At 48.0% G+C, this 288,358-nt stretch overlaps 1 protein-coding gene across 3 annotated transcripts; it reads left to right on the top strand.

Moving 5' to 3' along the window:
• The first annotated feature begins 63,787 nt into the window (after positions 1-63,787).
• On the top strand, positions 63,788-287,503 carry LOC146809405 (bifunctional polynucleotide phosphatase/kinase-like). Of its 3 annotated transcripts, none has more exons than XM_085616248.1 (17): positions 63,788-64,004; positions 171,918-172,064; positions 200,647-200,693; positions 202,548-203,084; positions 209,522-209,601; positions 210,160-210,217; positions 210,314-210,421; positions 213,550-213,621; positions 228,469-228,517; positions 236,077-236,147; positions 245,702-245,794; positions 250,325-250,421; positions 251,291-251,352; positions 256,846-256,955; positions 284,943-285,030; positions 286,078-286,145; positions 286,230-287,503. In XM_085616248.1, exons 2-17 carry the CDS (start codon positions 171,938-171,940, stop codon positions 286,348-286,350), a joined length of 1,788 nt encoding a protein of 595 aa, XP_085472374.1. In that variant the 5' UTR covers positions 63,788-64,004; positions 171,918-171,937; the 3' UTR covers positions 286,351-287,503. The 3 variants fall into 3 exon arrangements, with proteins under 3 accessions (XP_085472374.1, XP_085472376.1, XP_085472375.1); XM_085616249.1 differs by lacking the exon at positions 63,788-64,004 and adding an exon at positions 108,600-108,693; XM_085616250.1 differs by lacking the exon at positions 200,647-200,693.
• Positions 287,504-288,358: the final 855 nt, after the last annotated feature.

Below are 288,358 nucleotides of genomic sequence, written 5' to 3'. Positions count from 1 at the left end.
GAGGCCAGTTACCCCTCCCCATGAGAAGTTAACAACTGCCACACTATGTGAAGTAGTGGCATTGCTGGCATTGGTCACCAGGTAATTCTCACCTGGTATGTACTGTCCAGGATCCACAAAGCCTGGTGTCACCATAGTGACACTGGCACATGTGTCCCTGTAGGCTTGAGCCACTTTTTCATTGATTAAAGGAGTCTGTCTGTACTTGCCCAGGTTACTGGGGCTCACAGTCAGGGACAAATCAATGTCCCCATCACAGATCAAGACTGCCTGTGTCAGGGTTCTGTCTAAGTCAGAATCTCCTTCAGTTCCCATAGTGATTCCCACTACACCCTTTGTCTGGGGACCAACACTGCTAACAGTAGTACTGGGAGCAGGTGCCTTAGGGGCAACAGTGTTGGGGGCTCCACCCTTTTTGCAATCACTAGTCCAGTGAGTTGTATTCTTGCAATGATTGCACCAGGGTTACTTTTGACCTTCTTTCTTCTTTTTGGACTGTTGGGACCCACCCTCCTTAGCAGTAGTTTGGGGCCCTGTTGAAGACTTCTGGTCTTTAGATTTCTGATCTCCACCCTTTTGGTCTGTTTTCTTCTGATCACCCCCTTGGCCCTGGTTCTGGTTCTTTTGCTTAACCCTGGTTCTGACCCATTTGTCTGCCTTCTTTCCCAATTCTTGGGGAGAGGTCAGATCAGAGTAAACCAAGTGTTGATGCAGTTGCTGGTTTTGACAGTTATTTAAAATCTGTTCTCTCATCATCAAATTATACAATCCTGTAAAATCAGATACCTTACTTCCCAGCAACCAACCCTCCAAAGCCTTAGTGGCACATTCAATGTATTCAGACCAGTCCTGAGTCTGTGTCTTTTGGGTGTCTCTGAACATTAACCTGTACTGTTCAGTGGTTATGCCTAACCCATCAACTAGGACACTCTTCAGGACTCTGTAGTTTCTGACATCCTCTTCTCTAACAGTGAGGAGTCTGTCTCTGCCTCTTCCTTCAAAGGAGAGCCAGAGGATTGCTGCCCACTGGTCTTCAGGAACCTGCTGTACTTTGCAGGCTCTCTCAAGAGCAGTTATCCATTTGTGGATATCATCCCCACTTTTGTAGGGGGGCACAACCTTAGACAGGTTCCTATTATCAAAGACCCTATCTTTGTCCTTAGGGACAATGCTGCCACCAGTGGGTATAGACCCACTCTCTCTAGGTTGCCTAGCCTTGTTCAGTTTCTCTTCCATCAGGGCTACTTCTAGCTCCTGCTTCCTGATCCTCAGCTGGGCTTCCTGCATTCTGGCCTCATGTTCCCTCCTCTGAGGGGTGGTCATCCTTTTCCTGGAGTGACCTTGAGAGCCTCTAGAGCCATGAGAAGCATTGGATTCACCTGAGCGATTCCTTTGCCTCCCAAGCCCTGTGTTAAGTCCACTGGGGAGATCCAATGGGGTAAACCCACTGTCAGTCCCCAATAGCCTTAGTTTAGCTGGGCCAAGGATAACACTTGGCACTGGGCTAGTTCTCCCTTCATCCTCACTCACATCTGTATCCCCCTCACTTTCCTCCTCTATAGTATGGTGCTCATCTAAGGGATGGCTATTGGAAAGGGGTACCTCAGTGGCATCTTCAGAAGGGGGGCCTCCTATTCCTGTCCCTAAGGGGGCTAACTGGGAAGCTTTCTCGAGCTCTTTCTGATTTTCATCATTCTGTAAGAGTTCTCTGAGCTCAGCAGAGGTAGGGTTCTTGGGCTGTTTAAGGCCTCTAAGAGTTGCCAAATGCCTGAGCTCATTCTGATTTAGGGTAGCAAAGATGGATGGTGCCCTCTTGGGGTCACTCTCAACAGAGATGGGTACGTTGGACCCCTCTGCCCCAGCCATTGCTCTTAAGTGTGGGTGGATGTGTTGCAATCTACCTACACTTGGGTTTACCTACTAAACCTATCTAGTAGTTGTAGTCAGGGTGTGCTACTCCCTTTGCTCTACAACAACTAAGTTCAGTAGAACTTAAGTATATCTAATCTTGTTTTATATGTACCTACAGGTACCTATGTGATCTTTCAATTGGTAACCAAGAGATTACAATGGTAAAACACAGCAAGCTCAAATCCAACCGCTGCTCACCAATGTGAGAAGTTGGCCTGGTATATGATGTTCACTAGTTAAAGTGACCACCTTGTACCATGCCAAGCAACCCTTATGGTGTGGTTGTAAGTCAACCTTTTTGGACTAGCTGCCCTAGTGGTAGCGTAGGCTAAGCAGTCTTTGAGGCTAAACTCGTGAAGCGTGTTAAGCAAGCTGTTTTACCAAATGCAACCCCCTTTTATACCAATGAAAGGACACCACACAGATATATATTCAAAATATATATGTATTTATTTTTCAAAGTAACCCCTAGTCTCTTTATGAGCACAGGAGCACAAATCGTCAAACAAGATTACAGTAGAATACACAGAAGTTGCACTTTATATGGATAGGCCCTGGTGGCCGCTCAAACCATGTACTAAAATAGTGGTATAAGTACCACGAACAGGAAAGGGAAAAGGCCTAGGGCCTCTAGAATCGCTGGGCCTTCAAGGAGCTAACTTCAGTTAGTGACCAGGAGGTCCACGGGTTGCGTGTGCAGAGCAAATAATCACACGCGAGCTCCCATAGGTTTTCAATGGGTGCGTAAAAAGTACAAACTTACTGCAAAGAGGATCTTCCGGATGGACTGGGAACTTAAGATTGGAAACACAGACACTAGAGATGATTCTCAACACTTGGGCACCGGAGTGCCAGCTTTACCTCACCCACAGGAAGCGGGTGCATAGGCGTCGAAGTGCGTCGGGTTTCTTCTATCTGTTCAATGGAGCCTGAAGACAAAGATGCTGCAGGCGGTCGCCCCGGAAGAGATGCGGTGGATCCAAGAGTGGATCGGAGATGTTGAAGACCTGTAAGCAGAGAGGACAGTGTTCACAGTCACTAGCCAGTGACCAGCGTGGTACCAGGTGGGTACCAGGCGATGTCGGGTGCAAACAGGAAGGAAGGTGTAGCTTGTCTCTGCAGCCACGTGGTCCCTGAAGGTCGACGACGTCCAGGATTCGGGTCACGAGCTGTCCCACGCAGGCTCTCACTGTCGGCGGTGTCGGCGACTTGATCGAAGCAAACAAGCCTTGGCAAAAGCAATTGTTGTAGGAGATGAAATAAGCTGATGGTTCTGACCAGCAAGGTCAGAGGGACTGCTCCTTTGGAGGGGAGCAAGGGCCAGTCTGGAGCAACCAGACCAGCGGTGTATTTTGTGAAGTTCATCGCCAAGATGGCCACTAGCCAGCGGGCCAGCAACCGGTTAGGCGCGTCGAGTGGCAAAATGCAGAAGGGCCCCACGCAGATCGTGGAGATGCTGGAGGGCTCACCTTTGGTGCAGATGCTGCTTGAGGGTTGGGCTTCTCAGATCCCAAAGCACAACTTGGAGGAAGCCTCGGTTGTTGCACTTGCAGCTTGTTGTGGTCTTTTCAAGATGGCTGGCTCCACGTGTCTCGGTGCCTCCACGGGTCTCCTCTTCTCAGGGACTGTGGATCGGGCGGTGAGAGGTCTGGAGGTCCAGGTCTTGTCAGTCTCTGGGCTCGGGCTCCGGCGGGAGGCGGCGGCAAAGCAGACGTTGATTCGCTGGATGGTGCTTGCGTTAGCAAGGTGGTCACTCCCTGACCACAGGGGAGATTGGCTTCAGTCCTCTGTGCGGCAGAGCGTCGAAGTTCCCGTCTTCTTCTTAGTTTCAAGTTGATTCCAGGATGTCTGAAGTCTTAGGACACAGCTCCTACCTTTAAGCGGATTCTAGGGGCCGGACTACCTGCTAGGTCCCTCCCTAAGGGTGGGACCAGGAAGGGGGGTGGTTACACCCCCAATCCTTTGTCCAGCTCGCCCCAGGCCCGGGACTGGTGTGCCCCAGGACCGGTTTGGACTGGCATATGCACCGAGGCTCCTTGTGAGCCTCATGCATGTCTGGTTTCTTTCAAGCCCTACCTGACCAATACACAAAATCCTGTCTGGGGTGGTGCACGCACCTCCCCTGGCAGGAAACCCTTTGTCCACACCTCCCAAGCTGGAAGGACTCCCAGCAGCAGGAGGGCAGACTTGTGTCTGTGGTGGCAGCATCCATTTTGTGGAGCTGAGGCTATGTCTGATTTTACCCGGGTTTCAGGTACTGTACATGTCGTGTCCCTCTAGAAGGGTGGAATGCTAACCCCGTCGCCAGAATTGGCGAGGGGTTAGTATTCCAATTCGTATGACACCTTACTCGACATGTTTTGATAAAGCCAAACCAAAGATAGCATTTAACCGCGAGGTTCATAATGCACTTAAGAGTATATGGTATGACGATATCTGGAAACAGTAGAAGGAAGTTGTTCCGACCACTGCAGACAGGCTCAGCTCATGCCAGAGCACCATCTCACATGGAACCAAGCACTCTGCCTTCAGGATTGTTAAGGCCTGCCATAGGAGTGACTTATAGGTTAACATGTGTCCCATTTAAGGTTAGGTATAGGTATACTACACCTAAGTAAGAGGTGGTTACACCAACTTACCCCAGCTGAGTGATCAGCCAGTTGTGTCAAATTTGTTAGGCCAAGCCTGGGGTGGCATAATACATGCTTCAGCCCCTGGCAGGCCTTAGATACACCAATGCCCTGGGTACCTAGTGTACACTGGTACAGGGGCTGACAGGGTGATCCACTTCCAATTGGTTACGCACCTAGGGTGCATAGTTTTATTTTAGTATAGAGAACAGCAGGCTGGGGGTCTGATTGGCAGGCCCACAGCCTCAATATGTCAAAAACCAGTGAAGCAAAAAGCAAAAATTTGGGGTGACCATAGGATAGCAGACCCTACTCTCCTCCACTGATCCTTTCCCCAGAATGGCAATATGTATTGGGGCCATGAACCACAGTCTCTGGTAGCTGGAATTACAGATCTGACAGTGCTCGAGAGCATCCACCCTGCGAGTGTATGAACACGGAGAGAAATTGGGTAAACTCCTATTCTTGCTCGCTACCAGTGATATGACTTCCAGGATAGTCCATGAGAGATTAGACAACGCAGGACAGTGACACACCTCAGCAGCAGCCATCGCGCACACATATGCCGCATATTGCCGCACCCTATGATCATCATCCACAGTCTCATGCTGACCTCCGTAGGCAGATTCTTGCGGATATCCCAATGCCTTCCATATCAGCAGGCCGGAGGGCAGACCTGGAGTGTTCCCTTACGCTTGAGGAGGTCAGCAATACCCTCAGCAACACACAACAGACACCCGGGCTTGAAGGCTTTTTAGCTGAATTCTACCACTGGCTTTGCGGCATGGTAAACTCCTCCCTACTCAACCTTTATTTCAAAACTGTAATATTTGGTCAGGAACTGGACCTTGCCTCCATAGTAGGTATTCACAAAGCAGGTAAAGCACCAGTTAGGTGCTCCTCCGATGGATGTATGACGTTACAACGCATACATTTACATCGCGGTACATTACATCGCGGTTTTTACAACGCAAGTCGTTACAACGACTTGCGCTAGGTGGCGCTCTAGGACAAGGAATAGGACTTAGGAGTAGTATAATTTACTATTCCAACTCCAGTCTACGTACAGTAGGGAAGGTGTTGGATAGTAAATTATACTATTCCTTGTCCTAGAGCGCCATCTAGCGCAAGTCGTTGTAACGACTTGCGTTGTAAAGACCGCGATGTAATGGCATCGCGATGTAATGCCCGCGTTGTAAATGATGTTTCCCTCCTCCGATTGACCCTTTTATAGAGGAAACCAGCAGCACAGATGTGATCCTTTTTATGGGCTGGTCACCCACCTCGCTTCGCCCTTGACAAATGTTGTCAATCAGCCTATGATAGGGGACTCAGCATGCCTGATGTTCAGCTATACTACTTGTTGTCGCACCTGCTGGTGATTAATGATTGGGGTGGAAAGATTCTGGCTTATGAAGCAGAGCTATCTCTTTTGGGCTTAGATAATTTTCTGCACCTTTTATACAGGGGACTCGGACTCACAAATCAGCCTGAACTTACCCAGGAGGTATTCCAAGTATGGAAGGTGGTGTTACGGCTGAATGATTGGGAACTAAAGGCCCACAAATTACTCCTCTTTGGAAGGGAAGATTGTTAACCCATGTATCACAATTAGATGAATTTACCAAATGGGATAAAATTGGGATCACTTACCTGAGCGATATCTGGCACTGGGGAACAATGAAATCCTATCAGGAGTTGCAGCGCCTGTTCTCTTTATCGATCACACAATTTCATAAGTATCTGCAGCTCACCAAGCTCACCAACAGATTTTGCTCAACCTCCCTCAGTTTAGACCCCTCAAGGACAAGCTGTTTATGGGTCCACTGGGGAAAAGTGGAGTGTCTCTATAAATCACTGATCCTCAACTCCCTGGATACATTTCTTGACCTTAAACACGAATGGAAAGGGTGGATGGGCACACTGGACGAGGCTGAATGGAGAGATGCCCAGACGGCAGTCCGGGCACTGGCCATTTCCTCATCCAACTACACTACTTACATACCACTCTGGCTCTGGCACACCTGCACTCGCCAAATTTCTTCCATTTAAAACCATCTGGCCTAGGTATTAAATAGGCATCGTTAGGTTTTGTGGTGTAGAGAGTACCTGTGGTCAAACACTGTGAATAAAAATGCACTTGAATTGATTTGCAAATCTTTGAATAGTAATTTTAGGATCCTTAAGGCAATTTTAACCCACTCACAATCCCTCGTTTTGCATGTTTAAAGCGCTTCACTTACAAGCATGTAGAGCCCACCCACTCAAACTAGGTGATCCAAGTGTGGGTCCGATGATGAAGCAGGCCAGAGTTGGGACCTGTGGGTGAGGACCCAATAAATATATCCAAGAAATTTGGTGATCGCACTAATTTACCTGGGTGTAGATCGCACACTAACTTGAGATATAAAAAGGGCCACGCATCTAGCCTTGTGAAAAGACGGGATTTAAGAGGGATGGGTCAATCCTCCATTATGTAGTTCCATCAAGTTCTTCAGACAGCAGGGTTGTCCCTCTTCTGATTCTTCACAGGTCCAGGACTGAGGGGAGGTCTGTGGAGACCATATTTATGCCCAGTACCAGCCTGTGGGTGGAGGGCAATCCTTTGTCCTCCTCCGAAACCAGGTCTGGTCAGTACCTCCCCTCCCATTGGGTTTGGAGTCAGTCTGACTAGAGAGACACAAATGAGGAAGGCCTGGTGTGAATTTAATTTGCCAGTGACAGGGTAGGCATCCTTTGAAGCTCAGGAAGGGGCTGGGTACAGCTCCCAGCCCATCCTGTCAAGGGAGAAGACCCCCATCCTGATGCCCAGAGCTCTGTGTCCGCTGTTGAGAGCAATACTTATCTCACTACAGGGAAGCCATCAGGGATCAGGTGACTGCTGGACACTGTCAGGAAAGTATTTTGGTTTTAGGCAAGAAAATGACAACTTTCTAAAAGTGCAATTTCCAAAATAGTGATATAAATTCAACTTGACCTTTAAGTTGGATTTTAAATTACTTTTAAAATTGAGTCCTGACATATTTTTCTAGCTATTTCCAAACTGACTTTAGCGCTTATTAAATGTTGTAATGTAACCAGTATTCATTTATGGGAGAGCCACTCTTGTTACAGTGAAAAACGAATTTGGAGGATTAGCAGTGCAAGGACAGGTACCACATTAAATATACATGCCCTCCTTTTAAATACCATGCATCATGACATATGGGAAATTAAGGTCTACCTAAGTGGTGACTTCTAAGTATTAAATAATAAGTTTTAGGACTGGTAAAACATTGTTTTTTGCCACGTCGAAATGACAGTGGCAGGCCTGGAGACATTGTTTGCAGTGCTACTGTACAGGGTAGAACAATAAGTGCTGCAGCCCATGGGTAACATTTTATTTATAGACCCTGGGTACAAGTAGTACCATATAATAGGGACTTATAAGTAAATTAAGGCCCTTATTTATTAATATTTCACGCAATTCAACTCAGCAAGCCACCTTGCTGCACTGTGTGATTGGGTAGAAATGCGCCATATTTAATATTATACAGCGCAATCCTGCTCTCTGCCTGCGCTTGAGCAGAAACTGCTGCGTAGCGTAAACGCAGGCAACCTTGCACCATAGTGTAAGGCGGCCATCGTGGTAGGCACAATTGTTTTTGTGCAGGAAGTGACACCTTACTGCACAAGAACAATCCTCAGAGGAATTTTCCACTTTTTAGATGTGCTGCACAATGCAGCACACTTAGAAATAGGACATGACGAGGAGAAATTAATATATTTCTCCTCGTTGGACCTCTGGTGGGGAGATGTACAATTCTGACAAATTGCCAGGTCTACCACTGTTGGTAAATCTGGGGATGTGTCAGAATACATGGGTGGATATGTGGGAACACCCACACTCCAACCATGGCACGCCTCCCTGCTGCAGAGTAAGACAAGACTGCCTTGCGTTACTTTAGATTTATCAAGCCATGCACGGCCACGCAAGGAGGCCTCGCGTGGCTTGATAAATCTAATATATCTTCTGCATTGCCCTTGTGTCCCCTTACGTGGTGCAAGGGTGACGTAAAACCTTGATATAGTCCCAAATGTGTCAATCAGGTGTATAGCAATGTTACCATGTTTCACAGGAACGGCACAAACACTTTACTATTGGTAAGCAGGAGTAAACTGTGCAGTCTTATGGCCAATAAAAACAGGTTCTGAAAAAAAATGCAACAATCTGTGTCATACAGGGCAAAAAGATGGTAATTTCCAGTAGATCACATAACAGAAAATTAGATTGCATGTCCCTGTGATGCCCTGCTGGGTGACACCTTGATAACCTACATCAACCCTTCAGGTTGCATAGCCCTACTGGGGGATGACAGGTCTTTCTAGTCTTTCTTGGGAATATGTACCCCTACAGCCATGGTTTGAGAAATATATACATTATCTACAAGAATACTGGTTGCTACTTGAGTATTGCCTTAGGTGGGGGCAGGGGGTACTTCTTGGCCTCCTGCCTTGTAAGGAAAGAAAAACAAGATAAAGCTCTTAAGGCAAAGGACCCCAATGGACAGTAGTGGAAGTAGGGTTTTGCATGGCTTGCATGTCTAGCCTTGACAACGGAATGTGCTCCAGATCCTAGTGCACAGATTATCAACATTCTGCACTGGGAAAACAAGCCGAGAACTTTGCTACTAGGAAAACCACCACCATGTCCTGAATGGTGAAGGAAAAGTTGGCAGCCATAACGAACACTGGACAGGAGATTGTGTGAGACAAAGGAAGTTCTGAGTCAATTCTATTGCCATTCTAAACCTCCGCCTACTCAACCTTTATGTCAAAACTGCAGCATTTGGTTAGTTGCCCCCAGAACTAGAAGTTGCCACCCTAGTATGTATTCACAAAGCAGGTAAACCACCAGTTTGATGCTCCCTCCTATAGACCCACTTCGCTTATTCTGTCTGACAAAACCCTTGCCTGTAGACTTATTCAGTTACTCCCGGCCCTGATACACCCAGATCACTGCAGCTTCATGCCAGCCCGGAGTACGTGGCACTGTATTAGATGTCTCCACCTGGCCCTGGCTTGCCTCCAGGAACTCTGCAAGCCCTGTACTCTTCTCCTGGTGGACTTTAAAAGCCGTTTGACACTGTTGACTGGTCCTCCCTAGATGGTGTGCTGGTGAGGGTGGGGATTAGGGTGCACTTTCAATACTATGTTGAAATACTATACTTCACCCCTGCCACCCATGTGGGAGTTAACTGGGTGCTCTCAGATCCATTTTTGTACTGAGAGGCATGAGACAAGAATGTCCTCTATGCCCTCCCCTCTTCACACTGGTGATGGAGCCTTTGGCAAGACTCATCAGCTGTGATACCCAACCGTGAGATTGGCTTTATACTGATGATGCACTTCTATGAATGGCCCACCTACAAGAATCCGGAACACTTGCACTCCATATCCTCCAACTCTATGGAGAGGCTTCGGACTAATTGGTCCAAGTCCCTTCTAGTCCCTCATAGCAATGGCGCAGAGGTTGGTGAATGGTGGGCATTTATCCCCATATGACGACTTAGTTTTCAATACCTGGAAGTTCATGTCTGCCTAGATTAAAACATGCCATGGAACCTGAACCTGGTACCCATGACCTCACGTATGAGTATCGACTTTCGGTGGTTGATCTGCTTCAGGCAGGGTGACCCTCTTCAAAATGAAGATACTTACCCGCTTCTTCTATGCTCTGCAAAATTATCCCCTATTGATTTCCCCGAATTTAGCCCCCTCGAGGCCAAGCTTTTTCCAGGTCACTGAATGCTCACGATGGAATGTACATCTAGCAGAGGACATATGTCTTTATTTTTTCCCCATTTATGTGTTTCTTTCCAGGTATATTGGCCGTAAAGACCCATTGAGGCAGCATATACTTAACACTTTTAGGAACATTTTTTCTTTACACGATAATTCTTTCATGTTATTACACGCCACTGTGAGTTTAGGGAGGGATCCTTATGGTCCTGAAGAAGAAGCCCGGGGAGCTTCGAAACATGTCGGCAGACATAGGAGGCACAGCTCATTGAGGCATACACACCTCCTCCCTCCACCTTTTATTAATACCAGCTCATAGGTATATTAAAGTCGTCTAGACCGACGAGCCAGGTATTTTTTATCTCACTTTCTCCATTCACCCCTGACCCTTCCTCTCACACCCTCACAATACACATAGTTGTCTCATAATAACAGTGCTCCCACGTACACGTAGGTCGTAGCACGCCCCGTCCCGTAGAGGGGCGGGAAGACCCCTATGATGAAGCATGACACCAAGGGCCCCTTTTGGTGTGTGAGGGGTATTTTAACAACTAGTGTGTACTCTCCACCATTGTGGGGATCTACACCTTGTCCGGGGAAATTCTGACATACACATACATCTGTGGGTGGACCCAAAGTATGCTCATGAGTTGCCTTTGTGTCGAGAAATAACAATCACCCAGTGAGGTGAAGGAAAAAATAGCAATCACCCAGTCAAGTGAAGAAAAATAAGTAAATCTTGTGTTCGTAGTAACACGCTCATCGACAGAGAAAATCGGTGTTTTTGGCTAGTGAACGAATATTTAAAAAAGGTGCAAAGTAAGTAAACGAGGTGCATAATAGTGTGCAAGATATAGTACTCACGATCCCAATGGTAGGTAAAGGAACCCATAGGAAAATTCTTAGATACATATCTTCAACCTAGTGTGACAAAAATGAAGACATACATCAGAGACACCATCAAATTTCTGAATAAGATCAGACAAGTCTAGTTTACTGAAGATGATACATGTTTATTATGCACAATAGACATTGAGTCGCTGTTCACTTCAATCCCTCATGGATCTGGGATGGAAGCTATTGAACATACATTGCTTGAAACCAATCTAGACATGGATTTACAATTAATTCTAATGGAGCTTCTCCATTTCACTTTGTATCAAAGCTATTGCAAGTGGAAAGAAAGTTGGTATCTCCAACTGACTGGTACATCGATGAGGAATTGTGCTGCACCGGCGTATGCGAACATTTACATGAACAAATTTGAGAACGATCACATATTATCTTTACCAAGTTGGAAAACCCACACAAAATTATTTTTGAGATACATAGACGACATTTTTATTCTTTGGAATGGCTCGCATGGAGAACTTACTAATGCTATTGTTGAACTGAATAATGTTGATGGAAGAATTCAATTTACCCATGAGATACAGGAACAACACATCAAATTTTTAGGTGTCAGAATCACAAAAACACAAAATGGATTGGAGACTGACATATTCATAAAATACACTGATCGAAACAATACTCTTCACTTTAACAGTTTCCACCAACCATCATTAAAACACCATCTTCCATTTTCTAAACTCCTGAGAGTCAAAAGAATGGTGTCAGATCCGGAGACTTCTTCAAAGCGTATGGATGATATGCTTATAAGATTCAAAGAATGCGGATATCCAGAAATGATAGTTGATCAAGCTAAACATCATTGTCAGACAAAGACGCATGATTAATTACTTATAAGTAAGACTTAACCACCTTAAAATCGCATAGTAGTGGTGTCGAAATTTTCAACCATGAGTGATCCATACAAACGTATAATTAAACGCCACTGGCCAATTTTAAGGTTGGAACTGGACTTCAAGCAACTGTTTAATGAAAGTCCCATTTTTGCTTTCACAAGAGGCAAAAATATAGGAGAAATTTTGAAGAAGGCACCTGAACACGCCAAACCACCTACACACAGAGGAACTCTTCCGTGTCACAACTGTAATAATTGTCATAACATCATATCAGGGTCCATAATAACCCATCCCAGAAAAGACACCAAGATTAAGTTGAAGGTTACTGCCACATGTGACACCATGAATGTTGTGTACTTACTTAAATGTCCATGTGGAAAAATTTATGTTGGCATTACTGAACGTAAAATCAAAGTAAGAGTCAATGAACACAAAAGTAACATCAGAACGAAAAACATGATATCAACAGTGACATGTCACTTTTTAGAACAATCTCACAACATCAGTCCACTAAAATTTCAAGTCCTTGAAGTGATTGAGAGGATAGAGGGTCGAGATAACCACAATCATTTATTACAGCGAGAAAACTATTGGATCGGACATTTAAATGATCTCAAACCCCATGGGTTCAATGAATGGATGGAATTTCAGTGTTATCTTTAATTGTGTATCACATGATTGCTTTACATATGTTTTGTACACTCTTTAACCTTTTTATGTGTCGTTTATACCTTATGTGTTTTTTTCAGCAAGATCCCCTTTCTATGGTAATCACGTGATTTAATCACAACACTTGACATTCACTTTCTTAATCTTCAAAACACTCGTCGTTCACATTCTTCACATCACAGGTTTCAAGCTAACCTTTTCAGTTTTAAGTCAGTTCAAGCCCAATGACCATCATTGACAATGTACACCATTTCAGTATGGCGGCTACGATCTTTGCACGTTTGAGTTTAGTCCATTTTCTGTGTCTTGCGACATCATGCACCATTCTAATGTGGCGACACAAACCTCATACGTTTAACTTTAGTCCATTGTTGGTGTTTTGTGACACTGGGCGTTTAAAAATCATGAGACCATTGCGTTGCGATATTAACTAACTTTCTATGTAGAAAGTTACAAAGGATTCCTTTACCTACCATGGGGATCGTGAGTACTATATCTTGCGCACTATTATGCACCTCGTTTACTCACTTTGCACCTTTTTAAAATATTCTTTCACTCGCCAAAAACGCCGATTCGCTCTGTCGATGAGCGTGTTACTACTAATACACAATTTACTTATTTTTCTTCACTTTACTGGGTGATTGCTATTTTTTCCTTCACCTCACTGGGTGATTGTTATTTCTCGATGCAAAGGCAACTCGTGAGCATACTTTGGTTCAGTCACACTTTTTTTGGACCACGTTTAGTATGTTTTACTTTTTGCTACAATCGGTACCTATCGATTTATTTTATTTTATTTTTAAGTCAGATATCACGAGCATGTCCTGTGATATTGCCTGAACACCATTTTTTAACCATCCAATATACCTCGATGTCTAATAATTTTTAGATCTCACGGATTGTTGTCTATATTAGCAACGTGATTTACACTTGATAATGCAGCACTAAGTTGTCAATTAATTTTTGCTTTGTTTGGACGGCCAACTCATGGCACTTTATGATTGTTTGCTTTATAGATGTTTCCCCTGATGAAGGACCTAGTGTCCGAAATGCATTGGGAATCAGAAAGTACACGAATGATGAATTGATACACATTGGAAGATTTTTCAACTAATTTTGATTTTCGGATGAATATTGATATGTATCCTGTCAGAATATAAGATGAGCAATATATAATACAGAGTTACAAACAAACAGTGGATGAACTTGTTTACTTTGATGCTTATAATTTGATAAACCCTATCTAGGGTCTGAATTGTGCCCTGGGTGACATACCCATGGATGGGTATGCAACACGTTGACATTTTGACACACGTTCTGGACCGGAGAACGCTACCCAGTGAGCACATTTAAATTACAGAACATTCCATTAATATCCTTCTACAACAAGGTTGTGCACGTAATACATTTTTGAATAGTACATTACCACTCATATGATATGTGGCCATGGCAACTTTGCTTCCAATCAAGGCTATTCACTTTGCAATCAAATAAAAGATCAATTCCGTTAAGACTGGAGGTGATGATTATTAAATATTCACTCTAACTCATACACCTTTCAGCTTCAACATATGCAAAAGAAAGCAACTCTACAACACTAATCATAACCCTGCATCCCATTGTCTATTGTACAACTATCCTATCTTTCGGACTCAACTCCACAGCCCATCACCTCTATTTCAACCAGGCACACCACCACCCACACATGTAGAGCCCAAAAAATGTCTTATAAGATAACTATAAAAAAAACAACACTCACCCACAACTTCAAAGAACAATGCTCACTATCCTGCAGCACAAACTCAAACCACCTCCAAAAAAACGTCTTTAGGCTGCCTGTCTAAATGCTCGTTCCACCTAAAAAATATAAGTGCCACATATTTGACCCATTGTTAAACTGAGAAACTGACTTACTTTTCATAACTGAATCAGGCTGGGGGAAGGTATGGAACTGGTATTGCATGAAGCAAATCCACCAGACCATCAAACTGTGGCACAAAATTGCATAGGCAAAAAAGGAGGTGGCTTAGCCATCATTATAAAAATACCCTTAATCAAATGTAAGTATTTCTTTACAAGGTTGTGAAGCTCTTTTTGTCAGATGCAACCTTACCCCATCCTTTTCATGTTAACCTCTCCTTGTCTACAAACCGCCACCTGTCAATGCAACATTTGCAGACACATTTCTAGACACAATCTTTAACCTTCTTACAATATACTTGAACCCATGCATCCTTAGTGAACTGAATATATGGTTTGACAATCTTAATATGCTGTATAATATGCCACATCCAGAACCATCCTCACTGGCCTAGACACACACATACAAACAACTCATTCCCAATCTCCCACACATCGCAGGGCCAATCCAATATCTCAAGATGTTTGTGGCAAACTGGAAAATCATTACACAACTGAAGCAAACATGCGGGACTCATACTTGACCAACATAAAAAACAACATCCAAAGCCCATTTGCAACAAACTCTCCCCCTCCCCAGGGGAAGGGCAACACTGGATTCAAGCCAGCCTGGCTGATGAGGGGTGTTACCCCGAAACCGGTCCCAGGATGCTTGTTTCCGGTTCATGGAAGACCTAGCTTGGCAGTTCGGGCTGGACTGTTCCCATGAGGCACAGGGTCAAGACTGATTTGAATATGGCTGGGTCTGAACTGAACCGGAAACAAACATCCTGGGACTGGTTTCCGGGTAACACCCCTGATCAGCCAGGCTAGCTTGAATCCAGTGGCAATGTGAGCAAGGGACAGAGAGGCAGCCAGCTGGATTGCTGTCTTTAACAAGGTCTAGAAATTCAGTTTGGAATAGATCTTTGAAGGTGTATAGAGGCTGTAGAGGTTGTGTTGCCCTTCCCCTGGGGGAGGGCGAGGGTTTGTTGCAAATGGGCTTTGGAGTTGTTTTTTTGTTGGTCAAGTATGAGTCCAGCATGTTTGCTTCAGTTGTGTAATGATTTTCCAGTCTGCCACAAACATCTTGAGAAATTGGATTGGTCCTGCGATGTGTGGGGGATTGGTAATGAGCTGTTTGCATGTGAGTGTCTAGGCCAGCGAGGATGGTTCTGGATGTGGCATATCATGATGTATTAAACCCAGATCTGTGACTGGGGATGAGTGTCTGAAAAGTTTCAGCGCTCCGTTCATCATCTTGTGTTTGCTTTGTTGGCCTTAAGTTGGTAGGGTATGCCCAGATGTGGGTCCCTTGCTCACTTTGCCACTGGATTTAAGCTAGCCTGGCTGATGAGGGGTGTTACCCCAATCCAGTCCCAGAATGCTTCTTTCCGGTTCAGGGAAGACCTGGCTTGGCAGTTCGGACTGGACTGTTCCCATGAGGTACAGGGTCAAGACTGATTTGCATATGGCTGGGTCTGAACTGAGGTGGCGAAGTGAGCTAAAGAACGATGATGGATTCAACCCAGATCTGTGATTGGGGGTGAGTGTGTGAAAAGTTTCAGCGCTCCGTCTATCATCTCCTTGTGTTTGCTTTGTTCGCCCTAAGTTGGCAGGGTATGCCCAGACGTGGGTCCCTTGCTCACTTTGCCACTGGATTCAAGCTAGCCTGGCTGATGAGGGGTGGTACCCTGAAACCGGTCCCATGAAGCTTGTTTCCAGTTCAGGGAAGACCTGGCTTGGCAGTTCAGACTGGACTGTTCCCAGAAGGCACAGGGTCATGATTGATATACATATGGCTGGGTCTGAACTGAGGTGGCGAAGTGACCTAAAGAACGATGATGGATTCAACCCAGAACTGTGGTTGGGGGTGAGTGTCTGAAAAGTTTCAGCGCTGCGTCCATCATCTCCTCGTGTTTGCCTTGGCCACTTCATATCTTCAAATATTTTATTTTATCAACTTCAGCAGCCATTGCCGTCAGAATCGATCAATCAATCAAATCGAATTTATAAAGCGCGGCTACTCACCTACAAGGGTATCCAGGCACTAGCTTGTTGTTGGGATCAGTCGAAAGCCAGTAGAGAGGATGATGTTCGGAGTTGAAGGGGAAGGTTGTTTCAGAACTTGGCGGTGAAGTAGGAGAAGGAGCATCCTCCTTGTAACTCCGGCAGATGCGGGAAGTGTATGCATGGTTGGCAGAGAGCAGGTGTCTGGAGGGTTGGTGGAAGTTCAGGCGTTGGTTGGTGTAAGCAGGTCCTTGGTCATGGAGGGCCTTGTAGGCTTGTATCAGTATCTTGAATTGACATATTTTCTGGCTGGGGAGCCAGTGGAGGTTCCTGAGGTGGGGGTGATGTGGGTCAGTTTGGGGAGGTCATGGATTAGTCTGGCAGATGATTTCTGAATTGTCTGGAGTCTCTTCAGGAGTTGAGTGGTGACTAGGGCTTGAGTGATGGTTTTCCTTGTGCCAACGGGGAGCCATCTGAAGATCTTTCGGAGCATGCAGAGGGTGTGGAAGCAGGCGGAGGAGCCTGTGTTGATCTGACATTTCATGGAGAGTTTGCTGTCCAGAATGATGCTAAGGTTGCGACCGTGGTTTGTCAGTGTGGGTCTGAGTTCGGAGGGCCACCAAGTGTCATTCCACAGGGAGATGTTGTTCCCAAAAATGAGTACTTCAGTCCATGTTGAGCTTCAGACAATTGGTCTTGATCCAGTTGGTGACACTTATCATGCAGTTGTGGAAGGTGGTCCTAGTGGTGGAGAGCAAGAGGGTGAGCTGGGTGTCATCTGAGTAGGATATGATGTTGAGGCCATGGGTTCTGATGATGTTGGCCAGGGGCATCATGTAAGTGTTGAACAGGGTGGGACTGAGTAATGAACCTTGGGGATGCCACAGATGGTGCTCTTAGATTCCAAAATTGAAGGGTGGTAGGCAGATTCTATGGGTGTGTCCTGTAAGAAATGATGCAATCCACTAGAGGGCATCTCCCTGGATCCCGATGTGGTGGATTTTCTTAATGAATGTGTGGTGGGATATGATGTAGAATGTTCCTGAGAGGTCAAGGAGGATCAGGGCCACTGTTTACTCTGGTCAATGAGGGATCTGATGTTGTTGTTGGCAGTGATCAGGGCGGGCGTGTTGCTGTGGCTGGTGTGGAAACCGTATTGGGAGGTGTCCAGCAGGTTGTTTGTCCCCAGGTGTTCGGTGAGTTGGTGGTGGATGGCCTTCTCTAGCATATTGGCGAGATGGGGCGGTAGTTCTTGAGTTTGCTGGGGTCACCGGAGGGTTTCTTGAGGAGGGGCCTGACTTCTGCGTGTTTCCATCCATCTGGGAAGGTGGCCATGGTGATGGATGCATTGAAAATGGGGGCTGAGATTGTCGCTGATTTCCTTGCTCCTGAGATTTAAGAAGTGGAAGGGGACAGGTGTCCTTGGGTTCTCCAGAGTGGATGGAATTCATGGTGGCTGTGGTGCTTTGAGTGGTGAGCTGTTCCCATGCAGTGAGCGGGTGGTTCTGGGAGGCATTATTCGGTGTGATGAGATTGTAAAGGTCAGTGGGTTGGGGTTCGAACTTACAGTATATGGCGGGTATCTTGTTGCGGAAGTATTTATAAAGTTTTATATAGCGTGAACAAGACTCAGAAAGGGTATCAGAGCACTTCACAATTTGGAATGTCGGAGATACGAAAGGGGGGGGGAGTAGTCCGCAAGGGTATCGCAGAGTTCCTGGGAAGGGGAGATCATGTTCTCAGTGGCTAACAGGTTTGAGAGCTCTCTAACGATGCGGAAGAGTTCCTTGTTGTGGTTGGCGAGTGCTTCGATGCGGTCTGCCAAGGCACCTAAGCATCTGTGGTATTTGTTGAGAGCTGACTTGAAGGTTGCTCTGTCTGTGGGGTCTCTGCTGGTGTGCCATCTCCTGTCCAGCTGTTTCCAGTTGTGTTTCACATTCCTGAGTCCTGGTGTATACCAACTGGCTTCATTGGTGGTTCAGGTGGTCTTGGTTGGCTTGATGGGGCCGACTGTGTTGGCGCAGTTGGTGATCCAGGCGAAGAAATTCTGGACGGTCTGTTCAAGGTTGGTTGCGGGGTTAGGCCAGGTGGTGTTAACAGCGTCCATCCACTGGGTCTCTGTCACTGGGTTCCAGCTGCGGTGGGAGGAGCTGGGGGTGGTGGTGCATGGTGATCCTGTGATAGTGAAGTAGACGATGGCGTGGTTGGTCCAGGTAAGTTTGGTGACATGACTGTACTTGACTCTGTCACTAGCAGTGAAGTACTGGTCAAGCATGTGTCCTGCACTGTGTGTGGAGTTGTTGACCAGTTCAGTGAGGACGATGTTGCTCATGCCTTCTGGGAAGTTGACAGAGTATACGTCTTTTGTGTCATCAAGGTGGAAGTTGAGGTCACAGAGGAAGATATTGTGCTTTGAGTCAATTGGCGAGTGGGGTGATGAATTGAGGGATGGTGTTGCAGAAGTTGGGGCATGGTCTTGGGGGTATGTAGGCGAGGGTGACTCTGAAGGTAGTTTTGTCATTGGTTTGGAGTTGGAAGTTGAGGTGTTCCATGATCAGTGTGGTGTAGTCTTCTGTGGTGGTGCATTGGATAGTTTCTTTGTGGATGATGGTGATGCCTCTTCTGCGTTTGTTGGTACGGTCCTGGTATATCATCTTGTAGCTATTGGGCGTCGCTTTGGTGATGTCAGGGGAGGTGGAGGGATTGAGCCAGGTTTTTGTGATGAATATAATGTCGAGGTGAGGGTGGTGATGGTGTACAAGATTTCGGTGGTGTGTTTGCAGAGTGATCGGGTGTTGAGCAGGAGGCAATGGATTCGTTCTGCGGTTGTTGGGGTTGGTGAGGTGGGTGTAGTGAGGGTTTTCATTAGGGCAGGAGGTCTTGAGTTGCAGGCGAATCAGCAGTGGCGGCAACTAAAAGGTCCTACCACTGATCGAGGAGATGCGATGCAGCTGCTGTTGTTGTGGTGTTTGCGGTCCTAGGCTCAGAGCTAAGCGGCAGAATATCTGTGGGTGGCTGGTGGGCCAAGGTTTCAGGTGTTGGACTAGGTCCAGGCACGGATGGGCTCAGACAGGCTTGCCTTTGGGGTGCTAAGGCACGCCCTCTGTGGGCATCCGCTGCGCAGTCACGCTGCAACCTCCATTAAGTATGTCCTGGGGGGTGCGAGGGTCACTGGGAGGTGGTGGGCGGGGCTGGCGGGAGGGAGGGAGGAAAAACAACAGGAATTGAGCAGGCAGCGGGAAGAAACTACAATGAAATAAAACAACAATGAGGCAATGTCACCACAAAAACAATATATAATAAGTGTGGCACAATATGGGCAAGACAAGTAAACAAAAACACCAGAGAGCAAAATGAAGGCAAGCAATCGGAGGCAGCAAGTGGAGCAAAACACGGGAACCTGCGCAATGGGGTCACTCATCAACAACTTCTTATCCACAGGAATTTTCCCAGATGACTCACAAAAAGGAATACATATGCCTATGATTAAAGAAAACTAACCTGAACACTCAAGAGCTCAACAACTACAGATCTATAGCAAATGGACCTGGATAAACGTATAGAAAGAGCAGCCTTCACCCTGATGTCACAATTCATTGAAGACACTTTCCGACTTCCAAACTGGTTTCTGAAAGGGAAGAGGCACTAAATCTGTCCTAATCTCAATTTCGAATGACCCTAAAACACAGTAGACCAGAACAGGGTTGCTGCCTTCTTCTCTTGGACTTTTTGGTGGACTTTGACACAGTTGATCATGAGACACCAATCCAAAGACCCAAGGAAGCCAGAATAGAGGGCACAGCTCTTGCTTGGATCACATCCTACCTACACAATCGAACAAATACCATCCACACTCCTCCATTTTCTTCAAAACCACACAGTATTAAAGAAAGTGACCCTCAAGGCTCAATCATCTCACCCATGCTTTTCAACATCTACATAAAATCATTACCAGAACTTAATAATGGCTTTCATTCTCCCTGCTATAACTATGTAGATGACACGCAGGTACTTCTAAAATCAAAAATCTTCAGTTGTCTTAGGGCAATTGATTAGTGGATGACATGACGTCACCTCAAACTGAATGCTTCCAAAACTGAAATACTCACTTGTGGTGATGGGAAAATGAATGACCCTCCCAACGCCTGACCTGACAATCAAGGACCACCGCCAAATTTTTTTTAGGAGGTAAGAAACCTCAAAATTATCATGAATGCAAAGCTGTCAGTGATTGCCAAAGGGGATAAGGTAGCCAAATCAAGCTTTCGTATATAGAAACACTGTGATGCATCTTCCCGCACCTAGGATTTCCCCACAAGGTCCAACTGTCAATCTCTCTAGTCCTAAGAAAACTAGATTATCCTATAGGCCTATACCATTGCTCACCTCATGGATCTGAACTCTGCTGCTAGACTCCTTTTACATATAAAGCCACACGCACTTATCTCCCCTGCCTTGAGGACCCTACACTTGTTAGCAGTTGTCATGTATTGCCTTGTATCCCCATGAATCAATACATGGCAAATGCCCACTTTTCATTTGGAAGAAAATCATCAAATACACACAGCAAAGGAACCTACGCTCATGAATTACACCCCTCCTGAAAATTCCTGTATTCAAGGAAAAAACATGGCAACCAATGACAACGGTCTCATGTTCAGATCAGTCAAGTGATGGCTCTTCCCTACATGACTAGTATACTCACAACACAACTAAACAGTTTAACACAACAGTATGTTCAAGACATTAAAACCTCTGCTTTACGTGTGTGTGTGTGTGTGTGTGTGTGTGTGCGTGTGCGTGTATATTAAATGTATATATACATGTGTATATGTGTGCATGTGTGTGTGTGCTATATGCATACATGTTTACACCCTTGCGCGCATATATATATTTATCTATAGAGACATCATTATGGGTATGTACATATATGGAAATGTATGGCTCTATACTTCATTTAGGGATCGCACTGTTATCTGTCTGTATATGTGAACATGCACACATATGCCTGTATGTTTTCTATGTCTACATATACTTATAAAAAATATATAAAACATATCAAATACTCCATCTATAATAACAACATTTATGTTTATACTTTACATCCTCCAATGTCTCATAGTATTTCAAACTATATATGTAGATGTGTGTCTGCATTTAGGGTTCTGCTCCTTTCTAGGATAACACATATACATCACAGTAGCATATGTAAATATGATTAGGGGAAAAGTACCTATAATAGAAGTGTATAATAATATCTTTGATATAATTTTTTTTAAATGATAACAAATAATGTATATACAATGTATACTCACAACATATAGGGGTATGTCTGAACATGTAACTACTATTACATGCATCTGCATATGTATTGGATGAAAATATATAGGGATGTATTTCTTGTACATCAATATTAATCAATATAATACTCATATGTGAGTAAGGCATGTAGATTACTTTACATATAGGTAGATCCAGATGTGAGGCTAATGTCTGTTTACATGTATATATATATTTTATTTTAGTTATAGCACAAAAATAAAAATAATTATACAATATAAAAAACTTTTAAAACTATATATAACAATAAATGTATATATTTTACATTAGATATATATGTATGTCATAGTACATAATAAATACATCGTATTTACATAACATGTAGGTGGAGGAACCCAGACAGTGGGAAATAATGTGTTAGATGCCAGCAGTACTAATCCTAAGAAATTAGTGGAAAGTATTCCATATGGGTAACTTTTAAGAATAAGACGCAACTGCAGTGTGGAAAGTGACTTTCAGGATGAACAGAACATCTGGTATCAAAAGTTCTCAGAACGTGGGTAAGCAAAACCAGTACTGGAAAACAAGAGTTGAATATGGTATACAACAGAAAAGATTGACTACCATTTCAGAAAAGAGGGAACCATTGAGAATAATTATGGAATATAGTAAAGATTCATGGAAGATGAAGAAATCGGTACAAAACATTGGAATGTTCTGTTAACAGATAATATACTCAAAGGCTTCATATCACTTCATATCTTCAGATTACATCACTCAAGCTTGTTTTACTGCATAGTTTCCTATCTGATGAGCTAACTCAAGAGAAAGCATACTTGAAAGGATATTTTCCGTATACAAAATGTGAAGTGTGTAACAACTGCAAAAATTGCAAAGACATTTCAGTGGCTTACAGTAGAAGGAATTACCTAATAGAAAAATGAATTACTTGTCAAACAAATGATGTGGTATACTTACTGGAGTGCCATATTAAGAATAAAATAATGCATAGTACAACAATATAAAATAGCAATCGCTTCCTGTGACTTTACATACTCAGTAGCTACATACTTTGAGAACGAACACAATAGTGATGTAAGTCAAGTAACTTTTAAACTTTTGTGGGGATTAATCACCTGGAGAGGAAACCCAGAGTGAGTGAACAGACTCAGAACCTTGAGGATATGCGAATCACAATTGATTATCTCACTTGAGACTAAATATCCACGCTGACTCAACCAGGACGAAGAACTGCGGGTCCATTTGTAATACTAGTCCAAATCAAATGTTTTGCAGCTAGCACTACAGTATTGAATGATCAGTGACTATTTGTCTGTTGACATAGTGTTTACTTCCTTTTGTTCATATAGTCATTGAATATTTCATCACAGTAATTTTGGTAAAGTTGAGTTGGACATCTAGAATAGTAACTAACAAGGGCAGTTAATAGTAGTCCAATGGAGAGTGATATGCTAATTAATTAACATTGCAACATTCTGAGAAATGCATCATGTTAGGAAGAAAGTTTTAAGTCAATTTATATAAGAATTAGAGAGGTGATCAATCCTGTAATAAGGTGACAATTAATCTCACTACGTATTAGATACACTGGAGAATCAATGTATGTGATTACAGAATGTCCACGTGGAAGAGAGTGGTGGAAATATCTACAAATTATTTTTTTAACTATCTTCCCAAACTTTATACGCAGTAACGTTTATAAGTTATTTTGTTATTTTTACTTTTAAAGATCATAGCATATGAGATTTAGTTTGCAACCCCATTATAATATGGCGGCTGTGAATAAGGGACTGGCTAACAAAACAATGTTTAAAATTCTCTGTGAATGACTATGATCAACTGTGATGCACTATAGTGGAATTATTTTAAGTTTGGGAAGAAAAGATAGTGGATGGATGAAGTTCTGGATTAGATCAAAATGTGTTACCGGTTTATTGATTCTTTATTTAACCATCTGCCCAGCAGGGCATCAGCACCGACTGTTGATAGATATATTTATCGCCACTGGGTAGTTATCGTTAGGTGAGCTGTTCCATAGGAAAAGCGTTTATGTGTTGCTGATAACATTGGCACCATTTGACGAATCTCCACAAAACTTTCCGAAAGGGGCTACTTTTTGACTAGTTTGTGCATGGAAAGTTTCAGGGTGACCCATCAATCGGAGGCGGAAACAAGCATTTACAATGCAACGGTCTCGGCATTGTTAAAGTTAGAGCTATTGGCATTGCTCATGACAATGCCGTTTCTTTAAATGTTTTAAAAACAAAAACATAAACAAAAATAATGTCATGAGCAATGCCAATAGCTCTAACTTTACCAATGCCGAGACCATTGCATTGTAAATGCTTGTTCTCATCTTCCTCCTCTTGTCTCTCACCTTTGATTCACTCACTTCAGCAGCCTCCTCTGTATTCAACAACTTCTGCGCTTCGCGGTCGACCGCCGCAGCGTCATTGGCTGCTAGTATCACTGACGTCACACTAAGAGAGGCGAGTGTTGAATAGCATGGGCACAAAGAAAACGGGGATACTAAGAAAACGAAGAACACTAGATAGGGTGGCAAAGGGAAGAGAGTACGTTACATTCATTGTAACAGGAAAATACTGGTCATTTTTCAATGTAATCTCTTTTCGTCTCACTAGTGAAGTTCCGCTTGCACTGAGTGTATGCACAGTCCATACTGAGAGGACCCGACGTGGGAGACTGCAGTGAGTCAAGATCTCCCTGTCGCTCTACATACTGAGTGCCAGAGGAGGCTGGACGCACGCTTGCAAAATTAGGGACAGAAGTCTATACATAGCAGGCATCATGTTGCAATACACACCTCAGATTTGTTTTTGTGTCTTGTAAATGTCCACAGGTGCTTTCTTTGTCTAGTGCACGCACAATCGCCGTAAATGTCTACAACGCGATCGTGAAAAAGGTCAACGTTGTGAAATGTTTATAGTTTGTTGATCGGCAGTTGTGCTGCACGTCTATGAACGACTATTTGATCTGTCAGTGGCGAGGAAACCTGGCGATTAGAGAAACCCGCGGTTCACCTGTGGTCGCAGGGCAAGATTCGAACCGTCGTTTGAACTTTGGTATAAGAAAACAGCAGCACTCGATCCACCAGGCGTGGATAAGCCCCCTTACCGGGACACAAACGCAGAGGGGTTTTAATGCATGTGTACCGATCACAGTGTGCTCTTTGTCTGCTACAGCCGACAACATCTTTCCGTTGCACAGAGCACCTGAAAGTGGATTTCAATGCCAACGCCTGCTGGATAGTAGGGTGTGGGAATTTGTAATTGCATTTATATAGCGCGAATATGACACGCCCCTCTTTCTACACACCCCACGTGCCTCTTGCTGGAGGAGGATGTAAACATCCCCGTGTTGGAAGCAGTATCCAGCAGCTCTGCAGTGGCGTCAACATTTTGTTGAGTGCTCCATAATGACTGAACTAATAGTGTACGACGCGCGGGCTCAACACGAGTCTATGGTTTACTATTGTAACTGATTGGAAACAACAACGCCTGCGTTACAGAGAGGGGCGTGACTCAAAAGACTGCGCTTTCACAATTGTAAACCTTCGGCAAATGTTGTCTGCATACCAGTGAACACTGTCTGATTGTGTGATCATGTTGATGGTACATACATGATTATGGACAGTGTGTGGCTTCATACACTTGTACCACGTGTCGTGAGTACATGATCGTATGATTAGCGCGGAAGGAGGGATGTGGCAGAACAGGGCAATGAAGAGTATCTGAGGCAATGGCAGGGGTGGGTGACTTTGCTGCGGGGGAACCGGGTTCAAGCCAGCCCTCTGATACCTTTGGAGTGCCTGTACAAAAGTTTAAAATCACAGAGAGAGAGACACAACTGCCTTTCTCCGAGGCGAAGTAGAAATGCCTCGGAGAAAGGCAGCGGAGCTTTCGGATTCGGGGGCGTGTTCTCCTCCTGCCATTGGCTGGAGGAGTTAATTAGATTTCTTGAAAAAAATACGCCCCCGAATCCGAAAAGGACGGGGCCTGTTCGGAGTGACGGACCACTTCTCCAATGGCTGGCCAGCATTCAAGAGGCCAGCCAATGGAGAACAGGGGAGAAGAGGGGCGGGTTCAAGCCCCTCTTCTCCAAGTCATTAAATCTCCTATTTCCGGTTCTGCCTTCGGCAGACCGGCGGTCCTCGACCTAAAAAGGGGGTCCCAAAACGCAAAATTCCCATGCATATTCCAGAAACTTCTTTAGACAGATCTTGGTACGCAGACAGTGCTTTTTGTGATTTGGTGTAAATCTGTTTAGTGGTTATTGATATTAAGTTTGAAAAACTATAGATATGTGGGTGGCTGCGTTTGAGGGCTTCTCACAAGAGTTCCTTCAAACCCAGTTTTAAAAAATAGAGCGTCCTGATTGACTGAGGAAACTTTTTTTCCTTGGGCCTATTCGCTCCCGTTGGAATCAGACTGCTGCAGGAGTGAGCAATCTGATTGGCTGCCAGCAACATGAGAAAAATGTTGCTGGCAGCCATTACAGGACTCACGGACTTAGTACAATGTTCTGAACATGTGAAAAATATAGATATATATATATAAGTTGCAGGGTAGGGATACCCTGACCGCCTAGGCCGCATAGGGGGACCCAAAGGGACCCCCTCACCCCGGGACTAAATTCAAAAGGAAAATCAGAATAAATTGCTGTGATCCCGCAGGATTTCTGTGGGACCATAAAAAAAAAATAAAAAAAAATGGCAGCTGGGGCCGCTTTGTTTTCTTATTGGGAGGGGGAACGCAGCCTCCCCCGCCTAGCCTTTACTGGCTCTGGAAAGCCCATTCCCGGGTCTAAAACTATTGTATATGGGGAGGGGAGAAGCGCAGAGGGAGGATGATGCCTCTCTCTGAGCCATCACAGGCCCTTGGGAGCCCACCCACAAAATCAAAATTACTTGAATAGGGAGGGGGCCATGTGCCCCCCAAGCCTCTAGAGGCCCTGGACAGCCCACCCTCAGCACCGAAATTACTCAAAATGGGGAGAGAGACAGAGGCCCCCTCCCCGAGCCTCTAAAAGCCCTAGGAATCCAATCCCCTGGGGCCCCTAAACTAATTAAAAAGGAGTGGGGGGTACAATGTCCCCCTCCATAAGCCATTAATGGCCCTGGGGACTTCACACCTGGTCTAGCTCACTAGCTATGTCCTGGGCAGCCCACCCTGCCCGCACTGGCATGGGCAGGGTAACCTGTGTTTGCTCCCGCTTGGCAGGAGGATCTTTAAATCTTCTGCCAAGCAGGAGCAAGCACAAAATCTGCTCTCAGCGGGCGTGAGCTTTGAAAATGCTCCTGCCGGCTGGGAGCAGACTTTTGATCTGTTTCCGTGAACGCACTGATGCTGGCAGGGAAACAGAAAAAAGGGCTCCGGCCCTGAGGGCGCAGCATAAGTAGCTGCTCCCTCAGGGCTAGAGCAATGCCGGCTCCCCTGTATGTGTGGGGGCTTGGGACTCCCCCCACAGACCCTAACAAATGTACTGTGTGGGCCCTGGGTGGGCCCAGGGCACCCCTCTTTAATTATGCAGCCCCCTTCCCCTTTAAAAGAGATATGGTCCCAGGGTATTGGGTCCCCAGGTCCTTTTTAAGGCTCGGGGAGCGGGGCTGTGTGGTCCCCTTGCTTTAAAAAAAAAAACACAGACTTGGGGAACAGGGTCTCAAGGTCCTTTCAAAGGATCGGCGAGGGGGACAGCAAGGACCCGCTCCCCTTAAAGAAAAGGTCACCAGGGCCTAATAAGGCTCAGAGAGGGGGCCACATAGCCCCTGCACCCTTTAACAAACATAAGGCCCTGTAGCCAACCCCCCGCTGCTAATGGCCGAAGGCCATGTGGCCCCACTCCAAAAAACAAAAAAGGCCCGGTTGAATGAGACCCTTGGAGGGGGGGCATTTGGTACCCCTCCCCTTTAAAAAAAAAAGGACCTGGGGGATGAGGTTCCCAGGGTCTAATAGGGCTTGGAGAGGGGGGCCACATGGTCCCCATCCCCTTTAAAAAAAACAAGAGGCCCTGTAGCCAACTCTCCCCCCCCTCCACTCCCCCCCCCCCCCCCCGCTGAGCACGGTCGAAGGCCATGTCCTGTAGTGGGTTGGCTTTTCTTATATAATAAATTATTACTTTATGTTTAAAAAAAACTTGAAATTCACTGAAAAACACAAAAGTTATAGTTAGGTGTGATAAAAAAATCTATTTTTGTTTTAAAAAAAACCTTAGAAATTCACTGAACAAAACCAAAGGTTAAAGTAACGTTATAGTTTGGTGACTATGTCAGTGACAACATTAACATTTTGAAAAAAAACACCGAAATTCACCACTTATAGCTAGCAAAGCTAACTATAACTTGCGCTCTGCCATGCACTGTTCATGATCTCACATATTACATCACTCAAGACATGTTCTATGACATCATTTATGACATCACTGATGACGTCTCAAATGACTACATTAATGAAATCATGGAAGACATAACTGATGACATCATCCAAACTTCTTTTGTACACAGTGCTCTATTAATGGGTATAAAATTAGAGCGTAAGTGCAAAATAGCTCTGAATAATATGAAGCATCATTACTGCTATCATACATACAACCCCCATCGTTAAAGCAAGCTTGTTGTTATGTTCAGTATTGACCCTTCATGGGTAGCCGTGTTCATATTGGCTATGGACCACAGATAAAAGTGTATCCTATCCTGCACACGGAGTTCAATCTGTATACAACTGTTGGGGGGAATCAAGTTCCTTCAGATACTGAGGCCCTGTTACATAACTAATGCCCTTCTACGGACAGTCTTTACCTTTATCACACCCCTTACAGTCACTGAACCTACACTGAAAAATGAAGTGGATAATAGTAGAAAAGTGGGTACTGATAGCACTGTTTACTCTAAGGAGAGAGTTAACTCTGTACCATACTGTTTGCAGTCAGTGAAACTCTCATGAGAAATATACCAGAGTATTAAAAAGTATCTACTAAGAACAGCGCAACCTCTGTGCAAAACTTGTCCAAAGAGTGATTATTCACTTAAAATAACGAAGGTCTGAAGGTGCTAAAGCTCATACTACCCGCAGCCATCATACTGTGGTGAAAACTGTATAGATAGTCCATCTTCTGAAGCAAAACAAGCACACGTACATAGGTTAGTACCTGGTGCACACAGACTTCTATGTTAAGTAGAAATTGTCCTACTGAGACCATTCTGTCTAATACCTCAAGACTACTTACAAATATTGGCCCTGCAGGAAACCTTTGCTGCAGTACCAAAAACCTTGTGTGGAACGTAGTGAACACAAGTCATCAACTGTCACCTGCACACATAGTTACTCTTCAATACAAAGGTTTATAACGTGTTCAGTACCTCTACACGCCTATGGTGAATTAGGAGCACCTGCGTTTTTTAAACACTTATACCAATTAGTTGGACACAGGCTGTGCAAAATTAGGTAGAAAAGTAATATGGTAGTTATCTGCCACTATGTAAACTATAAAACAAACTAACACACTCATTGGATGATGTCATTAGTGATGTCATTTATGATGTCATCAGTGATATCATCAGTAATGTCGTAGAACATGTCATGAGGGATGTAATATGTGAGCAGTGCATGGCTGGGATGCAAGTTATAGTTAGCTCTGCTAACCCCATTACTTCCTCCCAACTCATTTAAGAAGAGAGCATAAACTCGGAGGCAGGACAGTTGTAAACCAATTTAATGAGTCGCCTCTCCTGACCCAGTGACACAGAGAGTCAACAGCTTTTTGCAATCTGGAAAGCGCCATGTTTATACGCTCAATATCATAGAAATGGAAAAGATACTTGTTTGCAGTATTTACATAAATTGTATGAATCAACTCTGTAGGACCGGGGGTCACCTGGCCCTCTGGGGGGTAACGTGACTCGAGCAGGTAGGCACCCAAAGGCTTACGTGTAAAGTGACCATACAGCACACTCATCCACCGAAACGGGAAACGCACGCAATAACTGACGCCACACAGTATGTTCAATAAAAATCAATCAGTTTTATCTAAATCACATTAGGTCCAAAAGCATTTCATTATGACTCGATTGGCAGTACCTGAATACATTTAAACCTGGTGTGGAACCAAAGCGTGCCACCTGGTGATTCTGGGGAGCTTCAAACACAGCGGTTAAACATAGCGCTGCACATAGCAAATTAATAGCGCTTCAGAGCAGGGCACTTACACATAGCACAGCACATAGCAGATTAATAGCGCTTCTGACCATGGCATCTAACATAGCGCGGCACATAGAAATTAATAGCGCTGCTGAACAATTCATTAAGTGTAACTCTGGCATGTAATCAGCGTCCTAACCCTGGCCTATCAAGACCCAGCTAACCAGGGTGATTCACTGGAGCGCTTAACGTTACATATGATCAGGGCCTTTCAGTGGGCCTTAAACGTGTCCACCCCTCACAGCATCCATCTAGGCCGCGTAGGTCACTATCCGCAACACAGTCGGTATGGTGGGGGGGTTAGTCCGATTCTCCTTAGGCCCCGTTCACTCCTTTCATGAGGCACTCACTTCGCCCGGCACCGGGCGGGGAACTGAGGGGGCCATCGCCGATTTGATTCTCCCTTCTGGGGGTCAATAGAGCCCACCGGCTGGCATACGAAACGTCCCCGGGGAAGGGGCGAGTCCCGGGCCTCTCTCCGGCCTTCCGCCCTCCTCCCCAGGGGTTACCTTGGTCTTGGGTGTCATCGGCTTCCCTGGTCAAGCTGCGGCCAGGCTGGGCTCACTCTCCTTCAGGCCTCTTCCGTCCGCCGCGTGGGTCTCCCGGCGATGTCCGGGTCGATCGGGTCTCACAGGGGCGCGTTCGCTGGGATCAATCAGAGCGGCGGGGGCGGCGTCCAGGAGACCGCCCCCGTCATGTGATGTGAGTCTTCGGCCTCCTCGGGAGTTCCTCCGGCCTAACGAGGCCTGTACGGGGTTGCTTGGGCCCAGCAAGGCCTCCACGGGAGTTCGGCGGCCCCCCCGCCCCAGAAGCGGTGATCGGTGGATTCCCACCGGGGGACCGGGTTCAGTGCGTGTTGGTGCCAACGGGGCCCCGGACTTGGCAGAGGGCCCCGGGAGGTGAGCTTCGGTGCAGTGCCCTGGCGGAGGGGGGGACCTCGAGGCCCCGGGCTAATTTGGGGATGCCGCTTTGGTGCCCAGGCTTCCCTCATGTCCCGCGCGGGCAGCGCGCCAGTTACAGGCCAGCCAGGCCAGAGGGGCAGGCCTCACGATAGAGGGGCTCCAGTGAAGGATGGGGGGGATCCCAGATGGGGCCAGGAAGCGCGGGAGGGTGTCACAGCGCGGTTACCTGGCTGATCCCCCAGCAGTTCTGTATTGAGTTCTAATGGTTCAGTTGCAAGTTTCTTTGGTAAGGTTTTATCGTCCTCCTGGCGCTTGATGGATCTGGCGCCCTTCGCAGTTCTGTTCCTAGGGGGACAGGGGTAGGTTGAGTTGGTGACTAGATCGCTCCTAGTCAGGCTTGGTAGGTTGCCCCTGGGTTCCCCTCCCGCTGGGCCAGATCAGTGGGCTAGTTCAGGATCCCTCACTCACTTAAAAGGCAGCACCTAAGCCCTGTCACATTCAGAGGCATAGGTCCCTGACTAGGCCCTACCACCTAAACTCCTGCGTAGGTTCCCCCAGGTCTGTGTCGCCCCAACTGACTAAATAAAGGTTCCCTCCCTCTCTTAAGTAGCCCTAGGTCAGGTGACCACCCTCTAAGGCGGCAAAAGTAAAACCCCACCCTTCTTCAAGAAGGTTCCAGCACTTTCCAGGAGCTTCCCCACTCTAGGTATAGGACAAAAAAGGCGGGCTGGTGTCGCAACAATGTTGTAGGGTCCCAGCCAGCTCCTGGCAGCTAGGGTGCTACTAGAAAGGCCACTCTGCAGTAGCAGGGGCCTGTGGCAGCCATCTTAGGGGAAGAGAGCACCTGCACCTTAACACTGGTTGGCAATGAAAAGGCGCCCGGAGACCTAAGTCCAACGCAAAAAGAGGGTGGAAAAATGAGGCAAGGGCAAAAATGCAGGGAAAGACCACCCTAGGGCTGACAGGTCTAACACACGTCCCCCCCAGCCAAAAGAGGGGAGAGCTACCCAACCTCTAGGGAGTTCTCATCGCTAAGGCGGAAAAACCGGGAGAGACCGTCAGCATTGGCGTGGTCAACTCCGGGCCGATGTTCCACCCGAAAGTCCATCCCCTGTAGGGAAATGGACCACCTTAACAACTTGGGGTTTTCGCCTCTCATCTGCATGAGCCAGCGAAGGGGGTGGTGGTCCGTCTGAATTAGGAAGTGAGAGCCAAAGAGGTATGGCATCAGCTTCTTCAAAGCCCAGACCACCGCGAAGGCTTCTTGCTCGATGGTGCTCCATCGTTGTTCCCGAGGGAGGAGTCTTCTGGAGATGAAGGCCACAGGTTGGTCTTGGCCTTTGGTGTTGAGTTGCGAGAGCACCGCACCTATGCCGTGCTCTGAGGCGTCCGTCTGTACTATAAACTCTTTTCCGAAGTCCGGTGTCGCAAGCACTGGAGCGGTACACATAGCATGTTTCAGAGTGTCGAATGCCTCCTGGCAAGCAGCCGTCCAGATTACTTTATGTGGCTGCTTCTTGGACATATTATTATTATTATTAAACAAATCGAGGGAGGAGAGGGCTTGAAAAAATAACAATAAATTTTATTGTTATCAAGGTCCAGCATACATGCCCAAGCAATAGTGAAAACAGAAGGTATGCAGTTCCTAACGTTAACGCAAGGTGTGACAGAATAACAAGTGGGTAACACAGTGGTGACAGGGAGCTATGGTGAGAAGCAGGAGTAAAGGTTACTCCTTATTTGGAAAAGAAGACCCTCACACACCCAACAAGCGGGTGTCTTGCTTCATCACCGGGTCTTTGCTCCTTATCGGGCCGGCGAGTGCAATGCCCGATCAGGCACCTAATAGGGCCTTCCTAGCGGAGATCTTTTATTCCAACGCCGGTGAGTGATGTGTGTGTGGGGTTGAAAAAACAATATTAAGACATAGGTGAGTGTAGGTGCAAATGGGGTTAAAGTGAACCAATTAAAACAGGGGTAGGTGATCCACTAAATAATTTTAATACAGTGTGGTCACCATCCTGGTTAAAAAATATACAGTCTGCACATGTGACACCAATAGTTAAGTGAGTGTATGTGCTGACGTGATCAAGAGGTCAACATGTTTCTTGCCTTTGTATATAATAAATGGCAATTCATCAGGACCAGGGAATTAATGCGGCTACCTACACCTCTTTGGTGGTGCCCAATGTCTATAAGAGACTGAGTAGTGAGCACGCATACAGCACCCTAAAAAAGTGTGGTACCGTAGTTAAAAAGCACACCTGCAGAGAAGGAAAATAACAACAAATAAAAAGCATAAACAACAAATAAAGTTAAAACAACGTGAGCATTGCGACAGCAGTTACTTAGGACAAATGGTGGTGTCAAGCCAACCGTGGCATGCAAAGCTAATGAGCAATGTATGGAGGACTTGTAAAAGAACCAAACGCAAGCATACAGAGGAGGCACAATATCCAATAACTGATACCAGAACCCATCAAATTATGATAGATAAATCATCTAAAAGAACTCACCCTCCTGGGTTGTGCTGCATACAAGGCCGGGGGGAGTACACACTAAATTATAGTGTCCTGGGATGAGGGAAACAAAGAGAATATAGAACACTCACAGGTTGTAGAGCAATTGCATCCAACATCATTGGGAGCAGTCCGTGAAGCGGAATTGCCAGTATCACTCCTGTCTTGCTACTCGCACAACACGCGGCAACTGACTCCGTGTCGACCGCTTCGACACCATGAAGGGGAGCTATGGTAATGAGGCTTCCAAATTGCCGTGTGTTAAGCGGGGAGGAATAGTCAATTCACTAATTAAACAAGGATGTTACCAACATTGTGCGAGCTATAATGGATAAACACGCCAGTAATCGAGGGAACAAGAGGAAGTGGGTCTGATCATTGAATGTCTTGTGGACCAACAACACATTCGTGGGACCAGCGTGGTGCGCTAATTGCAAATTGAATGTGCACGCAGAAACCATACAAACAAGGAGGAAAAAACGGAAGCGTTGCCGTCAAAGACGACGCTCTCAGAGTCACTATATCAGTACTCACTCGCTAATTGCAAATTGAATGTGCACGCAGAAACCATACAAACAAGGAGGAAAAAACGGAAGCGTTGCCGTCAAAGACGACGCTCTCAGAGTCACTATATCAGTACTCACGGTTCCGTTACTCAACAAACGCCGTCCACCTAGTGACGCGCCAGCCGCTGTAGACTGGTGGTATCTGAACGCGCCTTGCCTGTATAACACCCCCCACCGGCAAGCTCACGCGAGAGGCAGGTGGAGTCGGAAGGGAGCGTGATGACGCCGAGTTAGCTGGAACGCTAACAGCCAAAGAACGTACGGGGCTGCGCGTCCTGCTCGTTGTCATGGAAATATGACACAGCGCGAAGGCAATCCACCGTCAATAATAGACGACACACGCCAGAACCGGATAACATGGCAAAGTGTAGGAGGCACTCGGGTTTAATAAAGGACTCCATAGGGGTCAGAGTGGCCCGCTAGGAACTGTGAAGTTATATAAAGCAACTGAGGAGTTCATATTAACAGTGCCACACCACACACCAGGATACTCATATTTACTGGCAAAAATAAAAGTATTATTTTATGAGGGTGACAGTCAAAAGGATGCAGCAACTCAAGAAGAGAAAACTGGTGAGATCAGGTCAGCATGCTCCACGGAATGTCCTCATTAAGGCCCGTAGTGTCCGCAGCCAATCTCAGGACCCAACGTTGTTCAAGTCTGAAGAGGCTTCTCTTTGACATTTGAGGGTGTGATTCAAGGACAATCCATTTGAAAGAGTTTGGAGCATGGCGTTCAAGGTGATAATGCGTAGTCATTTTAGTATTGGTTTTCGCGCATCGAAAGCTACTCTTATGTTCTAACATACGAGTCTTCACTGGGCGCGTCGTCATGCCTATATAGGGAAGACCACATGGGCATTGCATCATGTAAACACAGTTCGAAGAGTTACAGTTTGTGTGTTTGGAAATGTTCCATGTTAGACCATTAGGCAATGTCACTTCTTTGCTGGTGAGAGTTTGGGCACACATGGAGCATGACCCACAGGGATAGTGCCCTTTGACTGGGGGAAGATTCCATAGCATTCTTTGCGAACTGTGGATAGGTTTCCTCGGTCTAGTATGGATCAGTAGATCCTTAAGGTTGCTCGTGCGCTTAAATGCAAATCTGGGGTCTGTAAATCCAAATCGCCGGTGTTAAGAATGCCCCAGTGTTTTTTTATGATGGATTTGATCCTGTTGGAGTCCGGGGTGAAGGTAGTGACACATGTGATGGACTTATCAGGTGCCTTGATGTTAATGTCCAACAAGCTCTCCCTGTTGTTGTTTCTGGCTCGTTTGCGAGCCTTTGCTACCACATGACGAGGATAGTCTCGTTTAAGCAGATCTTCCATGAGCGTACCTGATTCTTTCTGGTAATCCGTCACAGAACTGCAATTTCTCCTGATGCGCAAGAATTGCCCAAATGGCAGATTTTCCCTCAATTCTTTTGGATGAAAGCTGCTAAAGAGGAGCAGGCTATTCCTGTCGGTGGGTTTGCGGTAAAGACTCGTGGTGACCTTATTGTCATTGAGGCGGATACAAAGGTCCAAGAAAGGAACTTCTGAGTCAGAAATGGTATGTGAGAATCGCAAATAAGGGTTCAATGTGTTCATCCAGGTGCAAAATGCTATGCACTCGGTGTGTTCTCCTTTCCAAAGGATAAGGATATCATCAATGAACCTTTTCCAGAGCAGTACATTCGCGGCGTAGGGGTTGGAGGGGTGGTGTATGTCCCTAGCTTCGAAGGCCGACATGTACATACATGCTAGACTCGGCGCGAATGTACTGCCCATGGAAGTCCCCTGGATTTGATGATATAACTGGGTATTGTATTCAAAGAAATTTTGAGTGAGGGCAAGACTAGCACACTCCATAATGAATGGCACAGGAGTGTGAGATGAATGATCGCTGTTCATCAAGGCATCCTCAATGACCTCAAGAGTCGCTTGTTGAGGTATATTTGTGTAAAGCGACTCAACGTCAAGAGTCACCAAGAGATCTATTTCCTGTGGGTTCTGAAACCCCTCAAGAAGGCGCAAGACATCGGTCGTGTCGCGAATGTAAGAGGGTGTCCTGGTCACTAAGGGTTGAATGAAATGATCAACAAATTGTGACAGCGGTTCCAGGATGGACCCTATGCCTGACACAATGGGTCGGCCGGGCACCGGTGTAGTCCCTTTGTGTATTTTGGGGAGACAGTAGAAAAAGGGGGTCACTGGTTCTTTTGCTGTCAGAAAAATGGCCTCCTTTTTCGAAATCCAACCTTCTAGTTCAGCAGTCGAGACCATGGCACAAATGGTCCTAGTCAACCTCGGGGTAGGATCGTCTTTGATAGGGACATAGTATCTAGTATTGTTAAGTTGCCTACGACATTCAATATCATATTCATCTGAGGACCAAATAACAGTGGCTCCCCCTTTATCCGCTTGTTTGATAACGATAGATTTATCGTTGGCCAAGGTTTTAATGGCCAATGACTCAATATTGGACAAGTTGTTGAAGGGGACGCACTTGGTCTCAGTATTCAAGTCCTTGAGGACTGCCTGTTCAAAAGTTAGTACTTCAGGAGGGACCATGCTGCGAGTGGGTGTGAAGGTCGATGGTCTATGAAGCCCTGAATCATCATTGGTTGGCGGGGGGCTATCCTGGAAGAAAGCTTGAAGTCTCACTTTGCGGAAAAGGTTCTGAACCTCGCATGTATCTCGAAACCTATCAATTTTGGGTGTAGGAACATAGCCCAGTCCTTTTTGGAGTACTAATTCTTCCACAGGAGTGATTACTCGGGAGGAGAGATTGACAATCAATCTCTCATGTCCCTGGTTTGACTCCTGGTTTCTATTGTCCTGGGAGGGAGTTCCTGCCACTGGACTCTTTTTTGTTGTAGCCCTCTTCTGCGCCCTCTCCCTCTGCCCCAGCCTCTGTCTAAAAAAGGTTGTTGCATACCAGATGGAAAAGGTTGTTGCATGCCAGGTGGAAAAAATGGTAGTGGAGGGCCTTGATGGTACATAGGATATTGCCACATAGGTGGTCCCTGGTACGGGGGTATGTTAAATGCCGGAAATCTTGGTGCCTGGAATGGTCTAGCTTTCCTATTGTTGCCGTTCCAACTCCCTGTACTAGAATCACTGTTTGTTGAGGAATTCCGTCTAGAGGGTCCTGAACCTTCATCTGACGAATACCCTGTGACTGTTGAGGTGTAATCTGCTTGGAGATAGGGGTAAACCTTTTCAGCAGAAAACTTCTTGATATCTTTTTGAAGCTTGGCTGCTTCTTGGACGTCAATTCTGTCAAGGGGGCTACGATGGTGCCATATCCCTTGACAAACCGGCGGTAATACCCAGTGAGGCCGAGGAAAGCTCGGACCGCAGTTTGGGTCTTGGGGGGCTCCCAGGCCATGATGGTCTCTATTTTTGCCTGGAGGGGTTGCACCTTACCCCCGCCCACCAGGTGTCCCAGGTAAACGACAGATCCCTGTCCAATCTGGCACTTGCTGGCCTTGATAGTTAGGCCAGCACGTTGCAGAGCCTGCAGTACCTCCTGGAGGTGCTGCAGATGGTCCTCCCAGGTGCTACTGAAGACAGCTATGTCATCCAGATATGCCGCTGAGAAGGACTCCAGGCCAGATAGCACCTGATTCACCAACCGCTGGAAGGTGGCCGGAGCATTCTTGAGCCCGAAGGGCATCACTCGGAATTGGAAGTGGCCCTCGGGGGTGGAGAACGCTGTTTTCTCCCTCGCTCCAACGGCCATGGCGATTTGCCAGTACCCTGACGTCAAGTCAATGGTGCTGAGGTACCGGGCTGCTCCCAGCCGGTCCACCAGCTCGTCTGCTCGTGGGATGGGGTGAGCATCTGTCTTCGTGACAGAGTTCAACCCCCGGTAGTCCACACAGAACCGAAGTTCTGGTGTGGTGCCCGGTGGGGCCGCTTTCGGCACTAACACCACCGGACTAGCCCACGGGCTGCTGGTAGGCTCGATCACCCTCAGCTCCAGCATTTTCGCTACCTCACTCTGGATGCTGTTTTTCACTCGGTCAGATAGCCGGTAAGACTTGTTCTTCACCGGTGGGCTGTCCCCTGTGTCCACATCATGGGTACACAGATGAGTGATTCCAGGCGTGAGGGAGAACAACGAGGTGTACTGCCCCAATACCTGGCAGCAGTCCCTCTGTTGCTCTGGGGTCAAGGATGGGGAGAGGATCATGCCCTACACCGATCCATCCTTCTCCTGGGCCGCCAGAAGGTCAGGAAGAGCCTTACTCTCTTCCTCCTCGCTCCCATCCGTCACCATGAGGAGAGCAAGCTCAGATCGCTCATGGTGCGGCTTCAGGCGGTTGACGTGGAGCACCCGATGGGGCTGACGGGGGGTCTTCAAAGTCAACGACATATGTGGTCTGGCCTTGTCGCTCCACAACTTCGTACGGACCATTCCACCGGTCCTGGAGGGCACTAAGCTCCCCAGGCTCCATGACCCACACCTTCTGTCCAGCGTCCAACTCTACCGTCCGAGCGTTGCGGTCATACCACTCCTTCATGACGGCCTGGCTAGACTCTAGATTCTCTGAGGCCGCCTTCCACAGCTTGGTCATCTGGCTGCGGAATGCCAGCATGTAGCTGACAATATCACGGGGAAGCTTCTGCGAAGTCTTCTCCCACCCCTCCTTCACTAGGCTGAGGGGCCCCCTAATGGGATGGCCATAGAGTTGCTCAAAAGGGCTGAACCCTACTCCCTTTCGCGGCACCTCACGGTAGGAGAACAGCAGGCAAGGGAGGAGGACGTCCCACTTACGCCTCAAGTCCTCTGGTAGGCTCCGGATCATTCCTTTCAAGGTTTTGTTGAAGCGCTCTACGAGCCCGTTAGTCTGGGGGTGGTAAGGAGTGGAGAACCGGTAGGTCACCCCACACTCCTTCCACATGGCCTGCATATAGGCCGACATAAAATTCGTGCCCCTGTCTGACACCACGACCTTGGGGAATCCCACTCGAGTAAAAATCCCCAACAGGGCCTGCGCCACCACTGGTGCAGCGATGGTCCTCAGAGGAATAGCCTCCGGGTACCGAGTGGCGTGGTCCACTAATACCAGAATGAACCGGTGTCCCGCAGAGGCCGGAGGGTCCAATGGCCCAACAATGTCTATTCCGACCCGCTCAAAAGGGGTCCCGACCACAGGGAGCGGTTCCAAAGGGACCTTCAGTTTAGTCCCAGTCTTGCCACTTGCCTGGCAAGACTTACAGGTCTTACAATAGGTGTCAGAAGCAACTCTCATCCTGGGCCAATAAAAATGTGGGACCAACCGCGCAAAGGTTTTGTCCTGGCCCAGGTGTCCGGCTAAGGGAATTTCATGTGCCAACTCCAACAGGAAGGCCCGGTAGCATTGGGGGACCACTAAGGCCCTCGAAGATCCATGCACCGGCACCTTAGGCTCACTGAAAAGGAGGCCATCCTCCCAATATACGTGATAGCCGCCCGTCTCCTGATTGGCCGCTTGGGCTTCGGCCTGCCGCCGCATGCCATCAAGCGTGGGGCACTCCCTTTGCGCCTGACAAAATTCTTCCCGGGTAGGCCCTCCTTCCACATGCCAGTCGGCATGGGTCGGCAAGTCCCCCACGGGAACGACATCTACCTCCGCGGACTCCGGGGGTACCTCCGCGGGCTCCCCATCCATCACACGGGGCGTGTCCTCCACCACACTCTCCTCTTCAAACTCGGCGTTGGGTTGGGCCATTATCCCAGGCTCCAACCCGGGTTGAGTTCCATGCCGGGCAGCCATGGACCGCGTGACTACGCAAGTCCACCCTGGTAACCCCAGCATCTCAGTATGGGCTCGAAATTCCACATCTTTCCAATTGGTGTGCTCCAGATCGTTCCCTAGCAAGCACCCCACAGGCAAGGCAGGGCTCACCGCAACTCTCAGCAGGCCTTTGACTCCTCCCCACTCAAAGGGAACTTGAGCCACTGGATAGTGACTCACGCTGCCGTCAGCCAATACGGCCGGATGGAACTCCTCGGGGACTACCTGCTCCGGGGACACCAGCCGCCTCACTACAGTCGTCATGCTGGCACCTGTGTCCCTCAGAGCCTCCACCTCCTCCCCGTTAACTCTCACCTTCTGCTGGTATTTAGCAGTGTTCGGGGGTAGGGACACTACTGGGACCATCTCTCTATTACCGAGTGAAACCAGGGTCAGGCCTGTCCACTCCCCTTCCCTATCTAGGGGCAGCTCCACCCCAAGCGCTACACTAGCCACCCCGGGACTTTTCCCGCCCGTTGGGGCTGGGGGTCTCTTGCGACACTTAGGATCGCCTTTGTAGTGTCCAATCTCCCCACATTCGTAGCACCTCACAATCCTTGGTTGCTGACTCCTGTCAGGGTAGGTGGGCTTTGGGGAATTGGACTGAGGTGGGGTCCCTACTCCTTTCCCAAACTGCTTAGTTTGTGGGCCTCGCGAGAACTCCACCTTTTTATCTCCCCCCTCTTTCTTCTGGGGGAAACCCTGTCCGCCTTTCGAGTCATCTCCCCCGGGGCCCTTGTGGGACACCCGGGTGCTAACCCAAATGTCCGCCTCTTCCGCAAGCTCACGGAGATCAGTTAACTTGCGGTCCACCAGATGTTGGCGCAGCTCCGGAAAGCACTTATCCAAGAGGTGCTCCCTCAAAAACAGATTATACAAACCTTCGTAATCCTGCACCTCGCTGCCACGCACCCAACCATCTAGCGCCTTATGGGCATAATCAAAAAAATCCACCCAATTCTGTGTGGACAGCTTGTGGCTGCCACGGAACTTCTGCCGATACCTTTCAGGGTTGAGGCCACATTTCTTAAGTAACGCCTCTTTCATGGGGGCATACCTGACCTGATCCGCCTTGGCTAAGTACAAAAGGGTGTCCCTGTCATTGGGAGGTATGTAGCAGTACAGGCCACCCCCCCAGTTGCTCTCAGGTACCCCATGGGCTGTCAAGGCCACCTCGTACGCCTCCAGCCACTTGGCGATGTCATCCCCCACCGTGTAACTGGCAATTACATCCTTTGGCCAATAGAATTTTGGCTCCTGTTGAGCCTTTGGTACGCTGCCACCATTGTCCTTATTGGACGCATTTAACTGGAGAGCACGCAGCTCCAACTCTTTCAGCTGCAACTCGTGCGCCAGCTTCTTTTCTTCCATTGCCAATCTCTTGTTTTCCCTTTCTTGTTCTAACTTGGCCAGCTCCCACTTCAACTGCCTCTCCTCCCTCCTGTCCTCATACTCCTCTGGTGACGCGCTCCTCCTAGACCCTGTCCTACTGCTTGCCCCGGACCGTCTCCCTGGTGGCAAATTTTCAGACACATCAACATTGAGCAGGTCTAGCTCCTCGTGCGCGCTCTCCTCCTGAGGTGCACCCTGCCCTTCCTGTCCCCCCTCCCTTCTCCCCTCTGGGTGGGCCTCTACCCATGCCCTCAAGGCTGTACGGAGTTCCGGTCCTTTGGCTCTCCACACCCCAGGCACCCCCATCCCCTGCCCGAATTCTCTCAGCTGCCTTACAGTATACCCCTCAAGGTCGGCTAACTGGAACTCCATTGTGACAGGTGGGGACCTAGACATCAAGGAAAAATACTAGGATGCAGGTAACAGTGTTAGGCTAACCAGGTTTCTACACACTCAGTCTAGACAGTGGAAGTCAATTAATGCAGTAATAAAAAAAAATGCAGAGCTAAACACAATAGGCGTCTAATTGCGGCGCCCTCCGTCTCACTGGAGGGTGCTGTATAGTCACAGGTCCTTATCCCACCGCTCGCCAACAATGTAGGACCGGCGGTCACCAGGCCCTCTGGGGGGTAACGTGACTCGAGCAGGTAGGTACCCCAAGGCTTACATGTAAAGTGACCATACAGCACGCTCATCCACCGAAACGGGAAACGCATGCAATAACTGACGCCACACAGTATGTTCAATAAAAATCAATCAGTTTTATCTAAATCACATTAGGTCCAAAAGCATTTCATTATGACTCGATTGGCAGTACCTGAATACATTTAAACCTGGTGTGGAACCAAAGCGCGCCACCTGGTGATCCTGGGGAGCGTCAAACACAGCGGTTAAACATAGCGCTGCACATAGCAAATTAATAGCGCTTCAGAGCAGGGCACTTACACAAAGCACAGCACATAGCAGATTAATAGCGCTTCTGACCATGGCATCTAACATAGCGCGGCACATAGCAAATTAATAGCGCTGCTGAACAATTCATTAAGTGTAACTCTGGCATGTAATCAGCGTCCTAACCCTGGCCTATCAAGACCCAGCTAACCAGGGTGATTCACTGGAGCGCTTAACGTTACATATGATCAGGGCCTTTCAGTGGTCCTTAAACGTGTCCACCCCTCACAGCATCCATCTAGGCCGCGTAGGTCACTATCCGCAACACAGTCGGTATGGTGGGGGGGTTAGTCCGATTCTCCTTAGGCCCCGTTCACTCCTTTCATGAGGCACTCACTTCGCCCGGCACCGGGCGGGGAGCTGAGGGGGCCATCGCCGATTTAATTCTCCCTTCTGGGCGTCAATCGAGCCCACCGGCTGGTATACGAAACGTCCCCGGGGGAGGGGCGAGTCCCGGGCCTCTCTCCGGCCTTCCGCCCTCCTCCCCAGAGGTTACCTTGGTCTTGGGTGTCGTCGGCTTCCCTGGTCGAGCTGCGGCCAGGCTGGGCTCACTCTCCTTCAGGCCTCTTCTGTCCGCCGCGTGGGTCTCCCGGCGATGTCCGGGTCGATCGGGTCTCACAGGAGCTTGCGGAGAAGCAACGCGGGCCTCGCGGGGGCGCGCCCACAGCCGCCAATGGCAACGCGGCCTGTGGGGGGCGCGTTCGCTGGGACCAATCAGAGCGGCGCGAGCGGTGTCCAGGAGACCGCCCCCGTCAGGTGATGTGAGTCTTCGGCCTCCTCGGGAGTTCCTCCGGCCTAACGAGGCCTGTACGGGGTTGCTTGGGCCCAGCAAGGCCTCCACGGGAGTTCGGCGGCCCCCTCCTCGCGGAGGGCCGCCCCAGAAGCGGTGATCGGTGGATCCCCACCGGGGGAGCGGGTTCAGTGCGTGTTGGAGCCAACGGGCCCCGGACTTGGCAGAGGGCCCCAGGAGGTGAGCTTCGGTGCAGTGCCCCGGCGGAGGGAGGGGGACCTTGAGGCCCCGGGCTAATTTGGGGATGCCGCTTTGGTGCCCAGGCTTCCCTCGTGTCCCGCGCAGGCAGCGCACCAGTTACAGGCCGGCCAGGCCAGAGGGGCAGGCCTCACGATAGAGGGGCTCTGGTGAAGGATGGGGGGGATCCCAGATGGGGCCAGGAAGCGCGGGAGGGTGTCACAGCACGGTTACCTGGCTGATCCCCTAGCAGTTCTGTATTGAGTTCTAGAGGTTCAGTTGCAAGTTTCTTTGGTAAGGTTTTATTGTCCTCCTGGCGCTTGATGGATCTGGCGCCCTTCGCAGTTCTGTTCCTAGGGGGACGGGGGTAGGTTGAGTTGGTGACTAGATCGCTCCTAGTCAGGCTTGGTAGGTTGCCCCTGGGTTCCCCTCCTGCTGGGCCAGATCAGTGGGCTAGTTCAGGATCCCTCACTCACTTAAACCCTTCCATGCTCATGACGGAACGGTTCCGTCATGAGCATCGGTTGAGCTGTGCTCATGACGGAACCGTTCCGTCATGGCCCCGCCCGCGCTCGAACCCTTCAGCACCGCGGGGGAATCCGCGCCGCGCTGAAGGGGTTAAAAGGCAGCACCTAAGCCCTGTCACTTTCAGAGGCATAGGTCCCTGACTAGGCCCTACCGCCTAAACTCCTGCGTAGGTTCCCCCAGGTCTGCGTCCCCCCAACTGACTAAAAAAATGTTCCCTCCCTCTCTTAAGTAGCCCTAGGTCAGGTGACCACCCTTTAAGGCGGCAAAAGTAAAACCCCACCCTTCTTCTAGAAGGTTCCAGCACATTCCAGGAGCTTCCCCACTCTAGGTATAGGACAAAAAAGGCGGGCTGGTGTCGCAACAATGTTGTAGGGTGCCAGCCAGCTCCTGGCAGCTGGGGTGCTACTAGAAAGGCCCCTCCGCAGTAGCAGGGGCCTGTGGCAGCCATCTTAGGGGAAGAGAGCACCTGCACCTTAACACTGGTTGGCAATGAAAAGGCGCCCGGAGACCTAAGTCCAACGCAAAAAGAGGGTGGAAAAATGAGGCAAGGGCAAAAATACAGGGAAAGACCACCCTAGGGCTGACAGGTTTAACAAACTCCTTATCCAAAACTATTACCATATATACGAACATTTTAAAACTTTCATGCGCAGTAATGTCAAAATGTAACACAACTTCAGTATTGTAATTATTCTTATTTAAATCATAGAGGTCAACGTCAAACAATACACAACAAATATTGCTAAGCGTTGCTGGCCAAATGGGTGCTATCTGTGCTACTGCTGCTGATATAGTTTTAAATACTCATTTATGTCCGGTTCGGAAATGAAGCTCTTTGTGCACTGTCTACTGCGAATAAAAGAATTACATGTCCTATAAAACATATTTTTTTAAAACAAACAAGGCATACAGAAACGGTTATTAAAAGCGACCTGTGTCGCCTTCCCTTCTCAGGCCACAAAGCCACATCAACTGGCAACAATGTATCTTGAAACTCACTGGTATTGGTAGCTAACTTGATCTCCAAGAATTAAAGAGGCAAAATCAGCCTCAATGTTCACATCAAAGCGCCTAATTGCCAATACGCTGCCATACCAGGAGTCTCATTTTCCGTAAACCTGTAAGATCACAGACTTGACTACTTTGAGTCTACTTGAGTAGAGATTTATACGATTTATGTAAATACTGTGAATAATTATTTTTGACTTGGCTGAAGAATCTACATCCTCAGGAGCCCCCATGTCGGTTGACATTGTTTCCAGTTGGTTGCAGAAGGCGCTCTGCATGAGAGGGAATGCCAGTTGTGCCCTTTCCCCGGACTGGAAACGTTTGCTCCTGATAAAAGTGGACCCAAAGTTAGGAGAACTAGTTACTTCAAAAGTGGGACTTGCAGGGTTTCTTGTTTTGGGAATCCTTGTGTTAAAGAACTTGGGAAGTTGTTGGCTACCTTTTCAGCCTTGGATAAGGCACAGTCATCCATTAAAAAGATCTTCGTAGTGTTAAACGGTAGCGGCAGTTTCAGTCGATAACCTTTCAAGTATTGCCCGGCGGTAATCGCCTCTTATACCATTCGATGTTAAACCAATAAAGAGGCAGGCGCCGGAGACTGGAAGGCAGGAAACAAAGTTTTATTCCGTCGGAGCAGAACACATCAGATCAGACAGCAAGGTATCGTCACGAGGTGCTCTAACTGCATCTCTGAGGCCTGGCCTCTTATACACAGGTTTATGACTTTATTGCAGAGTTATCATACATGGCACATTCTTGAGATTGTCTTGGAACATGAAAGAACATCCTCGGAATCCCCACTTCGAGCTCGTTCCCACACATATCTACAGTGGAAGTCCCCACCCCATCCACAGTAGGAGATGGCTATCACACAGCTGGACATTCCGCCAATTCCCGGGGGTGTGTGCGACCGGCCGGGTCTCAGGGGGTAGGGGCTTTGATCTACTGTAATCCCTTTGATGTGGGGTGTTTCCCTTACAGTAGGGGCAATAAACTGCATCCGCAGGGCTAGGTGATGGCCTGGGATCGGTTCGGACAATGGGGCGCAGAGGAAGGGGGTTATCAAAGAGATGCATGACCATGTATGGGATGTCGGTCAGGCGTGGGATGTGGTTCCATGGCAGGGTCGCGCAGAAGGAGAGGGTTTATGGCCCGTGTATGAGAGAGCGGAGGTGGTCGGCGCGCGGGGGATGCTTGCAGCGCCAGGGGAACGCGCTGACGATCGGCAATGAGCAGGGAGAGACCAGGGTGCCTAAAATGGCTACCGTGCGCTTTCCTGTGTGTCGCGCTGGGGAGAGACAAGATGGCGCAGATAATGTTCAGTTTGCAAGCTAAATTTCCACAGTCCTCCCTTTTAACATGTCTCGCCAGCTTGTCTAGTTCGGATCTATCCCCATAATACTACGAACTTCCATCTCATACAGAGCTTTCATTCGTTCCGCTTCAAAGTTCAAAGTCTTAGGGCAGATGCAGTTCATAAAAAGCGAACATAAAGGTGGCAGACACTGAATCCCCAAGCAGCATCCACATAGTATCACAATTGGTATTAGGATAAATGAAAACAGCCTCCATCCCCAACTTCTAATAGTGTCCCAAAACCAACTCCCCAGTGACCATTCTTCTTGCTCCTGATGAACCTCTGCGGAAAGTCTGTGGAGGTGTTCAATTGCTTTGTAGACTGAGGGTGAGTTATCCGGTACGTAGGTACAACAGCTGGACCCAATGATGCGGCATGCTCCTCCACGATCAGCCAGAACCACATCTAGAACGAGGCGGTTCTGAAGAGCCACTAGGCGGACGGCCTGGAGCTCGGCGGTGTTGTTGGCGAGGATGCCAGCCGTAATGTTCATCGCCGTTTCGACTGCCTGGGTTAAGTGGCGGATGGCACGGCTGTTTGCCATTGGACCCCAGAGTGGAACAAGACCTTTTACTGCGTCCATGAACTGTGCTCCGGTGGAGTCGGCTTGCACAATGTCTTTGGCACGTTTCTGTCGGTGATGGTTTGCTGGAGCCACATATGTCGGAGGAAGGACAAAGGCGATGTAGCAGGTGCCTCCCCAACCTTTCGGAAGCCAGGTGTAGGCCTTAGTACCACAGACGAAGTACATATTCGGGGAGGCAACAAAGGAGGGTGGATCAACTGAGTCCAATGTTCGGGTGATGAGGCAGGAGCTGTGGCCCACCAGCTGCGTCCCCAGGCCTTCGAGGCACACAAATCCAGTGATGTTGATGACGGATAGGGCCACTGTTAGGGTGGCGGCCGTCCGTTTCCGGAGGTAAGAGAAGGTGGGTCTGGCTGGGTTGTTGAACACTTGCATTTCAACTCGTTCTTTGGCAGGGATGTCCATGTGAAAGGAAGTGTTTGATCTCAGAGGGCAGAAGGGGGCAGAAGTTTTTCCAGTTTTGTTCAGCCAGAACCCATGGTAGAAGTGCGACACAGTTTTGCCGGAAGTGGCATTGTCCCTGTAGCTTTCCTGCAGGAGGATTAGCCAGGCGAGGCAGGAACCATGGACAGAAAAAGGTGAAGGGATGAAAGGGATAGAGTGTCCAGTGGCATGTGGTAGCAATCCACAGATCCAGCAATTAGTGGCGTTGGCGGCAAGATTGTGTTGGTGGAGCAACTGCACAAAAGAGTTATTCCAGAACTCCTTACGCCTTTCTCGGAGTTGGGGTGAAAGTGAGATCAGATGGTGTTCTTTCATGGTGGTAGGTTGAACGGTGGTCAGCAATGTCTTATGAGCGGGTGTGCTCTCCTCCATGATCCAGAAGGTGACCATGAGGAGAAGGCAAAAGAGAAGGGTAATGAAAAGTGTAATAGTCTTTGAGCTGTGCATTCTGTCAGGCTTTGGGTTTTTGTAGTGGATCTTCGGACGTCCGGTTGCTTCCATCATCTTCATGTCGGGTGCTTCCATCACCTTCAAGAGACTCAGTAGCGGGCAGAACCACAGACTTTGTTTAGTTTCTCTCCTGGTGGCCTTTGAGGTGACTAGGCTACCGCTCTGAGATTTCCACTTAGTTTGTGGTCTGCTTAGCCGAAGTTCTCTCCTTTCGTCGCAAGTTATACCCTTCCTTGGATGGCACGGTGGGATCGGGATATTTCACTAGCTCAAGTGTCTCCGTATCTGGGCGGCGGTTCAGGGATGGTCGGTCTTTGTCCAGAAGTTCTTCTTGGGCGGTGATGTTGTCCGTAGTCGTCAGGGTCGGTGATACCTTCTTGCAGTGGTGTGCATGCAGCCAATTGCGTTTCCCCTCCACTCAAAGAGCTGTTCGGGTGGTGATCAGGACTTGCAGAGGGCCCGTCCACCGGGGCTCCAGACTCTTGGTGCGCTGGAAGTTACACACTAAGACAAAGTCGCCGGGTTGGATGTCGTGCCCGGGGCCCCTGGAAACATCGGGAATGGCTTGCAGCACCTGCTGATGGATAACAGACAACGTTTTAGTTAGGTTATACAAATAGTCAGACATGAGGACGTCCGGGACGTCGTGGATGGATGTTGGTTTTGGTGCAGTCCAAAGGTTCATGGGCCGCCCGAAAACGACCTCGTAGGGGGTTAAGTGGTGTTTAGTGGGGGTGGAACGCATTGATAGCAATGCTAGCGGGAGAGCGTCTGGCCATTTCAGTCCTGTGGTGGCAACTATTTTTGCTATCTTAAGCTTCAATGTGGCATTATGTCGCTCAACCAAGCCTGCAGATTGGGGATGGAAGACCGCGTGGAATTTCTGTTTCACACCCAGCCCCTTTAAGATGAGTTGGATAACCTCGGCTACAAAGTGGGGGCCATTATCGCTCCACAAAATTCGACAAAGGCCGTATCGGGGGAAGAATTCTTTCAGTAGTACTTTTGCGGTAGTCATAGCGGTGTTGTCGTGGGTTGGGTAGGCCTCCACCCACTTGCTGAAGGCACACACAACGACAAGTACGTACTTAAAACCTTGGCACCTTTCTAACTGGACATAGTCCATTTGTAGGACTTCAAAGGGGTGATTGGGAACCCCAACCCTCCCCGGGGTACAGCAGTTCCTTTCCCAGGGTTGTGTTGGAGGCATACCAGGCATTGTTGCACCAGACGTTTGGCTGAGTCTGGGACTTTGTCGTTGTGCCAGACTTTGGAGATGAGTTCGATCATGGGGGCAGACCCTATGTGTGCGGGGGAGTGTGCCATGGTCAGCATGGGGATCAAGTATGAGTCGGGTAGCAACCATTTGTTCGAGTCTTTAGTTCGCCAGCAACCGTCATCGTCCTTCAATACCACCCGGGCCCATTCAGTTAATTCGTGTGGTGTGCTGGCTAGTTGGATATCCCTAATCGTTTCCCTAGCATCCTTCCATTTCTCAGTTTGTGACCTGGTCACGTACATATGGGTCGTGGACCTATTCTCGGCTGTGGTTCGGGCAGTAATGTCAGCTAGTGCATTTCCCTATCCTATAATGTCTGTCACCTTCTTGTGTGCCTGGCATTTGATCACAGCCAGCCGTGTGGGGAGGAGGACTGCTTCGGTCAGGGCAGAGACTAGATCTCCATGCAGGATGGGTGTGCCATGGGAAGTCAAGAATCCCCTCTCTTTCCATAAGAGCCCAAAGTGGTGAACTACCCCGAAGGCGTACTGACTGTCTGTGTAAATGTTTGCGGTTGTCCCTGCTGCCAGGATGCATGCTCGTGTGAGAGCAATTAGTTCCGCCGCCTGTGCGGATCGCTGTGTGATGCGGGCTGTCTCAACAACTGTTCGGGCTGTGGTGACTGCATAGGCAGCTGAGGTGGTGCCATCGTGGAGCTTGATACATGAGCCATCCACCCACAGTTCTCCGTCAGGGTCCGGGAAGGCAGTATCCCGGAGGTCAACCCTACTCTTGGTCTGTTCGTCGGTGAGGGTCACGCAGTCATGTATAGGGGACGCATTGGGGTCAGCGTCAGGGAGAGGTAGTAGAGTAGCTGGATTCAGAGTGGTGCATCGTTTCAATGTGATGTGGGGTGCAAGCAGAGTTAGTTCGTAACCAGTCAGTCGTGCGCTAGTCAGGTGTTGGGTCTTGGTTTGGTTCAGGAGGGTGTCAACCGCATGGGGTACCAATACTGTGAGGGGGTTCGAGAGCACGATCCCCTCACTTTGCCGGATAGAGACAGCAGCGGCGGCTACTGCTCGAAGGCAGGCGGGCAAAGCTCTGGCTACATTGTCAAGAGTGGCAGAGAAGTAGGCACAAGGGCGTTGTTTAGGGCCTATGGACTGGGTTAGGACAGACAACGCACATCCCTCCCTTTCGTGGGTGTAGAGGGAGAAAGGTTTAGTGTAGTCTGGGGTTCCTAGGACTGGGGCCGAGCAGAGGGCGTCTCGTAATTCTTTGAAGGAGGATTGGCATTCGGGTGTCCAGGGGAGGGGGAAGGGGACATCTTTAGCCAGCAGGGAAAGCAGAGGTTTTACAATAAGACTGAAGTTTGGCAACCATTGTCGACAAAAGGAGGTGAGGCCTACTAGAGACCGCACTTGCTTCTGAGTTTTGGGAACAGGGGTTTCTAGGATGGTCTGAATTCGGTCAGGGGTAAGTTTCCTCCCGTCTTTGGATAGTAGGTGGCCTAGATATGTCACTTGGGGTTGGCAGAATTGCAACTTCTTCCTGGAGACCTTGTGACCGTTTTCCGCGAGGAAGTGGAGGAGGTGAATGGTGGCTGTGACGGCAAGTGGAGTGGTGTCGGCCGCCAAAAGAATGTCATCGACGTACTGTATTAACACCACTCCATCGGGTAGTTGGACTGCATCTAGTTGTCTCTTGAGGGCTTGGCTATAAATGTTGGGACTCTCAGTGTAGCCTTGGGGTGCCCTACAGAATCTGTACGAATGGGCTTTTAAAGTGAAGCCGAACAGGTAGCGGCTGTCTGGGTGGATGGGGATGGAAAAGAATGCGTTCTTGAGATCAATAACGGTAAAAGTGGTGGCAGTGGACGGAATCAGGGTGAGGATGGTGGTGATGTCTGAGACCACGGGGTACTGAGGTATGACTACTTTGTTAACTTCTCGTAAGTCAACAATAAAGCGGTATGCTTTCTCATCTCCCTCGCCTTGCTTTTTTACAATGGGTAGGATAGGGCTGTTGCAAACATTACTGACTACTTCTTCTACCACTCCTGCATCGACTAGGGACTCGATGATTTCCACCAATGGCTTCTCGCCTTCGGGCAATATCCGATACTGTGGAAGCTTTGGGAGCACTGCGTCCGGTCGGACGGTTATGTGTACTGGGTCGATCACCATGCGCCCTACATCTGAGTCGGTTTTAGCCCATAGATGTGAAGGTAACGTGTCGAGTAGGGACAGGTCAGCATCGGTTATAGAGAGCATACGCCGTGTGTGACAAGGTCTGAACGGATCTGGGTTATCGTGCAGGATGACTCGAACTCCGTCTGGGGAGCATCTGATGGTAGCTCGAAAATGTTTTAGCAAATCAAGTCCCATAATAGCATCGGGGGTGTTGGAGGAGAGTAAAAAGGTCGTGTCAGTGGCGTTATCTTCTAAGTCAAAGGAGATTGGTGCTGATAAGGGGTTAGTGGAGGGCGTTCCATCGAAGCCTATTGAGGTTACATGTGAGCCAGACAAGGGTGCCCTAGGAATCAGTCGTTTAGATAACGCACTAAGTGTCGCCCCAGTATCTACCAGGAATGGAGACTTGGTGCCCAAGACCTTAGCAGTGACGTAAGGACCTTGCTGGTCAACACGGAGTTCGACTGGATCCCTCCCTTGTCCCTGGCGGTCCTATGCGAAGTCATGGGTGCTTTCGTAGTCAGACTGCTGACACTGGTTTTGTCGGGGGCGATCAAAAGTGTTTGGTCTGCCTGGCCTGTCGTTGATGGCGTCGTTCGTGTACCCTCGTCCCTGTCCTCTATTTCTGGGGTCATATGCTGTGTCTCTGGGGTCCCTATTTTTGTTCAATTCCAGAAGGACCGGGCACTGGGATTTCCAGTGTCCGAACCCTCTGCAGAACGCACATTGGTTCCCATCTAAGTCTCTCCGTCCGTTGTAGGGTGCAGGTGTATGGTCTCTAGGGGGTAGCTTTCTAGGGGCGGTTGGTTGGTAATTCCCTTTCGGGGGTTCTCTTCCTATGGTCACCCCTTGCAACTGTGCTATCATTACCCTCTCCTTCAGTTCCTTTTTCTTCCTCTCTGACGCCCTATCATTCTGATTCTTTTGGTTTTCGTAGTATTGGGCCATCTGGAGGATTGCTGCGGGTTTGGAGGCTGCCCAACTACTCTCGCTAGTCTGTAGCTTCTGGGAGACTTCTTGTGACAGACCCTTCACATAATTCTGGACAAAGAGGTGATGTCCGGTTGCAGTGGTCATGTCCTGGCCACTATAATCGGAAAACACAGTCTCGAATCGAGAGAAGTATTCAGACACATCCTCCTGGGGTTTCTGGCGACAAGCCGTCACTATCGACCAGTCTACCTTTCTTTCTGGGATTAGAGTCTTCAATTTCTGTACAATCTTGTCTGGGAGCTCCAATATGGCTTTCGGGGGTTTCTGTCCCGGTTCTCGCTGTTTATCTATGGTATCGAGTTGTACCCAGGTATATCCGAACGGCTCAGCGTGGTCAACTTTCCGGATTTGCTTCCACACATCAGCCGGCAGACATAATCCGAAGAACAAGTCGATATCTGCTAAAGTCATTATTGTTGAGCCTAAGGCGGTACCTAGTTCGGTGTAGAAGGCAGTCGGGTTCTTTCTTAAGTCGGGTAGAGTTTTTCGAAAGGTCAAAATATCTTGTCGGTCCCATGGCTGGTAGACCCAATTATATACAACCCTTCCCTTCGCATCTTGGTGGTTGATGTCGTCATGTGTTCCCTGACCTCGTGGGGGGACCCAGTAGGGGGCGGCCTCTTTGATGGGCATCATGGTATCAGTCCTTCCTTCCTGGGGCTTAGTCGCTATGGGGGTTTCTGCTTTGGTGGCCTGTCTATGTTCTTTAAGGTGTCGATAGACCTCGAGTGTACGAGTGAAGAGGTTCGTCACATCGCCCTCTCCTTCTTCCCCAATGTCTACCTTCCTATATAGGGCCGCTAAGCCTTCGGGACCTTTATCGTGGTACCTATCCTCATATGTATTCAGGACGTGATAACAAAGTCGTACGACAAAGTGTCGTCTGCGGCTGTCGGCATATGAGTTATACACGTCTGTTATATACTCCTCACTTTCCTTTCGCTCCACCAGTGTCCCTACTATCTTGTCGATTCCTGCTCGTTCATCCCTTGTTAGTCGATTCATTCTGGTGGAATCTTTCTTTCTCATCTCAGGGTCATCCAACGTTATTGCCGACGTTGTGTTCAGTACAAGAGGCTCGGCCGGCGCGGAGGCCGTGAGGACCGAGGCCCCTGTACTGCTTTCGCTTGTGTTTGGGGGTTGTGGGTGTTGCACTACCGATTGGGAGGGTGCGTATGGAGGGGGCATGTAAATGATCGGGGGACCTAATAGTAATTCATCATTCGTCCGTTGCTTAGAGGACAACTCAGGGTAGAGCATAGAGGGGGTCCTAACAGCGTACTGGCCTGATGTTTCGGGCTCCTGTCTTAGTTTAGTTTCCCTTCTCTCCTTTATTTCTTCTTCTAACTTTCTAGCGGCAAGGTGAGCTGCCTTTCGTAATTCCTTTTCTGCTTTTACCTCTTCCCTCTTTTTCCGTTGTGTTGCTTCTTTGCGCCACATGTCGATACTGTCAAGCATAGTAGGCGTCGTCTTATTGCTACGCAGAGCTATTTCTAGCATTTCTATCTTATGGTCGTCGAAGGATCCCATCAGTGGCCACTGACTCTCGGGGTCCTTCCTTGTATATTTATGCCATAGCTTGCTATAAGCTACGGCGACTAGTCCATATTTAGTGAACATGTCCTTATTAGGGGTGCCTTCCAGTGGAGCCGGATGGTTCACCTCTAATAAGCGGTCCGGGCAGAACCAACTACCAATCAGTGGGGAGAAGATAGGCATGACGGGTTTCAACGGGGACAAAAGTCAGCACTACCTATCTTTTCACTGCTTGCAAAGACTAGACAGAATATCTCTATTCCACGTTATTTGTAAGCAGAGAATACCTCCAAAGAACCAATATCGAACAACTAGTGTTCGGACAATCAATCAATCAATCAATGGGGAGATAAAGATAGGCACGACGGGTTACAACGGGGACAAAAGTCTGCGTTACCTACCCTTCACTATTTGCAAAGACTAGACAGAATATTTCTATTCTACGTTATTTGCAAACAGAGAATATCTCAAAGAGCACTATTCTTCAAAAACAATCAATGTTCGGACAATCAATCAGTGGGGAGATAAAGATAGGCACGACGGGTTACAACGGGGACAAAAGTCTGCGTTACCTACCCTTCACTATCTGCAAAGGGAGAGAGAGAGAGTATTTCTACTCCTCCCCGTTTGTAGACAGCGAATATCTCAAAGAGAACAATCAATGAGCAATACTAGTATTTCAAATAATCAATCAATTATTTCGCAATTTGTCGTGTTTCACGACCTTACCCGGACCGCGTGGACAGTTTCTCGTCTTCCGCCTCCAGCGCCCGATCGTCCTCTACTTTCCGTATTTGCCGCGGCACTCCTGATGGTTCCCAGTCAGGACCGTAGATCACTCGAGAGAGGTCTGCTCGGAACCAGTGAAGTTCGGATGATCGGCTGCCAGACGAGGGTCTATCGGGTAGGAGCTCTCCCGATCGTTGCAGTTGTTCACTCTGTCGTCAGGACCTCTCCCACTGGATCCACGTGTCGCTGATGGGCCCCACGCTTGGGACGCCAATTGTTAAACGGTAGCGGCAGTTTCAGTCGATAACCTTTCAAGTATTGCCCGGCGGTAACCGCCTCTTATACCATTCGATGTTAAACCAATAAAGAGGCAGGCGCCGGAGACTGGAAGGCAGGAAACAAAGTTTTATTCCGTCGGAGCAGAACACATCAGATCAGACAGCAAGGTATCGTCACGAGGTGCTCTAACTGCATCTCTGAGGCCTGGCCTCTTATACACAGGTTTATGACTTTATTGCAGAGTTATCATACATGGCACATTCTTGAGATTGTCTTGGAACATGAAAGAACATCCTCGGAATCCCCACTTCGAGCTCGTTCCCACACATATCTACAGTGGAAGTCCCCACCCCATCCACAGTAGGAGATGGCTATCACACAGCTGGACATTCCGCCAATTCCCGGGGGTGTGTGCGACCGGCCGGGTCTCAGGGGGTAGGGGCTTTGATCTACTGTAATCCCTTTGATGTGGGGTGTTTCCCTTACAGTAGGGGCAATAAACTGCATCCGCAGGGCTAGGTGATGGCCTGGGATCGGTTCGGACAATGGGGCGCAGAGGAAGGGGGTTATCAAAGAGATGCATGACCATGTATGGGATGTCGGTCAGGCGTGGGATGTGGTTCCATGGCAGGGTCGCGCAGAAGGAGAGGGTTTATGGCCCGTGTATGAGAGAGCGGGGGATGCTTGCAGCGCCAGGGGAACGCGCTGACGATCGGCAATGAGCAGGGAGAGACCAGGGTGCCTAAAATGGCTACCGTGCGCTTTCCTGTGTGTCGCGCTGGGGAGAGACAAGATGGCGCAGATAATGTTCAGTTTGCAAGCTAAATTTCCACAGTAGGATATGTCTTTCTGGGGATGCTTCTCCAACTGTCCTTTCCAACAGGCCCCTAGAGAGGCAAAGTTGAAAAATAGTGGTTGGCAAGAAACCAGACAGGCCAGAACTTTCTTTGTATGGTGAGGTGGGGCTATAGGCAAAGGAGGTCGCAATTTCAGAGGTGGAGATTATACCCCTGCAGAATTCCTTCCTTTCTAATACCGGAAGCCAGATTAAGAATGTTTACGGTGGCAATGGCAGAGATAGAGAACAAACAACGGATTCTAGAAACTGTGAGAGACTTCCACATAACATTTTTTGGATCTCCAGTGCAGGTAATGAGACCCAGAATGTCACAATTTTCCTATCAGGAGTCACTTGAAAGTGGGGGGAGATGGAATGGAAGGGAGCTTCTTACAGGTCAGTGTCCTACCGAGTTTTTTTAGCAGTATCTTTCGGTGGAAAAGAAGGAGAAGGTTTTCAGGCCAGTCTAAATTTGAGAGAGTTCAAGTGGCTGGTTTACCACCCATTCAAACAAGAGTGAATGCATCTTTTGAGGGTTGTCCTTCTTCCAGGGAACCGGATGGTAGAGTTAGATTTAAAGGATAATTATCTGACAGGCCCTGTATTCGTACCTCACAGGAGGTTTCTCCAATTCTGTTGGAAAGATCAAATTTATGAATGTGTCCTTCTACTTCTGCCTGTCCTTCACCTCACGGTTCATTACTAAGCTTCTTTGACAGTGGTGTAGCATTTAATGGCAGGGGGTATCAGATTAATTATACATCTGGACGATATTCTGCTGATGGATCAATGCCTTCTCCGACTAAAGTGCAATGTGAACACAACAGTATCCTTTCTTCAGGACCCCAGGTGATCAACCAGGAAAAATCAGATGTGATTCTGAACATGCAATGGTTTTTCTGAGGTTTGCCATGGATTCTCTGTTAGCCAACTAGAGCCACCCAACAAAAAAGATGGCAAGAATGAAAAAGGAATTGAAAAAAGTGCTCAGGAGGGACCGGAGATCCCTTTTCCAGTTGTCCAGGATAGTCAGACTGCTGCTGGCATCTAGTCAAGAAACTTTCCGGGCCTCAACATCACATGGCCCTGCAGAGGTGAAATAAGCATCACTTGAGGAAATGAATTACATTTTCAGAACTAGTACTACTATCTCAGGAAGCCAGTTCGGCTGGATTAGATAGAGGAATGGAATAACAGGGCAATTTTTAGCACAGCCCTGGATCTGGTAATAGAGTCAGCTATTGCTCCAAGGGGGCCCTAAGGGGAGGAAGATAGCTAGAAACATAGCTGCTTCTTCTTCATATCAACTGCCTAGAACTGTTGGCAGGGCCTTTCAACATCAGGTCTTTGACAAACGAGTGAGTGACTTGTTGTGTTGTTCCAAAGATGGAAAGTGAGCCACCAGTCAGGTATATCAATCGACTGGGTGGAACAAGTTTCAGGAATCTAGGGGAGCTGGTGAGTTAGTTTTAGAACTTTTGTCAGGAGAGACGGATTTCAGTAATTGAGGAATAACTCACAGGCCATCAGAATGTGATGGCAAACTGAAATTTCAGATTCACTTGGGTTGCAAGAAATTGAATGCTGCATCAGAAGGTGTTTAGGGGTTGATGAAGCATTGGGGTCCATGCAAAACTGATATCTTTGTATCCAGGTTGAACAACCAACTGGGCAATTATTTCAGCTGGAGACCAAATCTAGGGTATCTGCTGAAGGTTGTGGATGTGATTCTCGTAACTCCAGTTTGAAGGTCACAACTTGAGTTCATCTCTGCTGGGACTGTCGTAGGATCTCCCGGTGGCAGTACCTCGGTTTCTCCTATTCTGGTGGATTGCCAAGCAAGACCTCATCCTCTGGTAATGGAGGATTCCTTGGGCCTTATCGCATAGAAGATTTCAGAGGATGCTGGAAAATGCGAGGCCTTTCAGAATTTGTTGCATGCTTCATGCAGTAAGCCTGGGCTGAAGGTGCTATCAAGAGGTACATCTCTGTACAGAGAAGATATTACATTGATGTATGGAGAAATACTTGGCTCTAGTGAGGATGTGAGCATCTAGGCCAAGATTATGACACCTAACAGACTTTATTTTGCTTATATCATGGGAACGCATTGCTGTGGCACTAACCATAGGCTTCAGCAAATAAATGTTATTTTGCAGAGCTCGGGTACTTGCGGCATGGGAACAGTAAGGTGTCAGATGTATTGTTTTCGTTCCATCCTTGGTAAATGTTTCTCAAGATTGTATCCGTAGTGGGAAGAATACGCTGTTTTGGTAATGTTATCTGTTGTACCTGGAAAGAGTTGTTACAAATGTAATCAATGCACAGCTATTTTCTTTGCGTGAGAATCAAACTGTTGGGTACATTTCCATTGCAGTATCTCTGTGTACGTAGAGTTATTTGTTAGTCATTACTGGAGCGACTGGGTTTGAGATGGCATTCAGCTGAATAAACCTTCACTCTCAAAGAATAATTCGACTACTGCATTTTATTTTTATCTGAGAATTAGGTGTTGACAGAACTTGTTCATAGCCTGAATTTCTTGTCAGAGTTAGCTGAATCTGGTCTGGCATAGACGATTGTGAATCTGCCGGGTCGGCTATTTTGTCAGGATATGCTCCTGTGAATGGATCTCCTGTCAGAGAACATCCTTGGGTGTGCAATTGATGAGGGAATCAGGCACTTTAGACCACCAGAGCTTAGGCACTTTTCTCTTTTTTAGGTTTATCACTTCATTTTTTTGTTTGATTGTCAGGAGAATGAGTTCATGTCCAGGAAGGAGTTGTCAACTAAGTTATCCATGAAACTGTGTGTTGTCAGATGTATAAGGCTTAGGTGAAAATGACTGTGGATTTCAGACTGCAAAAAAGGAAAGGCAACCTTTAATTGCGATAAAGAAGCTGTTCAAGGCAGTGTCCTCCCCTTCTATTTCCACGTGAGTAAAGTGGATTATCCAGGAGGCTAGAGAGGATGTGTGGTGCTCATTTAGCTAGGGGTTCATTGGCAATGAATGCCTTTTTCTTTGGGAGGTAGATTGAAGGATGTTATTTCATTTTTAGGTCTCGCCTAGCGAACGCAGCGCGAAGCGCTGCTGTCCGCCAGCGAGATCTATTGTTGCTGACTTGCCCCGGAAGTGGGACAGGAGATGGGCACGCGCAGGCTCTTGGCGGATTTGAGTTGGTGTACGCGCTTGCAATGATGTGTACAGCCACGCGGCGTGCACATCTCCTGTCCCCCTTCTGTCCTCAGCAGCCTCATGCACTTTCACTTTTCATTTCCCCCGTCAGCTCTTACATTAAGCTTCGTATCTGTATTTAACAAGCATTAAGTACTCTGTCTTTAGAGGCGAAGATACAACCATTCGGGTAAGGCGGGGGGGCTAGAGTTACGAACCGTTACATCCCACACTCGAGCTTCTTCAACTGAGAGACTCTGGGGACGTGGCAGCCTTCGTGGCCTGCTGTCCCATCCCTGCACAGGCGGCGGTTAACTTGTGGGGTGAACATGTTAGTGTACCAAATCTCCCCACTTGACGAAACAATAATTCCTAGGTTTACATATTCATACAGCGCCACATACACATCTTTCGGAGACACATATGGAGTCTTTCTTTCCACGACACCCTGATCAGACGCGGATGTCAGGGGCTTTCACTGTAATTACTTTACCCACCCCTAACCTGTGTTAACTATAAAGAATTCCGTACGAACCCCCCCCTCATTCCCCCCACTTGTGCTCCAACGGAGGGGAGATCAGCCCCTTTCCCGTCACTCTTTTCGCTGAGGGGAGGAGTGACCTTCGCTTCTTTGTATCCGAGGAGTCCTGCTATCCCCCCACCCAAGACCTTCGGAGAGGAAACCTTAAGCCCTTGATTTTCCCAGGGGTCTGTACTCACTTCGGCCAGGCTCCACTGCCGCTCGGAAAAGCTGAGCGTGCTGGAAAGCAGGGCCACGGCCTGCTCAGGGTATATGGGTTAAGGAGGAGGAGTCCAATCCCGGAGAGACAAGTCAGTCCATCCCCAAGAACACGCTGCTTATGCCTGCCCCGAGTGCAAAGTCCGCCCCGCCAAAAACCCACCCACCATCTTCCCAACTCCATAATGGGGGCGGCCCCAAAACGTGAAAACTCCTCCCCCGGCTCAACCCAGCTGCCTGTTTATGTCCTTGCATCCAGACAAGTGACCTCATACCTACAAGTCACGACTATTGCCTTTGTCAATGGTTGTTAGTTGCATAAGATAAATAAGCAGCAAGTAATGCTTGTTGGAACTGCCTCTTGCGCCTCTTCCCTGTCTCACTGATGACCAGGCTGACATATCACTTCAGGGGGAGAACTGCGCGCCGCCATGTGAGCTCTTTTATGGTTGTTTTAAGAATGTTTGAGGGGCGAAGCAAGACACATTTCGACTCTTTTTGTTTGACCAGTTAAACCTATACTCTAGTTTTGTGTGCCATCATGGAGGTTGAAATAGCATAAATGGGTGATAAGATTCTAATAAGTTCCGTATGGCGCACCAAACCATGTCTTACTTGGGGCCCCGCGGTCCTTAAGATGACACTGCGTCGCTGCTGCCCCCCTCCCCCTCCGCCCCGCAGTTGCTGGACACAGCAAGAGGTCTGACCTGTCCATGGAGCACAGACTCAACGAAGCAGAAGGAATGAAGGCCACAGCCCGAAGCCCGTATCTTTAGGACAGAACCAGTAACTGGACAATTATGTGACAATAATCTAGTGATTTGGGGGGGGCTATAATCTAGTGATTTGTGGGGGGGGGGCTATGCCTAAATAAACACAGTGTAATTGCAATTACATGTACATAGCGCTTACTATGCCTGACGAGGCATTGAAGCGCTGTACGGCGATTAGCACACTACTCGGAACCCAAGTAAGACCCCCCTGCTTTAAAAAGGCCCTTGTGTGCACACACAACCACAGGAGCACACAGTGTATTGCCCATGCACTGTGCTGCATCTACGGATCACATTCTTGGCCCTGGTTCCGAGTGTGGAGCAGAGCCCCGGTCCGTGGACCCGCATCAGAAGTCCGGTCTGGGCGATGATTAACTTGGTGCTCCTGCAACCCCTGCGGAGATCTGTCTGGTAACCAGCAGCGCCGGAAACTCAATGACATGTGGGATTTTCAGTAAATGATTAGTACCAAGAGAACACGACCGTGTGCATTCCTAGGCAGTAAACCCACCAAGCGCTGCGAAACCAGACGCACTGCTAATGCCAGCTTCCGGTGCTACGGCGCAATGGAAGATGATGTGGCCACCCATCCCCTGTCTGGCTTCCTCCCTCACCTCCCCCCCCCAAATTAAAGAGGGGCCCTGAGACTCCAGAAAGCCACAGATATTCCTAGTGCTGTTTATCTAATCAGGCAGTGTTTAGGCGCTAAGAAAGAGGTGGGCACCAGTAAAGCGATAGGTGAAACCAGGCAGTGACATTTCAGGCAAAAAACACTAATAATACATCTGTCTTAAAATGACCCCTATAATGTTTGAGCACCCTTTGCGAGTTGGACGTGGGCAGGGTCCTTCTTACGTTTTACAACAGGACGCTTTGTTTGGGTCAAAGTGCACTGACCAGGGCTATAACTTAGAAAATGAACCATTTTATGAAGTGGCGCTTCGATGCGCCTGGCGAGGCGCTGAAGCGCTTTCACTTAAGAGGTAACATCCCTCGGGTGTTTTAAGACAAGGTAAAACATACATTTCAACTGATAACTCAAAGTTTAGAGGGAGCACGTTTTAAGCACACTGAGAGCGACCGAGTTTATTTATACGCTTTTATACAGCGCGAACTTTACCCGAAGGTGTCAGAGCGCTTTACAATAGAACACGTTGCATTACATAAGGACTTCAGAGGACATGGATAACATAAAAGATACAAACAGATACACTCTAACGTCCCATAAGAATGGTAGTAAGTAGATACGTCTACTCCAGATACTAGTGGTTAGACTAACATATATACAAGTTGCAAATTCACTCAAGATTACATTTTAAGAAGCGTTCAGCTGCTCAAGGCGCTACAAAGTTAGCTCAGCGTGTTGAGAGCGTGCTGCAACGAATGTGCGTGGTGCCGGTGGGATCACCGGCCAAAATCTCACCACTTAGATACACAGTAAAAAACAAAGCTCTGACAGGTAACAATAAATGAAATATACTGCTATATTGGAAGAAGGTGTCACCCCTGTGCTTGGATGCAGGTGCCACCCCCCGCCCTCACTCTTGGTTTTAATGTCTCCACCCTCTGTGCTTTTAACCTCAGTGTCAACGCCTTTCTCACTTAGGCTTCACTGTGCTCCTTCACTTCCCAATTGATGTTTTTAGTCTGTATAAGTTAATTAACTCAGCCTAGCCACTCATGAGAACCATTATCCACAACAATATTTGTGATGTCACACTCAAAAGTGCTTTCCAGGACCGTGAATTATTTATTCACTAGCTGCAGCCTGTTTCTCTGAAAGATCCAAACGCCAAGAAGGTATGGATAGCTGCATTGATTTGCTTTATTTTACCCACATTGCCGTTTACAGTGTATAAGTAAGGCAGGAAGGGTGGTTCAGGGAGGAACGGTGGAAAAGGAGAGAATGACGAAAAAAGGCTTAATAAGGAAGGCACAAAAGGGATTGTTTATAGAATAAACACTGCATAAAGCATTTACAATGCAATATGGCATTGTAAATGACAATGCCTTTTATGTATGTGTTAAGAAAACCTGCAAAGTACAAAGTGCTTGTTTACGTGCACCATTTGCAGGTTTTCAATAACACATAAATAAAAGGCAGGGTCATTTGCAATGTCAATAGCTCAAACTCTCGCAAATGCGAGACCTATTGCATTGCAAATGCTTGTTTTAAATTGTAAACCAATTGTAGAAATGGCTTCCTTGGTGGTTGGAAAGCGTTGAGCTTGCATAATCCTCGCTTCCGGTCCTGACACAGAATTTCAATTTTTCTAGCTTTCGAGAAGGAGAGTGTTGATTCTATTATGGACATGCAGACAAAGATTATCCTATGTCAATGGACCTTGGGGAAGATCTCCCCCTGAATGGATATGTTTTCAGTAGAGTAATGTTTGTTTTATTTTAATGATTGTTTTTCATGTCATGTCAAATGGGAATGTCATTTAGGTACACATAAGGAAAACCCTATATTTCATTTTACATATGTTTTCATGAGATGTCATTGTGCATTGTCATGTATGGTGTGTAGTTTAAAGTGAGTCACGTTATCATTAAAAGTTCATGATAATGTTTTCCTGCCAACTTACAAATATTTCACCTTGTGAGGAGGGGTGGGGGTCTTGTGCCTAGAGCTACCTAAGAGGCACTCTGCCCCTCACCAAGCACTTAAACCCCTCCCAAAAACAGGGTCGTCTCTGAGCCTATGGACGTTGTCCTGGGGTTGTCACACCTCTTAATGCACATCAGCTGCTTACAGCTACAAAGACGAACAGGAAAGTCACTTAGAACAGTGCTTTTCAGCTTGCCTTTCTGCCAATGAGTGAATTCGTCTCCTCACCAGGTGACCATGTGAAGAGAGCTGAAATCGTGTGACACACGGTAACACCGTGTGAGTTGGCAGGGGGTTATTTGTCTCTTCATAGGGTTGGACGAGAAAAATGATCAGTAATGGAGTTTGAGTGAATAAAGCTTCCCTTTGAAGAATGAGGAGGAGGAGGGCAAGTCTGCATGGCACATTATAGTATTAGATGGACACAGTGGTGGGTTTTTGATAGTTGGTTTTTTTTTTATGTGACCTTGGTAACAGCAGATATGTGCGCAAAAGGCGAAAGGAGACAGGATGTGGTCCGTCGGCTGCGCTGCTGCCTCTGGTGCAGGAAACCAGGGTTCGAGCCTCGAGGTCGCGTCCACATCCTGTGATTCTGGGCAAATCTCTTGATCTCCCCGTGCCCGAATGTGTAATGTAAATACGGTGCTATGTAAAGCGCTCCAATACCTTCGGGTCGAGTTCGCGCTATATAAATATGCAAAAAAAAATCTTCGCCTCCGAGCTATTAATAAAACCAAAACGTTCCTTCCCTAAAGCTAGGAAATTTCACATTGATTTTTTTTTTTAACATCTCACTCTGTTTATTTGATTAAATAGGACCACTCTTGCAAATAATAAAATAAAAAAATTAATTACATAGCTTCATAATGCAAACATTTCTACAACTATCCACTCTAAAAATACAAGTACACGTTTACATGATGCTCGCGAGGCTAAGGCTTGCATTCACATATCGTCCACTGAGCGCGTAGTACAAAGTAAATAAACCTTCCCTCTCGGTAAAAGAGTCTAGTGCACACTGTCACTGAAGTGTGAGTGTTCGTTCAGCTCGGCGTGCCACTGCTTTCGTCTGCCTACCGAGCAGGGGTATGACTGAGCAATCCGTGAGTGAGAGGGGGCGGAGCTAAACTAGAAACTCAATGAGTGGCGGCTAGCCTCCCTGCACTCATGCGTTTCTTCGGTGTTTTGCCGGAACTACTTACTTACTTGAGATCTGCAGCGGGACCGCGTGTTATCATTGGCTGATATAACGTGCAGGCTTTCATTCGGTAATGCGGAAATAATAGAAATCAAACTGTAGGAGTTAAATACTGAGGTAAGTTCCTTTTTTGGAGTAACCATTCATTCAATTGTGTATTTATTGCTCATTCTTTAACCCCTCAGTCGTTTACTCTTGTCACTCACCCTTTTTAAAATCTAATTTATTCCAGTAATCCTATTCATTTACACTGTTTATTCACCCTGCTATATGCCCTTTGTACTGGTACGCAATATTTCTCTATTTATCCACCAGAAGTCCACACATGCCAATATATTAGAAGAGGCAAGTGGGAGATTTAAAAAAAAGAATACTCGGGAGACTGTTTCATTGACTTCTATTGAATGACGGGCAATTTCAAGCCGGAGACAGCCAAAATAAAGCCGTTTTAAGCGTCAAAAATCTTCTGCCTGAATCGGGTTTATTAGCATGTATCGAAGTCTCAAGTTTTCCAGGTCCGTGCACGAGTAAGCCCACCCTGTCCAGTTTTTTGCTTTGCATTCTGCGATTTGTCTTGATGTTATAACGGTGCTACCAAGGACTACCAGTAAAAGGCAGGAGAAGGTAACCTACTGACGCATGAACCTGGGAAACTTGCCTGCACTGCTTTAACTAGGAAGCTTTCTGAAAAGGAGTGAACTTTGTAATTAAAGGCTTGGCTTAAAACGTGAATTAGAAGCCTCTGCTTTCTACAGTGCCATCTGACCCCGTGCCCCTCTGTGAGTTTTCTAATATGTCATCCTTCTTTATAAGACACCACTTTCTTCTGCAGTTTTGCACTCTTACACTCATGCCGGTTTTCTTCCCGCATCTTTCTGAAATCTTTCCCCTGCATATGTCACACATTATCTCTTTCCTCTTCATCACTAGTTTTCTATTCTGACCTGGTGCATGTACTTAAATGCAGCATTTCTTTTCCTTTGATGCTATTAATTTATCAAAAGGAATGTAAGCCTCCTTCACAAAATTGCACATACCATGCTAATTACAAATGGCATATGTGCGACCATTGCTTTGTGGACTCTGCAGAGGGGCGAAGGATTGGATGAGCATATAGTCTGAAAACTTTTATGACATACTGACAGGCACTATGAGATGCTCACACTACCTTCAGCCTCAACACCAGAGCTCTCAATAGGGTCCCCTTCATGAACGTATACCCAGACACGTAGAGGTGATTCCGTTCATAATATGCAACCCTACAAGAGTGGCGTTGTCACATAAAAAAACTATAAAAACATATCTAGAAAAAGCAAATACTCATAGGAAATCCACGATGAAGTAAAACGTAATAAATGTAATCTGGGACTGCATCACTGACATTACTTTGAGGAGTTTTTTTTACAGTCGTTTTGAAATCAATCAATGTTTTTGTTATGCTTAGCTATGCTTGTTTATTTGTGCTGAGCATTCTGTTATGTTGTCATGAGAACACTCTGTGGGTGAGTTCTACACAGTGTCAGTTGGGACCTCTCTCTGACTATGAGAGGAGCGGTGGTTCGTTGATCCTACAATAAAGCATACAGACAACCTACAAGTATCTGGTCTATTTCATATGCTTTAGAAGATTACAACATAATTTTTGGCGACGAGTGGGCGAGCCATCGCAGCAGTGAAGTGTTTCACAGATTTATTCTAGCCGGTCACGTTGAGAAAGACGTCACAAGAAAGAAGAAGACGATTTGGAGTTTGGCTACTGTAAAACAGAAGAAGTTAGAAGCTTATCTTTTCAAAGCTAAAGGAAAGTGAAGAAGCGTTCTACCTAATTCTGAAGCGTATGAAGTTTTTCGTCCGGTGTGTTGGGTTCCTGCGCTGCACAGAGAAGGAAGGATCTTCGAGAAGTTGGTTCGCCGGTGAGGAGATTGGGTGTGTACCTGTTCAAGTCGTGGCAGTGTTGGTGCGCTGATCTGGCAGGCTGCGTGGTGCATAAATTACTGCAGCAGGAGTTGTTTCCGTGTCGAGACCCGCTGGGGAGTGATGACGCAGTAGAACGCTACTGGTCGTATTGGCGCAGGCTCGTGAATTCAGCCTATCGCGTCGGCAAGGGTCGTCAGGGTAACGTGGCTACGAGCGGCGTCAGCACGTTGTTTATGCGGGTGTCAAGTGAAACGAACAGCGTCAGCTAGTGACATATTTCCAACGCAGCTACGAGCAGCGTCAGTACGCTGTTGATACGTGTGTGAAGTATATAAACACTTGCGGCAGTGGTACACGGAAGTGTGGGCTTCTGTTTCGCATTCGTAAGTGGGGAAGATATTCAGCGGCAAATGTACTGGTGCGTGTCTGGAAGACAACAAGTCCAATCGTTCTCTGTCTTCATGGCGGTAATGGTTTTTTTTCAACTTCTCTTCGTGATCGAAGGAACTTTGACATTGCTGCGATCAATCTGGATAATTTTTTTAAATTTTTTTTTATTGTGCTGGTTGAGTGACATTCCTGGAGTATATTCAATTTTTCTTTGCTCTGTTTCAACGTCAAGCCCAAGTTATTATATATTATTTGTGGAGCAACGTTGTATGTGGGAACTGTATGGTGGTCTAACATATTTTGTTCTTGGGGTCAATTGATCTTATCAGTTCTGTTAGAGCATTGTGGAGCTTGTAGATCGGTATTGGTACTTTCATTATGCAAGCTGTAAATCCGCCTCCTCCATTTCTGGAAAATCCTGGTGCACCCCCTATACAGTGGAGACAATGGTTCGACGCATTTGAAACGTACATTGGGGCAATAGGAGCATCACGTTATAGGGCGGAAAGGAAAAAGTTTCTGCTTTTAAATTCTCTTGGTTTTGAAGGAAGGGAAGTTTACAAGCATCTTCCTGTGTTCGTATTAGCTGATGGCGAAGTTGTGGATGAATACCAAGAAGCCATAAAAAAGTTAGTGTTAAAATTTGATGTTCAACCAAGCTTGGTAGTTTTGAGGCATACATTTTTTAAGCGAGCACAGTTGCAAAGTGAGAATGTTGACACGTATCTCAGTGCTTTACGAAAATTGTGTGCGGAGGTTGATTTTGGGGAATATAGAGACCAATTAGTTAGAGATCAATTTATTGCACATTGTCTGGATAGACAGATTCAACAAAAATTACTCGCTATGGGCAATCCTAGTGTGGAGGAAATAATAAAAGTGGCTAAAAGTGTAGAGTTGGCGCAAAACTCTATTAAGGAGCTAAATATGGCTTCTAGTTCAAAAGAATCTGTTAACGCAGTAGTGTCTACGAGTGCTGATGGCAATTCCTCTAGAAAAACCAAAACCATGGAGAAGGGGTTTTTCAAGAAAACCAACATGTGTTACAGATGGGGGTATTTACCACATGGCAGGTACAACAGATTTTGTCCGGGGAGGAATGCAAAGTGTCATAAGTGTGGCAGAATGGGGCATTTGGCGAAGGTGTGCCAGTCCAATTCGCTTAAGAATGAAAAAGTGAATAGTGTGGTCAAAGAGGAGCGACTGAATGAGAATGACATTGTACAAGAGTTTCAAGATATGACTGTCACGGTCACTGAGGAGGGTATTGTTTCTGGTGATCCAGCTGATTGTGTTGATCCCTATGTGGACATAAAAGTGGGTGAAGTTACTTTGAAGTTGTTGGTGGATTCAGGAGCTCGTATCACTATGATTACGTATGAACATTTTAGAGAATCTTGGGGTGAGAGGCTGCTTTTTCCACCAGATAGGGCACCTGTTTCCTATGAAGGACGCAAGATAGATTTGGAGGGGTACATAGAGGATGTGCTGGAGTTCAAAGGTCGCAAAATCCAGGGTAAAATTTATGTGGCCTTTCGTGGCTTAAACATTTTAGGCTGGTACCATCAAGGCCTGTTTGAGATGGTTTTGAAACCAGGAACGAGTGAACAGGTATTGGTTGTGCAAGAGGTTTCTGGTTCAGATGGGTTGGAGCGTGAATTCCCTGGTGTGTTTTCTGATTCACTCGGAAAAATCAAAGGCTTCAAACACAAGATTAAGGTTAAGAATGATGCAGTGCCGATCAAGCACAAGGTGAGGTCAGTACCATTCAGTCTAAGGGCAGATCTTAAGGCAGAGTTGGAAAGGTTGGAAAATCTGTAATTCTAGAGCCTGTAGAATCCAGTTTGTGGCTTAGTCCATTGGTTGTCGCACGTAAGCGTAATGGGGAGATCCGCTTATGTATAGATTTGAGGAGCCTCAATAAGGAAATTTAGGTAGATGCTCACCCTCTTCCTAAAATTGGAGATTTACTAGAAGAGCTTAGGGGAGCGGAATGGTTCTCGAAAATTGACCTAGCGTCGGCGTATCAACAGGTTTTGTTAGATGTTGATTCTCTCCATTACACAACTTTCAATTCTCCTTTTGGGTCGTTTCAGTTCTGTAGAATGCCTTTTGGGCTAGCATCTGCAGCGTCTGTTTTTCAAAGAGTCATGCAGTCGGTGTTGCAGGATGTAAAAGGAGTTGTAATTTTTCAAGATGATGTGCTGATCTTCAGCAAGCATTTGGATGAACATGACAAGGTTCTTAGATCAGTTCTAAGGATTTTTGAGGAAAAAGGGATTGTCGTCAAGAAGAGCAAATGTGAATTCTGGAAGAAGGCGATAGAATTCTTAGGACACCTGGTCTCCGGTGATGGTGTGAGTCCGAGGCCTGGGTTGGTTAAAGCAGTTGTGGAGTGTCCTTGTCCCAAGAACAAAGAAGAGCTACGCTCCTTCTTGGGATTGTGTGAATTTTATTCACGTTTTATACCTGGCTATGCTAGTAAAATGAAAGTTTTATCCAATATGCTGAGGTCGAATGTCGCGTTCATGTGGGATGACCTATGTCAAGAAACTTTTGAGCTGGTCAAAGCTGAAATGACTAATGCAAAATCTCTGAGGGCTTATGATCCAACGGTACCTTGTATTATTACAGTTGATGCCAGCAATTACGGTTTGGGTGTGGTTCTTACTCAGGTCTCGGGTGAAGATGAGGTAACCATTAGTTATGCCTCCAGGCTACTAAGGGATCCCGAGGTCAATTACTCTGTGATTGAGAAGGAGTTGTTAGCGTGCTTTTGGGCATGTGAGAAGTTTAGAACGTATATTTGGGGTAGGAAATTGCAGATTCATACGGACCACAAACCCTTGGTTTATATTTTGGGTGGTGAGCGTTTAAAATATGCTACTCCTCGTATTGCTCGGTTGACCACAAAACTGTTACAGTATGATTTTGTTACGAAACGCATTCCTGGAAAACAAAATGTTAGGGCTGACATGTTTTCCAGACTCCCTCTAGGTGAGGATGATCCTTTAGATTTGGATGAGGACAAGGAGGATTGTTTTATTGCTGTGGTGGATGCAATTGACAGCAAGGCTTGCAGTGAGGTGGAATGGAGAGAAGCTGTGAATGAAGATCGTTGTTTGTTTAAGGTGAAAGAATTTATTGTGAAAGGTTGGCCACGAGAAAAATGTGTGCACCCTGAAATTCAACCATTTTGGAAGATCTCTGAGGAGTTGTCCATTGAGGATGGTGTAGTCATGAGGGAGGGTAGGTGTGTGCCTCCCTTTGGGTTTCGTTCCAAGCTAATTGATTGTGCACACAATGGTCATCTGGGTGCAACCATGACTAAGAAACGCCTTAGGTTACATTATTGGTGGCCTTCTATGGATAGGGACATAGAAGAGAATGTTAAACGGTGTGGTGTGTGTAGTGGTGCGGAGAAGAAACTGAGGGTTGTTACCCCGCCGCTTCAACCTATTTCATATCCCACGAAACCATGGTTGAAGGTGGGAATTGATCTAGTTGGTCCATTCAATTTTCTCCCTTACAATCTACGATTTGCATTTGTTTTAATGGACTTCCATAGTAAGTGGCCTGAAGTAAAATTTTGCGCCTCACCCACTGCTAACAACGCTATTCTTTTCCTCAAAGAGATATTCATGAGGGAGGGGTTTCCAGAGGCCATTGTTTCTGACAATGGGGTTCAATTTGTAAGTCAGGATATGGATGAGTTTCTAAAGGAGTCAGGTGTGAAACATTTGAAGAGCTCTGTCGGACATCCCCAAACTAATGGGTTGGTAGAGAGAATGAATAGGGTGGTGGTAGATTGCATCAAATGGGCGAAACAAAATTGTTTCGACATCGAAGGTGCGGTCAGGTAAATGTTGTGGTTCTACCGCACAACACCTCACTCACTTACTAAAATTGCTCCTTTCGTTTCATTGAAAGGGAGAGTACCTACTTCTACGTTGTATCCTGCTTGGTTGCTAAGGACGGTTGCTAACAAGGTTTCGTGTAACATTGACAATGCTGCTTTGGAGTCACGGGTGAAGGATGCTCAGAAGAAAATGGCTGACAGATATAATTTGAAAAAGTCTGTTAAGTTGGTTGATTTATGTCCTGGGGATCTGGTTCGGATTAAAAACACGCGGTATGCTAGAAAAGGTGGAATGAACTTTGGCGAACCTGTTAGTGTGAAAAAAGTGTGTGGTGGTGCAGTAATGGTTAAAGGTGGTCATTGGTGGAACTTGAACAAAGTGGTCAAAGTTCAATCTACATGTGACACACCTCCTGTTGTGACCAATATTCCTAGGAAAACCGCTATGGTGTCTGCTGGTTCTTCCAGTGTGTCACAAAATGATGTTTGTGGAAACAATGGGTCTTGTTCTGTGCCAAGGAAGTCTACGCGTGTTAAGCAACTTCCGTGGAAGCTGCGATGAGTGTTTTAGCCGCAAAGTGTTATTTTTAATAATTGTATTTCATTCAGGTTTGCATTGTGCTTATAATCTTTCTAAACCTGTACTTCTTATTTTATGTTTAATTTTGTACTTTTGTTGGTTTTGTTTTCTTTTGGCTTTGTTTAAAATTTTATTATTCTTGTTTTTCAAAAATAGATATTATGTTATGCTTAGCTATGCTTGTTTATTTGTCCTGAGCATTCTGTTATGTTGTCATGAGAACACTCTGTGGGTGAGTTTTGCACAGTGTCAGTTGGGACCTCTCTCTGACTATGAGAGGAGCGGTGGCTCGTTGATCCTACAATAAAGCATACAGACAACCTACAAGTATCTGGTCTATTTCATATGCTTTAGAAGATTTAAGTGTAATCTGGGACTGCATCACTGATATTACTTTGAGGAGTTTTTTTACAGTCGTTGTTTTGAAATCAATCAATGTTTTTGCCTGTATTGTTAAGGAAACGAATATAGGGCCCAGTAGGTGCCTGTTTCAAAGTCAATTTTATTTATTGCCGACATAAGACCTAGCAAGACCTGACCAACTCAAAGCCCAGCTTGTTTCCTATTTTCATTGATACCCTCAGCTATAAATCCTCTCTTTATTTATCCACCAGTACATATTTTGCGACCTAGCTAACTCTATATCATTCGCTTCACCTATCTACCCATAACTCAAACTCTCCATCGATTCAGACTATAATCCTCTTCATTCATGGACCCAGCTAATGATTTAACCATTTATTCACCAGACCCATACCTTAATTTAACTTCACCCCAAATCCCTCTCTTCCAGAAATTGACTTCAAAACTGCTGTACAAGACATTTTATTCCCACATCTGGATGGCAGTAGTGCCTTGCTCTGTGGCCTCCCAAGACCCCACACTGGCACCCTTGGGGCATTCTACACATCTCAACACGTCTCAATCAGGGCATGATGAAAAAATATGGTGACATAGCTCCATTCCTGATGGGACTCCATTGTGTCCCCTTGCCAGCCTGAACCAGCTTCAGAATAAGCTACATCATTTACATGGTCATCATAACCAGAAACCTGTTTATCTTGCTGACCAGCACACCATCAATGGTCCACAGCCCAGCCTCTCTTATCTCTCGTTGACTTTATCCTTGTCTTTGACCGTGTACAGCTTTTTGTTGCTTTTGGCTAGGTTCCGCTCTATGGAAATACCATATACATGCATACATTTATATAGCATTCTATGTGAACTGAACCTCTAGTTACTGTGAGCTGGTTTTATTATTCTCCAAATAAATGGTATAGATTTTATCAATTTCAGGGGGACAAAAGGCTCTGTGGACTTGTGGGTCCTTCAAATACTTCACCACTTCAATATTTTGATTCTAACCAGAACAGTTCTTCATAGTTTGGACTAACTCTTTACCCTTCGCATCCATTAAATCAGACTTTAAACTGTCAGCTCCTCCACCCATACCATGCCCCCTTATGTTTAGCCCTTGTCTTAATTATTTAACTCTGTTTTTATTTTTTCATTTCTTCCACCATTAAGCCATTCCTGAATTTATCCTTTATCATAAGGGACCAATTTACTATAGCAGCCCTTTATTCCCCTTTTCGCCCATCCAGTCAATCCCTAATCCTTCTTTTGATCCATTCACAGAAGTCTTGATCCGGGCCAACATCCTTCAGTCCTTTCATCTAGTCTCTAAAATATGTATCCAGCTAACCCTTGTCCTTCCCTGAATCTATCTATCAGTGCTTGGTTTCTGTATTCATCCATCTACTCAACTTTTAATTTCCTGAGCTGTCGGTGTGCCAGGTCGCCTGGGCTTTCTCCGAGGCTACCAGAAGGCAGCCTTTTCTAGACTGGTTGTCACACCTTGGCTGTTAGTCGGTAGATCTCCTGAGGTGTCGGTATGTGGATGTTTTGACACATTTTATTAGCTGCTGATAGAAAGACCTCATTGGCTGTTGGGAGATGGAGTGTCTCTGATTTCTAGTTGGCTTTCTGGTACATTTTCTAGGGTGCAAGTGGGAGATTTTGCGGTTTCCCTCTGTTCTGTCAGTAAAAGACATCTTCTGAATGTTTCATTTGCTGCCAGGTGGTAGATCACCTGTACTCTTGAATGAGTGATACATAGGTAGTTCTCCTGTCCAGAGATAGATGCCCTTGGCAGGTCACCAGGGCTGTCAGTAGATGTATCTCATGTAATTTCTGTTAGGCTTTGTGGACGTAATAACAGCACACCAGTAATACCATTCCGTGGCAGATTTGATAAATTAGGTAGAAGGGCACTCTTGACTAAGAAGTTAGCCTGTTTGAGTTCCATAAATAAGCCTACCAACCTTTTCCAGCTAATTATTTGTACCTTAATTTCAGACGCTAAAAATTATAATTATTATTATCATTATTATTATTAATAATTTGTTTGATTTTGTTACATTTATGTAGTGCGTCATATCCCCGATGAGGCAGCAGTGTTCTCCAATTTGCATTGGTGCCCTTTCCTAATGTATGGTTGAGTGGGTGTTGAATGTAGTATCTCCCATAGGTAAATGTGGGTTAAGGTGGTTGTGTTTAGAAACATACTCCAAACATGGTGCACCGTGCATCGCAGTGCTTAAGCATGCACCATTTACCTTAATTGATCATATTCTGTATAATTTGGTTGTTCCAGATTTTGCTGTATCAGGTAGAGTTGAAACTAAATTTGTGTTTTTTTTTTTAATCAACATTGATTTCTGATCAAGTGAAGTGGCAATGCAGCATATGCGTTTATATTGCCAGATGTCCTGCTTTTTCTAGATTCAAGGGCTGTTCCTCTGTACTGCTTTTGACTTCTGGCTCAGCAGCGGACTCTGCTCTAGTAAAAGACATCACCTCTATATTCCTTGTCTAATTCATTACTTGAGAGGTGAGTTCCACCTTGCTATGGGACACTGCAGCAAAATACTGCCAATTAAATTCACATCTACTCATAGTTGGGCAGTATAAGTGGGCTGGCATTCCCAGCATTCAGCATTTTTTTCGTGTCTCTGACTGAGAGAAGGTTCTTCAGGACTGATGTTGCCCCTGCCAGGTTGGTCTTTATCTTCATCTCCTTTGTTCTCGCCCTGCTGAGCTTGCGGAGATATTGTGGTGCTACATGTGAGCTGCTGGGCTGTGAAATGTGGAATTGATCCTTTTTCAAAAAAAGGTTGGCTGCATTCAAAGGCTTGCTACGGCCTTGCTGGTTCATTCTGGGTTTTTGGCAGCTGCTATGGTGGCCTGTCAGCATAGCCTTTCTTTATTGGACTCTGGTATGGATTGCCTCCTGTATATTCTTAAAGCTCCCACAGTGGGAAATATTTGATGGATCTGTAGCTGTTAGGAGGATGTGGTCAGATGCTCCTTTAGTCTAGTTCTTTAAAGGAAACAGTGGATGTGTTTGTGAATGCATCTTCGGTCATCTTAATTGGTACCTTCCAACTTTAGACCACACTCTGTGGTTCATAAATGGAGCCGTTTTGTCTTAAGGGGCACAGAAAAAGTGGACTAGGAGGACTAGGATGCCTGGCCGTGGAAACAGAGGCTTCCCTTAAGGGAAAAGTCATGTCCACTGCTTCACGGTGCACTGTAGGCAGCCCTGAAAGAGGCTCCAGCTCCGAGTGTGCTGCGTTCGGAGGGGAGGGGGGATGAGGAAGACATAGAGCGCCTGAGGAGAACAGCATGTCAAGTACACTGAGAAGCATTTCATTTTTAGGTCTCGCCTAGCAGCGCGCATGCGCTGCTCTGCGAGACGTATTGCAAGGGCTTCAAAAAGCTCACCACAGCAGCGCGCATGCGCTGCTCTGCGAGACTTATTGTAAGGGCTACAAAAAGCTCACCACACACACACTCGTGCATGTGTGGCCTATTGCTTGCGGTTACCCGCACGGTGCCATATGTTTTGAATTATCGTGCCCCGACACAGGCGCGATAATTCAAAACATATGGCCTGGTGCTTGCTCTCGCGCTCACCACTCGTTGATGAATGTGCACTGACGAAATGGGGTTCAAATGCAACGTGACCTAGAGAAAACGGGAAACATGCTTTATTGGGACTGTAGTCATGGAATTGTGCAAACACGGCGCTCTCGCTATGTGACCTCTGAGGCATGTTTTGAAACTAGAGTGTGAACGCAGCAGGCCAAGAGCAATCCGCTCATATGACTGTTAACCCCTAAAATTATTTTGAGCTTTTACTTTGCTCACACCATTTACGTTTGTCTGCACACCTTTCTCAGGACCACATGACAACAAATCTAAAGACATTGCAGAACTCAATTTTGTTTTATTGAACTTTGTTTTCTCTAATGAAGGATTTGTGTAGCAGAATACATTGTAGAATAGCAATTAAACACCATTTGATCCCCTTTCTATCGTTGCTCCCCCTTCTCGTTTGCTAGAGCCTCAGAACCGCCAATTTTCAGGGGCCGTTAACCCTTTCCAAAATTGTGGCTGCAAATATAACATGTAGGATCATACCCCCGGCCTAGTCCTTGGGCAACAGGATAAGGATTTGATTGGTGCCGCCGCTGTGGGAATCACTATGAGAAACCATGACAAGAAGCCCTTAAGCAGAGCATCCTGGAACATCGTGAGGACTTGCACCAAAGTTTCAAACCCAAACATTATGAATTCACATGACCTTATTTGTTGCCAAGAAACCGGGTCTTTGTCTGATTTTACCATCAATGGATTTCAGGGGCTCTTTCAGCCTGCCTTATGATCTAAGGCAGGTAGAGCGAGTGGGGGTTGGACAATTTTCTATCAGTTAAGATCACGGACATTAGCATTACAAAATGTTGGTCCTCCCCATATTTCTTGGTCTCTCCCTTATCACTTCCTGACGACTATGATATTTTGTTAATCAATTTTTATTATAATGTTTTTAAACATTCGTCTGGGGAAATGATTGAGCAGCCTAATGTCTTATTAACTAATGTCTTTCAAAACGCTAAACCCACTGCTTATCTTATGTGGGTTGGTGATTTTAATATTACACTTTGTTGGTTTTCAGATTCTGTGGTTTAAGTGATGGCAATTTTCACAACATTACGCACTTTTCCCACTCATGGCGATGCGCTTAACGAACTGGTTCTTAAACATAATTTGTATTTCTTGAGTGATGTGTGTGGCCTAGAGAACACTAGTGTTCCCACCTTTACAGGACGCTCATCCGGAAGCACCATAGATCTTTTTCTTTTGTCAAATGAATTGTGTACCTATCTCTGATTATACAATAGTTAGTACCTGTGTGAGTGATCATAACCCACTCTCCATCAAGCTGGCCTCCCATGTTAATTCTACTAAATTAAGTTGTCCTGACCATCTAAAGCTCTCTAAGAATAAAGGCCTTAAATGGAAATGGGAGAAGAATAACCCAGTAGCCTTTAACTATCTCATTGTAGATAAGGTAAGGGTTCCATCGTGGCCTGCTTATCTGCAGAGGTGGGCGATGCTTTGATCCAGTCCGAGTTTTCAAATGTTTGTAATATTATTTCTGATTATCTCTCATATCCCCTATTTCTCCTAGGGCTGGATAAACACCTCGCTGGCTTAATACGGCATGTTCTACTGCACATAGAACTTTGGTGGCCGCACTGAAAAATGTTCTAGGGTAGCTTTGAAGTTAAGTTAGCTAAGGGTTTGTATAAACAAACCTTAGAAGTTAGGAAGCCTGAAATTAGAAGCAAAGCTTGGGAGGACCTACAGGAGGCTGGCAAATCGAGAGATAGTGCTAAGTTCTGGGAGGTGGTTAATAGACCCTTCTTTAAGGAGCATAATGAACCTAGCATTGATGCAGTTATTCCAATGGAGGCTTGGGTCACGCACCTTACAAAACTTTTTTTCTCCCGTGGCCATTTCCTTAGGCCACAATAGTAATCCCCCCCCTGATTTAGCACGTTACCTCAAATATCCTATTGATGTACAGGAGGTCATTACTGCCTTAAATAAGTGCATCGCAGACAAAGCCCCTGGCCCAGACGGGGTCCCAGCGGACTTATTTAAATCAAATCCTCTTCTGTGGGCCCTCCTACTCACAAACGTGTTTAGATCTTTGGCGCACAGGCCTATTCCACAATCATGGAGTTCTGCCATTGTGGTCCCAATATCTAAAAAAGCATTGGCATAGCCAATAGGTTTCACCTTTGGGACCTTATAAGTGTTTAGTTATCCAGCACAATATCCTTGGTGCAACAACATCAAGTGTTGCATGGCTAAACACTTACAAGGTCCCAAAGGTGAGACCTATTGGCTATGCCAATGCTTGTTTGCTGTTGTCTCACATTAGGGGATACTCTTAGGACATCTGACACTGCTTAATCAGTTGTAACGCTTTACTCAGATTAGGCTTCATCCTTGCATGTCTGATGTGGTTGACTTGTTGGAGACATTTTGATGGCTTGCACGTCTGAATATAAGGACAAAATCCCAAAAGAGCCCATGGATAAAAAAGTAGACTGCACATTGAAGGTTTACTCTGGATCTCATTTGTCTTTGTACTCTGGAAACTGTTCACCATATACTGCAGAGTCTCTCATTTCTTACTTAACACATTTTTAAAGGCAGCGGAAGAGGGGTCCAACTCTTCGGGACTTTTGGAAGGTATAGAGCAGCAAATCGAGTTTCTTTGGGATGTCTCCTTTGATGTAGTTTGTGTCTGCCTTTGCTAGTAGTTGTTTGGTATCTGTACACTGTAATCTTATCCTCAAAGACTGGCATACTGATGCTTCACAGAAATCTAACGCCCTCTGCATGCCCTTCGAGAGGGATCTGTCCTTTGAGGATGAGATGCATTAATTCTCAAGGAAAAGAAGTGCTTTTTTCAGACAACGGCTGCGGTCATCTTCCTTTGTGTTTGGATGGAGGGGGGGACGCATCTGCTATTTGCCAACCTTCTAAAACACAGCAACAACCTTCCTAATCTCACTGATATCATGAGAGGGGTTTCTTGGGGTGCTATGCTCAGAAACAGTGTTTTTGTGGTAAGCAGCGCTCTTGACTGTCCCGTGGCTGTCCCTGATTTTCTACTGGGAATACACATTCAATGCAATGAGGCGGGCTGGGAGGAATCTACTTCAGATGCCTGGGTTCTCCAATTAGTCTGAATGGCTATATGATTGAGTTTTCATCTCCCCCTCCGGATTCTGAAGTGAGGTAGAATCTTTGGCCTAGGTACTTAGCCAAGAGAGTGGCAGACACTCTGGTACTACAGTCTCTGTTTAAAGAGGTTGTGGTTCTAGTTCCTGTGTCTGAGAAAGGACTGAGGGTCAACTCCATCATCTTTTCTTAGATAAGTAATAGCAGGTTTCATGGTTATAGGGCCATAGATTTGCTTTCAGTAATTGGGTGAAGTCAGTTCCCTTAAGGATGGAGATGCTACAAAAGATCATACCCTGGCCGTTTCAGAGGACTTAATGGAGACAATTGCTTTGATGGATGCCTAGTTCCACATCCATGTTGTACTCTGGCATCGATTTCAGAGAATATGGATTCATGGACTCCACTTTCAGTTCTTTGTGCTGTCATTTGGTTTATGATCAGCTCCTCAAGTCTTCGCAAAGGCTCTTGATTTAGAAAAGTACTATTTGGTGCCACAATTGAAATTGGTCAATGAATGGGTCTTTGCTCCTCAGACAGAGTCCTCAGTCAGGGCAGACAGAGCCTTGTTCCAAGGGGCTTTCCAAGAGCGCTTTACTCCTAGTGGGGTTGCATGTCTCTCCTGCCTCTCATGAGGGTTACGACTTTAACGTGGTGGAGGGCGACTACATTTCTGGGACAGCAGGGTTGGCCCACTGAAATGACACTTCAGTGGGATGGAGGCATGCTGGCGGATGTGGGATTCCTTGAAGAGTTTACGGGATGGAATCTGATGTGCATCTCGTCGCTAGGCGATATATGGAGAGAGGACGACTTAATCGCCTGGGATGTGTTGCAGGCAGAATACGCCATGGCTCCCCTGAAGGTCTTCAGATATCATCAGTTGATGCATGCATTACGGACTCATATGAAGAACAGATAACCCCTTGATGAATCCTCACCACTAGAGGGCATACTGCTGACAGACCCACTTCTCAACAAGGTGTACAGTAAATTGATGCACAATGCCACTGCCTCCTTTCTGCGACTCAATGAAACATGGGAGGCTGACTTTGGGTAGATGGATGAGGAGAAATGGGAGGAGGCACTCTGATCACATATGGTGGTGGCAGTCAGAGCCCGGTTCAGGCTGCTTCTGCTCTGTGTACACGGTACAACTCATGCACAAGATGGGTCGGGTGAATACTGATGAGTGCGCCAGGGACTGTGGAATGCAGGGAAAGGCTCCTACACACCCCCTGGTGTTGTCTTTGCGAAGAGGCCTCATGACCAATGTCGCACATAAAACGATTCTGCTGAACATGTGGAGCGAGGAATCCCTTGGAAAGTACACTAGATTGGTATCCACCCTGGGGTTTGCAGTGGAAAAACAGAATATTGTTCGTCGATGGGGTGGGACGGAACCACTGAGTGTGGAAGAGTGGAGATCAGACATGGAGTCGTGTAGGGCTGCAGAGCGCCCGGTCTATAAAAGCAGGGTCTGTCCACGCAAGTGGGAAAATATTTGGTGCGAGTGGGGAGCCTATCAGGACCTGCCAGATGTCAGGCTGGGGCAGGAGTAGACCGTGCTGGTGATAAAGACCATTCCTACGAATTGCTTTGTATGTGGGAGGGCTCTTTGGGGAGGACATGGGGCTATAACCAGGGAATGCCAATAACAATTGGTATTGTATCCTGTGAGATACACAATGTAGACACACCAGGTTTGTTTGTCTTGCACTGTGAAATGCAAAATAAAAATTGTTTTATAAAAAATTAAAAGTTCTTTGCAAAGAATGTTCATCCTGTTTTGGCTGCTCTTCATTCAGTTATGGCCAGTCTATTCTTTTTATGTTTTTCCCCCAATTTTTTAAAATTGCGTTTTAGAGTAATACAAGTGGAAACCAATCCATCACCACATGGCAACACAGGATAGTAACTGTAGGAAGCTGGCTCTGTATATACTATACCAAAGTTAAGGTATAGTGTGCACAGAGTCCAGTGGATTCCCAGAGTTCTAGCAGAGGCTAAATTAGATCATCACTAACAGCTCTCTTTATTGTAGTGTAGTCGAGCAGTTAGGCTTATCAGGGAGTGTGTTCAGCATTTATTGTATTCACTCAATCAAGACTGATGGCACACACTCACAGACAGAATCCAGACCAATTAGGTTAGTATAATAAAAGGTATACTTATGTTTTATATCTTGAACTAAGCAGGACTTGGCACAGGTAGGTAAAATATACTTTCAAATGCAAAACTTTACAAGGAAATGCAACTGTGAATGGAATTGACCTAGTTATAGGTTTTTATTTGCTTTGAAAACAGTTTAGAATGCATATAAATTACATTTGATTGCTTTTAGATTACTTTTTCGTTCCTTCAAGTACTTTGGGTGATATGCCTAGATATCGTCTCGTGGACCTTACAAAACACAGGCAAGTTAGACCGCTTTTGGTTTAAAGCTCATTTACTTTTCTTTCATACAAAAACAGTACAACACAAAACATTTTTTTTTTGTGGAAAACTTTATTGTGCAGAGAGTCAAAATTACAGACACGGGCCTACAACCACCAGGGCCGGCCGCTAGTTTGTGCCAGTCAATTACATAGCGTCGCAGAGCAGCACCTGATCTCCAAAGGCACAGCAGGAATATAGAATTATTCTCGGCAACTCAAAATAACACAAAACATTTTTGGAACAAAACTTGTAACATTGGTTACTATGGGAGAAAGAAGGTTAACGTTTTGCAGGTAAGTAGATGACCTGCAAGGATAGCTTTTGGGGGTTAGAACCAAGGTTCAGTTAGGCACTCAAATCGCACCACCAGTGGCACTAGGGTGTCTGGATTCAGAATTCAGGGGCCCAGTGTTAGCCAGCGGGGCTAGGAGGCCTTTGGTCATGGGCTGCTTACGAGCAAGCTACTCGGATGTGGGAGCAGAGCTCCTGGACATGGAATCAGCATTGCAGGGGTCAACAATCCGCACAGGAGCTGCACCAGCAGCGGCATGGAGGTGGCCGGATGCTGAGTGTCAAGAAAACATCGGGAGCCCAATGGTTTGCAATGGCGATCTCCAGTTGGAAGAAAAGCCTGCAGGCCTGGGCAGGGAGGTTTCCTGAAGGTGACCATCGTCAGCAGAGGTAAGTTGGATTCTTGGGGGATGCCTGGACACTGTTGGTTTTGGTATCGGATCTTCTTACCAGCTCCGTTTGCGGTCGGAGGGACCCTTCAGGTTCCGGTTGGTCAGGGATCACTGGATCCCAGGTCAGGATCGCTGGGGAGACCACCTCTTGGTGTTGGGTAACTCGGGTTGTGGGCGTCAGGTGCAGAGTGGCGCAGAACCGCTGAGCTGCCTGGATTGGGCTCCGTGTTTGAGTCTTTGGTTGAGCAAGTCCAGTGCTCACGGAAGACAGGGTCTTTCAGATGGGTGCAGAGTAGCTCCTTCGGGTTCTGGATGGCTTCTGGCTGGGGCTAAATCAGTTGGGTCCTCTTCTTCATGGGTCAGTATGGCTTTTCTGTTCAGGGTTGCCCCTGGTGCGTTACATGAGTGTGCAGGTCGGGACCAATAGGTCCCTTCCTTGGAGTGAGTACATCCCCCTATTATTTCACCCTCCAGTGGGAGGAGGGCATGAGCCTTTCTCCTATTGGCTGTGTCCCCTCATCTTCAAGATATAGGCGACTGAGATGTGTGCTTCACCTCACCTCCCCACCTGAGGGATAGGGTTGGCAAAGGTAGGCACACCTCTCTTCCTCACTTGGTTTTCCTGCTGATTCTCCAGCCCAAATGGGAGCCAGAACCGGTGGGAGCCAGGTGTTGGGGGCAGCAAAAGTCAGGGTCAGCTCTCAAAGGTGGCAGGTCTTTGAAGCTTCCCCTTTGTGGACCCAGCCATCCTGAGGGAGGTGGCATGACACCACTGCCCTGGATGGGCTTTGTTTCTGCACCCAGAAAGCAGAGCCCTTCTACCTAGGGGCCCAGAAACCTGTCTGGTGGTGGCAAATGTTGGGCAGCCATTCAGGAACCACACTAGGGCTGGCCGTTTTTCAGGGGGCATCTCTGAGATGCCCTTTGAGTGCATTTTACATCAAATCCCACACTGTCATCAGTGTTAACGTGCTGAGAAGTTTGATACCAAATTTGCCAGGTTTCAAGTAAAGCCACTTTGGAGCTGTGGAGTTCATTGTGACCAACTCCCAGACCATATGCTCTTAATGGCTTTACTGCACTTAAAATATCTAAGAATGGACTTGGACACTGTAGGGGTACCGTGCTTATGCACCTGTACCCTCACCTGTGTTATAGGGATCCCTGGTAGAGGGATGACTTGCCTAGGCCACAGGTAGTGGACTGCTAGCATGGCATACAGGGATGTGTGCCATGTCAACTCTTGACTTTTCTCTGCACCAAAGCACGCAGCCTTCAATGCCAGTGTGTAGGTTTTAAGATGCAGGGTCCCTAAGGGTGTCACATTAGGTACAGCAGCCCTTAGAGGCCTTCTCTGGTCACAGTGCCCTTGGTACCTTTTACAAGGGGCTTAACTATGGCCAGAGATGTGCCAATTGTGGATACAAAGGTACAGTGTTGGGCCTAAATCCATCGCCTTTTTGTTCCCCATGCCTTTCCAGTTTGAATAGCCTTTTGAGGGTATGGTCAGACGTGGGTCCCATGCTCACTGGATTCAAGCTAGCCTGGCTGGTGAGGGGTGATGCCCCGAAACCCGTTTGAGGATGCTTGTTTCCAGTCCAGGGAGGACCTGGATTGGCAGTTCGGGCTGGACTGTTCCCATTAGGAACAGGATCAAGACTGATTTGCATATGGCTTGGTGCAAACTGGGGTGGCGTGGTGAGCAAAACAATGATGGATTAAACCCAGATCTTTGTGATTGGGGGTAAATGTTTGCATTGTTCAGCATTCCATCCATCATTTGTTCCTTTTACAGTTTTGGGAAAGAACACAGGCCCTGGAAACCAGATTGGCCGGAACCCAGGACACATAAAGTCAAAGTACATCAAAGGCTAGCAAAAAATGAGGGGTCACCATGCAAAAACTGGACTTTCCTACAGTGACTGAACATGGGTGATTAAACAGAAAATACAGTGCGAGCAATGTAAATGTTGAGATGTCACAAGGACATAAGCTCTCTGACCTTAACCTGGAACTGAGCAAAGTTGCTTCATGGATGCAAAATAACCGGCTCAAACTAAATGGCGACAAGATAGAAGTTATGATCTTAGGCAAAAGACATGACCTCTGGGGATCACAACACCGGCCCCCCGAACTAGGTTCTCTTACCACGCCAGTGAACAGTGTTTGGAACCTGTGTTTCATTATTGATGAACATCTATCGAAACAGCAAGTGGCCAAGATCTCTTCCACCTGTTTTGCAGTCTTGCGATGGTTAAAGAAGATTCTATGGTTGATATCTCTCTCAGTCCAGAGAACTGTGGTCCAGGCTCTTGTTATCTCAAGACTGGACTATGGTAACGCCGTCTATCTGGGAGCAGATAAGTCGACCATCCAGAGGCTGCAGCTGGTGCAAAATGCTGCAGCGAGACTGCTTTTTCGATTGCCTACGTTTTCTTCTGTGTCAGGGTGTCTACAAGATTTACACTGGTTAACGGTGTCGAATCTGGTCAAATTTAAGACGCTGTGTTATATGTTTAGCATTAAAACAGGTTTGGCCCCAAAATATCTGCAGGATTTGATGCAGCGTCACATTCCGCCTCGCCTCTTGCGCTCTGCTCAGCAAATTCGCTTTGTTGTTCCTAAATCAGACTGGCCTGTATGAGAGGCCGGTCATTGACCTATATGTACAGACCTTCTGGAATTCCTTACCAGCCTCCTTGCTAGCTGAGACCTCTCTGCTAGCCTTTCGCAAGGGTCTGAAAACCTTGTTGTTTCTAAATTAGTCTCTTCATAACCCTTTTTTCTGGCCTACCCTGCCTGGTGCCGGGAGACCCTTCGGGGTAGCTGCGCGCCCTACAAATTTTAAATAATAATACCTGTCATGGGTTTAGTTAATCTTCGCGTCAATGTATATATCTTCTTATCTAGGCATGCTGACGTGAGTTAATTATTGACTTAAAGCTCTGAGTGTGTTGCACTGGATATTATAGTGAGACAGACATACATTACCATGCATTATCATGGATGGTAAGGAAAAACAAGCATTGGCATAGCCAATAGGTCTCGCCTTTGGGACCTTATAAGTGTTTAGCCATGCAACAAGTTGCATAACTAAATACTTATAAGGTCCCAAAAGCGAGACCTATTGGCTATGCCAAGCGGCCGCGAAAGTGATCGCGATCAAACATCAAAGCGGCCGCGAAAGTGAAAGTAATCGCGGAAAAGCGCGGCGCACGCGCCCGCGCACATTCACTGTAGCTCTAGGCTGGCCTGGTACCACGTTTTGGAGCCCTCTGAAAAAGTCTCGCCAGACCAGCGCATGCGCTGGGTCAGGCGAGACCTAAAAAAGAAGCAACAAAGACGTGGAAGGGTAAGAATAGAAAAGAGGGTAGAGAAAGGAAGACCGAGGAAGTAAGAGAAGAAGGGGAGAAAGAGAGACGCAGGTAAAGCATCAAGGGTTCTATATGTTGAGTCAAAAGGAAGGTACAGTATCTCAGCTCTGAAAAAGTCTAAATTTCAGGTTGTCTGGGCTAGAAGGGATTAAGTAGATCATGCCAGCATTAGTGAGCGAATGAATCTAGCCTGTTAGAAATTTGTTGAGAGGTAGTGCTTCTGAGGACTTGCACGGCTCTGAGAACAAGATGACGGCATCGCGATAAAACAAAGAAGTTCCTGATGAGGTACTGGTTTGCAGGGGGTCTGTTCCACATCGGTTCACAATCAAGTAGGGTTGTGCGACTTTGGTAAACTGCTATCGCACATCGGTTATAACATCACAAGATTTGAGAGGTGCACCCAGAGGGATTGCGATGCCATGTGGATGAGAAGTGTGCGGCCTTGAAAAACCAGTTTGCGGGTGTATTTGAATGAACTTGGTGAAGTTGGTTTATGTGGAGAAGTTGCCTACTATCACTGCCTGGTACTGTCAACCATTTCTTGTTTCTCTGTGGCCCACTTCTTTACCTGCCTGTACTCTGAGAGATGAACCTCAGACACACACCCCAAGGCCCTGTACTCAAACAAGCCAGGATCATGTGGGCCATAGTGCTACCTTCAGATTCAACCTAATCCTTTGTTCCTGAAACTTTCTCCTTGGCAAAATCAGCCACTTGATGTTGCTGCCGAGGGGAAAGATAGTGATAAAATACTCACTAGTAAAATAAATGAATGGATGTAATCCCTTTTGGTGGATACCTTAAATATTGTCTTTTTTGGATGACATAACCAGATCAATACCAAGTTTTGCTTTGGTGTAGATGTAAGCGGCCAGCAAGTTCTAAAGACTAAAGCAACAGTGATATAATTCCTCTGTACCATACTCTGCAGTAGATATATTACGCTAGCTCTCACTTTATTATATCAGCAACTATGGAGGAATTGCAGTAGCATAATGAGAAAGAACGGAAGGAAGGGAAAAGCGTCCTTAAAAGACCAAAACAGGTACCTCCGATTGCTAAATCCCCAATAAAAGATAAGCAAGACAATGCCACTACGCTTGAAACTATTCGTAAAATATGAAACAATGTACATGACATAGCTCAGAGTACCAAAACAAATATTGAGCTTCTACAGACAGAAGTTTCAGGGATCAGAAAGGACCTGAAAGATTTCAACCTCTGGAGGTTGAGGCAGAATAGGGATGGTTGAAGACTGCTTGTATGCTCAATCCAAACAACTAACAGATACCGACTAATAAACTCGCTCAAATTTTTAATCACTGAATTGGAAGATTGCTATAGACCTAGCAACCTGAGAAATTGTTGGCCTACCTAAAGATTCTGAACACAAAGCTCTCTCCACCATCACCTAACTTGAGTCCTGGATACCATCAGTCCTCGGCATCTCATTTCCAAACAACTTTGAACTTGAACGTGCACACCCAATTCCAACCTATTAACTTTAAAATGGCCAGTCTGTTCTTACCTGGATAATTGGATTCTCTGTATTTCTATTGCAGCCCCTATAGGACCTGTATGTGATGAATTTTTTTCTGGTGTCCCTCATGGAGTCCAGAATAGTAATGTTGTGGGACCTTCTATCCTCCTTGCTGGAGACACAACTATCACCTGTATGTGTTTGGCCGGGATTCCCGAGAAACATGACCTCCTGTGTCTTCACAGTCCCATGAGCTTTTGTCACCTCCTCTGGCCAGTGTCACATCTGTATGCTCATTGACTTCTGGCATCCCTTGTCTTTGAGGTCCTGATCCCAATGTCTCCAGAGCTGTGAGGTCCCTCTACTGTCTCTTTGTCCAGAGATCTTCTGCTTCACCTCTTGTTGTGGTGACTCAGGCTGCCACATCCTTTGGGCGAATACAAAAACAACAGTTGATGGACAGAATGCAGAACAATGTCATACATTCACCCCAGTACAGAGATTTGGGCCTAAATCCATCGTTTTTTGGCTGGCCATTCCAGTTTGAACTCGGCCATATGCAAATCAGCCTTGACCCTGTGCCTTATGGGAACAGTCCAGCCCGAACTGCCAAGCCAGGCCCTCCCTGGACTGGAAACAAGCATCCTACGACCGGTTTTGGAGTTTCACCCCTCTTCAGCCAGGATAGCTTGATTCCAGTGCCATGGAGAGCATGAGACCCACGTCTGGGCATACCTGTCCCAGTTCGGGCTGGACTGTTCACATGAGGCACAGGGACAAGACTGATTTGCATATGGCCAGGTCTAAACTGGGGTGGCATGGTGAGCAAAATAATGAAGGATTTAACCCAAATCTCTTGACTAGGGGTGAATGTTTTTATTTGTTCTGCATTCCGTCCATCAATTGTGTGTCTTTTGCTTTCTCGCCCTAAGTGAGCCAGGTATGCCCAGACGTGGGTCCTGGGCTCACTGTGCCACTAGAATCAAGCTATCCTGGCTGAAGAGGGGTGAAACCCTGAAACCGGTCCTAGGATGCTTGTTTCCGGTCCAGGGAGGACCTGGCTCGGCAGTTCGAACTGGACTGTTCCCATGAGGCACAGAGTCAAGACTGATTTGCATATGGCCAGGTCAAAACTGGCGTGGCATAGTGAGCAAAAGAATGATGGATTTAACCCAGATCACTTGACTGGGGGTGAACGTTTTGATTTGTTCTGCATTCCGTCCATCAGTTGTGTCTTTTTCATCCTTTGGGCGTGGAGCTATACGGGGGAAGTCAGTGCTGATGGTGTCTGGTGGAGAATCATCGATCTTTGAGTCAGAGGTTTTCTGCACACTGCTACACTAGCCCCTGATTTGTGGTTCTCCATGTTTTATTGTTTTGCATAATATGGTGACGGTGACATAATCAATCAACAAGGGTGCACTCACTTCAGGTCCCTGGGCATTGTGTCACTTCAGCTGCGCACTAGGGTGAAGTACTGTCTCTGATTACCCCTCGTATCGGTGGTCTGGTCAGGACCTGGGTGAACAGGACCTGTGTGTGCCTGGGCATTGGTCAGGTGGTGGGCAGGAAGTCCTTAAGTCCATTTCAAGACCCTTTCACATCCAATGCTCAGCTTCCCTGCTTATCTTTATCTGCCCTATGTTGGGGACATAGAGAGTTATTTAATCCCCAGTTTGCTGGCTAGGAATCTGGACTTGCCTTCCTCTCTTTCAATACATTATCCTTGGAAATTGCCTTTGGTTACATTGCTTCTTGTTCCCAAGGGTTACCCTCTTCCAGAGAGGCCGCCCCTTTCGTTTTGGAAGTTGAAAGGAGGGATGTGCATATTGGGGGTTTCCTCTGTCATTTTGGTGAGGACATTCATAAGTATCCCAGCCTTCCAGTTTGTAGTCCATGGCGCACCACTGGGGACGTCCCAGAGCTTGTCTTCAGTTCACTCTGTATCACCCTTGGAATGTGGTTTCTCATCTGTGCTGCAGATCTCTGTCCATTTCTGCTTCGAGGCCTCAATGGGCTGCTATGCCGGTATTTTGTAAGCCCTTGGCTAGCCTGGGTGATGGAAAGGCTTTGGCAGTTCCCCTATTGATGAGCGTTTCTTTGTATCGCCCGGTGGGCCCTCCCTTTCCTTTTCCTTTCGCGAGATTTGCCTTTAGTTTGCTTACCTTGCAGGGTCCTCCTTTAGAGCCTTTGTCCTTAGTGGATCTGAAGTTTCTGACTCTGAAGGAAGCATTCTTGGTAACAGTCTCTTTGACTCTCAGGGTAGAGGACCTGGGCACCCTTGTGTGCCAGGCTCCTTTCTTGTCCGTCTACTTTACTCTTAGCCCTCTTCTTCCTCGCCCCAGTCATTAAGACATGGTCTTTGCCTAGTTGCATGAAATGCCAGCCCATTCATGGCACACAGCTAGGGTGGGTGAATGTTTTATAGGCATAATTTGTTATGGATCTCTTTGTCAACAATGACTAGTAGGCCTAAGAGTAATGAGTATATGTATGCATGTGTGTGTGTATATATGTACGAGTCAGATCTATTTTAAAGCTTACAGGGGGTATGGCGTAATTATTATTATTTTTTTTGTTGGTCTGAGACTCATCTTTACGTGACATAGGTCCGCCAATGATGCACCCCGCATATATTGTACTTCATGGTCTTTCCCGGTGGTGAAAGGAGGGAGGGGTACTGTGCGTGTAGATAGCTATTTGCTATAATACTTTTGGTCTATATGATGAAGGAAGCTTGTGGCTCTACTGCAGAAGCTGTACATGTTTAATGACAGATGCTTGCACTTTTGCTGACACTTTTTATACCGGTTAGTGTGTATTTGTATTTTGCACTTTTGCCCTCCATGTTGTACTTGTTCTTTGTATTGTAGGGAATTTTGCACTTCTGATGCCTGTGTAGTTCCTGTCCTCTTTATCTTATTGAATCTGGAAAAAGCCTTTCCCTTTATACAAAAACAATTGAACCGTTGAAATTGTTAATACATATTGCGTTTTGCTGTCTGTTGACACAGCCTGTCCTTGTGGCTAGTGTTGCAGTGATAGAGGGGCCATTTGCACGCAAGTGATCCGGAGTACTGTTCCTACCCTGCTTCATATCCTCTTCCGAAATCTAGTTCTTTGCAGTTCTCAGCTAATCTATGAATAAGTCTTCCCCCGCCCCTCAAACCTAAGACCCATGATGCCATCTGGGGGGTAGAGGAGAGGCTAGTTTGCCCATTGTCGCGAATGTTTGTGCTTGTGTTCATTTCTGTGATGGTAGGCTTCACTGATCCTGCCATTCCAACCATGAAAGGCATCCACTCCGGGGCCCCCACTGCCCCCCACACATCTACCACAGAGCCGCCGCCTCCATCGCACCCGAACTACAACGCACCATTCAACACCACCTTCAACACAGGCACCTTCCCAGGCAACTGGAAATATGCAGAAGTCAGGCCCCTGCTTAAGAAGCCCACAGTCGACCCCACAGACCTCAAGAACTACCGACCCATCTCACTCCTCTCCTTCGCGGCCAAAATCGCAGAGAAAACAGTCAACAGGGAACTGACACGATTCATCGAAGACAACGCCATCCTCTACCCGTCCCTATCCGGATTCCGAAGCAACCACAGTACGAGACCTCCTTACTCGACGCCACAGACAACATCTGCACCCTCCTGGACCAAGGCCACAATGCAGCCCTTATTCTAGTGGACCTATCAGCAGCCTTCGACACCGTCTCCCACCGCACACTCATCGCCAGACTACACGACGCCGGCATACAAGGAACAGACCTAGACTGGATCGAATCATTCCGCACCGGAAGAAGCCAAAGAATCAGACTGCCGCCCTTCCTCTCCGATCCCACGAGAATCACCCCACAGGGGTCATCACTGAGCCCGACCCTCTTCAACACCCACATGGCCCCCCTCACCGCCATTGTCCGATAACACGGCCTCAACATAGTATCCTACGCTGACGACACCCAGGTCATCTTCTCCCTCACCAAAGACCCCACCACCGCCAGACTCAACTTTCAGAAAGGAATGCAGGACGTCACAGTCTGGGTGACCAACAGCTGCCTAAAGCTCAACGTCGAGAAGACAGAAGTCCTTGTCCTTGGAACCACCCCTTCAGTATGGGACAACACCTGGTGGCTGACCGCCCTCAGAAGCCCACCGTCACCCTCGGAACACGTCAAAAACTTCGGACTCGCACTCGACTCATCCCTCACCATGAACCGACAGGTCAACACAGTCACCTCCAGCTGCTTCAACACCCTCCGCATCCTCTGCTAGACTTCCAAATGGATCCCTCCTGAAGCAAGGAAGACAGTCACCAGCAGACTGAACTATGGAAACGCACTCTACGCCGGCATAAACAAGTCCCTACTCCGCAGACGCCAGACTATACAGAACACCGCTGCCAGCCTCGTCCTGGGCGTCCCCTGGCACAAACACATCAGCCAACACCTGAGAAGGCTCCACTGGCTCCCTGTGGAGAAAAGAGTCCAATTCAAAACCCTCACCCACGCCTAAAAATGCCTACACAACACCGGACCGAAATACCTCAATGACAGAATCAACTTCCACGTACCGAAAATAAACCTCTGATCTTCCAACCTCGCACTGGCCGAAACCCCGCGCATCCACAGAGCAGGCGGAAGATCATCCTCTCACATTGCAGCCAAGACCTGAAACGAGCTCCCGGCAGACATCAGACGCGCCCCCTCCCTGAACACCTTCAGGAAGACTCTAAAGACCTGGCTCTTCGGCTAAACAGAACAGCGCCCCCACCCCTCCACCAATCCCCCCCCCCCTCCCCAGCGCCTTGAGACCCTCACGGGTGAGTAGCGCGCTTACTATCCCCTGATTGATTTGCAGCCAGTAAGTGTGTTTGTGTAAGTGTAGGAATCTTGCACTGCTATTGTACAATGTGTTCTCTAGAAGGGAGGATGTCCCTGCTGCTGCCCAAGCTATTCCTGATTTGTGTGTGTATTGCACCGCAGCTGCCCATGCTCTGCCTGTGTGTGTGTGGCAATGAAGCATGCCCTGCTGCTGTCCATACTGGTTGTGTGAGTGATCGATACATGTTTTCCGCTGCTCGCAGTAGGTGCACAATCCGCTCCTCTCCCACTTTTAGAATCACTTATTAAAGAGAGGGGCTTGCCTGGTTACCCATTAGGCAGCTTCAGAGAGACTGTTAACGGATTAAAAAAGGTTAAGGTGATAGTTATTGTGTACATATCTCTTCCCTATGTGCATTAGCCTACAATGCTTCCTTGCCAATAACAGCTCAGTTTAATGGGAGACTGGACTGGCTAGGTCTTTCATTGTCTTCTCTTACAGAGTGGGGCATTATGTCTGCAGGCTTCTGCCCAGAGTTGTGGGCGCATTCCAAGCAAGCAGTTAAATTTCTGCAAGCAGAAAAGCTCTTGCTTAAACAAACACAACAAGCCTTGGCAAAGGCAGTAGATCCATCTTTAATGTGCTTATGCATGCAAATACAAGCATGCACAAATGTTGGCTGCATGCATTGCGTGCACAAATGCTGTTTATCACTTTAAAGCCAGACCTATTTGCTTTGCAATGCTTGGGGTTGGGAAGAGTAGAAACTACTGCTTTCTTATAGAATGCAATTGGAAGATGATACATTGAATGTGACTAATTGTGTGATCATTGAGTATACCTTTTAGGTCTGGCTTAATAGCTCAGCTGTCACTGGACATTATGCGATCAACCTAAAAAAGGGCTGTAAGAAGCACTATCAGGAGAGGAGTTTAGTTTCAACCCACATGTTGGTAGACAGGAGTACATGTTTTGATTGGACAGAGGTTGTGTGCTTTTCCAAAAAAGTATTTGCCCTCCACAGATCTGTGATCATTTTGTTTATTTATTCAGCTGCATGAGCTTGAATTTTCAGGAACACAAACATCACATTAAAAATGCTGTTAAAGTGTCTTGCATTAGTAGATCATTTACAGTATTTGTTTTTCTCCAGTAGCAGCCCATGTGGGAGGAGGGCAGTCATTAACTTTATACTTTAGAGTGCAGTTTTGTGTTTGAGAGCTATCTGTGACTACAATAATCTACATGGATTTTTAGGTCTGGTCTGACAGTTTGTGTCACTTTACTTTATGTGGTCCACAAAAAAGAGCTGTCTGAGTCCTACTAAGATTGATGTTTAGGCTTCATCTGCATGTTGGTTTCTCTGAGTACAGGATTTCATTAGGCCGAATTTGTGTGCTTCCACTAAAAAGACTGCTTGTATTGCACTTTTGACTTGTGGTTTATACTCTGTACAGCAAGAATAATTTGGTTTTGGTAGCAAGCCAATGATCATGGCTATAGGCCTGAACTGTTTATTATGACATGTTATGATAAAGACACTAGCCCTGACCTATTTTTTGTGAAAAGCATATGAGTATTTAGGCAATTACGATTATTATCACTTTATATTAAAGCGTGTAGATGGGTATTATGTTGTACGGCATCTCACAGATTACCGTAGTAGCCAGTGTTTTTGGTGTTTCCTCATCCAGTGTGATAAACCATGGCTATTGAAGTTTTGCTCTGTCAGAATCCTTGTTAGGTCGTCTTCAGAGAGATAATGTTTTGCTTAGCCAACTGTAATTTTGTATACCATTATTATTTTATGACTCTGTGTCAGAAGGTTGCCTCGTGGAAAACTGTTGTAAACAAAGTACAGAGGCCGTAGTGTAGATTATGGCTTATTGGATCTTAGTTTGTTGTAAATAAGTAGAAGACTATGCCATTAAGTAAGTTGTTAATTAAGCCTCACCAGGAGCAGCCTCCTTGTTCCTCAGCCCATATATTCAGTTGACACTCTCAACCTCACCAGACACTCAAACATTCCATTACATCACCAAACACTCCAACATTCCACTACACCACATTCATACTGGTTGAGCAGCAGGGACCTGAAAAACTGAGGAGGATGTATTAAGATACAACAAAAACCTTACATGCTAAACTATAGGGCTGAGTCGGTTATGGTTAATATCTGAAACAACGGTTCCTGTGGAATGGTACACTTGGGTATAGATACTTTAATGCGGAATCGCAATTAAAGGGTTGGCGGGGATGTCAGAAAGAAGGAACCACATACACTAATGGTATTGTTTAACACATTTATATAACTCAAACAATACAATGAGGTAAAAAGATGTGGTGTCCCAAGTGAAACAAGAACCTAAAGTATTTGTGACACAATGTGACAATATTTACAAGGTTTCCAAACGTTTTTTAACACAAAAAGCGACCATCTGTAAGTATATGAAAAATGTACAGCCTCTTTATATAATAATAATAAGTGCTGAATTAGTGGTTCGCTTTTCTCTTTGCCGTCAACGACGTTTCAACCCTATGTGCAGTGTAGGGTCTCATCAGGACCTAGGGATGCAGGGACATCTAGGAAAAGAACAATAAAATCAGCATATGGCTCATTTTATCAGCACAAATGCGACAAATTGGAACGTATGGACGAAATAGGATATTGACAAAGGTACCTGGGTCGGAGACTGCGCGGCTTAAGTGAGGATTATGTGCCAAACGTGAGTGATAGTCAAAAGAAAAAGGATACTCCCATGGGAACCTAGCTGGGCTCTGGTAGTGTGAGGGGTAGAAAGAGAAAAAAGGAAATTAAGGGATGAATTGCAACGTGTGAAGCAGGTGGAACGTTAATAAAATGAGGCGCATATTATAGAACCTACCCGAAGTGAGGGTGTTGGCTGGCAATCGGTGAATAGCACAGCGCTGATGCAGATAACACACCTAGGCGTATATGGGCTGGTGTGAAGTAGGAACTCTGGGGAAAAATGGAGAACGGTCAGGTCCCGCATGGCGGGGATCAAGGGTGTGGCACAGGTAGACCTACAGTGCTAAGTGTCAACCCTTGCTCGTAAGCGCTAAAGGGAAGGACACTTTCAGGATGTAACTGAATAATTCTTACCTAAATGTAGACCCGTGGCGTTTAAGTAAGCAGGACCAGTGTCAGTCTGTCTGCTTCCGTCTTAGGTAAAATAGAAGATTCCTGTGTAAAATGGCAATCGGATTGTAAGTCTAGGGCATAAGGGATGCTGGATATAAGGAGTTAGAGTTATCACTATGTGCACCCCAAAAAAACCTACCTGAGTAAAGCTTCGAGTTCCTCAAAGGCACGTGACAATGCTACTTGCTTGCTCATTTCATGTACAGTGAGCTGCATCCCACGTGGCCACTTCTTCTAAACCAGGCGACCATTATCTTTTTTTTAATTTATACTTTAATATCGAATGCTGTTGTTCATAGTGTACCATTATTTACCATTCCAAGATGGCCAACACATTATTTCTAATAGTGCTGGCCATGCTTGAACTTTAAAACAATGATGGACATGTAAAATAAATTTGCAAGGTGGACACCTACTGCTATGTTTAGTTTTGCTATTGCATGCTTGCACCCACTAGCACCGTTTACATGGCAGCATAACTTCTTTTTTCTACTTGTATTTTGTAATACTTCTACTCTTTTAATTTATCTTACATATGTTTTTGAGTCTGCGTTTTCTTACGGTTGTGTAAGAGAGTCGGTGGATAGATGAATGGATGGATGAGTGCAAACATGAGTGACAGAGTGCGTGTACAGTGACTTAATGGGTGCTGAAACCCATCAATGATACAAACGACACTTGCATTTATAAGCAAAACCTATAGGCATTATCAATACTTGTTAGATATACAATCCCCCCATGCATTTGAATAGAAGCATTGGGTGGAATGATACACCAAACAATCAGTGGCATGAAATGAGAGAGGAACTTTTCGAGGGGAGCCTAGTCCACTCTATGTATATTTTAAAGTATTAATAACTGTAGTTATAAGTTACAATTGCAAAACAGAAAGTTGCATAGCAGACTGTATGTCTTTCCGAAAAGGAAAGAAGAACAAACAAAATTAAGGCACCTACTTTATTGTGTTTATATAGTAGTTGAAACCCAGCTTCAGCAGATGTATTGTATTATAATTGTATTTATATAGGGCTTATTACCCCTAAAAAGGTTTTGAAACACTTTTCTGATTGGAACCCAAGATTAGTGGATTATTCTATTATTAATTGATATTAGGATTATTAGTGTAATTACTATTAATATTAGTATTATTTTTGTTACTACTTTCAATCGTGGTCGCAGTATCTTTTAGTACTGTGCATTTGAGATGCATGTCATGCCTAGATTCTCGTTCGAATTAGATTGGTTGGTTAGTGCATCAAGGAGTTTGAAACTTAATGCAACTAGTAGTTTTGGGCGAACATGCAAATGCACAGTGAGATGAACATGAAGAGGAAATGTTAAGTTGTATAGGGCAATAAAGGCTATTTGATTTAGTGGTAAACAAGGTAGTGCATGTAGGAGAATGGTGTGATGGAAGAAAAAGAAATTGATAAGTGGTGTCAAGGTTGTTACATACATGTGGACAGGCGCTCTGTGTAGTAGTATCTTTGTTTTCTGTTTGGCTGCACTTTGATAGACAACATTAATAGCGAAGATTAGTCCCATTCTTCTTGACTTTATACTAAGCTCGTCTAATGCGAGGTGCCTGTGTTGGGATGAGATGCAGCTTGCCAAAATCTTCACTAGTAAAAGGATGTCTGTCACTGGAATCTTTGTGGTTGCATCCTGCTTTTTATGTCTCGCCTGAGACAGTACATGTGCTGTCGCTTCCAAGAAATTTTGTTAACTAAAAGGTGACTTGGAGCCCTCCCATTGTTTACCAATCGTTAGCTTCATTGACATTCTTACTTTCTGGCTCATGATTGGTCAGCGCATGCTGGTTTCACTTTCACCTTGTTTGTTTCTCCCTTCCATGGAGCATTGACCAAGTACTGATAGCTTCTTTTTGATTAGTGTTCTTCTGCTGCTCACACTTTCGGAAGTACTTTTTTTTTCTTTTAGTTTCATTTTACAGCACACAATAAGAGTGCATATGCTTGCTTTCCCCATTCTTGTGGCTTGCCACCCTGACCAGAAGCTGTAAGCATAATCCCCATAAGTGGAATGAGAGACAGTTAGGAGGAGTGCACTGCTATATATAGTGATGGCAGAGAAGGATATCCGGATATAATTGCAACTTATACATAATGTTATGGATGCCGATCTATGCTGAATCAACAATGCCTTGTGTCACGTGATGGAAGATGGCTGTATTGTGTTGGACTGTTTACTTGTACTGTAGTTGTTGACTCTATAAAAAAATGTCTGGGAAAAAAAGTATAATTCCAATTTGTCCCGCAGGACCTTCCTGGGTTCCAAACGACTTACTCTCCAAGCTGCTTTGTGCTTTTCTAAGGGCTTGGCTCTTTTTATGGTATTAAATATGTGCCAAGCATCTTCTCTAATCAAGATCTAAAGATGTTCATGAACCCTACATGAAATCCTTGTTTAGTCTTAAAATTTCACAATGATTCTCTGTCAGGCCTATTTCCTATTGAATGAACACAATGACGCCTTTTAATCTCCGAACAAGCGTACAGCAGTGGCTGCAACTTGCTTGCCTATGATTATTAAAGTACTTCCGATAGTGCCTTGAAGACATAAGACAAATTATTGTAAGGATTGCTAGCAGCAACTGTTGCTGAAGTAGTGCAGGGCCTAATCCTAATATAAATATTTGTAATTAGAATATTCTTAGGCGTTTTAAATTCCTATCCTGCTATTTTGTGTTTATGCAACACTTCCATTTGCCCAGGGGCTTGTGTTTGTCTAATGAACTCTAAAACAAGTGTTAAACTTCCGGACGGTTAGATCTGCTCTTTTTTAATAAGACTCTCTCATTTGGAGAAAGAGTTCACTGAATTTGGTACAATAATTTATATATGTATTGGTGGTGTGTAACCAACAGTTCAAATTCTTCACTTGTCTGTGCCTTACTTACCGAAAAAGTATGCCAACATTCGCTTAGTAATGTATACCATGGTTTTGCAGCATAACTGTACATGGTTCAGACATAACCCATGAGCTGTCGCCCATTTTATGCACGGCACAACTCTGCTTTCTTTTCTTATCTTCTTATCTTTTTTAGGATCGGGAACATTATATTTTTGCATATCTCGAATATGCTCAAAATAATTGATTAAGCAACACGCAACATATCCTTTTTTTCTTTTATATAAATGATTCATCAACAAAATTATTGTTGTCTTTGTTGTGTTACACCGTTATGAGTTATTTTATAAATGATCAATTGAAACTTGATCTGTGTCATCCTCCCTGCAGAGAACTCTTTGGAATACTACAGGCTTTGTTTTTGTATTTATAAATATTTTTTTTATTGTGTATTTTCATGCAAGCCAAAGAAGATGTAGCATTATGGCCAGAGCTGCCAACTTGGGAACCAGGTTTGAGTCCTGGGGTCGGCTCATCATCCTGTGATTCTGGGCAAAACACTTAATTTCCCCATGCCTAAGAACAAAAGAATAAAAAAAAACATTTGCCAAACTAATAGGTCTAGGCTTTGTCAAGGTTTTTTTTAGCTATGTTATTCAGCAGCGCAACTTCTGTGCAGCATGCCTGAAAGTAAGAAACACAAATGCTATGACCTGGCCAGTGCTGACCCCATTATTGCACGTGCTGCTCTACAGCATGACTAAAAAATAAAACATTGACAAAGCCAATAGTGCTCTTGTAGGAGAGACCTTTTGACTTTGCCATTGCATGTTTTAGGAGTTTGGTAACTATCCTATTTTCAGGCCATCAGGAACTTTGCTTTGGGTTCGATCCTTGTTTCTCATGAGTCTTTGCCTGGTTTGCCTTGGTTGAGCATTGAGTTTAACTTATGCAAAGGTCTCTTTAGACTGTAAGTCAGTGCCTTATAATAATGTGCAGCATAGTGGACACAGCTACCCAAATTAAGACGGGTTCAAAGCATCCAGATCAGGTTGAATTGGAGCATCACTACAGTATAGCAAGCATTACAACTCTTCCATTCTGTGCACTTTAAGCCGCTTTATACATATGTGAAGGAAAGACAGCCCCTTAGCATGTCCAGATTTCTTATACTTCTGTCCCTATTTCCAGGCTATGTCGAGCAGAAATTGCAACCCTATTAGATAATCCAACAAAGCTGCTAAAGAAGCAGAAGTTTATTCTACGAGTACTTTAATTGTCTTTGTTGTATCCTTCTGTGTGCAAGAGAGTATGTTGTCCGTTCAGCCAAGAGTATATGTTCCAGCCAACTCTGTGCTCTTCTCTGATTTTTGGCTTTAGGTTGTGCAGGGTGAGAACTGACCTGGTGACCATAGCAGAATCTGGAAAATCAAGAATACTCTTGTTGTGCTACTTCTCCGACCGAGATACTTCGAGTGAATGTGTTCTTACAGCATTTGACACTCAGAATAGACATACAGACTACAGTGACAATAGAACATGATAAACACTGAGAGGGGTGCCAGTTGGCTTATTTGTAGAGCATCTTCACTTGTTGCCTTTACACATGCTGGATTCCATTTTCTAATTCAGTCCACATGGGTCAGCAAGGAAGTGATTACTGTCATTTAGTAACGGAGGATGCGACTGCTGATCTTTTTGATTTGTCCATTGTGTTAGCCAAGGTTTAGTTGTAGTGCACTTTCTGTGAGTCATCATTTTGGTCTATAGTCCACCTGTAAGATGGAGTCAACAGAAAGTGCCCCCTCCTACACAATCAGAAAGTCAAGAGTCAGGCTTGTACAGACCTGTGTCAGATTGTTGTTACTTAGAAAGGCTGTCTGCTGTGTTACCTGAGAATCTCTAGTGACATCCTAGTGGAGTTGGAATTCTCTCATAAAAGCCTCTGAAACATTTGGGTTAGATTAAGTTGCTTTGAGTAACTGCGAGCCCTCCACTGCATCGCCTCGAATGGTCTAACCATTTGATTATGGAGTTGAGAGCGAACCAGTATACCTATCGGAGAGGTGAAAAAGCCATTTAGCCTTGCCAATGTTATAAGTGTCAATAGACTCCGCAATCTCTGTGCAGTGTTTCACAGAGGGTCTGCAGTTATGTAGCATACATTTCAAACTTGATTTGGTAAAGATAGTGGTTTGTTCTTAATTTTTCAGAAGAGGGATGAGATGGTTTGGGTGTGCTTTTTTTCTAGTAGGCGAGGCGTGCACATTCATTTACGTTCTATAAACTGGATAATCTAGGAAACAGTTCATGAGTGAGAGGAATATTACCTTATAGTGCGCTATGAGCTCTATTTTAGTTGGATCTTTATTTCTAGAGATGGAGTGCCATGGATGGCATGGAATGTTCTTTTCTTTGCCTTGTGTCATGAAAGAAGAGAGGAGCTTTACAATTTTCCTAGTATAGAGGTCTGTTGATTCAGTTGGTTTAGTCTTTCCTCTTTTTGGAGGATGAAAAGGATTAAGTCTGAGAGTTCAGATAGAAGGGCATGGACAGTTCTGTATTTGCTGCCAAGGGTCTTGGCAGGATGAGAGTAATTAGCTGAGGCAGGCTCGCACAGGTCAAGGAGAGAGCCATCTGTGGGAGTTTATTGATTAGGAGAGGGCACAGTAACTTGAGAACTATGAAGGGAGATAAGGTAAGACTCCTAGAAGGAGAAGACGTTGGGGAAGAAGGAAAGTCACTCTCATAAGCTTGGAGGCTATAGATAGTATGGTTTGGTTCAAGTGAGAGTACATCATGTGTTAGAGGGACCAGTGGGGGGGGGTAAATGTGTAGGTGCTGACAGGATAGTGAAGAGTGAACTGGTGGGGATATTTGGGAACAATGAAGAGGGAGTGGATTAAAAGACCGATGCAAGGGTAGTTGGACATGGTCATGCTCTTGCAATCCTCAATCATTTGGTATCACATTAGACATTAAATGGAACCTAGATATGCACATTAGGAAAATGGAAAAAGGGTCAGTCTAGCAAATAAAAAAAAACATTTTGCCAAAAAAAACATTTTGCCAAATAAAACTTCAGAAATCAATTAAGATGACCTCAAACAAATAATGCAAGGTCTAGTCATAGCTCGGCTTGATTATGGAATAGCCACACTCCATGGTCAGAAACGTATGGTCCGAACAGTTGTGAAGTGTATTGCTGCACTCTCTTATTCCAGCTCACAGGTGCCCTATTCCCTTGTTTAACTGCTCCAAATTCATAAATTTGCAAAACAATTTACACAACAGTGAGAGGGACGCACCGTAAAGTGTAAACAACTCTCAAGTAATCCAGGCATCATTGTATCAAAGGAATCAATGTACCACATGTATTCAAATAATAAGACCGCTCTTCCTTAAAATGGTATTCTTTATTTCATTCTTGTAATACAGTAAGGATCACAACCAATGCGTTTCACCCCTGAAACAACAGTACTTCTTCAGGGCAATTCTTATTCATCATTTCTTTCTCACATTTTCATGGGCACAAAACCAATTAATATTTTTAAAGCTAATTTATGCTTTTCAAAGAGTTCTATTTTCAATCAATCCGAAAAGTCTGTATTTTAACTTTAAATTAGCAGTCTCCTGTGCTGGTCTCATAGGGTAAGCATCAAAGTGACATGGTGGTGTGCCGCAAAGAAGCCTGCTTTAATTTTTAGGCAATGAAGCTAAGCGTCTGTTGCATCCTACAGAAGAAACGGACCTTCTCAGGAATGTTCCACCCATCCACTCCACATCTTTCTCTCTCCCCTTCCTCCTCCATTTCTTTTACCTTTCTTGTCTACCTTCCTTGTCTATCCCTTATGCTGCTGCTGTTCTAAACCCCCCATCTTTTTTTAAATAGCCATATACCTTTTTCACAAAAGTATACTATTTTTCTGGTTACCGGTATTTCTTCATTTTGACATTTCCCCATAATAGAATTTTGTCAGGCTGACTTTCTTCATTGCGGAAATGTGTTAAAATGCCGGAATGCCTAATGGAGGAGCCATACATAATATGGCCTCTCCTCCATGCCCCAAATGTATAGTTAAAACAAGTATTTGCTATGCCGTAGGTCTCGCATTTGCGAGAGGTCAAGCTAGTGGCATTGTAAATGACAATGCATTTTATTTATGTTTTAAAAATCAACACATAAATAGAAGGAATTGTCATTTATAGTGCCAATAGCTCAAACTCTCGTAAATGCGAGACCTATTGCATTGCAAATGCTTGTTGAAAAACTATTGCTAAATGTCAAGCTGAAAATGGTTTAAACAAATAAAATAAGGCTGGATGGAAGGTTCTTGAAATGGAGCAGGAATGTTCCTTTTGCCAGGCTGGGCTGGGAGTGGCAGCCACTTACCTTTTCAGGTCTGGCTGTAGCAAAGACCTTTTGATGTTACTAAGATGTTGTGTATAATGTACTTAATTATGGAGTTTTCAGTCTTTATTTATGTCTGTTGTGTCATTCAGACATTAATTCTGCCACCTCAGCAAATGCCTGGGGCAAGGGGTTAGCCCATTTCATAAATTGGCCACGCATTACTGTGAGTGATGGTACTCTGTTCTTTCAAAAGTACATCTGTGCACAAAGTTGTCACCTTCAGTTCCCCTTCAGTGTCCGAGACTACTATGGGAAAGTATGCAATTTGAGTCAAATATTTTTGCTTTCACCCAATTTCTTTTTATATTGGTGAGGGCCTGGCAGCTTGCATAACAATAAAGCTTTGCAAAGACCATGGCAAAAAACAAGCACCGACAAAGCCAAAAGGCAGCCAGCTAGCAGCAGAACTACAGGTTTCACAGTGCTTGTTTCTTGGCGGCTCCACACTGTACCATGCTTTCACTGCCTGAAGTCCCAGAGTGGGCCTTCAAGGGTAAAGAAAAGAGATAAAACAGCCCAGCTGGGGCCTTGTTTATCCCCCGCTGCCACTAAGGTGACAGCGGAAAAACACTATCTCCTGCATAATGCTGACTTGCCCATATTGAGTAGGTCAACCTGCTGCAGGAATTGATGATTTCCCGCAAGGCGAAGTTTTATACAACTTTGTTACTACTGGGGAAAAATCTAAGACAAAACAAGGAATTTCCTCCGCTCATTAGAAAAAAACAAAACGATTGTCTTAAAAAAACGTTACCATGTTTTAGAGGAGCAGCAGCGGTCACTGCGAGCTTAATCACCTCCTCTCGACGAACAGGAATTATCTGCGAGCGCTATTGTTTGAAAAGCATCCAGAGCGGTTATTTTTCAACTGCCTCAGCGCATATGTTGTTTGGGTAAAAGAAGCACTTATCCACTGAAGATAAATGTACATACAATTAACACGAAGGACTCTCACATTACCTATGCATTATGGCCACTTAATTCTTTGCACTAAACAAGTGTGCCAACCTCCATGAAGACAGGATCCAAGCCAAATTTTCAGACTAACCACTATTTAAAAGAATTCCCTCTAGGTTAATTGTATGTAAATATATCTAATGTGAATAAATGGAATGTATGACCTATATCTAGGATCTACTCTAGACACCCCTGACTACAGAGATGGAAAGGAAAGAATCCATGTAATTTCGATGTGTCTGCAAACAGCGTTTTTTTCGTGGCAGACAGGTCATTTACTTAAATATTTCCTTTAATAGGTGGCTGGTCGCCAGGTGATCTCTAATAATCATAACTAGTTTACGAGAAGCCTGCTGACCCACAGATTAGTCAAATCCAGCCAGGGTTTGAAAGTTACCAGCACATATGAAAATGCTGAAATTAACTGCATCTAAACCCCTTCATACATTTTCATTGAGGAGAGCCTGGAAATCTGAATGTTTTTTTACTACTCGGTGGGTCAACTACCCCGCGGCTAACACAGAAGAGGCTTCTATGGCTACTGGTCTCACCCAGAGTCCATGATGGTTTACACTGTGCTGCAAATCGCAATTACAAATAGTGATGAAATAACGCCCGTTTACCTATTCAAAATTTTCCAGGTAAAACCTGGCAGTGTATGCGTGGGGGAAAAACTGCCCAGTCTGAATTTTGCAGCTCGGACCAGAGGAAACCATGCATAGCAGTAGTATGCTGCCAACCCCGATCCGAGGAGCGGAACTCAGAATGATGAAGTAATGCCGGACTAAGTAAATACCACACCTCATTGTCCTGGCAAATAGCACAGCATTCCTCATTCAGGGCGAGCCTCACAAACTGAAGCAGAGCGTCTGCGTAAGTGTACGTGCATGTGTTTATTTGTCATCGTCAGTCATCCCTGGAGCACAGCCATGCTCCTGCGGTATTTTATTCAACAGAAAACTGAATTTAACCCAGCTATAAGTCAAACATTCACAGCATCTCTGATTTCGAAACAAAAGCAGCAGTCTCAGAGTTTTAAGGCTTTACAAGCTGAACATCTAAAGCATAAGACACCCTAATTGAGAGCAGTTTAAATGGTCATTCTGTTTCAAAACTATGCAAAAGGAGGAACATGCGTAACTGGAGGGAGCCGAAAGTCGCAGAAACGTAGCCCCATGTGCAGACGGCGCATGTACCTCTCACCTCCTGCCTACTGCACCAGGAGAGGCTCTTTCCCAGCTTCAAAGTCTATCCGCTCCGTGCTGGGAGCCCGACCGACCGACCCCCACCCACACGTCCCGTAACAATTATCCCGCATGAAGTGGAACCCTGCTGCGCAATTTGCAGACACCCTGTAAGGCTGAATCCAATACAGGAGCCACTGCACCGAGAAAGAGCGGCTTCCTGGAGGCTACTTGGCAAAAAAAATGCAGCTTTTGAGCGCTGGGAGCTGCAACTTGTCTCAGAAAAATCTACAAAAAGCACTGAATCGAAGTGCGCGTATAATATGAGTTAACCTGCACCGGGAACCAAAGTCACCTGAATCTTCATCGGGAAGAAAACGGGTTGAAACAAACAACACCGGAATAACATGCATCGGAAATACAATGTAATCAATTCTAAACCGGGAATAAATGCAACTGAGTCTGTACCAATACCAAACAACCTGTCGCCATTTTCCGAATGAAAAAAATAAAGTACTCACCTACTAATTGAAGGAGACTGTATAACGCCGCAAGTAAAAGATCCAGTCCGTATGGGACGTCCCAAAAGGAGACAGGGCGGTTACAAAGAAGCCTCACTTTCAATCGGAAGCCAGCCTTTACCATAAAGAATGACGCCAGGCAATGAAAAATAGGGGCGGGGCTCGAACCCCACTTCTAAAACTTGCCCTACTACAATATGCCTCACAGAGCAAGTAGTGCATGTGCGCTGCAACGCTAGGTCTGCGAGACCTAAAAATAAATAAACTTGCCCTGCAGCCACGCCTCTCCACCCTCTGCTCCTACCCTCTTTTTCCCTTCATGAAGCTGTGCCTTCTGCTCTCCATCAGAGCAGAGATCCAGTGCCGCGCTGACAGGCTGTCGGAGAGCCCTGTCACAACATCCTGGAATTCTTTTATAACTTAACAACAGTAGGAAATAACTTTTATAAGCCACTGTTGCTATGACATAGCTGTGAATAACCAGATTTAGTGAGATGTGGTAGTCATTTGCTTCAGACGCTGTCTTTGTACCATTAAGAATTTGGATGTTGTTTAATTTTCAGAAAATCAGATGGACAAGAAACAAATTTCTCTTCCGTGGTGGGCACCTCCAAGATTTCTTGTTCCCCATTTCAATTGCGGTTATCTTCTCTCTCCACATGTTGTCGCCCCCTCACCAGTGAAGTACTTTCAGTTCAACCTTCACTCTTGCATTAAAAATTACCTATCACACAATTGCTCTCCTCTTGCATTTTAATTCTTGCAGATTCAAACCTCTGCTGGCAGATTACAACTTTTATATCCCCGTGCAAACATTGTCTTTTTTTCCCTCAAACTTCACAGTGGGAACCTCGTTCTTCCAGTCTTTCCCTCTTTCCCTTCATTTCACTCTTTGCTTTACGCCTGCTTGATTTCTAGCACTCAAAATGTGACCACATTACTTCAGTTCTTATCAGCTCCTCCGATTATACTTGCACTTTCTCATTTTATTCAGAATTGGCTGCATAAATACAAAGCTACCCCTCAAACTGATTCTCCATGCAGCGACTCGTGTCATCACAAATACTAAAAGATTTGAGCTCATCTCACCTGTCTTACTGCCCCTCAATTCGCTTCAACTTGAACTCCTTTCTGGATATAAAACCGTGTGTATCACTTACAAGCCAGCCCATCATAACACCACTGAATAGCAGTCAGTGGAACTTCACATCTGTGATAGAAACTGAGTCCTAAGAAGTCTTGTCCTGATTAAGATTGACGCAGAGAGATGCAAGAAGACATCCACACTGAAACGTTCCTGTTAGGATGATGCATCCAAGATCTGAAATGCTTGTTCCTTTCGCATTGGAAAAACCTTGTCGACCTTAACGAGAGGCCTTGCTTAACACGACCTAAGTAAGTGTAGCCATCTTACCTAAGTCCATCTCCAAGCTATGGGAACGGCGTATGTCCCCCCGGTTGTCAGATAGAATGTTGATGACAAAAATAGCGTGTGGATGGAATATTGGGTCAAAAATATCAAGGATCAAAATATCGTGAAGGTAAGTGCAAATAGGTAAGTGTAGATGTACTATTCTTAACTCCAGATAGATGTACCTTGAAAATGTATATATACTTCTTTTTTTTTAACTTTATTTACCAGTTTCATAATAAAAAACAAAATATCGTTCCAGTGCCAAGATAATTAATAAAAGCAAATGCGTATTACATAGGTCGTATAATGCAAGACATTCAGTTCCATAGAAAGAGTGATAGTCTATTCAAACATGGTTACATTTGCACATTATGCTGACTCGCTCACTATACCTCCAATGCTTCTACCTGCGCTTCAAGCAAGACACTATGTGGGAAACAATCCTATTGTTAATATTATAGAACACGTGCCCGTGTGTGGGTAGACCTGGATTAACCAATACCCGCAGGAACCAGGCCGACATCAATTCGTACGTCAGGTTGAGAATGTGTTGTCGCTGTGTATTGTTTGAGAGGGCCCCAAATGACACGTGGGCGGAATGTGCCGGCCAGTGTGGAGGCATACAAGTCGTAGTTTAGGTTACAATATGCCATACTGTTCTGCCAGTCTTTACTCGTCTGAGCCACCCTCCTCCCCCATTTCAGTGCTATTTCCCCTTTGGCTAAGAGGAGTTCCACAGCAGTGAATTTCCGGACTGACTTCAGGATATTGTTTACATAACCCAATATGGCCACTTCCGGAGTGGGGGAAAGGGCTAAGCCTGTCATTGTCCCAAGAATGTGGTGTATGTCGGACCAGTATCTGCTGATTTTGCTGCAGGTCCAGGTAAGATGTGTAAAATCGGCATTCAGGGATTTACATTTTAGGCAGCAGTCTGATCTGTCAGGGTCTAGTTTATGGGACATCACAGGAGTGATGTAAATTCGGCACAGAACTCTGAAGTGGATACGTTTGTGGCGGCTATTCAGAGATACCGCCTTGGTTTGCAGACAGCACGCAGCCCATTGGTCATCAGTAATTGAGTGACCCAGATCTGCCTCCCATGCCTCTGCCTCCATAGCATCGTGGACTGGTACTACCTCCATACAGGATCTATATAGTTTGGAAATCAAGTGGTCCCCAGTGTCCTTGTCTATAACTATGGACAAGGGGGGGGGGGGACGGGTCGGGTTCGACGGGGTAACCAGGAATCTTGGCCCTGACTGCGGCAAGAAGTCGAGCAAGTATAAACTTGTTCATAAACAACGCCTCTGCAAACTTGTTTGTCCAAGACGGAAAAAACGTGGCCGTCGATGTATAGGTCCCCAATGGAGATCATGTTGAATCGGGAAAGGATGCGCTGCACTATCTTCTCTTCCGTGATGGGTATCCACTGTTGATTCGGGATCAGTAAACTCGGAGAGTATAGTGGCGGTGATCCCAACATCCAAACCAATTTTAGCCAAGCCCAGCTGGTTGTGGAGACCGTCTGGATGTTGAGTGGGTCTCGAGGGTAACCAAGGGGTAAGACTGTGGAAAATGTATATATACTTAAGGTAAACATGTGGAGTTTAGTATAGTAAAACTTTTTACCTGTAGAAATCTACCTTAATGCTACATCTGTCCTCGATATTCTTGACACAGTATTTAGTCCACACAATATTTTTGACTGGTTATTTTGTGTAAACACCTGGCCACCCACACCTCTGTCACTCAGATCTCACATGTTGTCTCTCATACCTCTGTAAAAACCACCTGTTCTGGATATCAATGTGTCCTCTTGCTCCATCTCTGATATTGTTAGCTGTATTTATATTATGGACCCTCTTAAATTGGCCTTAAAATTGAAATTAATAATAGCTAATGAAACTTCTTTAGTGCAGCAATAATTCATGCCGATTGCACTCAGCTCTGTAGAGCTGTATCTCATCACTGTTTTTGGAAAATCCTCTAATTCTCTGCTGTGCAGAGCTTTGAATCCCACTATATGAAAAACTAAACAAATAAGAAAAATGCAAAGCCCTTAACCTCAGATAACAGCTTACTTTACATAATAAAAGTTGCCGACCAGTGAAGGCAATGGCAGTTGAGGCTAGTTATTTCTACCATTAAGCATGCTGCGTTGTCCATATGTAGACCTTCTTCACTGCAACCCTCAAGGTCTGGAACAGTGTCGCTTAGATTTTGCTGCATTTACTTCTACTGTTAGTAGAGCTTCAAAAACCTATTAATTTTTCCTGTTTTTCAGATCTCTGTCTCTGCTGTAGAACTTTGTTTTTACATATTGTAGGTCATTTTCGTGGGATCATCTGGGGGTGGTAAGGTACATACTGCGGTCAAAAAAAGAAAGGTTTTAAGTTCTATCTCCCTTAAAAAGTTTTGCTATAGCAAAAATTGCTGACTAAAATTACATCATTCTTAACATGAAATCAGAACTTTGCTCACAATAAGGCTTTTTTGAGCTTTGGTGTAAATCCATTGATTAGCTTTTGACAAATTTAGGTGAGAAAAAAGCATTGAGCGCACTCAGAGGGGTTAAATTATAGAGCTATCTTGTCCGTTAATACAAGAACCATCTGTAGATCTCTATCAAATAAAGATTATCTGATTTTAAATTGAAAAATAAACCTACGCAATCGGACAATTTTCGTCTTTTTTTCTCATTGGCCACTAATGGAGCTGCAGCATCTTGGAGGATTCAGGCAACCTGATTAGCTGACTACAACTGAAAACACCTTTTTGTGAGGCCCATTTCTGAATGCCACACACTTTTAGAATGAATTCAGGGAATATGGTTTTACATTTTGAACTTCAGTCAGCAGATCTATATTTCGGTTTACATCGGATATCACTGTTTTTATTCTTTACGCACAATGAGAGAAATCGGCAAAGGCATAGCAGATACAACTCAGGGACCCCATACCCAAATACCAGGCCACAAATGCACTTATTTGGAGGATGTCGCACACCCCTTCCTCCGAAGCTACACCTCTACCAGTTCCAACCTAATGTAAAATCTCTGCCATATAAATGTCAGGAGGTTTGGACTATAATAAGGACATGGAAGAACATGGTTTAACGTGATGATTTATGTTTGGATCAAACAAGGAGGGACAAAAGGTTGGACCTAGTGTATAGTAACTTAAGTAAAGCCATGGATGTATAAGTTAAAGTTACCCCCCTCCCCCCGCCAGAGATAGAAAAACATAAAAGTGTAAAGATATTATAGCAAACTTCTATTGACAGAAATTACTTCTCATTATCAGCTTGAGGTGGTGTTATGGCACAGTGGTTTTGTGAAAAATAATGTGCACAAAAAGTGGAAATAAAGACAAAATTCAGTAACAAACCATAGTATGTCCAAGATATGAGATATCACATATAATTCTTAATGCAGGACGCTGCGCAACGAGGGTGTGAACCTTGACCTGTTCTCAGGCCAGGACGCTCCCCCCACCGCCCCAGCGTTCCCTGTTGATGCTGTGTCCTCTGGCTGCTGCCCCTCGCTGCTGCCGGGAGTTCGAGGCCCTCCTCCACCCGCAGGCTCCCGCCTGCGCCTCATCCCTGGTGGCCCAGTGGTGGGCGGTAAGTATTCGGTCTGATCTGCTGCCTGTCTCCCGTATTTGTAGTGTATTTGTTGCCTGTTTTCTCTGTGCGCTGCCTTAGTGACTGTTTTTTGTATTCTTATCGTATTTGTTGTCTGTTTCCTTCTGCTGTGCTCCCCACATTCCTTTCCCGCCGCTGCGTCCCCTGCGGCCCCACCCCCCCTCCTCTCCCATTCGCTTCTTGCCACCCGCCTCCCAGCTACTCCTCCCTCCCTCCACCCCTTCTTAATGCAGGACGCTGCGCGGGAGCGCAGCGGGCGCACCGCTGTGTGCCGGATGCACGCCAGAGGCAAGCCCGTCTGCGCCCGTCTGTGTGTGGACCGCGCCCCGCGCCAGAACCCCTGGATCCCGCGCACCCCACCACACCATACGTAGCGTCAGCTACGACGCCGACTCCCTCCACGCTCTCAACACTGGCCGAGACCAATGCTGCAACCAGGCCGACCCGAAACGCACCCACGGACTCTTTTCCTGCCGCAGCTTCACCTGCGACAGAACCACCAAACCATCAAGGACCAGACCCAACCACCGCCGCTGCATACTCCTCAACACCCGCTCCGCACGCAAACACGCCATTGAGCTCTGGGACCTGCTCGACGCCACTGCCCCGGACATAGCCTTCCTGACCAAAACGTGGTGGAACGACTTCTCTGCTCCAGACATCGCCATTGCCATCCCAGACGGCTACAAGATCTCCCGCAGGGACCGCGCCAACGGCATCGGAGGAGGAATTGCCATCGTTCACAGGTCCACCCTCAAGGTCACAACCCACACAGATGACACCCTCAACGCCGCCGAACACCTGCACTTCCGGATCCACACCGACCCCAACACCACCCTCAGAGGAACGCTAGTCTACAGACCCCCCGGACTCCGGGCCCAGTTTAACGACTCTATCGCCGACCTCGCCAGCACCCACACACTCGCCTCCACGGACTACATCCTCCTCGGGGACCTGAACTTCCACCTCGAGAACAACAACGACGTCAACTCCACCACGCTGATCGCCAACCTCTGCCTCAGACAACTCGTCACTGCACCCACCCACGCCGCCGGCCACACGCTGGATGCCGTCTTCTCCACAAGCACCCACGTCCCCTTCAACCACACCACCGAACCCCACTGGACCGACCACCGCTGCATTCACTTCACCGTCAAAAAACCAACCACGCACCACCGCACCCAACAGCTGCCTCGCCGCGGCTGGAGCAAAGTCACCGAAGACCAGCTGCTCACCATCCTCTCCCAGAACCCACCCACCGACCCCACCAACCCAGATGCCGCAGCCCGCAACCTCAGACAGTGGATCGACGACTGTGTCAACACCCTCGCCCCACTGAAGAAACCCTCCAACTGCCACGCCAACAAGAGAGCCACCTGGTTCACCGACGAGCTCCTGGTTTCCAAGCGCGCATGCCGGAAACTGGAGAAGAAATGGCTCCACGAACGTACACCGGACAACCATGCAGCCCACAAGGAGCCACCCGCAGACACCACCACCTCATCAGATCAGCCAAGAGGTCCTCCTTCAAAGACCGCCTGGATAACAACGCACACGACAGCAAAGAGGTCTTCCGCATCGTTAAAGAACTATCCAACCCCAGCGCCAACACCAACGACATCCCGCCCTCACAGGAACTGTGCGACTCACTGGCCATCTTCTTCCACCGCAAGATCGCTGACATCCACGACCGTTTCAACACCACGACCGACCCGACCACGCCAGACTCTACCCCTCCTTCGAACACCAACAACGCCAACCGCCTTACCTCCTGGTCCAACGTCAGCAACGACGAGACACGCAAGGTCATGAACTCCATCAACTCAGGATCTCCGACAGACCCGTGCCCACACCACATATTCAACAAGGCAGACGCAGCCATCGCCCCCCAACTATGGAAGGTCATCAACATCTCCTTCGAAACAGCGACATTCCCGGAAAGCTGGAAGCACGCCGAAATCAACGCCCTCCTCAAGAAGCCCAAGGCGGACCCCAAGGACCTCAAGAACTTCCGGCCCATCTCCCTGCTCCCGTTCTCGGCGAAGGTCATGGAGAAAATCGTCAACATGCAACTGACCCGCCACCTCGAACAACATACTGGACCCGTCCCAATCCGGATTCAGACGAAACCACAGCACCGAGACTGCCCTCATCGCCGCCACAGACGACATCAGGCGCCAATTAGACAACGGCGAAACATCAGCCCTCATCCTCCTAGACCTCTCGGCCGCCTTCGACACGGTCTGCCATCGCACTCTAAAAACTCTCCTCCAAGAAGCCGGTATCCAAGAGAAGGCCCTCGACTGGACCACAACCTTACTCTCCGACAGATCCCAGAGCGTCCGACTCCCACCCTTCCGATCCAAAGCCACCGACATCATCTACGGCGTCCCCCAGGACTCCTCCCTCAGCCCAACGCTCTTCAACATCTACATGGCCCCCCTCGCACAAATGGCCCGCCACCACAACCTCAACATCATATCCTACGCCGACGACACTCAGCTCATCCTCTCCCTCACCAAGGACCCACGCACCGCCAAAACCAACATCCACGACGGAATGAAGGCCATCGCCGACTGGATGAGGAGCAGCCGGCTGAAACTAAACTCGGACAAGACGGAGGTCCTTATCCTCGGACCCAATCCGTCGGCCTGGGACGATTTCTGGTGGCCGACCACTCTTGGGACAGCACCGACACCCACCGACCACGCATGCAATCTAGGATTCATCCTCGACTCCTCCCTCTCCATGTCCAAACAGGTCAACGCCGTCTCCTCCTCCTGCTACAACACCCTCCGCAGGATCTACAAGTGGATCCCGACCTTAACAAGAAGAACGGTGACACAGGCCCTCGTCAGCAGCAGGCAGGACTACGGCAACGCACTCTACGCCGGAATCCCAGCCAAACACCTACGACGACTACAGCGCATCCAAATGCCTCCGCCCGACTGATCGTCAACGTCCCCCGCCGCAGCCACATCACCCCCCCACCTGACAAACCTACACTGGCTCCCCGTCGACAAGAGGATCACCTTCAAACTCTTCACCCACGCACACAAAGCACTCCACAACACCGGACCAGCCTACCTGAACAGCAGACTCAGCTTCAACACCCCCACCCGCCAGCTCCGCTCCGCCAGCCTCGCACTCGCCGCCGTCCCCCTCATCCAACGAACAACCTCCGGCAGCAGATCCTTCTCCTACCTCGCCGCCAATACCTGGAACACCCTACCTACCCAGCTACGGCAGACCGAAGACCTACTCGCCTTCAGAAGACTCCTCAAGACCTGGCTCTTCAAACAGTAGCGCAACTCCCCCCCCCCCCCTCCCCCCCTCCCCCCCCCCTCAGCGCCTTGAGACCCTCACGGGTAAGTAGCGCGCTTTACAAATACCATGATTGATTGATTGATATAATTCAGGTGTATCTCCAAGGACCGGAGGACAGGGACAATCCAGTAAAGTGAATAAGCCATAGTAATGGTGTGGACTGGGAATGTTCAGAACAACGAAGAGCCATTTCTTTCTAAAATCTGTAGAAGGGAAGAAAAGGAAAAGCTGGACTATAAAATGGGAGAAGAGTACTCATGTTAAGGCTTAAGAAAACCTGGTGTATAAAATAAATAGAAAGCCAAAGAAACCAAAATTTAACATACCTTGAATCAAGGCCTGCGAGAATCTATACAGAGGGAAAGTAAGTGGATGCAAGATGGCATTGGTGTAGGATGCTCCCATCCGGATTTGTAGTAACTTTTTTTCCTGCTACATAGATCTTCCATTTCACTCTTTCGTCGGGGATAGCCATGTTTGAGTCTGCTGAATGGAAAATTATGGCTGAGTAGGGGGAAACCTTCCTTCATATGCAGTATTTAGGTCTCGCTGAGACAGCAAAAGCTGTCTCTTTGAGACATTTTGTAAGTGGGTTTTCAAAGTGCTTCCCCTGGCATAGAGCTACAGTGCACGAGGCGTGCACGCGCGCAAAGCAACCATATGGCTTCACGTCGCTCTCCCTCGTAGTCCCTCTCCGCCCCCTTCCCTGCTGCTATTTCACACCAGTTTTCATCAGAACTCCTGCTTCTCTCCCCCACCCCCCCACTATCGCGTCTCGCGCGTCCAATGCTTGTTCATTCTGTTTCATGTAACACGTACTGGGAAATTCGGCTCCGCTGGCTGCGAGCCAATTCCTTAACCACTGGGAGTCGAGTGCCCCCCCCCCCCCCCCCCCCCATCAGTGGGCCCCTCCCCTCCACGGCGCCTCGCCTGACGTACTTTGCGGGGCGCACTAGGCTCCAGCACAGACTTTCAATTCTGGCTCCAGTGGTAGTGCTATTGTCTGCTTCCCTCTCCTTCATCGAGTCATGGATTAGAGCATAAGAACATAGGGGCTTCGCCTCACCGACAAAAAAATATAATCAGGTTTAAATTTGTCTTCACGGTGACTTTATATCAAGACCCGCCGTCCGCCGCTATCGCCAGGTCCAGGTTAGAAAAGAGACGCTAAAAAAATACCATAGTTTTAACTGTGTTTGCTTTGCGCGCGTAGCTTTTCGGCACGTCTTAAACATATATTTTTTTGAACCGCCGAGGAGAGCGCACATCCTTACCGTAGCCGCTTGAGACCACATAATTACTCATTCGCTACTACTTATAACAGCGGGGTTTTGTTTACCGCTTAATAGGACACTACTACGCTTTCTAGGCACTGTAAATACTGGGTATATTTATGACTCACTTTTTACCTACCTCGCAAGGACTGAGGTTCCATTAGCATGTAAATCACTATTAATTGGTCTTCTGCCTGGGCCGGAACGCTCCCGGCTGCGCTGCCGACTTTGGTGCAGGAAACCAGGGTTCGAGCCTCGGGGTCGCGTCCACATCCTGTGATTCTGGGCAAATCACTTCATCTCCCCGTGCCTGAATATATAATGTAAATACGGTGCTCATGTACAGCGCTCCAATACCTTCGGTTCGAGTTTGCGCTATATAAAAGATGCAGAAAAAAAAAATTACCCAATGTGACCAGTTCGAAAAGCTTTGCTGTTTTTCCATGGGGGTCTCGCAGTCCTGATGGGACAGGACCCTCTCACAAAGGTTATAAGCGAGAACTTACAACGAAGTCCTGTGCTTGATACTGGCTTCAATCTGAGTGAGAATGGCTTGGATTCGCCTTCAGGTCAGAGTCGGATACCAAATTACAGGTTCTACCAGTGGGACGAAGAAACTCTAGATATTCGAGTGGATGACGACTTGTGCTTAAAGGCAGGAACATTTATTTTACTTGAATTTTATAACTTTTGTGCTGATCCAAGTAAACTTGGAGATCGAACAGTAAATTAGCCCTTAATAGAAGTCAGTGGCTGGTCGCCACCGTGTAAGGGGGAGGGGCATGTGCTTGTAAGAGACCACGGAAAACATAAGTGCACAAAGACAATGGACGTTCCGGAGTATGTGGCAGGCCCACTGGTGTAAGATTATGCGGTTAAGTTACGTTGGCACCGCATGTGTGTGTTTTAAAACCACAATCATCTCGAAGTACAAACGCAAAGTATTCACTGTTGGGTCTGAGGCATGCTTGAAGGGTACATGCGCATCACAATATGTGGAGGTTACATGGCTGCTGCAGGCCTTGTGGTATTACGGTGTGTCGACGAAGCAAAAAGCGATCATGGGTCTCAGACAGCACGCTTGTGAGTTCTAAGAGTCCACTCATGGGTGGAACAGCTCCCCTGCAATGGATGGCCAGCCATGCATGGAATACCGTCAGGGAGGTTCCTCTGACGCTATTTGTGACAGCATTTGCGAAGGTCATAAGGGGAGCAACAGATAATAAAGCTCGATTCAAAACCTTAAAAGATTATTTTTTTAAACTTTTGAATTTCGGGTTTAAACGTAAATGTCATTGAAGTGTTTTGAATTATATATGAACATTAATCAGAGCGCCTAAGATACACAGGCGGCAAGCAGCGCTTTATAAAACTCCTACACAAACAAACAGTAGTATCCCTTCTCGGTGATCTAGAAACCCTTCCTCCCTTCTACCATCACTGAACTCTACAAAACGGCAGATTGTAAAATCGCCTCTCTTCTCTGCGAGCGATGCTACAAAGGACTGGAGCAGCGGGAGGAACAGACAAGAGCCGTGCGCAGTCTGCAGCCAGGACACCTTGTATAGCAGGCCTGTCTGGGACTCAAGGCAACCACTTAACTCTTCCTCCTGTCCCTGATAAAGTCACCAATCACCAGAGTCGCTCTGTCAGCCCTGCGCGAGGTGACGTGCACGAAACGTCCACCTCAACCTCCTAAATTAGCAATTAGGCGATGCAAGTCTATCTATCCTGCATACAACTCGAAGCCAAGACATGAGCCTCCTTCAAAAAAGAAGTAAAAATGCATCTAATTAACAAATTCACATCCTAAGACTTTAAATCATACGCGACTGTTAGCAACATAATCCTATCTACCACTGTCTACCTCTTTTTGTATTGAATGTCGATTATTGAATGTATGTATATTACCCCCCAACCATCTAACGTTTCTGAACGATGTAATGCAAAGCACTCTGATACCCTCTAGGATCATGTTCGCGTTATATAAAACTTTATAAACTGTATAGGAGAGGTTGACAAATCAATATTGTCACACAAATGCATATTATACCTCCTTCAACCATTTTGGAATTCCTTGCCAAAACTTTTGTGTAGCATGTTAACATGATTATATACTGTGCTTAGTGCTGCTGAGTCAGCTGCAAGAACCACTGACAATGACTGAAGTACGAGTTTGTACTCATCGCGAAAAGCATGTGTGTGTTGAGCATTAAGCGGAGCGTTGTGTTTTGCTAGTGTAATATTACTTAAGCAATGCTTCCAAACATACACAGACGCAGTGGGTGGCAGGAGATCATTACGCACAGTCTTCTTCATAACAATGCCTTGGCGTGTGAGGACCTCTGCGCCTGTTTCTGACTCCTGTTTTTACTTCTACTGTTTGTTTGAACCATTCTCCGGTCCAGTTATCCACAGGTAGCCTGCTGACTGCAAAGGAGCTATAACACGATGCTGCCATGCTCCTCAGCGTCAAACTCCGCTGTATATGAATGCATGTTTTGTACATGTCCAGTTATGGTATTCTGGTAGTCTTGAAGTCTTTGAAGTGAAAGTAGGCTGCTAGGCCACTGCAGAGGTCAGGTATGGACAGCTTAGAAAACATTGCAAGAATGTATGAACACAAATCCAACTGCAGTGCCGAGCTTTTTCAAAGTATGTTATAAAAACAGAATTATGAGAGCGACTTTTTATGGCTTGAAAAAAATGGATTTCTAGTTACAGGCTTCTTTTTCTGACATTCTGTGTAATTAGCTCTCACTGTTCACAAGCTGCTAATCGCACAGCAACAGATAGTCTTCCACCTCGTGCACAAATCTCAGGTTATTTCAGAATTCATGGTATTCAACGCACAAGGGTCCAGACAAGGGTAGCGAGCCGTTCAGTTGTGGGTTGCTGATTCGTAACTAACTCTGGGTTTGCCATCCTTGGAAGGCTGAGAGTGTCTTGCCAAGACTGGAACTCATAATACGCCGATGTCAGCAGTGAGCGTTTAACTCCTTGAATTAACTGGCTGTCAGGTGCAGAACACTTTGTGTTACAAGTTAAGAAAGGTGCATCTCACTCCCAGAATGCATTGCTTATTCGGTAAAGGCCCCTGACATGGAATAATCTGGTGAGGCTGCCTTTGTAATCACTTGTGATGATTTGATGCACACACTAGTGACTATTGTGAGAAAACTAAAATTCACTTTGCACGCTTATGCAGTGTTCTAATTGTAAACGTTCTATGTCCGTAATTAGTAAAATATATTTCACATTTGTATTCCCTTTTCTCTTCATAGAGTACTCTTATTTAAAATGTTTTCCCTTCCTGCTGCCACCTTGTGGCAGTATTGAATATTATTACTCTTGCCTGGATTGTAAAGGTATACCCGTAGAAGTGCAGGTAGGTGCTGGAAAAGCAGGCCGGATGTTTGTGAATAGCCACAAATGTGTCTCACTCACCCTTTTCCACTGCATTGTCTTTAACTCGGTGTTGGCATTACCCTGAGAAGGCTCGTCTACTCATCTTAGTGTCACGTACAAATGTAAAGGTTGCCTGTACATAGTGTGACATGTTTTTGCCTGATCACCCGATCACGAACTTTTTAAATGTAGACATTCCACCACTGGGACAGGCAGATAGAAGTTGCCAGCATTGACAGGACAAAAAACAACCTCAAGACATTATTTATTGTTAATACTTTTTTAATATGGTCATTCAGTTGTACATAATGCTTTCTTGGTCATAATCAAGGTAATTAAAATGCTTTTGACACTTCTTTATTATAACTTTTCAGCATGATGCAGACTTCTGACAGCACAGCTTAAAGACACAGGAAAAGTCAATATCTCTAGCTAAACACTTATAAGGTCCCAAAGGCGAGACCTGTTGGCTATGCCAATGCTTGTTTTAAATGCTGGAGAGCCATGTAATGATTAGGGTTAGGGAACATTATGAATGGATGCGGCCAACAGCCCTCCAATCCTAGTTTGCCTTCACAAAGAAAATCCCTTTCTTGATTGATTTGAGCTTCAGCTTGGGAAGAAAAAGAGAGGCCTTTACCGAGTCTATCACAAACTCTATAGCTTGGCTCATCTAAGATAGGATCAAAACAGACTTCTGTTGATTGATCATAAACCTACATTCAGCAACAGTGAGACAATCATTCCTAATTGAATCACCAAAGACTTCTTCTAGTGAGACATATTCAACTTGTCGACAAGATGTACAACTATCCGAATTCCCCAGGACTTTTACAGGGCCCTCACTGGCTTGAGAAGCAGCCAGAGGCATAAAGCATCAATGCGCTGCGGATACACTGAGAAGGAGCATTTTGAACTAATTCTTTATCAGTTTTCGGATGAAGACCAACTGTCTCAAACTCAACACCAACACCAACTAGACAGAAGTCATGATCGTCGGGAGGAACACCTCCCCGTGGTACTCCACTTGATGGCTGGCTGAACTAGGACCCACCCCCATCTCCCACGCCAACAACCTCTGGATCATCAGTGACGGCAAACTCGACATGACCGCCCAAGTCAATGCTGTTTCAGCTTCCTGCTTCCACACCCTCAAGATACTGAGGAAAATCCTTAAATAACTCCAGAGAGGCACCTGGAGACCCATCACACTTGCCCTCATTACAAGCAAACTGGACTACAGGAAGACTCTATGCCGGCATCAGTTAACAGCTCACCAGGCACCTACAAATCATTTTGAACTTGTCAGTCAGAATCAGCATCAAATTCACCATCAATAACCTCAATATGACCAAAACCCCCACAGTTGAATGGGGGTCTGCAAGGAGCTGGAATGATACCAATAAAAGTCTATTTCTCAAGACACTGACCAACACAGTCCCGCACAACCCGTTATCTATCGACCTTAGGGAGAAAAAATTAACAGCTTGGTAGCTAGTAATGAACATGCACCCCTCAGGAAAATACACTTAGACCGATGCCACAAAGCACATAGATGGTTCTCCAAGAACTAAAAGCTCTAAAATGATCCCTTAGGCAATCTGAAAGGAGGTGGAGATGCAATACCTACCTGAGGGAAAATGCAATTACCTAGCCATTAAAAAATTACAAAAAAGCTATTCTGACTACAAAAGCCGCACATTTCTTTTCGAAAATTGTGACCTCTACTAACCGGTCAAAAGAAATTTTCACAATTGTTTTTTTGGATAAATTTTTATTGATTTTGCTGAAAGAAAACACCAGCCATTCAGCACTACACCATGAAAATCTAGGATTACATAGAAGAATTTGCGCTACCCGGTTTACAGACCCTGGTAAAAGCAAAACCGCATGAATTTGGACAATCCATTTATGACTAGACCGCACCCCCTAACCATTTCCCCCAGACTCTACGATACTACTTGGGACACCCACGTGCCTCATACATGACTTTCTCCTGTGTGGCGCACCAGTCCACCCCAGTCTGCCATCGCCCAACATTCGGGGGTTCAAGACATTTCCAGGAGGCCGCAATGTCCCTCTTGGCAACCACCATAGCTGTAGTGTAATACAATTTCTCATTCCGAGACCCATCCAACCCATCTGTGATGCCCAGGATCGCGTGCTTTGGGTCATGGGGGACCTCCCATCCTAAGACCTCAGTTCTTCCTCGATTTTTATCCCCCCAGAACCGCGTCAGGCGGGGGCAAGTCCATATCATATGGAGGAAGTCAGCTGGGTCGTGGTCACACCTAGTACAAGCAGAGGTCGGGCTGAACCCTGCCCGATGAAGGCGCACCGGGGTGAGGTATGCGGCATGTAAGTAATAGAGGTGCACCAAGCGCAGCCTAGCGGATGCGGAGATCGTTCTGGGGGCAATAAGGGCATCACGCCAATCCTCTTACTCCAAGGTGCCCCCCCAATCCTCCCACTGAGCCCGCAGTCGGTCTAGGGAAGTGGGGGTATTGTTGATCAGTGTATGCTAAATGCGGGAGATGCCACCCTTCCCCAGGCCTCCGAACATAGGGAAGCTGTGTACCTGTTGTGAGGTGCATGTGGAGGGCATGTCGCAGATGCCTATAGAATTGTGATTGATGCAGTGAGTATCTGTTCTGGAGGTCGCTGAAGGATCGCATGTGGTCCCCCACCCATACATCGCCTAATTGTGAAATACCTATAAGGTCCCAAGCCCTGAAGCCCTGCAATTCATTAACCGCTTATAGCCAGGTCCTCTGCCACAAGGGTGTACATTGGGTCAGTGTGTGTGTCCATTTGGTGTGCCGCAGTGCAGCCCACCAGGCCAGTAACACAGAGCGTGTCACCTCTGGTAGACGAGAAGGAATAGGGGCCCCATACAACATGGATTGAATCCTGGCGAGGCCCAATTCCCCCTATTTGAGCCTGTAAGCCGGGTCAGACCATCCCCCGTTGAACCAATCGTGTATGGAGAGAAGTCGCGTGGCAAGATAATACAGTAAAGCTGAGTCATCCCTAGACCCCCGTCGAACGAGGGGATCCTACAGACATTTAGTGCCAGTCGGGACCTACCCTTCCCCCACAGGAACTTGTTGGCCACACTATCCAGTAAGCGGAACCAGGCCCTGGGAAAGCACATGGGGGTGTTTTGGAGAAAGTATAGGAATAGGGGAAGCACCATCATTTTTAAGAAGGCAACCCTCCCCATGGGGTTCAGGGGCAATGACTGCCACTTCTGGAGGTCCGCCTTGGCCCGTTTCACTAGGGGAGTTATGTTGAGAGCCCAGCTAAGCTCGGGGAGCAAGGTCATCCATATCCCCAGGTATTTGAAGAATTGACGGCGAAGAGGTATATTGGGTGCCAGTCGAAACACTCGCGAGATAGGTGGAGGGGAACCAGAACCGATTTGTCAGGGTTCAACCGGAGGCCAGAGGCCCGTTCGAAGGAATGCAGAATGCGGAGACAATGGGGGCCTGACTGGGCGGGATATGCTAAAGAGATGAGGACGTCATCTGCATAGAGGGCAATTTTGTCTGACTTGGTGTTGGTCCATTCCCATCCCCGCACACGCTCGCATGACCGCATCAGGGACGCCAAGGGCTCCATCACCAATGCAACGAGAGAGTAGGGGGAAGAGGGGACAACCCTGCCTAGTTCCCCTGCAAACCGAGAAGGGTTTTGACAGGACCCCATTCGCCAGGACACAAGTCCAAGGGTGGGCATAAAGAACCTTAACCATGGCCCGAAAGGGGGGACCGAGTCCCATCTTGTCAAGGACATCCTCCAGAAACCCCGAATCCACCGAATCAAAGGCCCTCTCAAAGTCTACTCTCAAGATACGGGGTAAGGAGATGGCGGTGGTCCAATGTTGAATGCAGACTACGGAGACAGTGCCGGGTGCCGAGGGAGGGCATGAACCCGCACTGGTCAAGATGAACCAGTGTGGACAGATGGGGTTTGAGCTGCTGGGCGAGGATTGTGGCGAACAGTTTAACCTCGGTATTAATGAGGGAGATAGGGCGGTAGTCTGTACAATGTGATGAGGGCGGCTGGGATTGGGAAGAACCACAATGGTGGCCATGTCCGTCTCCTGAGGGAAGGAGCCTTTTTCAACAGCTTCCCGAAACAGTTCTGCAAGATGGGGGGGTAAGAATATCCCGATAGTGCACGTAGTACTCTTGGGGAGGCCGTCCGGACCCGGCGTCTTGCCGGAGGAAATAAGGGCAATCGCTTCCCCAATCTCCTCACTGGTAATGGGGCGGTCTAGATCAGCTTAAGTAACAGGGAAGACAGCTACTCCCGACCTCCAGCAGGTCCGCAAGAGAAAGGGTTGGAGTTTTAACCTCGTATAGTTGGTGATAGTAGGTGGCATGGCACGGGCCATCTCCGCTGGGAAACGGCACATTGAACCATCCTGCGCCATGATCTCGGGAATTATATGTTTTGCCCTAGGGTAAGTGGTTAGGTGGTGGAAGAGTGAGCCATTCTTGTTGCCCCAACCATATACCCTGGCCACGGAGGAGCGCCAAATGAGTTTGGCCGCTTTCAGCGACAACTGCTTGATCTCTGAGTGGAGCCGGGTAAGAGGTCTCGCATCGGAAGCGTCTGGGGATCGGGAAGAGGCACGCTCAAGGCGAAGGGCTTGTGCTTCCCATTTAGTAATTTGTTCCAATTGGGCCTGTTGCTGGAGCTTGAGTTGGCCATTGGCAACCCCCTCTAATCGTGGCCTTGCCCGCCTCCCACAGGGTCTCCGGGGAGGAGAAGGATCCTTCCTTAGAAAGAAAGGAGTGTTTAAGTTCCCGCCCCACTACCTTCAGAAACTCCCTATCCTTAAGGAAGCAAGCGTTTAGCCTCCTTGTTTGCTGCATAGATGTGGGGGGAGGGCCTGTGCGAAGCATTATTGGGGAATGGTCGGAGATACCTCGTGGGAGGAGTGTGACATCCTGAATCAAGAGGCAATCCGTCAATGGAACGAAGATAGCATCAATGTGTGCTTGTGTGTGGTGCGCCGCTGAGGTGTGTGTGAATTGTTTAGAATGTGGGTGCCATATACGCCATGCATCACATATACCCAATGATCCGGACCAGGTCGTCAGTTGTTTTGCCTGTGCGATTCTACTAGGGGAAGGGGGGCCGGTTGTATCAAGGTCAGGTGAGAAGACCGCTTTAAAGTCGCCCCGAGGAATGTGGGACCCAGGGGTAGGGATGCCAAGAGGTCAGCAGATTTGGTGAGGGTCATCGTCAACATTGATGGAGGAGAGTAGAGTGACACAAGATTGAGGGGGCTATCGTTTAACGTGCCACTAAGGGCCACGAAGGTGCCCTGGGCATCAAGGATTGTCTGCACAAGGGGAAGGGAGCGTTTCACCAGGATCGCCACCCCTCTGGAACATCGAATGAAACCCGAATGCCAAATCCTGTCATAGCGGTAGCGTGCCAAAAGGGGGCAGTGATTACCCATCAGATGGGTTTCTTGTAACAGTAGAATGTCCACCCCAAGGCGTTGGGCATATCGTAAGACAGCCATGCACTTAAAATGGTCCAGGAGGCCATTAACATTACAGGACATGATGCACAGAGAAGTGCCTAATGAAGGTGTGTCAGGCATAGTGGCGGGTGTAGCAGCGTGGCAGTAAGTCCCAAAGGGGAGGTCTGGTAGCGAAGAGGGACGTCAGAAGGCCCAGCGAGGTGTCTGAAGGGAAGTCTGCGTGTCCCACTGGGTGCGAGTCAGGGTGCCATGTGAGTGCTGGTGCGACAAAACTAAAGAACAAAGGAAACAAAACTAATGTAAAAACTCGGGACAACGGTCCCAACCCCGTCTCTCCCACACTCCCCACCCTACACTTCAGGAATGGAAGCATCTGTCGCCCTAACAATAAACAAGTGAAAGAACAACCAAACTAAAACGCTTGGGAATGGGAAAGCGTGGAGGACCCCTCCTCATGATAGGATGTGCATAAACTAGTCCATCAGGAAGAAAGGAATATTACGAGTCTAAGCACGGCCTCCGGCTGCATAGCCAAGCCCGGCAGGCAGAGACGAGTTCAAGCGGGGTCTCTCAAGAGCATCGGGCTACGTGAAAGATCTGTGTGTGGGAGATCAAGCAAAGAGGGCCAGGGCGAAGCACCTCCGCGGTCCAGGGAGCTGGATGAGCCAGAGCGCCTCCCGGCTGAGGATTCTTTAGAGAGCAGTATTGGTTGTCGGGAGTGGCCCGATGGGAAGTCCGACTGGGCCCGCCTCTGCCCGCGGCACCTGCGGAAGCGGTTGCGTTGAGGCTGGGGAGCGAAAGGTTTGGGATGGACGAGTCAACCAGCCGCCCCCCCACCCCAGTGGGGGGGCGGCTGGTTGACTGGTGGGGAGTTCGGTTATCAGTTCGCAGAGGGCGCTCCTCAGTCGCCCAGGTCCAGGTCTCTGTAAGAGTGTCAAAGAATAAGGTCTTGTTAGCAAACACCACTCGCAGGCGTGCTGGAAAAGGAGCCGATACTGGATGTTAAGTGCCCTCAGTTTTTGTTTAACTTCACCGAAGGAGCGGCGCTGACCCTGGACCTCACGGGTATAATCCGGGAAGATCATGATTGCGCGGTTTTCGTAGTGGAGCCGCTGCTGTTTGCGGGCTTCAGACAGTATGGCGTCGCGATCCTTGAAATTAAGAACCCGCATTATGACTGGTCGGGGGACCGCACCCGGTGGGGGTTTAGGGGCGAGGGACCGGTGGGCCCGCTCAATCGTGAACCATGGAGAGAGAGCCCTCAGGGACCCACGACCGCAGCCACTTTTCCAGGAAGTACCCCGTGCGGCCCTGCTCTGCTCTGTCCGGGAAGCCCACCAGGCGGAGCTTGTTGCGCCGGGACCTATTTTCTGCATCCTCCGCCCGGCGATGCAATTCCTGATTGTGCGACTTTAGATGGGCCACCTGTCCCTTAAGTTGCTGGACAAGTCCTCTACGGCGGAGATTCGGGTCTCCTTAATCCGGGCTTTGGCGTTCCGGAAGTCCTGCCGGATGAGAGTCATTTCCACTCGCACCTCCGCGATCTTGCCTTCCACCGAGGTTTGTGAGGCATGGATGGCTTGTAAGATAGTGGACAAGTGCTCAGACGGTGGAGGTTCTTGTTCAGCGGCACCCCCGGTCACCCCCACATCTGAGGTGGTGAAACGATTCATTTTTGTTTGGATGGCAGGGGTCTTTGCCGATCTGTACGTTCTGCCCATGGTGACACTCCGTGGAGCAGTGGAGTCTCAGAATCCCCGCAGGTGGACCCCACTGTGAGGGGTTGACAGATCTCTACGGATGGGGCAAGATCAGGCAGGGGGAGCAGCCAGTGCAGAGGTGTAGATCGAATCAGTCCGTCGCCGCCCGATATGTGCGGCCGACTCCGCTTCTCCGGACAGGATGGCCCTTCAGGAGCACTTGAACCAAGGCCCGCAGGTAGGTCCCCGCCCGCCAGGGCCACAGAGCGCTCCGCCCAGGTGATAGTAGGAGGGCCAACAGGCAGCTTCACCCCTTTAGGCCGCAACTCCAGCGGCCAATGTTACGGGGCCACGCTAGAACCACAGCCCCACCAAGAGGAGCCCGGGAACACAGGAGACACAGGACGGGGACCACCGATGAGGGCCCTCACACTCAGTCGGGCGCCGCTCGATGTGCGCAGCCGACAACCCCTATTGTCGGGTCTACGGTCGTTGGCGTGATGAGCGTGAGACCAGGATGTAGGGCATGGCCAGGGAGGGTTCCCACCCATGCCCGCTCCAGCACAGTCCTCAAACAAATGGCTGTAGGCCGAGACCAAAGAGGCGGATGAGGTGTCCAGTCACGGGCCTCCCGCCGCTCGATTTATGCGGCCGAAGGTCTTCCCCGGGTCATCCCCAGCCCAGGGACCACTGCGTGGCATGGAGCTTCGGCTTGAGGTGCTCACAGGGCCTGGGGGAACCTGTCCAGGTATCACCCGGCCCGGGGAGTGGGGGAGGGGGGAAAGAGAGGCCTGACCAGGCCAGATGGTAGACGGGACCACCCGGGGCCAGCCCCAACCCCAGGTGGCCTCCCGCATGCACGGGGGGCCCTCAAGTAAATGTCCCCGGATCCCCACCGCCGCTGGGACTCACCTGCTCTGTAGGTCATCACACCACGATCTCAGGGTCATTGGAGACTCCTCGTGGTGCACAGGAGGTCGCAGCCGCTGTCTCCAGCTCCCGCTGCCCGATGTAGCGGCCGGTGTCGCGGCCACGCAGCTGGGGGGGGCCGGGGCACAAGTGGGACTCTTGCCGCAGGAGTGGGCCACCGGATCACTGCACACCGGGCCCACCTCTTCTAGCGCCGGCAGGGGAGAACAGGAGGCAGGGAGTAGGAGTCGGGCGCCACCCCGGGCCAGCAGTCACTCCCAAGCTCGTCTGCAGCGGAAGAGCCTCCCCGCTCGTCCCAAAGACCGATTACAGGGCCAGGCGGAGCGCTCAGAGGGCGCCCAGCACAGCAGTCAGTGGGAGGGAGCCGCTATCTTGACTGCGAGGCACGGCGGGCCGGTCCACAGCAGCGGGGCGACGAGGTTCAAAGCTCTGCACTCCCAGGGGGTCAGCCAACGATACTACGCCAGGTGAGCTGCAAATTTCAGAGCAGGCTTGTTTATCGTGAGGATTACGGGGGGATGGGGGAGGGTTCCGGGAGCACCCTCAAGGTGCGTCCACCATCATGGCTTGGCAAGCCACGCCCTCTCTCAATTGTTAATGAACTGTCCAATAGGGACAGACTGACAATACGCCCTCTCAAACCTTATGCGACTCCTTGAACATCTTTTTTATCAACAAAATTCAGCAATTAAGGCTAGCATTCCTACATGCCCTACCCCTGAGGCATGTTCGACTACGCAAACAAACCCTCACACCATTTAACAAATACCGACAATAAGCTACAAAGTATTCCTGGATCTGTTGGCCAAGGTACAAGCAGGCTCACCCAGGGATTGCTGCCCCCCTCAGATCTTAAGGGAAGCTTTTACTGCTCTCCCTGGTCCAGCTCTATCCCTTCTGAACGAGTCACTGTTCCAGGGCTACGTCCCCGATGCCTTTAAGGAGGCAATTGTTGTTCACCTCCTGAAGAACCGGGGGCTGATCCTAAAAATAAAATTCTGACGAATTACTGCCCAATTTTGCTGCTTCCATACCTGGCTAAGGTACTTAAAGATCATGTGGCCAGATGCCTTTCTGCCTTTTTTGGAACCGTCTGAATATCTTGACCCCCATCAGGCAGGGTTCCGTCCAACACACTCTACAGAGGCCATCATACTGACAGCATTTAGGGACCCTTACGGTGGACCTATTAGAGGACATAATTACCTCACAAATAGAACCTTTACTGGTGGGCATCGCTAAAGACATTGTTGAGACTCTGAATGCCTGTGTGGCCGATTTGCTTAAAAAATTTACCGGTTTGGTAGCCTCCATTAAAGAGTTTAGTTTACACCAAGTGGGGGCTAGTGAGGCTATGCATAGTCAAACTAGGCTAGAGAGGGGCACGGGTGTTTCTTCTGGGCCAATGACTCAATCATGTTCTCAAGGGTCGGGTAATACCTATGGTAGGGGAAAGAGCAAGGACCCACTCCCTCCCACTGTGCAGCCGTTATTAGCTAATCATACCTATGGTAATATGTCGCTGGCGGCTAGTAATGCCGCACCCCAGTCCTTGGGAAGCCGTGTGAAGCACGCTAGGGATAGTTTGGTTACCCTTCACCTTCCCCCGGAATCGGCCCCCTTGGTGGCTGTTTTTGTCGGGGTACCTCCGCTCCGTGAGGGTGCATTGGAATCTACGCATGGCTTATTGAGGTGCTCTAGATCTTGGTGCTCAGCCTCTAGTTGTGGTAGCCTGGATATCTTCCCTAACATTATTATGGCGAGAAGGGTGGGGTGGGTTGGGAGGCGGCCGAAGCGGCTTGTGGGTGTGTCGGGTTCTCGGCGATTGCCGTTTCCCGACATCCCACGAAGCACGCACAACATTGCCGGGATCCTCACTTCCGGCTGGAAGCTGAGCCCCGGTCTAGTTCTTCTCCTGCCACAGGCTGGTCCTGGAAGCACTTCCGGGGTAAACGCCTTATCTCCGCGTTTCCCGCCGGCTCTGTGCTTTGAATTCCAGTTCCGAGGCTTCAGCGACGGAGGAGTGTTTCTGTCTGCTACCAACACGAAGGTACTTACGGTGTTGGGGGTTCCCGCGCAGGAGCGCTCTCGTTCTGGCACCATTGCTGAAGTGCTACAGCTGTAGCATTTCGATCGGCAAAGAAGCAGCGCAGCAGCATTGTTGAACTTGTTTCTGTGGGTGAGCAGCGCAGGAGCGCCTTACTCACATTTCTTTGTTTTGTTAGCAGCGCAGGAGTTCTTGACTGTGTATTCGGAGAGCGGCGCAGGAGCGCTTTACGTGCTATTTGATACACCGCGCAGGAGCGCCTTGTTTGTTTGTTTTGAGATACCGCGCAGGATTGTTTTGATATACCGCGCAGGAGCGCTTTACGTGCTATTTGATACACCGCGCAGGAGCGCTTTGTTTGTTTGTTTTGACATACCGCGCAGGAGCGCTTTGTTTGTTTATTTTGGGACTACCGCGCAGGAGCGCTTTACTTGTTTACTTTGGGGGAGCCGCGCAGGAGCGCTTTACCTGTTTACTTTGGGGGAGCCGTGCAGGAGCGCTATTATTTGGTTACAGTTAGGGCTTCTGCTGAATCACCTTTAGTAGGAGAGTCTCGCTGGATTCCGGAAACAGAAGCACTGCTACCCCGGGATACCCTGCACGCTCCATTCCCATACCACCGCCCTTGGTCCTTAATCGGCTCCCATCCTTGTGTCCATCTCATCCCTGTTGAGTTTCCTATCCAAGGGGGGTCAGGTTGGTACACGGACGGGCGCTCTTGTCGTCTCTGCGGAATTACTTCACAAGCAAAGGTAAGTCTTGTGGGGTACCTGACAGAATTCAAAGCCCACGTTTACTATTCCACCCAGACGACATGGGCGACCCGGAAGTCACCTTGCAGGACATAGCAGTCATGTTGGCTGCCATGCAAGCCGAGAACCTTAGTCTACGCCATGATGTAACGTCCATCCAGAGTCACATGGCATCCGGGGTTTCCAGTCCTTGGGGCACTACCCCTAGTTCCAGAGTCATACAAGAAGGGCTGTTGAGGCCGCCTACCTTCACCTTTGGGGGGGCCCCCGCAGCTCCCACTCAGAGCTCCGCCATTCAAGTCGTAACACCTCATCAGGTACAACTGGCACCACCGGAACGCTTCTACGGCGATAGTACCAAGTATGGGATATTCCTCCATCAATGTCACCTACATTTCATGGCCAGAAATACGGCTTTTCCTGATGATGCCTCCAAGGTCGCCTACATCTTATCATACATGGGAGGTGACGCCGCTCAGTGGTCCATTTCGTTTGTAGAAAACGACGATCCCATGCTCCACCACTTGCCGACGTTCACAGAAGCCATGCGGCGGATGTTCGCTCGCCACACCTTTGTGCAGGCCGCAGATAACGAGTTGCTTGGCTTAAAACAAGGCAACCAAGATCTCCTGCATTACATCACCCGTTTCAGCCGGCTGGTCATCGAGGCTAATTGGCCAGAGGACAAGAAGGTGTCAGTCTTCTATCGAGGATTACGTGATGACCTGAAGGACCTCATCGCACAGTTACCCGACCCGCCTGAGGAAATAGGTCCTTTCATCGACTTGGTGGTGAAGATGAATTTTCGTCTCCAGGAAAGAAAGACCGAGAAAGGGAAGGGCAGTGAAAACCGGTTCTTATCCTTTGGAGAAAAAAGCGTTGAGAAAACAAAGGACGAAGCTTCCCCCCAGGGTGAAGCGTCAGAACCCATGCAGATCGGGGGCATACGAGGGCCGTTGACCGCTCACGAGCGAGAAAAGAGAAGGAAGCAGAACCAATGTCTGTATTGTGGGAAAAGCGGACACTTCGTCAGGGAGTGTCCAGTGAAACCCTCTAAATCAAGGGGCAGACGGCCGTTTGCGTTGCCCATCACAAAAGGCGATCAGATGGGAAACGAGACAACCCAGTAGACAAGGGGATCCGTCCTCTGGGTTCTTCGTATCACACTTCAGTGATCCCCGCAGTATTCGATGGCAGTCATCATGTAGGCATCGAAGTCTCCTTACAGAATCAGAACCTGGTTGGTAACCGCCATGCTGGATTCCGGTGCGACAGGCAGCTTCATTGACACCGGTTATTCGAGTGCCTTGGGTATACAAACCGTGGCAAAAGAACAACCCGAAGCAGTCAAGGCTGTTGATGGAACGGACTTGACCTCTGGCCCAATCCGACATCAAACCGAAAAGATGTCCATGCTTCTTGCCAACCAACATGCTGAGTCCATCAGTTTTGATGTTATCGACGCTCCGCAATTCAAGGTTATATTGGGGTTGCCGTGGTTGGTGAAGCACAATCCCCGAATCGATTGGGCGGCCAGAATAATTCACCTGGATTCGGAATACTGCTGTGAGACCTGTTATACGAGGGACAATCGTCTGGGGGCTCGCTCGGTGCAGGCGAGATCACTACCCGTTGATGGCATGGGGTCGGTTTCCCACACAACCATACCAGAGGAATATCAGGATCTGGCAGAGGTGTTCGATTAAAAAGGAGCCAACACCCTGCCACCACACCGGTCGTTTGACTGCCGCATAGATTTAATCCCTGGCTCCACGTTGCCATGCAGCAGAATTTATTCTCTCACAGAAAAGGAGAACATCCACCTTCGATCCTATTTGGATGAGTACCTGGATAACGGGTTTATTCGCCATTCCAGGTCTCCGGTTTCCTCTCCTCTTTTCTTCGTGTCGAAGAAGGAAGGTGATCTGAGGACCTGCATTGACTTTCGGGCGATGAACGCCATCACGGTGAAAAACCGGTACCCCCTGCCTTTGATCACCAATCTACTGGATCAAGTAAAAGACGCCTCCATTTATACCAAACTCGACCTGCGGGGTGCCTACCATCTAGTAAGAGTCCGGAAGGGGGGCGAATGGAAGACCGCGTTCCGGACGAAGTTCGGTCTCTTCGAATACCAGGTTATGCCTTTCGGACTCTGTAACGCCCCCGCAGCTTTCCAGTACTTCATCGACGAGGTATTGAGGGACTTTATAGATGTCTTCTGTATCGTCTATATAGACGATATCCTGATTTATTCCCGTAACATCGCTGAACACGTGCAGCATGTGCGTTCTGTCCTCCAACAGCTAGGAAGACATCGTTTGTACGTCAAACTGGAGAAGAGCATCTTTCATGTCACCTCTGTGGAGTTCCTGGGACACATCATAACACCTGAAGGTATCCACATGGACAACAAAAAGGTAGAAGCCATCTTGTCTTGGCCTTCTCCGGAATCCGTAAAAGGGGTTCAGCGGTTCCTAGGCTTTGCCAACTACTACCGCAGGTTCATCACCGGTTTCTCCGCACTGGTAGCTCCCATAACACGCTTGTTGCGAAAAGGTGTGCCATTCGGGTGGGAGCAGAACGCTGAGAGGGCCTTCCAAGAACTAAAAAGACGTTTCACCATAGCCCCCGTGCTGGTGCATCCGGACACGGAGCAACCTTTCATCGTGGAAGCAGACGCCTCGAAGGACGCTATAGGAGGGGTGTTGTCCCAACGAAGCACCGACACAGGACAACTACATCCGGTAGCTTTTTATTCCAAAAAATTACAACCAGCGGAACGCAACTACACTGTGTCTGACCGGGAGCTGCTAGCCATCAAAACGGCGTTCGAGGAATGGCGCCACTTCTTGAAGGACGCCAAACACATAGTGACCATCTACACCGACCATCGGAACCTCCAGTTCCTGCGTTCAGCCCGTGCCCTCACAGCCCGACAGTTGCGATGGACCTTATTCTTTAACGAATATAACTTCGTGATCACGTTCCGACCTGGAAAGGACAACGCCAAGGACGATGCCCTCTCACGGCTGGACGACCATGACGAACCTGCCGAAAACCCCGAGCCGGTTCCCATCATATCTGAAAAACATTTCCATGGCGTTATAGCATCTACAGACTTCCTAGCTCAAGTAAAGAGGGACGTGAAGCGGTCCGATCCGATAGGCCTGGCCACAGACAGCGATGAGGTGACTTGTATGGACGGATTGCTGTTCAAAGGGGAACGGTTGTGCTTACCTGGGGTACCAAGTCAACAAAAAGCAGTCCGTATGTGCCATGATCATGTCCTTGCCGGTCATCCTGGCTATCACAAGACACTCGAACTAATACAAAGACAATTTTGGTGGCCAACACTGGTGTCCGACACAAGAACGCATGTAACGAACTGTACCATCTGTCTGTTAGGCAAGAACAGCTCTGAGCCGTCGGTTGGTCTGCTGCGTCCCATTCCGGTGCCACCGTTTCCCTGGCACACCGTCTCCATGGACTTCGTGGTTGACCTTCCCATCACCAAGACTGGACACACCACGGTTCTCACCATAGTCGACCACCTCTCCAAAATGGCGCACTTCGTACCCTTGTTGAAAGTACCCACGGCGAAGGACCTGGCCCTGGTTTTCGTGCACGAGGTGGTTCGCCTCCATGGCATTCCATCTGTGGTCATAACGGACAGGGGCTCGCAGTTCGTATCCCGTTTCTGGAAAGAAGTATGCAGACTCCTCGAGATGGACGTGCGCTTATCCTCAGCGTACCATCCCCAGACCGATGGTCAGGCCGAGAGAACAAACCACACTATGGAGCAGTATCTCCGATGTCTGTTGCTGATGGTAGAGAAGGAATGGTCTGCGGTACTATGGTTAGCAGAATATGCATACAACAACAGCAAGCATTCGGCCATTGGCATGTCTCCCTTCTTTTGTCTCCATGGTCGTCACCCTCGCACATCTGCTTGGGAAGTCCCCCGGGACAGCCAGTTGCCTACGGTGCGCGCCTATCATGAGACTCTACATAGACTATGGCAGCAGGCGCGCTTTGAGTTGGCCAAGGCGAAGGACGCCTACAAGGCGCATGCGGACGCCCACAGACAGAAGGAGCCTGAATACAGAGTGGGTGACAGTGTGTGGCTTTCGATTCGGCACATCAATGTGCATGGTCCCAAGAAACTGTTGCCCCGTTTTGTGGGTCCCTTTGCCATCGACAAGGTGGTTAACCCTGTGGCCATGAGGCTCTCGCTCCCATCACACATGCGGATTCACCCTGTATTCCATGTGTCCCTTCTGCGGGCGGTCCGCTCTGACAACCCAATCCCCTCTCCTCCTTCTCCTGTGGTGGTGGCGGGCCATGTTGAATATGAGGTCAGGGCCATCTTGGGGTCTCGCCGGGTGCGAGGTAAGCTTTTCTATCTGGTGGACTGGAAGGGTTACGGTCCGGACGAGCGGTCTTGGGAGCCCTTGTCCCATGTGCGCCATGCTCCCGTTCTGATCCGTGCTTTTCATCTCAGTCACCCCCTGTGCCCTCGCCCTGCTTGTCCCTTCTAGGTCCGGGGGGTTCGGGGGGGGGGAAGTCTTTTGGGAGGGGGTTCTGTCGGGTTCTCGGCGATTGCCGTTTCCCGACATCCCACGAAGCACGCACAACATTGCCGGGATCCTCACTTCCGGCTGGAAGCTGAGCCCCGGTCTAGTTCTTCTCCTGCCACAGGCTGGTCCTGGAAGCACTTCCGGGGTAAACGCCTTATCTCCGCGTTTCCCGCCGGCTCTGTGCTTTGAATTCCAGTTCCGAGGCTTCAGCGACGGAGGAGTGTTTCTGTCCGCTACCAACACGAAGGTACTTACGGTGTTGGGGGTTCCCGCGCAGGAGCGCTCTCGTTCTGGCACCATTGCTGAAGTGCTACAGCTGTAGCATTTCGATCGGCAAAGAAGCAGCGCAGCAGCATTGTTGAACTTGTTTCTGTGGGTGAGCAGCGCAGGAGCGCCTTACTCACATTTCTTTGTTTTGTTAGCAGCGCAGGAGTTCTTGACTGTGTATTCGGAGAGCGGCGCAGGAGCGCTTTACGTGCTATTTGATACACCGCGCAGGAGCGCCTTGTTTGTTTGTTTTGAGATACCGCGCAGGATTGTTTTGATATACCGCGCAGGAGCGCTTTACGTGCTATTTGATACACCGCGCAGGAGCGCTTTGTTTGTTTGTTTTGACATACCGCGCAGGAGCGCTTTGTTTGTTTATTTTGGGACTACCGCGCAGGAGCGCTTTACTTGTTTACTTTGGGGGAGCCGCGCAGGAGCGCTTTACCTGTTTACTTTGGGGGAGCCGTGCAGGAGCGCTATTATTTGGTTACAGTTAGGGCTTCTGCTGAATCACCTTTAGTAGGAGAGTCTCGCTGGATTCCGGAAACAGAAGCACTGCTACCCCGGGATACCCTGCACGCTCCATTCCCATACCACCGCCCTTGGTCCTTAATCGGCTCCCATCCTTGTGTCCATCTCATCCCTGTTGAGTTTCCTATCCAAGGGGGGTCAGGTTGGTACACGGACGGGCGCTCTTGTCGTCTCTGCGGAATTACTTCACAAGCAAAGGTAAGTCTTGTGGGGTACCTGACAGAATTCAAAGCCCACGTTTACTATTCCACCCAGACGACATGGGCGACCCGGAAGTCACCTTGCAGGACATAGCAGTCATGTTGGCTGCCATGCAAGCCGAGAACCTTAGTCTACGCCATGATGTAACGTCCATCCAGAGTCACATGGCATCCGGGGTTTCCAGTCCTTGGGGCACTACCCCTAGTTCCAGAGTCATACAAGAAGGGCTGTTGAGGCCGCCTACCTTCACCTTTGGGGGGGCCCCCGCAGCTCCCACTCAGAGCTCCGCCATTCAAGTCGTAACACCTCATCAGGTACAACTGGCACCACCGGAACGCTTCTACGGCGATAGTACCAAGTATGGGATATTCCTCCATCAATGTCACCTAAATTTCATGGCCAGAAATACGGCTTTTCCTGATGATGCCTCCAAGGTCGCCTACATCTTATCATACATGGGAGGTGACGCCGCTCAGTGGTCCATTTCGTTTGTAGAAAACGACGATCCCATGCTCCACCACTTGCCGACGTTCACAGAAGCCATGCGGCGGATGTTCGCTCGCCACACCTTTGTGCAGGCCGCAGATAACGAGTTGCTTGGCTTAAAACAAGGCAACCAAGATCTCCTGCATTACATCACCCGTTTCAGCCGGCTGGTCATCGAGGCTAATTGGCCAGAGGACAAGAAGGTGTCAGTCTTCTATCGAGGATTACGTGATGACCTGAAGGACCTCATCGCACAGTTACCCGACCCGCCTGAGGAAATAGGTCCTTTCATCGACTTGGTGGTGAAGATGAATTTTCGTCTCCAGGAAAGAAAGACCGAGAAAGGGAAGGGCAGTGAAAACCGGTTCTTATCCTTTGGAGAAAAAAGCGTTGAGAAAACAAAGGACGAAGCTTCCCCCCAGGGTGAAGCGTCAGAACCCATGCAGATCGGGGGCATACGAGGGCCGTTGACCGCTCACGAGCGAGAAAAGAGAAGGAAGCAGAACCAATGTCTGTATTGTGGGAAAAGCGGACACTTCGTCAGGGAGTGTCCAGTGAAACCCTCTAAATCAAGGGGCAGACGGCCGTTTGCGTTGCCCATCACAAAAGGCGATCAGATGGGAAACGAGACAACCCAGTAGACAAGGGGATCCGTCCTCTGGGTTCTTCGTATCACACTTCAGTGATCCCCGCAGTATTCGATGGCAGTCATCATGTAGGCATCGAAGTCTCCTTACAGAATCAGGCGGGCAGAACCTGGTTGGTAACCGCCATGCTGGATTCCGGTGCGACAGGCAGCTTCATTGACACCGGTTATTCGAGTGCCTTGGGTATACAAACCGTGGCAAAAGAACAACCCGAAGCAGTCAAGGCTGTTGATGGAACGGACTTGACCTCTGGCCCAATCCGACATCAAACCGAAAAGATGTCCATGCTTCTTGCCAACCAACATGCTGAGTCCATCAGTTTTGATGTTATCGACGCTCCGCAATTCAAGGTTATATTGGGGTTGCCGTGGTTGGTGAAGCACAATCCCCGAATCGATTGGGCGGCCAGAATAATTCACCTGGATTCGGAATACTGCTGTGAGACCTGTTATACGAGGGACAATCGTCTGGGGGCTCGCTCGGTGCAGGCGAGATCACTACCCGTTGATGGCATGGGGTCGGTTTCCCACACAACCATACCAGAGGAATATCAGGATCTGGCAGAGGTGTTCGATAAAAAAGGAGCCAACACCCTGCCACCACACCGGTCGTTTGACTGCCGCATAGATTTAATCCCTGGCTCCACGTTGCCATGCAGCAGAATTTATTCTCTCACAGAAAAGGAGAACATCCACCTTCGATCCTATTTGGATGAGTACCTGGATAACGGGTTTATTCGCCATTCCAGGTCTCCGGTTTCCTCTCCTCTTTTCTTCGTGTCGAAGAAGGAAGGTGATCTGAGGACCTGCATTGACTTTCGGGCGATGAACGCCATCACGGTGAAAAACCGGTACCCCCTGCCTTTGATCACCAATCTACTGGATCAAGTAAAAGACGCCTCCATTTATACCAAACTCGACCTGCGGGGTGCCTACCATCTAGTAAGAGTCCGGAAGGGGGACGAATGGAAGACCGCGTTCCGGACGAAGTTCGGTCTCTTCGAATACCAGGTTATGCCTTTCGGACTCTGTAACGCCCCCGCAGCTTTCCAGTACTTCATCGACGAGGTATTGAGGGACTTTATAGATGTCTTCTGTATCGTCTATATAGACGATATCCTGATTTATTCCCGTAACATCGCTGAACACGTGCAGCATGTGCGTTCTGTCCTCCAACAGCTAGGAAGACATCGTTTGTACGTCAAACTGGAGAAGAGCATCTTTCATGTCACCTCTGTGGAGTTCCTGGGACACATCATAACACCTGAAGGTATCCACATGGACAACAAAAAGGTAGAAGCCATCTTGTCTTGGCCTTCTCCGGAATCCGTAAAAGGGGTTCAGCGGTTCCTAGGCTTTGCCAACTACTACCGCAGGTTCATCACCGGTTTCTCCGCACTGGTAGCTCCCATAACACGCTTGTTGCGAAAAGGTGTGCCATTCGGGTGGGAGCAGAACGCTGAGAGGGCCTTCCAAGAACTAAAAAGACGTTTCACCATAGCCCCCGTGCTGGTGCATCCGGACACGGAGCAACCTTTCATCGTGGAAGCAGACGCCTCGAAGGACGCTATAGGAGGGGTGTTGTCCCAACGAAGCACCGACACAGGACAACTACATCCGGTAGCTTTTTATTCCAAAAAATTACAACCAGCGGAACGCAACTACACTGTGTCTGACCGGGAGCTGCTAGCCATCAAAACGGCGTTCGAGGAATGGCGCCACTTCTTGAAGGACGCCAAACACATAGTGACCATCTACACCGACCATCGGAACCTCCAGTTCCTGCGTTCAGCCCGTGCCCTCACAGCCCGACAGTTGCGATGGACCTTATTCTTTAACGAATATAACTTCGTGATCACGTTCCGACCTGGAAAGGACAACGCCAAGGCCGATGCCCTCTCACGGCTGGACGACCATGACGAACCTGCCGAAAACCCCGAGCCGGTTCCCATCATATCTGAAAAACATTTCCAGGGCGTTATAGCATCTACAGACTTCCTAGCTCAAGTAAAGAGGGACGTGAAGCGGTCCGATCCGATAGGCCTGGCCACAGACAGCGATGAGGTGACTTGTATGGACGGATTGCTGTTCAAAGGGGAACGGTTGTGCTTACCTGGGGTACCAAGTCAACAAAAAGCAGTCCGTATGTGCCATGATCATGTCCTTGCCGGTCATCCTGGCTATCACAAGACACTCGAACTAATACAAAGACAATTTTGGTGGCCAACACTGGTGTCCGACACAAGAACGCATGTAACGAACTGTACCATCTGTCTGTTAGGCAAGAACAGCTCTGAGCCGTCGGTTGGTCTGCTGCGTCCCATTCCGGTGCCACCGTTTCCCTGGCACACCGTCTCCATGGACTTCGTGGTTGACCTTCCCATCACCAAGACTGGACACACCACGGTTCTCACCATAGTCGACCACCTCTCCAAAATGGCGCACTTCGTACCCTTGTTGAAAGTACCCACGGCGAAGGACCTGGCCCTGGTTTTCGTGCACGAGGTGGTTCGCCTCCATGGCATTCCATCTGTGGTCATAACGGACAGGGGCTCGCAGTTCGTATCCCGTTTCTGGAAAGAAGTATGCAGACTCCTCGAGATGGACGTGCGCTTATCCTCAGCGTACCATCCCCAGACCGATGGTCAGGCCGAGAGAACAAACCACACTATGGAGCAGTATCTCCGATGTCTGTTGCTGATGGTAGAGAAGGAATGGTCTGCGGTACTATGGTTAGCAGAATATGCATACAACAACAGCAAGCATTCGGCCATTGGCATGTCCCCCTTCTTTTGTCTCCATGGTCGTCACCCTCGCACATCTGCTTGGGAAGTCCCCCGGGACAGCCAGTTGCCTACGGTGCGCGCCTATCATGAGACTCTACATAGACTATGGCAGCAGGCGCGCTTTGAGTTGGCCAAGGCGAAGGACGCCTACAAGGCGCATGCGGACGCCCACAGACAGAAGGAGCCTGAATACAGAGTGGGTGACAGTGTGTGGCTTTCGATTCGGCACATCAATGTGCATGGTCCCAAGAAACTGTTGCCCCGTTTTGTGGGTCCCTTTGCCATCGACAAGGTGGTTAACCCTGTGGCCATGAGGCTCTCGCTCCCATCACACATGCGGATTCACCCTGTATTCCATGTGTCCCTTCTGCGGGCGGTCCGCTCTGACAACCCAATCCCCTCTCCTCCTTCTCCTGTGGTGGTGGCGGGCCATGTTGAATATGAGGTCAGGGCCATCTTGGGGTCTCGCCGGGTGCGAGGTAAGCTTTTCTATCTGGTGGACTGGAAGGGTTACGGTCCGGACGAGCGGTCTTGGGAGCCCTTGTCCCATGTGCGCCATGCTCCCGTTCTGATCCGTGCTTTTCATCTCAGTCACCCCCTGTGCCCTCGCCCTGCTTGTCCCTTCTAGGTCCGGGGGGTTCGGGGGGGGGGGGAAGTCTTTTGGGAGGGGGTTCTGTCGGGTTCTCGGCGATTGCCGTTTCCCGACATCCCACGAAGCACGCACAACATTGCCGGGATCCTCACTTCCGGCTGGAAGCTGAGCCCCGGTCTAGTTCTTCTCCTGCCACAGGCTGGTCCTGGAAGCACTTCCGGGGTAAACGCCTTATCTCCGCGTTTCCCGCCGGCTCTGTGCTTTGAATTCCAGTTCCGAGGCTTCAGCGACGGAGGAGTGTTTCTGTCCGCTACCAACACGAAGGTACTTACGGTGTTGGGGGTTCCCGCGCAGGAGCGCTCTCGTTCTGGCACCATTGCTGAAGTGCTACAGCTGTAGCATTTCGATCGGCAAAGAAGCAGCGCAGCAGCATTGTTGAACTTGTTTCTGTGGGTGAGCAGCGCAGGAGCGCCTTACTCACATTTCTTTGTTTTGTTAGCAGCGCAGGAGTTCTTGACTGTGTATTCGGAGAGCGGCGCAGGAGCGCTTTACGTGCTATTTGATACACCGCGCAGGAGCGCCTTGTTTGTTTGTTTTGAGATACCGCGCAGGATTGTTTTGATATACCGCGCAGGAGCGCTTTACGTGCTATTTGATACACCGCGCAGGAGCGCTTTGTTTGTTTGTTTTGACATACCGCGCAGGAGCGCTTTGTTTGTTTATTTTGGGACTACCGCGCAGGAGCGCTTTACTTGTTTACTTTGGGGGAGCCGCGCAGGAGCGCTTTACCTGTTTACTTTGGGGGAGCCGTGCAGGAGCGCTATTATTTGGTTACAGTTAGGGCTTCTGCTGAATCACCTTTAGTAGGAGAGTCTCGCTGGATTCCGGAAACAGAAGCACTGCTACCCCGGGATACCCTGCACGCTCCATTCCCATACCACCGCCCTTGGTCCTTAATCGGCTCCCATCCTTGTGTCCATCTCATCCCTGTTGAGTTTCCTATCCAAGGGGGGTCAGGTTGGTACACGGACGGGCGCTCTTGTCGTCTCTGCGGAATTACTTCACAAGCAAAGGTAAGTCTTGTGGGGTACCTGACAGGGTGATTGTGTAATCATTAACTTTAACAGACCGAATATTGCAGATAGATTGTTTTGGGATGGGTCTGAGGTAGGGCATGGGGGAATTAGAGCAGTCCCCCTAGGGTTTTTTTACTCACCCCCATCTAAAATTCCATCCGGTCTACACAGTCACCGGGCTGAAGCCCGTATTGTTAAAAACACTCCTCCCACACCCCTGAGGCAAGATCCTCCGCCTAGACTGCCTTATCAGGCGGGGTGCCAAAGTTCTGGGGTTTCGTTAATGCCTGGAGACTGTCAGCTTCCTAATAATGTTTTTTTGCCCCGTCCCTCTAATTTGATTTTGAACAACTATTATACCCCACTGTCAAATCTGGAAGATAATGATTGACTGACAAACTCGGCTCAGCTACCTGATTTCTGTATTGAAAAGCCGGTTGGAGGGGCTAGTTGTAAATTAATTAGTTGGAACGTGGCCGGGACCAGAGCCAAAAGAGAGGATGCGTCCTGGCTCGATTTCCTAGGCAAATATGACATTATTGCCATGCAGGAGACTTGGGACCCCTCCAGTAATTTTTTTCTGGATGGTTATTCTAGTTTTGTGGTACCGGCAGTTAGGGGTGGTGCAGGACGAGCGAAAGGGGGCCTAATATTCCTTTTTGCACTCCATCTGGTGGGCACATTCACTCGCTTGGTGTCTGATTCCAATAACTTTCTTTGTGTTGAATGGTTCGTTTCCCACTCTTTGAAAGTTTTATTGATTAATTTTTATAATTCAAGGGACTGTGTTGATTTTAATCAACATGTGATCGCCTTGCAAATTTTTATGTTAGAATACAGTCAAAAACAAAACCCTGGCTTCGAGATCGTCCTTATGGGTGATTTTATTTATTTATTATTTTTTTTTTTTGAAAAAGTTTTTATTGAACAATAATTCGGTTACAAGTATGGGCCTACAACCACCCGGGCCGGCCGCTAGGTACATAAGGAAATATACACATATCAAGGCTGCAGTCAGTTCCCAGGGCATTGCCCCGCAGTGGCTCAAGATAGTTCTCGAAGAACAGCAAGTGTCAGTCCAACAAAAACAGAAACAAAAGGAAAAACAATAAAAACAAAAGGCGAGTTACGAGGGATACCAGTGCGGTTCAGGCTCCCCCCGGGAAACTCCAGTCAGAACATTGGAGCAATCCGCTAAAGAGAGGAGTACCGGGAGGCCGGGGACGGAGGGGGGGGGGAAGGGGGTCAAGGGAGATGAACGTCCATATGTAGTTGTTACAAAAAGCGCCAGGAGCCGTCAAGGGTCAGGGGGACATGGCGATATCAGTGTCTACCAGGGGGGGCGTACAGATGCCTCCGCGATACGCATTCCATTGACCCCAAATTCTACCCCATGCCCCCGGCTTGCCACGGGCCACATACACTGTCTTCTCCCGAAACATACACCAGTCCATATTCTCCTTCCATACTGACACGGTGGGCGGCCGTTGAGCGCCCCAAAGTTGCGCTATATCCCTCTTGGCAATCATGTTCCCTAGGGCCGCCCACCGAGTCTGAGCCGCGTTGTAGTCATTGGGCTCCCACACATTCAGGACACAGCGACGCACCTCCGGCAGCAGCACAACCCCGGTGACCTGTCCCATAACCGTGTGGACCCGGCGCCAGTAGTCCGCCACCTCGCGGCACTCCCAAAGGATATGAAGAAAGGTGGCGTTGAGCCCGCAGCCTCGTTTACAGAGCCCGTCGTCGGAAAATCCCATCGCGACCAAGCGCGGACCCGTAACATACACCCGGTGGAGAATCTTGAGCTGTACCAACCGGAGACGAGCCGGAATGGCAACCTCCTTGGGGGACGACAGTGCAGACTGCCAGTCTTCGTCGTCCAATTCGACCCCATCCCCAGTCCAAGCCTCCCGAAGGCGCACCAGGAGATCCGCCCGGTGATTAATCAATTTTTTATAAATTAAAGAAATAGTACTATCAGGGACATGTCCGTCAAGTACGCGGTCCTCGAGGGGCGAGGAAACAGGGATCTTGGTCCCCTCCCCGAAGACCGAGAGCAGGGCGTGTCGAACCTGGGCGTAGCGGAAGAACTCCCTGTCGGTCAGCTCGTATTCGGCCTGGAGCACCGCGAAAGTCTTGACCGCGCCCTTGTGCCACAGGTCTCCCACTGTGCTAATACCAATCGTGTCCCACTGGTCAAACCCCTTGGTGGTCCACAAGCTGCCCAGGCGGTCGGAGGCAAACAAGGGAGTAGCACATGTCATTCGCTCACTCCAGCCCATGGCCGCAGTGGCAGCCCTCCAGGTCCGCACAGCAATCTTAGTAGGACCCGTAAGGGTCCGGTCAGCCAGGCGGGAATAAAGTGCCCTGTTGTAGTTCCCGCCGGGAAGCAGGAACTTGTCCATCTCATACGCCGGATTCAAGCCGGGCGCATACGTGGCGTGGTTAATGGCAGATAGCTGCGAGGCCCAATAGTACCTGCGAATGTCAGGAAGCGCGATGCCCCCGTCATACCAGGGGAGAGTGAGCTTGGCAAGAGCAATACGCGCCCGGCCGTTCCACACCAGTCTCCTCTGCAGGCTCTCCACCTCCCGAAAGTAGGCCACTGGGATAACGTCGAAGGAGTTCTGGAGTGCATAGAGGAACCTGGGAAGGGACATCATTTTAAACAGCGCGGCCCGACCCAGCGGGGACAGGGGCAGCCTGCACCACCAGGCCGTGTCCTCACGCAGTCGCCGAAGTGGACGCAGAAGATTCTGCTCGTAGCGAGCCACCGGGTCCAGCGAAACGTATATCCCCAGGTACTTAAAGCCGCTCAGAGATATTTGAATCGGGAGCCGAGGCGGCAGGAGAGGAGGACCACCAGCAATGGGATAAACGCAGGATTTAGACCAATTGATCGTGAGACCCGAATTGTTCCCAAAGGAGGTCAGAACGTCAAAGAGGACGTTGAGTGACTGCCGCGGTGAGGTGAGATACAGGAGAATGTCGTCCGCATACAGCGAGACCCGATCTTCAAAGCCCGGGCCCCACCGGATCCCTCTAAGCGAGGGCTCCCAACGGAGCCAGGCAGCGAGTGGCTCCAGGGCGAGAGCAAAAAGCAACGGGGACAACGGGCACCCCTGCCTCGTGCCCCTGCCGAGGGCAAAGGGCCGAGAGACCCGCCCATTCACCACCACTTGAGCCATGGGTCCCGTGTAAAGGAGCCTCACCCAGCCAATAAATCCCTCTCCAAAGCCGAATTTATCCAAGACGGCCCAGAGGAATGGCCACTCAATAGTGTCAAATGCCATCGTGGCATCCAAAGAAACCAGCACGGCCGGTTCGGTGAGGAGCTCCGCCCTGGCGAGGACCCCGTGCAGACGCCGCAAGTTAAGAGCGGTGTTGCGGTGCGGGATAAAGCCGCATTGGTCCGGATGAATAAGGTCGCACACGACACTCAACAATCGATTGGCCAGGACTTTCGCCAGGATTTTAGGCTCCGCATTGAGCAGTGAAATAGGCCGGTAAGAGGTACAGCGGTCACGCGGCTTGCCCTCCTTGGGGAGAACGACTATAGTGGCCAAGCGCTGGTCGGCCGGGAGGGAACCCGCCGCAAGAGAGTCGCGGAACATGCGGCTGAGGAAGGGCGCAAGCTTATCAGGACGCAATTTGTATAGTTCAATGGGCAGACCATTAGGACCCATAGCCTTGCCCGAGCGAAGGGAACGAATCGCGGTCGCTATTTCATCCGACGATAAGGGGGCGTCCAGCCGCTCCCGGTCCTCAACGGACAGGCCGGGCAGAGCAATATCTCTCAGTAGGAGGCGAGAGTCATCCTCGTCCCTGTCAGTCACCGGGGAGTACACCGCCCGGAGGTGGTCAGCGAAGCATTCCACAATCTCATCCGGCTCAGTCACACACGCACCATCCGCAGCACGCAACTCGGGGACCACACGATTCACTCTCTCCTTTTTGTCCAGCCATGCAATCAACTTTCCCGCCTTGTCCCCCGCGTCATACAATCGGCCCTGCTGCTCCCTATACATAGTTTTGGCCGCGTCAGTGACCAGGGACCTATATTCGAACTGTTTCAGGCTAAGGGCATGTAGCCCGTCCGGAGTAACATTCGCCTCCAAGGCCGACTCCAGCCCCGAGATGTCAGTCTCCAGCTTCACCACCGCCTCGCTCCTAACCTTCTTGGCCACCACTATCTGGGCGAGGGCGTGTCCACGTATAACAGTTTTAAAGGCTTCCCAAAGGGACAACGCAGACGACACCGACCCCTCGTTTTCACTGAAGTATTGGTCCATGGCCTTAACCAGGCTGTCACGAATCACAGGGTCCCGCAGGTACCAGGGGTTAATGGGAGCTATCCGCCCTGCGGACCGCGACCCGGTGTCAAAGACAAGCCACAGCGGAGAATGGTCGGAGATACCACGCGCCAGGTGTCTGACCTCTCGAATCCGACCAGTCTGCGCCGCGGGCATAAGGAAGTAGTCTAACCTGGAGAGACTCCCATGCGCCCCCGAATGAAAGGTGAACTGGCACTGGGTCGGATGCATTAGTCTCCAACTATCCACCAAGCCGAAGGTCTCCAACATCCCACCCAGCCATGACTGGGCAGCGGGGAGGGTCCTCGGTGGGTGACGATCCAGTTCACCCGAAACCACAGAATTAAAGTCCCCGTCCATGAGCAGGAGGCCGTCCGGGAGGTCAAGCAGCATTCGACCCAAGTCAGTAAAGGTGGAGTTCTGGAGGCCCGGGGGGACGTAGACTGAAACCAGGGTAAGGGGCTGCCCCTCCCACCTCCCAATCAGACACACATAGCGCCCTCTGTCATCCGAGACTATCCTCGTGATCTCCACCGGAAGGGAGGCTCGCAGGAGAATGCCCACCCCCCTGGAGCCAGTTGTGAAACCAGAATGGGCTACGAGGCGGTATCCCCCCCTGTTCATCGCATGGCAGACATTGCCGACCAAATGCGTCTCCTGGAGAAACACCACATCAGGAGTCAAACGACGCAAATATTGCAGTACAACACCCCGCTTAATGCGGTCCCCCAACCCATTGACGTTCCACGACATAAGCCTCAACCCGTCTCCCCCCATCCCCTCCAATGGGTCAAGAGGCCCCCAGCCCGCAGCACCGCTCCCAAATATGGATAAAAATCAATACCTCGCCCTGTAAACAAAAAACACACAACTAAACAACCCCTCTTCCCCCCCAACCCCACCCCAAGTCCAACGCCCCCCACCCTGCACCCCTGCGGGCCAAAGACCCCCCCCAACTTGCAGTGTGCCTGTCGCCCCACTAACCCCATTCTACAAAAAGACCCCGGAGGAGGAAAGGGACCCGAACCCGCCCGCACCCCTCACGGGTCCTGGTAAAACACAGTATGCAAAAGAAGTAAGACCCAACTGTACAGTGCAAAACCGCAAAAGCAAGGACCAAAGGTCAGTCTAAGGGGACCCGTCACCTGCGGTGCCCCCAGAGGGCCCGGGCCGGCCACCCCCGTCCGGCAGCGAGTCCAGCCAGTCACTTGCGGCCACAGGAGTGTCAAAAAAGGCTGTCCGCTCTCCATGCTCCACTCGAAGTTTCGCCGGGTAGAGCATCGAATACTTCAGGCCTAGCTCGCGGAGACGGCGCTTCACCCCCTGGAATCCCATCCGCTGTTTCTGGACCAGTTGCGTGAAGTCCGGGTAAAAGTTGATGGTCGAGTTCTCGTAGCGGACCGGGCCACGGGTCCGTGAAGCCTGCAGAATAGCATCGCGGTCCCTGTAGTGGAACAGTTTAGCCACGATAGGCCTCGGGAGGGCCCCCGGCCGCGGCCGGCCGCCCGGAACTCGATGGGCCCGCTCCACAGCGAAGAATTTGCTTAGGCCAACCGGGGACAACTGTTGCAGGATAAGTTCCTCGACCACGAGGTCCACCGGGCGGCTGTCGGAGGACTCCGGTACCCCAATGATGCGGATATTGTTGCGTCGGGCCCGTCCCTCGAAGTCCTCAAGCCGCCGGGCCATATGGTCGTTGACCACTCTAATGTCCCCAAGCGCGGCCCGCAGATCCGACACCTCCGCACCCAGGGTGGAGGTCCGTGTATCAAGGGCCTGGACCTTCTCGTTGGTTTTAGAGAGGTCGGCCCGAATCAGGGTGACGTCGATCGCGACAGTGTCGATCTTACGGGCCAGGGCCTCATATTGCGTCGCGATAGTTTCCCTGATGCCCTCGATGGCACCCATAATGTCCTGTAGGGAAGGTTCCGCAGCGACGGTCGTGCCTCCCCCCGCAGCATCCGGGGAAAGGCCAGCAGCGCCAGGGGACCCCCTGCCCTGGGTATAGCGGTCCATGTTGTTGCTCTGGACCGCTCCCCCGCGCAGTGAAGCCTTGGTCTTGCGCCCCTCCGGACCCCCTTTGCCCGCCATGTGAGCGCAGTCACTCAATGGGACCTCCGATCAAGGGGTGCGCGGGTGCCCGCGAAAGGACCACAAACTGTCGGTGTAGGGGTCGGAGGCGTCAGACCCGCCAGTAGCAGATGGAAGCAAACCTCGGGCAGAGGCCCAGGAGGCACCTCGCCACCTCGAGCACGCACGCCAGCTGATCTCCTGAAGGCCAAAACCGAAACCGAAAGTGCTGAATCGGTAACTGGCACCGCGCTGAGGCCGCTGTTGTTCAATTGCAGCCCGGCCCCACGGGTCACCTTCACCCCGGCCACCTCCGTCGAGTGGGTCCCAGAAGTTCCGGCGACGATAACTCAGGATTCCCAGGTCCGATTAGAGTTTTGAAAAGAGATATATAGTCAGCTGGTCTTCATCTCTCAGATTCCATACACCAAATCAGGATATTCTCAGGATTTATTCCGAGGAGCAGAAAGGGTCCGGGGAGCCCTGTGCTCACGCGACCATCTTGGATGCGCGCTAGGCTCCTCCTCCTTATGGGTGATTTTAATGTTCATTCTTGTATTGGTGACTGTTATCTGAGGTCCCATGAAGCTCCTGAGGGGCCCTCAGGTGCTGTGGTGCGCCATTTTGAGCATACTAAGCAGGGGGAGGCCCTTGAGGTTTTCCTTGCCACCATCAACATTTTTTAGTCTAATCTTATAGGGGTTGGGGGCAGGGCTATTACGTTTTAAAGGTTCTACCTTGGGATCAGTAATAGATTACATTTTTATGTCTTCTGGTGCCCTAGCTAGGGCTATAGCTCATAAAGTTGTCCCGTCTGCCCACAGTGATCATAACCCAGTATTTCTGGAGCTGGTTTTGCCGGAGAGTCCGGGTAGTTTGCGCCAGGATTGTCAAAGAGATCTTCCCCTGATTGTGAAAGATCAGGGTCGTAGGGTCAAATGGGCCAAGGTGGTCCCTGCAACCTTCCAGGAGGAGCTTTGTGCTAAAACTGTTGGGCCCTGGGCCATTTGCCTGAATGATAACTCGACTGCAGAGGAGGTGGTGGAGGCCATCTGTGCACAGATCTCCAGGGATTTGACCTTGACTTCCACCAACACTCGCCGAGGTAGTAACCCCCCTAGATGGTTTGACAGGAGCTGCTCTAGGGCCCACAGGATTTTGTTTGAGGCGTTAAAAAGCAGCCCTAGGGATAAGGGGGCAATTGCAGCAGCGAGAAGGGCTTATAAAGAGGCCATTGCCAAAAGGAAAAAGTCTGGGACAATCTTTTATCCATTGATGTCCTTCGGGACAGTGGGAAGTTTTGGGCTACAATTAACCACCCTTTTTTCTCGGGCTCTGAGGGCACTGCCCAGGACTGTATAATCCCGGTTGAGCAATGGTATGAGCACTTTAGCAAAATATATGGGGCAGGTGGTTTAAGTCCCGCTGGTGGTATTTGATATTTGTGGGGTATTTATAGAGCGCGACGTTCGCTCCGAAGGTAACACTTCTCTAGTACCCCATTCCTTGCCCTGTTTATTTTTTGATCTGATGGACGTGGAGAGAGCCATAAAAGACTCTGCCAGTAATAAGGCGCCGGGCCCTGACGGAGTGCCTGCAGATCTATATGGCTACTCGCCTAGTCTATGGGCAAAGATTCTAGTCAATGTTTTTAATGCTGTTTCAAGCTATAGGTTCCCTGCTTCGTGGGCTACGGCACTAATTATTCCAATTTTTAAAAAGGGCCAACGTGTTGATCCTTCCTGCTATAGACCCATCTCCCTGTTAGACTCAGCGGTTAAGATCTTGGGCAGGGTCTTACTCCATAAACTCAGGGATGCCTTAGACAGTCAGGGCATTTTGTCTAATTTGCTATATGGGTTTAGAGCTAATAGGGGGACACTGGATCAATGTTTAAACCTACAGCTTCTGATTAGTAAATACACGGTGGCGAAGGACGGGTCCCTTTTCATGGCTTTTATGGACCTGTCCTCTGCTTTCGATCTGGTTAACCGGTGTAAGTTATGGGCCATCATGACGGAATTAGGTATTGATCCTCCTTTAGTAAGTTTTTTAGCAGCACTACATCAGGATCTTTCTGCCTCAGTGAGGGTCACCCAGGATGGGATATGCACTAGACAATTTAGGTCAGAGAGAGGGGTGAGGCAGGGGTGTATCCTTGCCCCACTCCTCTTTACTATTTATATCAACGGCCTGGAAAGGACCCTGGGGGTCCCGAGAGCGGACGCGCCGCGTGTGGGGGAACTGGTTGTACCGGTTCTTCTATATGCGGACTACGCTGTCCTGTTGGCCCGCACTGCTGTGGGGCTCCAGAGACTGTTGGATGCCTTCGGTGCCTTTATGGCCGCTCTAGACGTTAAGGTAAACATAAAGAAATCCCATTTTATGGTGGTAGGGAAACAGAGCAAAAAGACTAAATCTAGATCTTTATTTTGTAATGGGGAAGAGATTACCAGGGTAAAGGTTTTTTGTTATTTGGGAGTTCTCTTTGATGAGAATGGTACCTGGGGACCGCAAATTAAGCACAAACGTAACTCTGTAGCAAGGTCTACCTCAGCGCTGTTGAGTTTTGCTAAAAGGCTGGGGGCAAGACCAATGGAGGCCCTGCTGAAAGTTTATACCTCGAAAAGCCTGGCTATCGCCACCTATGGCGCGGCTTTGTGGGGTTATGTTACGCAGGATTTGATCCAAGTAGTTGAAAACAGATTCCTGCGACATTTGCTTTCTGTTCCCCAATCGACTCCTGTTTTTTCTATTCATGCGGAGGTTGGTTTGGGTTATGTTACGAACAAGCTTAAGATGGCCCCATTGCTGTGTTGGGTGAAAACCTGGTTAAATCAGGAAATCACTCTTAACCATCTGATCCTTAACGACATCCTAGCCTTGGATAATGTTAAAAGAATACCTTGGCTGGAGTACGTCAGAGCGGCGTTCTCTCGCCTTGGGCGCCCTGAGCTTTTTTCGTCTCCATCACAAATTGTCAAGGCAGACATCGCTTGGATTAAACAGTCTTTTCAAGACTGGGTAAAATTGGATCGTGAGGAGTGTGAACTACTAAAACCCTGTGTCAGAGCGCACTTCATGCTCCTTTGATCTCCCTCATTGGAACCTTATTTAAGTATTGTCTCCAATCCATACCATAGATTTTTATTGTTGAGATTTAGATTTGGTCTGGTTCACCACTCACTTGGGTTCTATCCGTCCTGGGGCAGGCCTGAATGTAGTAAGCCATGCCACTGTGATGATTTTTCATCTCAAGACACTATGCACTTTATTATGTTCTGCGAATTCTACTCTGTAAGCCGCAAAAAATATCTGCTCCCAATTTTGAAGGAAGTCGGCTTTTTACAAGTTAGACCTGCATTGTTATTTCTTCAGCAGCTGAGTAGCACTCGTATTATATTCAGTGTGGCAAATTTCCTGGTGGCTGCTTGCGCTGTAAGGCGAAAACTTTTCCCAACCTATGTAACCAGTGAGCAACTTTTTTTAATGTTTGCCTTTTATGTATGGCATTTTTAACTGTGCAGATTTGCTGCAACCATATTGGTTTATTTTATTTTTTGGATCATTTGCTTGATTTTTGTATGAAATTTGTACTTTTATGATTTTAATTAATCGAATAAAGTGTTTTGACTGACTGAGTATTGAACACTTTCCGGAAGGAGGCCGTCAAGGGCTCCCTGTAGGCTCTGGTGTTGCTGGATCTCTCCGCAGCCTTTGACAAGGTCAACCACGATATACTGATCGACCATGTCAGAAACGTGGGAATCCTGGACTCTGCGCTTGACTGGATCAGTTCCTTCTTAAAAAAACGATGTCAGTTGGTCCTCATAGGCCAGTTTTACAGCCCCTACGATGAAGACTACATTTGGAGTCCCGCAGGGCTCCTCGCTATTGCCCCCCATCTGTTCAACCTCTACCTTCTCCCACTGATCTGTGCTCTGAAAGAAAGGAAAGTGTGTACTTTCAACTACGCTGACAACTTTCAACTGAGGTTTTCCTTCAGTAACTCCCCGGATTCCTTCCACGAATTTCAGACCACTATGCTACTCATTCGTGACTGGATGAATAGCAATCACCTGAAACTAAATCCAGACAAGATTGAAAATTATCCTAACGGAGGGACCCCATAACCCTTGGATCCCACATTTCTGGCCAAAGGAATTGGGACAGCCTCCTACCCCATTTTTTTCTGCTAAAAGTCTGGGGGTAACACTCAATTGCGATCTTACAATGAAGACTCAAATTGGCTCAGTGACTTCCAAGTGCATCTTTCAGCTGAGAAAAATAAGAAAAATCAGTAGATTTCTCATTCAGGAAGCTCTAATGCAGGTAGTCCTAGCTATGGTAATGTCCAATATAGACTACGCCAATTTTTTATATTTTGGAATTCCAGCCCATTTAACTAAACGACTGCAACTGGTACAGAACTAGGCACAAAGACTAATTTTTCAGCAGCATAGGTGGCAACATGCTGCTCCCCTCAGGAGGAAGTTGCACTGGCTCCCTGTAACTCAGAGATATGCCTTCAAGGTTGGATGTCTCATCTTTAAATCCTTGAATGGCAGGAGCCCTAAATTTGTGGACAGCCTAATTAAAAGGCACATCCCCACGCGTAATCTGCGCTCTGTTCACTTGCATCTTCTGTCTACACCCTCCTTCAAACTGAAGCGCATGGGTGATGCCAGGTTTGCTGTACTAGTGCCTAGATACTGAAACTCCCTGCCTTTTGAAATCTTGCACAGACCTACTGAACTTTAGGAAGCTCCTCAAGACATGGCTGTTTAGATAAGCATACGACTAAATCCCTGAGTTCCGGCATCCCTCAGAGTAGCGCCATGAAACCAATCCGGTGTACGTGCGCTTTACAAGAACCATTTAAGATAAATATCAACCTCCCACGCAGTACACACATCACATCACACCACACCTCAAGTTGCTCCACTGGCTCCCAACACAAAAGTGTACTCTGTTCAAACTCCTCACTCACACCTTCAAAGCACTATGACGTACTGGCCCAGCCTACCTCAATAGCCACATCCCCTTTCACAGACTATCCAGACTCCTCCGCTTGGCCGGACTACTACTCGCGCACATCCCATTCATACTCAGAACCGAAGTCTGTGTTTGGGCCGTCTCCTAAATTGCATCTCAAGAATGGAATGACCTGCTGCTACACATCAGAGCCCCCTCCTTATATCTTGAGTTCTGCAAGAAGCTGAAGATGTAGCTCTTTGAATAACCCTTCCTGCACCTTCTGGGTGAGGCTGGAGTCACACCTTCTCAGTGCCAGGATGCCCTCCTGGGTAATAGTGCGCTCTAAAAATACTCATTACATGATTCGACATAACTGTCTCCAGTAGAACTGGAGATAATGTCTTTGCGGTAGATGAACTGGGACTAACGGATCGGCATCTTTCAAATCCACTATTATCCCTTGCTGAAGAGTATCTTTAACAGTGAATACAGTCCATCTTGAAATGTCTCTATACAACAAATTGATTCAACAACATCCGATTTATCACTGGATGAAAACTCTTATCCCCTTTCCTCGTCAAGTAAAGATTGCTCATTAAACCCTGTCCCTTATCTGGAACACACTCTATTGCATAATTTCACAATAACTTCCGAATCTCTTGCACCAGACCTTTTTCTTTCTCCCAAAAGCTAATCTGATGAGGTGGAACTAACTGAACTGAGAGAGAGTAAAACTCCATTCTGTAACCCTGTATTGTTTCCAACATCTAGGGATCTGAGGTAATCAGTGTTCACTGGTTATGGAAGTGAATCTTCCACCAAGCTTTCTTTCAGGGGTGGGGGGGGGGGACTTAAATGTTGCTGACCTATTGGTATACCTTTTCCTCACCACTGCCCCGCCCACTTTCCTTCTCCCCTGCCTATAGATACCTCTATCACTGTAGATTGAAGAGCATTGCCACTAGGAGCTTAATGGTAGTCTTGAAAGAGCCAGATCATGGAAGCTGGAAGAGCGATCTATGTCTGTCTTGGGGGGGCCCTTCCCTAAAACAGGAGGGCTGAGGTCCTTTTTAGGTCTCGCCTGAGCCAGCGCATGCGCTGGTCTAGCAAGACATTTAGTCTTTAGCTTTTGCTTGTGGCCTAAGGCTTGCTGTTAAGCGCGCAGCCGCCATCTGGCTACCTACCTCTTCCTCATTAAGCGCATCGCTCGAGCGCATCGCGGGCACCCTTAAATGCATGTTTTTATTGCCTTTGTTTATGTGACGGAGATGCATTACATTTGGTAGAACATTTCTGGGGCCGTACTGCATGAAATACACCAAGTGGTGCTAACGTGTTTTACAGAGCACCATACAGCATTAGATATAGTGACATTACAGCGATGTTCAGCGCTGCTTGTTTATTTTGATATCGTTTCGTAATTTGTAGAGATTCCGTATCTATTTATATAGAATGTTATTAAACCTCACAGCTTTGAAAAGTCCCATGAACTGACGAAATATGTAATAAACCAATCTTTCTAAAACAAGTAACATTCTGACAGGTGTTGTTCTTCCATTATCTACATATTTCAAACGGGTTACTGAGCTGTCAACAATTCACCCCACACTTTTTTTTTGCTGGTCATAGCATCCTCTGTTGTTATTCAAAGACATAAGAGTATATACATAACATGGCACGTGTCGTCGATGTGCTACAGCGTTTAACCACTGCTACCTCTTTAGAAGTAATAGTTGCCAAAAACCTGCCACTTGCCCTGTCTGTCTGAGGCAGACAGTTCTGGTCCACTTGGCGACATCCAAACTTTTTGAGTCTGAACAGGAACAGAGAGAAAGACGGTTAAATTCCTGGAAATATGCCCACACTGCATAATATAAACCTTTATGAGAGACATTTGATGTAACGCTGGCTTTACTGCCCCCTCCCCAGTAATGCGCGCGGCTTGTGGCTGCGTAACACGCGGTGCTAGCATTCGTTCCCACAATCCAAGCCATGCCGTTTGGCCTCTTCCAGAAGCCTGACCAGGTTTCGTGTTTGACATTTGTGGGTTGCACTTTGTGCCTCTTCTGACCGCTGAAAGGTCCAAGGATTGCTATTTTTAGCCTCCGCGCCATGTGGCTGCTGCTTCTAAGAGCACTCACTGGACGCTCAGTGTTTGATTAATAGCTCTGAGATGGGTTGTTTTAATCATGCGGGGTTGTGGCCAGAGTAGGAGGGTTGGGGGGGCATTAGCCAGAACAAAACCCATGTATTTACATTATATAGACTACAAGCAGCTCGTATTTGGTATATTCTCCATCGGTTTATTATTCAAACACTTCCATATACAAATAGTTATGAAGAAATGGAAACAGTTGAAAAAATTGTTTTGGAAGTAAGTTGTGTTGATTTTTGGATTGCAGTCTTTTGACTTGATTTTTCCGCGGACTTTTCGATTGGACTCAGATTTTCATGTTTTGGTTTAACATTATTGTTGTCCTGATATATTTTACACATTCAAAATCAGTAATACGATTTCCATATTTCTGAAGCTTCCCATTTAGGTAGATAAAGAAACATATACCTTTCGGGGCCATGACAATGATGTTGGTGCATTCTGTAGACTATATGGCTTTTATGCTCATCAGCAATGGGTATTTACTGCCTTTTCAAATACGTCCCACTCACTTCTATAACAGTTTCTCTACTTAATCACAGCCAAGGACCTATACTTGTATAGAGCCTTCCAAGCGGACATTTCCCCCCAAAAAGTCATGTGTTAGATGTTTTAAAGTAGTTGACAGGAAGATAAGCGGTTGTACATATGAAAGACCTCCAAAAAGACTTTGTGAATGCATTTTGGAACTGCAGGATGTGTGTGATGAGACTCGGGCTGTGGTCTGGTAAACTCTTCTGTTACAAAAATGAGACACAGAAAAACAAGACTATCATATAGGCTTACACCAGGCTATTATCTGCCACTTGGACACAATTTGCAGTCTCAGTACCTCCTTGCAAGAAGAGCTTGCCAAGACAGCTGGCTGCCTTAAGCCTCTCTGCTGAAATCTTCTGAAGCCTGTGGAGTGAGGAAGCATGTGCAGCAACAGTTGTGGCACCTTGAAGCCTGTTTGTTTTGTGTTTCTACAATTACTTCTCATGGGGTCCACTCTACCCTTCTTTAACTCTTCTCCAGCCGCATTTCTTTCTCCACCCTTCCCTTTCTTCTCCCCCCTCATCTCTGCTCTCCGCTCCCCTTTAACGGTCTTCCTTTTCGTCCAGTCCTTTCTTTCCCTCTTATCTTCGTTTCCCTTTTCAATACCCGTACCTCTCCTCCTGCCTGCAGGGCCTTAATTAGGGCAGTTTAGGTGTTAGTGGTGTCTTCCGGGAGGTTGTGCCGTGGGCGTGACCGAGGAACAAACCAGCCCGGGGAGAGGAAGCAGACGGGCGGACTTTTGGCAACTGCAAAACATTAAAGTGTTGCAAGGCTAATAGAATTTTGTTGCGCTACTTACAGTGAGCCTATTCTCTACATAATGGCACATTCTTGATGCTGATTTGGCTTTTCCTCCTTCACGGTTGCCCATATTTATGTGCATTGAGCTTCATATGGTGAATTTTAATTCTTCCTTCTTTTTGGCCCATAATTAACTCGTATTGATTTAACTTCTTCACTCATTAGTGGACCTACTTATTGTGAAGTGATTTCTACATGCAGTGATTTTCACATGGCGCTTCTTTACTTGTAGAATCCACTATGCCTTAGTGGATCCTCTGAGCAACTACCTGGGTGGTTCACCCCTGGCACCCTTAATTTTTGCGTACTTCCTACCTCTGGGTGAGACCCTACGCCATTTCCTGGACCCGTACACACACATACTTCCTCCACCCTCTCTCTCTCTCTTCCTCCACCCTCTCTCTCTCTACCCCTATAGCTCTCTCACTCTACCTCTCTCTACCCCTTTACCCCTCTCTCTACCTCTCTCTCTCTCTCTACCTCTCTCTCTACCCCTCTCTCTCTCTCTCTCTCTCTCTACACAACTCTCTCTCTCTCTCTACACAACTCTCTCTCTCTCTCTCTCTCTCTCTCTCTACACAACTCTCTCTCTCTCTCTCTCTCTCTCTCTCTCTCTCTCTCTCTCTCCACAACTCTCTATCTCTCTCCACAACTCTCTATCCCTCTCTCTCTCTCTCTCTCTCTCTCTCTCTCTCTCTCTCTACACAACTCTCTCTCTCTCTCTCTCTCTCTCTACACAACTCTCTCTCTCTACCTCTAAGTGGCAGCCGGAGCCTGGTAGCACTGCATGTCCTTTAAAAAAAAAAAAAAACATTGGCATAGCCAATAGGTCTCGCCTTTAAGGCCTTATAAGTGTTTAACCATGCAACAGTTAATGTTGTTGCTCCAAGGATATTGTGCTGCATAACTAAATACTTCTAAGGTCCCAAAAGCGAGACCTTTTGGCTATTCCAGCCAATGCTTGTTCAAATTCTGCTGGGCTTTGTTGAGGGATGTGAAGGCTTGAACATTTGCTATGATCTCCTTCACAAACGTCTCACTGAAGAGGAGCCTTTCAGCATCCGCCTTAGACTCCTTATCTGATATCTCCACCAGCTTGGGATCAGTCTTTATCACAAGAGTCTTTCTGAGTTCTGCCGGAAGCTATGTGTTGCTGTTCCCTAGCAAACACCTAGCACTTTGAATTAATTCCTTAAAACAGACAGGCACACTAGAAAGCCAGATGTTGCCTACTTCTTCATGATATCCATTATTGAGGTGAGGAGGCCTGGAACACCTACAAACTTATCCTGACATAATTTCAGGGTCTTATTAATTCATTTCTCTGAATCCTTATTTGAGTCCTTACCGTTCTTAATGCTACCATTGCAAAATCAATGTCTGGTGTCATGGACAATTTCTGAGGAAGGATAGTCCTCTGGCACTCTGAACAAAGTTTACATCTGTTGTACTTGTTCGTAACGGAAGGATCAAATCCAATGGACTACAAATTGAAGGATACTGAGTTCAGTCCCAATTGAATTATAGTTGTCCTAACCACCAAAACGTCCCATTCAAAACCTCCAGGAATCTAGGTATCCCCGGGATGAGAACCTCCTAAATTAACCCCATCAATGAAGTCATTTCTGTGACATGCAGAAGGGCAGAAACGTCACCCCAATGGGTCTCAGCCACCAAAGGGAAGAAAGGGTCACCCATCATATCCATAATTCTGACTACTTTTTATGGCTCTTTAAATGAGATAAACCCTCTGGAAGATGCAAAGGTGCCAAGTGACCGTTGTATTCTTCCTTTTTCAGGACATTCCTTGCTCTCTGTGACACACTCCAGCCTCTACAAAAAATATGTCTCATCTTTAGAACAAACACATGATTCATCTGTTGAAAGAGGCAGCCTTTGAATTTTCCATCACTTCATGAATTGACTTTATAGCATGACTTTTTTGTGAATGGGCCACATCTTGAAACTTGTACTGTGGTTCCTATCGAACAAGCTCCTGCTCATAAGGTTGCTACGGTTCTTCCTTATCAATAATGGAGTTATCTCTATGGCTCTGCAGCAATTGATGATTTTAGAATTCTCAAAGTCCTTAATCCATCCTTTCAGTAGCTTTCATTGTATTTGTGGGCTACTGGTAAAAATTATATGCAAATTCAATATTAACCTTTTAAAGACCTGCATCTTTTGTATTATCTAAAAGTAGTTCGGAACAGTGAAAGGCGAGCAACCCAGGGAATTTGTCAAGGAGCAGCCAAAACACAATTATGGTCAGCTGCTGAGGGGAAAAGTATAAATTGAACACTTATTGAACAGGAAAAGGAGACTTGAGCTAAGACCCCAAAAGTTCACAAAATAAATTTTGTTCAGGCGAGCGCAACAATGCAACACGCTCTACTTGGGAAGAGCCTGTCACCTCGATCAAAGCCTGAAGAGAACAAAACACTCTGAGCGTCTCTTGCACATACGCCAACCCACTTTGTCTCTTTTTTTACCCTGAAATGGTATTCCCTGCTAATAAGTGAAGATGATTGTTTGGAAATCCTCTTCGGGTCAGGATTAAGTCCCATATGCAGAAGTAGCAACTGTGTCTGAAATCTTAAAAAAGGGATTGAGCTCACCTGAAAAGTTGACAACAGAAGAGTAACACCATGCAGTTTGATTCATTCTTGTGCTGCCAGGGCAGCAACCTACCGAGTGCTTCATCACTCGCCATCAGATGTGGAAATGCAGGTCTGGAGCTGTTTGAGCTGTTTCAAGATTTACCGGACACGGGGGACAGGTATGATTATGAGAAGGCGGTGAGAGCATTGGACCGCTACTTTGACCCACAGGTGACCCCTGATTTCGAACATTTTAAACTGAGGCAGGCGAAACAAAAGGAAGAACAGTCGGTGAATATGTTCTTTGCCAGGTTGAGGAAGTTGGCAAGCTCGTGCACGGGAAAAGCAGCTGGAGATCAGGGCGTAGTTGATTCAGGGCTACAAGTCGTCGGATCTGAGGAAGCTAATTCTGCGACAGCCAGGCATTTCGCTAGATGACATCTTAGTGCTTGGAAGATCGCATGAGCTCGTGGATACGAGGGCTGGTGAAATGGAGTCCGTCTTAGCGAGGTGGGAAATAGACACGCTGCAGGTGCAGCCCGTCACGGTCAAGGAGAAAAGTTTGGACGTCATTCAGAAGGGCTCCGATGGAGGAGCGCAACAGGAAGTGCGCGAGCATGAGGTAGAGGTTGTGGCAGTTGCAGACTAGACAGTCATCCACCGAGGGGTTGTCCTGCCCAAGGAAAGCCGTGTCTGAGGTGCGGCAAGATGGGACATTTTGCTAGAGTGTGCAGGAGTGCAGCCAAGGCTTCAATAGCAAAAGGAAAGATGAGGGAGCCGGGTTACAAAAGACAAGTGGTTAAGGCAGCAGAGGACGAAGAGGAGGTGGACAGCCTGTGCAGGAGGATGAGGATCATAGACGATGAAGAACAAATAACAAGAAACGCCCACCTCCCACGTGCCAGATGACGATAGGGGAAAGAACGGTGAGGGCGCTTATAGACACCGGAGTGTCGGTGAACATACTGGATGTTGCCCATCACCAGCAACTCAAGCCCCGACCGCCACTGTTGATGACAAAAGCACAAATCTTCACATATGGTGGAGATACTCCGATACCGCTGCAGGGAGTCATTGAGGTCGAAGTAACGCATGGCGAAATGGCGGCGAAGACAAGGTTCCAAGTGACGAAAGACAGTGCAGGAACACTGCTGGTGTGTCACTCAGCCGAAGATCTGGGGCTAGTGATGTTTGCAAAGCAGGTGCACCAGTCTCACGCAGACGACATAATGGCAGAGTTCCCCACACTGTTCAAGGGTCTGGGCTGTCTGAAGGGTGTGAAGGTCAAGCTACAGATCGATAAAACCATCAAGCCTGTGTCGCTTCGCCACAGGAGGCTGACGTTCCATCTGAGTCAACTGGTCGAAGCCGAGCTGGAGAAGCTCGAGAAAGCGGGGGTGATAGGGAAAGTATTGGGACCCACCCCGTGGGTGTCCCCATTGGTGATTGCCCCGAAACCCAAACAACCCGGGGTGATCCGCTTGTGTGTGGATATGCGCTTGCCTAACAAGGCTATTAGAAGGGAGCGCCACATAACGCCCACGATTGATGAGATAGTAGCCAACATTAATGGAGTGCAATGGTTCTCAAAAGTGGATTTGAACTCTGGCTACCACCAACTGATGCTAGATGAGAACAGTCGCTACTTGACTACGTTTTCCAGTCAAGTATGGCTGCGGCGTTTTAAGAGACTCGGCTTCGGAATATCCTCAGCGACTGAGGTCTTTCAGGATGCGATCTGAGAGGCATTGTCTGGATTAGTTGGAGTAATTAATGTAAGTGACGACGTGCTAATATTTTCAAAATCATTGGAGGAACATCATGACCGATTGAGAGCAAAGTTGAGAAGGCAGGTGAAGCAAGGTTAGACACTGCATAAGGAGAAGTGTGCGTTTTACATGAATAAGGTGAGTTCTTCGGATGCCGATTCTCCAAAGCAGGTCTCCAGGTTGATCCGCCTAAAGTGGACGCCATCAGAGCTGCAAAGATGCCCCAGAACCAGACTGAAATGCGGAGCTTCCTAGGCATGGCAAATTATTGTGGCCGCTTCATTCCTCATCTGGTGACAATATCGGAGCCATTGATAAAGCTCACAAAGAAAAATGTGGAATGGCAATGGACAAGCGTGGAGGCTAAGGCGTTTCAGGAGGTGAAAAGGACGCTTCTGCAAGGGGCGACCGTTTCCTATTTCGAACCAGGACACGCAGCGGAGCTGGTGGTGGACGCGAGTCCAGTGGGGTTAGGAGCAGTGCTCCTTCAGAAAGAAGTAAGTGAGGAGTGGGCGCCAATAGCATATGCCAGCAGAGCACTGACGTGGTACAAAAAGGGGTGGTGATGGACGGAGCATCAGAACCAATCAAACACTCACACCCAGTCAACAGATCTGGGTTTGATCCATCACTGTTCTTTAGCCCACTCTGCCACCCCAGTTCAGACATGGCCATATGCAAATCAGTCTGACCCTATGCCTCATGGGAACAGTCCAGCCCGAACTGCCAAGCCATGCCTTCCCTGGACCAGTAGAGCACTGACAGCGGTGGAATCAAGATATTCCCAGATCGAAAGGGACGCGTTGGCCATCAGGTGGGCATGCCAGCACTTCGACATTTATCTCTGCGGGCACAACTTGCGGGTGCTCACAGACCATAAACTACTAGAGCAGTTATTTGGAGGATCTGCCAGAAGTGGGCCACCTTGCATTGAAAGATGGGCTGTACAGCTTCAACACTATAACTTTGACTTCGTATACCGACCTGGAGTCCATAATCCGGCAGACTACTTGTCCCGTCATCCTCTGGTAGGGGATCGAAATCAGAAGGGTGACATGAACTCCGGGGCAGAGGCCTCGTCCTCGTGCACTGTCCTGGAAGAAGTAATGGAGGCCACAGGAGCTGTTGCGTGCCTCACGGCTGTCAGGACGGCTCTGGAGGATTACAAGTGGAAGAGTTTTCTAGAAGGAGTGAGCGTACTAACACAGCAGGAGAAGAAGTCCAGGATGGACATCTGGAGATGTCGGGATGAGCTAAGTGAGAGTGGGAACGGGCTAATCCTGAGAGGCGTGAGGATAGTGATGCCATTGAGGCTGTGGCAGAGGACAGAGTACTTGGCCCATCAAGGTCATCAAGGATTGTAGAAATCTAAGGCAAGACTGATGGCCCCCCTGCGTAAAATCAGGGACAGATCCAAGATCGCAAAGCCTTGGTTTACTGCTGAGCTATCGCAATTGAAGCTTTGCTGTAGACGTGCGGAGCGAGTTTGGAGAAAACACTATTTAGAATCTGAGAAAGCCCTTTTTAGACAGGCCCTACTGACTTATAAAACGCATATTAAAGGCGCCAAAGCACAATTCCTTGAGGAATCGCTCTTAAACGCATCGAATAAAACGCAGGCCCTGTTTAAGATTCTTGGGGATCTCTCTCGACCTACCTCTGTGGATAACGACATCCCTGCCACTCAAGCCCTATGTACTTCTTTGGCGCAGGCTTTTGAAGACAAGATCGCTGTGATCTTAAGCAAGCTTACTCCGACGCCCACTCTTGCTATTCAGCCTGTACGGGGTTCCATACTAGTGGCTGACATGGAGACAAAAGGGGCAGGTGGTGAACAGGCACAGTTGGATAGTTTTCCCCTTCCGTCTTTTGAGGAGTTCTGCCGGCTGGCTAATAGTGTATCCTCTGGCTCCCCTCGGGACCCTTTGCCACACAAATATTGGAAAATATTCCAGATGGAGCTTTTTCCCCCGCTGTACGCTATTTGCTGCCAGTCTCTTTCTTTGGCACGTGTTCCGGAGTGTTGGAAATTAGCAGTGGTCTCACCTTTGTTGAAGAAGGAAACTCTGGATCCCACCTGTCCAGCAAATTATAGACCTATATCGCTGCTTCCTTTTCCCATTAAGATTCTGGAGAAACTGGTTACTACACATCTGTCCAGTTTTATGGAGACCAATTTCCGCCTGGACGCGTCTCAATTTGGTTTTAGACCAGTACACGGCACGGAGTCTGCCCTGGTGACCGTTTTGGACGACCTTCGATCGCGAGCCGACATTAGACGAGCAGCCTTTCTAGTGCTGCTCGACATGTCGGCCGCCTTCGACACGGTCAACCATGACATCCTGGTCAGTAGACTCGAGGATGCAGGGGTGAAGGGTTTGGCTCGTGACTGGCTGATCTCTTACCTGGGAGACAGGCGCCAGGTAGTGGCTATGCCACCATTCCAGTCAGAGATTAAAGCGGTGGAGCAGGGCGTCCCGCAAGGGTCGGCCATCAGCCCTATTTTGTTCAACCTCTATCTCCGCCCTCTGGTGAGTCTGATTAAATCATTCGGCATCTCGGTTATTAATTATGCCGACGATACGCAGCTCATCTTTTCCATCGAGGGCAAGGATGCGGTGCCTCTGGAGACTTTCCATCAGTGTATGGCGTCAACTGCATATTGGCTGAGGCAGAATTCCCTGCAGTTTAATAGCTCCAAAACAGAGGTATTACACTGCTCGCTGGACCGTGTTCCTCGGCCTCTGCCTCCTGATTTCTGGCCTACATCCTTTCAGGATGCTCCCTCGGCAGCTGTCTCTGCCAGGAATCTGGGCGTAGTGTTTGGGCCTAATCTCCAATTGGACCTGTTTGTGAATAAAACTGTGTCCACTTGCATGATGCTGCTCCGCATGCTGTGGAAGATTCTTCCGCTGCTGCCGGCTCATGTTCGGCCAGAAGTGGTGCGTAGCCGAATACTGAGCAGGCTGGATTACTGCAACACACTATTGCTGGGAGCTCCGGCCAACCTGGTGGCTAAACTACAACGTGTGCAGAATATGGCGGCCAAGCTGGCTCTCTCCCGGCGCCGTTCTGACTCTTCTTCCACGGCGTTAGCTGATCTTCATTGGCTGCCTGTCCCACAGCGAATTATCTTTAAAGCACTTTGTCTAGTGTTTAAAGGACTTCATGGGCAAGGACCTGCTCCACTGCAGGAATTGTTTCAGTGGTATGTGCCCTCTCGATCCCTTCGGTCAATGTCAGCACACCTTGTGGTAATTCCGAAGGTTATGAGGGTTCGGATCGGCGGGCGGGCTTTTAGATATGTGGCAGCCAAACATTGGAATTCTCTACCCCTGTCATTGAGAAGCTCCGGGGATTTCTCTTCTTTCAGGAAGGAATTAAAAACGTATCTTTTTCCTAGGTTAGAATAAGTCCTTCTGATCGCTCTGTGTGTTGTCAGTATAATTGTCTAAGCGCCAGGATACCCTTCGGGTGACAGTCCGCGCTATACAAATACGCGATACATACATACATACATACATCCAAAGTGTGGTTTCCGGGAATGGACCAGATGGTCGAGGAAAAGGTCAGGAGTTGTCACGCATGCATCATAACAGGAAATGACACTCCCGTAATCACCGAACCACCCAGCAGGCAACCATGGGCGAATGTAAGCATGGATTTTGGGAGCTTCCCGGATGGAAGGTTTACTTTGGTAATGGTGGACAGCTATTCAAAGTTCCCTGTGATAAAAGTGGTGAGGTATACGGCATTTTGAGTCTATAAAGCCAGCTGTGGCAAATACATTCGCTCTGTTGGGGACACCGGAGGAGATGCGCACTGACAATGGTCCCCCGTCTCATGGAAAAGAGTTCAAGGAGTATCTGCAGCACTACAACGTCAGACATCGGAGAGTGATTCCCGAGTGGCCCAGGGCTAATGGAGAGGTAGAACGATTTATGAGGACAATCAACTAGGTGCTCTGAATCAGAGTAGACATGAAGGAGGATTTGCAGATATGCTTACATCGGTTTCTGAGGGCCTATCCGCAGACACCGCACAGCACAACAGGGTGCTCCCCTAGTGAACTGATAATGAAAAGAGAAGTAAGGGACTTGGTGCCGGCTAGCGAGCAGTGAGCTCCCAGGGAATTGGACAGTGAAGCAACGCAAACAAGACGACAGAGGAACAATGAAAAAGCCGTTCAGACAGAGGAACAATGAAAAAGCCAATCGGACGAGAAGAGCGAAAGAGGTGAAACTGTGCCCTGGAGACAGAGTGGTGGTGACGGGATAGAAATTTCTGACTCCTTTCGAGCATGAGCCCTGGAAGGTCGTGGAGGTGCAGAGCACCATGGTCACAGTGAGGCGAGGGGAGAGAACACTGGCCCAGAATGTGTCATGGTTCAAGAGGCAAGGGAAAATGAGTGGCCAAAGAGAGAATCAAGAGAGCATGCCAGTTATGGTGCCTGAAGAAATAAGAGTTGGAGTTAACAAGAGTGGAGGAAGAAATGACGGGAGCCGAGACGGAACCAAGAAAGGTGGCGGTCCAGAGCAAGGGAGATGCCAGGGTACCTGATCAAGGGCATCCCTATCGGCTGAGAGCCAATCCACAACCGAGCCACAGGTTGAGAGACTTTGTGTGCTATGTGCTGGAGGGCACGACGAGCTGGTCGTACAACACAAGAACTCTATTCTACGTTTCTTACTTTAGTTTCTTTTATTAGTTTGTTGTTTTAGTTTGTTCGTTTGTGATTGGTTGGGCGGGATGTAGTGAGCCACCCAGCCACGTTAATACATTGTAGCCACAATCAACCCTCTGGGCTGGACTCGGACTATGGGTATAAATAAAGGTGACGTCAGCGCTCGGGCTGTCGTCACGTAGACAGCAACTGATGTGGCTCGTGATTGTGTACCTTCATGGTGTCCCTACGCCCAAAGCCTAATTTACTCCCCTGATCCCATCACTCCCACCCCCCCAACAAGATCACCTGACTACAGGAGGCTGTTTTGAACAGTGCGCGCCAAGGCAGTGTCCGTTGGCTGCCAGCAGGTGCAGAGGGAAGAGGTAGGTCTCTGCTCCTTTATTGATTGCTCTATAGGTGGGAGAAATGAAGTGCTTGTTCCTCTTCACTGCCACTTCAAAGCGCTCCGAGCATGAGTGATGGGACGCCATTCCCTGGTTTGGTGCTCATGATGCTGTACCGCCTTGAGTATGCCATGGGGGCGAATGGAGCTGCGGCAGACACTGACGGGTTCTTGATCGTCAGCTCTGTGGGTCCCCCGGACAGACAGTCGTAAGATGCAGGAACTCAGGGCAGTGACAACAGACGTATACTCAGACTGCGCCAGAAGGGCTGCAGTGAAGACCTCTTCCGGTCTGAGGGGTGGAGTGGGGGCAGGAGGCCCTGCCCTGGCCCCGCTGTGTAGAGGGTCCTGCCTCCCTGACAGGTGTATTTCAGCATAGGAATGTGTAATAGATTGCGGCTGTAGTGTAGTTTGAGCCATGCTGCGTGGTCTGCGGCCCCTTAGACGTTCTAGCACAGGTGTGTCCAACCTCTTCTGTAATAAGAGCTACTTTATTTCAATGAAAATTATTCCAAGCTACTGATGCTGATAGTATTGCAATAGTTACTTTAGACGAGATGGCATTAGTGGCCACCATAAGCAAGATTACCAGCAGTGATCACCTCAGTGCACCAGGCTGAGTTGCCAGCAGTAATGTAAAAAATGTAAAAAAAAAGGCTTTATCAATCTGTTATAGCTCTACATGAGTAATACATCAGAGACCTAGCTACAATGTCCCTGGCTTCAGCGTAATATTAGTAATAAGTCTCCAAAGCCAATGCTTTGTCACTTATATATCCGCTTTAAATTTATTTGGGAAATTCAGCCATTTTTTTCAAACATCAGTTTATGAGAAAATGCGCACATTTTACCCTCAAGTACACACTTTTTAAGTTTGTGATACATATACTAATTCAACCAAGCAAAAGCTTCTAATTTAGTATGCTGGGCTGCACACAGGACAGCTATTTACTGGTAGCTGGAGAGCTACTAGTCGCTCACAAGATGCTCATTGGAGAAGCCTGTTTAGGTCTCGCCTAGGCAGCGCGCATTCTCAGCTCTAGGAGATGACCTTTTGGAATTGGTCTGCCCTTTTCAAGCACTCGTGTTTGTGCTATCATCCACCTTGAGGGAGCAAGCAGCGGCACGCAGGGGTCATCTATTTATTTTGTATTCCCTCTACGCTCCACCCCTCTGCGCCTTAATCTGTTCTGTCAAGCAGTAAATGTGAAACTTAAAGTTTTGACTGTAACATCTCCGATCAGCATTTCCGTTCGAGATACAAATAAATTAAAAAAAACACATGGACGCCCCTTCTCTCTTTAACTCGAAAAGAATATTTTTTTAAACAACTTAAAACTGGAGCATTCTCATGGATGGGATACCGTCTGGGCCAGTGGTATAATTAGGCATTTCTAAGGATCCTGCTTAATTGACAGGCTGACAAGTTAGAGGCAAGAAAAACAACCCTCCCCCCCCAGCCAAAGGAACAAATCCATTTTTTTTCTCAGTTGGGAGAAAACCCACTCTGTCGGGCGAGGCAAGCACGGCAAAGAACCGTGCAAGGCGTTCAGGAGACTACCCGAGCTGCGTACCTAGGTGTCAAATTATGTTATTTACGCGTATAGCATTTGTTATGTACTTTTTTCAACAATATTTTGCCAATTATTACAATAAAGAAGTTGAAGAGAAAATGGAACACATTTCCACTTTTCACTACGCTACTTTCCGCATTATGGATCGCAATGGACTTGAAAAGGGTTTGGAACAAGAAACCACCGTAAATTTTAGCATATACATTAACTGTGTTCGATGATCTTGGACAATTCTTGTCACCTCAAATGCGCTGGTATGTGTTCGTGCCTGTATTAAGCACCATTTGAAAAGCGTGCTTTTTTACACAAGAGTCAACTTCAAAGAACGAACCTTCCAGAACCTGACCGAATGTTCACCACGTATTAGTAATTTTTGTATAGCAGAGGTAGGAGAAGACGAAACACAAGCTCGTGTACATCAAGTGGGGACTACACAAATATATGTCTCATTGTTAGGCACAAGGAGATTAAGTGATTTGTCCAGAATCACACCGTGTTGCTCCAAGAGCGCAGCTAGGATTCGAGCCTAGGCCACGAAGTTTCAAGTTCTGCAGCTCTAGCCATTAGGCCACACCTCCTCCCATTTGCAACATTGGCAGTTACACTTAGGGGGCCAGTTAAATTAGTCCTGGCACTTCATTCATTCGCTCACTCCGTGGAATAGACAGTCTTGAGACTCCTACAGGTCCAGAGAGACAAGTGCTGCTAGTGTGACTGGTTCCTTGCAGTGAGACATGTCTGCAGCCTGGTTTGAGAGAGTTCCCTTCCAGAGAGACCTGTCGCTGTGCAGAGAAACCTGTGCAACAGTGAATCACGAGTGTACAAACTTCCTTGGAACAGATAGCTATCTGATACGGATAGAACTTGGCTCGCAGGGAGGAAGATGCCGAACCTAACGTGGGAAAAACGCAGGGTGTTTTAGGAACATTGTTTTTGGATGACTACATAACACTTCAGTGAAGCAGCGCTTCGGAATAATTGGAGTTTTACTGGTGCGCCATCCCCATCCCCCCCAAACAATGTGTGCTATATCCGCTCCCTCTACTGTGGCTTTAGCCCCCATCCCACTCACTGCTGTGGCTAAAACCCTCCATCCCACCCACTGCTGTGGCTAAACCCCCCCATCCCACTGTCTGTTTTAGGTACATCCCTCCCCATCCTGCCTATTTTGGATATATCCTCCCCCATTCCACCAATTCCATGTGTGGGCTTTCTGCTTGTATGTTACTTCTGTGCTAGTCTCTGGCAAAACACTAGAACTAGAATGTGAGCGACTACAGTGTCCGATCACCTTTGGTGTTTGGCAGTCTACTGTAGTGTGACTATCTTACTGATCCAACCAGACTATGGCCATGCTGCACATAGTTTGGTCCTTCGCAGATGCGGAATGCATAAAAGGAGGAAGCTTGTCTGGCCCCTTCTCTTTGGCCTTCTGGGTGTCCTGCTTTGTGAAGGAAGTGGTTTGAGTGGTGAAATGATGACGGCAAGGTGAGTTTTTCAACTAGCTAACATGGCTCATTGGAATTCAAAGCTTTAGACATTATTCCACGAGAAACCAGAGAGAGCGAGCGGACTCCCATAAAGTGTCTGTAGCAGCTGTGGGCTGCACGGGGTGCTTGCTTAGTGAAGAGTGGGGGGGCACCATACTGCCTGGGTCTGGGTATTTCCTTGGATGTTGGGCGGGTCGCTCTGAGGTGGTGAGCTTGTTTATTGTTTAAGTTGCAAGGTTGAGGTCTAATAGTTTTCACCTATGCCGGCAGGACAGTTGTGCATCCAGGGTCGGGAGGGAAGGGTGGGCCTCGTGTGGAGTGGTGGGGTCCTTTGAGTTGTTTAGACATTGGGGTGTGCACTCCGGCAATCCAGTGTGACTTTTTCTGTGGACTGCAGGTCCACGTTCCCTAGTTTGGTTGACACGGGAAAGATGGGGTGACAGGCACTCATTGTTGGTTGGTTGGGGCCCACTTGGCAGAGAGGGGGTTTGGATTGGGGAGGGGAGGCTGGGCTTGAGGGGTAGTTTATGTTTAGCTCATGGCGGCTCACATTTAAATGCATGGTTGGGGCATCGGGGGGCAGGCAAGGGATGAGGATAGATCCAATGTACCGTGGGACCTTGTATGGGAATGGGTGATCAGGCGCAGATAAGGATCTGGACGTGGAACGTCAACGGTTTGGGCAATAAGGTTAAGACGACACTGGTGCTACAGCGCGGAGGCCCCACTCCCCAGACGTAGTGCTCCTCCAGTAGACGCATCTTCGGGGGGAACAGGTGCAATGCCTTAGACCGCTTTGGATACAGGATGGTGGCTCACTCGGAGTTCACGTCAGGATCCAGGGGAGTGGGGATTCTTGTCCAGAATACCCTGCCTGTGGTCAACACCGGCACATGGACGGAGGACTCGGGGGTGTATGGCATCGGTGGTAGCTAGATGGGAGGGGAGGCTAATAGTTCTTAGCTCGTGTTACGTTCCACCTGGCCTACATGCCTTGACGTTTAGGAAGTTGGGTTCACACTTAACGGGCCTCCCCCAGGGAACGCTCGTGCTGGGGGGGACACAAACGCGATCATGGATGCTGGCTGCGATCGCTCAGTGGTGAGACTGGGTAATAGGGGGGAAATGGGCCTTAGGGGCTTCGTTACAGCCATGGGTCTTAGTGACATATGGCGCTCGCACCACCCCTCCCAAAGGCACTACACATTCTATTCAGCCAGACATGGATACTTTTCCAGATTAGATCACATTTTTACGCGAGAGGACCAACTAGGGGATTTTGCGGAACCCTGCATTATGGCCCGGGGAATCTCGGACCACTCCCCGGTGGGTGTGGTCCTCAGGGGGGCAACAACCACCCGGGTGGCCTTCCCTAGGCTAGATCCATGGCGCCTTAGGGATGACTCCATAAAGGGCAAGTTAAGGGAATGCTCTCAACTATACTTTGCTGAGAATCGGGGCTCGGTCGACTCCCAGCTCACTTTGTAGGAAGCATATAAAACGACCCTGAGGGGCCAGGGCCAGGCCCAAGCGCTGATTGCGGCCCAGAAGAAGGAGGAATCGCTGCAGATTCGGCAATTGGAAAAGGAAATCGAGGATATGGAGCGAAGGGCCTGCGGGACTCCCTCGCCGGACCTAGCCCACACTCTAGCCCTCAAGCAGAAGGAACTTCGGTCGCTAGCTGAGGGCAAATGGAGCGATGTCCCGAGCATTCCCCCTGCGCGGGGGGACCAGGCAGGGGTGTCCATTGTCCCCGCTTCTTTTCACTCTGGCTCTCGAGCCTCTAGCGCACTGGATCAGAAGGGACAGGTCTTTTTGGGGCCTGGCGCTCAACGATGACTGGGAAGAGTGTATATCTTTATACGCAGATGATATCGTCCTATATTTGGCCTGACCATACCATTCGATTGCGTAGGCGCTTCATCTCTTTGAGTTGTTTGGGAGCTACTCTGGCTACACAATTAATTGGGCCAAATCCCTATTTTATCCCCTTTCGGGTCCGCCACCAAGGATCCTGAGGGGCTGTTCGGCATCGATAGTGACAGAAGGCTTCAGATATTTGGGGGTATATGTCACCAGGGATAGGGCGGAGTGCTCTACCAAAAACCTTGAACCCCGTTTGGCGAGGCTGGCATCAGATGTGTCCCACTGGAGGTCCTTGCCTCTCTCCCTAATTGGGCGTGCTGCGCTGTTCAAAATGTTGGCACTGCCGAGGCTTCTGTACGTCTTGCAAAATACACCGTACCCGGTCCCGAGCGGGGTGTTTAGGCGTATATCTCAGTCTGTACAAACGCTGCTATGGGAGGGTGGAAACCCGAGGATAGCGATGCGAAAACTCGCGAGAGGAGTGTACGACGGGGGGCTGGCGCTCCCGGACGCCCAGTTGTACTACTGGGCATCCCAACTGCAAGTGGTCAATGACTGGATCTATGCGCCGGGTTCAGAACCTGCTTATCGAGTGGATAGGTATGCTATGCTGGGAGGTAATTGCAAGCCACTCCTTTTCTCTCAACGGTTGCGCAGGGACCTGCCCTCGCACATGGGGTGGTACTCCAATGCTGGCGAGAAGCTAATACATTTCTGGGGTGGGCCGGTACCCTGACAGGTAGGACCCCCCCCTATGGGTGGGGGACCACCTGACAGAAGTTAAGGGGCTCGTGGGCTTCAAGGGCTGGAAATTAATTGGGATTGAATACCTGGGTGACGTATGGAAGAGAGATGCCCCTAGATCCTTCAAATATTTCAAACAAGAATACCATTTGCACGACTCCCAGCATTTTCATTACCTTCGCCTTATTCACGCCCTGCGCACCCATGTATGCCCCGACACTTCCATTCCAGAATATTCTCCCATGGAGGACAGGCTCCTTCTTGACCCCATCCTTGGTAGGCCAACGTCCACTATTTACCGTAAACTCATAAACAATATGCCTGACCCGCTGGTGTCCCTGAGGGAGAGATGGGAGGGAGATATCGGTCACCTCGAGGACGAAGACTGGCAGGATACCCTGCAAAGCCGCTATTCGGATAAGGTTCCACCTCGTACAACTGAAAATTTTGCACCGGTTGTATTACCCGCGAACTCATCTTTTCGCATGGGGCAGGAGCCTGTCTCCACTATGCGCGAGGGGGTGCCAGGGGCAGGGGACATTCTAATATATCCTCTGGGAATGCCCGAACATAGTACCCTTTTGGACGAAAGTAGAACGCACAATGGCGGAAGTGGTGGGTTCGCCAGTCCCTGTGGAGCCCAAGTGGCTTCTCCTCATGATCAAAGGACCCACAGATTGGTCCAGATACCACGAGATCTGGTTGACAATGGCAGCTGGGGTGGCGAAGCGCAATATTGCCAGTTGCTGGGAGGCGCGGGCGCCAACACAATGGGACCATTGGCTCAGGGATCTAGACTGGTGTCAGAGGGCAGAGGAAACTATATACAAGTCCAGGGGCTGTGTGAAAAAATGGAAAAAGGTATGGGGGCCTTGGCGGAGGTATCGGGCATCACGGGGTGGGGGTGGGGGGGTCAAGTGTGAATATATCATTGTACTGTTATGATGGCTTGCGATTGTACCATGCATAGGAGTTTCCCGCTATGCCGTGCGAATTTGGTTGTATTCTGAATGAGCACATGAGCAAAGTTAATAAAAAGAATAATAAAAAAAAAAGCTTTAGACATTATTGAATGTGGTTTAAATTTGAGGCTGGCTTGTAAGGACAGCCATGCCGACTGTCTCAGGATAGTGAGTGTTGAGGCTGCGTTTCTCCTGGTTGGTTATCAGTATGTCGATGGCTTGCAGCCCAGCCTTCAATGCTTCAAGGGTTGTAGGGAGACCGCTGAGCAGAACTTTACTCCTTTTCGCTGTGGGACCGAATGAAGCCCTAGCTGATCGGAACAGCTACATTCTTGTGAGGTGGCTGAGCTGGTGCAAGGTTATCTGGGATTAGTGGTGGTTGGCGCTATACAAATATGAGTAACGTAACATTTCTTTTTGACATTTTCACTGAAGGTTAGGTTGATGTTGATACCAAGGGCCAAGGCGTTTCCTTTTGGGAAGCCAGACCTTGATCTAGGACTAGTCGTGCTGCCATCCAAGTTCACAATTCAGTTTTGGTTGGGTTGAGCTTTGGCTAACGGCAGACATCCATGCTTGGATTGTTTTTAGGCTGGTTGTCACTGACCCACAATACTTTAAAGTCGAGTTGTGTTTCGTTGTATTTGTGTTGTATTGTAGTCGAACTGGACTTTGAGCCCAAAGCAGCCCTGGCAAATTTTGTCAGACCATCCTCCGTACAGTGTATAGCGAATGAGCACAGCGAGTGAGCCTGACAAATGCAAGGGGGCTTTGGCAGGTTCTCCCCCGAGGAAATTTGGGGACAAAATGGCAAAAATTGTGCATTTTGCAACACAGTTTCCATTATATTTTCAATTGGATTAGCTTTTAAAGCATAGTAAATGATAACCTTACAGTGCACCAGGATACAAAAATCTTTGTTGGGGTTCTTCAATGCTCCCCTCACCATCACCCTCCAACAGTGCCTCTCATCTCTCCATAGGCTCACTCTCACATGCATTTTATTTGTTTGTAGCGCCTTTCATACCAATGTAGGGTGTCAAAACACTTTACATCTCACACAAAGACAGATACTATCATAAGTGTGTAAATCAGTGTATAGAAAATGTTACAAAGAAAAAGAGAACTACAAGGTGTATGATTCACATGTCATCCATACTGGTAGGCATTTTTTAAGAGTTCTTTATCTGGAGAAGCACAAACTCAGTATTCCGAATCTAACACAGTGATTAGGTTGGCTTTACTAATAAGAATTTAAATCTACCCCAAGAAACCCCTTTTCGCAACATTAGAGTAATGAAAAACTTGGGGAAAACATTACTTTCTAACCTATACCATGCAGTTTGCATGCTGCACTTTGGCAGTTCATAGCTCCCTGTGCTAGATTATGATTGTAGCTTGTGAACTGCACAGTAGTAAAAGGATCTCTGTGGCAAAAGCAGTAACTCACTGAGTTATGAACATAAATAATTGTTCTGTGATCTACATGGTGCAGATTCTTTGCAGCAGGCATGTTGACCCTCTGTGCTGCCTTAGAACTACCACTAGACGAGATCTCTCCCCAGCAGGTACATTACTCACCAGAGTTATCTTGACACTTTTACTGTTGCCTTAACTCTGCAGCAGGTGCTTTTAAAACTGTTGCTCTGCTACAAAACCAGCCTCCAGTAACAAAATCGGCCACCAACCCTTCCAGCCTCCCAGCAAAACCCATGATGCACTGTATGGCCAGTCTAGTCTTGATTGTAGTATGGTGCTTGTATAGCAATTACGGAACTCATGGGGCGCGCTGAAGCACTTATTCACACAGTTGTAGTAGAGTGATGTCTTACTGCACCATCTGGAGCAGTAGGAATTTCATACATCAACCGAGGATCATTGTTGCAAGTATGGGTCCATATTGCACACAGCAGGGTACTCGGTAAGGGGGGGATTCTGCAGGAGAGGTTTTTCACAGGTTGATGCCTGCCTAGTTGAAATGAGATCACCACTACTGTACGGAAGGTGACCACGCGGGATGAAACGTTGGCTAGCAGGGTTAAGTGGTCTGAGACTATGACAGGTCCCCGACTATTTGAACTCAATGTTTTCCTTCGTGATTTATTTGCATATGTTTACCCTTCTTTGGAAGTGCTACACTGAGACTAACCACTATTTGTTGCCCTAGGTTTCAAAGAGTTGGTGTAGATGGAGTGTTTTCTACTGAGCCAGGATGGGGACCATGACCCTATACTGCTTCCTGATGGCAAGGCTTTGGTGCTTGGCCGGGGCCCCGAGACCTGCATCAAGGATTCCAAATGCTCAAGAAGGCAAGGTATGGCAAGATTCTCCCCACAAAAGCAGCACATCCTAAACAGATTTACATGCCACCTCACTTTAATTGTTGTATTAGGTTTGGAACTCTGATACAATATGTCACAATACTCATACGCAGTAAACTCAATATCCCTTCAGTAACATCACTATTGAAATAAGTATGTCTTCAGTTACTGATAGGCAAAGTAAGACATTTGAAAGTATACATAGCACAAAAGACTATGGGCCCGATTCACAAAAGTAATCTGCGACAAAATTCTAACTATATGACTTTCGGTATTCACAGAAGGCGTTTAGAGTACTAAAAATAGGATTTGTCTCAGTCAATCTTGAGTTTTGGTCTTAAGTTAAACTTAAGACAAACTTAAGTTTAACTGAGACAAAATCCTAACTTTAATACTCCTAAATACCTTCTGTGAAAACTGAAAGTCGTAAAGTTAGGATTTTGTCTCCAATTACTTTTGTGATTCGGGCCCTATGAGGCTCTACTTCTGGGACCGAGATGTGACCCTAAATAGTTTTACAGTACTTGCTTGCAAGATACTATAACAAAAAGGTCTGTCAGCTGTGCTATCCCATGAAAATTAAGTGTTCACAATGTCATCTCAAGAGCTGGGGTTGACCAGTCCTCTTTGATCCCTGGAAATCTTTGGGTCTTTGTTATGGACCAGACTTTTCAATGGCTCTTGGTTAGGGCAGAATGTCGCATTTAAATTTTATGTTATATTCTCTTTTATTTTTACAAACATTGGGGGGTTGGGCCCTTGACAACAATCACCACAAGCCTCTATTAATACTCTAAACTACAAAACAGTAGGTGGCTGCGTGATTTAAATTCACTTAACTTTGGAGGAACGTCCCGTTAATCAATAGACATGGCCTTTGTAATCATTTCCCATTACCGCACTCATTTTTAGAATTTGTTATGCATAGAAAAATATATCACCATCTTATGCATGATTCATAAACATAAATACAAAACATTACTTGACATAAACAAGTGCATTCACAAAACGTATACAAGTGTGTTAACAATACATTGCTCAACCAGTCCTATAGTTGATATTGAGAGGGATATATTTGCTTAGCCCTCTTGGAATAAGTTGAGAGGTTCTACCACCATCTGATATGGTGCTAAAAAAATTGATTCAGAGCTCCTAATTTTAAGTGATTATGGCTGTAATAGTAGGTGGCAAAGAATGGGTGTGGTGTGATCATGTCTGCCTGTGGAGTAAACCAGTCTCCCACAAACGTTTAGAACTGCTTTGACTGGGGTAATTGATGTTTGGTGGAAATCCTGCGAAAACTGCATTTCTGAAGCCTAGTCTTGACATGACTAAATTGTGAACCACAGTTTTGAGATGTTAGTAGGAGATGACATGGTGGGTTTTCAATAGTAAGAAAAACTGATCAAAAGAGAAAATGGGGGAAGATCTATAGAGCAATATCTAAATCTCAACCTAGATTTGGTAGGTTATTTGGGGAATGCTTAAGAGAACAAATCATTCAATCAATCAATCGATCAATCGGGGAATTGTAAGCACGCTAATCACCCGTGAGGGTCTCAAGGCGCTGAGGGTGGGAGGGGGCGCGCAGATCTGTTTAGTCGAAGTGCCAGGTCTTGAGGGTCTTCCTGAAGGTGTTCAGGGAGGGGGCGTGTCCGGTGTCTGCCGGTAGCTCATTCCAGGTCTTGGCTGCAATGTGAGAGAAGGATCTTCCATCTGCTCTGGCTCTGTGGATGCGCAGGGTTTCGGTCAGTGCGAGGTTGGAAGGTTGAAGGTTTATTTTCGGTACGTGGAAGTTGATTCTGTCGTTGAGGTATTTGGGTCCGTTGTTGTGTAGGCATTTGTAGGCATGAGTGATGATTTTGAAAGTGACTCTTTTCTCCACGGGGAGCCAATGGAGACTTCGTAGGTGTTGACTGATGTGTTAGTGTCGGGGGATGCCGAGGACGAGTCTGGCGGTTCTGTATTGTCTGAGTTTGCAGAGTAGGGACTTGTTGATAACGGCATAGAGTGCGTTCCCATAGTCCAGTCTGCTGGTGATGACTGCGTGGGTGACTGTCTTCCTTGACTCAGGGGGGATCCACTTGAAGGTCTTGCGGAGGGTGTTGATGCAGCTGGAGGTGACTGCGTTGACATGTCAGTGATGAGTCGAGTATGATGCCAAGGTTTTTGACGTGGTCTGAGGGGGTAGGTGGGCTTCCGAGGGCAGTCGGCCACCAGGTGCTGTCCCATGCAGAAGGGGTGGTACCGAGGACTAGGACTTCTGTCTTCTCGGCGTTTAGCTTCAGGCAGCTGTTGGTCATCCAGACTGCGAGATCTTGCATTCCTTTCTGGAAGTTGAGTTTGGCAGTGGTAGGGTCTTTCGTGAGGGAGAGGATAAGCTGGGTGTCGTCGGCGTAGGATACGATGTTGAGGCCGTGTTGTCGGACGATGGCTGTGAGCGGGGTCATGTAGGTGTTGAAGAGGGTAGGGCTCAGGGATGAACCCTGTGGGACTCCGCTGGTGATTTTCGTGGGATCGGAGAGGAAGGGTGAGAGTCTGATCCTTTGGCTTCTTCCAGTGAGGAATGATCGGATCCAGTCCAGGGCTGTTCCTTATATGCCTGCGTCGTGTAGTCTGTCGACTAGTGTGCAGTGGGAGACGGTGTCGAAGGCCGCTGATGGGTCGAGTAGGATGAGGGCTGTGGAGTGGCCTTGATCCAGGAGGGTGCGTATGTCATCTGTGGCGGCGAGTAGGGCGGTCTCTGTGCTGTGGTTTCTTCGGAATCCGGATTGGGACGAGTCAAGGACGGCGTTCTCTTCAATGAATCGTGTCAGTTTCCAGTGGACTGTTTTCTCTGCAACTTTGGCTGCGAAGGGGAGGAGCGAGATGGGACGATAGTTCTTGAGGTCGGTGGGGTCAGCTGTGGGCTTCTTGAGCAGAGGTCGTCTGGGAAGGTGCCTGTTTTGAAGGTGGTGTTGATGGTGCGTTGTAGTTCAGGTGCGATGACAGCCGTGGTTCTGTGGTAGATGTGAGGGGGGGCAGGGGTCAGTGGGGCTCCCCGAGTGGATGCTTTTCATGGTCAAGGCGGTATCTTCGTCCGTGATCGGTGTCCAGTTGGAGATGGGGGGCTGGCTGGTGTTTCTGGGGGGCGAGGGGCTGTCTGTGGGACCTGGTGGATGGTCGATGAAGTTGTCGTAGAGGTTTTTGATCTTGAGGTGGAAATAGGTTCCAAGCTCTTCGCAGAGGTCTTGGGATGGGGTGATGTCTGTGGCTTCGCTACGTGGGTTGGTGAATTCTTGAATGCCACTGAAAAGTTCCTCGGAGTTGGTGGAGTTGGCCAGGATTTTGTTGTGGATGAAGTTCCTCTTGATGGCTCTGATCTGGTTGCTGCCCCGCCCCCCTGCTCGCCCATTCGCCGCCCCGCTCCCGCCTCCCAGCTCCCGCCTCCCAGCTGCTCCTCTCTCCCATCTCCCCTTATATGGCAGCCGCTGCGCGGTGAGGAGAGCGACCCTTGACCCAGTTTACAGGCAGGTCGCTCCCCACGCCGCACAGCACCACCTGTGTGTTCGTGCCCCTTAGCCCGCTGCCTGCCTGAAGTTCGAGGCCCGCCTCCACCCACAGGCTACCACCTGCGCCTCATCCCTGGTGGCAAGTGGTAAGCCGTTAGCGCTCTGCGCTCGATCTGCCCCTTTTGCCTGTGTGCCTGTTGTAATTGCCTCTCTGTTGTGGTATTAGCTGTATTTTTACTGTTTTCCCTTTTGTGCACTGTTCATTGTTTTGTACCCGTGTTTTGCCTTCTGTATCCTCTGCCCGCCCGTTTTTCCTGCTGCTGCGTCCCCTGCGGCCCCGCCCCACTGCTCGCCCATTCGCCCCCCGCTCCCGCCTCCCAGCTGCTCCTCCCTCCCACCTCCCCTTTTATGGCGGCTGCTGCGCGGTGAGGAGAGCGACCCTTTACCCTGTTTACAGGATGGTCGCTCCCCACACCACACAGCACTACCTGTGTGTTGGTGCCCCTTAGCTCGCTGCCTGCCTGAAGTTCGAGACCCAGCCTCCACCCGCAGGCTACAACCTGCGCCTCATCCCTGGTGGCCAGTGGTAAGCCGTTAGCGCTCTGCGCTCGATCTGCTCCTTTTGCCTGTCTGCCTGTTGTAAGTGCCTTTTGTGCACTGTTCATTGTTATGTACCTGTGTTTTGCCTTCTGTATCCTCTGCCCGTCCGTTTTTCCCGCTGCTGCGTCCCCTGCGTCCCCGCGCCCCTGCTTGCCCATTCTCCGCCCCGCTCCCGGCACCCAGCTGCTCCTCCCGCCCACCTCCCCTTATATGGTGGCCGCTGCGCAGCCGCGCCAGACCCCCTGGCCCCCGCGAACGCCAGGACATCCAACTCCACTACGACTCTAACACCCTCCACGCACTCAACACTGGACGACCGCACGCCTGCTTCCTGGCCGCCCCGAAACGCACCAAGGCACCCTTCTCCTGCCGGAGCTGCAGCTTCACCAGTCTCCGAGCCGCCAACCCGCCCGCCAGGACAGGACGCAGCCACCTCAGATGCATACTCCTGAACACCCACTCCTCACGCAAACACGCCGTCGAACTCTGCGACCTGCTCGACACATCCTCCCCGGACGTCGCCTTCCTGACAGAGACCTGGATGAACGACTCCTCGGCACCCAACATCGCCTTAGCCATCCCGGACGGCTGCAAGATCACCCGCAGAGACCGCACCAACAGAGTAGGAGGTGGAATCGCCATCATTCACAAGTCCACCCTCAAGGTCTCGACTAACTCCAACGACACCCTCAGCACCGCCGAACACCTGCACTTCCAGATACACACTGATCCCAACATCACCCTCAGAGGAACTCTGATCTACAGACCCCCCGGACCCCGGCCTCAGTTCAGCGACTCCATCGCCGACTTTGTCAGCACGCACGCCCTCGCCTCCATGGACTACATCCTCCTCAGAGACCTGAACTTCCACCTCGAGAACAACAACGACACCAACTCCACCACCCTGATCGCCAACCTTGGACTCAGACAGCTCATCACAACGTCCACTCCGCCGGCCACACCCTCCACCCCATATTCTCCACAAGCGCCCACGTCTCCTTCAGCCACACCACCGAACTCCACTGGACCGACAATCGCTGCCTCCACTTCACCTTCCGGAAACCCACCACGCACCACCGCACCCAACAGATGCCCCACGGCAGCTGGAGGAAAATCACTGAAGACCACCTAAACACCGCCTTCGCCCAAAGCCGTCCCCACCGACCCCGACAACGCCGCCAGCAACCTCAAGCGTTGGATCGACAACTGCGCCAACACTCTCGCCCGATCAAAAAACCCTCCAACAGACGCACCAACAAGAATGCCAGCTGGTTCTCCGCGGACCTCCAGACCTCCAAACAAACCTGCCGAAAACTAGAGAAGAAATGGCACCGCGAACAGACACCAGAGAACCACGCAGCCCACAAGAATGTCATGCGCCAACACCATCACTTCATCAGATCCACCAAAAGGACCTCCTTCAAGGACCGCCTCGACAACAACGCACACAACAGCAAAGAGCTCTTCAACATCGTGAAGGAACTCTCCAACCCCAGCTCCAACACCAACGACATCCCACCATCGCAAGACCTGTGCAACTCCCTTTCCACCATCTTCCATCGCAAGATCGCAGACATACACGACAGCTTCGACAACCAGACCACCACGGCAGCCAACGACACCTCAGACCCCAAGGCCACCACCCGCAGCGGCCCCCTGCTCACCTGGACTAACTTCAGCGGTGACGACACAATCAAAATCATGAACACCATCCACTCCGGCTCCCCGTCAGACCCGTGCCCACACCACATCTTCAACAAAGCCAGTGCCACTATCGCACCCCATCTCCGCAAGGCCATCAACATCTCTTTCGAGACCGTGACCCTTCCCGGAGAGCTGGAAGTATGCCGAGATCAACGTCTTGCTCAAGAAACCCAAGGCAAGAAAAAAAAGTTGTCTTGGTGTTTCTCCAGTTCTTCTCCAGGCGTCTGCAGGTGCATCTGGCTTCTTGGAGAGCGGTGGTGAACCAGGCGACTTTGCTGGGCTTTGTCGGTCAGGGTTGCGTAGCGGGGCAAGCTCGTCAGCGCAGACGGAGATCCACGTGTGGAGTTCTCTGGCTGCGTCGTTTGCGTTGGGTAGCCAGGTGTGGTTGTCTCGGGTGAGGGTGGAGTTAAGTTGCTCGTCGGTAACCTTGCTCCAGTTCCTTCATGGTGGTTTGGGTGCCTTGGGTTTGTTGATGGCGAAGTGCATGCAGTGGTGGTCGGTCCATGGCGGCTGCGTTGTGTGGCTGAATTTGATGCTGTTTCCTGCCACGAAGATGGGGTATAGGGTGTGTCCTGCTCTATGGGTCGGTGTGTTGACGAGTTGTTTAAGTCAGATGCTGGCGAGGTTGTCACGAAGGATGGTGGAGTTGGGGTCGCTGGGGTTTTCGAGGTGGAAGTTCAGGTCTCCAATGAGTATGTAGTTTGTTGTGGCGATGGCATAGGGTGTGATGAAGTCGGTGATGGTGGCGGCGAAGGGTGTTCGGGGGGTCCGTAGACGAGGGTTCCTCGGAGTGTAGTTTTAGGGGTGGTCTGGATCTGGATGTGCAGGTGTTTTGCGGGGGGGGGAAGGTTTCGCTGCAGGTGGTGAGGCGGAGGGTGCTCTTGTGGGCGATGGCGAGGCCCCCTCCTGGGTGGTTGGGGCGGTCTTTCCTCTGGATCTTGTATCCTTCTGGGATGGCGGTGCTGATGTCGGGGGCGGAAGATGCGTTGGTCTAGGTCTCTGTGAAGAAGGCGATGTTGGGCGATAGATAGTGGAGTAGGTTCCAGATTTCCATGGCGTGTTTGTGTACGGAGCGTACTTTGTGGTGTGGCCGTAGGTCGTGTTCGGCGAGGCCTGTTGGCATTCTCCAAGTCTTCCAGGGTTGATTGCGTGGAGGGTGGTGGTGTCGAAGCGATGGGTTGTGGGAGGTCGAAGGGTTCCGGGCGCTGGCCGCAGTCATGTCGCGGACAGGCACAGACGGGCTTGCCTTTGGCGCGCCTGTTGCGCTCGTCGCGCAGCGGCCGCCATTTAGTAGGGGAGGTGGGAGCGTGGGAATTCTGGGAGGGAGGAGGGGATTCCGGGTGGGGAGGGGCCGCAGGGGCAGCAGGGGCAGCAGCGGCGAAAGGAACAGGCAGGCACGAGAAAGTAAAAACTGTGGTGGAATTAGAGCAGGACACAGATGGGCACAATAACAGTGGCACAACAGGGAAAAATTAAGAAATAAAATGGCTGTGAAAGGTTACGGTGGTTGCAAGCTGTCTGGTCCCAGTTGGAGCGGGCAGCAGGCGCAGGAGTGGACAGCAGCCTCAAACCTCCCAAGGAGGAGGTCGGGGTCTGGAGGCAAGAGACGGCACAGCAGAGCTGCGGGAAAAGAGTGGACCTGGACCGAGAACTTTGTCAGCTAAGAGCTAGATGGTCAAACATTTTGCACAGCCCGGGCAGTGGGAGACTTATGAGAGATTTCATGGTTATTAGGTGTGCTGGATTAATTTCTCATCAGACCTGAAGTTAGGTGGTTGATCCTTGTTGGATGTCATGGTCCTTTTTTGTAAGAGCTGCATTTGGTTGAAATACGTTGTGTATGGGACTGTAAGTTGAGCTGTATTTGGGGGATTCACTTTGTTTATGGGAGTTATGCCGATCTTCCTTGGATGCATTGACTGGTGAGCGTGGCTTGAGTTGATGTAGCGTGGTGTGGTATGTATGTTATAGTGGAATAATTGCTGCTGGAAATTGGTACACCATTAAATATGCTGTAGTTCAATGTTTGGGTAATACAGTATTATATACACTGTTGTCGGATGCATGTTGTTGGGTGTGGTACAGGAATGTGTGCACTGAGGGTAAATGATCGTTGTTGGGTGTGGACATTAGGTAAACTTTTCTTAGTGTTCTATAGAAATGTGTAAGCCTCAGGCAAATGAATGACGTTTTTAGGTGCAGTAGTCACGTCGCCTACAATAAGGTGAAGTTTAATGATCTTGTAAGCACCTCATCATTCCGGAGCCCAGAGTGAGCCCCCACTTGAGTCATTGGCACGCATTTGAAAATCGAGATCTCTCTTTATCAGCAAATGTTTTCAGGGTGAGTCAGCCAATCTAAAGCAGTGGCGAACATGACCATAATTACGGTAAAGTTACTCGGAAATAATTCTGTAAACTACTGTAGAAGACTACAAACCATTCAGAACTCGGCAGCCAGACTCATCCTGAACCTCCCACACAGAACTCCCATCTCACCACACCTCCGGGAGCTCCACTGTCTACCTATACACAAATGTGCTTATTCCAACTCCTCGCACATTCATTTATCTTTTTCCCTTGGAGGGGAAAAATGGTGAACCCTTTGTGTATTTATTATTCCTATTCATATTTTAGCATAGAAATGATGCTGTTTTGAGTCTGTTTACAGTCCTGAACAAGTTCCATAGCCAGAAGGAACAAAACGCATTGCCTATTTTGTTTTATCTTTTATCAAGAATATAGAAAGAATATTGGAACTGTCCCGGGATGTTTTCTGTTAATTGGTTGCATCAAAGAGTACACTCTTTCCCATTGTGAATCAACACCAACATTTGTAACTTACATCATCCGTATGCAAACCTGGCACACAACGTTGTTGTATCAACCAGATGGAAACATGTATTTGTATTGTTTGATTGAGTCATAACCCTGTTTGCAAGGGAGTCTATCAAGGTCCATAGGATCTCCTGTTAGTAGTTTCACTACTTGCTTTCCATCATCCTTTATCCTCCCCAGTTTCTGACTGAAACAAGTGCTGATTGAATTGTTACCCGTCATGCTTGTAACTATCTCAGTGTGCCACAGTTAGATAGAAATACAAACGTGATGAGTGGAATGCTTGAATTCATCTCAGCCACTGTTAACATATCAAAGACCTTCGTGGTGAAATGTGGAAAAGGGAGCTCAAAGTTTAGAGATATCTCTATGGACAATAAGAAGATATAAATTACTAAGACATTTCCTTACTTAGGTATGCTTTTTGACCAGAAGGGTTCATGGTCTCAGGCAGTTAAAGCAAGAGAGTTGTTTTTGAAAGCCACGGCAGCCGTCGCTAACTTTTCAAGAAAGCTGGGCAAAAGACCGCCCGTAGAGTTACTAAGCATATACAAGGCAAAATGCGCCACTACTGCTATATATGGTGCAGGTGTTGGGGTTATTGCAATCCTCAGCACCTACAACTTCCTAAGATTCCTTTTAGCTGTTCCAGGCAGTTCCACTTATGTATGCCATTCAGAGCTAGGGTTACCTTATACAATGGACTTAATTAAAAGTTAACCAATCCTTTTGAGGCATAGGATCTGGGCCCCGGAGAAAACCACCCTTAATAGGGATAATATAAGAGATAGTGTTAAATTACATCGGGTGCTTAACATCCCTTGGCTGAAATATATTAAAGATTTCATGAACGACCTAGGACACCCAGAATATTACTATGACCCGGGATCCATACTATCTGTTGCCTGAAAATACCTTAAAAGAGAATGCATGACACTTCTGGAGTCCAATAGATTTTCTATGGAAATATTGAGGCCGACTGTACAGATTGATTGCATACTTATCTGTGTTAATATTTGATTTTCTTAGTCTTGTAAATACTATTTGTTTGTTTTGTATCTGCTTTTGTGATTTCCTCTGTTGAAATCGAATAAAGCTTATTGAATAAATCTCAGCCACTTGTAAGTATTCTTGGCTAAGTTACAATCCATCATTTTGTTTTGCTCCCTGTGCTGCTACAGATTTCAAATCAGACATGGTCCTGCACCTCTAGGAGCAGCGGAGCCTGAACTCCAAGGCCACATCCTTTCTGAATGGAAGCACAAGCAGCTCCAGGCTGGGCTTGGCCCTATCAGTGAGGCGCAGGTTGAGACCTATGGCACTGTTGCAGTAGCGGCATGACCAGAGCTGATTGGCATTAGGTTCATCTCTGTCTGGAGTGGCAGAGTGAGCACTTATTGAGAGCATTCAACGTTCTGAAAGTAACCATGCATCTGAAAAAGCCAAGGAACACTTGTTAAATTGGGAGTACCTGAACGAGGGAAACAGCCTGTGTTCTAATGAGTAAACTATGGACAGGGATGCAGGCCAGAGTCATTTTAGTGTCTGCGATTCTCAAGAATTGCGCCCTTCACTTTTTTTCTCAGTTTGATTAGTAACCACATAATGCTCAGCTCTTGTAGTGCAAACGTATCTGGTCTGAACGTCCAGTATGGTCTGGTGAAGTAAACTGAAGATCTAATTTCAGGAGACGTATTGGTAGATTGCAGTTGGATGGAACACAAATACCTTGCAACACGTAATGCCTAAAATTAGCTACAATCACTGGGATCAATGTATAATGAGGAGCACCATTTGAAATTGCTTATAATATACAGCTGTCAAATTATACCCACACCCTTAGTAGATGGTAACCACTGCTCCCTCACACCAGCTACATGGAGGCTGAGAGTCGCTGGTGGCTGATTCTAGTTTAGGAGCGCAGTCCTGTTTTCCTGCGCCCTTGAAGTGGCAAGGATGAGCTGCACTCTCTTCTCTTAAATTTGCACTGCACTCCATGACTAAGGTCCATATTCCGTTCCCATTCTATGGTGTGTGTTAAACAGTGTGATATGCGTAGCATGGTTTAAGTGCATATGAGGGTCAATGCTATCCAATGGCTTTGCATGCCATGTATCGATCAGAAGGAATGCACCAAACGCTTGACTAGCTTATAGCAGTTGCTTCCTTGCATTCCGCTCCTCTGTAAATACACAGGGTGGTACACTCATGTCTGATTGGCAGTGCTAAAAAAGTGTAAGAAAATTCATCTTTTGGTTGACCCTGGCTTTCTTCCAGTACCCTAAAACACCGTTTTATACATTCCTTTTTTCAGCCAGTAGCCATACTTCGGCTGGTATTCTAGGAAGCTAGCACTGGTCCAGGAAGACATCTTACCAGGGCATTACATCCGCTGTCCACCTTGAAGCATTTGGACCAGCCCTTTGCACTCTCTAGAAGCCTCCTACTACAACTTGGAGAGGAAGGAGCTGTACTGCCTTATGTAAAGAAAGGATCCATTCCCAACTAGGAACACAGGAGCTTTCAAAGTGGGACAAAGAGCTTTTTCTCTATGACCCAAATGTGGAGTGATGCCCCGTTGACTCCACCAGTTATGCTTATTATGGAAGCACTTGAGCGTTCTCTCTAGCCCTTTCCATTCAGAAGTTCATTTTATTTCATTTAAACTGTGGTTGTCTCCTCACCAACAGTCCTGCTTCCATGTCTCGAGTGGCAAAGCTTATGGCCCAGTGAGTGTCTCCACTTTCATAGGATCCTCTACCAACCAGACAGCTTATGCACAGTTGGCTGGTGGTGAGACGTGAACCCCTGAATTTTGGTACCCCATGGGGATCTTGCTGTAGGTGCCTACTTCAGTTCAACACCAAGCCCACTGCATTGACTTGAAACAAGTTGAATTGCTAATTAGACTCTCCCTTGAACTGTGTCTAGTGTAGATCCTGACCTCTCCCCCCCCTTAAATAGCCCCATTAACAGGGCATCCAGTCTGTGTTATGAAACAGCTTTTGCATCAGCAATACTTTATAGACTTGTGTCTGATCCCTGTTTAATTGAGGTGGTAATTTCTTGAGCTTAATTTTCTTTGGGCTTATTTTAGTGAAAATTCACCAACATGCACTTCAATCCGCTGACATGCCTGGTCCTGATCCCAGTATTGGTAAGAACGTAGGGCAGAGGGTGATACTTCAAGGTGATTTGAGAGAGGATTTAAAACGTGTCAAGCCAGTTAGGAGACTGTAGCTTATTTAGCTTGATTAAGTTAGAGTGCTCAAATTAAAGCAGTTTGTAATGAGTTTTAACAACAGCAGCATGTTTGAGTAATCTATCAATTGACAATATATTTATTCTAAGCATTTACAGTGAATGACGACATTTATTGTACGTTTATAGCGCTCGTTTAACTGAGATTTTAACATGAGAAGTGTTGACAGATTTTGGTAGTTGGTTACAGCAATAATATAGTGTGTGTTACAATACGTAGCTGTTCATTATAAACTTGTTAAAATATACAAGCAAGAACTGTAAACTAGTGCTAAGCTTGCAGCTCTGGGGAGGAAGGGACTCTCCCATGGACTGTATTCTGAGAATAATGGACAATGGTGAAATCGCAGCCCTTCTCCTACTCGATCTTTCTCCCATCACCGTCTCACACCCCAACCTTATCCAACGAAGCTGGCATCCAAGGTCCCGCACTTCGCTGGATTTGCTAATTCCTGACAGGCTGCACCCATTCAGTCATCCTGGCCTCTTCACCTCGGACGCCGTCAACCTCCTCTTCACCTCGGACGCCACCGAGGAGTTCCACAAGAATAGTCAATCAGCCCCACTCTCTTCATCTCCTACAGGACACCACTCTCAAGCATCATCCACTCCTATGGATTCAATATCATATCATAAGCTGACAATACCAGCTCATACTCTCCCTTTACAGCAAGATGCTAAACCTCCAGACCAATTTATCTGACTGCATGACCAAGGTTGTCAGATGGAAGAAAACCAGCTGTATCAAGCTCAACACAGAAAAGACAGAAGTAATAATCTTCGGCAAAGCCACTTCACTCTTAGACTCTACCTGGTGTTCCACCGAACTTGCACCCTCACCAGGGCCGGACTGGCCGTAGCGGCCACCGGGCATTCCTCAGGTGGGCCGCCAGGGTGGGGGGTGGTTTTGGGCCCCTGGGGGGGCCATTTTTGTCACCGGGCTGCTTTTGCAGCATAGCTGCAGTATCGGCCCCTGCAACAAAATTGGCCAAACCAGCCCTGCCAAACAGCTCGACCGCGCCCCCAACCCCCCGGGGATCGGCAAAACACTTTGCCAGGGCTGGTTTTGGTTCCCAGTCCAGCCCTGACCCTCACCCCTCCCAGCAACCCACACAAAGAATCTGTAATCGTAATCTACCACCAACTCACCATGACCAACCAAGTGAACTCAGTCTCTTATCTCCTGCTTCTACATCCTCTAGATCTTCAAATGGCTCCCCGCCAACACTTATAGAACTGTCACCCAAGCCTCATCACCAGCAAGCTGGACTATGGCAATACACTCTATGCTGAAATCTACACTCCGCTCACCAGAAGACTCCAGACTATGCCATACTCAGAAACCAGGCTCATCTTCAACCTCCCACCTCTCACTAACATCACCCCACACCTCAAAGAGCTCCACTGGCTCCAATCCACAAACAAGCACTATTCAGTCTTCTCACACACACATATAACATATACAGAACATTACACAGCCTTGGCCCCATGGACCCCAACAACCGAATAAACGCCCACAAACCTAACCGACTCCTCTACTCAGCCGGGCTTTTACTTGCCCGCGTCCCCTGCATAAGCAGAACAATATCCAGCGGTTGTGCCTTCTACTTCACTCCTAAGCCTGGAACGACCTGCCCCTGCACATCAGAGTCTCCACCTCAGTTTTTGAATTCCGCTAGAAGCTGAAGACCTGGCTCTTCTTCCAGGCCATATAGCTCCTGCTTTAGCGCCTGGATACACTCCCGGATGAGTTGTGTACAATACAAATACACACAGCTCAACGTGACATATAGGAGCTACTGTGCAAGATCACGCCTCTTGCTCCCACAGATGGACAGTGCTGGCAGCTTAATTGGATATATAGTTTGCTAAAGACTTCTGCAGAGTGTAATGCAAGGAGGTCGACAGGTATTCTCAGGAGCATTCAGGTCTCACTCCTGGGCACTGTCTGTAGGATCATAGCAGAGCCAGAGAGCAGGTGTATAAGCACCAGCATGCTTGCATGTTTTGGGGCTCACATATGCCATTTGATCTGCACATGGTCAGTCTTTGATAACTGCCAGGTAGTGCTTAGCAGTGCTCATGCTGAGACACAGGAGACATAGCGTTAGAACAGAAAATGCATGGTGAAACAGAATTATGAGTGAAGTCTTTTAAAATGGAGTCCAGTAAAGGAGCAGAGTAAAGTTTGAGTTTTGCATAATGTTCCTCAGAGCTCTTTACTAGCGACCTCTGAATTGTAATAAAGGTGTCGAAAAGTAATGTGAAATACAGTAATATGTGAGCCACATTTGTTGTAATGTGCTTGGCGGTAGTACAGTAATATGCAAGCTGCAGTTTGTTGCCATATGTTGGGTGACTGCAAGCCCACTGGAGGTGTGCCATGGATCTTCCTGATAGACAGTCTACCAAGGTTCTAGTGGTACGGAAGTGCATCCGCAGTGTACCCCCCCATAGATGAGCATGGTGTTTGCCAACTGAGGATTTTTCTGTTGACCCCAGATTTGGCATTGTGAGCTATTGGCTGCACTTCTTTGGCCTGATTCCAGAACCGGTGAAATTAGGTCTTCACCATACATTCCGGACATGTTCATATATTAAGTTATGTTGGCTTTTGACGCTTCATTCTGTTTCTCTCTTCCAGCTGGTGTAACCTTGTAGTGGTGGGTGCCTACTGGCCGTTTGGTGCCCCGCTAACTGAAATCTTGACAGCATACAGCTTGTTTGAAGATATGGGCCTATAAACTTTAGAAATGCATTTATGTGAGCTAACCTACACCAGCATTTGTCTTTCTCTGAAAAAACGTTCAGCTTTGTGTCACCAGGTGGGCCATCAAATAGCCTCTGTCTTTAACTATGATTCTCTTGTCACCAACTTCTGAACCCCTTGTAGCCCTGTGCAACCAGAATTGGATGCTCTAAAGGCGTTCATTTTGTCCTAAATACTATGTCTTTGGACTTGAGTGTGACTCCTGGTCTAGCATATAGAAGGGGTTTTAGGATTAAGTGATTTTTGGACTGCTTTTCTGGAAGCCCAGTTGCAGGGCCTTGAACCTTTCAAAATTATTTATTTATTGGTAGATTTTTGTAAAGCACTCAAGTTACAAATTGCTGTCTCAGATGTCGGGTGAAGGGAATAAGACATTGGACTAACGCAACAGGGTAAAGTGTAGGTGAGGTAGAATAGACACTCAACAATTAAATTCTGGGGTGAGAGTCGAATGTGTCTCTCGATGATGAAAAAACAGTATGGATCAAGGATGAACAATCCTATGCAAGACTTGGGCGTTTCACTGGCATTCAATGTAGATGCTCTACAGTGAATCAAGCAGCGGAAAGTCTGTCCATATCTGGAGAGACCAGGCGTATGAGGGGCAGAGCTAGAGTCTTTTGTCATCTTCTGCGTTTAGGGAAGTCGTTTAATGATCTCGGTGGTTGAGGAAATGAGTTCAGTGAGAAGGTACCCTGAACGTGGAGCTGCCCACAAATCTTAGAAGCTTAGGGATGAGCAACCAGGAGGTTGGAAAAAGAGGATTCCAAGTTCTCGTGAGGATGGTAGAACTGAAGAAGCTTAATTAGGAGGCCTGGTGCTTGACTATGAATGGATTTATTTACAATGCACAGTGTTTTATGAAGGATTTTATTTCTACAAATAGCAGTTTAGATATCTGGGAGCATGGTGATGGGACCTTTGTGCTGTAAGATCCAGATGTAGAGCATTCATTTTAGGATAACCTTAATTTCTCAATTCTCATCCCTACTTCTCATCTCATGATGGATGAGAAGTAGAGGTGAGAAGTAGGGATTATGGATGACAAGTACAAAGAAGGATGAGAAGTAGGGATGAATAATGAGAAGCAGGAATGAAAGCAGGGATGAGAAGATGGGATGATTGAGGAGCAGGGATAAGAAGTAGGGATGATGAATGAAAGGTGGGGATTGTGGATCAGCAGTAGGAATGATAGATGAGAAATAGGGATGAGAAGCAGGGGTGAGGGATGAAAAGTAGTGTTTATGAATGAGAAATGGGGATTGGTTGAAACAGGTCCTTTGGATGAATATCAATACAAGTGTTGTGATTGTATTGGGTGGATTGGCTTTCACTAACTAACTTTGCTGCTATTTTTAGAATTTGTATTTATTTTTATCTTTGGGGCCATTGTGGGGAAGCTTCATTTTTTTTTTTTTTTAAACAAACTTTGCTGCTATTTTCGAAACTTCTCTTCATTTGTTATCTTTGGGGCCATTGTGGGGAAGCATCACTTTTTAACACAAACTAAGCTGCTACTTTTGAATTATTATTTTTAAATCGGATTCTGGGGGCAAAACGGGGAAGTTTTAATTAAACCTATCTACTGCTTAGGCTGGTTTCAGCGACAGGCGGCCATTTTACGGGGGCCACGCGTTGACTAGAGTTAGCGCTCTAGTGTTTGCACGCCGCCCGCGTCATTATCTAATGGGCTGGGATCGGACGCGTGCAGCGGGCGCGCCGAAGGCGTGCCTAAGGCAAGCCCGTCTGCGCCCGTCCGCGCCTGTCCGGGGCAAGGGGCGAGGAGTCCTGCCCAAACTAGAAAGATTGCTATAAAATATTCCCGTGAACAGCTTTTAGTGCTACGACCCAGTCCTCGACGCAAATGCTTGACATTTTACTCAGCACATTGCAGACACAGCTGTAATAATTGTCAATATGTCTTAAACACTCCAACTACACTTATTAAGTCTCTTTCCTCCAATATATTTGACTTCAAGACTCACAATATGCAACCTAAGGCTGCTAATAAAGTAGGGGCTTCCGCCTTTCATTTTTTTAATATTAACTGTCGCTCATTACCTAAGCATAAAGCGGAGATTTTTGATTTACTGCTTAATGAGCAGCCAGACGCCATGTTTCTTACGGAAACCTGGCTAATGGATAGCTCCGGACCCGACATAGCTACTGCTCTTCCAGCTAATTATACAATAATGAGAAAGGATAGGAAAGAGAATCTAGGCGGTGGCATAGCCATTATTTATAAAAATATTTATACCTGTAATTTCGAAGACCTAACCTTTCCAGGCTGTGAAGCTGCGCTATTCAGATTGAATCTTAATCCCCAATTTAGTTTTTCGGGATTTTTAATTTATCGTCCTCCGGGTTCGTGGGCTGCTGCTCTTCCTGATTTAACGACCCCTTATCTTTTAACGTCTGCTAATTTCTCTATCTTGGGGGACTTAAATCTGCATTTGGATGACTCCACTTGTGGGGTTAGTTCTACCTTGATTTCAGATTTAATGGCAATGAATGTATTACTTCATAATTCAGGCGCCACGCACCGAGCAGGACATTTACTTGACCCTATTTTTTCAAATCTCCTAAACATTGAGTGTTCCCCAGCTCTTCCGTTAACATGGTCAGATCATTACTTAATAGGCTTTAGATTTAAGCAAACTTTGTTTCACCCTCCGACCTCTGGTTCAAAAGGTAGAAATTGGGGGAAGCTGAATCAGGTGGATCTTAATAAGGTTTTGACGAAAAATATGCCTGATATTAATTAGATATCTTTGGCTGATTCACAAAATATCCGTCACTGGTTTGAGAAATCTATAGAGGCATGTCTTCCTCTTTCTGTAAAAAAATTAAACAAGCATCGCCCTCCTGCCCCCTGGTTCACGGAGAAATTAAAACTAGAAAAAAGTAAATGTAAAGTCCTTGAAAGGTATTGGAGGAAGTATTATACTGACAACTCCAAGATTGCCTATAAAACAGCAATTCAAGCCTATCATTCTTTGTGTAACACCGCCAGAGCGGAATTTGTGAACAATACTATAATAAATGCACAGAATAATTCCAAAACTTTATTTAGAGTTGTCAGAAATCTGTCTGGTACCGCTAATCTTCCCAGCCCCCCTATTCTCACTGCAACTCAATGTGAGAATTTGGCTGTTTTTTTCCTTACTAAAATTAAAAACATTTATGAGACTTTTAAAACGAAACAAGTCACCTCTCTAGTGCCTGATAACTATGTTATTCTGACATCTGATTCGGATTTTACGAAACAGTTGAAGGAGAACCAAGGATACGCTAGATCTTTATTTGAAAACTGGGCGCTTCTTGATGTTATTACATTTAAGCAGATCCTAAATAGTCTTAGATCGAGTTCACCAAATGACTCACTTCCTGTTTCAGTGATGCAAAAACTGGATGCTCCTGTTTTGAACGTGATCATGGAGCTACTGAATGCTTCCATTCGCGAGTCTATTATACCTGCTGAGTGGAAGCATGCCATGGCTCTTCCTATTTTAAAAAAAGCCAGTGCTGATCCAGAGCAGCTCTCCAACTTCCGCCCTATCTCCCTGCTTCCAGTGTTTTCCAAAATTTTGGAAAAACACATTAATATTCAGTTAACGAAATTGGTTGCCACTCAAAATTTCTTACACCCCTCACAGTCAGGTTTTCGGGAAGGTTTTTCGACCGAAACAGCACTTTTGGGGGTCACAGAGAAATTGCGGGAACATCTGGACGCTGGGGAGACTGCGGCGCTGATTCTTCTTGATTTAAGTGCCGCTTTTGACACGGTGTCTCACCCAGTGTTACTGACGGCGTTACGTTCGTTAGGGATAGCTGGCCCAGCACTCAGATGGCTTAGTAAGTTTTTGAGTAATCAAACTTTTCAAGTCTTTTCATTTGAGGCAGCGTCAAAAACTCATTTATCCCCCTATGGTGTTCCTCAGGGCTCTATCCTGAGTCCGCTATTATTTAATATTTATGTTAAGCCACTAGCTGTGATTGCAGAAGAAGCAGGGTTGTCTATTTTTTCCAATGCCGACGATACTCAAATAATTTTCTCTCTGTCGGCAAACAGGTCTTTGGACTCATCCTTTCTTCAGACAGGGCTCAGGAAAATTGCAGAGTGGATGGCGACTACTTCATTGAAGCTTAATGGGGAGAAGACCGAGGTTCTCATTCTGGGTAAGAATGTAGATCTCTGGGGCCCCCAGCATTGGCCTCTTGAAATGGGGACTCTCCCTACACCTGCCACCCAAGTTCGCAACCTAGGTGTGACTATTGATAATCAGCTTTCAATGAAGCAGCAAGTTGTAAAAGTAGCTTCGGTTTGCTTCACAATCCTGAAATGGCTCAGGAAGATCCTTTGGATGCTGCCTAGTCCCACGCAAAAAACAGTAATCCAAGCACTCATAACATCTAGATTGGACTATGGCAACATCCTATACTTGGGAGCCAATAAGGAGGTGAAGCGCAAGCTTCAACTTGTACAGAATGCAGCAGCTAGGTTGCTATGTCAGATTCCACGTATGACTCCTGTCTCCAGCTTTCTTCATGAACTTCACTGGCTCAGGGTTGAGAGCCGCATAAAGTTCAAGACCCTGAACTATATGTTTAAGGTGAAATCTGGTAGTGCCCCTCAATATCTACAGGCCATTGTTCACCCATATCTTCATTTGCGGTCCCTCCGTTCCGCTACTCAGGCAAAGTTTGTAGTACCTAGGATCTCACGTTCTCGGCTAGGTGGTCGGTCTTTTGCTTACCTAGGACCTCTCCTGTGGAATTCTCTTCCTTTATTCCTTAGGAAAGAAACTGTTCCTAGTAACTTTCGAAAACACCTAAAGGCTTGGCTGTTCAATCAAGTAGGTTCACGACAACTAAAGCATTCACACTTGTCCTGTATGGCGGCGCTGGGAAACCTTTTGGTAGCTATGCGCCTTATAAGATTAATAATAATAATAATAATTTAAGTAGGGATGAGGAACAGGGATGACTTAAAACGTGGTCCATGGTTTTGAATTTGACACAGTTTGCCATTCCCATTGCTAGGGATTGCAGTAAAGATGCTTTTGGAGGCAAGATTTCACCCCTGGGGCGGGCAAATGACATCTTTCTTTAGAGGATTGGAACACCCAGATTGGGAACTACATTTATCAGCTTTTATTAAACAGTTGACGTCAACAGATGATGCGTCGTTTGCGCTCCGAACCACTATTTCATGGTTGAGCCCAAAAATCCAAAACCCATTGGTTGCCAATGGCTTAATTAAATAGCCAACTTCGACTGCTATTTAGTTACGGCTGTTGATTTTTTCTTTCTGCTACTGATTGGTGTATCGCCCACTTATGTATCAGTCATAAATGCAGACAGTGGATATTGTGCAAGTGGTCACTGCTGATGTTTACATCTTTAGACTCCAGAAATAGTTCCCTTGAGCTATATGCATCATAGTACAAATATATATTCGTTTTGTGGTTTATAAAATGGAGAGATTTTTAAGTTGAGAGTTCAAATTTTTGATTGTAACTTGAGGTGTCACTCGAGTGCTTTCTGAGAGTTGTTGTAGTGGGTGGGTGACGGCTTTACTTTATGCTGATTGATTATACGTTCTAAATTACCCTCAACATATGCAAATATAAACAAACTGTTAATACAGGCTCTCCTAAAGCTTGTGGAGAGTGTAAAAGTACATTGGCCTGTGTTCTAAAAATCTGGTGCATAAAAACTGTAAAAACTGATTGCAGTCGTATCTTGTGCAGTTCATAATATCACCTGCCGTAGCCTACTTACCAGTAAATAGGAAATGTTATTATGAAAAGCAGGAGGGTAGCTTCCATTGGTGCAGCAGGCGCAGTGGCACCGGAGTCCAGAGGCCTGAGAGACTCACTGAACCCCGATTATTACTATTTCCACAGATCAAACAGCAGCCAGGGTGGCATGTCCCTCCTTGCACTAGGGCCTATGACACTCTTGCTACGCTAGTGCTGAGAAGTGATAGCTCTGGCTGGAAATGAAGTTTAGTGTGTGTTATATTGCTTTATCCCGGGGTTCAGCCCACCGACATGTGAAGTCCAGCACGCATAGGGCGGCACTTGGTTGCCTTGGGGTGCACCAGAACTGATGGCCCTGGGACATCAATGCTAAGCTACCGTCCAGTAGCCACCAATGGCAGAGGACCCTGTAAATTAGCCTTGCTTGCTGCTGGAAGGGAGATCCACTGGGGTGCTAGACAAACCCTACAGTTACATATACAATATAAAGAGGGGTTCCATGTGGGTCATCGGTCACATGCCTGACACCATGACATAAATACCATGTAAGAGCTTCACCAGTACAGGGAGTTCACTAGTTGAGTGTCACATCAATATGTGATTCTGACCTCGCACAGAACGGTAGATGAGCTGTTGCTAGAAAAACCTCATGAGACGTAGGAACACTAAGTTATGCTGCAGACCCTTTAACCTTGTTGTTTCATGTCAAAATGCAGATCTAAAAATTAGTTAGGTGTGCTACAATGGTGTTCGATTTCTAATTTGTTCACATTGTTGGATGTGGTACAGTAAAACGTGAACTGTGGTGTATTACAGAATGTTGCTATCTCAGTCTGATTGAACTTTGTTGGGGTGTGGTATTACACGTTGATGTGAGCTGCTTTTGGATGGCCTTCATTGGTGTGCCCCACTATCACCTCCTGCTTGCTGAACTTTGATGTGGTGGCACATTGATTTTTTTTTTAAACTTATTTTTATTGCCATTTTCACATTTCTTATATTGTACATCATACATATTCGTCAAGTGGTCATATCCGATCATGCATCCTGTAAGATTACTCAGCAATTATATTACTCGATAATTCGTTATCAAGAGGCCTAAACAGTATATACAATCATCGTGACGTTCACAGCCTACAATCTCGGGTTCCATACATGGCAAAGGAACTGGGGGTCAACAGTGGTGCAAACTAGGGGATGAATATGGAAGAATATATCCAATTGCACTAAGGGGGGAAATGCAGCGTCGTGATGGTGGGGTACCTCTGATACTATGTGTGCCTATCTTGGTCGTTGCGACCCAAAATCGCAACAGTGCGCCTGAAGTTAGGGTCCGTCAAGGCTTTGCACAGCTGGGGGCCTACGGGTTCAGGTGGGCAGAGCCTGTGATTGTGCATTCCGGATTAGTTGTGTAGATGCGTCGTCTGGCGGGTCCGCTCCCGGGGAGAGCTGCCTAAATTGGTACAGTAACATGGCCCATTCCATTGATATAGGGTGCTTGCGGGTCCCCTTCACCTCCTCCTCCCGTAATGTCTCCTCCTCCGCCGCCGCCCATTTGAGTGTAGCTCCCACCCACGCCGCCACCGGAGGGCCGATGGGGGAACGCCAATACATGGCTATGCTGCGTTTGGCCAGGAGCACCGCTAAGGAGAGGAAGCGAGTCTGCACCTTGTGTTGCCTACTGATGCGAAAGATGCCTATGGCACTGGCCTCCCAAGTGTTCATGCAGGTTAGCCCAGTGAGGGTGCCCAATGCGGTGTGAATGTGATGCCAGAAGATTTGAATGACGGAGCAGCCCCAGAACATATGTCGAAAGTCTGCGTTGTGTTCTTGACATCTGGGGCATAGGAACTGAGTGTCAGGGTAGAATCGCTGGAGGCGTGCAGGTGTGAGATAGGCCCTGTGTAGGATATAGTATTGGATGTTTTTAAATCGTGCGTTTCTGGAGACTTTCTTCGGGTATCTCAAAGCCTTCTCCCACTCCCCGTCATGGAGCACTCGCCCGATTTCTGCCTCCCAGGTGGCCCGGAGGGTCGCCAATGGTTTATTTGTCAATTCCCGTATGGCTTTGTAAAGCCATGTAGTGAGATGGCGTCCTGCTCCCATATGTAGGATCGTGTGCAGCACTGGGTGTGGGTGTGGTTCCCCGCTACTTAGGTCCTGGTGTGGTCGATAGCTATCTAGGAGTTGGCGGTGGAGCAGAAACTGCCCTGGGGGAAGCCCGTATTCCTCCACCAAACTAAGGAACGGTCTTAGTTGCCCGTCCTCGAAAAGGGCCGCTGCCTCTGTTAGGTCACATCCCGTCCATGTGCGAAGCGCGCTATTCGTGTAGTAGTGTTCCCGATTGGGCCAGCCCACTAGAGTGAGTAAAGGGGAGTACAAAGGGGTCCCCGGGGACATGCGGTGTATCCGCAGCATACACTTACGTGCGACCAGCACCTGTAAGGGGTACGTGGGCTTTGGGCGTGTGCCAGGGAGGAGTAAGCGACGGATCTCCGGAACTGATACTCGTCCCGCGACGGTATGCGTTTCCACAGTGTACCTGTCTGCTGTCCAATGCGACAGCCATTGCAATTGTGCTGCCAAGAAGTAGGCTTCGAAGGATGGGGCTCCCAAGCCACCCTGCGTGGTGGGCAGTTGTAGTTTTGTCAGGGCTATTTTGTGTCTGTTAGACCCCCAGATGAGCGCACTAAGAAGGGAGTCTAGGTCCCGGAAAAAGGTCCTGGGCGGGATTACGGGGAGGTTGGTAAAAAAGTACAGCAATCTCGGAACCATGATCATTTTGGCCAATGCCACTCTCCCAATGGGAGCCAATGGGAGGCTCTTCCAAAAGCCGATCGAAGCCCTAATGCTCGCTAAAGCCCTGCAATGATTACCCTCGAACATATCTGCGGTGGAGTGGTAGAGACGAATACCCAGGTACCGGGGGGCCTCCGCGCTCCAGGGCACTCGCTGGGTTCCCATGTGAACCACCTGCGGAGGCAGTCCCGGATGTAGCGGATAAATTGCGGATTTATCCCAATTTACTCGTAGTCCTGAGGCCACGGTAAATTCCTGCAAGGTTTCCCAGAGGGGTGTCAGATCATCCGCAATGTCCCGTACATAGATCAGTAGGTCATCTGCGTATAAGGAAATACTATGCACCGTGTCCGCTATCGGGATGCCCCAGCTCTCACCTTCCCTCCGGAGCCGTACCGCCAGGGGCTCCACCGCCAGGGCAAAGAGCAGAGGGGACAGCGGGCAGCCCTGTCGCGTGCCTCTCTGAACCGCGAACTCCGTCGATATGTATCGGCCTAGGCGCACCCGCGAAGTCAGTCCGGTGTATAATAAGCGCGTGTAGGCGAGGAGGGTGGGTCCTATGCCTACTCGTTGCAGCACCGAGAACAGAAACTGCCATGTGAGGGAATCGAAGGCCTTCTCAAGGTCTAAGATGAGACAGGCCGCTCGAGGGTATATCCCTTGCACCTGATCCTGAATGTGGAAGACTCGACGTATGTTCTGGGACGTACATCTGCCAGGTATAAATCCGCACTGGTCCGGGTGAACCAGAGAGCGTATAATTTGGACATATCTATCCGCTAAGGTCTTCCCGAAGAGTTTACAATCGGCAGACAATAGCGATATCGGACGGTAGGAGGTCATTAGTTGTGGGTCCCTATGTGGTTTCAGGAATGTCACGATGACGGATTCTCGCATAGATTTCGGCAATTCTCCTTTCTTCAGCGCCGCCGTAAACACCTCCACTAACCGAGGGACCAGGTGCACTGAAAAGGTTGTGTAATATTCTAGGGGGAACCCATCCAGCCCCGGAGCTTTATTGCGGGCCAGGGCACGTAGGGCCCGCGTCACATCCGCCGAAACTAGTATGGTATCTAGGACCTCTTGTTCTGATCTCGTGATTGTTGGGAGCGGCAAAGGATCGAGAAAGCGATCCACTACTTCCTGCGGGGTAGAGGTGGGGTCACTATATGTCTCGGCATAGTAGTCGCGGAAGGCCCCCAGAATCTCCGCCTGGGAGTGCACTAACACCCCCCTAGGGTCCAGTATCTCGGTAATGGGCTTGACTTCCGTGTCTTGCCTGGCTAACCACGCCAGTAGAGTGCCCGTCTTGTCCCTCTCCCTATGCATCCGGGTAGCATAGGATCGGAAGTTACACCTTCGCAGATCCGTAGAGGCTGAGTGATAGGCTGTTTTGGCGTCTGCTATACGCCGCGTTTCCTCTTCGGACGTAGCATCCCGCTTGGTGAGGGTCGCCAGGCGGTGCTCCGCGGTGGTGAGGGCTTGTTCCAACACGCGTCGAACACCCGTTATTTGCCGCAGGCATTCTCCCCGGGCCACCACTTTAAACGCATCCCATTCCACCAACCTAGAGGACGCCGTTCCCGAGTTGCGCGTGAAATAGTCTTGGATGCTACCCTCCTGATCGTGACGAAAGACCTGGTCCGATAGGCAGTCCCGTGGCAAACGCCACATGGGGACCGGTGGGTGTGGGGGCTGCCAGCGTATCTGGAGAATGTGGGCATCATGATCGGATATAATTCTGCCCAGGTAGTCTGTGTGGGTGATCCGGGGTAGGATAGTCGCCGTACATAAGAAGCGGTCAAGGCGGACGCGCAAGTTGTGTGGGATGGAATGAAAGGAATACAGGCGGACCTGGGGGTGGCGCAGTCGCCAAGCATCAGTTAGCGACCAGTGTGAGATCCATGCCCTGAATCTAGTGGTTTGCTTATGTGCCGGTGAGTGCAGTGGAGGCGGGTGCGATCGGTCAAGGTGCAGGTCTAGTGAGCAATTATAGTCTCCTCCCAGAACCCAGGGTATGGAAGCAAATGGGGCAAGGACCCCTGTGAGATGGTCCCAGAACTTGTCTTGGTCAACGTTAGGGGCATAAATGCTACCGAGAAGTACTACCTGTCCGTCTAAAAGACCCTCCAGTAGTGCATATCTACCTTCTTTGTCGATGACCCTCCGAAGCTCCCGGAAGGGGGTCCCCGGTCGCACCCAGATCAACGCCCCGCGCGCATACGCAGAGTAGGTTGTGGCGCACAGAAGACCCCGCCATTTCAACTGCAGTTTCCCGACCTCTTTTGCAGTGAGGTGTGTCTCTTGCAAAAAGACTATCGGGGTATTGTGACGTTTTGCATAGGAATACACCGCATATCGTTTGCGCGGAGTGTGCAGCCCCCTAACATTCAGGGTAAGGAGGGTGACATCAGTGTGTGGTGTGTGATGCGTCATGGTCTGTGTCTGTTCGCCTAGCGCAGGGACTACGCCTATTGAGGTGCGTAGACCTCGGTCGCTCCGGGTGGTAAAGAGTGTCTGCGCCCCCCGACGCCGCATAAGCATATGTGGGAGATAGTTGGATCTGTTTCATTCCATATGAGGGGTGGGAAAGGTGTGTAACTGGGGTATACAACTGAACTAAAGGGGTCGAGGAACATCCCCAATACCTGGGACCCATCGTCAAGGACGGTGCGTCCAAACCTGGTCACCCACTTAAGGGGAAAATACGACTATATATGAAGGGGGGCGGCGGTGCATGCGTGCTGGGCCAGAGACGAATCGGGCCAGTAGTAGGAGAAAAGGACGTTGCACCTGTTGCAGCAGGCTACGATAGAAGGGTCAATGCAACAGGTGGGGAAGAAAGTACATTTGGCGCAATGGTAAATACAAGAGTCCCCTTTTCATATCGTATGGGAGCCAGATTGTCCATCTAGAATGAGGTCCGCCGTCTGCGGAGTGACCATGGGGGGTGTCACGGAGTTCTCCCCCGTCCCATCGCTGTCATTCTCCTCCTCCGAGGTAAAGATATGCGGCGGCCGATCAATGTCATCCGGTAGAGGAGACGCCTGCAGGTCGATCACTGCTTGCAAGGCCTCCCTTCGTTCTTTCACGATTTGCTCAAGGTCCGGAGAGTCTTGGGTGCGGGCAGGTGCCCTGCCACTCGCGCCTGCACGCGGGCGTCGTTGCGACCGCCTTCCGGATCGTGGAGGCTTAGGATGCGGGTCTCTTGTGGTCTCCACCCTGGATTGTCGTGCACAGTGCTGATCTGCCCAATCTTGAGCTTCCGTGACGTTCATGAAGAACACAGTAGAGTCAGCGTAGACCACCCTGAGACGGGCTGGGAAAAGCAAGGAGTAGTGGATATTGTTCTCGCGCAAACGTCTCTTTACATTCAGGAAGGAGGCGCGTTGTTGTTGAACTGCTCGTGCATAGTCGGGGAACACCATAACACGTTGGTTGTCGACTCGCAGGGCGCCCGCCACTCGTGCCGCGCGCAGCACCGCATCCCTGTCACGGAAGTGGAGGAATTTCGCTAGCAGCGGCCTCGGGGGCGCCCCTGGGGGCGGTCGGCGGGCCGGGACCCTGTGGGCTCGTTCCAGAGAAAAGAATGCGGAGCGGTCCTTATCCGGGGTGAAGGATTTCACCCAGGTCTCTACGTATTGTAGGGGGTCCGTGCCTTCGATTCCTTCGGGTAGCCCTATTACGCGTATGTTGCAGCGTCGTGAGCGCCCTTCTAAATCGTCCGCCCGCTCCTCCATGATGGTTAGGCGATGCAGCACCTCCTGGAGCGTCTGCTGGTGTTTATCGAGCGTTGGCTGTACTTCTTCGATCTTCTTCTCTCCGTCCTTCACTCTATCCACCAGTTTCCGATGGTCGTCCCGGATAAGGCTAATGTCCGTCGCTAGTGTCCCGAGTCGCTCCTCCATGGAGATCCTGGAGTGTTCTATGGCGGCCAGAACCTGGTCCAACTTGACAGATACCGAGGAGTCGGGCAGCGACTCCGTCGCGCCCACCCATGTCCGGGCTCTAGGCATCTTTTCCGGGGCCGTCTCGGGGACCGCCGTCTGTTGGGTCCCCCGGGGCTTCCCCATGGTTGCGAGCGAGGTGCGTCCGCTGGGGGGCACCGATTCCCTCTCCCCCCACGGAGGCAGGGGGGTCGTCTCCTCTCCTGTTTCGCTCAGTCCTATAGTGTATGTCCCCACCAGGGCCCTCCGTTATTCCGTTCCTGTTTGTGTGCTTTGAGGAAGCCGCCGTCCGGCGTTCTCAGGGATCGTTTATGCACAGCACGTGAGAGGCTCCGTCCCAACTCGTGTCTTCCCTCAACGCGGGCCCTCGCAAGGCACTCCCCCGCTCGGCGCTCTTCGGTTAGTTCCCAGGCTGGCCACCCCTATCGGCGATGTGCAAGGTCTGGGTGCCGTCCGGGTTCGTGCCGCCCCGCAGGGCGGGGTATCCCGGGTAGGGTCCGGGAGGGATGTAGGTCGCTCCTTCACAACACTGGCGCCCTCCGCTCCAGGCCTCACTGAGGCACCGTCCCGCCGGGCGCCATCTTAGGGTCAGGCACCCCGATCCAGTTTCCAGACCCACCAGGCCTCCCCTCCGCAGCACCGCACTCACCGCGGGCGTCGCAGTCTCCAGGCGCCTCCAGGGAAAGCGCCGAGTCTCATCTGGTGCGCCTCGTCCCTCTAGCTGCGGAGCCGTTCGTTGCGTGAGACTCGGGCCGCTGGTGTCATGGCCGCTCTCCTTCTTCACGTCCGGGCAGGGACGGGGACGCCCCCACCCGCAGCCCGTCACCGGGGCTTCACCAGCCCACCGTGGAATGCAGGCATCAGTTATGGCTCCACGGGGGTCACAGGGCAGGTGCGTCGACTGTGTCTGCCGTCCAGAGGTCCGCCGGTCCCTCGATCGCGGGCTTCAGAGTCCGCTCGCCGCCATTTTGCGCTCCCGGGTCCCGATCCGGAGCTGTTCGTCGCCGCTACTCCGTTTCCCCCCGTTCAGCGTCGCATCACCACGGAGCAGCGGGTGCCGGAGACCCTCCACCGCCCAGCGGGAAGTTTTCTGCTGGGGTGCAGCGTCAGGAAGTGGCCGTTTGTTCGGCCCGATCGCGGAGCCCTAGCAGGATGCGGCCGCCATGATAGCCGGCTTGGCCACGCCCCATGTGGTGGCACATTGATATGGATGAATTGCATTGGGGACAATAACTAAGCTGTGAGTGAGGGTGTTGTCTCCTGCTGTTATCATGAGATGTGGGTGAATGAACGGTGTGGTCCGCAGTAATAAGTGATGTTTCGTTTCTTTACCAGCTTTGTCTAGTTAAACGGTGTTGTCTGCTGTACTAATGTGCTGTTGTCCTGTTTCTGTCATTGTAGTGGAGATTTTGGCCGACTGGCAGCATCAGACTGTGCGCATCACGCAGGTGAGACATTGTCCCATTTCCCCTATGCCTGAGTTTAGATAGAGACACCTATCAAGAACACCCACTTTTGACCATGAGCTGGCAGCTACTTCTCTGCCCTTTTCTGGTTGACTGTAGTCTGGGCCTCCTCTCACCTTTAGATGATTGTAATCTGAGACATCTAACCTTTGGCCACATCCACACTGGGACCCCCACCCAACATTGGCCTAAATGTAGGCCTCCCCCAATTTCTTTTGGCCATATATAAGTTGTAAACTCCTGGCTTTCTCCAAGTTTCAACCCTGTACTTCCTCTTGGCCGGGGTAACTAACCACACCCTCTATCTACCCAGCTCTAGGCTGAGTCCCTTACCCTTCGGTTGCCTATAGTCTGAAGCCTTCATAATGCCACTTATAGGTGGAGGCCCTCACACTTTGGTCGCCTTCAGAATGAGGTCCTCACCTTTTAGCTATCTGTAGCCTGAGGCCCTCACCCTTTGGCCTACTACAGCCTGAGATTTCACCTCACCACTTGGCCACTTTTAGGCTGCAGTCCTTGGCCATTTGATGCCTTTAGGATGAGGCCTTTATCCATTGCCCCCGTGTAGGTTGAGCCACTCACCCTTTGGCCACCTTTAGGCTGAGGCCCTTACCCTTTGCTAATTATAGGCCGTGGCCCTCACCCTTTGACTGCCTGTAGACCAAGGACCTTACCCGTTGCCCACTTATAGGTTGAGGTCCTAGCCTTTTGGCTGCCAGTAGACTGAGGCCTTTGCACTTTGGCTACTGCTATAGTGAGGCCCTCGTCCTTTGGCAACAGGTAGATTGAAGATTGGCTTCCTGCATGCCGAGGCACTCGCTCTTTGGCTGCCTGCAGGCCGAGGCACTCGCTCTTTGGCTGCCTGCAGGCCGAGGCACTCGCTCTTTGGCTGCTTGCAGGCCGAGGCACTCGCTCTTTGGCTGCCTGCAGGCCGAGGCACTCGCTCTTTGGCTGCCTGCAGGCCGAGGCACTCGCTCTTTGGCTGCCTGCAGGCCGAGGCACTCGCTCTTTGGCTGCTTGCAGGCCGAGGCACTCGCTGTTTGGCTGCCTGCAGGCCGAGGCACTCGCTCTTTGGCTGCCTGCAGGCCGAGGCACTCGCTCTTTGGCTGCCTGCAGGCCGAGGCACTCGCTCTTTGGCTGCCTGCAGGCCGAGGCACTCGCTCTTTGGCTGCCTGCAGGCCGAGGCACTCGCTCTTTGGCTGCCTGTAGGCCGAGGCACTCGCTCTTTGGCTGCCTGTAGGCCGAGGCACTCGCTCTTTGGCTGCCTGTAGGCCGAGGCACTCGCTCTTTGGCTGCCTGCAGGCCGAGGCACTCGCTCTTTGGCTGCCTGCAGGCCAAGGCACTCGCTCTTTGGCTGCCTGTAGGCCGAGGCACTCGCTCTTTGGCTGCCTGCAGGCCGAGGCACTCGCTCTTTGGCTGCCTGCATGCCGAGGCACTCACTCTTTGGTCATGTGGAGGCCAAGGCCCTCAACCTTTAGCCACCTGTAGGCCGGACCCCTCACCCTTTGGCCACTTACAGACCGCTTCTAACTAAGAACAAAAACCTCTAGAGCGCTCCTTCTGATATTCCATGCTGGCAAACTGTCGCCGTCTGGCCTCTATGAGAGCCTATGTGGCTTTGGCATACTTCTGTGCTTTATATTTGGTGGGATGGCCAGTTAGCACTGACTTACCTGTGCTGGTGCTTAGTGGTAAATGTGGTGTAGCCAGGGTGGGTGGTAGAGTGGATGGTTTGCACCATTTCATCTAATAATTTTGTGGGAGGGGAGTTGTAGGATATCTCAAATGGAGTAATTAATCCAATAAGTATCATAAATGTTTTTTGCGTCTTTGCAGCTTGGGGTTAACCCCACATCAGTAGAGGAGTTGGAGCTGAAGAAGGGGGACAGCACTACAATGAAGGAAGGGGAGACCTTATGCTTGGTGAACGGCCTCTATCCCCATACTATTCGCTTCACTGGCTCCAAGCCCAGCCGACCCCCTTCAGCTTCTGAGACCAAGACTGATGTCTTATCCAGGCCCAGAGACACAGTACCAAAGAGAACCGTCAAGGACTTCTTTGGTGCACATCGCCCTGAAAACTCGAAAAGGAGCTCCAGCAGCAGGGAGGCACAGGCAGAGCCCAGCAGCAAAAAGCCCAAAGGGGAGAGCCCCATGGAACATGGGTCAGGCTCAGACTCCGAAGAGGAGGCCAGTCGCAAGCTGAAGCAACTCCAAGAGACCGCAGCCCATGCCCATCAGGCAAACAGCACAGCCACTCCGCAGACTGGTTCTTCAGAGGTCCACAGAGGAGATACCTGCCCCAGAGACTCCTGGGAGGAACATGGCAAGTTGCTAGTCTTCAACAAGAAAGGGTTGCAGGCCAGCTCTAAGGTACGAGATGTTTCCCAGCGCACTCATGTATGTGTGTGTGTGTATATATATATATATATATATAATCTCTGTGCTCTTGCCCGCTTTTCTATTTTGTTCATGAAAAAAGGCAAGAGTGGACTCAATTTCTTCCAAGTGATTTATTAAGCAATCACCATGTCGCCATGATGCGTTTCGGGCGGTAGAGACGGCCTTGATCACATGATAGCGCATGGGCGGCATTACCTCCATTTAAAGTTCAAATGCAGCAGCAATAGATATAGTAAACATACTACACATTCAAAAATTTACATAAATCACAGCAAAATGCTAAAATCATGTTTAAAATGTGTGTATGAAATTACAATTTACAATAAAAACCAGGAAAAACAAATCGCTGTAAAATACAGTAAAGTGCTTGTAAAAACCTACTGGATAAAATATCCTGAGTTATAATGAATACGGGGATATATTATAGTCAAAATTACTGGTATGAACCCCTGTATCATGCACTTATTTTCTTTTTATCCTGGTTTATAGAAAATCCAGCTGCCGTATTCAATAAAGTGACTAAGTGCTAAGTAAATTACCCCCCATCTTCCTAATGTGTGAGACCCGTATGAATAAGGTTATGTGCAAAAAGTGCGTAAGATAAATATAAAGTGCAAAATAGTTCATATGTGCAAAGAGAGTTCTAGCAGCATAGCAAGTTTAAACAGCATAACAGGTACTGGCAAATGCATATTACCTAGAAATAACCTCATATAGAGTAAATCACAATCGGTACAATGAGCAAAGGAGGATAAAACAGTAAGTTAATTAAAGAGATGAAAATAGACTGATTCCCACGTAGTGACATTCACAATAAAAATTGTAATAAAATCATTTCAACCTAAAATCTCAATAAATTAGCTAAAAACCTCCTGTTATTTCTCTCAAACATCATAACATTCTAGTCTATGATGATAAAAGCAATGCATGAGTTTGAGATGCAAGCATATTATCGATATGTACCTATAAAATCAAAAGTATGTATGAATGTACAAGCTTCTGGAGACCTGTGCTGTACCGGCTGATAATTTGGAACAATACAAGATTATTGCTGAGTAAATCCCCCATAAGCAGGTCAGCTACTAAATACTCAATAATACTGCGTAATCACCTAAATAGATAGATAAATAAATAAATACGCAATAAATATTAAATAGATGTGCAAAATCATTACAGTAACTCGGAAAATACTAGAAGATATCAATGGTATGTAAACAAACCCTCACAGTATTGAGACCCTTAGGCTGCTTGGTGTCTAGTTCTAAAATATATCTTGTCTCCAAGCGCCGCAGTCTGGCTTCTCTATTACCCCCTCTCTTGTTAAAAGACACTGTGTCTAGCACATAATATTTAAAATATTTAAGGCTACTTTGGTGGTGTTCCTTAAAGTGCCTAGCTACCGGATAGCTGGGGTCTTTATTTACAATAGCTTGTGTATGTTGCAGGATTCTTTTATGCACTGGTAGTTTCGTACTACCTATGTATGTAAAATTACAGCTGCATGTCAGTGCATAAACAGCAAATTCAGTTTTGCATGACAGAAATTTTGATATGGTGTGTATCTTAGGGCTAAAGGCCGTTTGATAAGTCTTGGTATTCACACCAAACTGGCATGCCTTGCAATTGGAACATTTGTAGAAACCCGTTCTTGGGGCCAGCCACATACTTGTATCCACATCTTCTGGGTTGTTTTTCATTAGTGCATTGCCCATAGATGCTGTTCTTCTAAATGTGATGGATGGTTTTTTAGGCACGGCTCTTCCTAGGACTGGGTCTCCCATTACTATGGGCCAATTGCGTCTTATTATCGCCCTTATCTGTCCTTCCTGCCTGTTGTACCCCAGTATCAACCTGGTAGGTTCCTTGGGGATGATACCCGATGCTGCACTAGACTTGGATTTGTATTGAAGTAAATCCTGCCCTGCTCTAGCTCTGGATCTGGATATTGCTGCTTCTATAGTATGATTCTTGTACCCTCGCTGTAACAATCTATTTTTGCATTGTTGTTGTTTCTCCTGCATATCTTGTTCCTCACTACAAATTCTCTTAATTCGCAGCATCTCCCCATAGGGGATGCTGTTTATTAAGTGAGGAGGATGGGCACTAGTCGCATGCAGTATAGAATTTCCCACTGTGGGTTTTCTAAAAAGTGTAGTTGCCAGACCTTTGTGGGAAATGTAAACCTTGGTATCTAAAAATGTGATTGTTTCACAACTGATCTCGTATGTAAACTTTAGATTAAAGTTGTTTGTGTTAATCTCGGTAGTAAACTCTTGTGCACTCTGTATTGACCCATTCCAAACAACAAAGAGGTCATCGATAAATCGTAACCAAGCCACTATATTGCTGGAGAATATGTGGGCATATTGTTTCATGAGGACCAGCTCCTCCCACCATCCCAGACGAACTCAAGAGCTCCAAGAAGAACTGCTGAGCCCTCGAGAGGACATGGCGCAGAGACCCAACACCGGACAACATGACTGCCCTCAAGCTCGCCACCCGAAAACACCACCAACTCATCCACGCCACCAAGAAAACCGCATTCAAGGAACGACTGGACAACAACGCACACAACAGCAAGGAACTCTTCAACATCGTTAAAGAGCTCTCCAACCCCAAAGCCGGAAACAACGACATCACCCCTTCGCAAGACCTCTGCAACTCCCTCGCCTCCTACTTCCACAACAAGATCGCGGACATACACAACAGCTTCAGCACTCTACCGACGCACGCCACGACCGAACCACCGCCCCCCACCACCACCCTCCGCGCCTGGACCCCGATCAGCACCGAAGACACCGTCCGCACGATGAACTCCATCCACTCCGGATCTCCTACCGACCCCTGCCCTCACCACGTCTTCAACAAGGCCGACGCTGTCATCGCACCCCACCTGCGGGACATCATCAACACCTCCTTCGACACCGCTACCTTCCCGGAGAGCTGGAAGCATGCCGAACTCAGCGCTCTACTAAAGAAGCCATCAGCCGACCCCACCGACCTCAAGAACTACCGCCCCATCTCGCTGCTCCCGTTTCCTGCAAAAGTCATCGAGAAGACCGTCAACAAGCAGCTGGCCGCCTTCCTCGAGACGAACGGTTCCCTCGACCTCTCACAGTCTGGCTTCCGGGCCAACCACAGCACCGAGACTGCCCTGATCGCAGCCACCGATGACATCCGAGCACTGCTTGACAACGGAGAAACAGCAGCCCTCATCCTCCTAGACCTCTACGCGGCCTTCGACACTGTCTGCCACCGTACACTAGTGCAGCGACTCAGCAAAGTCGGAATCCAGGAGAAGGCACTGGAGTGGATCATCTCCTTCCTCGCCGGAAGAACACAGAGAGTCCGCCTCCCCCCGTTCAGATCTGAAGCCACCGAAGTCATCTGCGGCGTTCCTCAAGGCTCCTCGCTCAGTCCAACCCTCTTCAATGTCTACATGAGCCCCCTCGCAGACATCGCACGCCAGCACAACCTCAACATCATCTCCTACGCCGACGACACCCAGCTGATTCTCTCCCTCACCAACGACCCCGCCACCGCCAGAGCCAACCTTCACGAAGGGATGAAAGAGGTAGCCGAATGGATGAAGAACAGCCGCCTGAAACTGAACTCGGACAAGACGGAAGTCCTCATCCTGGGATCCTCACCCTCCGCCTGGGACGACTCCTGGTGGCCCCCCGCCCTAGGCAGCGCACCCAAACCAACAGACCACGCACGCAACCTGGGCTTCATCCTGGACTCCTCCCTCTCCATGACCAGACAAGTCAACGCCGTCTCCTCGTTGTGCTTCAACATCCTGCGCATGCTACGTAAGATCTTCCGGTGGATCCCCACCGAGACCAGGAAGACGGTCACCCAGGCCCTCGTCACCAGCCGTCTGGACTACGGCAACTCCCTCTACGCCGGAACCACCGCCAAACTCCAGAAGAGACTCCAGCGAATCCAGAACGCCTCAGCACGACTCATCCTGGACATCCCCCGTCGCAGCCACATCTCCGGACACCTGAGAGACCTGCACTGGCTCCCGGTCAACAAGAGAATCACCTTCCGACTCCTCACCCACGCACACAAAGCCCTACACAACCAAGGCCCAGGATACCTCAACAGCCGCCTCAACTTCTACGCTCCCAAACGCCAGCTTCGATCGACCGGCCCCGCCCTCGCCACCGTCCCCCGCATCCGAAAAGCCACCACAGGGGGACGGTCCTTCTCCTACCTCGCCGCTAAGACATGGAACTCCCTCCCGACCCACCTCCGCCTGACCCAGGACCACCTCGCCTTCAGGAAGCAACTCAAGACCTGGCTGTTCGAGCAGTAGCGGACCCCCCCTCCCCCAGCGCCTTGAGACCCTCCGGGTGAGTAGTGCGCTATATAAATGCTTTGATTGATTGATTGATTGATTGATCCCATAAAGAGACAGGCATATCTGGGGGAGAAGCTGGCCCCCATTGCTACACCTTGTATTTGTTGGTAAACCTGATTCTTATACAAAAACAAGTTATTCTCCAGACAAAATGTCAATAAGTCTATTAACATCTGATTATCTTTAGCATATTTGATGGGTCGATTTGCCAAGAAGTATTCCACTGCTTTGACTCCATCATGATTTCATATGCAGGTGTATGAAGCTGTTACGTCGAAGGCTATGAGGCAATAGTCCTCCTGCCATCTGATTTTTTTCTATTTTTCTAATGAAGTCACTTATGTCTTGCACATAAGAGTTGAGATTTTTCACATGATATTGCAAAAATTAGTCTATATATACAGACATATTCTCTAAAGGTCCATCGCAGCTCCATTGATTTATGTACCTTCGGAACAAAGTACAGTAGGAGGGTAGTTGGATTTTCCTTCTTTAGGTACTTGAATTCCTGTAAATTCAATAGGCCCGTACTCTTCCATGCCAACAATTTCCCAAATAAATTATCTTGTACTTGTTTGAACTTCTGCATGGTGCTTTTGCGGTAGCAATCCACATCATTCAATTGTTTTGTTGCTTCCTCTGAGCAATCTTTTAGTGACCCCATTACCACATTTCCCCCTTTGTCTGCATTTCTCACTACAACCTGTTTATTCTTGTTTATTTATACACACCCACCTCTCCACCCACCCTCCCACGACAATCCTTCTATGCCCTCTCTTGCATAAGGTGCTCTGGTGGAGAACTGACGCCTATGCCTATTGCAGTCAGTCTCCCGCACTTCTCTTCCTGCATGAAATATTGCACAGCACAAAATGCAGACCTGTCGCAGACTGTAGTTTCACCCCTGTTTTTGAGATATTGTTCAGTGCACTGGTACACCTGTTGTAGAATATCCTATGTTTCTCTAGTTGCATAAGATTTGCAGAGGTCAGCAATACCCCTTGTGCATGCCATTACATAGTGCCTCAACACTGTCATTTTATCTATCACCGTGAGCCGTATTGCTCATTTCCTGGGAAAACAGATGGGCATGGAGTTGTCACCCATTGGCTTTGTCACGCATAGGAATTTCCTCACATTTTCAATATTCTTTTTTTGTTTCTTGTTTACTGCTGGTCTTGTCTGAGATGTTCTGCACCTTTTCATACCATCCCTCTTAACATCGGTTCCGCCCTGCACTGTTCCTCAGTTAAAGTAGGTCTACTTTGCTCTCCTGAAACATTTTATTTTTATTAAATTTTTGTTTACAAAATGATATAAATCTCACATGAATTCACAACAATTAAGTCAGTACTTACAACAAAAAAAAAAGAGTGATTCTTAAAATTGAGCCTTATGAGTAGACATTCCTTTTCTTATACAACACCCTCCAAGCCAGGAAATATAAAGAGCCCTTATTTGACCTTCCTGATGCATTGTGGGCAGGCTAAGTATTTGCTTTCACTCTGTGGTCTGCTAGGTCCTTTACCACCAAAGTGCACAGAAGCATGTAGGTTTGCTTCTCCTCATGGAGTGTATTCAGTGCCATTTCCCGACAAAGGCTACTGTTGAACTCAGACATCCATTGGAGGGGATGTTGCTGAGAACACACAGTACACCACTGTGGCCTTCAAGATAACGACAAGCAAAGACTGCTTCCACTGCTGATATTGAGCTGTGGGGAGCTCACATAGAGTATTGGGACCAACATTGGTGGATACACTACCTCTCGATCTCAAAAAAGTTAAAAAAAAAAAAAAAACCTTCTGGAGAGCTCTAAAGAGCCATTTATTTTCTTATCTCTTTCTGGGGGTCCACGTGGAATACTCAGCCTGTCACATCGCAAAGCCTCTTTAGTTATCCGTGCACTTTATGAGCTCCTGTGACAGGCCTATCTATTTGTAGATGTTTTTATATGGGGCTCTCTCCTGTTGGCCATATTTGATCCGTGGCCATCAGAGGGCTTCTTGAGACCCTGCTCAGAACCTTGCCTATCTTCCAGATCGCCGGCTTTGACATCGACGGTACGATCATCACCACGAAGTCCGGAAAGGTCTTTCCTGTCGGTCCCGATGACTGGAGGTGAGTGGGTTACACGCAGGCACAGGTTCACTTTGTGTCACTTGGCCACTAGCTTTTTATAGTAATAATCCATTAGAAAAGCAGAGTGGGCTGGAGGTGCTGTTGTCAGAGCTATCAGTATTACAATAGCTAAGGGTGCTCGAAGTCCATATTGAGGGACATTGGTGGAGCTGTGTATGTGTTTCAGTGCTTGGAGAACAGAGCCTGCTGCAGGTGAAGATTAAGTTCTCCGTATGGAATGTATGGAACAGCATAGGCGCCACAGGTTCAGATTGTGAACTGTGTATGGGACACAATGTGGGAAGAGCAGGAACTGCTGCAGCTCAGGATTGATGTACAGTGGGTGATTTGTGTCCCACCACCGTGTGCTGGCAGTTCCTAAGGTGCTGCAGGCTTGGATTGAGACACACTGGAAAAGCTATGTTTGGGCCTTAGTACTTGAACAGCAGGGAATGCTGCATTTACACATATAGAACTTTCGGTTGATAGGGTAGCGTATTAGTCCTAGAAATAAAACTACATGGTGTTTTACACTAATATGTCTGTCTTTGTCTACAGAATTTTATATCCAGAGATTCCCAAAAAATTAAAGCAGCTTTTAAGCGAAGGCTACAAGGTAATTTCTAGCCTTTAATGCCCCCCTCCTCCCGCAACACACTCTTGTTAGCCCTTTAAGCTGATTTTATCCTTTTTTTTCTGTTGCTCCTCGCAGATTGTCTTTCTCACCAATCAGCTGGGGATCAGTCGTGGCAAACTGAAGCCGGAAGTGTTCAAAGCCAAGGCGGAAGCCATCATCGAGCAGCTGGCGCTACCTGTGCAGGTGAACATTGGTGGTTCGTGGATTATCTGTGGAGGTGGGCCTGATGAAAAGAGGGGTGTACTTGTGCAGGTGGGAGTATGAGGCACTGGGGTACCTGTGGAGGCGAACATTAGCATCAGGCAAGACTGGAGGAAAGAAGGCCCTACCTGTTCAGACAAGAGTAGGATGAAGAGGGGCTACTGTACCTATACTGGTGATCAGAGGTGAGGGGATAACCTGTGGATGTAAGCGAGGTGAGTTTTCAAGTGATATCGGGTATAAATTTAGGTGAGCAATGGGGCGGGGGGAGGCACAGTGACCTGTGTAAATGAACCCAGACAGAAGGGGAGTAGAAAGAATGATGTGAATGTTTACCTGAGAACTGGGAGCAACGTGTGTAGGAAAGAAGACTTCCATCATCTACACTACACTCTTCATTGTACAAAGGGACTCGTTTGACTGAACACACTTTAAAGAGTTTGGTCAGTTTGACAAGTGTTGTACCTTCTTTTTATTTCTTTTTGTTTATAACATTCTGCATAGAAGTGTGTTGAAATGACATTATTTTAAGGGCAGTTAAACACCTGCTGCTTTTGTCCCCTCTTTACATAACAGTATTTCATTTTTTATTTTCACTGAGATAGTTCGAGAGCTGCTTTGTTTTTATATTATCTCGAGGCTTCTTCCTATGAAGCTCCTTACCTATCAAACTTCAACATTGTCTTCAGCCTTTCTCTTCTCTTTCTTCACCACCGCCCAAATTTCCCAAGAAACTAAACTAGCAGCATATGCCTGTTCTCTAGACATTCACATGCAAACATCTAGCCCGCTGATCTCTCAACCATACCTTCTTAGTAGCAAGAGAACATGTTTAGTTGTGCCATTGAACAGTGATTATCACAGTACATCAGTCGTTCTCGGTTTTATTTCTGCTAGAAAGGTTTGTTTGCAGTTATATCTGATGCATGCAGAACAGGTCTCCTTCTTCATACAAGTATGCCCAGGCCCTGGGCAAGGCTAGTTAGCACTCACACAAATCTCACTCTTTATGCAAACTATACCACTAACATTGCTCACATCATTGAGCACTCTTCGGACTCACATCGAGACCTATTCATAAAGTATATTTTGTAGTATGTAAGTTGTACTACTGACGTATTGTGCTATTCACAAACCGAGTCGTAGGCCTCCGTCTATCCTATCTTGTGTTTTCCCCACACACATTGGTTTGCATTTCTGTAGTAAATGTGTGAGGGAGAAGGGGGAGTGGTTGGAAAAAAGGAGGAGTTTAGAGAAGCACATACTAATACAAACCAACACCCTTTAAAAGTATGTTATTGCTATTCACAATTTACACTTCTGAAATCAGAACAGGTTTAAACGTACTCCAGTTCAGCCTTGGAGTAAGTCAATTTCCGCACATGATCACTCACCGCTACTGCAACGCACTTCCATAAAAACCGTGGCAGCAGGGAATTAAAATAACATGCAACACACTAACCCTGGGAAGTCCCAGGGGAGGGAACTAGAGGCACAGGGTATTCAAGGTGAGCTGGCCTCCAACCTTAACATGTATACATAAAAGAAGCTACCCTGAATAAAAAATGTCTGGGGGTTTAAAGGGTACTCGGTAGAGTACCGGGCATCTCACAAAAAGTGAAGGACTGTCCTCGCACACCACAAGGTGTCATGCTTCTTCATTGGCAGTCCTCGCTCTCTAGAAACTTAGTTCAGTAGAGAGCGGGCCTACACCTGAAGAGGGAGGCACTTTTAAATCTAAGTGGGCGCCCGTGAAAGTGAGTGATTATTTAAAAACCAATGTAAGTGCCAAATGCTTTTATTTCAACAGGCAACTACTTGGTATTAAAATGAAAAATGGGGGAATTAGTACCCCATCCCCATAGTGATTAAAGTCGTCAACATGTTTCTGCCCAAATGGCCCAAGGGGTCCGCGGCATTCATCAGGACGGGAAAAAGAATGTGGGGTCCTGTCTTACCAAAGTTGGCTCGAAATCACCACTGGGTAGTGTCAGACTCTACCCGAAGGCGTTTCCTTAAACCCTAATGGAGGAGGGTGAAAGAGAGACCCCTGTAGTCACACTTACATCAAGATGCGTCTCTCGCCGTGCTCCTAGTTGTGTTCGCTCCTCTTCCCCGATGAAAAATAACATCCCATAGGTACTGGTGTTAAATGATTGAAATTAATTGAACATTTACATATACATGTTAAAATATATAATTTTTAAAGATTTTATTATGTTAAGTTAAACTTAATTAAAAAAATAGCTACATTTTTATTGAAAAACAATTTCAATTATTTAACCACATAATGTTTTACAACATTTACAATAAATTAAATACAAATAAAAATCTTATTGATGATGGCAATTTTATACAGATTGAAAAACAAGCTATTATTTATCAATTAAATTATGTTCTATTTAAGTTGTTTAATACTTATTTATTTGAGTTAGTGTGCCGTAATGTGGTGAAACATTTTATTTTATTAGTTACTTTTAGGTTATTTTAAATTAGTTTACATTAAAATATGTTTAGTATATTTTTTTACCGATATTAAACTTTAATCATTTTCCCATCAGAAGATTTCCACCACGGTGGCGAAGATCTTCACCAGCATGCGCAAAGTTATTAGTAGTAACTTTACACTTGCAAACCCTGGTGTAAGAGGTTCCACCTCCTGATTTGAGGGGTTAGGGATGTAAGTGTACACATAGGGATACATTGCACTTAAAAATGGTGAATAGCAAAAAGTGTCGAGTTGCACCTAAGTGTAATAGTAAATATTTATGTGATTGACCATGCACGTCTTTGTGACTAGGCCCCCCGCCGTGTGCCTATTTATGCAAACTCAGACATTCACAAATGCTCTTAATGTGCATTAGCCTATTGGCTTTTCCATTTCTTGTTGTATTGATGCATGTTGGTGTGGCTTTGGCCAGCAAGGCCGGTGTAGGATTGGGAAAAGGCGGCATTGTGGTAGGTGTGTCTTTGTCTGACTTGGTCTTTGTGTGTGTGTCTTGGCTGCTGCTATCCTGCCCTTAGTTCAGCACAGCCCTGTTACCTATGGCTGGCTGTGCTCTGTCAAACCATCTCTCGGCAGTGATTTCTCACTCCTTCTCTGCCTGCAGGTGCTGGTGGCCACTGGAATGGGCATCTATCGGAAGCCGGCGCTGGGCATGTGGCATCACTTGTGCGACAAGGTTTGTAGATTGCTCTCAGGACAGCAGCTTGAAATTGATATCATGCACTGTACTCTGCATCCCCAGAACAACAGTAGCCAGCCTTTCTCTTCCCTTCATGTCCTCCATATACCCTTCTGCACTGGTGTGGCCATTATTTCAAGGTAAATGCTAACTATGTCTCTCAGGGTTCGGTGCTAACGCATGTACTCCAGCAGCACACACTGCCACATAAAGAAAGCCTGAAATAAACATCATTGAATCAGCCAGGTTGACCATTTAGTAACAAATGATGTATTTTTTCACAGTATGAACTCTTCTACATTCGTATACAATAAGATATAAATATTTGCTAAAGATCCTTGTTTTGAGCAACTGTGCTTCACAAACCAAGGCAAAGCCAGTAGATCTCGCCTTTATAAAGAGAGTGCTGAGGTGTTGGCTTTGCAAATGCTAGTCTTTAAAGTATCTTTAAAATAAGTAAAAGAAAAAAAAATGTAAGAACTCGAGGAAAAGCAAACCAGTATCTTGAGGTATTTCAAAACTATACATTGAATTCAATGTTTTCAATCCTTATAAATTGCATAGTCTTTTTTCCAAATACTTTTTACTCATCAAACTCTACTCAGAATTTGATAAGAAAAACGGATCTCAGAATGTTCTAATTTACGTTCTACAGGATTTAGCCATTGGGCCTCTGTTGTAACTCAGGGAACAGATTTATGGGCCTCCAAGAGAAGTCTTGTGCTACCTACACCCTCTGCATCAGACACCACCTGAGTGAGTGAGCAGATGGCCCTACTCGCAGTACCGTGAAAACCTTGTACGCTAAACTTGTGCTTTCATACAGTATGTAATTGTAATTGCATTTATTTAGCATTTACTACCCCTGACGAGACGTCAAATCACTTTTTGGCGAGTGGCACGCTACTCCAGAACCCAAAAAGAATTAGTGGTGAATTGGTATAGCGAAATATGAAATTAATTTGAGCAGTGGACATGTGAGTCTGTTAGTTGGATTGAGAAGCATAGCGGAGGTGGAATGTGGAAGATAAAACAAAAACATCCCTTAAAGTCTGCTCTTCAGCCATACCACAGCACACATTTCTGTGCTTTCTGGGAGAAGCTGGGATAGTTGGAGGACAACAAAGGATGGGGAGGTGTGGGTAGTTTTAGGGGAGGAAGCAGTACATGAGCGAAAGAGCTAGGCGACACGTGCACTCATGGAGTGTTGAATACAAATTAAAATTAGATCCCTCAATGTGAGCAGTGGAATGATAAAAGACAGCCAATCAAAAAGATTGTAAAGAGGCTGTGCACCAGGGGAGTTACAAACAAAAGAAGAGGAAGGTAAGCCATCACATAAGTATGCAATGATGGTTGCTGATTCCAGTTCGGGTTTTGCGGAGAGCAGCGGGCGGGCGGCCAGACCGAATGAACGCGGGCGAGCAGCATGAAGCGGTGGGAACGGTGCACAGTATCGAGGAGCCTTCCCCACCCCCATGCAGGAGAGCCGCGTCCAGACACCACCACCGGTCGCGGGTCGCCACCAGTCACAGGTCTCGGATACTGTTGCCCTGTTGGAGCATTCCCACTGCCTTAGCTCCCGACAGCAGCAGGCAAGCGCAGCCACCATTAGTAGGCAGCCGCAGTGAGTGTGTGCCCTTGGAGGCCTCGCGGAGGCGGCCTGAATAGTTCAGGTGCAGCCTGCTTTCCCGCCTCAAGTGCCCTGTTTGCCACTTCCCTTCCTTTTTGACACTAACTTGTCCTGCCCTCAAGGAAGCAGATATTAAACAGGTCTTAAGTGGCAGAGGGAAGAAGGAAGGTGGAAAACGCCGGAGAAATTCTTTTCCACTTGGATCAAAGGTACGAAGGGGGCTAGAGCTAAGGGTTGGAGCATAGAGGCAAGGGAGCCGTGGGATTTGGGGGTGACCGTAGAATCCCGGCAAGGTTGGGTGTGGTTTGCGGCACTCCCGAGTGCTCACTCTCAGTTTTGCTCTTGCCCGGGGTATTTACAACTTTACGACTCTGCCCAAAACCAGAAGATAAAAGAGGAACCTGGAAAGAAAACAGAAAACCATAAACTAAGCTACGATTTTTTACTATTTGCGCAAAAGACCATTGTCACAAGACACGATCTACAGTGAGAACCCCCACTGCAAAATGGCGTATAAAAAACTGAGATCACGAACAATTTTCATGAAAAGATTGTGAACTGAACAAGCAATACAAAAGAGTGCCGGAAAGACGGCCCGACTAGGAAACTCTGCAGTGGATCCTGGAATAACTAAATATTTCACAAAACAAAGTACAAAGGAACAGGGGAAAATACAAAGTGAGCAACAAAAAGTGTTGACAGATGACGAAGAAAAGAAAGTAGCGGACACTAATAACCTCACTCAAAGCCAAAAAGGATATGAGGAAGACTTAAACAGTAACTCCAGAATCTTGGAAGAATTAATCAGTTAATCTATAAACTTAGAACTAGCAAACTCAGAAGTACAACTAGGTGGCCCCAATACCTTTATAGATTTAGGTGACCAGAAATCACAGCAAACTCTAGAATTCGATGTCACCTGCCAGATATAAACATCAAGGACTTGGTTTTCTGCCAGGACTCAAAGGCACTAAAGGAGCCACTGATAATCCAGAATAGTACCCCACACAAAAATATTTGACCCAGAAGGGACTCTCTCTCATTCACCAGATTTTTCACTCTTAAAGACCATGGAATCCTCTAATGGATATACTGTGGTGTCTAAAGCCCTATTTACACTCCAAAGAATCTTGGAATCAGTTCTTTCCCATCTTGGGAACATTTTGGAAACCTCCAACCAGATGCTGGATTCTCAATTAGGAATGTTAAAATGTCCAGTAGAAAAAAACAGAGGAAACAACAATTAAACACACAACTACTAGTAGTAAAAGGAGAAGATCCAACTGCGGAAAACCTCCTTAATCCAAAAGCCTTTCTACCAACAGGGGAACGTTCTCCGCTGAAGAAAGAAACAGCGACCAAAACGGGCCGGAGTACACAAAAAGCAAATAAGGGAAAACAAGTGTTCAATCAAACTTATTTCCTTAGAAAACATTTCAAGGAAACTAACAAGGTCAATACTCAACAGTCGGTCATTGCATATTATCCAATTTTCACCCAACAAAAAACAAAAGCCCTATCAAATCAGAATATGACTCCTGTGTCCAAACAAAAATGGAAACCTCTTCAACTTCGTCCTTCGTCCCCCTCGGCCCTGTAATATTGAAAATGAGGAGATCTAATAAAAGCAGTCGGAAAAGGGCAAAGATAAGATCGATAAGAAGGTTTGCAAAGCAAAAGGCTCGGAAGACAAGGTTTTTAAATACCTTACCTTCCGCACTCATGTCCTCAGAAAAAGAGGAAAGTCGAGAACAAGTACAAAGTTTGACAGAAAAGGGGCAGAACTTTTAAATTAAAAAACAAAGGGCAAATTCCAATCAACTGAATCCTACGGCCCCAAGTTTTTTAGCTACAGCGCCAGGAATAGAGTCGCCGGCACAAAAGGACTTTCAGCCAAGGGTCCTATCTATGGGGAAGAGGACTATTCAGTTGCAGAAGACTCTACCATGCCGCCTGGAAATTCCAGATCTATTCCCCTCGGGCGATGTCTCACTTAACCGTGAGAGAATAGCAAATCTACTTCAAAAGATACAGCTACTACAGTTTCTATCAAGAAATGAAATAAAATTAGTAGTCTTCCCAGAAAGATCTATAACCACGACGGTTGTCGTAGAATTCTGGTCTCCGGTGATACCAGGAATATTATTAATAGAAAGTGAGATTCTACACAAATACGGATTTGATTTGGCACTTGCAACAAATTATGAAACCCAAAAATATGATAAACCCAAGGAAGTTAATCAAATTGAAAATCAGCACTTGTTCCAAAGGCAAAGTGGCCCAAATAACCCCCTAAATTTCTTTAAAGAAAATATATCCGTCTCGATTACAAATGGAGAAAGGAGAAGCTGGAACAAAAATACACAAAAGAAGGAAATTACAACCAATGAAAATAAATGGGCATGGATTGCGGGGAATCTAAACAGTAACAAACAGGGTCAGGAAAACAAACGACCAGAGATTGTGGCTTTACAAGAAACTTGGTCAATAACAACTTTTGACCACCTTGATTATTTTGTGTATGACATTCCAGCTGAACCGGCCGATCGGGGGCACTCGAAAGGAGGGATAGCAATTCTCCTTAATGAAGACTTTAATTGGGATCAAGAAATTATCTCAATGTGTTCAAAGAACGTCCAATGTATTGAGGTTGAATTCAGGATCGACCCCATGGAAACCTTGAAGGCCCTCCTCATTTTTAACATTTATATTCCCCCAGGCTCTAAAATGGACGCACTAGCGATAGAAATACTTGAGAGAATAGAAAAGGAGGTAGAAGGACAAGGTTTTCCGTCAGTTTGCTCAACAGGAGTCTTTAATGGGAAAATATCCAATGACTCATTAGAAAAATTGGCTAATGGCGAACAAGTAGAAGCCTTGGCAATCCCAATTCCACAATTTCCCACTGTAAGTAGAGCAGATAAAAGCGGGAAAATTATATTATCCTCACTTCCGGTGCTGAACAGAGTAATATTAATTGGCAATGTAGAAGGTGATATTCCGGCATCCTGCACAAGAAAAGGCAATTTTAATACTTCAATTCTCGATTATATGATTTATAGCCTAGATTTGTTTGGATCAGTCTCACACCTAAATATTAATTTTGTGTTAGGAAGTGATCACGCAATACTACACTTAACAACAGTGTTAAGATTGAAACCTACATCTCCAGGGCACATCATGTATTTACAAAGTACAGTACTGGTGAACCAGGCCCATGGGCAGCTGTCATGGAACTCGAGAACACTTAACAAAATTATTTCTGTAATTGAGATGGCACAACCCTTAACACATCGTTCATTCAACAAATCTCTATTACTAATTTTGAAGCAGTCGCCAATAAATTGGTACAATCCTTGCAGGATATTCTAAAACAACGAAATCCAATATCCGCTAAAAACAAAAGACTGAACCTGGATATAAGCGCAATTGAATTAATTAAACTAATAAGGGCACAATTCCTTCAATTCTCTGAAAGAAGACAATGCGAAATTAATAATTTTAAAAAACGTCGCAGGAAGGATGAGGAAAAAATCGTAAAGAAATACAGGATAAAAAATGGGTTGACATACAGATTGCAGCTAAACAAAATAACAAACGTTCCTATTGGAATATAATTGCCAAAGAAACAGGCACAAAAAAATCTTTACAAGCTACTCCAGTACCCCCATCAGAATGGGAAATATATTTAGCCAATCTATAAAAATTAAACGAGAGGACAGAAAGTTCGACTCCAGTGTTAAGTAAGCCAGGAGAAAAATCTCAACCAGCGGAGCTCCATCTCCTCTTCAAATTGAATACTATATAAAAAAGGTAAGAACGTCGGCAGCAATGGGTCCGAACCAAATTCCAATTAAGGTCCTCCAAAGTGACCCCAAGGATTCAAGCAAGTTTTTAGCTCCCCTATTTTTCCTTAGTTTTGCAACTGGGAAAATTCCAAAATCTTGGAAGGGGAGCATTGTAATCCCAATCTATAAGAAGGGCTCCAGGTAGCTCCCCTGCAACTACTGGCAGATAGCTCTTCTGGTCGGAACTGGGAAAATCTTTGCGGCAAGCGTTTTAGAAAATCCCAGAGTGGGCAATTTCAACAGGTTCTATTCCCTTAAACCAAGCAGGGTTTAGGCAAAACACTCTGTTACTGAAAATATTGCAGTGCTACAAACAATAATAGATAAATATGTCACCTTAAAGTCTCAGGTTGTGTATGCAGTCTTCGTCGACTTTACCACCACATTTGACAGGGTGGATAGAGCAATGCTCTGGAGAAAACTTAGAAAAATGGGAATCCCGGACAACCTCCTTCACCTACTAACATCACTGTATTCAGAGACATGGTTCCAAATTCAAATGTGGAGGGAGAAGTGTCTTACTAGCCCAATAGCTACACCTAATGGCCTTCGGCAAGGGTGCCTCCTAGCTCCCATACTGTTCTTCCTATACCTTAGTGATCTGCCGGTAAGCTTCAAACGGGTTTGCAATTTTCCACCTAAAATAGCATCTTCTAAAATACACACCATAATGTATGCAGACGATGTAGTCATCTTAGATCTAACTCCATTTGGTCTTCAAAGGATTTTGCAAGCACTTACTAAATACACTGACGAAAATGATCTAATACCAAATATCACTAAAACAAAAATTGTTCCGTTTACAGGAAGGAAACGGTATGTTAAATATAACTGGACTTTTGGGGGAAAACCGCTGGAAGTTGTAAAGGAATACACATACCTGGGGAGAATTTTTTCACAATCTTTGCAAAACTTGCCTCACCTGCAGAACCTGGGCTGTAAAGTTGATGTCCATGTTGGGGCACTCCTACGATTATATTCCTCCACTGGCCAAAGGCACTTTTCTTCTCTTTTTCAAGTATGTAGCTCTAAGATCCCACCAGTTCTATTGTATGCACTTGAATATATCCCACTAAGCCAATGGAAACAATTGGAACCGAAAGAAGGGAAAGTCCTCTGGAAACTGACTAAGATTTCACAAGCCGTGCCGGTACAAGTTCTTTGTCTTGAACTTTCATTGGTCAGTGTATATGCCAGAGGCATTACTAATATCTTAAGATGGGCATATAACTTCATCCATGCGGACCAAGGAACCCTACGATCCCTACTAAAAATGGAGACATTTGAACAAGGTACCCCCAAATTAGTATTCAGCAGAAATGTATCCATCGCTTTTAAACTATCAAATGTTACTATTGACCTGTTGCAATCTTGGACTCCCGCTCATTTGAAGCTTTTTTTTTAAAACATTTAACACCGGGGATAAGCTTCGGTCTTGATATACAACACTGCTCCAAATTGCAATTATATAAACAATGCGCTGAAACAATTGAATATAAGAAAGTGAAGCAGTATATTCATTTTAATTTAAAGCATGCAGTCAGGCGAAGCATTATCTTATTCCGTGTCTGGATACTTCCTCTAAAATCATTCACCTTTAAGTGGTTTTCAAAGGAAAAATCTAGTAGTTCCTGTGATCTGTGTAATGGCGGGGAGCAAGATTTGGAACATGTGTTATTTGTCTGTCCAAATCTGACTGTTGTAGAAGCTAGAATGAGGTTTATACAACCAATTCGAACAAAATGTTAAATTAATTTCGTTCAGAACCTGATTTCTCTATGTAAGGCACTGCCTAATGAGTTTGTGTGTAACGATATGTTTACATTTTTAGGTCTCGTGTCGGAAGCAGCGCATGCGCTGCTCTCGGCATCGAGAGCTTCTTGGAATCAATTCATATTCCGAAGCTCTCGGAGGCGGAGTTGAAGCCCTGCCCATCTTTCTCATTCGCTGGCGTCATCCTGCATGCAAAAAGCAGGCTCACCATTGAAAAAGAGGTTTCTTAGTCCCTCCTTGTTGCCGCCTTGTCTCCTTTTAGCCCCGCCCACCAGGATTGCATCTCTCACTCGCGGCGTCACATACTCCCCTTAATTAGCTGGGGCGCACTATGTTTTCTACACAACGCTGCCAGCTTATTGGTGAAGGGCAGTTAAACCGTTCTGCACACATGAGGTTTTTGACTATGCACTCTGTTTCTGTGACGCACTTACGCTGCGCTGTGCCTTGCAGACTGTCCACGTTCTTGAAGGGGCTCAAGTCATATTTGCACGGTGCCCATAAGATAAGGGCACATAATGATTAATTCTGTTCTAGTACCGAGAGCCAGTGCTATCAAGAAGCAGCCGGGGGGAGGGGTGTTTTGATGTCGCCTGTGCGAGTTAAGGGTTGTGAAGTGATTGTATGCACCTATCTCAGCCGCAGCACCTTCTGTCTGGGACTACAATAGAGCTCCAGAGAGGGCCGCAGATGCTGCTCGTTGCTGCTGTTGGGCCACTAACCTTCCCTCTTCGCAGCCACTCCCAGGCTCGCAGGTCCATCCACCACCTGTACCCCTCCCTGCACAGACTCCCGTCTCAGGAGAAATCAGTGCAAATCCGTTTTGCACATTTTTTTTTAGAGATTTCGTCATTTCAGAAGAAGCAAAAAAATTCTTCTGACGGGCCGTACTATGAGAAAAATGGGGTTTCTGCACAAAAATAAAGCTGATGTGTTCTGCCTAATAGCATCGCGTGCTTGAAGAGAAAGGGGAGTCCGCATTTTTTGTGTGGAATGTGACGTTACTCAGACCGTGTTGTGTATGGAGGATAATTGAGGCAAATACAGTTTGTTTCATTTTTCAGCAGTGAAAAGCTTTATGTTGTATGGCCCAAGATACATGTTCGCCAGTCTGGAAGTGCCCGCGTTAAGCGAGCACTGAAATGGTACAAAGCGATTTGCTTAATTTTTTCCGGAATCAAACTGTACCTCGGGTGGTAACCCAGACTGAATCTCCTCCAAAGGTGGGCGTTTGTCTTGTGCTTCGACTGCAAGGATTTCCATGAGGTAAAGGCCCCAGAGCTCAGCATCCATGGCTAGAACTCCAAACCCTGTGCGCCCTGAGGAGAGTGGCGGAAAACATGCACTACCAGGGTCTGTGCCCGGCCCGATAACATCTGCGTCAGTGCACGGATTCGCCGCAGGGTGCTGTGGTGGCCACCCCAGAGTCACATATGCGAAACTCTGACCTCGCAAATTACCCCCAGGCACAACCTCCGAAGATACTACATTGACTGTAGTGGAATTATTGAGTTGAAGGAAGGAATTCTACTGAGTGGGGGAGTGAAAGGCTTTGTGAGTTATTAGATGAGCGAGTGTGCCAGGGTAGGAATGAGGTGAAACCTACAAAGCTGACACCATGCAACAAATGCATTTTTGTAGCCGCGCAAGTCTCTGCAAAAGAGTCGAATGTGTACGTTTTGCGTTTTTTGCTAAAAGCGCTGTCGCTGTGCAAAAGTCAGAGGCAAGCGCCCACACTGTTCCTGCATTTAATAGAAGCCACGAGCCCGCACTAGACTGTGTGAGCGATACGGTCGTCGAGTCACAGGAAGTGGTAGGCCTCAGGTCAGTTCATGAACACTAATGTGTGCAGCTCGCTGCACTAGTGGCAGAGATCTGTGTCTATGGACCGCAAGGGCCGAGTCCCGAGGGCCCAAGCAGCCATTCGTCTTTCCTAGGCTGACAAATAGAATACCACCGAGTTCGGCCACAACTAACACTGCTTATCAAGTGCCAAGAGGCAACTTAATGTCTCGTGGGCGCTATTATAATGACTAATTTAATCGCACATACAATATTATCATGAATATGTGCTTTAATTTCCAAAGGCCGGCTTCCTGGTATGATGCCAGCATCTTCATAGTGAATGAATGAACAAATGAAAAAATAATGTAAACAAATAAACACACATGAATAAATAAAATGGACATAGAATGGTTCACTGTGTCCCATAGGGGGAAGAGGTGCCAGGGGCAAGTGGGCTGCTCAGGCCTTCCGGCCCCATCATCCTACCTCTAACACCTCAAAGAGTGACTCCACTCCCCTTGCGCCTGATTGGCTGCTCGTCTACTTAAAGTGGCCTTCACCCCGTTGGCAGCAGATCAGGAAGATGCGCCTGGGGACAGTGTGGCCTCCTACCTGTAGCAGGTATGCCAGCGAGAGACTCGGCAGCTCAGACACAGCTTAAGGGCCCCAGGACCCCTCTCTGCATGAGCGAGCCGTGTATTCTCCCCAACTGAGCCTCTGCTCCTGCCCTCGCACCCCCGGCCCGGCGCAGTGATGAGCTGCCCCGATGCCGGATACTCCAGTGACGACCACCTGCAGGTGGGGCGCTGCTGCCCGGCTCCCCTGGGCATGACGCAGTTCGGGCACTGCCAGTTGGCACCAGAAGCCCTGGACAAGCACCTGCAGAGTACGGGCGACCGAGCGGTAAGCAGCATTCCTAAAAGAGGGAGCCCCAAAACTGAGGCCCACATCCGCAGGCCCATGAACGCCTTCATGGTGTGGGTTAAGGACGAGCGCAAGCCAACTAGATCTGGCAAAAAACAGACCGAGAGAACTCTTCAACATTGTCAAAAGCCAAACTAACTGCACTCCCTCTCAAGAAATCAAAGCCACCAATGAGCGTTGTGAAGGAATTGCCACCTTCTTCACTAATACAGTCTCGAAAATTGATCAGTCCTTCATCCAAACCTCTAACCCTCCTTCCCTCTTAACCTGCCCCTCTCTAACCACCCCTGGTCATTCAGAAAGAGTTCTTACCAAGGACAATCAGGTCTGCCTCCAGCTAAAAAACAATGCGCATTGGTCCGACTTTGAGCTAATGTCGGAAAAAGAGGTTTTCAGTATAATTTCTAACCTAAAACCTTCCTCCCACACTATTGACCCCATCCCATCCACAATCATAGAAGAACTTAACCACACCATTTCCCCTTTCTGGACAAAAATAATCAACGCCTCTCTCACCTCAGGCTGTGTCCCAGACTCCCTTCAACTTGGACAAATCACACCTATTCTCAGAAAACCAGGGGCCGACCCTAATGATCTCAACAACGTCAGACCTATCTCCAACCTCCCATTCCTTGCAAAAACATTGGAGAAATGCGTTCTCCACCAACTCAACAAACACATTGATGAGTTCAACCTCCTCGACACCTTTCAATCGCGATTCAGGAAAGACTGTAGCACGGAAACAGCTACGCTCAACGTCTCTGACGAAATTCACAAGGCTTTAGATGAAGGTGATGCCTGCCTACTCATCCTTATTGACCTATCTGCGGCATTCGACACAGTAAATCATCCAGCGCTTCTGGAGACCATGTCGAAGCGCTCCGGCATCAATGGCACAGTACTAAAATGGTTCTCCTCCTTCCTTCAACACCGCTCGCAACAAATTAAAATCAACTCCTGTCTCTCGAAGCCAACAAAAGTCACACTTGAGGTCCCGCAAGGCTCCATCCTCTCCCCGGCCCTCTTCAATCTTTTCATGGAGCCCCTCACAATCCTCTTGAAAAAAGCTGGAGTGAATTACCACCTTTACGCTGATGACCCGCAAATCTATTTCAAAATCAAGTCTCCCAGCGACATCCAACACCTCCATGCCACTCTAACCGAGATCCAAACTTGGTTCAACGCTAACCACTTAAAACTCAATCCAGATAAACCAGAACTAATCCAATTCGCTCCAAAAAGCAGCCATCGTCCAATCCAAGAGTGGCTCAAGAATCTGGTCGCCCTAAACTGCCCCATCGTCCTATCCGACTCAGTTAAGTCTCTAGGCATCACTCTTGACAAGAACTTATCTTTGGAGGCCCACATCAAAAACTCTGCAAAAAGTGCTCTTTTCTCTCTAAAACACCTCAAGAAATTGAAACCTTTTCTTCCCCATGATGACCTCAAGACAGTAGTCCAATCCCTAGTTCTCTCTAAAATCGACTACGGGAACGCCATCCTAACAGGGACTCCAAAAGCTCACCTAGCCCCTCTAAGGGCAGTGTTGAACATGGCCGCTCGACTCGTAGCTGGAGTAAAAAGATTTGATCACATCACTCCAGCTCTCAACTCCCTCAACTGACTTCCCATGGAAGGGAGGTGTATTTACAAACTGGCCTGCATCACACACAATACCCTTCACTCTCCGGCCCCTAACTACCTGAACAACAAACTGATAAGAGCAGGTCAATCCAGATTGCTGAGAAGCTCCAACACACTCCTCCTTATTCCTCCGAAACTGAAAAAGAAAACCACACAATCCCGATCGTTCTCTGGCAACGCTCCCAGGATGTGGAATGCTCTCCCTAGAGTCCTCAAATGCAACCCCTCCTTCTCCTGTTTCAAAAGGGACCTGAAAATCCAACTCCTTACCAAGTACTTTCCTGACCAATGTCAACTAACCTAGACTTCAATATCCAAGTTTACTCCTCTCTCTTGACATGCAAAGATAGTTGGTGACCGGACTGTGTTAACCACCTTATCTTCCATGCTGTATTTTTTTTTATCCCTGGTTTTGCTTCCTTACTGCCTGCCTGCTATGTAATGCAATTTCCGTCTGTTTTTCTTTACAGTATGTATGTAAAGCGCTCTGATACCTATGGGTCAAGCTAGCGCTATATAAAACTTTTAAAATAAATAAAATAAGCGGCTGGCTCTACGGTTCCCGGATGTGCAGAACGCCGAGCTCAGCAAACTACTAGGTAAGGCCCAGTGGCCAGATCCCCCTCTGCCTCACCTCAGGACGCTCATTAGCAGATTGCTCTCAAAAACGAATGGGTCATTTGGAAAGTTTGTACGAACCCACCCTGATAGTCTAAAAATTAGGAATCACTTGAAAAAAATGTACTACTATTAATGAGACGAATTTCCAACCCTTTGCATAGCAATCAAATTTGTTTTAACTATTTAAGTTTTCCAAATGTTGCCAAATATGGGATCTCAGATTCCGTGAGATAGGTTGGTTTGCCCAGAATCGCACAGTTTGGCGAGGTTTGAACAGAAGCCTCCTTGCCCATAGCTAGATAGCGCACAGGCAGAAGCCCCAGAAGAAATGCCTCCTACACTATTTCCTTAAGCAACACTTGTAGTTAACTGTGCATAGTGTACACACAGTAGAGGCCTCACAGCCTTTCAGTTCTACACTATACATATATTGTGCATAGAGAACCCGAGGTTGAAGTGAACAGGGCCCGATTACCAATGCTGTATGTTACTACTAATACTGTTTATAAATATTTTCAAATTTCTGGTATTTTTAGTGCTTAATTTGAGCCGGTGGTTTCCGGTGCTCGGCACCAGCACTTAAATGTCCGCACCGGCTCCAGTGACAGTCCACCACATGGTGGCGCCGTCTTTAATTTTGAGATGTGCACAACAACCGTGTTTATTAAGACAATATACATTGAAAATTAATACCAGCTTTTCAAGCCATTATTATAGCTTTGTGTGGCCTAAAATAGCGTGAATTGTCACGCTTTTAGGAGTGGCATGGTTAGGTGTTCTGTTGGTAATGACATTGGCAGCGCTGGCAGGGGCAATATGTGGTGCAAGCTGCACTGGTCTTCCGAGAAGGGCCCTGGCACTTTTTGAATATTTTTTTTTACCAATTAAGAAAGTGCAGTTTTTCGATTTAGTCTGTTTTCGATATTGCCTTTGAAGCTAATTATGTTACTAACGCTGCCGGTGAGTTTCGAGGCTTTTGTTCTAAAGTACAATGCATTTCGACCCTATCTCCTCCTGTGGGCTCCGGCCTCACCCCCGTCCCCACTCAGTCACGCTACCACACATGTGTTCTATTCCAACCCACTCCAATGAGGGGTGTTCTATATCTCATCAATGTAAAGCCCTGGCCCTATGAGGTGATGCCCCGCTCCTGGATGATTGCAGGTTGGCTGCGCAGTCTTCTTTACGCCTCTCTCTGGACCTGGACAGAGGCCGAGCGATGTGCAACAAGTCACTTCCGGTCACAACTGACCCGAGCCGGTCTCACTTGTTTAACCATAGCGCTCCGACGCACTGAGAGGCATATGAAGGAACACTTGCTTTTGTGGATTCTTTCCCTGTTTTCTTGAGTTTAAACCAGACTGTGTGTGTGCTGTAGATTTGCACTTCCCCCGCCAACCTAGTTGTATTTTCTCTCCTGCGCAAACTAGGCACACGTACCGTGTGAACGCACGTTCGCCATTCTTAGGCCTTTAAGCATTGAAAATGCAATAGGTCTCGCCTTTTATTAAGTTAAAGCCATTTGCTTTGCTATACAATACCATTAGCAAAGCAAATGGCTTTTACTTAATCAAAGGCGAGACCGATTGCATTTTCAATGCTTGTTAAAATCTATTTTAACTTTGTACTAGAATGACATTTTACTATTTTAAATGTAATTTTATTCCTCAAATATTTGTTGCTCTCAGTCGAGAACTAAATCAATTAAACTTGAACATAAGTATGCAAATAAGATGCACAATAAAGCCAACCAATGTTAAGCAATGGGCAGGTTGTAAGTCTAAAGTAAGTTTACTTTAAGTCTTTCTTAACCACATAGCTTGAGCCGTCTGGCAGGCAAGACCTAAAAACATTACGAAACCAATGCGATTAGAAGAATTAATTAGATTGCCATCGATACCCGTTGATACCCGCTAATGTTTAGTTTTTGTGCCTTGTTGGAGTTTCAAAATGTCCGTGGAATGGGTTTGACGCTTGCCCAGATAACAGTTTTTACTGCACTTGACAAGTGTATACTTATTTCACCGTGCACTTACAAGTATTTGTATGCTAATGACCAGTGAGGTCACTGGTGAAGACAAAACACCCCCCTACTGTTTACATTAATTCAATACCCTCTGTCAGCATTACACAATGTATACAAACTTTGGCACATCCTTCAGAGGCCAGCGTTTTTACATCGCAATGGCATTCGAGATAATCTTTGTTGCTGCACAGCCTTTTTACTGAGCAACAAGAGTGGAACTACTAGAAGTGGAAACTACCCTCAGCCAGTGACTCTCTAGTAGACATGCTAAGGGTGTATAGCTTATGTTTCGACCTAAAGTCTCATGAGTAGTTACTTGATGCTCCATAAGCCAGACCTAACCAGTTTTGTAGTTTGTTAGTGAACAGAGGAATCGTCTTTTTCCCATGTCTCCAGATATTGACATCCACTGCCACACCATATCTCCCCGATCCTGATCCTTCTCAAACTCTGCCACTTTTAACACTGCCAACCATGGCATACTTTGAACACACAGGTGTAACTGTTGTTCGATTAAGGCTTGAATGTCTGTGGGTGGAAGGCGCTCTGCAAGTATTCTTTTTTTTTAATTGTTTTTCTCTTTTTCACAGGCTAATGCAGGAATTAAAGTGGACGTGGAGGGAAGTGTGTACGTTGGAGGTAAGCGAACCCTTTTGGTTGAGAACGCCCTAGTGGATGAATGGACACGGTCTAGCATACTTTAGCCGTTCTCTCATCTTCCTTCCACTTACCCCCAGACCTCAACCGCACAAACACCTTATTAGAATCTAAACTAAATACTCGCATCTTCTAATGCCCATGTAAGTAATTGCCACACTCCATTGCTTCTCCATCTAATCATGTCAATATTTTAAATAATATATTTTCATTAATTGTTTTTGCATATTTGGGTGCTGTTGTGAGTGCAGACACTCCAGTTGTAAAGAATGTTGGTGTATTTTTTTCTGGATGCTCCTGTAGGGGTGGTGGGACAGTGAGTGCACCTCACCTTGCAAAAGGATGAGCATACCATAGGGCAATACGTATAACGCGGCAACAATAGTCGTCACTGGGTAGGCAGGGACAGAATCTGGCTTAAGAAATGAGGGCAAGAGCAGATGCACTAAAAGTTAGTTAAGGATTGTACATGTACACCTGATTTGTTTTTTGCTCCTTTTTCTTACCCTTGGGAATGCCAATGATAAGAAACAAGGTTGGTTATGATTACTGACTATGACCCTCTTGGTGTTACTCCGGAGATATGATCACTACTATGCTTTTAGTAGAACTTTCGTCTCGTTGTTTTTTAAATAATATATCTTTACTGAATTTTTGGGTTGTGTCTGAAAAACAGACTCCAAGATACATGAAATCACAGCTGTAACAATCCCCCAAAACAGGCTCCCCCAACCCCGTTCGACCTTTTAACACACATTGGTCACAGTAACAAACAGTATGCTGCAGTTCCGCTCCATCTTTCACTGCACAATGAGGGGGGCAGTGGCTGCCAGAACGACCCCCCCAGCACAGCCCCCCTTTACCTGCCTACTCCGCTGTTCCAAACCACTATCCTGCATTCTCTGGCTCTGCCTCAGGTTCCACAAGTGTATTCAGCATGTTTCTCCACAGCTGCAAGTGGTTCTCCCTCGTTTTTAGGTCTCGCCTAGCGTTGCAGCGCATGCGCATTGCGAGGCATGCAGTATACAGTATAGCGGGGGAAGCCCCACCCACTTTCCGCCTATCTTTTTGATTGACCAAAATCCTAAATGCTGCATTCTGATTGGTTTTCGGCTTGTTAGTCCCGCCTCCTGACGGCCATGTCGTCATTTTTGTCCTTCCATGGCTATCAGCCCCTTTACTTTAAAAACTGTTTTGTTCCCCTGCCTTCCACGTTCCCTCCTGCAGTCATTGACTTCTCGTCCCACCACCACCACCACCCCCTCCCGCACTTCTGTTTCGAATGCAATAGGTCTCGTGTAAATAAGAGTCCTATTGCATTCTAAATGCTTGCTTGTCCTGGGATTGGCTGGGTGAATTTGCACTCTGTTTTGCCTGACCTGTCCAGAACACATGCGCAATACAGACTGCAATCTTACGCATGCGTCCACCAGCCGCCATGGATTTCCGATCACTCTCGCGCACCCCTCGGTAGCGGCCGCCGCGATTAATGGCTTTTTGATTAATAATCACTTGTAAGTCAAAACATTTTTATTAAACTGTGCCAGCTTCCGATTTATGGACCTCGGTGTGGTTTGTACGACCCAAGAATAATCTATTTTTGAAGCGTGGCGGCATCATACATCTTACAGGCCCATGGGGGGGGGTTCGGTGAAGGGGTGGGCTTTTTAGGCGCCCAGAAGCTATCGGCAGCGCTAGAGACCAGGTGCCGACAGAAGGGTTCGAGGTGAGCCTGTGGCCTCCAGAGCTATCAAAGTGTGGTGTGTGCCATGGAGAGTGCGTCACCCACATATTTATGCCAACATAATATCCGTACGGCCGGACAAGACTTAAAAGATGGCAGCTTTCTCCAGCTATGTCTGATTCATCTAAAAGTTTACTATTAGTGCTAATGAGATCCAACAGTGTGTGAATCCCCCAATAGTCTGTGAATCCCCCAACAGTGTGAGACCCCAGCTGCATGAGCTACCCACAGCGATCTGAACTCACTCTAGCAGAGCAGTGTGAGTACCCCCAAGCATTGCAAGCTTCCTTCGGCACTGTGCGATATTCCCAAGGCAGTTTGAACTTTCTCCTGCACAATAGTAGATTCCTCCCACATTGCGAGCTTTCTTCAGCAGTGCCAGCTTCCTCCTGTAGCCTGAGCGTCCCTAGCAATGTGCCAGATTCCCCCAGCATTGCAACCTTCCTCTATCAGTGTGAGATTCCTTCAGCAGTGCGAGTTTCGTCTGCCAATGCTCTTGGACTCCAATAATGCGAGCTTCCACCAGCAGCGCGAGCTTCATCCAGCAGCGCAAGCTTCACCCAGCAGCACAAGTTCCCTCTGTCATTACTCTTGGGCTCCCACAATGGGAGTTTCTCCAGCATGGTCCTTTACCTGCAGCACTGAGAGAAACTGTGAGCGCTGCAAGCTTCTTCTAGCAGTATGAGCTTCCCCAGCAGAATGATCGTCCTCTAGCAGAGCAGTGTGAGATTCCATAAGCATTGCAAGCTTCCTCCAGCAGTGTGTGAGATTCTCCCAGCATTGTGAGCTTCCCCAAGCAGTGCAAGCTTCTCCAGCAGTGCAAGGTTCCTTGGGCAGTGTAAGCTTCCTCGTGTTGCTTGAGATTCCCTCCATGAGTGTACGATTCCCCTATGAGTGTAATATTCCCACATAAGTGTAAGATTCTCTTGGTTGTATGAGCTTTACAAGGCATTCTGATCTTCTAGAGTAGTGTGAGAGTCCCCTAGCATTGCACGCTTTTTCCGGCAGTTTTAGCTTCCTCCAGTAGTCTGAGCTCTCCTAGTAGTGTGTGAGATTCACCCAGGATTGCAAGCTTTCTCCATCATTGTGATATTGGGTGATATTGTGATATCGGGTATCAGCCCATACCAGGAACAGCAGTTCGTTATAAATGTGAACCGGGGTTTAAAATGGGAGGGCTGGGGTCTGTATGCTGCCTTTATCTGGTTCAATGATACAAACCTGCACAGTACGGAGGGCTAGGAGGGAAGTAAGGGAGGTGGCTAGAAGGTGTATTAGCATGCAGGGTGGCAGTGGCCATGGCAGGGAGTGACGTCAACAGAATAGATTGTTGGCATGGAGTAGCTTGGGCATCAGTGATGTCAAGGAAGTTGCATAAGCAAAGTTGCTATTGGTTTAGCGTGATGAGGAATATTGATGACAGGGGAGTTGCGTCCGCATGAGAGGCTGTTGGCCTTGTATTTAGGGTGGGGATGTGTCAGGAGTGTGATTTGAACAGGAGAGACTGTTGACAAAGTATTTAGTGTGGGATTAGTAAATGGTGGTAGGGAAGTGACTTCAGCAGGAGAGATGGTTGGCCTAATGTTTTGTGGGAAATGCAGTGGTGAAGTGGACAATAGTAGCAAAAGTGGACGATAGGTTGGCCTCAATGCCGGAATTAGTGCTTGAAAAGACGGGGTGTATGATAGCAATGGGCTTTAACTAAAAAGTGAGTGCAGGTGGTCCCATGGATAATATGGTGCATAGCTCAATTCTTATAAGGTCCCAAAGGCGAGACCGATTGCATTGCAAATGCTTGTTTAATTGTACTCCCGTGCCTGTAAAGAAACAAGTTCCTAATCTATTATTGCTATCTGAAGTACACAAAAGTATTTTGAAAAGGCTGTTTGCTGTTTGTCAACCAGACCAATAAACAGTGATGTTTGCTGGTTGTCTGCTTTTACTGCTTTGTTTTCCTATCTCTAAGGAATGCCCACACAGACACTGCTTTCCCTCTTACTTCCCTTTTTTGATCCTTCTCCAGCTAAGCTCTCAGGATCTCGAGCAAATTCCCACCAGCCTCAAAACTGCTCCTACGCTCTTGCAACTCAAACATAAATTGAAGACTCCTTTCATCAGAGAACACTAGCACCCTGTACAATGGGATAACCTGCCTCTTGTAGATGTTCATGACTCTTCTCTTCAGGCTCACGACCTCTGTTCAGCTCTTCGTTGCTCTCTGGTTGGGTTTGCTGGCATAATGCAGCTCTTGCTGTCTATTCCGTGTCACTTTTTTTCTGGCTTGCTCTCAGTTGCATTTCCTTTGAAGTTCCTTCTCAGTTTGACACTCAATTTTTGGTTCATGGTCTCTAGAGTTTGTCTGAGCCAGGCTTGCTCTTGGTTATTGTATGAAGATCCCTCTTTTAGAAAAGGTTAGCCTCCACTTTTTTCCTGGATATTGTAAGTGACCAGGGAAGCCATAGTTAGTACATGTGCAAAAGAAACAATTGATGGACGGAATGCTTTACAATGCAAACATTCACCCCCTGTCACAAGGATCTGGGTTAAATCCATCGTTCTTTTGCTCACCACACCACCCCAGTTTGGACCCAGCCATATGCAAATCAGTCTTGACCCTGTTCTTGTGGCAACAGTCCAGCCTAAACTGCCAAGCCAGGTCCTCCCTGGACCGGAAACAAGCATCCTGAGACCGGTTTCAGGGCATCACTCTTCATCAGCCAGGCTAGCTAGAATCCAGTGGTGTAGTGAAGATGGTACCCACGTCTGGGCATACCCTTCCCACTTGGGGCGACATATGCAAAAGAAATAATTGATGGATGGAATGCTGGACAATGCAAACATTCACCCCTAGTCACAAGGGTCTGGATTAAATCCATCATTCACTCTGTGACTGGGGGTGAGTGTCTGAAAAGTTTCAGCTCTCCGTCAAGAATCTCCTTGTGTTTGCCCTAAGTTGGCAGGGCATGCCCAGATGTGGGTTCCTTGCTCACTTTGCCACTGGATTCAAGCTAGCCTGGCTGATGAGGGCTGTAAACCCGAAACCGGTCCCAGGATGCTTGTTTCCGGTCTAGGGAAGACCTGGGTTGGCAGTTCGGGCTGGACTGTTCCCATGAGGCACAGGGTCAAGGCTGATTTGCATATAGCTGTCTGAACTGGGGTGGCGAAGTGAGCTAAAGAACAATGATGGAGTCAACCCTGATCTGTGACTGGGGGTGAGTGTCTGAATAGTTTCAGCGCTCCGTCCATCATCTCATTGTATTTGCATAGTTAGTACATGGGCTGGCCACTCGTCATTACGATTTCCCCAGCTCCATGATGGCTCACTGAAATATGGGATGTTTGGTACCAAACATCTCAGCATAATAAACCTGCACTGATTCCAGTGTCAGATTTATTAAAAAGTGCACACGGAGGACCCCATAGAGGGGTCGGTCCCCTGAAATCTATCAATCCTTAATGCGTTCACCAACTGGCCTGTGCCAGCCTGCTACCACCCGACAGTGTTCTGACCTCATGGGAAGAGTGCTTGCGCACTCTGAGGCAGAGAACAATGCCTTTCCTGGCTGGTGGTGTTCACACCTCTGCCCGTTCCGAAAGAGCCATCCATGGCGGGGAGATTCAAAGGACTTTCCGCCTTTGTTATGTGGCTGCAGCCTCTCCTGTAGAGGGAGCAGACCCCCTTCCTGTCTTCAGCCCATTTGTTGTGGGATGACAGGGGAGGAAATGTAGAAAGAATAGGAGGTGTACCCCCCTCTGTAACTCCACCCCTCAGGTCCTGGAGGGGAGGCAAAGTACACTTTTCAGTGCCCACCTTCGTGAAGATGGTGGTACTCCTCCAATGAGGATCAGGGATATGCCCACTCCGCGTGGGGTAAGTATTTAGGGGATGTAGTCACCCTTAAGGTAAGTAGCCCATTGGTTTCTGCCTGGCACTCCCTTTAAACACCCCTAAATGTAGTATTTAGGTGCCCCCTGAGCCCTGAACTAGAGTTCCTGATGACCTGAGAAGAGCCGGATACTACAGAGTTGCACCAGCAAAGAAGACTGCAGAGACCAACTGGATTAGTCCCAATCCTACCGGCCTGTCTGCAGCCCTCGACGATCCTGCACCAAAAAATGACTTGTGCTGCAGCCCAGCGACCTCCAGCACCCTGAGAGGACTGAACTGCCTTAAACAAAGATCAAGACTCCCGAGAACAGGGGACCTGTTCACCAAGCAACCATCTTTAAAGTAAACACCTTGTGACCTGAAGAACAACGAAGCCTGCCTCTGATCCCACCTCTGCACCTGATACCTCCGGCAAGAGTTCAAGTGGCCCATCGGTTCCAGCATGGTTCCCCAACTAACCAGAGTTCAATTCCACTGTGAGCCGATTTCTCCTTGACGTCACCTGCAGCATCTGCACGGACACCTCCCCTCCAACCACGACCTGCTCCGGTAAGCTGTTTCAACTCCTGGAGACTGGCTCACCTAAACTGTTGCTACTCACTTGTAATCAGCCTCTGACCGATTTTCCCCAGTCCCCATTGATTTGTATTGGGTGCCCAGCCTCGAACTTGCACCTGGCCACCCCAGTGACGCTGGGGGTGCACTGTTGGTACTGAACTTAACCTTGCCCAATACTGCCCTTAACTTCCAAAGACTGGTTTTGTAAGTCGATATTCTTCCTATATATGCTGAATAGTTTCTTCCTCCAATAGATTAACATTGCAAATTCTGGAAATTGCCTTAAGTGTCCTTTTTTTTAAACTGAAAAATATTTCTATTGGAAAACAATTTTACTTCTGATGAAGTTCTGTGGTTCTACAAAATAAATATAACCAATTATTATTTCTATAAATTGGTCTGGGATGTATTTATTGAATTTGTGTCTCATTTATTGCACTGTGTACAATAAATCCTTAAAACTACCCTCTGATAAGCCGAACTGCTCACCCACACTACCACAAAATAAAGTATTAGCTTTTTGGTATAGTATATAGGGCCACATGCATCAACGAGAAAACGAGAATCTGCCCCTTTGCGACCGGTATTTTTGCATTTGCGATGCATCATCCCAAATGCAAAAATCGCAATTTAAGGAATCTCTAAATAGCGATTCCTTAAATTGCGATTGCATTTAAGGAATCCCAAATTGAGATTCCTTAAATGCAATGCATTAAAGTTAAAAAATTAGCGATTTCGCTAATAGGGGGAGCAAATTACCATGAAGTTGAACTTTTGTGCATTTTTCAAAGTTTCATGTTGCGCACACACATGCCCTTAGAGCATGTGTGTGTGCAACATATGTGCACAGATCAATTTCAGGGGTGCAATAGGGTGTGATTTTGACACCCTTGCACTCTTGAAATTGCATGAGCAATTTGCGAGTACATACTGGTACTCGCAATTTGCTCATGCAATCTCCAATTCATTCCTATGGGCCTGGAGGCCCATAGGAGTGAATGGGACGGCATTCCTTAATTGCGACTCGCAATTTGCGAGTCGCAATTAAGGAATTTGTAGGAATCGCTATTTTTATAGCGATTCCTACATGCATAGGCTTTTGCAATTCCTTAATTGCGATTCCTTAATAATCGCAATTAAGGAATCGCAAAAGTCTTTGTTGATGCATGTGCCAGATAGAGAGCCAGCTTACTACTGTTATGTTCACTCTTATTTGTGATTTTTGATGTTTGCTCTCATTCTTTATGCCTTTCATTCTGTGGTTCCAGCTCATGCGCGTTATCTCACTTTTTCTGCTCTCACACTTCTTTTCATTGGAGATGTCTCATGTACTCCATTTCTGTTGTCCAGATGCTGCAGGCCGCCCAGTAAACTGGGCCCCCGACCGGAAGAAAAAGGATTTCTCCTGCAGTGACCGACTGGTAAGAGCCAATCAAGCGGTGTGGAGAAACCATACCTTGCATAAGTGGATATTTTCAGAAGCTTGCGAAAGCTCATTGATAGTCTGGGTATATAAAGATTGATTCGGTTTATTCTCCAAATATGGTGAGATTTAGGGGCTGTGTCCAGGTTCTGAAGGGAATACAGTGTTTGGGTCCAGGTTAAGGAGAGATACAGGGGCTTGCGTTTAGAATACAGGGAAATTCTTGTGACCTATCCAGAGCACAGAAAGGTTGAGGTGCCATGTCCATAGAGACACAGGGGCTATTTCCCGAGTACGGTGAGATACAGGTACCAGATACGGAGAGATATAGGGGCTGTGTCCTGAGTACAGAGGGTTACCCTGCTGGGCCCATGGCACAGATGGTTACAGTGCCATGTTCATTGACCTGTCTTTGTGTTCAGTACCCCACACAGTGTTGGCAAACACCTAATGCTTCATACTTGGTCTTGTGCTTGGTGGAAAGGTATGTAAACAGGTTACCTGCTACAAGGTAAGTATCTCCTGTTTAAGAGTGCAGGTACGGACCACCAGGGTGGTGACAGGCCCTCCAAATGTCTGGTGTGGGGGTCCCATAAAGTTCATGAACTGGTGTATGTGCACTTTCCACTATTTAATAGAGGGTTCATGGAGGGTTGTTGGTATTTAGAGAAGGAGCTTCAGACATTTTGCTTTATTGATTCTCTCTTTTTGTAATATTATAGCAGTTACTGGCTTTAATAGTGGTCAACATGTTTCAGCCGTGGTGCCTAACTAGGCTCGGCTTTCATCAGGACCTGGTAAGGTACTGCAGAAATGAACAAATAACGTATCAAAGGATATAGAGAACACCCTCAAGTTGCTTGTAGGGTGTGCGTCTCCTCAATGATTCATACATCACCTAGATAAAAAAGACTCAGTGTAAATATGTTGGTCACAATTTCTCAGTAGTAACAGGTGTGAATGTATAAACTAAAAGCAAGCTACACTCACCCGTGTAAACTGGGTGGAAAATGGACCTCCACCTGGCAACCGCTCAGGAAGGAACACCGCTCTGAAAAAAAGATGTAAGACTGCTGAAGAATGGGGAGCTTACATGTCATGAGCGCGTGTAAAAAAATGTGAGTAGGTAGTCTAACAACGAGGGATACTGGCAAAAACAGCGTGTGCACAGAATGCTGATAGATGCAATGATCATCGATAGCCAACAGGGTAGACCGGTGGGGAAAACGTGACCGGTCCTGTTGAATCGATCTAAGTAGTAAGAAATTGAAAATGTCTGTACATATGAAATCAAATGTCAAAATATGTGCCCAAACATATCGCTAGAGGGTGGGGGGTTGGTTGCCTTCATAAAAATGTAAAAAGAAATGAAAAGCGGGACCGTGTGTGCCCAGCGTCAGAAATCCTACCTCTCCGTCGGGGAACCGGGCTGGAATGAGCCTGCAGCCGGAGGTCCCGCGGGGTTGGACGGAGACGGATTAAGAAAAGATGAGTCAGCACTAATGGGCCAATCAGGGGGCAGGTTGCTCATCCTGTGAGGACGGGGAACCAATAGGGAGTGCTGAGCCAGCCGTGTGGCTGTAACCAAGGAAACTGGTATGCAGCTGACGCGTTACGGGTTACGCTGTCAAAAAATCAAAGGAATGCGCGCCACGGTAAATTAGGGAAAAGGTGGTAGCGCTCCTTAACACGGTGTGTGGATAGAAAGAAGGAATCTCGGAATAAGGGGCGAGACAATGCCTAGACGGGGCATGGAGAAACATCCTGGGCAATTTCAAATTAAACACATGTTGAGTGATCCGAGAGGAGACGCACTGGTTAATACGGCGCTAGCTCTCAAAACGTGGATCGCTCAGTGGGTGTAGGTAGCTGAAATGGGTGTGAACTGATGTGAAGACATCGGTTCTTGCAGCGCGGTCGAAGCTAGTTGAGAGTGCACTAGGTTCGCCGGAAAGTGGATGACAAGTGAAATATAAATGTAAAGCTGCCGATCAGTAGGGCAAGACAGAAGGGAACTGTCAAAATAGAGAGCAAGTACAATCGGTGGTTGGCCATTAGCCTGGAGAAGTGCGTGCCAGTTACAGAGGACTTGCTTAGAGACTGTAACGAATGTATACAGTAACAAAGAGTTAATCGGTATACTTAATGTGAGATGCCCATGAACACGGTGTGAAACATGGGTCAAAAGGTGAGCTCAAGCCATAGTATGTTACAAGGATAACCAAGGAATATCGTCGTTCAGTCCCTGAACGTGTGTCTTCAGTTTATACACCCACCTTTGTTCGCGTTTAAATAGAAAAGAAGAGCTATCTGTAAGATGTGGTGGTATGTAGGGTTTGTCAAGGACTGTCCAGTGTAGGTCATTAGGAGCATGATTGACCTCTAGGAAGTGGTTGGTGAGTTTGGTAGAGGAACGACCACACCGTATCGTGCTTTTGTGTTCCAAAATCCGAGTTTTGATACGACGGGTGGTCATTCCAATGTATCTCAGCCCGCATGGGCAGGTTATCAGATAGATCAAATTTGAGCTGTTGCAATTACTGTGGCTTCTAAGAGTCCACGGTCTACCAGTGCCAATGTCAATTTCTTACATGTAATTTTAATTAATCGAACATGAATAAATAAACTCTGGATGGATAGAGTGCACTGGGCACAAACTCTGACAAGTGACAGGAAGGACTGGGGTGGGCTGTGGGGCTGCAGTCACCAGAGCACAAGTTTCAACTGGTAACTGATCCTTCAGGGTAACAACATGACTGTATCAGGGCAACTTCTACCACCCAACTGAACTAGACTCGCAATGGGCATGTGAAGTGCGACTGCCTCCGAATCCTTCTGGCCCCGAGGTGTGGGATGCTGGCATGCGTCGTTCGGGACAGTTTGGACTCTCCAGCTGTTGCTACGTCAGGCGACGACGCAGCTCGACTGATGCTGTTTACTTCACATAGAAACTGGACTGCAAAGATCTTGAGGCTCCAGGGTGACCTACATCCAACGCGCTGATATTCCAGACAACCGAGACATGTAGGGGTGTCGATGGCACCCTGCTAAAATACAGGGGGAATGGGGTGGCTGCCTACTACTGCACAGTGGAGGCACCGCCATACTGCACAGGAGTTGGCACCTTGCTCTGGAGAAGGGTGGTGAGGGAGCTGGCACTCTGCTGTGGAGTCAGGGGTGGTGAGAAGGCGGGCACCCTGCTAGCTGTGGAGACGGGGGTGGTGGGGGAGCTGGCGCCCTGCTAGCTGTGGAGACGGGGGTGGTGGGGGAGCTGGCGCCCTGCTAGCTGTGGAGACTGGCGGTGAGGGAGCTGGCACCCTGCTAGCTGTGGAGACGGGTGGTGAGGAAGCTGGCACCCTGCTAGCTGTAGAGACGGGAGGTGAGGAAGCTGGCACCTTGCTTGCTGTGGAGACGGGGGTGATGGAGCTGGCGCCCTGCTAGCTGTGGAGACGGATAGTGAGGGAGCTGGCGCCCTGCTAGCTTTGGAGACCGGGGTGGTGAGAGCCAGAATAGGCCTAGACTTCAGTCAGAAGGCAGGCTGCAGAGATGCTCAGATCTGACCCAGCCACAGACACTACGGGTCCCCGCGCGGTCACTGGATGGCGCTGGCAGAGTAGAGGTAACAACACGGAGGTAACGAAGGCGGCTCCCCCTTACCGGCAGGTAAACCGACGGCGACCACCACCTCCTGGGAGTGAGAGACCAGCTGGGCAGTCGGAGGGTCGTACAGGGGAGCTGCTGGGTCCAGCTTCCGCTAACCATAGAGAGGGCAGAGGATACACGTTAGAAAATAGTCATTTTTCCAAAACTAATTTAACAAAGCTATTAAAGAGCAGGCAATCCTTAACCCAAGTGCGAGGCCTTCCCTTGGGGTCTTGGGACAGTCAGTGGTTACAGGGCAGTATCCTGCCTGGGTGCTGCTGTTTACCACTGGTGTTCTAGGGCCTGAAAGCTAATGCAATCCAGTTACATAGACAAGTTACCCTTTGGGCATTATGTAGCAAGGGCGAGCAGTCAAGGGAGAGGCGGAGGAGGGTAGAAACAGCGACAACCAGAAGATGCTGCCACACCTGGAGCCCAAAGCAAACCCAAATTTTACTAATGCTTCTAGGAGCTAACATCGTCATAACACTGATCTCAAGGCCTATGTTATTTACTTAGACATTCAGAAACAATATACTCTCTAGTCTTTTGCAAAAGCTTTTCTCTCACAAACTAGGAGTGGGGAAATGGGTTAAGGTGGACATCTACTACCACATTCTGGTCCAGGGTCATCCTAGGGGACAACACTGGGTAAAAAATCGGAAAGGGCCAATGCAGCAGCCCACCTAAGGCATCTTACATGTAATTTTAATTAATCGAACATGAATAAATAAACTCTGGATGGATAGAGTCCACTGGGCACAAACTCTGACAAGTGACAGGAAGGACTGGGGTGGGCTGTGGGGCTGCAGTCACCAGAGCACAAGTTTCAACTGGTAACTGATCCTTCAGGGTAACAACATGACTGTATCAGGGCAACTTCTACCACCCAACTGAACTAGACTCGCAATGGGCATGTGAAGTGCGACTGCCTCCGAATCCTTCCGGCCCCGAGGTGTGGGATGCTGGCATGCGTCGTTCGGGACAGTTTGGACTCTCCAGCTGTTGCTACGTCAGGCGACGACGCAGCTCGACTGATGCTGTTTACTTCACATAGAAACTGGACTGCAAAGATCTTGAGGCTCCAGGGTGACCTACATCCAACGCGCTGATATTCCAGACAACCGAGACATGTAGGGGTGTCCTTGGGATCATGTCAGCTTTTCCTGGCAAGGGCAGCCCAGCTCTTCATGAAGGTGATCTCTCCTGTCGGCAAGCCACAGCCCAATGCCTTCACACTGGCTCCCAGCCTAAGACCTAGTCTACAGGCAGTGTGGTCACTCCTAAGAGATTCTAATTTGCGTCTGATGTCCTTTTACGTCGGTGTCTATATAAAATACGAAGATCTCAGTACTGGCAGACAAGCGTAGCACATACATCCCTCTGATGGTCAAAGCAGGAAGCAGGGCCAACCAGAGGACCTGCTATGTTCACAAACTTAACAACCCCTCCAGTCGTCTAGCTGTGCATCTTCATAGGGAAGTCCAGATTTCACAGGTTTCCGGGTGCTAATCCACTGGCATGCCAGTTTGAACTGGTCTCTGGTGAGATGTAGTTTGGGTTCAGACATAAGTATCTGTCACTGTTGCCACAGGAGATGCCAACAGCATAGGAAAGTGGCTCTTGTGCGGCATGCAGCCACACCTCTGTGACCAAAGAAATTGACATTGGCACTGGTAGACCGTGGACTCTTAGAAGCCACAGTAATTGCAACAGCTCAAATTTGATCTATCTGATAACCTGCCCATGCGGGCTGAGATACATTGGAATGACCACCCGTCGTATCAAAACTCGGATTTTGGAACACAAAAGCACGATACGGTGTGGTCGTTCCTCTACCAAACTCACCAACCACTTCCTAGAGGTCAATCATGCTCCTAATGACCTACACTGGACAGTCCTTGACAAACCCTACATACCACCACATCTTACAGATAGCTCTTCTTTTCTATTTAAACGCGAACAAAGGTGGGTGTATAAACTGAAGACACACGTTCAGGGACTGAACGACGATATTCCTTGGTTATCCTTGTAACATACTATGGCTTGAGCTCACCTTTTGACCCATGTTTCACACCGTGTTCATGGGCATCTCACATTAAGTATACCGATTAACTCTTTGTTACTGTATACATTCGTTACAGTCTCTAAGCAAGTCCTCTGTAACTGGCACGCACTTCTCCAGGCTAATGGCCAACCACCGATTGTACTTGCTCTCTATTTTGACAGTTCCCTTCTGTCTTGCCCTACTGATCGGCAGCTTTACATTTATATTTCACTTGTCATCCACTTTCCGGCGAACCTAGTGCACTCTCAACTAGCTTCGACCGCGCTGCAAGAACCGATGTCTTCACATCAGTTCACACCCATTTCAGCTACCTACACCCACTGAGCGATCCACGTTTTGAGAGCTAGCGCCGTATTAACCAGTGCGTCTCCTCTCGGATCACTCAACATGTGTTTAATTTGAAATTGCCCAGGATGTTTCTCCATGCGCCGTCTAGGCATTGTCTCGCCCCTTATTCCGAGATTCCTTCTTTCTATCCACACACCGTGTTAAGGAGCGCTACCACCTTTTCCCTAATTTACCGTGGCGCGCATTCCTTTGATTTTTTGACAGCGTAACCCGTAACGCGTCAGCTGCATACCAGTTTCCTTGGTTACAGCCACACGGCTGGCTCAGCACTCCCTATTGGTTCCCTGTCCTCACAGGATGAGCAACCTGCCCCCTGATTGGCCCATTAGTGCTGACTCATCTTTTCTTAATCCGTCTCCGTCCAACCACGCGGGACCTCCGGCTGCAGGCTCATTCCAGCCCGGTTCCCCGACGGAGAGGTAGGATTTCTGACGCTGGGCACACACGGTCCCGCTTTTCATTTCTTTTTACATTTTTATGAAGGCAACCAACCCCCCACCCTCTAGCGATATGTTTGGGCACATATTTTGACATTTGATTTCATATGTACAGACATTTTCAATTTCTTACTACTTAGATCGATTCAACAGGACCGGTCACGTTTTCCCCACCGGTCTACCCTGTTGGCTATCGATGATCATTGCATCTATCAGCATTCTGTGCACACGCTGTTTTTGTCAGTATCCCTCGTTGTTAGACTACCTACTCACATTTTTTTACACGCGCTCATGACATGTAAGCTCCCCATTCTTCAGCAGTCTTACATCTTTTTTTCAGAGCGGTGTTCCTTCCTGAGCGGTTGCCAGGTGGAGGTCCATTTTCCACCCAGTTTACACGGGTGAGTGGAGCTTGCTTTTAGTTTATACATTCACACCTGTTACTACTGAGCAATTGTGACCAACATATTTACACTGAGTCTTTTTTATCTAGGTGATGTATGAATCATTGAGGAGACGCACACCCTACAAGCAACTTGAGGGTGTCCTCTATATCCTTTGATACGTTATTTGTTCATTTCTGCAGTAGCTTACCAGGTCCTGATGAAAGCCGAGCCTAGTTAGGCACCACGGCTGAAACATGTTGACCACTATCTTATACATTGCTCCATTGATTACATTTAATTAGTGGGGCGTTTACTCCTTTTAATCTAGCATCGGTACGGCGGTGTCCAAGAGATTCCTCCTGGCCGTCCCGTAACTAGTTTTAACACACTCCTATTGCACTATTATTTCATCAGCACTGCACCCCCCACTCACACCCAGTTCATTTGTGTATTTAGTCCACCTTTCAGTGCAAAACACAAAACATCGTAAAGCTCTTACCTCTCGTAGAGGGGCCTATGGCCCCCTGAGAGTTTGAGATTTTTCTTTGGGATGCAAATCCCATGTGATGGGGTTTGTTACCCGGGGTGAGTGAATGACCACGTCTCTAAGGGTTTGCCCTTTCACCACGTACATTAGGCTTCTGTTCCTCATTTCACACACCACCTTTTTTCTTTGTTATTTCAGACCTCAGGATTTTCAGTGTCTTTAGTACTTTGTTGGGGGATTCAATCCTGTGCGGTCTTTAAACATGTTCCCTCTGACCCCCCGGTATCTAACCGTTTTGTGATTAGATTTATTGTAACAACACCTCTAAGATAAAGTCCTGAATATTGGAGGCCCCTTGAGCACTAGGAATGAATACTTTCTCAACTTGGAGATCCCATCGTCCATGAAAAGCTATGCCTGAAAAAGAATATCTCCTTCACCAGTGAAACGTTCAGACTTTGCCTAGTTAAATCTGTCTGGCTTCCTGTTTCACCTTCTTTTGCAAAGCCCCAGGACTTCCATCTTATCAACCCTTTTCCTGAACAGCTCAACTTCCCCATCCCTTTATAGCCGTAATATACCATTATGTATTCATGATTACAGCAACAAGAGTACATGTGTTCTTCTCATTTATTTATTAAGCATATCCCTACATTTATGGTGAGGTACTTGTTTTTTAAATACCCCCTTGCAAAAGTGACAACTTAATAAATTCCATAATGCTTCTTTAACCAAGTGTAGTTTCTGCTCGTAGACCCACCTAAATCCCATTTGTAATCTGCAGCTGCAAAATGATTAGTATTCTTACTCAATTCAGATGTCCACATCCATTTCCGTGGTGGTGTCTGTACAGTTGCCACTGGTGATTGTAAGTTTTCCTGTGGTCCAAGACAAATGTGAGACATATACATTATGGAGTAGTGGTATACCAAATTCTAGCTCCCTAGTGTGATTCCTGTATGTTACTTCTTCCTTTGTGATTGGGTGATAGATTGTAGTTTGTGTGAGTGAGGGGTACTTCACAGCTTTCTGTATGAGCAAGCGGCACTGTTCAGATTCCTCTGTTAGTCAAGAATATTTATCAGTGGCTTGTGTGAGACTGTAGTAGTTTTCATCCTTCTCTGTGTGATAGATACAAGTTTAAAGTCTTGGGGGTAGGGGTGTGTGTGTGTGTATAAGCAATTTTTAAAGCTTCTTGTGAGCAATTCATTTTCTGCTTTTGTTTGTAAGTAGTAGTACCTAACACTTCTTTTGTGAGTGACACAAGCACCCGTGTGAACTTTACAGTGTCTTGTGCCACTGAGAGATACTTAACAGCTTTATGAGTAAGTGAGCGAAAACTTGCAACTTACTTTATATCTTCCTTTAGAAGTGTCACTCATACACTTTACAAATTCCAGTGTCAGAGGGTTAGTTTATAGGTTCATGTATGAGGAGCAATTTGCAATTTCCAATGTGCACAGTTAATACTTTTTAGCTTCCTAAATGAGTGAGACACACACTTTGCAGATTCCAATGTCACTGAGGAATAGTTTAAGGGTTTATGTGTACGGTGGGTCATTTTACATCGTCATGTCAACAAGAAAAACATTACAGTGTCTTTTAAGAACAAGGGTAGTTCAAAACGTTTTGCACGAACCATGGGTTGTTTACAGCGCCCTTTGTGACCAGAGGTTAATTTATAGCTTCCCATGAGTGATGGCGTGTGGCTTCCTAGTGGGTAACGGATGCCTAAAAAACTTTCTGAATGTGTGAAGGATGCTTTACAAATTCCTGTATGAGTGAGGGATCCTTTACAAATCCTGTGTGAGTGAAGGATGCTGTACAAATCCTGTGTGAGTGAGGGATCCTTTCAAATTCCTGTGTGAGTAAAGGATGCTTTACAAATCCTGTGTGAGTGAGGGATCCTTTACAAATTGCTATGTGAGTGAGGGATGCTTTACAAATTCCTGTGTGAGTGAAGGATGCTTTACAAATTCCTGTGTGGGGCAAGGATGCTTTACAACTTCTTTTGTGCTTGGAGAAGCTCATATACATTACTTTGTAGGGGTCCTGAAATTGCTGTGTGAGTGAAGGTTGCTTTAAAATGTCCTATGTTGGTTGAGGATTTTGTGTCCGCTTGCTGTGTACGGACTTGACCTCAATGTCTGTCTTTCTAAGCCTTCTTCCATTCCTTTCATCTAGTTCGCCTTGAATATCGGCTTGAAATTCGCAACTCCGGAGGAGTTTTTCCTTGGATGGAAAAAAGCGGAGTTCCATCTTCCCACTTTTGACCCTGTAAGTAAGCTGTCAGTCTTAGTCCCAGGTTACCAAGTCATCTACAACTGTTTGACCGGACATCTGAATCCAGGCTGATGGACAAAAGCAATAATGTGATAACCGAGTTTGGTGGTACTGGGGCACCGGTGAGTACCACAGTACAGAGTGGGAAAGGGAGAGATAAGTCAAGGAGAAAGACAGAATGGGCACAAGTGTCCTGCACCATTAGGACCAGTATGTCCTTCCTGAGACTGGCCATCACGGGGCAGAGTGGCATTGCTCGGTGAAGAATCTGTCAGAAAAAAATGGAGGCACTTTCTCCTAAGGCTGTGCCAGGACATCGAGAGAGAATGATCATGCCATGGAGACCACTGGAAAACTGTTTAATGAGCGAGAGCGAGTGAGACTGTCGGCTGAGAGTTAGACCATGGAGATGGAAAGAGACTAAAAAGAGAGCGAGTGTGACATATGCAAGAAAGAGAATAGCGAGCAAGGGAGAGTTAGAGGAGGGAGGAATGAATGGAGACTGTAAATTGAGATAGACAGGGAGGAGAGTGACAGATGCGAGGGAGACTGACATTTCCAAACAAGAACACAGTCCCCTGCTTTCCTAAGTAACATTTTGCTACAGGCTGATAGGGTGGATATTCCCTGGGTAGATTATTAAAGGTGTGACATCCTGTCTAGTGGCATTTTTGTCATTGACTCTGTTTACTTTCCTTTGGTGGCTCCTGGAGGTGCCGATTCTTTCTTGGTTTTGTTTGTCAGAGCTTTGCACTGATGACTGCAGGAGTCTGGGGAAAACCAAACAAGTAGCTTTGTTTTGAGTTAGGGTAGCTACTACCCCCTCCACCCATGCAGTGACTGGCAATTATAGCAGCAAATTACAGTCCAGGTGCAAAGACTTTTTAACGGTATCCCTGTAGGGAGAATTCCTACCGGCTCTCTCCATTAAAAGGTCTCCCAAATTTCTATAATTGAACTTCCCTACCCATCTCATGTGCAGAACAGGCATGAAGGTTGTTGTTAGACCTGGCATCCTTGTCGTGGTTTTCCCCTGTCTTTTTGCCTCTGCCTCATGCATTTTTGTTGTGTGCTGGATTTCGTTCTTGCTGCTCTAGATGCTTTAGGCTTTTTCTGGCCTGTGCCTAAGTGCAAGTGCTCCCTGTGTAAATTGTGAATATGGATTGGTGTTTCCATGATTGGCTTGTTTGACTTACTAAGTGCCTAGTACAGTGCACTGTGTGTGCCCCCGGCCTGTAAGTCAAATGCTGCTAATCGGCCTGCAGTACTGATTGTGCCACTCACACAAAAGCAGCCTTTCCAAGGGATCTCAGACCTGCCACTTTTTTTTCTGTGCTCAGTCTCTACTGCCATGTCGACCATGGCAAGTGCACCCTCTTGCCAAGCCTTAACCTTCCCTTTTATTACTTGTGAGTCATCCCTAAGGTAGGCCTAAGGTACCCCTCTGGGCCGTGTGCAGTGTATATGAGAGGTAGGACATGTACTGATATGTGTGACATGTCCTGATAGTGAAATACATTGTATTTAGTTTTTCACTTTTGAAATGCTATCTGTGCCATAGGATACAATGAGGGGTTATTTATAACATCTTATATATATATAACTTCTCATGGGGACATGATAGAAAGATGGAGTTTATTATGCCTGAAGTAAGAGTATAAAAATGCATCTTTTTGTAAAGATGGTTTTTATATTGTGTGTTTGAAAATACCACTTTTACAAAGTGGGTATTCTCTTGCTTAGCCACCCTGTGTGCCTCTGCTGGTTTGGGGATTGACTGTCTGGCTTTGGAGTGACAGGGGCTGGGGATGTGCATTCTCTTCAGACAGGTGTGTCCTGCCTTTCATGGATGAGTCAGGGCTGGATAGACCTGGGCTGTATTTAGATTAGTGGGAGGGGATTTCCTTGCACCTGAATAAGCCTGGTCTGCCTTACACAATGCTGTCTCCACCTCCTGCTGGAAAGCTGGGCCAGGGAGGACAGAACGGGTTTGAACGAGGCACAGGGACCAGAGAGCAAAGGAAAAGTCCGTATAAATATTGGGGCACAGACTCCAGAGCTTCAGAATACTTCTGGACTCAAGAGGAATCTCTGTCAAGGAGTAAAGCTGGGAAAACTGAAGGAGAAGTATTGCCCCTTTGCTGCATGCTGTCTGGGGTTGGCCTACAGAGGCTGTTCCTGCCAAGCAGAAGACAAAGACTGAATTTAGCTGGGTATCCTACTTGAAGATCTCTAAGGGCTTGGTTTAGAACTTGCCTCCTGTTCTAAAGTCTCAGGGACGAAAATACTTCATTTCCTCTGCCTTCCTGCATCTGGAACGGCTGCTACAGAGGGAAATTGCAACACCGACACCGGCAAGTGACGCCGCTACCTGCAACTAAGCCGTGGGCACCGCTCGTAAAGAGCACGGCGCACTGCCCCGACTTGCACCTCAGCCTCGCCGCCACTGCAACATCACCCTCCCCAGCAACAGTAAGGACCCGATGCCTCACCTCCCCGACAACAGTGAGGGACCAACGCCTCACCTCCCCTGCATCGCAGTAAGGAACCGAGGCCTCACCTCCCCTGGGGTCGTAGGGAACCGACGCATCACCTTCCCTGTAGTCGTAGGGCCCGATGACACCTGGCACCAACGAAGCATCACCTCCCGACATCGTGCACTGTCTTTGCTTTTATTGTCTGCGAGTTACTGTTCTTTGGGGATTTGTGTGACTCTGCATCTTCCAGTCGGGGTCTTACTTTGATTTTTCATCTATCACGTCGTCGTAATAGCTCCAGGTAGAGTTATTTGTTGCTACAAGCTTTGTTTGCGTGAATAAGCTATTTTTGGGGATATCTTGGTATATGTATTGTGGATTTTTGTCATTTTGTTTTTGTTTGATTTAGATAAAGATTATTTATTTTTCTAAACTGGTGTGCTGTCTATTTGTAGTGTTTTCATTGTATTATGTTGTGTGTACAAATGCTTTACACACTGCCTTTGAGATAAGCCTGTCTGCTCGTGCCATGCTACCAAGCACTTTCCTATGCTGTTGGCATCTCCTGTGGCAACAGTGACAGATACTTATGTCTGAACCCAAACTACATCTCACCAGAGACCAGTTCAAACTGGCATGCCAGTGGATTAGCACCCGGAAACCTGTGAAATCTGGACTTCCCTATGAAGATGCACAGCTAGACGACTGGAGGGGTTGTTAAGTTTGTGAACATAGCAGGTCCTCTGGTTGGCCCTGCTTCCTGCTTTGACCATCAGAGGGATGTATGTGCTACGCTTGTCTGCCAGTACTGAGATCTTCGTATTTTATATAGACACCGACGTAAAAGGACATCAGACGCAAATTAGAATCTCTTAGGAGTGACCACACTGCCTGTAGACTAGGTCTTAGGCTGGGAGCCAGTGTGAAGGCATTGGGCTGTGGCTTGCCGACAGGAGAGATCACCTTCATGAAGAGCTGGGCTGCCCTTGCCAGGAAAAGCTGACATTATCCCAAGGACACCCCTACATGTCTCGGTTGTCTGGAATATCAGCGCGTTGGATGTAGGTCACCCTGGAGCCTCAAGATCTTTGCAGTCCAGTTTCTATGTGAAGTAAACAGCATCAGTCGAGCTGCGTCGTCGCCTGACGTAGCAACAGCTGGAGAGTCCAAACTGTCCCGAACGACGCATGCCAGCATCCCACACCTCGGGGCCGGAAGGATTCGGAGGCAGTCGCACTTCACATGCCCATTGCGAGTCTAGTTCAGTTGGGTGGTAGAAGTTGCCCTGATACAGTCATGTTGTTACCCTGAAGGATCAGTTACCAGTTGAAACTTGTGCTCTGGTGACTGCAGCCCCACAGCCCACCCCAGTCCTTCCTGTCACTTGTCAGAGTTTGTGCCCAGTGGACTCTATCCATCCAGAGTTTATTTATTCATGTTCGATTAATTAAAATTACATGTAAGATGCCTTAGGTGGGCTGCTGCATTGGCCCTTTCCGATTTTTTACCCAGTGTTGTCCCCTAGGATGACCCTGGACCAGAATGTGGTAGTAGATGTCCACCTTAACCCATTTCCCCACTCCTAGTTTGTGAGAGAAAAGCTTTTGCAAAAGACTAGAGAGTATATTGTTTCTGAATGTCTAAGTAAATAACATAGGCCTTGAGATCAGTGTTATGACGATGTTAGCTCCTAGAAGCATTAGTAAAATTTGGGTTTGCTTTGGGCTCCAGGTGTGGCAGCATCTTCTGGTTGTCGCTGTTTCTACCCTCCTCCGCCTCTCCCTTGACTGCTCGCCCTTGCTACATAATGCCCAAAGGGTAACTTGTCTATGTAACTGGATTGCATTAGCTTTCAGGCCCTAGAACACCAGTGGTAAACAGCAGCACCCAGGCAGGATACTGCCCTGTAACCACTGACTGTCCCAAGACCCCAAGGGAAGGCCTCGCACTTGGGTTAAGGATTGCCTGCTCTTTAATAGCTTTGTTAAATTAGTTTTGGAAAAATGACTATTTTCTAACGTGTATCCTCTGCCCTCTCTATGGTTAGCGGAAGCTGGACCCAGCAGCTCCCCTGTACGACCCTCCGACTGCCCAGCTGGTCTCTCACTCCCAGGAGGTGGTGGTCGCCGTCGGTTTACCTGCCGGTAAGGGGGAGCCGCCTTCGTTACCTCCGTGTTGTTACCTCTACTCTGCCAGCGCCATCCAGTGACCGCGCGGGGACCCGTAGTGTCTGTGGCTGGGTCAGATCTGAGCATCTCTGCAGCCTGCCTTCTGACTGAAGTCTAGGCCTATTCTGGCTCTCACCACCCCGGTCTCCAAAGCTAGCAGGGCGCCAGCTCCCTCACTATCCGTCTCCACAGCTAGCAGGGCGCCAGCTCCATCACCCCCGTCTCCACAGCAAGCAAGGTGCCAGCTTCCTCACCTCCCGTCTCTACAGCTAGCAGGGTGCCAGCTTCCTCACCACCCGTCTCCACAGCTAGCAGGGTGCCAGCTCCCTCACCGCCCGTCTCCACAGCTAGCAGGGCGCCAGCTCCCCCACCACCCCCGTCTCCACAGCTAGCAGGGCGCCAGCTCCCCCACCACCCCCGTCTCCACAGCTAGCAGGGTGCCCGCCTTCTCACCACCCCTGACTCCACAGCAGAGTGCCAGCTCCCTCACCACCCTTCTCCAGAGCAAGGTGCCAACTCCTGTGCAGTATGGCGGTGCCTCCACTGTGCAGTAGTAGGCAGCCACCCCATTCCCCCTGTATTTTAGCAGGGTGCCATCGACCTCAGTCTAGGCCTAGCACTACTACACCCGCGGTGTCACTCCTATCCATGACGCTCTAGCCTCAGTGGGAGCAGGGCGGCGACACCTCCTCGTCCCAATCTCGAAGTCCAGTAGCAAGGTGCCACCCCGACCTCAAGTGCCCCAGCCCCTGCAGTGCAGTAGCAGGGCACACGACCCTTCACCCGCCAGTGCCACCCCCTATTACCACAAAGTGCTCTGTCTTTTCTCCATTTTGTTTTTACAGCCGGGAAGTCCACATTCACGAAGGAACATATGGTGCCGAACGGCTACGTGTCTGCCAACCGGGTATGTATGGGGGAGGGGGGGTTTAAGGGCGCGGTGGAGAGGGCGTAGGGTGCCGATCGCTGGGGAACAGGTAGAAAGCGATAGGTGTACATCAGAAGACAAGGGTACTGAAAGAATAAAGAACTGGTCGCCACATTTTTAGGTCTCTAATAGGCAGCGCCTGCGCTGTCTTGAGTCATGCTGTATTCAGGATATGTGGATTGAGCTCCACGTACTTCCCACCCATATTTTTAAATTGCTCCTGTCCTTTGTAAATGGTGGCTTTTCATTGGTCATTAGGCCATTGTAGTCCCTCCTTAGAACCGCCTTGTCTCTTCTTTTAACCTCCAACGATGACACCCCCTGTTAAATGTTTTGTAACGCCCTATGTTTTAATTACAGCCTCAAGGCACTACTTGGACACTCACTTGCCCTATGTTTTAATTACAGCCTCAAGACACTACTTTCTCAAAGGCCTTCAGACAGGACACTCACTTACCCTATGTTTTAATTACAGCCTCAAGTCACTACTTTCTTAAAGGCCTTCAGTAAAGGCCTTCAGACAGGACACTCACTTACCCTGTGTTTTAATTACAGCCTCAAGGCACTACTTTCTTAAAGGCCTTCAGAAAGGACACTCACTTAGTCCTAAAATATAAAGGCCTTCAGAAAGGACACTCACTTAGTCCTAAAATATATTGGCAGTGATTACTTTACTTGCTAGCACATCTAACATTTATATTAGACCTTCTATAAATTTCCCTTCATCAGCTCCACATAGAGTACAACCTAATCTGGAATTAATATAATAATTTGATCACATTTCAAAGCTACTAATTGTATACATGAACATAGGTATTTGAATGTACTCGTGGTACTGTCTTGCATGCAATGCATTATGGGTTGGGTAGATTTACCATATCTTCAAAGTTTTTGATGCTCACTAGGGACCTCTAGGCACAGCTTGTGCTACTGCACCTAGACAAGCAGTGCTGGTGCCTTGCCCACTAGGGACATCTAGGCGCAGCTTGCTGTACTGCACCTACCACATCTCATTTATATTAGACCGTCTATAAATTTCCATTCATTATCTCCACATAGAGTACAACCTAATCTGGAATTAATATAATAATTATTTTGTCACATTTCAAGGCGACCAATTGTATTTGTGCTTTGTACTTATAGTCGTTGCTTATGAGAAGCAAGACTGGCATTAAGTGCGCCTCTTTTACTGCCAGCCTTGCTGTTCATAAGCAAGGACTGTAAGCACAAAGTGTGTGTTTAGGTACCGCTTGCCGGTTCTCAAAACACATAAATAAAAGACAATGTCATTTACAATGCCAATAGCTCAAATTCTTGAAATGCGAGACCTATTGCATTGCAAACCCTTGTTTATTTTATAGTTTTCTATTTTTATGTATATTAATGTTATGCTTTTAAAATATATACGTTTTACTTTATTAACAAATATCACTTACAAAGCTTAATGTAGAAATGGTAAACATGATGCTCTTTGCAATATTTTCATTATATAAATTTTAAGTGCAATACTTCCATAAAAGTTTCCAGTCCTGATTGAAATATAAAATAAAACTCACGTAGAGATAACAGAAATAGAGACTCCTGAAAGTAAATCCATCTCTCTTCATTCGCACCATGCACCAAAGTACTTTTAAGGGCCAGTTGGATCTTTATTCATTCCAGTGGATTCACCATTAATGGAATATTAATCAATATTCCAGTTGAGCTATTTACATGCTAATAACCCAAGTGGGAGAGCTGCACCTGCTTCTGTTTTCTGTCTAGTCTTTAGCCTTCATGGTCCACCCCTTCACCTCCTTGTACTCTCTCTTATCCACCTATGTTTCTGCCCTATTCCTACTCTGCTTTTTCTCACCTGTGTTTTCACCTCCCTTGCTATGTTGATCCCCTTCTCTCCTCGTCACCAGACTTTGGAACATGTTGCTTTTCTTTGTTTCTTCACCTGTGCATCTTCATTCGCTAGCATCAGCCTGCTTTCAGAAGCCTTTTCTGGTATTTTTCCACGCTACAGAATTTTTTTTGCTATATCTTTTCACGGCACAGTTTCTGCTGTATCATTATTTGATTGCTCTTTGCTGATTCTTTGATCTGCTTTTTAGGTCTCACTAGTGTTGCTGCGCACATGCGCAGCTCGCTCGGCGAGATTTAATGCATATGAGTAATTTCTGAAAAGGCTTGAAGCCCCGCCCCTTATTTCCATTGGCTCGCGTCACTGTTTATGTTAAACTGTGCGCTGCCATTGGGAATAAGCTTTCCAGGGTGCCTCTTTTTCCCTTTTTTGACTGGCCCACCCGGACTAGCTCGCCTGCATTACGGCTGTCGTGACGAAGTTTCTTATCAGAAGCTTCGTCCCGCTGCCTTGCACGTGTCAGTCCGGCTCTTTGATTGGGCCAGACAAAAAAGCAGAGAGGGCGCCGCGTGTTTATTTTTGCATCTCGCTTTCACTTTAAAGTGAAAGCGCGATGCAAAAATAAACAGCGGATGTCTGCGTGTCTGGCGAGCGCTTGTTCCTACTCTCTCCCACCTCTGCCTGCAGCCCTCCTCGTGTCTCGGTGTCCAGCACCCAATACTTCCTTATTTTAGATATTTGATAGGTTTATAGGTCTACTGTTTTTCTGATATATTTTTTCCATCAGGATATTTCATCTCAGTTCTTTTCCTTTAGTTTTCAATTTAGTCGAGAAATAGCCATCCTCAAACACGCCCATTTCTTCAGAGAGGGTAGGAGACACAGGCTCTCTACGTACCTGTTTGGTCACAACACTTTTCGTCACCAACATAAAATTCACAGCAGTGGGGAAAACGTAGGTTGGCTTTGCCTGTATCCCAAGGCTCCTGGTTGGAGGATCAGCCCGCCAGTCTTCCCGGAGGCGGCTCATGAATTGTTGATGGTTGTTACCATAGTGACGTAGCGGGAGCAGCCTGCAGGGAAAGTAGATAGGCATTAACTGTCCCAGGAAGCTAGCCACCCAGCACGACGTGCAGAAATTCACCAGCTATTCAAGACAAGACAAGCACCATCACGCTTCCGAATGCGACCTGAGAAGCCTCACAATTAACGTGCGTCATCCAGGTAGGAAAACATAGATCGTTGCGATTTCTTAAACCCTCCAAATAGCGTGTATCTTAGCTTCTAGGCGCATTGGCTGAGTGATATGTGAGTTGTGCCAAAAGGAATACAAATATATAGTATTTTTTTTGTTTTCAGTCGCAATTGCTTGCTTCAGAGTGCTTTAAGAGGCTTCGTACGCAAATAATTTGGAATAAAGAAACCGTCTACCACTGTATTGTAATTTCATTTATATAATGCTGCTAACTACCTCTTACGAAGCATCGAGGCGCTTATAGTGAATAGCACGCTACTCTGGGACCTGAAATTAGTGGCCAATCCATTGTTTTTTGGCTATATTTTGGTTACTTGGATATCTCAAGGAAGTTAGTCAATACATTTTCTCCACTTTCTTTGTGGAAGATTAAATTAAAATGTATGCCTAATCATTAGTGGCGCTATGTGACGTCATACAAATGGTTCTATAAAGTGTAGGACACAAGAGAGACATCAAGCACGTATACATTTATGACAAAGAGAAACAAGCATTGAAAATGCAATAGGTCTCGCCTTTAAGCAAATCAAATGGCTTTAACTTAATAAAAGGCGAGACCTATTGCATTTTTAATGCTTGTTCGGTGTGTGCTGAGGTACAGTTACCGTATGAGCATTTTTTAAATCCAATCAAACAACTTGATATTGCTGGTGCGTGGTACCAAATTCCCATTGCATTCTTTTACCACAGGAGCCCGAGAACTACACCTCCAACCCAAATTCACATGTGTTAAAGCATCATTCCTCAAATATTTTCACAGTAATGAATACTTGCAAAGGAACCTAGAAGCCTATTCAAAGCTGGTATTAATGGACAGTAGCAGTTATTTCCAGTGGGCCTTTTATACTTGTAGTAGGACAGCATTTAAAGTCAGAAAGTAAATATTTAGTGATTAAGTGACACCTATCACCCCTTGTTGCAATGATTAAATAAACAAATAATATAACATAATGATCTAATAAAATACAAATGTTCCATGTCATAGTTCTAGAGCAGGTTTGTAGCACGCAGGTAACTTTACACTTGGTAGTAAATTTACTATTTTCTCGAAATTCACAAACTACGTTTGAAATGTTTATGAAAACGCACTCCCTATACTTATGTGTGCGGACTTTTCTGCACTGTGAGACTCAGCAGTCAGGGCGGAGAACTCTGCACACATAAGTTTAGGGAGTGCAGAGTCGTTAAACTCTGCACATAGTTTGTGAATTGCATTGTGTAGTACGTTTTGCACTACTAAGTGTAGTTTGTTGATTGCTTTGTGTAGTATGTTTTCTACTACCATGTGTAGTTTATTCATTGCATTGTGTAGTATGTTTTCTACTACCAAGTGTAGTTTGTGAATTGCATTCTGTAGTAGGTTTTGTACTACCAAGTGTAGTTTGTTTGCATTGTGTAGCACGTTTTGTACTACCAAGTGTAGTTTGTTGATTGCATTGTGTAGTACGTTTTGTACTACCAAGTGTAATGTGTGAATTGCATTGTGTAGTACGTTTTGTACTACCAAGTGTAGTTTGTGAATTGCATTGTGTAGTACGTTTTGTACTACCAAGTGTAGTTTGTGAATCAGGCCCAAAGTGTGCATTTGCCCCTATTTTACAATCGGTGTATGAAACCAGTGGGGAGTTTCAAGCCAGTGCAGACAGTTCTGCCTTTATCCACCACTTCTCCTCATCAGAGTCACTGCTCGTTCTGTGTCCTGTGGCTCTATCCACACTGCACTGGGAGGCTGCCGCAACAGCAGCTTCCAGTTCTCAGCCGTGTTGATGATTGTTGCAGGAACAGAGGGGCGTCTACTAAGAGTACCTTTGCTGTTGGACCTGATTAGTAGGGATTGAAGAGGTGCTCTGTGTACCTTAATGCACCAAGAATACCCTGGAGAAATCAGGTGTTCTGATGGCTGGAGCTGTGCTATTTGTCGTCTGTCCCTGCAGAACCTGCTAATGGCACAATGTTGGCTTTCTACTTTGAGTTTAACTCCTTAGTATACATTATGAAGCCAGGAATAATGCTGATTTTAAGCCCACAGAAAATGAATGCCTACCACTGCAAGGGTGGACGAAATTGGGCTGGGATATGCACAGGTGGAAGAAATGGCTTTGACAGGTTTTTATTCCCGAGAGGCTTTTGCTATGGCAAGGCTATCGGTGTATGGGCAGAGTCTGTCGTATGTCAGGCAGGTGCAGCAGGGACACACCGTTCAGAGAACATATTGTGATCTCCAATGACTCCAGCCGATCTTTCTCTTTCCTTGTTTACTATTTCTGTCCTTTTTTTAATGACCTCAATTGCATTTATTATAGATCATTCTCCAGTTTTGCGGATGTTGCGCTTTATCCCTATCCATCTGCTTTTCTTTCTTTCTCAGGACACTGTAGGATCCTGGCAAAAATGTGTGGCAATGTGTGAGCAATCCCTGAAAAGCGGTAAGAGTGTCTTCATCGACAACACCAACCCTGATGTGGAGTCTCGCAGCAGGTGAGTGTGCTTTCTCATTCTTTGAGAGAAAATATATCTTCAATGGCATGTGCGACTATAAATACAAATGCTCTGCGTTCCCCTGCCATCTAGGGTTGAGTTCGGAGCTGTGCAACTTTGTTTTTCTTCTAAGACTTCTTTTGAGTCATAAGGTAGAGTGACTCCTCCTCTTGGTGATATTGCGCATGGGCTTTGACTCCTTTGTTAGATTGTTTTCTATCCGGGTTCAGATGTGTGTGTCACTCCTCAGTGTTCAACTACCTCGGTACGAGTGTTTGGTCCTATCCTGCCTTCAGTGGTAAAGTGAATTTCAGTTGAATTTCAGTTGCTCGACAGTCTTCATTGGGTCAGACATCTATCAATCGCCCTACGGGGCGGCGCACGTCTCTGGCCTACCTTTCCTTGTGCACCGTCGGTACGGAAGATGTGTTCCTGATGGAGCAAACACCTTTTCAATTTTGCCCCCAGTGTCACGCTAAATATCCACACACTGATCGGCATCAGGTGCGTAACACCAGACCACCTTGAGACTGACTGTGATGCCTGCAAATCTTTTTGATCCAAATAGAAACTCTGTGATCAAAGGGCAAGTGGACTGGAAATTTCTTGATGCAGCGAGGATGATACTCACGATATCTTTGGTGAGGGGCACGCCCAGGAAGAAACTGAAAGTGAAGAGAAGGACGCAGCATTCCCTGTCGATGTGGAGGAAGAGCTCGAGTACACCCTGCCTCTCGGGCAGCGCGTGAGTACTGCTGACCCCAAACCTGCTCCACCGAAAAAGAGTTCCAAATACTCACCCCTTCCAATTCTAGATGGCGCCGGACTGCCACTGCCTTCGGGCAATGGTTGGATCCGAAATGAGACTTCGGATGCCCCTCTTTCGGGTCCAGCTGCAAAAACATCAGCACCGACCTCATCAGATCAACCTCATTCTTTGGTCTCCTCTAAGTCTTCGAAACCGACGCTAAAAACAGACTTCATCTTGTTTAGTGCCGGAAAATTAATCATCTAAAGCCTTGATTCTGAAATTGACTGAATTTAAACACTCAATGCATTCTTCACTTTATTTGCCTTCGTTTGAGCCAATTCTTAAAAGTATGGACTTCAAACAAAGAAAGATCCACATTCAAGAAAGCACAGGGTGAACATAGCTTCACCTCCTCCTAAAAGGCAGTTAACATTTAAGGAGGACTTGGACATTCTGGTACTTACCAAAAAGAAGACAAAATACAAGGCTACAACCTCTGCACACCATCCTCCACCACCACCTCTACTACTACCATCTCCTCCTTCTCCACATCAGGACCCTAGACCACATACCTGCAGGTTCAGGGGTTGAGGGGAACCAGATCCTTGGGGTGTTTTGATACAGACCCCATAACTCCCAATGATCCAGATCTTTACCCAGCTCGACATTCACCACCAGAAGTTGCTGGTGCCTCTCAACAAGTAGTTGCCAGAGCAGCTACCTTTCATGAAGGCCAACTGCATAGGCAGTCTTTAGAACAAGACTTCCTATTTGACACTTAATCATCCTCACATAAAGACACCCAGTTTCTGCCCATGCTCCCAGGTATTTTAAGGGATGCAGATGATATATTTAAAGAACCTGTGAGTTATAACACCACGGGTTGATAGAAAAAATATAAAGCGTCTCTCTCTGACCCACTTTTTATAAGTATCCAGGTCCCACCAGACTTCATTGTGGCCACCACAGCTTGTAAATGGGCAAATAGGCAAGTGAAGATACCCCAATTCCTGAGAAATAGAGCAAACGCATTGACGCTGCTGGAAAACAGGTTGCAGCTCAGGGGTGTATTCTCTATACTTTCTCATACCAAAGAAGGACGGCTCACTCAGACCAATACTAGATTTCAGACCTCTCAATTACTACATCCTATCAGAACACTTTCACACGGTCACTCTACAAGATGTCATACCACTTCTACAGATAGGCGACTTAATGGTCACTTTTGACCTAAAGGATGCATACTTTCATATACCTATTTATCCTGCTCATTGCAAATTCCTCAGGTTTGTCATAGCAGGAATACACTACCAATTCAAGGTTCTCCCCTTTAGTGTCACTACCTCACCAGCGTCTCTGAAGCCGACGAATCAGACTCCGAGACCAGTCGATTACGCCAGGTCAACGAACCGTGAGTACTGACGTCGACGCCCCGGCCCTGAAAAAATACAAGGCTCCGGTAACACCGTCACCTTCGGGTCGACACCGTGATACTGCTTCAGAAGCCCCGCCTCCTGGCCCGGCTCCGAAGCCCGCTAAGCCTTCCGGCAGCTCAGGATTGAGCCAGCCATACCACGGTGCCGAAAAATCCTCTTCGGCACCGATACATAAGCCCAAGGTACCGTCCACTCCAGACTCTTCGGCACCGAAACGCAGAATACCAGAAACTTCAGCACCAAAGCAAACTCCATCCAAAACTTCGAATCCGAAAAAACAACCCAAATCTTCGGAGTTGAAAACACCACCTAAGCAGAAGGACACAAAAACTCCTCCTAAAGCTAAGGAAGATGGACCAAAACACCACTCGGAGCCTAAGTCTTCGGCGCTGAAAAAAGACAGTGTATCCAAGGAACATTTCCTTCCAGATCCACCGGATCCTAAGCAAAAGACACTGCATATTGACCCCATTACTGGGCAAGTCACCTCTATACCACCTAAAAAGAGGAAATTGGACACCTCAAACACCTGAGATACCCTCAAAGAAAAAAGACTCAGCCACCTCACCTATGAGGACTTTTTCACCACCTCCACAGCTTCAAGCCATTACACTTTCTCCAGCACACTCTCCAATACCTCCTCTATCACTTGCAACACAAGATGACGACGAGGATTTAGGGGGTGGGGATGAAGACATAGACGCACCATATTATGATACAGATGCTGATGATTACACCCACAGTATTCCACCTCATAACTCTTGGGAAGATTATAATGTCCCAGATGTACCTGAGCCAGATTTATACCCCTCCAGACCATCCCCTCCAGATGACAACGTAGGGTTTGCGCAACTAATAAATAGAGCTGCACAATACCATGGAGTTCAACTCCATTCAGACCCCCTGGAAGAGAATTTTTTATTAGAGACTTTTTCACAGCCTCAAAACACAACAAACACTCTCCCTATGCTTAAAGGGATGATTAAGCATGCTCCTGAGGTTTTTAAAGACCCTGTCAGAGCTAGAGTACTCAATCCTAGAATTGAGAAAAAATACAAAGCAGCTCCAAGTTATCCAGTTTACATAAAAAGTCAACTTCCTCTGGACTCATTGGTAGTGGCGAATACACGTAAACGGGTAATTCCCAAACCACAGGTGATGCACCTCCGCCAGACTAAGAGTCTAAACTACTAGATGCATCAGGTAAAAGAGTTGCGTCCCAGGCGGCAAACCTCTGGCGTATCGCCAACTCACAAGCCTTACTAGCAAAGTATGACCGGGGCTCACTACGATGAGCTTGAAAACGGAGGTAATGATCTTTGGCAGCCTGGCACCTGGTTGGTCTCCCACTTGGTGGCCAACCGAGTTGGGATCTCCTCCCACACCTGTCACAAAGGTCAGGAATCTGGGTGTAATGTTCGACGATAAGTTGTCTTTCATAAACCATGCTAATGCGGTTGTCTCCTCAGCCTTCTACACCCTTAAGATGATAAGGAAACTCCTACCATTCCTCCCCCCCAGAGCCTGTAAGACTCTCATAAGTACATTGGTAATGTCAAAAGTTGACTATTGCAATGGACTCCTCTTAAACGGCCAGGAAAAAGTCCTTAACAAACTACAACTAGTTCAGAATTCGGCTGCCAGGATTCTGTCCGGCACCTCGAAGTTCAAGCCGATCTCCCGAATTGTACGTCGGCTTCGCTGGCTGCCTATCAGAAGTCGAACTAAATTTAAGGCACTATGCATTGCATACAAAGCTATCAATAACACTGGACCTGAATTCCTAAAAAAGGTACTCCGCCCTTACACTCCCAGCAGACCCTTGCACTCCTCCTGGGCCCACCTTCTGACTATTCCCCGGACAAAGAAAACATCATGGTGAGACAGACGATTTACAGTTGCCATGGCTAGACTGTGGAATACCCTCCCCCTCCATATTAAAACCAGTCTCACCCTCCTAACTTTCAGGAAACAAGTAAAAACCTGGCTTTTCAACCAGTAGGCATCAAATTCTAGCTGCGCTCCTTTAAACTCCTCAGCGCCGAGACACCCCAGGGTATTTGCGCGCTATATAAATCGCATAAAATAAATAAATGCAGCATCTCCCAGACCAATGTAAGACCAATGCAAACGATCTTATACAAGAGGGGAAATTAATTAAAATGTGCCCTAGATGCAGTAGATACAGCATCTCGCACAATTAATACAAGTGTATCACTGCGCAGACGTGTGTGGCTACGCTTATCTGGTTTCAAACAAGAGGTACAGTCTACCATCCTCAATCAACCCTTGGATCAGGAACACTTGTTTGGACCTACTGTGGACACATCTTTAGAAAAGATGAAAAAGGACCCAGAAACTGCCAAATCCATGGGGGCTCTACAAGCAACAACTAGTAGAGGTTCCTTTCGTCGCTCCTCTTATAGGGGCGCCTCCAAAACAACTGGCACAGGAAACACCTCTTCAACATATAAAAGCCCCACTCAAACTTCCACCAGCTGAGGAAATTTTAGAGGGACTTACAGAGACAATAACAACAGGGGCAGAGGAGGTGGTTCTAATACCCACAACTCCCCCACCACAAAACAGTGACTTCCCTCCACTCCCCCAAGACCACTCCACTCTGGTCGGGGGAAGGCCATCACAGTTCCTACCTGTCTGGAATTCCATCACCACAGACAAGTGGGTAAGACGAATTATCCAGTATGGTTACTGCCTGGAACTTACCTCTACCCCCCCCCCCCCTCCATATACCTTCCAAACAACGTCTAATGTCCACAGAACAGCTAATGCTTCTCAAGCAGGAGGTTCTCTCTCTCTTGCAAAAACATGCAATAGAACCGGTTCCCCTACACCAGCAAGGTACAGGGGTTTACTCCCTTTATTTCCTCATTCCTAAAAAGGACGGCTCTCTCAGGCCAATATTAGACCTCAGACCGTTAAACCTGTACATACATTCCGACCACTTCCACATGGTCACGCAACAACAGGTCCTCCCAGTGCTCCAACAAGGCGATTTCCTTGCCACTTTACATATCAAGGACGCCTACTTCCACATTCCTATTCACCCTGCTCACAGGAAGTACCTACGGTTCGTAGTGGACGGACAACATTACCAATTCAAAGTCCTTCCATTCAGGGTCACAACAGCACCCAGAGTCTTCACAAAATGTCTCGCAGTAGTAACAGCCCACTTAAGAAGACAACACGTTCATGTGTTTCCTTACCTTGACGACTGGCTCATAAAGGCCAAGTCACGCAGCAATTGTGTACAACAAACACACAACACGATCCAGATGCTGCACAACTTGGGATTCACAATAAACCTCACCAAGTCACATCTCCAACCGTCCCACACCCAACGTAATCTAGGTGCAACAATAGATACTTCCAAAGCCCTTGCATACCCCAATCCAGCCAGGATAGCCAGTATTTAAGCCCTCATAACAAAATTTCAACCTCAACGCTCACTACCAGCTCGAGTGTTCATGCAGTTAATAGGGATGATGGCCTCTTGCATCTTAATTGTCCCTTTCGCAAGACTCCAAATGCGTCTGTTACAAGAAGGGTAGGGAGGGACGTCCCGAGACGGCGGGAGCTTGTAGTTGATAAGTGGATTTTGGTGTTCGCGTTGTCAGTGTTGTCTCTATGGGTAGTCATGGGCATGGGGTGAGAGGGTTTACATCGAGAATTCAGAGGCCTCCGCTTGCGTGTGGGAAGCGAGAGGGAGCTGGGCGACATAGATTGCGGTTTGGCGATGCTAATTGTTTGTTATGGGGGGAAGAGTGAGGCGGGAGGGGGAAGGTTTTGGGCCTCAGGGGGTTGGGGAGCCTCACTTATGCCGTACCATTTGCTAATGTTTGAAGGGGGTATAGAGAGCGCGCGGTCGGTGCTGGGGGGACGGAGTGGAGGTCGCAGTCTTGTGGGGAGAGGGGTTGGTGCTGTTGGGAGCGGGATTGGATTTTGGTAGCATCCAGCTCCGTCCGGGGGTAGGTAGTTGTTCAGGCTGGGGTGCTGTGTGTGTGAGAGGAGGCGTTGCGTAGCGAGGGGAAGAGTGAGTCAAATGCATCTAGGTTGTCGTTGAATCTGCCTCTAGAGGCGCTTCCGTGTGTTCCAGTAGTTTTGTTTGGGAGATCTGTTCCATGTAGGAAGAGCAACTCGCGGTGGGCAGTATATCTGCGATATATAGTTGGGTGTAAAATTGGCCAAATTTAGCCGCAATGTCCTTGCGTCAAAAGATTCTGGTCCTGATCCAACAGGGCGTCTAGGCAGTGTGCATGAGTCTGAGCGCGTAATCTGTGGGCTAGTAGCTTCCCAGCCTTATTACCCCCTGCATAATATTTCTACCTCGTGCGGAGGAGAGCGTATTCTGCTGCGTCTACGTCAAGAGCCCTGAGCTGTTTTCTAGCAATGGTCAGTTGTCGTTGTATTTTATGTGAGCGTGTCCATCTGTGTGATTCCTCCATCTCTCTATCGCATCTTCAGTCCAGTACGTTTAGCCCTGCGTTCCCCATTAAGCGGCGCCACTATGGCTATATACGTTTCCTTCACTACTGCTTTAAGAGTTTCCCACAACGTCGCTATTGCTGTGTGTGGTGCGTCATTGATGGCGAGGTAGTCTATGATGGCTTCCTTCATCTCTTTGAAAGCGGGGTCATAAGATAACAGTTTAGGATTGAGGTGGCACATCCTGGATCCCTGGCTGCAGGCAGGTAGGCGCAATGTGATCTGGATGGGGGAGTGGTTTCATATTTAGCCGTTGTGGCAAAGTTATAGGAGACAAATCCTGGAATAGGCGGACTTTGATCCCTTCAAAGGAGACGTGGGGTTGGTCCGGCACTGCCTTAATGATGAGATCCTTCTGGCGATAGTTGTGTAGGCATGTGAGGATGTCCTGTGGGGTGCCAAGCGCCTGGAAGGGGCGACCCCCTCTGTGTGTGTAGTCCAGGGGGAGATCCTTCCCCTCCAGTTCCGGGACGATGTGATGACACAGCCAGGGCCGGACTGGCTATCGGGCATTTTTTGCTGGTGGTGGCAGGGTGGGGTCCAGGTTAACTGCGGGGGGCTGATTTTGTTGCTGGGGAGCTGCCGGCGCTTCTAAATAAACAATGTAAAACAAATAGCTTTAAAGCATACTTTTTAAAATATTTGTTTTTCATTGTTTATTAAGGAAAGCCTGCTAGCCTGTCCGGCCCTGGACACAGCGGTAGGACGTACTCCTCCAAGCGGCCTGCAGCGGGACACCCTTAATTCAAATGTTATATCTGCAGGACCTGTTTTCCAAATCTTCAAGATAGTAGTTGAGGTCGACGTTACGGTCCTTGCGTTCTAGAATTTAGCTGCGACACACCTCCAATTCTTCCTCTCTGGTGTTCCCAGACTTTTCCACGTAATCTACCCGCTGCTCCAGCTCGCTCAACTTGTGGCAAAGTTTCTAAACGTATTTAGTCACCTCTCTTTTCAGGGTCGCAATATCGTCCCTTAATGTGCTGAAGAGGGCTTCCATAAATCCACAGGTGACTGGGGCCTCCTCACTCACATTTTGTCCCTCTGCTGGGCCCGAAAAGGAATAGTCTAGCGAGGCCGAATCCTGGACCGGCCTTGTCCCCCTGGTGGAGCCCTTGACGAGGAGATCTTTGATGTTGGAGTCCTATTTGAGCCTAGTAGATGTCATTCTTTCTGCCTCCAGTGCTGCTCTCCGGTTGAGTTCCAGGCTGTGTGCTCTTGCCCCCATCACCAGCAGGTCGACTAGTCTGCTCACCTGTGCTCCGGGAGGGCTTGTGCAGCAAGGGACGGTCGTTGCTCCAGAGGGCACCCAGGGACGCCCAATCCCTGGGGGACCCCCCTCCTAGCCACCAGTCTCTAGGTGCCCAGTCCAGGGCCTTTAATGATCAGGAGGAGATGGGAATGGTGGGGGTGGGCTATCTACCTGCTCGACACGTTCCTTAAAGTTCCCATGGCTAACCTTTGTTTGTGTGTACCCCTGAAGGTGCCGGCCCCCTCCCCTTCCCTGTTTGTGGTGGTGGGCAGCTTCCGTGTTCTTTCTGTATTCGGGCCCAAAATGATAAGGGCAGTCCCACACTTGATGCCACCGTCGGGGGCTGATTACGGTGGGGGCACGCTATTGTGTATAGAGCCTCCTGCTCCACTTGGTGTCCGTGCCTGCGAGGCCTCCAAGCCACTGGACCATCCAGTAGGTCGCGGCCGTCTGCTGGCTCTCCTCTCTATTGAAATGGTTGATGCAGCAAAAGTAATTGTTTGAGGCCCAAAAACGGTATTCTGTGTGAAGTTTTCTACGCGCATTCCGGCAAGTTGCCTTCATCAGGAAGCCACAAGATGTAAGATTCTAAGGCCTCTAAGGTTCTTATTTCTTCGGTGGGCAAATAATGGTCTGGGTATTAGTTGCCCTTTTTCCCTTTCTGCATTTAGGATGTGCCAGTTTGAGCAATTTGTCAGATTTGTTTAGTTTAGCACTGAATGTCGTGACTCGAACACCAGTTTAGGTGTAACTTTAGATTCTCTGAACCTCTTACCAATCTTCTGGGTGTAGTCTTTGGCAATACATTTCTCCTTTATCTCGCTCGCTCTTAGATCGTAATCTGATATTTTTTAACTCTTTTTCTGTGGGAACTCTAGGCATACCACACATTTGGGTTGCACATTTCATATGCTTACCGACACATTTCATATGTTTACCGATACATTAGCATATGATGGCGTATACCAACCTATTATCTTAACAGTGAATTTAGTGCACAAACTGTTTGCTTTGCAGCATCAAAACTTTTTAAAAATATTTTTTCTTTTAATGAAACACTTATATTAAACAATTTAGGCTTTTTCATGGCACACTTGATAATTAAGGACTTTTTTACTCCCATTTTTACAGACATTCTACTGAATCTTCCATCTTGTGGCTTCCTGATGAAGGCAACTTGCCGAAACAGGCAAATGATTACTGTTGCTGCATTAACCATTTCAATATCTTGCCCTATCATGATTTGTGAACATATTAAATGCACAAATGTCTAAATTTGTTTGAGCTACATCAATAGCATATCAGATGAGAAGTGGATGAATGCATGAGGATGCATGAGAAAAAGGATGTTGGGTGTTTGTTAAATATATTATTGTGTACATATTTGTTCTAATTACAATTATTTTCATTGATACAATGGCATTGCTATTTAAGAAATTAAAATGATGTTTCTATTTTTACACTATTATGTTTAATGAGTGTTCTTGATTTTGCCCTTTAGCCTATTTTATAATTACTGGCATGAGATTCTTTTTTGAAAATCTACATGTATTATCTCTTCTTTAGGCTAGTTATCCTGTTGCACCCTTTCCTTTCTGAATTTAATCTTTTGACTACACAGCATGTTCCTATTAGCGTCCATCTTAACCACCAAGCCTCTGATTCTGTGCTCTGCTTCCACGATTGACCAAAGCAGGTCTAGCACTGGACGTTCCTAAATTTACTAAAGCTGAACACCTGTATATGAGAAATTCTAACCTTGGGAAGAAAGAAAGTGGGATGGGACCAGTCTCGCTGGTCAGTTAGCATGGGTCCTCCACCGTCTTTCCCCATTGCGTCTAAACCTAAATCCCTAGGAATAGCATTAGACTGCAAGCTAACACAAAGCACAAACCAACACAATCTGTAGCTCAAGATTCCCCAGGCTCCGCATCCTAAGACATGCTCTGTATTCTATTCCTACAAATCTTGGTGCATGATATCAAAGCTTGACTACAATCTGGCACCGAAAAAACAGAACTTTTTTTACCAGACTTGAATAATCTACTCGACCAAAGTGTAATGCTCTTGACCCATAAACTCGTCTAAAAGTGTGTGATCCTAGGCAAGTATTTCATTTCATAGTCCCCTTTTTTTCATTATCACTTACAAGAGCACCTTCAAATTGTGAATTCAGCATGACTAGTGTACAAAACACTCTTCTTTTGAATTTAACAAGCTAAACTTTTGCTCTTTATATTATAAAAATCTAGCCCACATGTAGGGAACACATCATCCCTGACTAGCCGGTTAGTTCCCTAATAGCTTTGTCACCAGGGCAGCAGCAGAAAAGTTTCTCAAATTATGTTTAGAAACTCTTACTTTGAATAAATATATTACTGAAGCATGATGTCGTGGCAGTGCACTGTAATTTACAGACAGACATTTTCATTGAAATGGGCACGAAATTTCCCACTGACATGCAGTTTAACTGATAAAACTATTTAGCGTTCAAACGATAATGTGTGCAAAGCTGGTTTCAGCAAATATTTTTCATTTACACATCCCCAAGTAAAGTATTCTAACTTGTTTTGATCCTATTAAAATCTTTGTTTCCATCACATTTCAGAAATACAGAAATTTCTAAATTTTCTAGGGTCCATCGCTCAGGGCGTAGGAAGCCCCGAGCGATGGTTGGCGTTTGCGGCAGTTCCGAGCTTTGAGCAGGACCCTTGAAAATTTAGAAATTTGGGATTCAGTCAGACGGGGCAGTAAGGAGAGCTTTCCCGACATAGGGGTGTGTCTAAAAGGACAAGCCCATTTATCGGGCCAGTAAGGTGCCCGGATTATTGCACCGAGGTAATTTGAATTGGGCCACTTCTTTTATTCGTGTGGCAGGAGGATCATATACGGAAGTTGTGGGCACAGTCATGTATTAACCCTGTCCTGAGGAGGCCAAGGAAAGATTACGGCCGAAACGCAATTGCGTAGACACATTTTTTGAAGGAGGAGTCGCAGATATGAAGTTATGATTGGATACAGGGCCACAGTATTCTGAGAAGGTCTACATTGACGGATAGATTTCCAGTATACTGCTTGGACTACCTCCTAGTGGTCCGTCCTGAATCAGTGGGAGGATACTAGTGGAATGTATTTGTGGGGTTAGCGTATGTGTACTAGGTGTTGTGTGTTAGGTTTTCCCCTTTAATCTTAGTACAAATATTTGTATATATGTCATGTTATTTTCCTCCTGATTAGATGTCTTTATTTATGTAGATTGCTAAAAATGTTTTGATTTACTTCAGTTAGATTGACAAACTAGAGAGAGAGTAATTAAACGTGCACTTTTCAAAAATAAAGTGTGTATTAATTCCTTTATACCATTGTATTTCTGTATATGAATACGGTGTGGACTAGACACCACCGACTCGCTGGGGCGGGCAATTTCGACCACGGTGGCGCTTTGTCGCCACGCCTGGCTACGGTCCACATCTTTCTTGGGGGATGTCCAGAGTACCCTCATGGATATGCCCTTTGATGGCACTCGCCTTTTTGGTGAGAAGGCGGATAGCGCGCTGGCTCGTTTCAAGGACTCCCGGGCTACAGCCAAGTCCTTGGGTCTCTCGGCCCCGCGGCCGCAAACTTCCGCCTCTCGTGGCCAAGGAAGGGGCGCCTCCTCACGTCCGCCTAGCCACCGGCCACAGAACCAACCTGCACGCGGTCGCGGACGTGGATTCCGCCGATGCGGTACTGGAGGACAACGTGCCGGTCAGTCCACTTCCACCCCGGCAGCATCCGCCTCAAAGCCCTCCTAGTCCGAGCTTTCAGGCCCATTCCACGCCAGTGGGCGGCAGAGTTCACCATCACCTGCAAATCGTCCGAAGAGGCTACTCCCTCCCCTTCGAGACGACCCCTCCAGCCATGCCACCACAGTACCACCGCATGTCGGGGGATCTCTTGAATCTTCTCTGGGAGGAAGTTACAGCCCTCTTGGCCAAAGAGGCCGTCGAGCGCGTTCCTGGTCCAGAAGTAGGTCGTGGTTGCTATTCCCACTACTTTCTGGTTCCCAAGAAGGGCAAAGGGGGCCTACACCCTATCTTGGACCTCAGGAGCGTCAACGCCTTCCTCCGGAAGGAGCGGTTCAAGATGCTCACCTTAGCTCAGGTTCTGGCTGCCCTAGACCCTGGAGACTGGATGGTAGCGTTGGACTTGCAGGACGCTTATTTTCACATCCCCGTCCTGCCGGCCCACCGGCGTTACCTGCGGTTCACGGTGGGTCAGGAGCATTTTCAGTTCACCGTGCTCCCCTTCGGCCTCACCAGTGCCCCTCGGGTGTTCACGAAAGTTATGGCGGTGGTCGCAGCTCATCTGCGCAGATCGGGGGTTCCAGTCTTCCCCTATCTCGACGACTGGCTGTTGAAGGCGGGCTCGCCCCAGGCAGTCGTCTCCCACCTCCAGACTATGGCCGACCTCCTGCATTTGCTGGGGTTCTCCATCAATGTGCCGAAGTCACACCTGAGACCCTCCCAGATGCTCCTCTTCATCGGAGCGGTTCAAGATTCGGTGCAGTTCCGGGCCTATCCTCCGGAGCAGCGGGTCCGGGATATTCAGGCTCTGATTCCCATCTTTCGGCCTCTATCCTGGGTTTCGGTCAGGTTGGTGCTGCGGCTTCTGGGGCTGATGGCCTCCTGCATCCTGTTGGTGCATTACGCCAGGTGGCGAATGCGGGCTCTGCAGTGGAACCTGAAGTTTCAGTGGGCCCAGCATCGTGGCAACCTGTCCGACCATGTCTTGATCTCGGAGGGCACTGCGAAGCAGTTGCAGTGGTGGCTCACGAACCGCGATTGGGTTAGCGGCAGATGCCTCTCCCTACCCCAACCGGAGCACGTAGTAGTAACGGATGCGTCCCTCCTGGGATGGGGGGGGCCACATGGGGGAGGCGGAGATCAGAGGACTCTGGTCACCGGCGGAGACCCGGCTCCATATCAACCTTTTGGAGCTGAGAGCAATCTGACTTGCACTGAAGGCATTCCTTCCCGTTGTCCGGGGAAGTGTGGTGCAGGTGTTCACGGACAACACCACCGCCATGTGGTATTGCAACAAACAGGGCGGGGTGGGGTTGTGGACCCTTTGTCAGGAGGCTCTGCGCCTCTGTACATGGCTGGAACACCAGCGCATCACCCTGGTGGTTCAACATCTGGCGGGCTCTCTGAACGCCAGAGCAGACTAACTCAGCCGCCGGTGCATGAAGGATCACGAATGGCGTCTAAACTCGGGCGTGGCGCAAGGCCTCTTTCGGCAGTGGGGAGAGCCTTGGTTAGATCTATTCGCCACCGAAGAGAACGCGCAATGTCCGCAGTTCTGCGCGTTGGAGTTTCCAAGGCGGCACTCGCTCTGGGACGCCTTTCGTCACGAGTGGAGTTGCGGTCTGTTGTACGCCTTTCCGCCTATACCACTTCTGCCCAGAGTGCTGAAGAAGATCAGGCGCGACCGTGCCCAAGTGATCTTAGTGGCTCCGGATTGGGCACAAAGGTACTGGTATCCCGAGCTACTCAGTATGTCAATCGATCCTCCGACACGACTGCCTCTTCGGGAGGACCTTCTGTCGCAGCAGCAGGGGACAGTTCTCCACCCGAACCTGTCCAGTCTCCACCTCCATGCGTGGAGATTGAGCTGCGACAGTTGATGCCATTTGACTTGCCTTCTGAAGTCTGTGACGGTATTCTGGCAGCCAGGCGTCCCTCCACTAAAACGGTATACGCCTGCAGGTGGAACAAATTTGTGGCATGGTGCACAGCAAAGGCTGTGGATCCCCTTTCCGCCCCTCTTTCTGAGATTCTCCTCTTTCTTCTCTCTCTAGCCCAGCAGGGCTCTGCTCTGGGCACCTTGAAAGGTTATCTATCAGCTATCTCTGCTTTCTTACGACTTCCTAATCAGCCTTCTCTTTTCAAATCCCCTGTTGTTTCTCGTTTCCTTAAGGGCATTACTCACATGTTTCCTCCTGTCCCCTTCGTAATGCCTCAGTGGGATTTGAATTTAGTCTTGACCTTTCTGATGTGCGCTCCCTTTGAGCCTCTTCACTATTGTCCCATTCGTCTTCTGACTCTTAAGACTGCTTTCCTGGTAGCTATCACCTCGGCTAGACGGGTGAGTGAGCTCCAGGCGTTATCGTCTAAGCCTCCTTTTCTTTCTGTTCATCCGGACAAGGTTGTCCTCCGGACTCGTCCTTCCTTTCTTCCAAAAGTGGTAACTCCCTTTCACATCGGGCAATCTGTCACCTTGCCCACCTTCTTTCCACCTCCGCATCCTTCGAAAGAGGAAGAGAGGCTCCACCGTCTGGACCCAAAACGGGCGCTGTCCTTTTATTTGGACCGTACCAAACAGTTCCGGATGGACGACCAGCTTTTTGTTGGATACGTGGGTGCTAAGAAGGGAAGGGCAGTACACAAGCGGACCATCTCACGGTGGGTCGTATTGTGTATAAAGGCTTGTTACTCCTTCGCTAAACAGGACCCTCCTATAGGGCTGAGAGCCCATTCCACCCGGGCCACAGCGGCCACTACTGCCCTGGGACGGGAAGTCCCTTTGCAGGACATCTGTCAGGCAGCAACGTGGGCCTCGCTGCACACGTTTGCCAAGCATTATTGCCTGGACAGCCAAGTCCGGAGAGATGGCTTCTTTGGCCGTTCTGTTCTCCAGGACTTTCTGGTGTGATCTTGGTTTGCAGACCCACCGCCGGGGTTGGTATTGCTGGGGTATCTATTCTAAGGTGAGGAATCTAACTAACGTGTTTCTTTCAGATGAACAAGTTACTTACCTTCGGTAACGATGTATCTGTAAGAAACATTAGTTAGTTAGATTCCTCACCGACCCACCCATCCTCCCCGTTCTGTGAACCGACATCTAGGGTTAAGGCTATCCTTTCTAGGGCCCTAGATTTTTTTTCTGGCACCTTTTGGCACCAGTGTAGGTCTCTTGCATGGCTCTGCGTTCCTGGCGCGGAAAGCTATGTACAAGAACTGACGTCAGCGCGCAAGGGCGGCGTCTAAGTACTCCGACGACGTCATTCCGGCGCACAACACAGACGACGGATGCGGAGCCGCAGATGACGCCTAGCGACGCGCAAGGGGTATTGCTGATTAAAAATCTTTCCGGATCCAGCCTGACGCCTGGGGATATTCTAAGGTAAGTGCTAAAATGAATGATGTCTCGTAAGGAATCTAACTAACTAATGTTTCTTACAGATACATTGTTACCGAAGGTAAGTAACTTGTTCGTTAGATTCCTTACCTTAGAATATCCCCAGGCGTCAGGCTGGATCCGGAAAGAATTTTCGTCAGCAATACCCTTGCGTGTCGCTAGGCGTCGTCTGCGGCTCCGCGTCCGTCGTCATGATCGCCGGGATGACGTCGTCGGAGTACTTAGACGCCGCCCTCGCGCGCTGACGTCAGTTGATCTTTTTTTCCGCGCCAGTAAGCGCAGATCCGAGAAGAGCATACCCTTTAGTCACTTTTTGACTAAACTTTTTGGGCTTTTTTGGTTCTTCTTTCGAGTCGACCTCGACTCCTGGTGCCGGTAGGGATGCCCGGTTTTAAGCCGTGCGACGCCTGTAACCGACTTAACCGACGCCTGTAACCGGTTACAGATCACCACCGTCGACTGCCGGGCCTTGACCTCGAAGGCTAGGCGGGAGCGGTCCCGTAATCTCCTCGAGCTCCAGCAGTCGGAGCCTCACCGCTCGAGGTCCCAGTCGAGGAGGAGGTCGAGGAGCCGAAGTCATCACCGCTCGTCGGTTTCGAGGTCCTAGCATTCGGGTAAGTCGAGGCACAGTAAGAAGAAGTTGAAGAGGCGACACCCGCACAGCTCCGTCAGAGCCGCAGGAGTCGCGTCCGTCCCCATACCCTCCGGTCCCTGGGCCTAACGCGACTCCGGACGAGGTGTGAGACTTCCTCGAGGCTCGCTCCGCCGTCGCGGCCTGTCGGCGAACCTTCGGGCCCCGTGGGTCTGCTTGGGAGGCCTAGCGAGGAGGAGGCGGCTTCGGCGTAGTCGTCGACTTCGGTCCCAACACCGCAGGTCCCTGTGGGATCCAGGCCTGGATCCCGGTCGACGCTGGTTGACCTTACGACCCCTCCGCCGGCACCGACCCCTATGGTGCCACCCCCAGCGCAGTCTTTGGACGACGTTGTCCCCAGTTTTAGCCCCGGTCCAGGTCCGGCGTCGGAGCGGCGCCGTCTCCAGCGCCGATGGATGAGCATTTCATCTACCGCCCGGCTCAGTCCTTTCTACCTGTCTACCAGGAGACGGATGACGGGGACGACTGGGAGGGGTCTGAGGACCCTCTAGCACAGCAGTGCCAGTTAAGTCAGGACTGGGCAGACGAGCTGGGGGATGCCAGTGATCTCTCCTCCCTCCGTGGCTACGGAGGAGGGTGCAGCCTATTCTGTGGTGCTGCGCAGGGCTGCCGAAGTCCTTCACCTGGAGCTCCCTCCAGCGGCCGTGAGGACTAACCTCCTCACTGAGGTGCTTCAACCGCCAGTAAGCTCTTCGGAGCCTCTACTGCAGTTTAATGAGGCACTCACTGACGCTCTGATGGGCACCTGGTCCAAGCCCTCCACAGTCACTCCTGTGGACCTGAACGTGGCCCGGCGCCACCGCCCTGCTCCGGGCGACCCCAGCTTTCTGTCAGTGCACCCCACCCCTGAGAGTCTGGTTATCCAGGCCTCTACGTCCCAGACCGCCTTCCCGTCCGCTCCTCCGGATCGGGAATCCAAAAGGTTGGGACAGTTTGGGAAGAAACTGTTTTCCTCCCTCAGTTTGGGGTTGCGGTCCATTAATACCGCGTGCCTTTTGGACCGTTACACCCACTCCTTGTGGGATACGGTGGCGGACGTGCTGCCCCAGTGTCCGAAGGTGGCCCGGACACTGCTCGCCCAGGCTCTTCCTGAGGGGCGGGATGCAGCACGGTACTCCATTCGATGTGGGCTTGACACTACGGACTAGCTAGGAAGGGCGATTGCGACGACGGTGGCGATTCGTCGCCACACCTGTCTTGAGATCCACGAATTTCTCTGGGGATGTCCAGAGCACTCTCATGGACATGCCCTTCGATGGCCGTCGCCTTTTTGGCGACAAAGCGGATAGTGCGCTGGAGCGCTTTAAGGACTCCAGGGCTTCGGCCAAGTCCTTGGGCCTCTCGGCCCCGTGCCCACAAACTTCCACTTTTTGCCCCTTCCGTGGCCAAGGAAGGGGCGCCCCACACGTCCGTCTAGTCACAGGCTGCAGAACCAGCCTCAACACGGTCGCGGACGTGGATTCCGCCGAGGCGGAGCAGGGGGACAGAGCCGGTCAGCCCATATCTGCTCCCGCAGCATCTGCCTCAAAGCCTTCCTAGTCCGATCTTTCAAGCCCATTCCACGCCTGTGGGAGGCAGAGTTCGCCATCACCTGCTCCACTGGCATACCATCACGTCGGACAGGTGGGTGCTGCAAATTGTCCGAAGGGGCTACTCCCTCCCCTTCGAGGCGACCCCTCCAGCCATGCCACCGCAGTACCACCGCATGTCGGGGGATCACTTGCAACTTCTGCAGGAGGAAGTTACGGTCCTCTTGGCCAAGGGGGCCATCAAGCGCGTTCCTGGCCCAGAAGTAGGTCGGGGTTGTTTCTCCCACTACTTTCTGGTTCCCAAGAAGGGCAAAGGGGGCCTACACCCTATCTTGGACCTCAGGAGCGTCAACGCCTTCCTCCGGAAGGAGAAGTTCAACATGCTCACCTTAGTTCAGGTTCTGGCTGCCCTAGACCCTGGAGACTGGATGGTAGCGTTGGACTTGCAGGACGCTTATTTCCACATCCCCGTCCTGCCGGCCCACCGGCGTTACCTGCGGTTCACGGTAGGCCACGAGCACTTTCAGTTTACCGTGCTCCCCTTCGGCCTCACCAGTGCCCCTCGGGTGTTCACGAAAGTGATGGCGGTGGTTGCAGCTCATCTGCACAGATTAGGGGTTCCAGTCTTCCCCTATCTCGACGACTGGTTGTTGAAGGCGGGCTCGCCCCGACAGTCGTCTCCCACCTCCAGACTACGGCCGACCTCCTGCATTTGCTGGGGTTCTCCATCAACGTGCCGAAGTCGCATCTGAGTCCCTCCCAGAAGCTTCTTTTCATTGGGGCGGTTCTGGACTCGGTGCTTTTTCGGGTCTATCCTCCAGAACAGCGGGTTCGGGATATTCAGGCTCTGATTCCGATCTTTCAGCCTTTATCCTGAGTTTCGGTCAGGATGGTCCTGCGGGCGCTGGGTCTTATGGCCTCCTGCATCCTGCTGGTACATTACGCCAGGTGGCGGATGCGGGCTCTGCAGTTGGACCTGAAGTTCCAGAGGGATCAACATCAGGGCAACCTGTCTGACCACGTCTTGATCTCGGAGGGCACTGCAAGACAGTCGCAGTAGTGGCTCACGGACCGCGATTGGGTCAGTGGCAGATCCCTCTCCCTACCCCAACCCGAGCACGTAGTGGTGACGGATGCGTCCCTCCTGGGATGGGGGGGCCACATGGGAGAGGCGGAGATCAGAGGCCTCTGATCTTCGGCGGAGTCCCGGCTCCATATCAACCTATTGGAGCTGCGGGCAATCCGGCTTGCACTGAAGGCATTCCTTCCCTCTGTACGGGGAAGTGTAGTGCAGGTGTTCACAGACAACACCACCGCCATGTGGTATTGCAACAAACAGGGCGGGGTGGGGTCGTGGACCCTTTGTCTGGAGGCTCTGTGCCTCTGGACATAGCTGGAACATCAGGGCATCACCCTGGCGGTTCAACACCTGGCGGGCTCTCTGAACGCCAGGGCGGACGAACTCAGCCACCGGTGCATGATGGATCACGAATGCCATCCGAACTCGGACGTGGCGCAAGGCCTCTTTCGGCAGTGGGGAGAGCCTTGGTTAGATCTATTCGCCACCGAAGAGAACGCGTAATGTCATCATTTCTGCGCGTCGGAATTTCCAAGGCGGCACTCGCTCGGAGATGCTTTGCATTGCGAGTGGAGTTGCGGTCTGTTGTACACCTTTCCGCCTACACCACTTCTGCCCAGAGTGCTGAAGAAGATCAGGCGCGACCGGGCCCAAGTCATCCTTGTGGCTCCGGATTGGGCACGAAGATACTGGTATCCCGAGCTACTCAGTCTATCGATCGATCCCCCGATTCGACTGCCTCTTCAGGAGGACCTTCTGTCGCAGCAGCAGGGGACGGTCCTCAACCCGAACCTGTCCAGCCTCCACCTCCATGCGTGGAGATTGAGCGGCGACAGTTGATGCCATTTGACTTTCTTCTGAAGTCTGTGATGTCATTCTGGCAGCCAGGTTCCCTCCACTAAAACGGTATACGCCTGCAGGTGGAACAAATTTGTGGCATTGTGCACAGCAAAGGCTGTGGATCCCCTTTCCGCCCCTCTTTCTGAAGTTCTCCTCTTTCTTCTTTCCCTGGCCCAGCAGGGCTCTGCTCTGGGCACCCTCAAGAGATATCTTTCAATGTTTCTGCCTTCTTGCGGCTTCCTGATCAGCCTTCTCTTTTCCAGTCCCCTGTTGTTGCTAGATTCTTTAAAGGCATTACTCACATGTTTCCTCCTGTCCTTTTCGTAATGCCTCAGTGGTACTTGAACCTGGTGTTAGCCTATCTGATGTGCGCTCCTTTTGAGCCACTTCATAATTGTCCTCTTCGTCTTCTGACTCTTAAGACTGCTTTCCTGGTTGCCATCACCTCTGCCAGAAGAGTGAATGAGCTCCAGGCTCTTTTTTCTAAACCTCCTTTCCTCTCTGTCCATCCGGACAAGGTTGTTCTCAGGACTCGTCCTTCCATTCTCCCTAAGGTGGTTACCGCCTTTCACATCGGCCAGTCTGTTACTTCGCCCACCTTCTTTCCGCCTCCGCATCCCTCGAAAGAGGAAGTGCGGCTCCACCGTCTGGACCCAAAATGTGCGCTCTCCTTCTATCTGGACCGCACAAAACAATTCCGGGTGGACGACCAACTCTTTGTTGGTTACGTGGGCGCTAAGAAGGGGCGGGTGGTGCACAAGCGAACCATCTCTCGGTGGGTCGTTTTGTGCATCAAGACCTGTTATTCCTTGGCTAAGAAGGAACCTCCTGTGGGGTTGAGGGCCCATTCCACTCGGGCCACAGCGGCTACTTCTGCCCCGGGACGGAGAGTCCCTCTGCAGGACATTTGTCAGGCAGCGACGTGGGCCTCGCTGCACACGTTTGCCAAGCATTACTGCCTGGACAGCCACGTCCGGAGAGACGGCTTCTTTGGCCGTTACGTTCTCCAGGACTTCCTGGTGTGATCTTGGTTCGCAGACCCACCACCGGGGTTGGTATTGCTAGGGTATCTATTCTAAGGTAAGGAATCCAACTAACGTGTTTCTTTCAGATGAACAAGTTACTTACCTTCGGTAACGATATATCTGTAAGAAACATTAGTTAGTTAGATTCCTTACCGCCCCACCCATCCTCCCTGTTCTGCGAACGGATATCTAGGGTTAAGATCATCCCTTTTAGGGCCCTAGATTCATGGCACCAGTGTCGGTTTCTTGCATGGCTCTGCATTCCTGGCGCGAAAAGCGATGTACAAGAACTGACGTCAGCGCGCGAGGACGACGTCATCCCGGCGATCACGACGACGGAAAATCTTTCCGGATCCAGCCTGACGCTTGGGGATATTCTAAGGTAAGGAATCTAACTAACTAATGTTTCTTACAGATATATTGTTACCAAAGGTAAGTAACTTGTTCTTTAAAGGTATATTTTTTATCATTCACTTTCGGAATAAATAGAACACCGGTTCTTTGCCTGCATGAGCTCTCTCGCAAGACTGGGCCAGTAGGCACCAAGAATAGCTTGCCCTGATACAATCTGACTCTCCATAGGAAGTGGGCTAGTAGATTTTTCGAGGCCTGACTGTGACGCTATTTATTTAGGCTTATCTGCATCAAGTATGGTTAAATTGCAGTGAATGCACAATGCAGCAGTACGACTGGTTTGGCAACTTAGGGAATTTGATCACACAACGGAGGCTTGAAGGAATCTAAATTGTCTTGCAGTCCAGCAAAGGATCATTTTCATATGTTTCTGCCTGCTAACCTACTTGCTATCTGCCTTATAAAATGTAAAAGTTTTGGTAGCAGATCTCTCCATCTAGAATTGTCCTACTATTTGGAATGCTCTGCTTTTCCTAAGAGGTTGGGGAAAGAATTTGCTAAAGTTCATAAGATTCATGAAAATGAGTCTTTTCTTCTCAGTGTGCAGCCTGATTTACAGTGGCTCAAGATCGGATCCATAACAAGTTCCCTGATGTTACTCATTTTCTTCCTGTTCCAGGTGATTAAAACCCTAAGACTGATACCAGTCTTAGGACTTTACCACCAAGGCAGACTCTCAAGGCAGAGCCACTGCTTACAAAGTCATGAACTTCACTGCCACTATTTTGTGTCGTTCTTTGTTTTGGCACCTTTTTGATATTTTTTCCATAAATCTCCCACATTTTAAGGGTTCAGATGCAGGTACATTAGCATGAAGTCAATGTCCAGTCTACTATTCTAAGAAGCCGTGGTTCATATGTACTTACACATTTTCTCATAGACAGGAAATGGGACAAACCATTTCTTACATCTGGCCACATGGGTGGTTTTCCAAATCCATCCCTCTTCATAACCAAAAGTAATTTCAGGTTTTGATATGCAACGTGAAAGGTTCTTCCCTGGTTTTCCCCCAACCTGTATTATTTTGAAAGGGTTCAACATTATCTCCATGACATTTGGATTCATACCCTCAATTTTGGCTAGTTGAAGGTTTACTGATCCTCAGACATGGTAGCTCTAACCCAGATTGCATGCTGGGATATGTATGTATTTTTCAAATGCTGCTTACTTTGTGGGGTTCTTTCCTCATAAGGTATTGATGTTTATACAGTCGAGGGCCAAAGCAAGCTGCCTTTCCAGTATTGTGGCTGTGTAGACGTAATGTTCATGGTGGTCTTGTGATATGCTTCTCTCAATTTTTTTGTAAGCAATAGCTGTAGAGAAAATCCATAGTTTGGTCAAGCTATGTCAAGAATTATCCTCTAATTTTCATTATCTTTAAGAAACACGTTAGTTAGATTCCTCACCTTAGAATATCCCCAGGCGTCAGACTGGATCCGGAAGATTTTTCGTCAGCAATACCCCTTGCGCGTCGCTAGGCGTCGTCTGCGGGTCCGTCGTCGGCGTTGTGCGCCGGAATGACGTCGTCGGAGTACTTAGACGCCGCCCTTGCGCGCTGACGTCAGTTCATCTTTTTTCCGCGCCAGTAAGCGCAGATCCGGGAGAGCTACCCCTGTAGTCAATTTTTGACTAACTTTTTTGACTCTTTTTGGTCAATTCTCGACTCTGGTGCCGGTAGGATGCCTGGTTTCAAGGCCTGCGACGACTGTCACCGACTGATGTCGGTGACCGATCATCACCGCCGGTGCCTGTACTGCTTGGGCCTCGACCACGACGCGGCGTCGTGCTCCGATTGTATAGCCCTGACCTCGAAAGCTAGGCGGGAGCGGTCCCGCAAGCTTCTCGAGCTTCGCCACTCGGCTCCGCGTCTCTCTCGATCCCGGTCCAGGAGGAGGTCCAAGGATCGGTCGCGGAGCCGCACTCGACATCGTCACTCGTCTGGCTCGAAGTCTTCGGGTAAGTCTAGGCACTCCAAGAAGTCCAAGAAGCGACACCGCTCTTCGGACTCCCCTCGCCGGTCGCGCGACTCGGCCGAGGGTCCGGGTGGTTCCACCCCCGCGGCTCCACAGGAGCCGCGCAAGTCTCCATACCCGATGGTCCCTGGGACTGACGCGACGCCGGCGGAGGTCAGTGCCTTCCTCTCGGCCATGAGGAGCCTGGCCCCGCCGTCGACGCTCGTTGGCGCGGCTTCGGGCCCCGCGGACTCGACTGGGCGACCTCGCATGCCGACGGCTCTGGCCCCGGTGCCGTTGGAGGCTCCGGCCCCGACGCCGCAGGTCCCCGAGGGGCCCGAGCCTGGGCTCCCGTTGACGCCGGTCGACCTCGTTACGCCTCCTCCGCCGGCACCGACACACCGATACCACCCCCGACGCCGGCTCCGGTCGACGTCGATCCGCGGTTCAGCCCCTGTCCGGTCCCGACGCCGATGCGGCGCCGCCCGACGCCGCATCCGACGCCACTGGAGACACATATTGTCTATCGACCGGCTCCGATCATTCCTCCTGTTTACCAGGAATCGGATGACGGGGGCGACTGGGAGGGGTCTGATGACCCTATGGCCCTTCAGAGCCAACTTGCACAGGACTGGGCAGATGAACTGGGGGAGGCCAGTGGGTTGGATACCTCTCCGGACACTGGATTCATCTCTCCTCCGACTGTGGCTTCGGAGGAGGGTGCAGCTTTTTCTGTGGTGCTGCGCAAGGCGGCCGAAGCCCTTGGGCTTGAGCTGCCTGCCGTGGCTGTGAGGACTAACCTCCTCACTGAGGTGCTTCAGTCTGCCGCATGCTCCACTGAGCCTCTGCTGCCATTCAATGAGGCCCTCACTGACGTTCTGCAGGGCACCTGGTCCAAGCCCTCCACAGTCCCTCCTGTGGATAGGAACGTTGCCAGGCGTCACCGCCCTGCTCCGGGCGACCCCAGTTTTCTGACCCAACACCCCACCCCTGAGAGTCTGGTTATCCAGGCCTCTACCTCCCAATCCTCCTTCCCGTCCGCTCCTCCGGACCGGGATTCCAAGAGATTGGAACAGTTTGGTAAGAAGCTGTTCTCTTCGCTCAGTTTGGGCCTGCGGTCTTTGAACACCGCCTGTCTCTTGGACCGTTATTCCCACTCTCTGTGGGATGCGGTGGAGGACGTGCTGCCACTGTGCCCGGAGAAGGCCCGGGCGCGGCTTTCCTCGGCCCTGGCCGATGGGAGAGATGCAGCGCGCCATGCAATCCGATGTGGACTCGACACTACGGACTCGCTGGGTAGGGCGATTTCTACCACGGTGGCGCTTCGACGTCACGCCTGGCTGCGGTCCACGTCTTTTTCAGGGGATGTCCAGAGCACCCTCATGGACATGCCTTTTGATGGCGCTCGCCTTTTTGGTGACAAAGCGGACAGTGCGCTGGCTCGCTTCAAGGACTCCCGGGCTACGGCCACGTCCTTGGGCCTCTCGGCCCCGCGGCCTCAAACTTCCGCTTTTCGCTCCTTTCGTGGCCAAGGAAGGGACACCTCCTCATGTCCGCCTAGCCACCGGACGCAGAACCAGCCTGCACACGGTCGCGGACGTGGTTTCCGCCGAGGCGGTACCGGAGGACGACGCAGTCAGTACACATCCACCCCGGCAGCATCCGCCTCAAAGCCTTCCTAGTCCGAGCTTTCAGGCCCATTCCACGCCAGTGGGCGGCAGAGTTCGCCATCAACTGCTCCACTGGCGTTCCATCACGTCGGACAGGTGGGTGCTGCAAATCGTCCGAAGGGTCTACTCCCTCCCCTTCGAGACGACCCCTCCAGCCATGCCACCGCAGCACCACCGTATCTCGGGGGATCATTTGAATCTTCTCCACGAGGAAGTTTCGGCCCTCTTGGCCAAGGGGGCCGTCGAGCGCGTTCCGAGCCCAGAAGTAGGTCGTGGTTGTTATTCCCACTACTTTCTGGTTCCCAAGAAGGGCAAAGGGGGCCTACGACCTATCTTGGACCTCCGGAACGTCAATGCCTTCCTCCGGAAGGAACGGTTCAAAATGTTGACTTTGGCTCAGGTTCTAGCTGCCCTAGACCCTGGAGACTGGATGGTAGCGTTGGACTTGCAGGACTCATATTTCCACATCCCCGTCCTGCCGGCCCACCGGCGTTACCTGCGGTTCACGGTGGGTCAGGAGCACTTTCAGTTCACCGTGCTCCCCTTCGGCCTTACCAGTGCCCCTCGGGTGTTCACGAAAGTGATGGCGGTGGTCGCAGCTCATCTGCGCAGATCAGGGGTTCCAGTCTTCCCCTATCTCGACGACTGGTTGTTGAAGGCGGGCTCGCCCCAGGCAGTCGTCTCCCACCTCCAGACTACGGTGGATCTCCTGCATTTGCTGGGGTTTTCCATCAACGTGCCGAAGTCACACCTGAGCCCCTCTCAGAAGCTCCTCTTCATCGTAGCGGTTCTCGATTCGGCGCAGTTCCGGGTCCATCCACCGGAGCAGCGGGTCCGGGATATACAGGCCCTGATTCCCATCTTTCGGCCTCTATCCTGGGTTTCGGTCAGGCTAGTGTTGCGGCTTCTGGGGCTGATGGCCTCCTGCATCCTACTAGTGCATCACGCCAGGCGGCGCATGCGGGCTCTGCAGTGGGACCTGAAATTTCAGTGGGCCCAGCATCACGGCAACCTGTCCGACCATGTCTTGATCTCGGAGGGCACTGCACAGCAGTTGCAGTGGTGGCTCACGGACCGCGATTGGGTCACGGGCAAGAGCCTCTCCCTACCCCTACCGGAGCATGTCGTAGTGACGGATGTGTCCCTCCTGGGATGGGGTGGCCATATGGGAGAGGCGGAGATCAGAGGCCTCTGGTCTCCGGCGGAGTCTCGCCTCCACATAAACTTGTTGGAGCTGCGAGCGATCCGACTTGCACTGAAAGCCTTCCTTCCCTCTGTCCGGGGAAGTGTCGTGCAGGTGTTCACGGACAACACCACCGCCATGTGGTATTGCAACAAACAGGGCGGGGTGGGGTCGTGGACCCTTTGTCAGGAGGCTCTGCGCCTCTGGACATGGCTGGAACACCAGGGCGTCTCCCTGGTGGTTCAACATCTGGCGGGCTCTCTGAACGCCAGAGCAGACTAACTCAGCCGCCGGTGCATGATGGATCACGAATGGCGTCTGAACTCCGAGGTGGCGCAAGGTCTCTTTCAGCAGTGGGGAGAGCCTTGGTTAGATCTATTCGCCACCGACGAGAACGTGCAATGTCAGCAGTTCGGCGCGTTGGAATTTCCAAGGCGGCACTCGCTCGGCGACGCTTTTCGTCGCGAGTGGAGTTGCGGTCTGTTGTACGTCTTTCCGCCTATAAGAAGATCAGGCGCGACCGGGTCCAAGTCATCTTGGTGGCTCCGGATTGGGCACGAAGGTACTGGTATCCCGAGCTACTCAGTATGTTGACCGATCCGCCGATACGTCTGCCCCTTCGGGAGGATCTTCTGTCGCAGCAGCAGGGGACGGTCCTCCACCCGAACCTGTCCAGCCTCCACCTCCATGCGTGGAGATTGAGTGGCGGCAGTTGATGCCATTTGACTTGCCTCCTGAAGTCTGTGATATCATTCTGGCAGCCAGGCGTCCCTCCACAAAGACGGTATACGCCTGCCGGTGGAACAAATTTGTGGCATGGTGCACAGCAAAGGCTGTGGATCCCCTCTCCGCCCCTCTTTCTGAGGTTCTCCTCTTTCTTCTTTCTTTGGCCCGGCAGGGCTCTGCCCTGGGCACCTTGAAAGGTTATCTTGCTGCTCTCTCTGCTTTCTTACGGCTTCCAGATCAGCCCTCTCTTTTCAAGTCCCCTGTAGTGTCACGCTTTCTTAAAGGCATTACTCACACGTTCCCTCCTGTCCCTTTCGTAATGCCTTAGTGGGACTTGAATCTTGTCTTGACATTCCTGATGTGCGCTCCCTTTGAGCCTCTTCACAATTGTCCTCTTCGTCTTCTAACTCTTAAGACTGCTTTTCTGGTAGCCATCACCTCGGCTAGACGGGTGAGTGAGCTCCAGGCTCTATCGTCCAAGCCTCCTTTTCTATCTGTTAATCTGGACAAGGTTGTCCTTTGGCCTCGTCCTTCCTTTCTACCGAAAGTGGTGACCCCCTTTCATCTTGGGCAATCTGTCACCTTGCCCACCTTCTTTCCGCATCCTTCCAAAGAGGAAGAGTGGCTCCACCGTCTGGACCCAAAACGTGCTCTCTCCTTTTATTTGGACCGCACTAAACAGTTCCGAGTGGACGACCAGCTTTTCGTTGGCTACGTGGGTGCAAAGAAGGGAAAAGCTGTACACAAACGGACCATCTCCCGGTGGGTCGTTTTGTGTATAAAAATCTGTTATTCCTTGGCAAAAAAGGAACCGCCTGTTGGGCTGCGCGCCCATTCTACTCGGGCCACAGCGGCTACTACTGCTTTGGGACGGGGAGTCCCTTTGCAGGACATCTGTCAGGCGGCAACGTGGGCTTCGCTGCACACGTTTGCCAGGCATTATTGCCTAGACAGCCAAGTCCGGAGGGATGGCTTCTTTGGCCGTTCTGTCCTCCAGGACTTTCTGGTGTGATCTTGGTTCGCAGACCCACCACCGGGGTTGGTATTGCTTGGGTATCTATTCTAAGGTGAGGAATCTAACTAACGTGTTTCTTTCAGATGAACAAGTTACTTACCTTCGGTAACGATGTATCTGTAAGAAACATTAGTTAGTTAGATTCCTCACCGACCCACCCATCCTCCCCGTTCTGCGAACTGACATCTAGGGTTAAGGCTATCCTTTTCAGGGCCCTAGAATTTTTTGGCTCCAGTGTCGGTCTCTTGCATGGCTCTGCGTTCCTGGCGCGGAAGGCTATGTACAAGAACTGACGTCAGCGCGCGAGGGCGGCGTCGAAGTACTCCGACGTCATTCCGGCGCACGACGCTGACGACGGACGCGGAGCCGCAGACGACGCCTAGCGACGCGCAAGGGGTATTGCTGACGAAAAATCTTCCGGATCCAGTCTGACGCCTGGGGATATTCTAAGGTGAGGAATCTAACTAACTAATGTTTCTTACAGATACATCGTTACCGAAGGTAAGTAACTTGTTCATTGAGAATGTGCTGCCTTTTGCCTAACGATTCTATGTGCTTCAATACAATAGTCACCGCTGTAAAGAAAGCAGGTTGGAATGCAAAGCACATGACAATCTAGAAGAAGACAGAGCTGTATAACTGGTAGTACAAGACTAATTATGTCTAACGTTTATTGATTTGAACCCGTGCTATACCTCCTTCAAAACCCCAGTTAAATTAACATTCCCACAAGTAACTTAAATACATTGAGTTTTCTCATCTTTCCCATCATTCTTTAGGTATGTTGAGGTTGCGAAGAAAGCTGGAGTCCCCGTCAGATGTTTCTTGTTCACAGCAACTATAGAGATGGCAAAACACAACAACACTGTGAGTATGGGACAGGGCTAAAAAACAGTGTAGTGTGGGCAGACAGGGATGATGACTGTAAGTCACATGGAGGCAGAGTTAAAAAAAATGCCCAAGTTCACATATGAAAGAGGCCCTCCGAGGTGTATATCAGAAGGTAGATCTTAGAAACACTTGTGGAACGACAGGGCCCACCTAAATTGAGTGGATCTTACAAGGGTGAGGCTAGGATAGTCACTATTTTGTGTTATAATGAGCTTCATCATGGAAGATTCAAAAGTGGAGGCTGGAGGCAACGACACTCCGCTTGTGTGGACATCTAGTTGCACACATCCTACGCATACGGAAAAAAGTGTTTTGGCGTTCGAGACTTCTACATAGCTCCTAAAGCGTAGAATACCCTATCCACATAAGAGCCGCCTCCTCAGACCTGCTTCTTCGAGTAGTCCCACTAGGCCCTAGGGTTGGATAGACTCACACCTGTTTAGCACCAGGGTACCCTCTTGGGTTGTAGTGCGCTCTACAAATCAGCACAACATAAGATATCAGACTACGAAACAGGAATAAAGTATTAGGACAGTGGGGCTTGAAGTGAGGAGTACGCGACCTGGAGAGAACTGTGCTAGATGAGAAGATTAAAGGTCCAGGAGAAAACCAAGGGAAGGGTTGGTGTAATTGGCAATAAGTTATTTTGAAAAAAGGAGCAAATGGTTAGGAGAGATACTGCGAGGAGAGAGATGTAAGGGGCAATGAGGGTTTTGGGCTAGAGAAAAGTAATGGACTAGTATATAGCAAGTAGTAGTTGATATAAAGGAAAATGTGATCACTGTGGAGTTGAGAGGAGTAAAGGAAAAGTAAGAGGGAAAATGGCACTACCAGAGAACTGAGGATTAAAATTGAAGCTGAAGCAAAGTTGCATTGACTGGAATGTGTGTTGTGTATCTGTGCTGTAGACCAAATAACTCCTCACCCAAGAGTGTGTACCCTACACTCCTTCATGCCACAAAAAGAAGAACCTTCCTGCAAACCTTGGCTTCTGATGGACTAATCTGTGATTTCTTGTTCCAGTTCCGGGAAATGACGTACACAGGACAGGGGCACCAACCGGTCAATGACATGATCTTCAACAGCTACAAGTGAGTTGGCTGGGAGTGCATGTGACTACTGGTACGGGGTGTCTGTTTCCTGCTGGTGTAATAACCTGTCTTTGTCTGTTGCAGGAGCAAGTATGTAGCACCTTCCTTGAACGAGGGCTTCACTGAGATCGTGAAAATCAATTTTGTGCCTAGTTTCAAGGACCCGAAGCTTGAAGCCAAGTACCGCTTATTTTTGGAGGGATGATGCCCTTGAAGTTGCTGGAGCAGCAGTGCTACAGGAGAGGAGAGTGCAGTGTGCAGCAAACCCTGGGGCAGGGATGTAGGTCTCACCATGACAGATGGTGCCAGAGGACTGATAAGATGTCTATATTTGGGTACAAGTCAGCCAACGTCCTGATTCTTGAAGACCTTGTGCAAAGTATCTCAGATTAGCAAAAGGACTGTGTGCACCCACAAATGAATTCCACAATCTAACTTTCCTTCTAACTGTACCTTTCTACCTATACAATCCATCTTCCATCATTTCATGATATAACACTGTGCCCCTTTGGAAAAGAGTGAGTCCTTCAATGGGGGGCAGCAAAGCATAGCTTAGGTAAGACTGCCGTGTGCAAGAATGCAATGCTGACCAAATCCAGTGACACTCTGACTGTTGGAAGACGTACACATAAACTGTATTTCTGTTGGGGGGTGACTGAGCTGTGGGCAAAGTTGCACACACCACAGTGAATGTGGTTGCTCAGTGATAGCAGTGTTGACCTGCTGAAGGTTGTGTATCAGTAAGATGCTGATTGTTTTTGGCAGTAACACTGCACAAGGTAAGTAGTGCAGTGTTAATACTCCCCCATTCTTAACTCATGTCTTGCGCTTGTTTCCTTGGCCATTGTCTTGATGCTCATGAATGGGGGCTTGGTTTGTACCACAAAGCTGGTTCTTTTATTATCACTCTTTACTTGCTTAATGTCTAATTTCCCTTTCTCTTAATGTCTATGGGCAGAGTTATGTTTTTTAGCTAACGTATCTTGTGTATGCATGCACACTGTTAGAAGGGGTGGGAGAGGGTGAGCAAGAAATCAGATGGCTTAGAGCTAGTTTTCCCAATTATACACACTCCCATGTCTGTTGCTGGTGGATCTGGCCTAAGCCCTCAGTTCACCTCTCACCCATGTGACCCACAGCCTCAATTAATTTCTTCCTGTCCTTCTCTCATTGGCACTCCACTTTGTTGTAAATCTCCGACCGTGTGCATGTAATCAGGGCTTATGTAGATGCCTTTCTGCGTGTAAGATCCCCAAGTTGGAGCCCATGTGCAAGCCATAGTGCCTGCCTTTCCCTTTCCAGCACGGTGCCAGCTTGTCTGTTTTGCCCATGTGTAATAAAGAATACTTGGCATTTTACCAGTAGAGCTTTCTGTGGCTTGCTGATTCTAATGCAGCCATGCTGCCCCTGCATTTGTCTTTGTAAATATTTGATCTATGCTCTCCCCATCTAGTTCTTTTGTTTATCTGCCTTAACTTTCTTCTTTTAATCAGGTTAGTTACCTCATTTCCTCACTGTTTTTGGTACTTGCCAGTAATCTCTCCTTGCTTTATTTCTGATTGACCTCCTTCCCTAACTTTTCATTAGTTTGTCCCTTACTAATTCTATATCTGTCAATTGGTTTTTGCCTTGCTCTTCTCCTATCGCTCTGAGATGGATCCCTTGTGCAATCAGCTGTCTTAAAGACAGTGGCTGTCAAATTGCCACCATCCGCTTCCCCACTGGAGTTGCTAAAGCGAAGAGGCACTCTAAGTTTGTATGGATTATACACAACTACATCCTGTCTTCTCAGAGTGCAAGGATTTTCTAATGGATACTTCTAACTGCAGATCCATCACAGTTAGTAGATCCCCAGGCAGCACAGTGGATCCGGAAATTTTACATAAGTGTTCCAGCATACCAGTAGATGATGGCATGCAGACATCACCAGGCGCCAGACTGGATCCAAAAACTTTAATAACAGTCCTCTTGCACACAGTTGGTGACGCTGTGCAGCGCTACGTTTTGTTTTGTCCAGAAATGGCGAACAGCAACACTTAGAAGCCCCACCCCGCACGCTAATTTCAGTTCCTTTCTTTCTGCACCTTTGAACATAGATCCGGAGCTCTGCTTCCTTTTTCCTTGTCCAGTTGATGAAATGTTTTCCTTCAAAACATTTTCAACCAGTTTGCAAGGGAACATGGGGCCCCATGCATCAAACTAAAAACCGGTCG

The sequence above is a fragment of the Triturus cristatus genome, chromosome 7 (genome assembly GCF_964204655.1).
Source record: "Triturus cristatus chromosome 7, aTriCri1.1, whole genome shotgun sequence".
Lineage (NCBI taxonomy): Eukaryota > Metazoa > Chordata > Amphibia > Caudata > Salamandridae > Triturus > Triturus cristatus.
This window is presented reverse-complemented; position numbering and strand designations above follow the sequence as displayed.

Bases quoted from the DNA above. Each gene is read 5' to 3' on its own strand.
- LOC146809405 (XM_085616248.1), top strand. From the start codon at position 171,938: ATGGAGTGTTTTCTACTGAGCCAGGATGGGGACCATGACCCTATACTG. The intron at 210,218-210,313 runs GTAATTTCTAGC...TGCTCCTCGCAG, and splicing joins TTTTAAGCGAAGGCTACAAG to ATTGTCTTTCTCACCAATCA. The intron at 256,956-284,942 runs GTGAGTGTGCTT...ATCATTCTTTAG, and splicing joins GATGTGGAGTCTCGCAGCAG to GTATGTTGAGGTTGCGAAGA.